We start from the raw sequence: 245,133 nt of genomic DNA on the forward strand, positions 1-245,133 counted from the left end.
TTTACGACTGGGGTCTGTGTGCTCTCACTAGATCAGGTCAGCTGTTTCTGTGTGTTTCTCCAGCACAGTCTTAATCCCTTTGTTCATCACTCTTCCTCTCTACAATTGGATTCCAGGAGTATGGCTCAGTGCTTAGCTGTGAGTCTCTGCTTCTTCTTCCATCAGCTACTGCATGAAGGCTCTATGATGGCATTTAAGGCAGTCATGAATCTCATTTAAGGGCATTTAAGGTAGCCTCTCCACTATTGCTTAATGTTTTCATTGTTGGCTGTACCTAGCATGGAGTCTGAGGACAAATCAGAAATGTATTTCAACAAGTTATGCAAGGTTTGTCACAGGGGATGAAATAATTGCTCTTTGTAGGTATTTGTGGCATCTGCCCTACGAACAAGTCCAAGGTATCAGGAAATGAAAGACAAGACTTGCAACTGTTTATGCTAAGAGAATGAGTCTGCTGCCTTTATTACCAGGAGAATGTGTGTGTGTGTGTGTGTGTGTGTGTGTACCACACCTGTGTGTCTTTATTGCAAGTGCTAAGAGGTCTCTATTGTAGAGAGGGAGCAGACTTATATACAGGCTTACAGCACAGTGTAAAAACCCCAGGTGGAAGAGATCGTGTTTTCCTTGTGCTAGATGTTGATGTCAGTGGGGCAATGTGGGGGCAGTAAGCTAGGACTAGAAAACAGGATGCACCTTTGACTATAAGCTGACAATACTCAAAGACCATGTGGGGACCGGGACCCAACTGGCATTTCCTATTTCATCCAACTATGTAAGGCCCTAGTGGCCCTAGTGACCAGGCCCCAACCTCAACTACTGAAGGGCCATAATGGCCTTTTCCAGTGTGCAGTCTAGCTCCACCCTATAGAGAAAAAAAATCCAAGGTCAGACCACCAAATCCTACCATATCTCTGAACTGGAAATCCCACTGATCCCTGAGCTTGCCCCAGTAGCAGGCCACAGAGTTCCACCAATCCCTAGGCATTCAACAAGAGCAGGCCCCCAAATCCCATCAATCCCAGGTCACCCTTGATAGCTCTGAACCCCCCCCCCCCAGGAACCTCATGTTAACCCTACTCAGTTCTTTGCTGCTTCTCTCCCAAGCAGAAGCAACCACTTCACTACTGTGCCTTTCCTGACAAACCATTTGTGTAAAGTCTGGTGTATGGTGTGACTTTGTGGTATTCCTTGGCTCCTGACTGCCAGGAAACCTTTCCCCTTGGAGCTGTAAAACTTATACCTATATCCTGACATATTGTTTTTCTTATATATTATCTCAGCTTCATCAGCCATTTTCTCTTCCCTCACCCCCTGTCAGAGTAGATCTTTGTCAAATCTTGTTCAGGTCACTCCCAAATGATTTTCCTGCCCACAGTTTTACTATTTTCAGCTTGCTACCTGAATAATTCCTGTTATTCCAATGCCAAAAGCATCATCTTCCAGTAGCACACAGAATATTCAAATGGCTATATAGATTACATGCTATGTTTCTTCCTTTTAACCTGTCTGCTTCCCTACTCCAGATCCTATCTGTGAGAAAACTATTAGATATAATTATTAATAAACTTAAATATTTTCATATCTCATTGTAACAAGATTTGGGTGTTGTGAAATGTGTAGATGTAGAAAAACAGATTGCACAGAGTGTGAAAGAGTCACAAAGAATCAGTGCTGCAGTGAACCTCACTCAAGTTTATGTTTCTGGCAAAAGAATTAAGGGCCATGAGAAAGGGCATTCTGGAGAATATTCTAACATCCAAGTATACCTTAGAAGTTCACTAAGGGCTAGAAACCACATAGGTATACACAGATGTTTCATGTGTTTAATAGTTCAAATGTATAAAAAAAATCTTACATTTCTTGAGAGAAACAGTATAAAGAGCTTCCAACCAGCCATTTGAGAGGCAATATATATTATATGAAGAAAAGTAAAATATTAAAAAGCCCAAGGCAAATGGTAGATAAAGATGAAACAGGTTAATTTAAAATAAAAGAACTAGCCAGAAAGGTGCCTAAGCTAGGTTGAAAATTCAAAATTAATAATTCTCCCTGTCATGATTTGGGAATTGATTGCTGGCCCAAGAGAAAAAAAAACTGCTAAAATCATAGGCACAGGGGAAAATCCATATCTCCTATCCTGGGAGTTAAGTACAAGTTAGAGTACTATTGTTAAATGGTTAGAAACAAACATTGCTATAGCAGCAGTATGCCGACAAGGATAACTCAATAGAGTAAGTTGAGAATGTAGTAACATTTGGTGGAAGAGTACAATTCGTATGAGCAAACATTTCCTGGAAATGAAGCCTGCTTGTCTCAGATCTTATCAGCACTGCTAAATAAAAGTCGAAGTTCAGTTGGAATGGCATATCTACAAGTCAATCAAAGGTTCACTGAGAACGGGATGAGAAGAATGCTAGAGAATGACAGCTGCCATGCTATTTATCTAGAGAATGACAGCTGCCATGCTATTTATCTAGAGAATGACAGCTGCCATGCTATTTATCTAGAGAATGACAGCTGCCATGCTATTTATCTAGAGAATGACAGCTGCCATGCTATTTATCCGGCACCTCCTAGGCGCCAGCCATTCACTCTGTTAAGCTCTCTGTATCCCATTTAAAGCTCATTTATACCCCATGGGGTCTACTCTGAAGTATGGTTAATAAACCTAGTGAGACTCCATTGGAGAAAACTAATTTTTCCTTTGCCTGTAGATTTTAATTACAGAAAGCTTCTTGGTTAGAGCTGGGAGTCCTTGTTCTCTCCCCACCCTCAGCATGTGTGGCTTTAGCATGTTGCTGGCCCTGTACATGCTTCCACATAGAGTCACATTAGCTCTATTTTTTTTTCTGGAAGACACTGTTTCCTTGGAATCATCCATCACCTCTGACTCAAATCTTTCTACTGAAGGGTTCAAACTTTCCTGCTTTTACAACTGAATTTAGGTTTCAGTTCTCTGAGAGGGACAAGCAGGTGTCTTTCCCAACCAAGGGCCATTTATCAACAAACACCTTTACACTTGGGAGTGAGGCAGAGAACACAAAGAAGTCCCGAGTCATCCCCACAGTGTCTCAAGGGCAGTTCCTGCAATCCCAATGAAACTTACCCAAGTGTGTCCACAGATAAAATCCCAGCCAATTAAAAGTACCCTAGTGTAATTACTGCTTGCTTAACCAATTGTGTTTGAGATGATCTAACTGTTCCTGAAATTTCCTTAGCTGTGCTTAAAAGGAGCATGTATGATCCTTTTATGGTTGTCACCATTTTGTACAGGCTCTCGACCCCTGCATACTGGTATAGTAATAAACGTTATTTGTTCTTACATAATTTGAGTCTGAGGTCTTCCTTCAGTGTTTCCAAAGACACTTGCTTATCTTCCATGTATATCCCTGGGCCCTGGGGTAGGGTTTAATGAAGACATCCCATCGGATTAAAGAATGAGTGTTCCAGTCTCTCAATCCCTGAACGTTGTCCAGTTATGGATCTCTGTGCTAGTTCTCATCTACTAGAAGAAAAAGCCTATCTGATGATGGCTGAGTGAGTCACTGATTTATGAATATAGAGGAATGTCACTAGAAATTGTTTTGTGGCCATATTCCCATAGCAGAGGAAAGGTATCTGTTTTTCCCCTAGGTCCATGGCCTATCCAGTCTCAGGCCACCATAGCAATGATTACATTTCATGGACTGGGTCTTGATTCCACTGGAGAGCAGTTGGCTACACCTACATTTGTGCCACTGTTGGACCAACACATCTCACAGGCAGCTCACACTTACAGGTTATAAAGTTTGTAGCTGAGTGCAGGGTACCTTCCTGTAGAATACTAGCAAGTAGGGATGAAGACTCTATGTAGACTCAGGCTTGACTTGTTTCTGTTCAGTTAGTTGTGTAGGTGTTGTCCTCAGCAATAGGGCCTTGCTGACACTTTGTGGGGAGCAATATCTTTGGCAATAGCTTGTGATATTTGGGAGTTTCTGTGAGACCCCTTTGGCCAATGACTCAACAAGAGCCATAACCTATTCCTGGAACTGGAGATTTCGCTTGGTAGCAGGTTGCCATGTGACTCCTCAAATGAGTTGTTATCTGTCTCTCCCTGTAGTCACTCCCTTATTCCTCTCTCCCATATCTCCCCTAATTTAGTTCTCCCACTTCAGTTTATCCCCATCTCTCTGTAAAAATATATTCTGTTTCCCCTTCCTTGAGAGCTTCTACTCTTCTCTCTAGTCTTTTTCTAGGTTACTAACCTCTGGTTACAGGGATTGTAGCAGACATATTAAAGGTTTAAAAGTTGACATCCACATATAATATAAAACAAATAATATTGGTCTTTTGGGGGTCTGGGTTATCCATTTACCTGTAAATTTCATTTTTCTTTGTATATTAATAATATTCCTTTGTGTAAATGTACCGTGTTTTCATTATTCATTCATCTGTTGATGGACATTTGGGCTGTTACTAATTTCTGGCTATATGAATAAAGTACCAGTGAATATGGTTGAGCAAGTGTCTCTGAGTAAGCTGTAAAGTCCTTTGGGAATAAGCTCAAGATTGGTATAACTGGATCTTGAGGAAGATCACAACACTATTGTAAAGTGGTTGTGCCTCTTTGGACTTCCATTATTGATCTTAACCATTCTGACTGAAGTAAGATAAAATCTCAAAGTAGTATTAATCTGAATTTCCATGATGCCTAAGAATGTTGAATATTTCTTTATTTCTTAACTGTTTGTGTTTCATCTTTTTAGACTTCTGTTTATTTTTATGATCCATTTTTAATTGTATGATATGTTGATTTGTTTTCCTGATATTCATGGGTTTTTTTACCTCTTTTTATATTTTGGATAGGACCTTCTATCAGATGTATAAATGGTAAAAGTCTTTTCTCATTCTGTAGACTGCAATTTTGTCTGAATGATGATGCTCTTTGCCATCCTGATGCTTTTTACTTTCAGGAGGTCCCATTGACTAACTGTGGATGTCAGTGTCTGTGCTGTTAGTGCCTTGGTCAGAAAACCCTTTCAAGATTATTCCCCAATTTCTCTCCTATCAGATTCAACCAATACCATGTTGTCTTCATTACTGTAGCTCTGTAGTACAATTAACATCTGTAGTTCTTCCATTTTGAGAGATTGTTTTTAGCTATTATAGGACTTTGTGCTCTCATATAAAGCTGAAAATTACTTTTTCAAGTTTTGTGAGAACTTGTGTTAGAATTTTAATAAGGATTACATTGAATCTGTAATCTGTAGATTGTTATTTGATAGGGTTGCTATTTTCACAATATTATTTCTACTAATTTGACAAAATATCAACAAAAGAATGACACATGGTAAACAATGCCTTTGGGAACTGTGAGAGAGGCTCAAAGAAAACAGCAAGGGTCTTTATCTTAAGTGCATTGTGCTCCCAGGTTTGTTCTTGGACATTATTCTCTGCCCCCTGTGTTAAGACATGTTTATTCTTATTGGAGCAGAAATGGGACATTGTTAAGTGTTTTTAGTGACTCTTTTTGCTGATTTCTGTGATGTATTTTCTAGAACATATGTTGCTTGATCTCCTGTAATCTTTCTTTGTGTAACTAGCTATAAATGAACTAGTTCTCTGAAATAAGCTTTGTCAGTAGTTTTGGCTCTATCCAACTCATTACATGTGGTCTTTGGTTCGTGTTCTCACAGGGAGATCCTCAAGGTTGATGAAGGTAGACACTAAGCCACAAGGGACATGCTGATTGTCTCTGTAACATTCTAGTTGCAGTGCACAAGCTCTTGAAGGTAGCACATACCAAGAGATTTTTTTTTGGTTTTATGAGACAGGGTTTCTCTGTTTTGGAGGCTGTCGATCCAGCCTGGCCTTGAACTCACAGAGATCCGCCTGCCTCTGCCTCCTGAGTGCTAGGATTAAAGGCGTGTGCCACCAATGCCCAGCTAAATGTGTAGCCCAGGCTGGCCTCGAACTCGTTATCCTCCTGCCTCTGCCTCCTTCAGCAAATCCTACCGGCGTGCGCCACCACAACCGGTGAGATTTTAACTTTAGGGAATGCTAGGTTATAGTTAAGTGGGGACTCAATTCTGAGAAATATAAAATCATCAACTTCCCTGTACCATTAAGATAAGGGTACTCTTTGTTTTTGTTCCATCTAATTAAGAATATTCTGGAAGTGTAGCTTAACTACTTTAGAAGATGGTCTAACTTCAATGCAACAGTGCCTCCTTATGAAGTCAGTGAGGTAGCTCATCTGGCTTTCCTGATTGGAACTTATGGTAGCCCCATCTTTGAGGGATTTTACTTGGATCCCCCCAATTTGTCCAGTTTGTACCTGGGGGCCAGGGTGGGGGTTGGTAGGTAAAGATACCAGAGAAAGGACAGAGAAACAGGATAGAATCAGGAAGGCAACCAGTGAATACTGGGTAACCACACCTCAGACCAAGTCTCCTGTTACTTAGATAATACATCCATGACCAAGACCAAACATCCTACAATAGCCACACCTTATAACTTTAGGTCTTATGACTTTAATCTTGGAGGAGTGAGGATAGTTATAAACTCTCTAACCTTAAGCCAAGATAAAGCAAAGCCATTTTTATGGGTCCCAACAGGAACTTAAGTTGTCTTCATGTTTGTTCCAAGATTAAGCTACCACATGTATGTAATTCTTTAAAGGAAATTATTGTTTAGGAAGTGCTATTTCTTTTATAAACTAGGAACTGTACCATTATGATAGATAAAATGCATGTCTAAATTCTCTCTTTGTAAAATCATTAGCTCCTACTGTTTTGTTATCTGTCACGTCTGCTGCGCGGCCTGTGTCCGAGAACGTGCGGAGGGTGTCGGGGATTGACAACACAGAGACTCGTTCAACGATATAAAGAAAACTTTAAACAGGCTCCAAAAAGGTTCAAGAAAACCTCCTAAGAAAAGCTCCCACCAGAGAAGCTTCTGCTCTCTCCTCTACCCTGGCTGGTTCTGCTCTGACACCAGAGGTGGATGTGTGTGGGTTTTTGAAGGTGCGGTTAGTCTTTGGACAAGGTCGAGGTCAGGGCGGTTTCCATGGGAAGGCCTTTTCCAGGAACTTATTGTATCATTTTTAGTAAACATGTTTTTACTAAACATTGTCTACATCTGCCTACTCCCAGGCAGAAGGGGAAGTGGGTCTCTGCTCAAGGTCTGGTGTTCCCACAGTTATCTGATAACTAGAACAGTCCAAGTATAATCTTCAAATGCTTGTTACCAAATGTAAGAAATGACAGATGGATGAGCAGAAAAATGATTTATAATCAGACATAGGAGAGAAATCAATTTATACTTTGAAGCATGAAATCTGATTGCCCTTTACTCCAGTGTAAAACACCATGTACTACAAGCTATTGACTATAAAATTATTCACCCTCTGTCACTGCACTGTGTTTTGTGATTTCTTTGTGAAATCTTCAAGAAAGGCTTGCTGTGAAGTTTAGTAACTGATTACTTCATGTATGGAAAACTGTAAGTACAGGTTCTTAGCAGTGAGGCAGCCATACTTTGACAGTGGAATTTCACAATTAGCTGTCATAATTGATTTTGAAAGACCCCAGGCGGGGGACTTTCACGGGAGGGAGACCCGAACCCAAGGAACAACGAAACCACGAGCTTGGATGCAACAGCAAGAGGCTTTATTTACATACGGGTACCCGGGCGTCTCAGTCTTGGGGGGGCTGAGCGCGCCGAGCTGGGGACTCAGGGGTTCTTTTATAGCAAAAAGCGCAGTACAGAAGCGAGAAGCCTAGTTACAGGTCCCTGATTGGGCAATTTAAATGAGGCTAGGGCTCAGAATCGAGGGCAATTGAGGATTTGCTTGGAACTCAAGTCTCGGCCTTGGCCCTATCTGAGGAACAATAGGTTTCTGTGTGGCTATGCAGACAGTAGACACCTGTGTCCCTGCCTGGACAGAGTTCCCTTCTGATAGTAGTGACTACTCAGCCATGAAGACCTTGAGCTGAGTTCCCTTCTGATAAAAAATGACTATTCAGCTGAGCTGTGGGGGAAACGGAATTTTCCATAAGCCTCAGCTGCCTCCATGTAGGCTGGGCCGGGGTCTTTCAATTTTATTAAAATACCTACAGAATCTTTAGGCTCCCAAAACTTTGTTGCTCTATGCATATTTTCCTTCTCTGGATATTATTGTTAAACAGTTTTTCATGTCCAGTTACTCAAATTTAGTACTGTATCTACCCTATCTTCCAAAGATAGTATATTTTTAAATAAAGTCAAATTCACTTTATGCTATTCAATTTATATCCAAAGGTCCAAACTGATGCTTATAAAGATGAATAGAATAAATTGTTAAATGTCTAGCCAATTTTTCAAAGACATTACAAAATTTTGGTTTTTCATAAATATATTTTATAAGCAATTTTAACAACTAAATTTCTATATTTGAATTTAAATCCAGACATATTTGATTTTCAATCTCATAAGCTGTTTATAATTTATTTCTTACAAAACTGACTTGTATAAAATGAAGTGTCTAAATTATTTATTTCAAAGTGTTTTGAATTGTGAGATGGCTAGAGCAAAAGTTTTAGATCTAATTTGAGGGGGAAAGGATATTTTGATATGTCCATAGAGTCTTGGAGAATATAATACACCAAAGTCTTGGAGAATATATAATTTGACCATGATGATGACTTTCTTTGAGCATGTTCAGTCTACCAAAAGTTTTCCTAAACAATCAGCTATCACCGTATCCCTGATTCCAAGGAAATCAAATTTAATAATTCTCTTAACTCCAGACAATGTTCGTTATAAGAACAACTGTTAATCATTACCATTTTAAAATAGAAATTTTGAGGGTTTTAACAATTAGCAGTTTGAAGTCCTGAACAAAGGCAGATTCAGTCAAAGCAAAGTGTTACCTTTACAACTAGTAAAATGACGCCACTCTTTATCGTTTCTGGTAATGAAATTTTTAAGACAGGAAATTTTCTGTGACTTAAGTCCACTTACAAGTTTTCCAGTGCACAAGCATATTCAGGTTGGAGAAGACTTGAGCTAGTTAACATTGACATGTTGGAGGGTTAAAAATTCTCTCTTAGAGTTCCTCAGTCTCTGAGCTAAGAAAAGCTGTCCTACTGCATATAGGCTGCACCTGCAAAAATTCTGACTTCTCAGAGCAGTTAGGTGGGGATTAACTCAACCAGGACCCCTAACCACACCCAGAAAAGTTCTCTGCATTTGTACCAGCCTTGTGCACTAACTACCATGACACACAGATACCATTGTCTATGTGTGCTTCATTATAACCTTCTAGAACAGCATTGTTCTTTCAAACTACATTTTGATGTGCAAGACTAGGGGAAAGGAAATGTAAGCTAAAAAAATCAAATCTCACGGGTAAAGATGAATTCAAATCAAGGATATCGGCATGAGATTTGACATTCACTTCAATTCTTAGAATCCTTCCAAAGTTAAGTGAGTAAAACTTACCCAACCACCAATTATATTGGAAGCATAGTTCCTGGCTGGCAAAATTCTTTTTTTTGAAATTTGTGATGTAAAATAGATGTTTTAATTTAAACCAATATTATTTTAATATTATTTCTGTATTACTGTTATAACTACAAAAGATAAATGATCATAGTAAAGAGATAAACTATCATAGTCAACCCCAGGCAGATTTTACTGTACAGTTAAATTGTTGGTAACCCAACAGAAAGATCATTTGAGGGACTGGAGAAGCAACTCAGCAGTTAAATGCACTTATTTCTCTCCAGAGAACTGGAGTCTGGTTCCTGGAAGCCACATCTCAGATGGATCACAAGCTCTGTAACACAACCTCCAGAGCAAACAGCCACCATGTATGTATGTATGTATATATGTATGTATGTATGTATGTGTAGTGTATATATGTTTGCATGTGTGTGTGCTAATGGATAAATATAAATGAAAAAATAATACATTTTAAAAGACCCACATTGAACATCTACTGTTATGAATAGTAAGGGATTTTTTCCCAATATGAGAAGATACTGTTTACAGTAACAGTATCAATATATGTCTCTTTATCAGCTAAAACAATGAGAAAAGACCCAAGAACCATTCGTTCATGGAGCTTGTATGTGTGAAGGGAATGAGATTATGTAGAAAAGAAAAATAACAAAGACAAGGAAGACACAGAGAAAAATGACAGAGAAAGAATAATGAAGGGGAGGATGGGCAGAGGAAAGGGAGAAGAGGGAAGGTCGGCAAGGAGATGCATGGAGTAGAGCAATTACAAAATAGAAAACTCCTCAAGTAATAAATGGGTAATTGGTAGCCAGTAGAAACAAAGGACAGTGGAGAAAAGCATCACAATTGGCGCTGTTTCCCCGAGTCAAACTCTGGGCCTAATATCTTGCAAACATCTGATGGGTACTTTAACATGTATTAAAACCATAAGAGAGATGCCAATGTTTTGATGTTATGTCTGGGACTAAAGTGGAGACGAATAAATACAGACCACATTAGGGAAAAGATAATGTCTTAGCTGTTTTTGTTGGAGTTTTCTTCAAAGTACTAAAGGAAATGGCTCATATGTCAATATAAAAAGAAAACTATAGGAGGTGGAGTGACAGTACAGCACTTGAGAGTATGAACTGCTTTTGCAGACTACCCAGACTGTATTTCCAGCACTCATGTGGGGAAAGTCACAACCACTTTTGCTTCTAGCCTCTGCAAGCATAGACACACACACACACACACACACACACACACAATAATAATAATAATAATAATAAAATAATAAATAATAAAGGAAGAGAACTGTATAGAACTTTTATGACCGTCTGGCATGTTGCTTTAGTTAAGCTTTCACCTAATAACTTTTTATTATTGCCTCTCGCAATCCACATCTTATTTCCTACAGCAGTGAGTTTATTTTCCTGTGGTTATCCTCTTCTAAACCCATCATCCACATCATTTTCAGAAGGATCCTTGGAGAACACAAATCCTTTTGTGTTGCTTTCCTTCTTAAATTTTTCCCATGACATGCCATAGCTTTCGAAAAAAAGCTTTAACTCCTCCACTTAGCATTCGTATTCCTTTATGATTTCCTGCTTCTCCTTTGCTGCTCAGTTCCATCTGCATTCAAGCACTATCAAGACATCCCTCAATTCCACAATGCCTTGAGGCTCCTCTGTGTCGTTTGTCACACTAGTAAATGCTCCTCTCCTTTAGCTTGACAAATTCTGAATCATTTTTGTATGTCTGCTTCTGTGTCTCCTTCTATAGAAATTCTCTCTTTTTATCCTTCTAATGAAGTTCTCCCATGGATACTATCCCTAAATTTCTCAGGGACCTTTGGGACCAACTTCCTAGGTGTGCAGCTTGTGAAGCCACACAAATTCTTACCTACCACGCATTAATGCTGTACTGTGATCACTGAAAAATTTTGTGTTTTGTAAGTGGAATCCCATTAAAACATGACATAAGTAGAGGATGTACATATAGTATTATGAAAAGTTCGTATGATGAAATCTAAACCGGGGTCTTTGGGAGGAAATTAGTTTATGAATAGTATTAGCATTTTATAAGACACAACAGCACTTACTTGCCTTCTTCTTGCCATGTGAGAAGATAGATGTCTTTTACCCAAAAGAAGTCTCTTATTAGGGTTTGATCCTCCATAACTATGACAGATTTCAATTGTTGCTAAACCACCTTGTTTGTGATACTTTATTACAGTGCCTTGAACTAAGAAAATACATGCAAGCTGATCCATTTTCAAAGAAAGAAAAACACATAATGACAAAGAGGACATATTTTTGTTGTTCCACAATATGGGGGGTGTCCAGCAAGACTCCAGGTGAATGTAAGTTATCTAGTATGAAGGAATCTGTGGTACTCACCACCTCAGGAGCCATGCCATACATACACAACTGAACTTCCTTTGAAAACGAAAAGAAGGCATTGGGATTGTAAGAAACTCCAATGAGCAGGGGACATTTTATTCTTTCCTGCTATGACCTCTTTTATATTGGCTATGGCTCATGCTGAAAGTAAAGTTTGAGAAGCATATTCTGGTGGTTTGAGTAGGAATGGCCTCCATAAGCTCTTATGTTTGAATGCTTGGTCCACAGTTGTGGAAGTGTTTGTGAAGAATTAGGAGATGTGGCATTGTTGGAGGAAAAGGGTCATTGAGAATATGCTTTGAGGTTTCAAAACCCCACAGTATTCAAACTGATCTGTACTGAGAAGGTTCTGGGAAAGGGTTGTTCTGTTAATATTTAGTATGTACTTAATCATGTTTGTTAAAATGTTTTTCTGATCATGTATTCCTGACTATGTGTTTCTGCACTCAAACAACCATCCTTGGATCATTGCTTTCTTTGTTTCATTCATGTATAAAAGTGCACTGAAATGGGAATAAGGTTGTCTATCAAGTTAGATTGTAGTCTGACCCATTCTTTCAGGTCCTCAGATCCCAGGTCCAACAGACACAAATCTTCATAAGTAGACAAAAGTAATAAAAAAAATGCCACTCCAAATTCAGGAGGCTTGAAGATGAAAGCAATGTGTTTCAAATTTTAGTTCTCCTAAGGACACTTTTCTCTATATATTTTTCCTTCTCAGTGCTGAAAATTAAAACTGAGACCCAGAACAGAGAGAGATAAGTGCCTGCCTCTGAGCTAAATTTCCAACACCCTTTGATGGTTCTTCCTGTTGTTGCTGGTGTAGATTATTTTGGTTTTCGTTTGTTTGTTTTTATAGCTGTATTTTCTTTGAAAATGTGATTTTTTTAGAGATTTTATTTTTCAGGTTGTAATATAATTATATAATTCCTTCTTTCCCTTTCCTCCATTCAAACCCTCCCATATACCCCTCCTAGACCTCTTTCTAATTCATGGCCTTCTGCTCATTAATAGTTGTTGTGTGTGTGTGTGTGTCTGTGTGTGTGTGTGTTTATGTATACATATTTGGTACCAATTGGTGTGTCCTTCCAGGGGAAGACTATTTATCCCTCCTGCTTTCACCACTTGCTAGTTGCATGAGTTCATTGTGTGTAGCTGAGACCCTCATGGGATTTACCCTGTCCACTTTAGCCTGTCTATTGTCCTTGTTCAGCTCCTTCGTATGCAGTCATGTTGGTGAGACTTCATGGATGTAGCTTCTGACATTACTTAGAGAAAGTTTCACAGGGAACTCTGTCATCCTCTGGCTCTCGAAATCATTCTGCCTTGTCTTCTGTAATGTTCCCTGATACGTAGGAGCTGGGGTGCTGTTTGTAAATGGATTCACTGAGTCTGAGCTCCACAACAATGACACGAAACCCAAGAGGGAAGTTTGGTATAGTGACTTAGACCTGTAATTTCAGCTTTGGGGAAGTTGAGACAGGAGGTAGCCTTAGAAGCACAGTGAGCCCCTCTAGGTTGGTCTGGACTGCAGAGTGAAACTCTCAAAGTCAAACTACAGAGTTGCTTAGAGAAGGTCAAGTACAATACGTGGGCTTTGGGAATTAAGAGTGTTGGGAAACAGCATCAGAACGCCAGGACTTAGGGAAGATCAACCTATTAGGAGGTCATGGCGTAAAGGAGTGGTCCCAGGTTAGACCCCAGAAATGTCCACAGCAAGTGGTGATCTACAATCAAGATCAAGAGAGAAACAGACAAGGGAGCAAGGACAGAAGAGGAGAGGGCCCACGACTAGAGAACAGAGGAAAACTCTGGCTTCTTCATTTCCCTCTTGTTCTGAAAGGCCTCGTAGGCCTACCAGAGTTCCTGCCTTTGTTTAAATTGGTGAATTAGGGGAAGATCCCACAAAGACTCTTAAGACCCCATATCCTAGAGGAGAGGCTTGGCTTCCTGCTCCAGAGGCCACTCAGAGTGCTGCAGAGTCTCTTTGTCTCTGTGCACACAGTAGTGTGTTTCTTCACTTTCATGAAAGCCTTCCTTCGCTGGCTGACTCTCTCTGCAGCATCTGAGGTTCTCCCTGCTGCTGCATGTTGTGCTGCGGATTTCCTTAGTCTTTTAATTCTTTAATTGCAGTGAAAATGAACCCTGTCACGATGCCTATCCGGTAACAGAGTAAAGGTACAGAAACCAAAAGGGGCAATAGGCGTGTCCCAGCTATGGGGAAAGGGATGGTTGCTGTGTTTTGTTATGTGTGTGGTGTTATATGTTCCTGTGGCTGTGTGCGGATACACACGGGTAGGGTGATGTCAGTTATCCTCTCCACCTTATTTCTGAGGCAAGATCTCTTACTGAGCATGCTAGACTGGCTGACCAGTGAAAGCCAGTAATTGGGCCATCTTCCCACCCCCACGCCCAGCTCTGAGGTTACAGATGCAGGCCACTTGCTCCTTGCTCTGAAACAGATGCTGAGTATCCACAGCCAGGGCCTCCTGACTGCACTGCAGGCAATTTGCCCACTGAACCGTCTCTCCTGACTAAAAGTCATGTTTTTCAATCGAGTTCAGTATTTCTGTCTCAAGGTAATTTTTCAAGGTCTGTGTTACAAAGAAAACATTATCTTACTGATTAAACACAAAATAGAATAGTATGACTGCAATTTTATGACTTGAAATGTTTAGAATAATACTCTGTAATATAACAAAAGGGACTATCACATCTTTCAATTAAACTCTTAATGTTTTATTCTTTGAAAAAAATTTTATTCAATTTATTACTATGGTCTCACTTTATTTTACTTTAAAATTTTAAGTTAGCACACAAGCTAGCAGGCTTCATTAGAACGTTTTCATAATATGTGACTGCATATTTTGTTTTTCTTTATGCTCTTTCCTCTACCTCCCCCTTTTCTTTTCCTTCTCCCCATCCCAAGTAGTTCCCCATTCTGATTTTTACCTTCCTTATGCTCTATTGTCCTCTTCCTCCTCCCTTAAGAGCTCTTCTTCCCCTCTGGGGATCACTTCCTAACCCCCAAACATGTAGGAAATGTAGTGTGTGTGATTTATTTCTGTTTTACATACTGCTTCCCAGTTCCATCAGTTTTCTTGAAGATGCCATAATTTCATTTTAATTCTTGGACAAAAATTCCATTGTTTACATGTACTCATATTCTTTATCCATTCATCTGCTGGTGAACATCATAGATATTTCTGTTTATTGTGAACAGCACAGCCGTGAATGTGATTATGCAGGCAACTCTCTGTTTCATAATGGTAGCCATTCTGACTGTTGAAAATGAATCTCAACGAAGCTGTATTTTGTATTTCTCTGATATCAAAGGACGTTAAAAATATTTGTTGGCCATTGTGTTTCTTATTTTGAGAACTAATTTATCTTGGTGTTTTGCAACTCATTTTGTAGCCTGTGGGTTCACACTGCCGCTTGTTTCCTTTGTTATCCAGAAGCTTCTTAATTTCATGTCAATTCCATGTTTTTCTGATGATATTACAGTTCTTTAAAAAGTCCTCAACAGTGTCTGTGCTGAAAAGGATTTTTACCTACTTTCCTCCAGCAGTTTTGAAGTCTCTGGACTTACATTAATGTTTTCAAATTTATTTTTGTGCAGGATAAGAGATAACTGATAGAATGCCATTCTCCTGCATGTGCACACAAGGTCCCAAATTGGTGGTGCTGTTTGAGAACAATATGGAACCTAGAGGAGGCAGATCTTTACTGGAGGAAGTGTGTCACTGGGTGTGGGCTTTGAAGGTTTATACTTTTGCCCTATTTCCTGTTCTGTCTTTCTGTTTCCTGTGTACATGGAGATGTGATAAACCAGTTTCCTCATCCTGCCACCATGTGTTCCCTAACTGAGCCATGCCTTCTTGCAGGACAGACTCTATCTCTCTGGAATTTATGTAAGCCAAAAAAAAAATCAACCATTTCTTCTCTAACTTACTTTTGTTCAGGATACTTTATCATCACAACAGAAAAATACAGTGAAAACAGTTTCCCTAGTACTACATGCTGAAAAAAGTTGTAATTTTTCCAAGTGTATGTCTTTGACACTTTTGTCAAATTTAATTAGCTATAGCATTGTGGGTTTATTACTAAGTCTTCTATGCTATTCTGTTAGCATGCCTGTTTGGATTTGTGCCAAGACCATACAGTTTCTGTTACTATGGCATTGTGGTATAATTTGAAATCAAGTACTGTGATGTATTCAGCACTGATTTTTCTACTTTGGATTTGTTTTCCCACTTGGGATCTTTTGTTGTGCAACCACATACATTTTAGGATTGCTTTCTAATGTTTTTTTTACTGCCTGGCAACTTTGTATATTATATAATAAATTTTGGTCATCTCACGCTACTCCTGCTCCATCTGAACCCTTCTCAACAAGTCCCTCCCATGTTATTGTCTAGTTTTGTGAACAATGTAATGGGACTTTTGAGAGGAGTTACAGTGAAAGTATATAATGCATTTGGTAATATGACCATTTTATTATTTAATTTTGCCAATACATGAACTTGGGAAGTCTTTGCATATGCTTTTTTCTATTTTAATATTCCAAAGTTTCCATTATAGGCATCTTTTAGCTTTTTGATTAGGTTTTTCATAAGTAATTTTAAATCTATTGTGAATTTTTTTCCTCGGTTTACTTCTCATCAAGTTTATATAAAAGCTGCAGATTTTTGTGTTGGTTTTATAACCTGATACTTTACAGAAAGTTTTTATTCTAAGAACTTTCTCATGAATTTTTAAAGAATCTTCTAAGTATAGGATCATACTATCTGTAAATAGTGATAATTTAGCTTCTACCTTTCTTATTTGTATCTCTTTTGTCTCATTTTCTTGTCTTATTGTTCTAGCTAAGATTTTGAGACCTATATGGAGCAAAAAAGAGAAAGTGGACACGTCTTTCTCACTTTGGGTTTTAGCAGAAATATTTTCAGTTTTCTTTATTTAGTCTAATATTGGCTCTAGGTGTTTTAAGATAAAGGGCTATTGAACTTTGTCACAGGCCTTTTCAGCATTTATTGAGATGATTGGGTGATTTCTCTGCTTATGAATTTATTCATTTTCATCTGTTAAATCAAATTTGCATCCCTGAAACGAAAGCAACTTGATTGTGGTGTGCGATCATTTTAGTGTGTCTCTACAGTTTCTGCAAGCATTCTGTTTACAACTTCTATGTCTGCGTTCATCAAGAAATCTAGAGTATAATTTTATTTCTATTATGTTAGGGTTCTATTTTAAATGTATGTAACATCTCCATTTGTTTTATTTCTCCTCAAATGACAATATTTCAGCAGTTTGGGTTATTTTGCTTAGGAAAATAAAAATCAGTTTGTGTTGCAGTCAGATCACACTAAAAATTAATCATTCACAGGTGATACATTACACTGGGATTAGTCTGTATTTTATGCATACTATAGGACAGGGTGGAGCAGCTCTTAAAACCCAGGAAAGATATCATGATTCACTTTCCAAGCAGCATCCATGCAGTCATGAGAACATGAGATTTCTTCTGGTGCCCATGTAGTAGGCTTTTTTTCATGGCTGAGAGGCAGACAGAAAAGTTTCTACATGATAACATCTGCCTTTAGTCTCCATGACCAGTGAGTGTAATTCTACTCTAACATGTGAGCAGTACCATGGGGGGCTGCTCCTGGACTCTTACCACTCTTGTCTACTAGCACAGTGAGAAATATGTGAAAGTTATTGCCTTGGATCTTATAGATAAGCTCATAAAAGAGCTTCAACTTCAGAGTTTCCTTGTTAGGGAGCAAGTAGATGAAAATGAAGGCATGGACCCTGAATAAGAGCAACTGCCAGTTATGTCTGTTGTCTGCAGGCATGTGCATGCCACAGTTTCTACTCAGCAAATGGCCAAAAAGGTATCTACAGTATGCAGGTACATCAGAGAAGGTGCTCTGTACCCATGTCTACACAGGTACACTTTCCCCCAATGCTAGTGAAGTAGTTACTACTCTTAACAGTCTTTGTTCTTCCTGAGATCATGAAGACATGAATGGTAAGCAGGGTTGCAGAGGTTGTTGTTGCTGCAACCATTACAATAGCTATGCCTTGAAGCCAAAGGAGAAGTTACCCATTTGTGGGATTCTGAAAGAGATGCAAGCATAACTTTTCTGACCTTGAGCCACAGGTAGGAAGACCTTTGCCTCCAAGCATGATAGAGGGAAAATTTGCTCCTCGCAGAGATAATGAAGCAACTTATTGATACCTAGAGGAGCAGCTAAAGAGAGCCAGGATCCATGGTAGCTCCAACAAAAATACTGGAACAATTGTTGGCTTCATGCTGTAGTACCAAAGGTCTTCCTCTTCTTATACAGACAGATGTAAGACTAGGACAATATCCTGAACACCACATTTAACCTTGATCATGTATTTAACATTATTGTGTCCAAATACAGTTATATGGTTATGGGTTTTACACGTAAATGTGAGGAGGGGACAGAATTGATTCACTGAGAAATAGTAACAGCATGGTACAGGTCTGGGCATTTAGGATTAATGACCTAATACCTATCATTGTTATAAAGACTATATCAAGAAGCATTTTGAAAAACACTCCCAGAACAATCTTTTTCCCTCAATATATGTTTTTATTTAAATTAGAAACGTGAATGTTTCATGTGTCAGCTCCAGCTCCCTCTCCCAACCCTCCTCCCCCCCTTGTCCCCCTACCAGCCTCCCAGCCCCCCCGCCCAATCCCCACATCATTCCCCAGAGAGGGTGAGACCCTCCTTGGGGGGGATCTCTAAAGTCTGTCATTTCATCCTGGACAGGACCTAGGCCCTTCCCCATGTGTCCAGGTTGAGAGAGCATCCCTCTATTTGGAATGGGCTCCCAAAGCTCATTCATAAACCATGGTGAACACTACCCAAAGCCCCAGTGATTTCTGTGGCCTCCTCGTTGGCACTACATTCATGGAATCTGGATCAGTTTCTTGTTGGCTTCTCAGCCATCAGTCTGGGATTCAAGAGCTCCCCCTTGTCCTGTCAGATGTCTTTGTGGGTTTCATCATTATGGTCTTGATCCCTTTGCTCATCACTCCTCCATCTCTGTCACTAGGTTCCAGGAGTTCAGTTCAGTTTTTAGCTGTGGGTATCTGTCTCTGCTTCCATCAGTCCCTGGATGAAGGTTCTAGGATGGCATATAGGGTAGTCATCAACCCTATCATCAAGGAGGGGCTATTAGCGTAGTCTCTCCACTATTGTTTTGTTTGCCAGCTGGTGTTATCCTTGTAGATCTCTGGAGATCTCACTAGAGTCAGCTCACTCCTCAAGCCTATAATGACTCGATCTATTATGGTATCTCTCATCCTGCTCTCCTCTATTCTTACCTCGACTCAACCTTCCTGCTCCCCCATGCCTTCTTCTCCCCTCCTCTTATCCCCCTCTGTCTTTTAACTTTCATGTGCTCTACAGATTTTATTTTTATTTTTATTTTTGTTTTCAAGACAGTGTTTCACTGTGTTGTGTAGCTCTGGCTATCCTGAATTTTATTCTGTAGACTAGGCTGGTCTTGAACTCACAGAGATCTGCCTGCCTCTGCCTCCCCAGTGTTGGGATTAAAGGTGTGAGCTACCAGCTTCCGCAGACTTTCTTATTGACACAGTCTGCCTAAGAACTTACCCATCTGTTTTAAGAAGGAGAAGAAGACTTGGTTGAATATTGTGGTTTTTCTTTTGCTTTCTTGTATGAAATACTAATTACAGAAACACAGAGGAAAATTTATTAAAGAAACAAACAAAAATGTAGCCAGGAGCCTGCTGACAGTAGCTACACAAACTGGAATTGGTCTCAGGCAGGATACAGATGCTACCATCCCAGCTATAGAAAGTGCCTTGGGAGCTTTCTAATTGCCACCTACTGGAGATTTCATCTTCTATTTCTCAAATAACGTCAGCAGAAGAAACATCCTGCACCTTCCAACATTATACTCCTTCATTAATTTGCTCTGACTCACTCTTTGCACATTCTACTCCCAGATAAACTTTCCACGGAGTGATTTATCTTTTCTTGTATCAAGTAGCACACAAGCCACTGCCTTCTTTCTTCCTTATTTCCTACCACATAATTGCTTAGTGTCTCAGTTGTGCACGAACATTCATATAGACTGCTTTAATCAGACTCCATCATGATCTAGCTCCATAGACACGCTTCCTCTAGACTGCCAAAGGGAGGAACCAAGTGGCCCCATGGCTCAGCGCCATTGTTGAGTCATTCCAGCAGGCATCCTTAGAGGGGCCAGGGAAACAGAGAGGAAAGAAAAGCAAGGGGTTTGGCCTGCAGGATGACCCTTTGGAGCTCCATTGTTAAAAGAATTTGCACAGCCTGTGTGAGAATTTATTGAATGTGCTGCTCAGACATAACAAAACTGCTGTGCTATTCTATAAATAGGCTCTAGCTCCTGTGCCTAATGAGATCTTACAGTCACCTAAAGGAAAATGTAATCTGTCTTTGTTGTCAATTTCCTGTTCTTCCCAAGAATAAGAAGAATCATCTCTATGTTTCCATTCAAGTTCTAACATGACCCTGATTCCTGTATTCACAGTCAAGTCAGAACCAGGAAGAGCACATCATTTACCACCCATTCAAGCACTAGGGGAGAAATACTCTTCTCCTGTTACATTGTCTTTGGGATGGACCTTTATCTCTTTGTGAAGACATGCAACAGCATATATCTATATTCTTTCTCCTCAGTGATCTCTAAATTGGGCCACATGGGATACATACTGGAAGAATAACCAGTGAACACTGTTCTTTTTGTTTGTGAGAAAAAGGGAAGATAATAGCTATGATAGACTATAAGGCTTAAGTGTTTCATGTCACTTCTGTTTTCAATGTATTGGAGGTTTGACTCAAGTTTTCTAAGTGCATATAAAGTAGTTTAATGAAGTTGTGTGGGTATTACTGAAGCTATGTGTCGAAGAAAAAAACATATAATGATGATTGATGGAAAAGGAGTAAAATACTAAGTGAATTTTCATGTTACTGCTTACTTTCCTAGATAACTAGCAAACACAGAGAAGGTTTATATAGTTGTTGTACCCAAGGTTTGTAAGTGTCTGGGAAGGCCTCCATCAATTAAGACATTCTATGTATGATGAGTTCTGAGACAGAGAAAACCAGTGTTAATGGGGGAAACAACACAAGCAGAGATCTCAAATGAAGGTTCAGGAACAGAAAAAACTAAAACGAATAAATAGCTTCTGTCAATCTGGTGACAAGACTCCTGAGGCCTACAACTGTGTTCTTGCTTAAGTGTGTCTCTCTTTTTTGTCTTGGCAAAGTGTGATTCCTGTTTTCCTTTCTTCTCTGCAATATGCTTTCTATGCCCCCTGTTCTCTGAGTAAACTTGAATCTGAAGGAGCCTTGTGCATAGTTATTTAAAGAAAAGCTCCAGGCATAAGAAGTAGTTATAGAGCAGCAAACAGCAATCCACTCATTAACTAACATCCAGGTAACTGGAGGAGATTTTCAGAGATAACCCAGTGAAGATAACTCAGCTAGACTGTCTCCTGCTTCCCAGCTATGGAGTTTGGATCTGCTTTTCTTCTATTCATACACCCATCTTTCATTTCTCCCCTACTTTTCATAAAGCACTTGCTTCTCTCTGCTAGTCCCTTGCAGTTTTCTCTCTAGTCCACCTCTCACGCAAACGCCCCTTCCCTTTCTGTATTCCATCTCCTCCCCTGGCCTTAGGTGCCTCTACTGCCATCTGTCTTCCGCTATTGTATTACTACTTTTCAAAGACTATAAAATAAAATACATTGTGCTTATCATGTTTTTGTGATCTCCTCCATTTAGCAGGTGATGAGCATTTTGTGCTTTTAATAGTTAAAAGGAAATGTCTAATCTATATACACTTTTCCTTGTATTCCTTAATTGATTGTTTTCTCAAGGATCTCAGAGAAAGGAAACGTTTCTACTCCCAAGACTACATAGGTTACTAAGGAAATAATATATTTTCTATCAGTTTATATTTAGAAGGTCTTTTTATCTCTCTAGTGTTTATTTAAGCAGAGAAGATAGAGAGGAAAGATGAAACTGCTCATTTATCAAATTAGATTATCAATCTAAAATTAAAAAACAGTTACTACACAGAAGGTCATGATTTCAGGTTCAATGGGTATCCATTCTCCCCTGCTCCTCTTCTCCCTCTCCCTCTCTCTCTGAAGACCTGAAGCTGAAAAATGAGTTTTTCTAGATTATATAGTAGCACATTTCTTTTCTGAATCTGAAAATAAAGTTTCAGAATATTTTTACTCTTCACAGACTGAAGCCAAAGCCCGTGTCATAATTCTGTCATCTTGTTGAATGATCCAAATGCATGTGTACTTACTGTCATCAGAGAAGTCACCCAGAATTTTGTAAGAACTGCAGTGATGATCATTCAAGAGAACAGCCAGCTGCCATCTAGTGTCTGAACAAAACACTACGTTTAGTAAGTCATACAGCCAGGGTCTTCAGGTTCTCCATGTTGAGGGCTGGACTCCAGTTGGTGTGGCTTCAGACTCTATGTGTGCTAGGGATCTGTCTTCAACTGGCTACTAGGTTTTTTTCATTCACTCTGAGCAGCAGAAGCTTGCTTGCCACAGTCAGGTAGTGTTCCTCTGACCAACACACGAGAGTGTTAAAAGAATCTCTCTGGTTCAAGAACACAGGGCTAGGGTCGGGGCCTCTGGAACAGTTGAAGCGTACTGACATAGGAGAACATGCATGTTTTATGCCACATGAATATCTCAACTCTCAGGACACCTGTATTGGCTTTTCCACTGCACACTTTGCAAATCAGTGTGTGTGTTATGACAGAAACCGTGATGAGTGGTGAATCCTACTGAGATTCATGCTCTAGAAAGTAAGGCAAATAAGAACAAAATAAATCCTTATTAAGATAAATATAACAAAGATAAACAGAGTCGTGAAATAAACTCACTGGAGAAGAGCACTTTGTTCGATGTACACAGGAAATGGCTTTTCTTAAAGGTGGAACTTCAGTGAGGCTCAGTGCCAAGGGTATATCAAATATACAACACCGGGAAAGTCACTCCAGATGGAGAGATCAGCAAGCAAACACCTTAGAACCCCTGTGGCCAAAAACCAGGAGAAGAAGGATATGTCCTTGAGGTGCTTTGAATAACAGTGGAGAAGTGTTTGTCCTTAAACAGTGCTGATTCAGGACTTAAATGGAAAAGATATTTGCCCTTGGGGATTTGAATTTTAAAAATCAGTGTGTTGTGCCCAAATTCTGAACCGCAAAATCACCAAGAGGCCCATTTCAATTCAAAAGTAAAGAGTCTTTTATTGTAGATGTTTAATGAGCTAACCCCATTAGCTCAGGCCCTTCACCCGGCCACCATGGCGAATGGCTGGAGAAAAGACCCCAAGCAACCTTGAGGCAGGGATCTTAAAGGGCAGCATAAGGAAAGTGTCTAGGGGTATGAAACAGTCTCAGGATTGGTGTGCTTCCAGGTTTGGGTGACCTGCCCTGTGTTGACTGGTCAACTGGTTGTTATGGCCCATAGGCCCTCCCAGGGCAGTTGCTATGTTCTGCACGTCACTGTTGTGCACTGTCCATAAAGCACACCCAGAGCCGTAAAGCACTGCCCTGCCAGCTAACTTCTGATTGGCTCCTTGCCACGAGGAGGGCATTTGACCTTAGTGACCAGGACAAGAGCGGCAAGGTCATGCAAGCACATGTTAGCATCTAATGGCTGCTAAAATTGGGGACTGGTCACTACAAGTGCATTGTATATCATATATTTATTGGAATTCCTATGGATACACAAGACAGAAATCCAGATTAGAACAAATTACCAGGAAACAAAATTGTGGGGAAGAGCACTTGCTGGATTATTTAACCAGAAAGGACTTTAATGTATGTGGAAACATCCCTAACTTCCTTCTGTGTTTCTTCTCTGGTGTTGGATTAAGTTTCTCTTAACACTTGACTGGAACCATGTCTGCTCACAGTTCTTAACTTATAGTGTTCCAACTAAGGAAGAAATGAGGCTTCTTTCTTCTACAATCAGTTGAAAAGCCTCCAAATTCATCCGCTGGACCCCTCAGACCAGCCACCGTGGCCTGGCCTAAGACGTGTGTGCATCTTGGCAGCCAGATTAGTTGATCCTTTAAGATGAAAGGAAGAAAATGTGTTTAATGACATTTCTACTATTCAAATAATGTGTCCTTTTCAAGTCGTCTTAAATATTAAAATACAGAAAGATGAAAGTCACCAAAATGAAGTCTTAATGATTCCTGTCTAACAGCTGCCTAGGGAAAAGGTGAATCACAGCTAAGACCCCTTTAGTAGCATATATAAGTCACTGCTTTCTCTGGACTTGCCTCTTCTGTTGTCCATCCATGTTATTCTGCATAATGAATATATTTCCCATACTTTTGACATGTTCTCATTGGAGATTTGCAAGACCTGTGCAGTGCAGGCATCACCATCACTCTTTTGTTTCCAAGTCTCACTCTGTTTCTGTCTCATATCAGCCTCATTAGGATTTGAACTTCTTAAATAGTTAGCAGTAAAATACAATTTTCTCCATCAATCATTGTGTTAGAAAACATTAAATTTGTTTTACTTATCAATCATGTTGCTAGGAAAACTTTATTGATTTCTAAAGACCCACAAAAGGACTTCTGCATGCTAGGTGCTAGTTACTAGAAAGTATTTTCTTCTATATTTTGTAGAAGCTCTAAGGCGTGTGTGTGTGTGTGTGTGTGTGTGTGTGTGTGTGTGTGTGTGTGTGTGTCCCGCTGGTTCTTAACTGCCTTGAAGAAAGTTTTATATTTGATTGTTTTTAACATAAAAAGTAATATTCAACCTTGCTGAAAATTGATTCATTATTGCATAAAAATATGAACAGTGATAATATTCAAATGCAAAATATTAGACACTGCTCTAGATTCCAAGGATTTCATTTTTAAACTTTCCTCCATTTATTCACTTACTGATTTGATTAATATGTACTTTACACTTGTGAAACGGTATGCATTGAGAAGAAGGTAGATAAAAGCTAAAGGCAAGGGTCACACTGTAATCCCTTTATTTCATTGTTTAAATTGAATTTTATCACATGTAGAATGAGACAATAAATAAGATGTGGGCTCTGTCTTTAAAACGTTAGAAACGAGCCAGGTGTTGGTAGCACACGCCTTTAATCCCAGCACTCGGGAGGCAGAGACAGGCGGATCACTGTGAGTTTGAGACCAGCCTGGTCTACCGAGTGAGTTCCAGGACAGCCTCCAAAACAATACAGAGAAACCCTGTCTCGAAAATCCAAAAAAAAAAAAAAAAAACATTAGAAATGGAGGACTGGAGCTGATAGAAATGTACACAGACATCCTTACTCAGAACCATGTGGCAGTTTTTAAACATTGTGATAGAGTGTAAAGAAGAACATACAAGAAGATATTGAGGATGCTGTGGGTCTGTCTTTTGTGGAGCATGAACAGGTGCTGAAGAGAAAAAATCAGTACAAGGAACATGAAAGGAGGCATTGTGAGGCTTCTTGTTGGGTATAAATAATTGTGTTGGGCAGAATAAGATATGTCTTTTGTGGGGTAGAACAGGAAGAGTGGGGTTGATTCATAAGTCTTAGAGGCTAGAATGCAGATTAGCTCCAAAATAAGATTTAAACTTTGCTCTGTAACTAGTAATCAATCAAATGGTGTGTAAGTTTAAAAATGCCTCAAAAAAAAAAAAGAAAAGAAAAGAAAACCTACCAGCACCTAAGGAGGCCTGAGGAACATTTTGGAAAAGGTGGCAGAAAGATTTTAAGAGCTGGAGGCTTAGGGAGTTTACTCTGACACTGTGTCTCTTACTAATGTCAGAAGCTACACCCTTAGAGTCTCACCACCAGCATGAATATATAAATATGAGCTGAACATGTACAGCAACAGTAGACGTGCCAAAATGGATAAGGGAAAGATCATGAGTCCTCAACCCTATACAAAGAACTCCAGGTAACTAAAGAATTCTTAGATAGGGAAAAATAAATTTCCCCAGAGAAGAGCACACCAACTGGTTATCTAATATCAAATTAGCCCTGAAAACATACAAGCAACATTATACAAACTGAGAAGATTATGTTTATGAATATATATGTGTATTAGCAGCAATAAATAAAAAAGAAGCCATGCATTTGTTTGTGTGTGTGTGTGTGTGTGTGTGTGTGTGTGTGTGTGTGTGAATGTTTCAGGTGACTAGGACATTAATGTTAAACGTACCCGTTAAAGGAGAAATCAACCAGGGTGTTGACACTCCAGTTAGTTTGGCAGGAATCCCCTTAGAGTAACCTCTCATTGGCTGTCTAAATTTTCTGTAAGTTCAACTATAATTGAGCTGCAGCATTCTCTGTGGTCCTCCATTGGCAAATCGAGCTTGGGCGTGCCTAGCATCAAGGAGCCTTAGTAAAATGAAGTATATGCTATCAAGTCCTATGGCTGCATTTGAAAGACAGCAATGAAAGGTATACAGGGGTGGTTGGAGAGAGGAAAGAGGGGAAATAATGTAACTACATTATAATCTCAAATATAAAAGTTAATAAAAATGTTGGAGCTGAACAATGCTGTGCTGATATATTTTTTAATACTTTATTAAAATCACTGGAGATCAAAATAGCAAAGCAGACATGAGAGTTAGCCATAAGATCTAGGCAGTGATGGCATGCACCTTTATAACAGGTCTCAGGAGAAAAAGGCAGATGGATCTCTCTGAGTTCTAGACCACCCAGGGCTACATGAGACTGAATCAGTCTAAAAGAGAAACAGAGCTCACACCTTTAACCCCAGTACTGGGGAGGTGGAGACAGGAGTGATGTGTCTGGGCAGAAAAAGGAATAAAAGGAGGAAGAGAATTCAGAGTTTTTGCCTCTCAGGATTCATGGAGACAGGGTTGCCTTTTGAGCTGGGTAGAGGTGAGATCTACTGGATAACTCACTCCATCTTGCTGAACCAACTCTTCCCAATTAGCCCCTCTCCACCTTACATGATTTGTTTGTTTTCTTTTTGCCCACAACTGAGTCTAACTGAAGCTGCTTAACTGAGCAGTCATGTGGGTCATTCCTCAAAGCACAGCAACTTGCTGGTGGCTCCAGCACCAAAGTTCAGACTTACTTGGTTTTATTATGGTCTTCCTTGAATTGAAGTCATGCGGTTTAGGTCTAGTGCTTTCTGTAAAATTCTTACAGTTTTGCTTTATATCTTCACATCCTTAATCATATTGAAAAATTGTGTATGATACAAAGAAATATATATACTGAAATATATTCATATGGGCTAACATATATCACACACATAATATATACTACATTACTATGTAATTTTTCACTGTGGGTAGCCAGTCATTGTAGAATCTTTTAACAACTATTTCATGCATTTTCTATGTATTTATGATGACTTCTCTATCATATATCAAGATCTCAAGGTATAGTTTGCACTCTATGCTCTTCGCTAGCCTGTTTATATCCCCGTCCACACTACCTTACATAATACAATTTATAGTTCATTTTGATCTCTGATGAGTGACCTCCACCCCCAACCTTTCCTTTCCTTTCATAATCGTGTAAGATATTCTCAGCCCTTCCCTTCATTCAAATGCTAAAATAAGCTTGTCAAGTAAAAAAAAAAACTCAGCTGAGGTTGAAATTTGAATTGTGTTAGAAGAAATTAATTTGAAGATGAATGACAGCTATACAATATTGAGTCTTATCTTTGAACATGATTTCATCCCCCCCCCAATTTGGGTGTTCTCAAGTGTCTTTCAATGGGATTTCATATTTTTTGTAATTGCATTTTTATAATGGCTTACTTACTGGCTGCCAGTTTCCTTATATTTTCATCACTATGGCTTATGCTGTCTATATTCTATGTTTAAATCCTCACAGTCTTATGAACAAGACATTGACTGCTATTGCATCCATACTGTAATTAAAGTAAGATTCAGAAGGATGGAGTAAGGTCTGAGGATACAGCTCAGTGTGGTAGAATGCTTGCTATCAGGTACCTGGCCCTAGTTTCAATCCCCAGAAGGGGTGGGGGGGGCAAGTTTGTGTAATTTGAGTTATTTTCCTTATGTCATGAGTAGCTCATGAAGGTTACATAACACAGAGTGAGTAAATTCCAAACTCAGTGCTCTTATCCTCCAATTTATACTCTGTCCCTTGATAGTTGTTTTTTGTTTTACAACATTTCTCAATGAAACAACTTAAGGTATAGACATACAGCAGTTCTTGTAATAACTCTTGTCAAAACACTAAGAACGATAACTTCCAAATTTTATGTCTCTATATAAACCAGGGAAAGCTGTTAAAATGTAAATCTTAATCCCATAGGTCTGCGGTAGTATCTGAAAGCATTTGGAGATTCTTTTTTTTTTTTTTTTTTTTTTTTTGGTTTTATGAGACAGGGTTTCTCTGTATCGTTTTGGAGGCTGTCTGTCCAGCCTGGCCTCGAACTCACAGAGATCCACCTGCCTCTGCCTACCAAGTGCTGGGATTAAAGGCGTGTGCCACCACCGCCCGGCGTTTGGAGATTTTTAAATATGTCTTCAGTAACATCAAAACTGTTTCATTATTTTTCTTCTTGTTAGATTTGATACTTGCCACTAAAAATTATCTAATGTTATGGTTTCTTACTTAGATGTCATATCTAAATAAAAACCCTATTGATTTCTCATTTAATAACTAACAAGACTAAGGTACAAAATGACTAATAACATTCTTTTGGGGAAGTGAAATTACACAGATGCTGTGGGTCCTACGAACTCACTTCAAGAACCATTTTAATGAACAGAAAAGCTAACCAAAAAGTCCCACCAAAATGGCTGCCTACACATGACCTAAACAATGATGAAAACAGAAACAGTCTCGATAATGTGTAAGGGTAACCCCCAGGTTTCCTCAACCCAAACAAAGAGCTATAGGCTATTGGGGAATGCTGAGAGTGGGAGAAACAAACTTGGCCAAAGATGAACATAACATAACAATTGGTTATCCAACAGCAACTGGTCAGCCCTGAAGATAAACACACAAGTAGCATTACATGGACTGAGACTGAGTAGGTTGTATTTTTGTATTTAGGGATACACACACACACACAGCAGCAGCAGCAGCAGCAGCAGCAGCAGCAACAATTAAAGAAAAGAGGCCATAAATTTCAAAGAGAACAAAAGGAATGCGGTGGAAAAAGAAAAGGAAATGATGTCATTGTCTTATAATCTCAAAAAAAACTAGGAATATGTGTGTGTGTGTGTGTGTGTGTGTGTGTGTGTGTGTGTGTGTGTGTGTGTGTGTGTGTGTGTGTAGGAGCTGGAGGATGAAGAGGACGAGGAAGGAGGAGCAGCAGAACGCTAACAATGACTGATGGGAAAGTTCCACCAGGTGGCAGCAGAAGGTCTTTATTTTTAACTCTAATGACTTCCTGTTGCTTTGCGGGTGAAAGGCAGGCTATCGGTAGACAGCTGACTGACTGCAATATGCCAGGGGCGTGACTCAGGGCCTCACATGCTTTCGTGCTGCCTCTGAGGGCATGCCCAAAAGAACACTTGTGTTTATAGTGCGTTTTCATTAGAAGCATCTCGCTGCCACAGATACAGTCATAGCTTTCCCCAGAAACCTTGAAAAGAGAAGGGAAATAGAGATTTCCCTGGGCTGCTTTTCATCATGGTGCTGGTGCCTCACCGAGAAGGGGAGGTACCTTTGAAACATTCTGGTGGAAATGAGGAGAGGAAAGGAGTCATTTACTGCGGGGTCGGGGTGATGCTCAAGCAAAGAAACCTGTAGTCCCGACCTAGATTCAGGAAACCAGTTCTGATGTAGAGGGCTGTCAGCTTCACTCCAGAGCCCATAGGGCTAGGGGCTAGTGTTCAAGATGAGCAAACTTGCTTCAAAGGGCTGTTAACTTCACCCCTGAGGACCTGCAGCCAATCCCAATGCAGGAAACCAGTTCTGATGCAGAGGATCACCAATGTCATTGCAGAGCCTGGGATGGGTGTTCCCAGAAACACAAAAATTGTCCTTTTCCAATTCTTCTCTTTAATAATAATAATAATAATATGTGGTTTTTTCCCTTTTTAAATTGTATTTAAATTAGAAACAAGTTTGCTTGACATGCTAATCTCAGCTCTCTCAACTTCCCCTCCTCTCCACCCCTCAAACCCCCCAACCCCCACCCCATTCCCACCTCCACTCCCCAGGAAGGGTGAGGCCCTCCATGGGGAATAACTCTGTCACATGATCCAGGGCAGGGCATAGGCCGTCACCCTGGTGTCCAGTCTGAGACAGCATCCTTCCATGTGGAATGGGCTCCCAAAGTCCATTTGTACACCAGGGCTGAATACTGGTCTACTACCCAAGGTCCCACAGATTGCCAAGGCCCCCTTGCTGACATCCACGTTCAGGGGGTCTGGGTCAATCCCATGCTGACCTCTCAGTCACCAGTCTGGGGTCCAAGGGCTCCTGCTTTTTCAGGTCAGCTGTCTCTGTGGGTTTCACTAGCCTGGTCTTGATCCCTTTGCTCATCACTCCTCCCTCTCTACAACTGGTTTCCAGGAGTTCAGTTCAGTGCTTAGCTGTGGGTGTCTGCCTCTGCTTCTAGCATCCACTGGATGAAGGCTCAAGGATGGCATATAAGGCAGTCATCAATCTCACTATCGGGAGAGGACATTTAGTGTAGTCTCTCCACTATTGCTTAGATTGCAAGTTGGTATCATCCTTGTAGATCTCTGAAAATCTCACTAGTGCCAGATCTCTTCTCAAACCTATAGTGGCTCCTTAACTCAACCTTCCTGCTCCCACATGTCCTCCTCTCCTCTCCTCCCCGTCTCTTTCTCCAAGCTTCCTTTCCCCTCCTCTCACCCCATGTTCCCAATCCCCTCAGGAGTTCCCATTCCATTCCCCTTCTCTGAGGAACCATGTGTATCTCTCTTATAGTCCTGCCTATTTCCCAGACTCTCTTGTGGAGGGGTTGTAGGCTGGCAATCCTCTGCTCCATGTCTAAAATCTATACATGAGTGAGTACATACCATGTTTGTCTTTTTGTGACTGGGTTACCTCACTCAGGATGGCTTTTTCTAGTGCCATACATTTGCCTGTGAATTTCAAGATCCCATTGTTTTTTTCTGCTGAGTGTAAATGTACCACATTTTCTCTATGCACTCTTTAGTTGAGGGGCATCTGGATTGCTTCCAGGTTCTGGCTATTATGAAATTATGAAAAGGAATCGAACACTTCTCAATCTTTCTCACTCTAAACTTAGTCAAGTGAAAACACTCCAGTACTTTGAACTGCTGGGACTAGTCTCCAGCATATACCTGTGTGTGAGGAGACTCCAGCACTGGCCTTTACTGTGCCTGGTGACATTCTGTAATCCTGGACAGGTCCCACCTTCTCTTCAGCCCTTATCCTTCAATAACCTCTCCTCCGCTGGTGTGTAAAACCCCAGGCTATCTCCCAAAGGGCACTAGCACAGTCTAGAGCAGTTCTTCCCAGTTCAGTGTGTGGGGACAGTGGGTCAGAAAACTGGAGCATGGGTCATGATTGCTAGGGCTGGGGGAGCGCTCACTGGTCCTTGGGGTTCAGGCAGGCAGGCTCCCAAGCATAAGAGTGGCCAGGCCTGAGGAAAGAACCATATAGCTTGAGGATCCTTGCTTTTTTTTTTGCATTTTGGGGGAAAGTAGGGGATGCACCACTGAAGTCCACTGCTCTTTACAGAGTAATTGTCAAGGGTCACTCCTCAGTCTTCAGACTTCAGGCTTGTCTTCTTCACTGGTACCTCCAGAAGGTTAGGTTAGAGTTAGTCCATAAGTGATCTTCCATTGAGTAGTGTCCTAAGAGACCTCCTCAATAGCCCTGACTCCATTACAAAGCCCTATGAAAGTGTCAGACAGAGCAAGTTTCCAAAGGTAAGACCTCTGGCCTCTTGTCACAGCCCCTCAAAACCAGAGACTCTGTTGGTGCTAAAGGAGCATGGACTCTGCTGGTGGTCAACTTTAGTATATCAGTATACTTTACTCTCACTGCTGTTCTGTGAGGTGCCCTCTATATAAGAGGGAACAGCAGCATAGGATGACCAAGTCACATCAACACCCTCTACCTAGAAAGCATACATGAACATGTGACTAATGTTCTGACCAAATTAAAATATATTATTCAGTAGGTGAATTTTATGAAGAAAGTTGCATTTTGGAAGACTACATGAGAAATAAGAATCCAACTATCCAAAGACAAGTTTCTGGCCCGAAAAAAGATACAGCCTTTGGCATTCTGCTGTAGACCACAAGGTTGTGTTCCCCGGGTCTGAAGGTTGCAGCTCTACACACCCCAGGGTGTGGTGCACTGCCAACTAGAACTATAGCTGTATTTCCTTAGTACTGTTTGACCACACCTCTGCTTATCACTCTGAACGGTTAACACTCTGAGGCAGGTTACCACTGTGAATCACTTGTAGAACAAAGATGCCTTTAAAGACATTTTTCCAACTTACTTCTATATTAATCTTTAGGCTACAGTCTTTCTGGGAATGTACTAAAAATTACCTATCCTCTACACGCATAGGCATGTGTGTGCGCACGCGCACACACACACACACCAAGAGAGAGAGAGAGAGAGAGAGAGAGAGAGAGAGAGAGAGCGCAGAACTTCAACTCTGAGAAAGTTTCTATATTCCTGGAAGCCTGTGGAGAAACTCCTGTAAGGGATTCTCTCAGTAGCTTTAACTGGGAAGTACCCACAAAATACCATTGCCAGCATTTCAAATGGCAAGCAACGATGGGAATGAATGGACTCAGCCATTATTCAAGTGTATATATACCTTTATATCTTTATGAGTACATATTGTAAAATAATTATACTACATTAAATAGTCCTGGCCAGTGCCTGAAGTGGAGAGGAAGATTTGGAGAGAATTTCAGTCAGACAGAATGGCATTTACGAAAGCAGACAAAGTCCAGCAATCTACTCCTTAGAGAATATAGTTCTACTGTCTAAATGGGACAAAGTTCTCTGAGGATATTGCCTAAGGGGAACAAGAGGAGAGTTCTTGGCTTGGAATCAGAAGACTACAGTCTTGAGTCCCATCAACATGGGCCTGCTCAGCTGATGCCAGGGCCTAGAGTAGTTCTCCAAACTGACCAGAACTAGCCGTGCAGAGCCCCTTACCCTCCTGGGAAGCCTGTCAGTGCGTCTTACACCCTGGATCTAGAGGTAATATATAGAGCTTTGTAGTCAGGCTGGGGTAACCATCATTCTGGCTTATTAGGCATTCTCCAAACTTTAGAGCTGAAAGTCTTACATCTCAGGAAACCCCTCAATCCTGGAAAAAACAGGAAAGAAGTTCACTCTGTTCAAATCCACATTCCTTATCATACTGTCTGCCTGATTTTAAGAGGGTGCATAATCTCATGCCCCTCAGTTTTTACTTTAAGTGAAGAAAATATCAACATAATTTAGAAGTTGTAAAGACTTAGTTAAAGGCAATACGTATTAGATTCAGAGGCCTAGGAGGTCAGCCATGGTGCCCTGGTGTCACTGCTGTCAAGGTGGGAAGGCAGGGCTCTCAACAATGGTTGCCTACACGCAAACAACTCCCTGCTCTCTTACTTTATTTGGCTTCAAGGCAGACAGTTACTAGGCCCTAAATCCCAGAGTTAGCCATCAGGAGTAAGAAGGACATCTTCAAGATCAAATGTCACAGATGCATTTAACTTGCCTTCTGTTGTTTTTAACTTTTGCCCTCCCTTCCAACTGTTTACACCTCGTACTTCCAACTTTCACCTGGAAGTGCTCTCAGAACAGGGTTATTAACTGTCACCAGAGAGTTCAATAAAAAAAAAACAACCAGACTGTTAGTGTTTGTATCCTAATTCTCTTGTCTTGCATAACTGAAGGCTGTACCTCCCATTAAATCCACACAGGAGAAACTCTGATCCTTTAACAACTGTATCTGTTCAGCTAAGCCCACATGCATACAATTGCAGACATTTCAGCAAGATGGGAGTTAACTTTTCAACAGGGTCAAGGGATGATGTAGTAGTTTCCTGACCATTGTGGATCATGTATCTTCTATCTTTGTCTCTGTCCCAGAACCATTTTCCTTTCCTACTGTCTCTTTGTGATCTCAGGAGTCTGTTGGAGCTCTAAATATGACAGTTATTTTTAGGTAAGGGAAATGGATGGAGGGAGTGCCTGGTGGTAGGGGGCCAGCTGTCTTTAAGCCGACCTTCCAGAAGTTCTATGCAATTCTTAGGTTTCTATCACAGTGGCAGAATCATCAAATTTCCGACATTAGTCACAAAAGGCATTTGGGCTGGACATTGGTGGAACATGCCTTTAATCCCAGCTCTCAGGAGGCAGAGGCAGGCTGTTCCTGTGAGTTGAGTCCAGCCTGATCTGCAGAGCGAGTTCCAGGGGACAGGGTTCAAAGCCACAGAGAAACCCTGTCTCAACACCCCCCAAAGGGGCATTTGGAAACCCTTTTCTTGGGCTTTGTTGTAGCCTTCATAAAAGTCAATGTGTGGATACTAGGGGAATAAAGGGAGAACACATCTAGGAAAAGCAGCGAATCCTAAATCCATGGTGTTATTCCTGTAGTGACCGATTGGTAAGTGCCCTATGGCCATGATCATAGTTCCTGAAGGTCTCTGTCTCTCAGTGACCACTCCTATAAGTCTGCTTCAGTAGCCAATAAAATAATGAATGAAATTGTGCTACTATTGGAGCTCAATTGTTAGGTCAATATGCAAACAAGATGCTTAAAAGATACTTTGTCTTAGGGTTATAAATTCCTACAGTACGGAAACTTTACACATCTGGGGTTTTAAAGGTTTATATTTTCTTGATATTTATAGAGTTATAGTTATTCTTTGATTGTGCTATGAATCAATTCTACAAGTAGCCAAGAACTCTTAAAAACAGAGACTGTTTCTTTTTTAATATATATTGATTAGAGTTCATCTATATACAGAATGATAAGTAGATATTCAGCCCATGGTTTAGAATTGGTAATGTAGTGGTGGCTGATTGCTGATGGAAACATAAATCTTATTGAACAATTTCTAACCAGGAGTGAGGCAGTCATTTGCTACATGCAAACAGGAGCTACAATTTCTCATTCATCATTACTTTAAATGGGTTGCATGCACACAGAACAGTATGGAGCCCGATGCCATCCTTCCCAACATTGAGTTTCAATCTCATTCATCTGGGCAGCAAACTGAAACATCCTTCAACAGAAGGTAGTAGTGAGAAATGTCAATGCTGGCTGCACACATACAACAGGTAAGCTCTGTGATGGAAGGATCCCAGACACCTAATTCTGATCGATCAGAAAAAGAATAAAAAAAAACCTGTTTGCCTAGCAGAGCATCTACTCACTTAGGAAAATGCTTCAGACAAAGAAAACCATGGCATCCATTTACTGTAAACGACAAAGCAAAAATAGGCAGGGCTTTTATTTAGGAGAAAAGAACAATTTTTTAAAACACAATACGTGGGTGGCTGTTTGTTGACTTATGCTTTGTGGAAACCTCTAAGAGATGATCCGGGGCAGCACCAATAGTAGGGGCTAAAGTACATTATCTTGGTTTAGATCATCTGTCTACTTTCTGGATTCAAAGCAGTCATAGCCAATGATTCCTTAGAGAGGAAGGTCTTGTTTGTGCTGCACAGTTTGATTGTGTCTTCAATCCCATAAATTACATTGTGTACAATATGCCTTTCTGTTTTGTATTTTGAGACAGAGACTCATTGTGTAATCAAATTTTCCAGTGTGATCTGGAACTTACTGTGTACCCCAAGCTGACTTCAAACTTACAATTGCCCTGTTTCTGCTTCCAGGGGCTAGTACCAGGAATGCACTAGCATGCCCAGTTTTTATAATTTTCTTTAAACTATCTCAGACTGATCTAGAACTCTGGACCCCAAGTGATCCTCCTTCACAGGCTGAGAACCTGAGGTGCACAGGTGCGCTACGCTTGCCTACCCAGGCAGGGTACCAATGCTTCTCTGTGTCTCTGTTGTGATTGCATCTTAGAGCTCACAGAATCCAAGTCACAGTACCATTTTCTTCCATCAGTTCAAAAACAACCTGTGAAGTGAAGATTAACATAGATACTGTTAAATGAATAGGAGGTGGTACTACATATGAGCATGGGGACTTTGGGTTGATGCTTACAAATGTCAATAACAACAGTAACAAATGCTACCAAATATGTTGTCTGCTTTGAGCCATATGCTTGGGGAATTGTTTTAGAGTTATATCCTCAGTTAATTTTTTCATTGATGCTTAAGAGGTACATTCACATTCTGGCCTTTCAGAAGACAAAAGAAAGTAAGGCTTGAGGTCTTACTGCATCAGAGCTCAGTGTCATTGTTTCAAACTAGGCCTGCCTGACACCAAAATCATGCTCTTTTCTCCTGTTTCTTTGTGAAGACTCAAATTCCTTTCTCCTGACATCTTTCACATACTGCCTTGAGATAAAAGGGGAGAAATGTAAAGGTTGGTTTTGTTGTTATTGCTTTGTGTTTAAATTAAGAAATTTCCTTAACTTTTCAATGTAATCTCATTCATGTTATCAGGGTCAAATTTAAATTGCAGCCACTATTTTCTGCCCATTTTCCTAGGTTATGATTAGTCTACCTTCTAGCCATATGTTTCATGAAGTTCTTTCCAAACACTTTCAGGTATAATGAAGAATTAATCAGACCTGGCTCAAGGGAATGGTGTCATGACTCACAATGTGCTGTGGTGTTCTGGTTATTGGCCAGGTATACCATTCTTTGGGAAAGTGGAAACTCTCCTTAGGCAATAGGATGTGTCAATTCACAGACTTAGAATAAGACACTGAACAAGATTAAAAGAGGCAGAAATCCCCAGGAGTTTAAGGCAGGCATAGGGAAAGGCTTTTTCTACCAGAGGGGAAACTTGCTTCTCAGAAAGATATTTCACACACTTTTAACAACTTCTCAGGCCTCCTTACAGGATGAGACTGTATGGTGGCTCACTGGTGGGCAGGACCTCACTTTGACTAGGACTGCTTAGATGTGCATATTCTTATCCCCCTATTTAAACTTTAATCTCACTCCAGGACTGCAAAGACAAACTCTGGGGAGTCTTGGGATCAATTTGTCTCTCTTCCCAGTCTGGTCATATTGAATAAACTTCCTTCTTTCCTTTTTTCCTAAAAGAAAAGGAAGGAAGGAAGGAAGAAAAAAGAAAGGAGGGAAGAAAGAAGGAAAGAATGAGATAAGAAAATAGAGTCTGAGGATGGAACACATCTAGTTTGTTTTATAATGTTTTTCTTGTGTAAATGATCTGGGAAAAATTCTGCATAATTGTAACAGCAATAACTGCTGAATTATGATTCCAAATGAATTTTCTTCTTTGTTCTTTCTAAATGCATCACTAATGTAAGAGCCCCAAAAGCAATATTTTAATGGATATTTTAAAGGACAGAAGTGTCCCCCAAACAAAAATGAGTGGCCATTGGCATGATCACATTTGAGCTCTTTTGTTCCATGATCTATTCTTGTATTGTAGTCACTAGTAATTATCCTGAATGTCCCGACCCGCAGGACATTTAACGTGGGTCTGGTGGATACCTAGGAGAAAGATGGAGGACAGGGGATACAGGAATGGACAGCAAGACAGGATTCTGATCAAGTCGACAACTTTATTTCATCACAAGGGGATTTATATAGGAGAACTGAGGAGGGAAAGGGGGAAGGTGTGCTTGCAGCTGCAGGGGCAAGAGGTCACTGGGAGAGGTGGTCTGCTGTGTTGCCTGGCTACCTAATCTACAGGGCAAGAGGTCAGGGGTAAGAATTCCTATGTTGCTTGCTAACCTGACAGCAGAATCCAATCCTATCTATTACAATTTACTACTTCTCAGGCCTATCTTCTGAGGACCTTGTAGTTTTTCCAATTAAGCTAATCTTTAACTGACTGGTAAACCCCAGGCTTGTTACTTGGAATTTGCTTTATGTCAGAAGGGGTGGCAGGGTGGTCTTAGTGTCACGTCTTCTCTATGAGTACCTGATACAGCCTAGCTGACTGATGGCTGGAGGTCCCTGACACCTTAATACCTCTGTGTCACTATTGCATTTGCTTGAAGGATAAACTAACCTCTGTGAAGTAATTAATCCAATCATTGTGAGCCAACACCTTTTAACAAACTCATTATCTTCATACAACTGTGTTTGCAGTTCCTTTGTGCAAGGATTATTTGTAGATATGAGAATCATGGCATAGTTTTGTGTATCGGTGGCAGCATATCGATTTGAGGAAGTGATGTTGATATCTGTCATTTTTGTTTTGTGCAGTTTTTACAGCATTGTCCTCTCAGATAGAAATGTTAATTTCCTACCAGATTGCTCTGTTTTGTGCAAATATGGGATGCATCAGTGAAAGGTTCAGGCATTACGCTGGCCTGCCCTGTTACCTGGCAGGATGCACCCAGGCAGTACTCTGGCCAGCCCAGAGTTCTGTGAGAACCACGCAGGTGCAAAGGACCCCTTTAAAGGACTGACCCCTGCTTGCTCACGCCCTCTTGCTCTCTTGGTCTCTTGCACTCTTACTCTCATCTCTCTCTCTCTCTCTCTCTCTCTCTCTCTCTCTCTTTCTCTCTCTCTCATATCTTATCTCTCTCTCTTCTCTGCATGTGTTGGTTACCTCTCACTCCCCCTTTCCCTCCCTGTCCACCAATAAACTCCACGTGGGATCGTTGAGTCACGGTTTGTGTCTCCTTACTGGATAAACCTAAACATTTTAACAACAATCAGAGACTTACAGTTTGGTCTCAATATTTACAATAGTACCCCTAATCCTTTAAGCAGTCATAAAGAGTTCCCTTCCTTCCTTCCTTCCTTTCTTCCTTCCTTCCTTCTTTCCTTTCCTTTTTCTTTCTTTCTCTTTTTACAGACAGGGGTTCTCTGTGTAGCTCCTGGCTGTCTGGGACTCACTCTGCAGATCAGGCTGGTCTCGAACTCACAGAGATTCACCTCCTCTGCCTCCAAAGTGCTGGGATTAAAGGTATGTGCCACCATGCCCAAGCAGGCTTCTTTTTCTGGCTTTCAGGAGCTTTATTTTCCTTTTACCTTTTATCCCTTTGCTCAGGGGCCTGCAGAAGAGGTCAGGACTACTCAGGGGTAGCTCCAACCCACTCAGTGGCCTGTGCTGTGGGAACTGCTGACTAGTCCCCTCTGTGCTGAGCAGCAGTGAGCTCAGGAGCTGGTGTGGTCCATTTGCCTTGAAATTATTCCTTGCTCACAGCCTTCTCAGAAGCAGCCTACTCCTCCTTCTCAGTCTCTTCTGGGTCTCTGTGGAAGTAAAGGTCAGGCAGAACCTCTTAAGGGTGCTCACGGGAGATAGTGCCACGCATGCAGAGTACTTCTCAGGCCAGCATCCACCACATCAGATACACTGAGTGAGTTCCCTTGTTGCATGGGATGGCTATGTACAGCACAGAGGACAGTCTGTGTTACAGAGAGAAATGATGGGCAGATTGACACAAGATGCTTCTGTGAGAGGCTGGTGGTCAGCTGTGGGATCAGTCATAACTAGATGTTGTGGCCTCCTGAAGGCTACTTGGATCTAGTTAGTGAAGGCCCTAGTCTTGAAGTGATCAGCAATTACAGTGCCTCCTATGGGGGTGGTGACAAACTTCAGCATGGCTTGCTACCGGTGTTCCTAGAGGGAACGATGCTGACATCAGCAGGGATCTCAATGGCAACAGCAGCCAGAGCTGGAAGCAACAGCTTCTCCTGCATCATGTTCAAAATTATGGTGTAGATATCATCACTTTCCCTTTTGTAGGTGCACTACTGCACTACTGTACAAGGCAAGGTTAGTGCCAAGTAAGTGGGTTCCTGTGGAAAGGAATGTGAAGAGATCCTCTGTCATCTGCAGGACATCAAGGGTTCTGGACATTGTATAATTGTCCCTTTAAGTTATGATAGGAAGCAAGAATAGCACTTAATGGACCTTTCCCTGGGCAATGTGGAAAGCCTTATTTTTGATTTTTATTCGTGCATATTGATTGTGTAAAATTATGTCTCATTCTGACATTTCATTCACTTGTATAATATTCCTTGCTGACAGTGATCCCTATTCTCAAATGGGGTCACAAAATAAAACCCCTTTTCAGTATAGATGCTATAGAGTGTGATGCCAATGGTGTTCTCTCTCTCTGTCTCTCTCTCTATCTGTCTGTCTGTCTCTGTCTCTGTCTCTCTCTCACACACACACATACACACACTAGAGGCTTTTCCTTTGTCTTTATTATATTGTAACAAAGCAAACCTTTGTTCTCAAATTATTTCTTGAAGTATTTTCCTGGCAAATAATTGAAACTAGAAAAACAGTATCTGGGAAGCTCAGTGACTGTGTCACCATGTTTCTGTCCTCTGCCTTCTTCCCATCTCCATGTGCTCCCAGTTTCTCACTAGTCAAACAATTTGCAATAACAAAGGGAAGACCAGCTTGAAGGCAGAATGAAAGTCTGTGGCAAAAGCTAGAAACGTTCTAGAAATAAAAATATAATCTAAGACAACATATTATTTTGTTTTGGTTTTAAGCACTACAAAATGCTAGACTGCATTCCCAATTGATACTATCTTCTACATTTTAAAGTTTGAGGTTAATTAAAAGAAGTTCCTCAGTGCCTCTGAAGGGATGAGGTAGATGGGCCAGAGAAAGATAAAGAACTTGACTTCTGAATAGTTCTGATAAGTATATGAAGGATAATTCTCCTGGTTTCTGGGGGTCGCAGCCTAGAACTAGGAGGAATGATGACTCAGAGTGGAGGAGGTGAGATCTGTGAGCCTCCTTGATAGTACAGATGAGCAATTATCCTCGTAGATGGTATATAATAAATACTCTTCAGCAGGCATAGTACAGTCTTGGTAATAGACCCATGACATCATTAAAAGTAAAAGGTATTTATGGCTCAGTGAGAATCTCTCAGGTATAGTTCGTTTTTTGAGGTCCTAGAAATCAATAGCTGTTTGTCAGGATGTATGGAGTGAAGTTGGAAGATTATCAGGAAGTTAACATAGTGCTGGAAAAGAAGGTCCTTCTAGGTTAGCTGATCAGATCTCAAGTTCTAATATATCTTCACCTGTCCTCCCATCCTCCAACATTCCACCCATAAGCCTTTCAATCAATCAAAATCCAAGCCTGTATTTACTTCCCATTTTTACAGTCCACTGTTATGCTGCCTTGGATACATGTTGTCTTTTGGCATTGCTCTATGCTCAGTCTTGACTTGAGTATCAGCACGTCTTGATTGATGATGTTGGCAGAAATGAATTTCATTTACTATAAGTGCTATGAATTTTGTGAATAAAATTTAATGCACAGCTAAGCCCTAGACAAACTATAACTGGGATGTTATGGACTGTGATGAGCAAGATTGTAGAGCAATTGAATTCCTGGATGTCTCTGGAACTTAACAAAGAAAGCTTGGTCTACATTCTCACAGCTTCCCACCTTGGCACTGGGGGTGAATCAATCACATTTCCTGTTTACTGTCAGAAAACACCACTTTGTAATGTATTCAGGGTTCATTTTGTTATTTATTTTGATGGCTAAATTTTACTGTGTAGATAAATTAAATTTTTTTTTTGGTATTTACGAGACAGGGTTTCTCTGTATTGCTTTGGAGGCTGTCGGTCCAGCCTGGCCTCGAACTCACAAAGATCCGCCTGCCTCTGCCTCCCGAGTGCTGGGATTAAAGGCGTGTGCCACCACCACCTGGCAATAAATTAATTTTTACCTGTTAATCCTTCAATAAAAGGAGCTTCTGCTTTCCAGAGCTTGTGAATAATACTATCATGAACATATGTGCACACTTTTTTTTTCAGTGACTCCTTATTTCTGTTTTCTCACATATGTATTTAGAAGAGAATGGCCCCATGATGTGAAAATGCTGAGTTTTACTGTTTTTATTTCACAAGCACCATTTCACTTCAGCCATTTTACTTTCCAACCAGCAATGTGTGTGTCTTCCAGCCTCTGCACCTCCTCAGCAGCAGCTGCCCCTGCGCTCTCCATCATTATCATCATTGGCACATGATGGCTGCGGACCAACCCCTCCCTTTCACCTCCTTATCCTGGCAAATAGTTTCATCATAAATACACTGCTTATTTCTCTTCTGACAATTGTTTTCTGTTTCTATCTGGTTTCCATGTTTGTTAGTACTCACTGTCTTGACAGAGAGTTTTAAATTGGAAGTAGAATGCTCCAACTTTTCTTTATCGGTGTTTACTATTTGGTACCCATTGTAGCTGAAAGTTCAATAGAACTTTCATTGAATATAAACCAAAATTTGGGTAGCATTATGGGATCAATAATATTAAGCCTTCCATTCCATGAATACACAATATCTTTAGATTTTGTTTAATTTCTTTCAATGATTTGTCTTTTAGTTTTCAATGTTAAAGCCTTACAATTATTTGTTTAAATTTTTTCTAAGGTTAATTTTTATTGGTACTAAAAAAATGTAATTGTTCTCTTAATTGAATTTTCAGATTAGAAAATTCTCTAGTGTAAAACTTATCTTGTACTTCACATCCTCCAAATGATAGTTGATAGATCCATATGATATCTTCAATATTATAGCCACATACTTGCATTATATGAACCTATACTGAGTGCACAGATATATCTAATTTCTACTCCCCTTCATGTGGACAAAGACAGTATTTTGTCTCCCCTTTCCCTGGGATGTAGGGTGATTGGGATTGGTAAAGACCAGCGTTGAACCTGATTTGAAAGAAAGATTGTGTTTGTCATACATGAGACAAGAAGGAGTTACATCCTTAGCAAGAGAGCTTAGAGAGGGAAACCATGGTATGACTGTCCTTCAGGGAGATCACACCTCAGATCTTCTGTTTCCTAAAATATGCTCCTTTTCTTTTCATCAGTGTGGATTCACTTGATAATTCCCCAACCAGTAACTCATCCAAAGCCCCAAAACAGTTTTGCCAAAGCTCAAAAAAGATTTATTTATTTATTTGTTTATTTAGCTATTATGTCTGAGTTCGATATGTCAAGCTGTATCAGTGCCTTGGGAAAATTAAGTTTTACATTGTGTGCTCTATGGCTGTGATGTCCAACTACATAATTATTCAGGATAAAAACAATTCTGTACATCCCATCTTGCTTTTGCCTGATTTAGGGGCTCATCAAAAGTAGAGAGTGTTCAAATATGTCTTGCTTTATTCATTATATACATTATCTAATCATTATCAAATCCCTGATCAAGGGTGTTATGATCACCATGTGAACACGATGCATTGATTTACACTTGTCAATTTTGCTTCTCTTTCTTCTTTTTCAATACACTTTCATCACTTGAACTTCAAATAAACTAAATCAAGGAGCATGCACTGTTGTCTTGGAAAAAGTGCTAGGCCTCATAGGATATAGGCAGTGCCATTTGCTGACTCTCCTCTCATGCACAAGTTTTAGGAAATGCCAAGACTGTCTCCACTCTAAGCCCACCAGCACAACATCTCATGTAGAGCACCCTCTGAGATGAGACATGTGTCACCCAAAACCAGTTAGTATTTAGAGCCACCTTTTAAAAATATGTTCTATGGAACTATAATTTTCTGTACTCTTTGAGTTTTTAAGAAGTTCCTGAAACCTCAAAACTGAAGTATGTTCACAAAGCTATCTGCAAATAAAATCAAATAAATATTTGCACTCTGCAAGTCACCCAGATGTTCTGAGGAATGAGAGGGAAAACATGGGACAAGGTTTCTCTCTTTTGGTTTTTACCAGACAGGGTTTCTCTGTATTGTTTTGGAGGCTGTCAGTCTAGCCCGGCCTCGAACTCACAGAGATCCCGCCTGCCTCTGCCTCCCGAGTGCTGGGATTAAAGGCGTGCGCCACCACTGCCCGGCGGTTTCTCTCTTTATAATGTTTCTCACCTTGTAGTGAGCATAATCAGGTCTGTCCCACAGGTCGTTAAGTTCTTCACACACAGCAGCACCTGATGAATGCACATGCTAAACCTCAACTGCTCTCATATATATCCTATAATAAAATAAAGGAAGCTAATTTTAGGATTAAAAAATCCATGTATACAGAGCTGTTGCCATCTCCAGCAAAATCTTTCTCTAATTCCTTAATGCATTTGGTAAATTAAAAAAAAACTGTTTAGAGTTGCTGATAGTTTAGTAGCAATGGTTGCCACTTTTATTTATTTACAGCCAGAGATGTGACTTGCTAGCATTCCAGAACTCCATTGAAAGTTGTTTGTATTGGTAAATGAAATAAGCTTCTTAGAATATATTTTGTAAACATTTTCCCCTGTGATCTATTGTAGGGACAGTAATGAAAAGTATTTTAGGTCTCTAAATTAACACGAAACAGATAAAGATAAACAGCTCAATTAACCTTTAGAAATTATAGTGCTGTTATATTTTTAACCTCTAAGAATTAGGATAAAGATATTCTGCTAGACTAACAATTTCATTAGCAAAACAATTGTTTTGGCATAAAAATAAATTTAACTGCATAAGTGAAATATGATAACATGAGAAATCTATATAAATCTGACCATTGAGTAAGTTCAAAGATTAGCCTAATATGTCGAGTTCATTGCTCTAGAAAAAGTATAAGTAGGATTTGGGGAGAGATGGCTGCATTCCTGAGTCATCATTACCTTTGAAAAGTCATTAAGATACTTTGCAGAGGTTGCTTCCTTGAGTGGACTGACTAGAAAAAGCTGTGCTCTCAGACTGAAAGGCCAAGCAGAGCAGATGGTTTGCTAGGCGGCTGGGTCCCTTGCTTGGGTGTTCATATGTACAATCCACAGCTGCAGGCAATCATTTAATAGGCTGTATACCACAGCGATTTCCCCCATCTTGGAAAAGCTTTTTATCCCATTTCTTTTTTAAATTAATTTTTATTTAAATTTTAAAAATGTTATTTTGTATACCAACCCCAGTTCCCTCTCCCTCTTATCCTCCCATGGCCCCCACCATTTCCCCATCCCACCCGCATCCACTCCTCAGGGAGGGTGAGGCCTCCCATGGGGGAATCATCAAAATCTGTCACAGCATTTGGGGCAGGACTTAAGTCCTCCCCCATGTATCTAGGCTGAGAGAGTATCCCTCCATATGGAATGGACTCCAAAAGCCCATTCATGCACTAGGGATAAATACTGTTTCACTTCCAGAGAACCCTCCTAATTTTCACCCACATTCAGGAGACCTGGTTCAGTCCTATGCTGGTTCCCCAGCTATGGGACTGGGGTTGATAAACTCCCACTTGCTCAGGTCAGCTGTTTCTGTGGGTTTTCCCGACATGATCTTGACCCCTTTGCTCATCATGCCTCCCTCTCTACAACTGGATTCCACAGTGCGTATCTGTGGGTCTTTGCTTCTGCTTCCATCAGCTACTGGATGAAGTCTCTATGATGGCATTTAAGGTTGTCATCAATCTCATTGTAGGGGAAGGGCATTTAAGTTAGCCCCTCTACTGTTGCTTAGATTCTTAGTTAGATATTAGACATAGAACAAAGGATAACCAGCCTACAATACACAACCCCAGAGAAACTTAATTCCATTTCTTTATCTTCTTTGTAAATGCCTTTGGGATGCATCAAAAGATTCCCAAATTCCTAGGATGTCTTGTGCCAGAGCCTGACAGGCAGCTGACATTTCTTCCTCTTATTTCTCATCATTTGGTCAAACGTAGCTCTGCTATGCTCAGTATACACACTGTAAGCTCTTCCAGCCTCTCACAGAAAACACATTGCAAATGGTGAGAGTAGACTGAAGAAATTTGCACTTCCCAGGGGCCTGTGCAATTCATAGGTCTTAGTATTTCCCTATCAGTTCCATCAAATTCCCAGAGTTCCTTTTCTAAATGAGCTGTACTTTTTTTCCCCTTAATGATTGCAACATTTCTCCACCTTTTTACTTTCATCTCTTTAATTCTATAGTAGCCTCTTGGGAGAATACTTCCAGAGAGATAACTTGACTCTAAGGATGTCATTCCTTTTCTGTGTATATGTATTCTTGAGGATGAGTTCCTTTGCTTGTGAACTTTTACATCTTTTGATAGCTCAGTCATGACTCTTGTCAATAGATCCGGTATGAGTGAGTCATATACCAAAGCTGTGTGACTCTCATCTTCTAGGTCTTTTTGTCTTGGGAAAGTGATGTTACCCTAATGTGAGAGGCTGTATGAGCTGAGGATTTGCCATCAACTTAGACCCTGGACCTGTGATCAAAGTATAAGCACTGAGCCCTTTCCCTGTACTTACCTAGGCACAGTATTCCATTCTGTCCTCTTTAGAGCAGAAACACAGTCTTAGTCAGATATAGCTGAATTTTTAAGAACATAGAAAACTACATTTAATGAAAACAGCTTTCATTAATTTGGAATGTCCTCTGTAGTTCCCATATTTAAGTTGACTGTTTTTTTCCCATGTAGACTGTTTTTTCCCAAGCATACTCAGTTGAGAGCCAGTATTCACACATATATACCCAGATCTGCTGAGACTGAAAGACCAAACATCAGGCTGGTGACATTTTCTATTAGCTGTTTTTTGAAGTATTATTTTCCCAACATGAAAGAAAATTAAAATTTTATGTGTATTCATAAGTAAGTAGAAAAATTTTATTTTTATTTCCATTTGAATAATTATATTTTGCATAAAGGCTTACAAATAAGGGCTTTGATTTTGATTTTTTCTTCAGTATAAAAACGTTGCCTTGTTGGCAAATTATAATGTAATCCTATTGTTTGTATGATAGTTTATTGTTAGTATTGAAACATAATGCCTAGCTTCCACCTTGTAGATGTGGCCAAATGTCACCAACCATGCGTTTCATATTTTGCTGCATTGTAAGCCAAGAACTCCAAAATGTAGTAGGTGTGTGTAATGCTTCTAAAATTCACAAACTACAAGTGATAAATTATTAATGTCATTTAGCACTTGTTATCTTTACTATATTCTTTTATTGGATACATGCAAGGAAGTCATAGGGGTTATAAACTGGATTTAAATAAAGTTTAAAACTATGTTTTGTAGTAAGGTACCTTAGACTCAAGATGGTCAAAGCATTGATATTATGTATTTGCTATAAAGAGAATTATAGGTTTTATTTTTCTGATATTAAAAGATACTTAGATGCTTGTTCACAATAACTAGAAAAATGTTATTTGCAGGATGCTAGTTAGAACCAGAGATCATCATACCAAGAGAAATAGACAATATTTATACAAACAGTGCATATTCTTCTCATATAAGGAATATGCATAGATGACATAAAAGCAAAATGGTGAGAAGGGAAAATGGGGTATAAAAGAGTGGGAAGGGAGCATTAGAAAAATCAGTGGGGAAAAAAAATATTTTCTCTTACATGTGTGTGACATGAAATCAGAAAGGGGGCTATTTTTACAGATGAGGAAGAACAGATAATGGTGTAGTGACTATGGTCACGGTAACAGATATATGTATGAATATTTCTTAATTAATTCCATTACTTTTCACAGTAACATGTACTAACAAAAATTGAAAGACCTGCAGTGGTCAATGCTGGAACAATCTGGGCAAGAAAACTTATGCTCATAAGTACTGTCCTTTTGGATTACATGTTTCTTTCACAGCTGTCTTACTCTGTGGCTGAGGCTGTCCCTGACTTTGTGAATCCTCTTCCTGTACCACCGAAGACCTGGGCTTACAGGCATGAACTATCACACCTTCATTTTTTTCCCTTTCTTGCTTTTACGAAACAAGGTTTCCCTATGTAGACTGGCCTGGAAGATCCTCTTGTCTCTGCTGTTAATGCCCCCCCAAGCTCTATACACTGAAATATAACCCACAAAGGAAAGGTATTAGGTGATGAGCTTTTGAGAGATAATGAGATCTTAAGAACAGAGCACTCCTGAAGGATATTAGTGCCTTTAAGAGTAAGACACTAGAGAAATCCTTCATACTTTCACTATCTGAGTTACAGTAAGAAGATGTAACTCTCACCACACACCAAATCTCTTGACACCAAAATCTTCTACCCACAGAAATGTAAGATAATAAAACACTGGGTTGATAGTATTTTGTAATAGCAGTTCAAAAGTCCCAATTCAGACTAAAATACAAAGCAAGAATCTGTATTCCATATTGATACACAAATTATCAAATAAAATAATAAATACAGAAGAGAAAATATCATTAACACAAGAATGACAGTTAGTTTAAAAGCTTCTGCTTCTTTAATTAGGTAATCTTGGCTTTCTAGTCAAGTGGTCTACACCCAAAGAATATGAGAAAAGCAAACTTACCGTGAGAAACTTGACAAAAACTACAGACAATAAGGGTAACTTTATACCTGATGGTTCACATTCTGTCCTTGACATGACACAGGACAAATGATTCTTCACTTCTGAGATAGTCCTCAAAACTCTGTGCCCAAAGACCAGAAAAAAAAAACACTAAACAAACTCAAAATAGAATGCCTGGCTTGCCTTTCTCAATTTGTTCAGGTTCATCTAGACCAAGGTAAGTCTGAGAAACGGTTCAACATAGTACCTTGTAAGTCATGAATAGTAAATGTAAAGTCTGCATTGGGATCTTGAAATGGGGAAAGGATATCAGGGAAAAGAGAAACCTAAATCTAGTTAGAATTTAGTTAATGTTAGAATGTCAGTGTTGGTTCAATAGTTTTGACAAATGTATTATAGCCTGAAATCTCAGCACTTAGAAGCCAAGTGCCAGAGGATCTGATATAAGGTCCGTCTGGGTACTATGATGAAACCCAAGTAAAATAAACTAAAAGAAAATTAAGTAGTGATAGAAGTCATAGGGCATTTAAAAACCTTCTGCATAAGTGTTATGCATTCAGTGTCTTGTGTATAGTTGAACAATACATCCTAGCTGCATTTATTAAATTGTGTGTGTTACTATTATATATTGAACTACTACAAACTGTAGTTGACCTTCTGAACAGGGTAAAGTATTTTTAACTATTCAGAAGCAACCTTCTGCTCAATGAATGGATGCTTGAGACCTGTTTCCATTCTCTAGATCAGAAGATGAGCCATATAGGTTGAACAATGGGAAAGCTCTGGCCTAGACCACACTCCTTATCAAGCTAGCAGCCAGAATTTAACTGAATATGCTCATCTCCAAGAATGGGGGGGCTTTTAATTTCCTAAGAAAATACAAATTCAATTCAGAAAAGGGTTTAGTTTTTACCAGTGCTGATAAAATGACTATTTGAAATAACTCTAGCATTTGTTATGGAACAAAGAAAATGAGTATGGGATGACGTATGCTTAGTAAGGATGGTATCCAACACACATCCCTGTCATCCTCCTATCTAGGCACTAGTTAGATGTCCATTGTGGTCCCTCACACCTGAAGGCAACACAGGAGTGATGGGGAAAGTCCTGTGTATATGTCAATAAAGCACTGTTGGCCAATAGGGAAGCAAGATAGGTGAGACTAGGAGTCGAAGAGGACTCTGGGTAGGAGAAACACAGAAAGTCAAGCTGTAGCTGTGATAGGGATAAGAAGCCAGAAACTTTGCTCCAGTAAGAGAAATACTTAGATTAACAATTATGGGATAAATACTTAAGTCAGAGCTAGCCAGTAAGAAACAAACAAGGCCAACAGTTTCATAATTAATAAGATGTCCTGTGTGTTTATTTGGGACTGATGCAGCTCTGGAACCAGGCTGGTGGGAAGGCTTCTCTTTATACAGGAGAGTGAATCATACTGTATGACCTTAACAATGGTGTAGGGTTATGGTCTTCAGCTATGGTCGCTGTCCTATGACTTCCATTATTTTCTCAATCTGTAAACAACCTTTATCTTGCTTAATTTCTTATACATAAATTTCAGTCTTGCCCATAGCAAACATCTATCTTCCAATACTTAAGAACTTGGATGGATTTCTTAATGTGTTGATTTTGTCTGGAGTTTCCTAGGAGAAAGTGATACACAGGAATCAGCTCATTACAGTTGGACTTTCTTGTTGGGCCACCAGCTCCCAAATAACAAAACAGAAACTCCTTATTCATTATGAAAGCTAGGTCTTTAGCTTAGGCTTGTTCCCATACAGCTCTAATAACTTAAATTAACCTACATCCTGCCATGTGGTTTTTTTACTTCTTCATCCCCATGTCTGGCTCACTCCCTGTCTCGCTGGTTTCTCTTATGTGCCTAGATTCATTCCCCTCCAAACTACTCTCTCTGCACAGAAGTCCCGCTTACTCTCTTCTGGTTAGTTATTGGACATTCAGCTCTTTATTAAATAAATCAGAAGGTGTCCTGCTGTAGGAGTGAACCCCACAAAGTTATCTGCCCATGAGGGTGGGGACAAATAAATTAGCACAGGTAGAGATAAAAGGAAGTAAAAGGAAAAAGGACCTCCTCTTTTGAAATCCAGCCACGCTTCTGACTCCCAGCTTGTGTGACTCTCTCTCTCTAGTAAATAAATATATTGTATTCCCTATTGCATTGACTATCATCCATATCTTGTGTCAGATGCTAGGCTACCAGGAAATGAAAGAAGCATAGCTATCAGATGCCCAAGAGACCTTCCTAAGGTGGCTTTTCCAGGAACTATGACAGAAAGGCCAGCATCGCAGAGGAACCAAACCGGTTCCACTACACATAAATGGGAACCTATTCCCATGACAGAATTAAAGGGAATAAAGCAAGCTATGGTGTCTTATGGGGTCCACAGCCCTTATGTTAAAGAGTTATTAAGCACATGGACAACAGCCAATAAAATTACTCCCTCAGATTGGAATAATTTAATATCAGCGGTGCTGGACCAGTCTTCCCAAATAAAGTGGAAAGCCTTGTGGAGACAGGAAGCCAAGCCTCGAACTTCAAGGTTTGAAGGATGGCTTTGAAGCTTCCCAAAGTAAGATTACTGGTGAGGGAGAATTTGCTGACCCACAGGTGCTAGCTGGCTATGATGAGCATACATTTCATTTATGCTGAACAGCCACGCTGAATGCTTTGAATAAGGTCCGTGAACCAGGAGAAAAAGTTGAATCATATTCAAAAGTGATAGAGGGTCTGAGAGAAAGATTCTCTGAATTCTTACAGAGATTATCCAGAGCAATAGACTTACAGATAGCTGATCCAAATATTAGGTGACTTCTTACAGATCTTTGGCTTATGAGAATGCAAACCCACAATACAAACAGATGCTGTGGCCATTAAAGATCAGATCAGCACCATTGGAGGAATGGGTCTTGTATACAGCTAATATTGAGTATAATAATCCAGAGACAGGAACCTGGGTAGGAGAGGCCATTTCTAAAGGATTAAAGAGGCATCAAGATGACAAATGGCCTAACCGTGAGGAGATACAGACTTGGGTTGGGGAAGCAATCTCTGGAAGTTTCAAAAGACATCAAAACCCTAGATGTTTTAACTGTGGTAGAATAGGACATTTCAGTAGGAACTGTAGACAAAGTATTCCTAGAAGTAATGCTTCTACCGGGAATGCTAAAAACAGAAGGCCTCAGCCTTCTGGTCTCTGCAAGAGGTGTGGCAAAAAAAGACTCTGAACTACAGAGAAAACTTCTGAGGTGAACCAACGGTTTATTTTAAGAGTTTTATGACCTCAGTCTAGAAACCAGGATATGTGTTACGCTGGGGAAAAGGTTTTGCTTTTGTTTCCACAGGAGAAGAATTCCATCAAAATTAATCAAGATTCGATCTGAACAGAAGAAACCTCAGAAGGAAGGAAGATGACAGCTCATCTACAAGGCCATATTCTACTATATGCTATTATGTGTAAGAAGACCTCATAAAAAGAAAGAGAAGTGTTTTGTTTTTGTCTTTACAGGAAAACTCAGCTCTAAACAGTGAAAAAATACTGGAGGTATGGATACCTGAAGAAGAAAGGGTAGTTACCCAGAGAACCATCAAACATACAATAATACAATGTGTGGTATCAATTTCTGAATCTCTCTATCTTGTTATTATTATTTCCATTTCTCTTTGCCTCTTAATATGCTTTAGTCCCTACTATTGATATTAGAGGATAGTTTACACCTGTTAGTGTTAGTTTTCAATTATTTTAGGGTTGGGATTGGAAGGAGGTGTTCAGACTTGGGCATCCCTGTCAGATAAGTTTAGAATTTCCGGTGGAATGGATATGTTTAGCTTAGGACATAAGTAGATTATAACTTATCACCCTCTATGTATATATTTGTATAGTTTTGAGTTTGTATCAAATTTAAATCTTCCATTTATTCTAAAAGGGGAATTGTAGGAGTGAATCCCACAAAGTTATCCACACATGAGGGTGGGGACAAGTAAATTAGCACAGGTAGAGATAAAAGGAAGTGAAAGGAAAAAGGACCTCCTCTTTTGAAATCCAGCCACGCTTCTGACTCCCAGCTTGTGTGGTTTTCTCTTTCTGGCAAATAAATCCATTGTATTCTCTATTGCAATGACTAATATCCATACCCTGCCAAAGACCCATCTTCATAGTGTGCAAAAGATTATCCCACAACAACTCGAAGAAATCATTTTGTGACAGAAATCAAATTAATACTGTCATCTCTTCTACTATCTATATCAAGCCCACCACCTCCTACTAAAGACAAAATTGTCATGTTGTGGCTGAGAGATGACTTATCAGATAACACACCCGCTAATTTTGCAGAGAACCTGTATTCAATTCTTAACACCCATCTGGTGGCTCACAACCATTCAAGGCTCCTCAGGTACCAGGTATGTGTTTGCTGCACAGAGGTAGATGCTGGTAAAACATGCATATACATAAAACAAACAATACGTCTACAATATTTATCTGAATTTTCTCTAAGCAATAGGCATATCCCTGACATAGCCCTCATTTCCTCTTTCAAGATTTCTTCCCCTCTTCTCCCTTCCTCTTCTTTTCCCTCCCCTCCCGACCTCCTCCCTTTCCCTTCATGTATCCCAGAATGGCCTGAAACACTCAATCCTACTCAGGCTCACAGGTGCTGGAACTGTAGACATGCACCAACAAAAGACTGCTTGTAGAAGCCAGAAGGCATTCAGAGTAGATGATGTACTGAACAAACCACATTCCTTCATTATAAAGAAAAAAAAAACCCTCCCACTATTGGTCATCAGTGTGACTCACTCCAGACTTCCACCACCACACCCAAACCACACAATGTTGCAGAAGTTCTAGTTAGCTACAATCCGGAAAATAAAATCATCACAGGAGAAATTGTGTTCAGCGTCTGCCAAATGGCACTTCTCTCTGTTGTTTATAGGAGTCTTGACTCCTCTTGCAAGTCACTTCACAATACACATACAGTTTTTAGTTTTATTTCATTTTAAAAGGTTTAAGGTTGTTTTTGCTTGTGGTACTGGGCTAGAAGCCACGTCCTTATACATGCTAGGGAAGTGTGCTATCGCTGACTGTCACCTCAGTCCTTGGGATTGCTTTTGTTTTCTTCTTGTCCTTTCTGGGTCAGTTTACCACATGAGGGCAGCATGCTGAAGAGACTTTTTCATGGCCTACATGTCCATTAAAAGAACCACACATAATTATTTTTATTGAGAAAATGTCTGTTTAGAGAAAGATAATCTTGATTTCTTTTTTTTTAGTTTAAATTTTTTTCATACACTATACTTTGATAATTTTTTTACATTTATGTCAACCTGTTTATATTTTTCCTTTTTTAAAATTTAAGTTAGAAACAAGCTTGTTTCACATGTCAATCCCAGCTCCCTCTCCCTCCCCTCTGCCCCCACCCTTCTCACCAGGCCCCCCAGTCCCCACCCAATCTCTACTCCCATCCCCAGAGAGGGTGAGGCCCTCCATGGTGGATCTCCTGTGACTGTCATTTTATCCAAGGCAGGGCCTAGGCCCTCCCCCAAGAGCCCCGCTGAGAGAACATCCTATATTGTGGCATGGGCACTCAAAGTCTATTTGTATGCCAGGGATAAATACTACCCAAAGCTCCATAGATTACCTAGGCCTTGTCACATTCAGGGAGTCTGGATCAGTCACATGCTTTCCACACAGCTATCAGTCTAGGGTCCAAGAGCTCCCCCCTTGTTCAAGTCAGCTGTTTCTGTGGATTAAACCAGCCCAGTCTTAACTCCTTTTCTTAACCTAATTTAATATTAATGGGAAATGCATTTTATAAATATAGACGTAAACAAATCCAAAACAATAGATCATATCCATTAATTTCTAGAGAGGGTTAGAGTGAGCCTGCACAGAGACCATTTGGAATTTCTGCTCTGCTGCCCTTAGATCCTCTTTGGAGTGGACAATCAGTGTTCCACCATCCTATTCTTTCCTGAGTGCACATTTGACCAGAGCAGACTTGCTTTGAACTCACCCAAACAGGCTTGCTTTCCCTAGTGGGAGGTGAAAACTAGAGTAAGAAAAATATCTTCAGGTGGCAGGAACTGGGGCAGGAAGTCAGACTTGGCCTGCATTCTGGGAACCAAGGACCAGAAACCCAGCCTCTGCAATAAGAATGATCGTCCCTTTGAGGAGAGGGAAGGGAGTGTGGAGACTTGCAGCACTGTCTCAGCCCTCAGCTTTTAATTGCTACTTTTGGGTGGGGAAAATGGCATTGTCATTTGGCTAATGGTCCCCTTTTCAAACCTGCTTCGACTTACTAGTCTTCAGGGATAGTAAAGAACAGGTTCTGTAAGGGTTCCCTTGGTCTGGGTCTCTCCTCACCTTGTCCACAGCCAGCCAGATCAGTTGTCCTGCCTGACCATAGGACTTTTACCAATGGACCACACATGGCCCGTGTTCCTTACCCATCCTCCTTTGCTGCGCTTGCTGGTGAGGGTCTTTCTCCATAATTCAAATTCTATGTATTCTACATGATCAAAACAGGCTTAGCCACCGTGAGACCTCAGCATCATTCTGACCCAAAGTTCTCTTTTTCTTTTCTGATCTCTTAAGGGCCTTTAAGCATTTCTATTTCTTACTCACTAACAGAGGAATGATCAAGAATCAATGCCAAAAAGTACTGCATGCATTACACAGCCACAAAAAAAAAAAAAGACATGTATTAGCATTTGGAGTAAACCATCTTGGTTTATTTTCTCAATCATCTCTACAGCAAACACAAAGTATAATAAAAGCAGTAAAAAAAAATCTAGATTTCTGGATGTTGCAAGCACTTCCAGAATTTAATACCATGTTTTATGCTCATTAATTGTTCTCTGTTAGTTAATTCATCCTAGCTTCTACTTGCAAGAAGTACTGCAATATTCTTAAAGTTCTTCACCCTGCTTTTATTTTTCTTACTACCTAGCTTTCTGTTCCCAGTTTTATTTTTCTAATTATTAGCCGATTAACTTATCCTTGACAACATCTGAGTACAGTCAAATGACAGCCTACACTATACTTGTCTACATGTTTATGAAATACTTAACTTTCCTCAAACAATTGAAAGTTCTGGATAACAGACAAAATACTGTTTCTCATATTAAAATGCAACTTTAAAAATACAAAGAAATTTTCTTTGTCATCTTTTAATTAATTTTAGTTTGAAGCCTATTTTGTTAGATATTAAGATAGATACATCAGCTTTATTTTTAGATCCAACCCTTTACTCTGAGGTAATGTCTATCTTTGTTGTTGATGTGTGTTTCTTGTATATAGCAGAAACAAGGATCATATTTTTGTATCCTTTCTGTTATCCTGTGTCTTTTTATTGAGGAATTAAGTCCATTGATGTTAAGAGATATTAATGGCCAATGACCGTTAATTCCTATTGTTTTGTTGTTGTTGTTGGTAGTGTGTGTGTGTGTGTGTGTGTGTGTGTGTGTGTGTGTGTGTGGTTGCTGACATGAGGTAATTATTGCCTGTGTTTTTTGTGGGTGTAATTAACCTTTTTGGGTTGGAATTAACATTCATTAAGGCTAAATTTGAGGACAGATGTTGCTTAAATTTGAGTTTTTCTTGGGATAGTTTGCTTTCTCCAGCTATAGTAATTGAAAGTTTTGTTGGATATATTAGTCTAAGTTGGCATCCACGGTCTCTTAGAGTCTGCAAGATATTTGTCCAGACCCTTCTGGCTTTTGAGTCTCCACTGAGAAGTCAGATAAAATAACCTAGATGACCACTGACTGAAGAATAGGTAAAGAAAATGTGGTACAGTTACATAATGGAGTATTACTCATTTGTTAAAAACAATGATATGAAATTTGCTGACAAATGCATGGAACTAGAAAATTCCATCCTGAGTGAGGTATCCCATATCCATAAAGACAAACATGATATGTATTCATGTGTGTGTGGTTATTCGCTGTAAAGGGTAAACATGCTACAATCCACAAATCCAAAGAAGTTAAGGCTCAGGCTAGGAGGTGGGGAATGACACATGAATCTCGTTGCAAAGGGGAAATAGACTAGACATCACAGGTTCACGAGGAGATAGAGGTCTGGATGTGGGGGTGTTGGGCATGGGAACAGGGGAGATCAGGTGAGGGGAGGATGGGGAAAAGAGTACTGGGAAACTGTAATCAAGGATATATCTGGAATGAGCTAGAAATCCAGTACAATGGAAACTCTCAGGAATCCATGAGAGTGACCCTAATTAAGACCCCTAGGAGTGGGAGGTAGATAAAGAGCCTGAACTGGCCCTCTTCTGTAACCAGGAAAGATTACCATTGGAAGGATTGGGACCCCAACACAGCTTTATAACCTCTGACCTACAATTCAGCCTGCTTATAAGATATACTGGGACAAAGGTGGTGCAGAAATTATGGGAGTGTCCAACCAATGGCTGGTTCAGCTTGAGACTCATACTGTGAGAAGGAACCCACTGTGACATTTCCTGGAGGGCCAGGACTCAGAAGCTAGGGATCTAGGATATACAAAACATGACACACAAAAAAGAAAAAAAAATCAATTAAATGATTCCTAATGATATTCTTCTATACTCATAGATCATTGACTAGCCAAATTGCCGTCAGAGAGGCTTCACCCTACAGCTTATGAAAAAAGATGCAGAGACCCATAGCCAAATATTAGATGAACCTTGGGAAATCCTGTGGAAGATGGGTAGGAAGGATTATGGGATCCAAAATGACAGGACACCATGGAAAAACACGCAGAGTCAAGTGGGCTCATAGGGATTCACAGAGACTGAACGGCCAACCAGAGAACTTGCATGGGACTGAAGATGTCTAGTCTTAGCAACTTAATATTCTATGTATGGCTGATATACATGGAAGTCCCGCACTTTCTGAAGGGAAGGGAGAGGTAGTGGATGGGGAGGATTTGGGGAGGGCATAGGAGGAGAGGGAAAAGGGATAAGAGACTTGATTGGGCTGGGAAAATTAATTAATTGATTAATTAATTAAAAGGCTAAAAAAAGAATGATTTGTTAGTGAAGCTGCTAATTTTGCAAGCACATGAATTCCTTTGCCTACATTACATTCTCTACAGTTCAGGTTCATAAAGGGAAATCATACTTAAAGGAAAATGTGGAAAGCAGAGAAAGTAAAGGGAAATTGTTTTTTAAAAAGTGAGAATCTCAACAGGAAAACAACAAAGAAACAGGGGAGACCTAAGGGAAAAGGAGAGGAAATGGATTATGAGAGGAAAGGAGTAAAAGGTGAGTCTGAGGCAGGAGTTTTAAAGGAAAATAAATATTAGACCAAAGCTGCCACTAGGGAACAGTTGAGATACCCATGCTTTTTTTTTTTTTTTTTTTGAGACATGGTTTCTCTGTATTGTTTTGGAGCCTGTTTGGATACCAGACTGGCTGCAAACTCACAGAGATCCTCCTGCCTCTGCCTACCAAGTGCTGGAATTAAAAGCTTGCACTACAAATGCCCGGCTGTGATACCCATGCTTCTGCCTCTTTGAATGTTTGAAGAAAACTCTTGTAGTGCCTGAAAATAAAATCTTCTTTGGTTTTCCAAATATGGGGTCAAAGCAAAACTAAAGATGAGAGGGGATATAGGGGAAAGAAAAAAATGTTTTTAAATTATTGGTGCTTGATCTACAGCTTCTATCATTTTGTGTGTTTTATGAATACTTGCAGCAATGTTTCAAGGTTTTCCTGGTATCCTCAGGTCACAGAGAAGAAGAGAAGTGGTCATCCCACAACTGCAGTTGTCAGGCCAAACTGCAAGATAAGCCACAAGTTCCTGACCTCCAAGTGCTGCCCTTTTTCTAAAAGCAGTACCTTCTTTGTTCCCTTTTAACTGCCTCTGTTCCCCTCCCCCCAGACACACTGAACTAAATGTCATTCAGGAGCCTGCTTTTCATTTACAAATCCATACCTATAGCCAGTGCTATAAAGAAGTAATTGGCTTTGGAGAAGAATGCCATGGTAATGAATACCTGTCTGCTTATCATCAACAACAGGTTTGGCCCTGGCGCTGCTGCAAGGCAGAGGATCTAGACTGGTTGGCCTAAAGTCTATCCATACTCCTAGGTCTGATCAAGCCTGGAGATACAAGATAAACTGAGATACAGAGTAGTATCTCCCTGGAGCCTGGGAGACTACAGCCCAGGCAGTAGCCCTTTGATCTGGAATAATGACTGACAGAAGGACAGTGTTGAGTATTCTGAGAGATGCTCCTCTGGAAATTGGCTGGATCAGCCAGCTCCTTATGTGGTCTTGGCTCTTGTCTAGTCATCTTTCCTAAACCTGTGTTACTACAGGGAAGGGTTCCATAGTGTGCTCCTTCACAAATGTACAATAGTCAGCTCTTGGAATCTTTGTGGCCATCATTTCAGTCGCCACCTTTTCTTGTTTTAGGATCCTCCTCTCCCTATGTCTTGTATTTTGCATTGCATCATTTTTAAAATCAATAAGATAACCACACATCCAAAGAGAGCATGCATGTCAAGGGGCAATCTTGAACAAAGGTGCCTGTCTCATTCCTTATGTGGGTTTGCCTGAAAGCTGGATATCAGGATTCTTCATGAACATTTAAGGAGGCTTCAAAGAGGAGTCATGTAAACATGGGGTTCCTTTATGTGGGTGTGCCTGATTGTATCAGTATCCAAATTTATAATTAGGTACTGTAGGTTACTCAGGTCTGTTTTATGTCTCTTGTCCAGGGTTTTAATTGTGCACTATTTCATGCTTAGGATAAAATTAAATTATATCAACTACCTTTACTTAAAGATAGCCTCTATGACCCATTCATTGTATAATCTCCCCTAAAGTTTGTTATTCTTATTCTAATTATAGACTACAGGTTACAAATCATTTGTAGTTATCAAATAAAAAAAAAGTCAAACACTGTACCCAGTGTTAGGAAAGACTTAGCATTGGTCAACCTTGCACGACCTGAATACTGTCTTTGTAAAACCTTAAGACAGTGGTTGCCTGCCCTCTGCTTTAGGTGGCCCTAGAAAATAGAATTCTACATTTAAAAAAAGAGATGTAGACTTTAGAGTCCCATAAAACTAGGTTTGAGTCATAGCTCTGGAATTCAGTTTCGAGGTACTAGGCTACTCAGTAGACCTCTGGAATAGTCAATTTATTTTTCTATAAATTGAGTCTGTTAATTAAAGTTGTTATTTTTAATCCATATCCCAGGGAAGTTCTAGTTTATTGGATAGATTGATCATGTCTTTCTATCCCTTTTCTCCCATGGGACACCAATAGACTTGGGGAAATGGGTTAGAATCAAAAAGGAAAGGTATAAATTGCATAGATAAAGGGACTAAGCCAGGGGGCAACTGCAGACACATCAATACATTCTTACAAATGGGAAGTACGAGAGGATAGTGGAAGCTGACGTGCTACAGAGCAGAGAAAGAGGTAACTTGAGAGCCTGAGGGTGGACTCTGACTGTGCAGAGCCCAATGCAATGCCAGTCTGAAGATTCTAGCTTTGTACCTAGGCTGACAAGAGATGTTGTGCAGCTCACAGTTGACATCCCAGGGCTTCATTTCACACAGAAAGTCAATATGCCATCTCAACATTTAAATGAAGGGTAAGAGGTTCACAACAAAGTAGAGAATGCAGGGAGCATAAAATATTAGAGAATACACTTGGAACATATAGTTTCTGCATACTAGGAATTCTAAAAAGAGACAGCAATACACACACACACACACACACACACACACACACACACACACACACCCCTGGGCACAACACTGCCATTTTGTCCCAAATAGAAACATTCTAGAGATACAAGGAAAACCCTCTTCAGTGCTGTGGAGAATTGTGAGCCCCACCTCACCACAAATCTCTGGCATCTTCCTCAGAAAACCCTGCATGCTGTTGAGTAATCCAGATCACAAAAGCTATTTGTTTAATTCAATTAAATGGCATGAGGAGAACTAAGTCCACAGTAGCTTCTCTCCAAAGTCATATTTATCTGATTTTTAATTTCTTCACCCACAAATTGTTTTCACTGTATTCTTAGTGATTATCTATACATATTGTCATTCATGTTCAATTTTGTGAGAAAAGAATACATCAAAATGTTAATCAATAAATACTAAAATTTCAAAATATGAAAATAAAATTTCAAATTTCAAGAAGAGCTCTAATTATCTGAGTTGCTCTATTCTCTTGAGAAAAAAACCTTTGCTTATTCTCTGTATATCTATCCTTAAAGTATAGTGTAAATTTGAAAGACAATAAATACTGTTTGGAATCATATCTTTCCTTTCTTTGCCTCCATCTATCTTCTACAACATGTATTCATGTACAGGTACATGTACACACACACACACACACACACACACACACATCACTATTTCCTTTTGATCATGAATAAGTGTTTAATAACACACACATGCGCAGGTTACATGTCATATATTGCACATTTTATATACATACTATATGTGTTTTATATATGCTTATAAATGACATATTTCTGCACATGTGAATATTTTAATTATGTATAAAGAATGTCATATTAATGTATATATGTATAAATTATACAATATATAGATATGTGCATAATATGCTTGTATACACACAAAAAGAGCAAATATCTTTCATGAAATTATGAAATATTTTAGACTAGATGTGTTTAAGATTCTGTAATATTTTCATACATATTACAACATTATGGAGATAGGATTCTAGTCAAAACATGAAATTCGTTTATTACTTGTAGGTAATTTTACAAATAATTTTACATGTCTGTGATTTAATAGTTCCCAATCAAATAGGGTAAGGTGAGTATTTTCTACTTGTAATATCATATTAGCACTTGAAACAAAATTTCATTTTTTGTTTTTTCAGATTATGAATGCTAAACCTGATATAAAAATGACTCCCAATTTTGTTCATACAGCAAAGGTATAAAGTAAACACTCTTTTAAATCATCCTTGTTTATTCCTACCTTCTGAAATAATCTTCTCATCAAGTTTTTATTATTTAAAGTCAGACACTAAACAGGGTGGCGGAAGTGAAAGGATCCTGGAAAGTTGGAGGCCAGCTTTGTCACTCAGTAAGTTCCAGGTCAGCCAGGCTGCTCAGTGATAGCCTATCCACAAACAAAACAAAATCTAATGATCCTGTACATATGAATGCATGTAAGTAAAAACAGAAGTTCAGATAGTGAAATCTAAACATGCAGAGATAGATCTGCATGGAGATAGCTGCAAACTGGATGCCTTGAAGCATTCATGGGTGGTTTGAAGTCACATTCTTTATGTTCCATCTCAAAGCCCAATGAGAATGTAGGCTCCAGACAAGTTCAGAAAGTGAGCTTTGAACAGAGGTGAGGCACAACGTTCAGAGAAAGAGGATGGAAGGCCTCTGAGCAGAAGAAACAGTTTGAAGAAGAGGGCTCTAAGTCTAGTAGCGCTGTCACCAAAGGGCCAGCTAGTCCACAGAGGTAAGTGACACGTGTAGCCTTTCTTAGAAGTATGAGGGGAAAAATCCTACTCTAAAAAGTTCATTTCTGTTTCTAAACTAAATGCCAAAATCAGAATTTAAATTCATAAAAGAGTTTTCCAAGTAAGGAAAAAACAAAACCAGGTGAAAGCTGAATGTACTTTGAACTGGAGTCTTTTATACTGTGCTGGCTGCCCAGTAGTTCCTAAGCTGAAGAAATAAAAAAAAAAAAAACCATAAAATTAAAACATAAGTGTGTTCTGTCACAGTCCTGGAGGCTTTCAACTAAACATCCAAGATTTAAAGGGTCACTGGAAAAGAATAACTGCTAATGTCTCTCCCAAATGCCTGGCTGTTGGTAAAGAGCTCAAGGCTGCAGGAAGCATTTGTCTGTGTGTCTGTGACCCAAGCTCTTGTGTTTTGTAAGACATCTGACATATTGGATCTGGATCCCCATTAGTTACCTCATCTTGTCCTGATTATCTCTGTCAAAAGTCCTTCAGTTTTTCAGGTTTGGCTCTCAGTTGTCTGGGTACTATGTTCAAAGTCCAACATACCTACTTTGGATACAGGTATAGATTTATACGTATAAACTTCAAAGGAAAAACTGATCTAAACTGAGTAACTGGTATTGGCTAGAACAGCAAGAAGAGACAGAACCCAAAGTTCACTTAAGTAAAAGATCCTGGTAAACCAAATAAATGTCTCTGCAATAATATGTTTCTTTTTATGGAACTCTGTCATGCCAGTTTCAATAAAAGATTACCTTTAGTGTGTGATCTTGCACGACAAATACCCTTAGAGTCTGTATTGGATCTAATGAACAAATGCAATGTACTTAACTCCGTAGAGTTTTGTTGACACCATGGATGCTTTGGCTTTCTTTAGAGGTAGAGGAACACAAAGCCACAATTAGGAGGGAACATCCCAAGGAGAACCTGGTTGCTTCCAGTACCAGGCAGCATTAGTTTTCCTAAGTCAGATCCTGCAATTCTTGGAGGTCCTAGTGAAGGTTCCCAACTTGTCTCTATTGGCACCTATGCCCAACAGACTACAGGCAGTGGGATGGGATGATTCACACAGGCCGAGACAGACGATGACTGGGTAAAGACTCTGGCTTTTAAGAGTGGGGTTCTTCCCACAGCTCCATACCTTGGGGGATGCAAAGTTGCAAGCCTCAGAAAACTTACCAAGGAAAACAAAACCCATTGACAGAAGGCTCATGTAGCTTCCCAGTAAGCAGAAAGCACCTTATTCCTCTACCTGCTACCAGATTTGTAACTTTGTTTTTTTGTTTTTATCACTGAACAAACCTAGAAGTAGAAGTTATATTTATTCTTTATGTACAACCAGTTTTAGTAATCTACAGTGGCAAAGTTGTTTCTATAACCCTAGTTGGTAATATTAACAGCATGGCTGTTCCACGAATCAAATCATTTTTCAGTGATCCTTCTTGAATACAAACATTGCAGAAAAGGGAGAAATGTAATTAACTGGGCAATATTTTTAGTCCCAATGTTTCATGATGGAACAGTCTGGCAACATGCTTCTGCAATGTGTAATCCCTCCTCGATTTTGCTTGCTAAGTTTTATGGTGTTGTGTAGCACTGAACAGTGTAATAGAAGTGGCACGCCATTCTGATATCCTCCAGCAGTATCAGAGGCCTTGCCCTAGCTTCCAGGAATGCTTCAAAGAGACAGACCGTATCTGCTAACCTTGTTTGAGAGCTGCTATCTCCTTGCCAATAATAATAGCTAGTAGCTGGTTGTTCCAGGTGTATTCAAGGGTCAATTTCTGTTCTCCAGACTTACTCAGACTTACTCCCAGACAACTGTAAATGGCCATCCCATGATAACATCCTGCAATGTTACCCGAAACACCTATTGAACCTGTCTCCCAGCTCAACCTCTCCCTTTGCCTCTCCATCAAGTGTCCCTTCTAAGAGCACACCTGAGAAGATTCATGCTGTCATTTTTTTGTCCACAGAAACAAGAAAAAGGGCCTAGGAAAGTTGTTTGTGGGCATTTTTGTTTTTCTTTTAATCTGGAGGAAAGCAGTGCAGAACTCATGAGTAACAAGCTCCTAGGGGCTCAGCTGTAGGTGTGGCATGACTCAAGCTCTTGCCTGGCAGCATTGTCAGCCAAAGCCTGCTGTTTGCTGCTATTCTTTCTTTCACCTTCCTTTGCTCCTCCACGTCAGTTCCTTTCCCTCCATTCATCTCAACTGCACCATGGGCACTTAAAAGTGGGTGACCAGAGTAGCACCCCAAAGCTCCCATGGTCACCCATAAATCTTCTAAGAAGGTACACTTCCCTCAGTGTGTGCATAGATTTTTTTAACCAATGAAACCATGCTTTGGGGAAAGTTAACAATCAGAAGCATGAAGCTCCTACCCAGACTCATGCATGCTACATGGGGTAGAGAAGGAGAAACTCAGAGATGTACCCATTTTGCTAATCAGTCTGCCTATTTTTCTTCTTCTTTCAGGAAACAATAACTGCAGAACAAAGAAACTTGGCTAAAAGGAAGTGGAAAAAATGGTCAGGGAAAATGGAGGACACTGCATGTCATCCAGAAGACCCAGGTTTTGTGGTGGTGTTTCTTTTCCAGGAATGGGAAATGGTGTAGAAATAGAAGCTACCTGAAGTGGAAAGGGACTTCCACTATGGGTACCTGGAAATTCTGTAGAACTCCTAATTTTACCTACTGTCTGAGATAACAATCATCTCAGATCCCATAGCATTGTTCCTTCCTCATATGATTCAACCTTAGCACTGGATATTTTATGTTTATGTAACCCATATTGTGGGGCAGCCTAATACTTGAGAATCCCCCTTGTCTTGGCCTCTGGAGTCTAGTGGTCAACCAGTTTCCTTCTGCCTCTGAAGTTCCCTCTCAGCTATCCATTTTTAAAATTTTCTCTTTTTCGGTATTTTCCCAGTGAAAAGTCTTTAAGTTCTGAACTACAGGAGAAGCAGAGGGGATGAAAAGGCTGTAAAACATAGAGACTACCTCTGCTCACTGGTATCAAGCATATGATAACAGGACTTTCTCCACGAGTGACCTCTTTCATTAAAGCACGAAGTCCCTTCTCAGGTCTCTACAGGAACCGCCCTCCCAGCCCCATCCAGCTACACACATCAGCCTGCCTTTGGCCTTGTCCTGTGAGCAGGAGAAAGTGACCATGTGCTTTCTTTTGTGTTTCTCTTATGGTATTATAAAAATCTCTGATATCTCCTTGTAGTAGAAAACTGATCCTGAATTGTAAAGGGAAGCCTTCCCGCCAGCCTGGTTCCAGAGCCGCTTCAGTCCCAAATAAACACACAGAAGGATATATTAATTATGAAGCTGTTGGCCTTACTTGTTTCTTACTGGCTAGCTCTGACTTAAGTATTTATCCCATAATTGCTAATCTAAGTATTTCTCTCACTGTAGAGGTTTCTGGGCTTCCTACCCCATGGCGTTACATCTTGACTCTCAGTGTTTCTCCTACCCAGAGTCCTCCTGGACTCCTAGTCCCACCTACCTTGCTTCCCTATTGGCCAACAGTGCTTTATTGACATATACACAGGACTTCCCCCATCATCTCCTCTTTTCTGTCTAAACAAAAAGAAAGGTCTTAACTTTAACATAGTCAAATTATATATAACAGAACAGTTATCAGGTAAGAACACAGTTACAATATTTTGTCTATTAACATTTAGTAAGATTTAAAGAAAATATCATCTATCCCATTCTTGTGAGTCCAAAGCTATATGTAGCTTATCTCTTATCATAACTAAGGAAAACTATAATTATCTGTCTTCAACTCCATCAAACACCACAGAAGGTTAATATCTAAACACTAGGATTGACAGAGACATCTTGCTACCTGGACAGTCACCCAAAGTTCCTCTGTAATGTTGGGGCATCCATCTTCAGCCCATAGGCCACAATGTGTCCAGAAGGTTTCTCAGCAAAGCAGGAAATTTAAAAACTGTCCATCTGCATTGGCAGCCTGTCAGTCATTTCTCTGTGTCCTGTAGAAAGTCTCGTAGACTCTTCCATGAAGCAGGAACCCTGTAAGACTAAGTTTAGCAGTCACTTTCCTGTGGGTCCTGCATGTCCAGATTATACAACAACAGTCAAGCAGTATAGGCAAGAGCAGTTTCTTGCCCAAATGGCTAATCTCGCCATGTTGAAAGCAAACTCCATAACAAGTTTCTTCGATGCCCATCTTCCTCTCAGACGTAATTGGTGATGCCAGGAGCAGACAATTTCTCATTGTCAAGAACAACCTAAAATATTTTAAATGCCATTTTCTGAAGGTCTTTGAAAGGTTTGAAGACTATCTATCTCAAATATATTTCTGTATATCTAGAAAACCTAACTTACCTAACTAATTCTGACTATTATAAGTAACTATCTATAGTCTGTATTCAATTATGTTTTAAAAGATCAGTATAAGCTCCATACTTAATCAAGAGGAGAAATACACACATCACAAAATTGACCTTGAATTTATCAATAAATGAAAAACCATACCAATACAAAGTACTCATTTCCATACCATAATCCCCTTTTTCCTTTAAAAAGAGATTGGTTGTGATCATTAACAAATTATAAGCAACTCCATGTAAATGAAAACAAAGATTTACAAACAAGATGGGAATTAGGACATCGCTCATTCCAAACTGCTTCGTGCTGGAAGGAGGCGGCACTGTTCATACCATGGGGATCATGACAAAACTCAGAAACCTGTACAAGTCCATGTTTTCGGGGTTTGTAAGACTGCATCAGCTTAGTTGTTTCAATTGTTGGAACACCTGGTCCACTGCCTCCGGGGGTCTTGGTTCATCAAACCACAGAAGCCTGGAAGGAATCCTCAGCTTTTCATTTTCTGTAGAAACATAAACAAAAACTCCTTTCCCAATTAATATAGCCTCCTGTGTGTTTATTTGCGACTGATGGGGCTCTGGAACCAGGCTGGCGGGAAGGCTTCTCTTTACACTGAATCTTTTTTTATTTTTAAGGATAAATAGTTACAATGTGCACAGACATTGTTGTAGGAAATTCCATTTCTGTCTTAACATAGGATCCTAAGATCTCCACATGCTGATACCTTCTTTTCATGGTCTCAGTAACTCTTAACTACATAGTGAAGTACTTCAACTTCTTTGAGATTGGTTTTTATTCATGGCCATAATGTGCTGGACAGCAAGGTTCCACTAGTGTGAATTCTGAGTCAAGCAAAGCCTGAGAAATAGCATTGTTGTTCTTAATGTATTCTGCCAAACTCCTTATAGCATGCCTTATCTGGCTTTTCTCTTTCCAACTGTGAAAACACAGCACTCCAGCGCATTGACTCAAGACCGGAAAGGAGGATGCTATTGCAGTGACACAGGCTTTTCTGTGGCAAGCTCCAGCCAACAGTGGCTGCATGCTGGGCTGGCAGATTCTTTGGATGAGCAGTCAAAGGGATTATTGAATTTCATGCCCAGCCCCAAACCAGGAAGTGCTGCCTAAAATGAGCTCAAGACAAAAGCAATCCAACGTCAAAAACAAAGCCCACAGTATCCAGAAAAGGATGCAAGAGTTTACAATCTGTGCTTATCTGCTGGTTTGGATCAGAGCAGGCAGGCTCCTGCATGTAAAACATTAGTAAACTTCCAGACTTCCAGAACTGAAAGGGAGAGAGAGAGCAGAGAGAGAGAGAGAGAGAGAGAGAGAGAGAGAGAGAGAGAGAGAGAGAGAGAGAGAGAGAGAGAGAGAGAATACATCCAAGTGCATGCTCACACTCAGAGACCAATTTGTTTTTATGATCCTTTTTCTTATCTACCGTTCAAATTTAGGCTAGATGTGAGTTAATGGAAGATTGAAGAAAGGGTGTCTAATTCTCCAAATTCTTAAGGAAGAGGGTCTAGACCACGCCCCAGTCCTGCTCTCCGGTTGCACAATCCCTAGATTGGCCTGGACAGTCGATCTGGGAACTGCAACCTCAGGCTCCCCCTGTTTGTGTTCCACCGAGAACCCTTCCGTTCTGGGGCCAGCCCAGGGAGAGTCTCTGCGTAAGAACCCGGAGTGGAGGGTGTACAGTTGTTGCTCTGGGCCACCGAAAAGTTCTGAGCTGTGGGCAGGCAGGAAGGGGAGGGCTCGGCGGGGAAGGGGGAGCGGGGCGCGGGCTCAGGGCTGGGTCGGAAAAGCCGCCTCACTGCGCCCTTCTGCCTCTCCCGTCCCGGGCTCTGACCGGGGCCTCCAGTCCAGCTTCTGCGCCTAACCGGAGGCTGAGCCCCTAGCGGCTTCGCCAAAATGTCCCAGCCCGGCCCGAAGTCCGCCGCCTCTCCCAGGCCCCGGCGTGTCGCCGCAGCCCGCCACACCCAGGAGGTGAGTAGCTCTCCTGTACGAGCCGCCGGGCAAGCGACAGGGGCCTGGCTCCAGAAGTAGCCAGCCGCAGTTCTGGGGCGTCGCCCAACCTGCCGGGGTTTGGCATCTTCCAGGGTCCGGAAAAGTGATCTGGAATCAGTGCTTACGGGAAATCAGGTGTCCCGGGGGCTCTCCAAACTGGGTGGTGACATTGGTGGGGTGGAGGGGATTGTGGAGCAAAGTGGGCGGTACCCATGGGCGTGGAGGGGGAGTAAAGTTCACTCGGCACCTCCAGAATGAGTGGGCTCGAGTCGCTGAACACAGGGGGCCTGTCCTCTGTGTGAAGTCGCCCCCAATCCTCTCGTAGGGAGTGGCAGCCTGAAGAACCAACACCTCTTTCCTATCTAGCTTCGGGCCAAATCCGATGGGGCGGGGCCGCACTAGCGGTGGGCGGGCCCAAAGGCCCCCCCACCCCTGTGTCCTCCCCATCTGGCAGCTGTGAGGGGCCCAGACCGGTGCCAGCCAGGTCCCAGCCAGGGAGAGTCAGCCTGGGGCCACCAGCACCTCACTCTGCGTCCTCCACGGATCCCCAGCCGCGCGACTCAGAGCAAGTCAGTGGGTTGTCGCCATGGCATTCGCAAGCTGGTGGTACAGGACGGTAAATAACAGCAACCTGGCCTGGGCAGGACTGGGAAAGGGGTATATTTACTTTGTCCCTTTGGGTAGTAGAGAAAATACTGTCAGAAGTTTGAAGGGGCAGGGGTGCGACCTCCTTGCAGACCTTCTGGTAGGCTGGGGCCAAAGGAGGAGGCTCGCCCTTCTGTGGTATGCGGATGCTCTCTGGGCTGTAGAGTCTCTGGGGCGAGGTGCACCAAGCTCACTCAGCTCGTGCAGGCTCCCAAGTTGAACGGAAAGTAATCCTTAATTCGGCCCTTTGGAACGCATACCTGGATACATAGACAAGAGTCACTGGAGCCCAAATGTAGTTTTTCAACTGCTAAGTAAAGTTAAAAACTTAAAAAGAAAAGAATGTTACACGTGAAGTCTCAAATTCGGAAGAGGAGGGAGGGGAATGGAAAAGAAGAAAACATCAGGGAGCCACTGTGATCAATAGATACTTTTGAAAGCGGTGAGGAGAGAGGTGAACAAGGGGCTGGGATGGGAGAGAGAGAATGAGTATATCTCACTACCCTATTTTACTTGACCAGAGGACAAACGTGTTCTATTTGGTTAGGGCACTGATCATCGGTCCTACCAATTAGGTGTGATACCCAATCAAGCTGGCTGGCACTTGTAATGTTTTGAACCAGGAAGTATAGGTTTAACATTACATTAAAAACAGACAAACAAGACTTCACAAACACTTTGTTTGAGAGTCATAGTTTAATTTATGGCAAGAATTTCAAAACCTTAGGTCCACCTTCCTTTTAGCACGTGGCATGGAAAAAATAAAGACATAGTAGCCAGACAATCTTTGCATCTAGAAACTTTGTGTTCAAATTAGAAACTGGTTACATATGCAGTGAGCATTCACTGGTCACCCAAGTGTGCTAGCTTTCAGTGCACTGTAGAGTCCTCTTCTTAACTCAAATGGCAATATTTTCAATAAGTAAGTCTGTTAAAATGTGCTGTTAAATCTGTAAATTAGCCAAGATAAGCATAAGGACTAGACTCACCACGCATGCCACATACGTGTCTTCGTGAGTGTTCATCATTGCACTTTTCTGTGCTATTTAAATGTGTAGTTTTGTTGATGTGACTAAGAGCAAAAGTTTGCTTTCAGTCATGACTGTCCCAGAATTCTTATCAAAATGTTCCCTTTAAATTATCTGCAAATATGGATGGCAGGTGTTCTACTAACATCAGACTTCTCCATCCAGGCTCAGCATTGTCTAAAGGAAATTGTGTCAGACTCCTTAGACAAAAATAGCCTAAATTTTTCCTTTTAATACCTAATGTACTATGCTAGACACTTCATGGAACTATTACTTAAATACTTCTGCTTGGTGGTAACTTTCTAGAATCTTCAGCATGCCTGTGATCAAGCTCTGACTTTACTCCAGGAGAAATGTACAGTGAGCCACAAGCAAGTCTTAAAAAATTTAACGGCCACATTAACAAAAATATTTTGAGGTGAAATTAATGTTAGTAACATTTTTGTTAGCTCAACCCCACCCTAGTTTACATTTTAGTGTGTAATCAGGTGCTAACAATTATGACAGTTCGCATCTTTTTGTGCCAATTATTCAACTTTGGATGTGATGCATATTTTATACCCACAGTACCTCCCAATTCACATTTCCCACACGATCATTCAGTTGTCACTTGGCTAGTGGTGTAGCGTCAGACAGAAAAGCTTTATGGGTGTCAGTTCCTGAACTTTAAAAAAAAGTCATTTATAAGTGATCACACATTGTTTTGAAAATTAAATGGAAGTCAGGTAGTACTTGCACTCAACAATGTACATATATAAAATGCAGCTTTAGGGCATGCAAACTCTGTCCATAAATCTATCTCCAGAGGTTCACTTAACCAATTTTTAATATACAGCTACATATACATGCACATGTTGTATATATTCTATGTATATAAAATATGTATACATGTTTTCATATGTGCAATAGATATATAGTTTGTTTGTTTATATGCCTATGAATAAAGATAAGCAGTCGGACCCTTTTATCCATGTATTCAGACAGTAATCAAAAGTAATTTTAAAAAATTGTCTTTACTGAATATGTACCAATATTTTGTCATTATTTCTCAAACAAAATAGTATACAACTGTTGAAATGCTTTAATACTCTGTACCATAAAACACATGGGAGACCATGCATAAGTTAGAGGTAAACATGATATTTTACTCAAGCCATTTGATTGTCTGCATGATTAGAAGTCAGTTTCCAAAAAGTACACGTCTGTACACATGTCCGTCTCAGAGTACCTCTGCTAAATCCTATAATTAGATACATTTAGTAGGTATCCTATAAATGCTAAAAACAATGTGAATCTAACTTTAGGCAGAATTTGTGTTCATTTAAGAAGATGCCTCCTGTAAAGTCAGCCCAGGAAGCAAATGTTGTCTATTTTCACACTGAGTCCCATCACTGTCTGAAGAATTTTCTGATGATAGTAAGAAAGTCACTTCATGATATATTAGAAAGCTACATTTAAAGACTATCTGATAAGCATCATAATTATCACACTTAAGAGTAACTTTGTGTTACATCAGTAATCAGAGTCCTGAGTCATAAGTTGATTCTATTATCCTGTGATAATTAAAGGTGCTTCTTGGTTTAATTGGATTCATAGCCACAGTGAGAGCATAATTAAGGAGCCCGGTCATTTGGAAGACTCCATCATTTCAGCCAGATTGGGCAAATTGTTGCAAACTTCACAGGCAAAACAGACAACTTCACTGCAATGAATTTTAGGGAAAAATTTTAATAAATTATAAGATCTGCACAAGGGAAGGTAGAAAGAATGAGGATGGTACATATCACTATTTTTTTGGCTGGCAGTCCCTAAATGGATCATTTTCCATTGCATACACTCTTTAGAACTGAGTCACATAGGATTACATTGTTATTTAGTCAGTTTTGGAACTTTTCAGAAAGTTAATTACATTATGCAAGTGCTTTTTAAAATGTGGTGTGGTTCTCTGGTGTGGGAACAGAAGGTGGCCATTTGCAACTCCAAGGTGGACAAGTGGGTAGTTAGTTCCAAGTAGGCTGTTTCCGGACCTTGCGGGGGTGTATCTGTCAGGCTTCATTTCCTCCACTTTGGGATATTCTTAATATAGAAATCTTATTATAAATCTTATTAGCATGACAGTGAAGTTCTGTTCCTCAAGTTGTTTCACTTTCTTTTTATGAAACTTTACTAAGAATGTTTTATAACTAAGGTAACTTTGAAAAATGTCTATTAGATTTTACCAGTTAAGAAAAATTTTAGGAACTGTTCCATCCGGTGAAGAAACTTGGTTGGATAAGTTACCACTTCAGATGGAGAGCCAGTTAATTCAGGACAGGAGTGTGTGTGTGTGTGTGTGTGTGTGTGTGTGTGTGTGTGTGTGTGTGTGAGTTGGGGGTGTCCATGAGCCATCATGTGCATGTAGAGCCAGATACATCCTACCTGCTGTGTGGCTTCTAGGAAGCAAACTCGTTTGCCATGTTTGGTGGCAAGTGCCTTTACCTACTGAGCCATCTCACTGGTCCATGTTATTTGATAATTTTTCCTTTGCTCCCACAACATTGGATTGTGATGGACACTCACTGTTTCTTTCTTTTTTTAACGGTTAATAAACTCTATCCCTCAGAGTCGTCTTTTCTGTGAGCTTTGACATTTTCAGCTTTAAAACTATAACAGCTAGGATTTTGCCATTGGGTGATTCTGTTGGGGGTGAGGGAGACACTCTTGAGATAAGAGTTAGCTGAAGTTTTCAAAATTGTTCTTAATAAAACCTTTACATATGATCATAATACAAGGGAGATGATGAACTGTCCCAAATCCACTGGCAACATGGTGTCAGTCTTGTTTTATGACCAGATCCTGCTCCCACACAATGTGTTTTAATGCATGTAAATTGCCACTTTAAGTGTTACATGGATAGCCAAGTTGTAGGACGTTGAAAAGAATGGAACTGTCATTCTGTATGCAGTCAGTTTTCGCTGGTGTGATCTGGGGTGAGACAATCTCATGCAGAGTGGTGTGCTAAAGCACCACACTAACATTACCATGGCAACTACCATGGCAACTAGGGCTCTTCATCCTTTAGGGAGAGTAAAACATTAAATTCTTCTTCCCTGGTGTTTCTTGACTTAGTTCTCATATTGGTTTTACCCAGCCAGACTAATGTCAAGAGGAAAAGAGCTACAGCATCTCTTTGTGTTTGTTAAGACCAGCTTTGTTTCTGAGGCCCTCTGTATTCCCTCTGCCAGTGCAGCAAGAAACATGGACTTAGACAATTCTAAAATCTCACTTTCTGCAGTAGCATCTTTTTAAATAACTCTTAATAAAAGCTATTATTAGCCAGTATTAAAAAAGAGCCAGACATTGGGCCAGGATCCACTTTAACAGTGAAAATATGCTGTGTATTGGGACAGGTACCATTCTCTATTAGATGAGGAGGAACCTAAGGGTTGAATTTTTACCCAGACCACATAGTCTTTAGGTTTCTATTGTATCGGTTTACCACATCGGCTAACAGAAGTGATTCTGAGCATCTAAGTCCCAGGGAATTTAAGACAGGCAGAGGCTTCTCAGGCAATAGGTACCATCAGAGAACAGTGAGGTAACCAGACTTGAGAAGTTAGAAGAAGCTACAATAACTGTAGGCAGGAGGGACTAAAGGAACTTCATGGTCACCTTGCAGAAGCCAAAATGACAATTCTTTAGGCCTGTAGCAGATGCTGTATCCTGAAGAGTCCCTGAAATCAGAGAAAAGTGGGGTGGGACAAAGTCACATCACTCTAGGTTAGTGACTCTCAACCTTCGTAATGCTGTGACCCTTTAATATATTCCTCATGTTGTGGTGACCCTCCAACTATAAAATTATTTTCATTACTACTTTATAACTGTGGTTTTACTACTGGGATGAGTCATCATGTAAGTACCTGGGTTTTTCAATGGTCTTAGGTGACCATTGTGAAAGGGTCGTTTGACTCCCAAAGGGGTCACAACTCACAAGCTGAGAAGAACTTGTTACCCAGACACTACTTATTTCTCACTGGCCAAACCATTTGAGAAGATCCATTCTGAGAAGTGGCCAGCCAAGATCTCCTGTGATGGCAGCAGAGGTGCTGGGAGGAACCCACCACAAGGTGCACAGCCAAGGACGACCCATGTTTTGAAGCCAAAGCAGCTTTCTGTCCCAGTCCTCCAGCTTGCTTGGTGAATAATCTCACTTTGACCAGCAGAGCACATACAAGCATAGACCTCTAAGCGTATGTTGTTATTTATTTTATTTTTCTTTTGGGAAACACCAACTTGTACAAGACCCTTTACATTTTTAACCTACTTCTCAGCCTTCCTTCTTTATCGAGTCTAGTGACCTAAAAAGATCTACCTTATTTCTAGAAGGATTTTCAGAGGTTGATGGAAATAAATGTATTTAAACAAGCATTGTTACTCGGGTTTCACCCATGGCCAGAAAAAGAGAGAATATCATTTCCATCTGGTTAGAAAAGCAATGTGTTTAGGAAGTCATCAGTGAGCAAGCGGCAATCACGTGGCAGTTTCTTTGCTTTACTGAGAGAGAGGCTGTTGTGAAGACAGGGAGGTATGGCCTTCCCTACAAAGGCTTGGAATTGGACCAGAAATGTCAGTGTGAAAATAGGACACTGGGCTCCATTGTTGAGTGATCAGTTTCTCCAGGCAATACCCATGGTGTCAGTTCAGTTGGTGTTCTGAAAAGTAGAGGTTTCTGTTATGGTGTCTACAAGAATCCCTTCAAAACCAACTGTTCCTGATCCCATATGCATAATAGAAGCAGCAGGGGGCCTTTAGAAGACTATATCCACTCCCTCACCTACACAGACACAATCTAATATCCTACACTCTGGCACAAGCTTAGAGCTTAGAGCTTGCACACTGTCCTGAGGCACTTCTTATACTACTGGGATTGCTGGTGCTCTGTCTTCCATTGTAGGCAGATGATTGTTTGATTCTCACTTTGTGTGGCACCGACTCTTGTCTGTGTGTGTACCTGTGTGTGTGTGTGTGTGTAGATAACACCAAGGAAGGTCCCCAGATGCCGCAAAGCTGAAGCCCAGCGGAAGTTCCTAGCTGGGTAAGAGCTACTGCTGCAACACTTATGACTCCTAACTTCCTCAGAGGTTTATGGCTTCGCTGTGGAAAACTATTTCAAGCATATATACATCTTAGAATGAGGACACAGGACAGTTGTCAGTGTCTGGGGTAGAAAGAATTTGGGGAATTATTCTTCCTTCATGTAAGACAGAAAAGCTCTTTATCTGCCATCCCTCTCAAACACACATCTGCCACTAAACTCCCATAGCATTGGCATTCTCTGTCTTTCAACCCTGTGTGGTTTCCTATCTAGCTCTTTACTGGCTTCGACTCTTCCTCTAACCCACATGTATTAGGTGTTGGTTAATTCTTTATAACAGATGGTTTTTGAATAGGAAGTTGTTTTTCTCTGCTGTTAGATTACCCTAAAGACTTGATACAAATCACAAAATCCTATCTAGGTTGCACCTGATTCTATATGGCCCAGTCTTTGACCAGATTGTAATCATTGTCTTGGTAAAGCAGAACATCAACTCTCTTTATCCATAGATGAGGAGAGTGTGTGATCCCTAGAATCATTATGGAGAGCAAAGGGGAATACTTAAGGAGTGCCTAGCATTGGCACTGGTTTCTTTTCCTTCATACAGGATCCACCAATAGTAGAATCCATTCGCTGTTACTCCTTCCATGCCCCATGCTTCTCTCCTCTGTGGGCATCCTACCAGCCACATTTGGTAGTGATAAACTAAGTTCTCTTTGTTACATTTTAGAAAGATTCACTACAGGTTCCTGAGCTGGATCAAATATGATGTGTATCAGCCCCACATATTTTATTCACCAACTTAATTGAGTGAATTGTGGTCAGTTATTCTCAGTGTTAGGTACTTGAATTTCAGTGAAAACACTTAACTGGTTTGATATTATTAACATGATTATATACAGGCTGAATATAGAATAAGCCCAAGAATCTGTGAGGGCAATGATTGTGAAGTTGCTGTTTACTAGAAATTTAGTATCATTAGGAAGTTCTTGTTAATATTCTTAGAATAATGGAATTGTATTCATACTGGAAACTGTGCTAAATTTAAGAAAATGCTTAGTGTTTGAAATGTTTAGTGTTAAATTTCAAGAATTTTGCAGTGCACAGGAATATATTATAATCCTGTGCACAGGTATGTGCAAACATAGCAACATACAATTTACTGGATGATTTTTGTGTCATCTGAGAGGAAGGAACTTCAATTTAAAAAATAACTACATAGAATGCGGCAAGTCTATTAGCCTGTAAGCGAGCAGCAAGCCTATAAGATATTCTCTTAGTTGGGAGTGGTGCCATCCCTGGGCTGATAGTCCTGGGTTCTATAAGAAAGCAGGGTAAGCAAGCCATGAGGAGCGAGCCATCCCATCATGGCCTCTGCATCAGCTCCTGCCTCCAGGTTGCTGCTCTGTTTGAGCTCCTGCCCTGACTTCTTTGATGATGAACAGTGATGTGGAAGTGTAAACTAAAAAACCCCTTTCCTCTCCAAGTTGCTTTTTTTTCCTGAGGTTTTATCACAGCAATAGTAATTCCAGTGAGGACATACAGTAACAACATTAATTAGCTTCTGAACCTAAGTGGTGGGGATACAGGAAATCAAGATATTATTCTTAAAACTTTTATGTATGTTTGAAAACTTCAATGGAATTCTAGATTAAAAAAACAACTGAAAGTAGTTGGGTGGTGGTGATGCATGTCTTTAATCCCAGCACCCAGAACTCCAAGTACAAAGCCAGGCAGGTCTACAGAGTGAGCTCAAGGACAGCCAGGACTACACAGAAGACCTGTCTGGAAACAAACAAACAAACAAACAACAAAAGAAATCCAGGGAAGTTCTACATGCAGGTCAGGTAAAAAGAACTTCAGAACTGGGCGTGGTAGTACATATCTAGGATCCCAGCACTCAGCTGAGGCTGGAACATCATGAATTCAGGGCATCCTGAGACATGGACTGAGGGAGAGCAAAAATATTTTACAGGAAGGAGTAGTCAGCTGTGATGGATGCTGTGGAAGGTTGGGTAAGAACAAGCATACTTGAGGGATTTGATAACCCAGAGGTTTCTGTGACTTTGTGTAAAATTGTCACTGGAGGGATGGAAATAGAAACCTTTGTACAGTGGACTTAGGAGGAAAATGAAACATGTATTTAACTTTTTTTCATTTTTCATAAAAAATGACATTTTGTTTGGAAGCCACTTCTCTCTTTTGATTCATCAGGGCTAGGGATTAAACCCAGAACTGTGCCTTGATCAGCAGGCATTCTATCTCTGAGCTAGATCTGCAGTCCCCATCCCCCCACCCAGCTTATACCTGTTTAGCATTTGCCTCAGCATCTGTGTGCTCTTGTGTGGAGACACCCATGTGTATGGGTGCACACGATTGGAGTTTGTGGGTGTTTAGGCCAGAAGTTGATGCTGGATGTCTTCCTCGTTCTCCACCCGACGTCCAGCATGAACTAACATTAACACTGGCTGATTATTCAGATCAGGAACTCACTCTGTAGACCAGGCTGGCATCAAATTTACAGAGATCTGCCTGCCCCTCTCTCAAATACCTGTGTCACTTTCCACTTTAATTTGAGGTAAGGTCTCTTGACCTTGGAGAGCCTGGAGTTTTCCTCCTGAGAGCTAGCACCTTCCCAGATTTTACCTCAGTGTTTGAGAAACAGGACTCTGCTCTCACACTTGCTTGGCAGCTGCTTTACCCACTGAGTCATCCCCTTAGTCAACACTGTCTTTCATGCTTTTGCTGTTTTGTTTTTAATTCTGTTAGAAGGTGGTTTGCAAGTGCAAGTTGACTTTAAACTGTCTATCTGAGTGACTCTGAAGCACTGATCCCCTGTCCTCCTGCCCCCATTTCCTGACTACCAGGGTTACAGGCCAGTGACACCAAGCCAGGCTTATTTTAAATAATTCTGGCTATGTACCCCAAAGTGACCAGAACTGGCGATCCTCCTGCCTTAGTCTCTTTAATGCGAGGGTTACAGTTATGTGACATCAGGCCTAGATTTTTTTTTTTTCTCCCTTTTGCGACAAGGTCTTATTCTCCAGTGCAGGTGGGCTCAGTTTGCTACAATCTTCTTGCCTCAACCCCTTTAGTGGGCTGGAATTGTCAGCATGAACAACCATGTCTGACAAAGTGTTTTGTTTTGTTTGTTTTTTTTAAACTTCTTGTCTGGCTGAAAAGGTGGCTCAGTGGTTAAGAGCACTGTCTGCTCTTAACCTGGAGGACCGGGGTTCAACTTCCAGCAGCTCATACCTGTCTGTAATTCCAGTTCCAGAGTTTCTGACACCCTTACACACACATACATGCAGACAAAACACCAATATACATAAATGTAAATAAACATCGTCATTGTTACTAAAAAATTAACTGAAAATTTTTATCTGGGAAGCTGTAAAAAATGTTGGGACTTTGTCATAAGTGATTTTTATTTGTGTCAAATATTATTATTAATGAAAACCTTTCTATTTGTTTAGAAATATAATTATTTTCATATTAAAAATTGTCAGTGTTTATAGTACATTTTAAAGTTGAAATTATAGCTCAGAACTTTAGAAAGCATTCATTACATGTATTGCTCTGGAAATATTGTTTGAAATCTATGAAACTTAAGGGGATTTTGTGTGTATCCTTAGAAAAAACTAAATGTCCAGGACTGTAGTAGAAACCTTTTGAAGTACCCCAAGGAAACAGTTTTTAAAATGTGTTTAAATCATAGGCATTGCTGTACTGCAGTGGGGAAATTGCTGTCAACAGACATGCTGGGGGGTATTGACTGTGGTTCACATTTGCCCCATGAGTAAGAAGCAGATGAAGGAGATAGGGAGTAAGAAACAGATAGGGATCAGCGAGACTTGGACTGGAAAGAGCAACTAAGGTTTTTCTACTTATAGAATGGAATGTCATACTTCCTGGAGAGAAAATGAACACTCAAAATTGTGAACAAGGAACCCCTGGGTCTTGTTACTTCACTGATACTGAGAAGAGTGTGTGGTTGCAGATAGCAAGTGAGCGTGTTGCCTGGTTCTGAAGTTACTGGATCTGCAAGGAAAGAGATTGGATAAATCTGTGTGTTGAAGATTTGACCTGATCAAACACTGTCTTCAAACTGAATGGCTCTTTTAGAGATGGGAAAAGAGTTCAGCCAAAATAAATTTAAGTGAGTTTTTCTGAGCCATGATATACTTCATAAATAGGACAGCCTGGAAATTGAGAGCACTGACTTTCAGCAGCAGGAGTGTGTGTGTGTGTGTGTGTGTGTGTGCGCGCGCGCGCGCACGCATCACATTCGGGTTTTGATCTGCTAAGAGGCCTCTAGTTTTGTAGCTAGTCATCTAGTTGACTGTCTGTAAGCATCAGAGGTGTCTGGTTTTATAAAGTCCATTACAAATACAGCATCCATCTTCTGTTTCTGGAGCGTATGCAAGAATGACCTATAGAGCTAATGGCTTCATGAGATGATGAAATTATTCTCTAGCCCTCAGTATTGTCTTTGTGTTCACTAACTATAGCTTGGTATATAGTTCTGGTGTGCATATGCCTTGTTGACCTGCTTATTATTTACTTATCTATCTGTTTGTTTATTGAGACCATGTTGCCTAGACTGTTTCAAGTTCCTGGCATCACGTGATCCTTCCACCTTAGGCTCCAGTAAGACATTGTCACACGTGGGTCCTACATAGGCCTTTAGGTTCCGTTTTTTGCTTTGTTTTGTTTTTGATTTTTTAAAAGATTCATCATTTACTCAATATTGATTGCTCTCACTTTTAGATAAACAAACCCTTTATTTGGACACATAGCAATATTAAGCCCTGCAGGGAATTCTTTTCATCAAACTGTCTCAATAGGACTTATTTCAGTATATTCAATTCTCTTATCCCTGCAAATACTTCTGCAGGGGATGAAGTTTGCATTCACTTCAAGTTATTCATACAAAATACAGTGGAGGAAGTATTTCTGTCACAAGTGAGTTTTTGTATCTTGGCCATTTTGTTTTTTGTTTTTAATATGTCTGTTGATTTGTCCTTATCACATACTATCTGCTTGTGCCCACACTGAACTGGAGCATAAGTATGGCTTCACACACAGCATGGTCCTCAAAAGGCCTCATCTCAGTGATGCCAAATGTCTCTCCCACTTGCAGTTTGTACTTTAGAAATCCATGAGGTACTCTATAGGGGATTAGATGCCAAAGTGGCCTTGCCATCAGCTTTGCACATGGTTAGTTATGGTCTGATTACCTGCCCCCTAAATGAATGTCTGTATGATTCTTCATTTTTGAGAGCCTCTGACTAATGGAGAATTCCCAATATTCCCCAGGGGAACATGAAGGAGGTGCTTGTTTTTTTTTTTTTTTTGCTTGTTTTGCTGTTGTGTATGTTAATTTTTCTGAATCAAAGGTGCAATTTCCTTATATCATTTTCCTCTATTCAACATTATATTTTTTCCCTTTTATATCTTTAGCATGTTAATGAAAAGAACACTGGATCATCTTTGAAATCACAAGAAAGGAAAGGGTCAGATGAGGTAATTTCTATAATCCTTATTATCATTTCTTTGTTATGGTTTTAAAGTTGTGAATTCTGTTATTGGACAGCTGACAAATGAGGTTTTGCTTTGTATTTGCACCGTGCCCATGCCTTTGCACTGATGTCTGTAAATGTGGACACTGCAGGCACACATATTCCCATGTGCATGGGTTTTCATGTCAGTGATTCGTTACCTTCAACTTTCAGGGTTTCTGTTATTTCTCTGCTGTATACAGAAGGTTAGTTGACCCAGTAGTTTCCAGGAATTCTGCCTGTTCCTCCCTGGAGGAGCCCTGGAATTACAGACATTCACGCTACGGAGCCAGCTTTTCATGAGGTCTGGGGATTTGAACTCAGGTCTTCACGCTCACACAGCAAGTGCGTTTGCCCACTGAACCACCTTCCCAGTCTTGAAAATTTTAGCTTGAACTAAGACATGATTCAAGAATATTAGTGGGAAATCTTGGAAAGAAAATCTCCATAGTGGTCCTCAGACAGGGACCTTTTTAGATAGTTTCAATTTAGAAACAGAGCTCAATTTTCAATGTCTTCCTACACAAATTGAGAGTTTTTGTTTTATTGGTGGTGAATACGGCAAATATAGAAAGAATCCAAAAGCAACGGCAGGAGGGATCGGATGTTTTCAAGAGAGTGCACGGTGAAAGGAGAGCAGTAGTAGCCTAGATTAACAGATCGTTCAGATTTGGAGACAAAAGGAAGAGAACTCTTTGTGTCTACATCAGTTCATTAGGGACATTGTAAGGACAGTTCTCCTTGCTTTGAGGTGTGTTTTCTTTGCTCTTCTGAATATATGCTTTGACTGGTGTCACATCATTGTGGGCCACCAGTGCTGACCTTCTTCACTGTGGAAGTGTCCTGAAATAGTTTTGTTCTCCAGAGGGTGCTGGGCTTGCCTGTCTTGTTACTGGATTTTAGAGGACTGTGTTTGCTAACCCACGAGAGCGATCTTTTGGGAAAGACTCTCACAGTCAGAGAACTGATTCACAGTCAGTTGTTCACACCAAGAGTGGGAAGAGCTGCACCATGTCTTTTACCCTCCTAGCAGATATTCCCATGGACCTCATCACCTTCCCTCAGAAGACATTGTCTTGCTTTCCATGGCTAGTGGCTATATAGCTCTGAAATGACGGATATACAAAAAGTGTGAAGTGATGGTCTTTGTTCTTTTTTCTCAATATTGAGCAGGGATTTTTTTGTTTGCTTGTTTTTGTTTAGTTTTGTTTGTAAATTGAGGCTCTCTTTCTGCTCATTTTCCAGAGTTCTGGAATATTTAGTATATAAAGAGATGTTTAGAGCTAGGACTTGCCATGTACTGTTTTCTTGTCAGCCTTCTATGAGTATCCATGAAAGTGTACTTCAGAGTATTTCTTTTTATTACATTTTAGCCGTGTGTGTGTGTGTGTGTGTGTGTGTGTGTGTGTGTGTGTGTGTGTGTGTGTGTAGGCCATGGATCTCATTATGGAGGTCAAAGGAAAATTCTTTCTGGAGTCAGCTCCACCCTGTGGGTCCCAGAGGTCAAGCTCAGGTCACTCTGCATTGCAGCAAGAACCTTGACCCAGTGAACCACTCACCTTAAATTTACAATGTTTCTTACTGTACACATTTGTGTTGAAAATAATTGTTTCTATGAAATGCAAATTTTCTAACATAAAAAGTAAATGTAAGTCTTCATTCCGTTTCCTTTAAAAATTATTAAATAATGAAGTTCCATATGAAAACTCACATTTTTCCATTTTTTATATCATGAAAGTATTGGCCATCATTTAGTCATTTTATCAACACTACCCTTTAAATGTATTCCCAGATTAGTTATCTATCAAATTAATTTTACTTAGGCAAATTGCAAGAACTTTCTGTTTGAAATTATAGTGTCTTTTATTCTTCAAAGGAAGATATACATTCTTGAATATTAGTCTCAGTTGATATAGAGATTAAACTATATGCACAAAAGGGAAATATTTTCTGGTACAGCAAAATGAATGATAAAGCAGTTTCCATACTGTCTTTATGGCCAATTGCATTATAATTTGGAAGCTTTAAAATCATGTCTTGAATGGACAGACATTGTTGGTAGCACAATGGCTACCACAGTATGTGATATATGGTAGAAATCCTGGCCTACTTGTTAAAGGGTTGGGAAGACTATTCAGAAGCCTGTGGGGGATGCTGGTAGGAAGAACTCCAAGGTTTGGTTCTGCCAAGGCATACTTCACTTTGAATTTAAACTGTAAAGTAATTGTATAGATCAAAAGGGAGAAAAACTGTTCTGTCTGTTAGCAATGGAAACAGTTCTGACTTATTCTATACCATTGCCAGGGTATTAATTCTCACAACTTCTGCCCCTGGAGTAGAGGCTGTTTTGCTGTGTTCCATCCAGAATACATGAAGTATTTCGCCTCCTCCATAAATTAAATTATTACTTTGGACAAAACAAATTCAGTGGAGTTTAAATATGCAAAGGATAATCCATGAATCAAGAACACCTTCCAATGGGAAGAATTCTATGAGCTCTGGGCTCTCACCAAATTCTGACTACTTGTCTTTGCCAGAGAAGACAAGCATGGAAACTGATACTTAATAATTAAGATGTTTACAAAATGCTATCTCTCAAAGTCTCTAATAGTTTATTTATAAATAACAAATGTGAGATATTGTGACACAGGAGATAGTTCAAGAAGCAGTCTTATGTTTGGCACTACATCAGCTTTTGTATTCATGGTTTTCTGGCTAATGCTTTTGTAACTACCATCCATGGTCAGTGAATGTATCTTTTCTTTCCAAAACTGCTGGAGAAGAACCTCTTGAAACTGACTCTCTTTTCCAAATATATATAATTTCTTTTCTTTACCCCTCTTCTGCAAGAATGGGGTAGGATTAAGAATGTTTGAGTTAGCCTTCTGTCACAAGGATTGTCATTGTTACTTGGAAGGCTGAGGAGAGGGGGCCTAAGTTCAAAGTCAATCTGACTAACAAAGCTAGGCCCTATTTCAAAGCAAGGGTACTCATGAGAAACAGTAGCCAAACAGTTTTGGGTCTTGGCATTCCATTTCAAACCAGGACACCCCACTATATTATCCCCAGGAACATGAAATCAGGAGAAAATCAGTGGGAAACCACTCTTCCACGTGTAGTGGTAGGTCTTGGTGACTCTTTCTTCCCTTTCTATTTCCTCCATTTTCTTTAGGGGCATGAGACAAAGGCCCAAAGGAGGGCCTTGTGGGTGGTGGTAATAGTATACGAACAGATGATGTTTAATAATAAGTGACAACTATGATATATTGTGTTTCAATACTTTCTCCTTAAGTATTGTCAGTAGTCATTACTATTTTGGAATGCATTTTCTGTGCTGCCACTAGGTGGTCTGCAGATGCCTACAACAGTTCTAATAGTATAAAACATGTAAAGCATGATTTATCATGTTCTATTTCAAATGCAAAGCTTGAAGATGGAACTGAGTAAGAAAATTTGGGTACATCATTTGTTATGAATTCATCAAAATTTTCTTACAAAAATTCTAAAATCAAAAGTGCATAGGCTGAAATAGAACTAGAGTCCAGGAAAAAAAGAAAAACAAAAGCATTTAACACAAGGACCTAAGTCTCCCAAGACTTGGAATCAAATCTATTTAAAGTGTTTGAGTGACCCATTTGGCCACAGTGGGGGAGTAGGAGCCTTTTGGAAACTTACTTTCGTGGGGTCCTGGAAAATAAAATTTAAAGAAATTTTTATTGTCTTTCAGAGACAAGTTTAAAATCTTCAGATTTAGTGATGGATGTGTTTTGTAACTAAAGAAAGAGCTCTGTAAGTTATACTGAAGGGGAACGGCAGTTTTTATGTTTATCTTGCCTGAATAGCCAGCCTAGCCTTGTCTTCCTCATTTCTTACTTTTTCTTCTAACACATGTAAATTGACTATGGAATGATTCAAGCTTCTGATACTTTCCTATTAGTAAAGTCAGTTTTTTTTTCAGATAATCAATGTATACTTTGAAAAAATAATGTCATCCACAGTCTCAATACTCACTGATAATTTTGTGTGTGTTTTTAAGTTAATGTGATAATGTTATATATTCATAGTTGTTAAATACATAAAGTTTTAGATACTCTTATTTAAAAGTCATGCATCTAAAATGTAATCATTGGAAAAACCATTTGAAGAAAACAATACCATCTCTGGAATCTAAAACCCAGAAAGGTGACCACCTTTTACATCTTGGTGCATTTACCTGTGTCTTTCTGTATTACTGCCATTTCTTTGTTTTCATGGAGGATTTATTCTAATGCCAACTACAGATAATGAACTCCATGGATGCTTACATCCTTATATAATGTGATATAGGATGTCCTCTTAATCTAAGTCTTTCCATATTCTGTATCACCTTTAGAATACTAAGAATGCCTAATACAAAGTAAATGTCATTGAAAAAATCATTGTATTATATTATTTATGGGAAAATAACATGGGGAAGTCATACATGTGTTCTATATGTCTATAATTTCTTTCAAATATGCTTGATCTATGGTTGGTTGAATCTGTAGATAAGGAAGAATGTGTGCTTAGTGCAATACTATTTTCAAAGTGAAGACAAGAAAGGAGCATGATTAATAGGATGGAGGCTAGAAATGAGTGATAATTTGAGGCAGATAGATGTTTTAGAATTGTAACAAAAGGGTGTCCAAAGCACGTTTCTGTGATCTTAGCACTGGGACAGACTAGGTAGGAGGATTGACATAGATTTATATAGCACGGTTCCACTACATGGGAAGAGCCTGTCTCAAACAGTTTGTACAATATTTCCCTTTGTAACTAACTTAGCTATCATTATGATAAAGTCCTAGAGCAGACTCCTAAATATTGTTTTATGATTATAAGCCATTGTAAGAGTCCATGCTGAGTGTAGATCATTCATTATGGCTTGCAAGCTCATGTCTCTGTGCCAAACAGGAAATAAAGTGATAGAGACAAGCCAAAGTCAGTCTTATTTGCTTTTCTGGACAACAGTGCCCAATATCAAATCCACCTAAACTCAGGATCCAAAATTCTTTGCATTTAGAACCCCAATTTTAGTTAATTTTTGGGTGTGTGTATATATGTGTGCACATGCATGTTCCTGTACATACGTATACAGGTGCAGCTGTGCTACGAAGGCCAGAAGTCAGCCTTTGGTGTCCTCCCTCAGGCGCTGTCCAGGTGCACCATCATTGATCATGCTTTCCAAGAAAGTGTTTTACTGAGCTATATCCCTAGCACCCACACTCTCATATTTAGTCCTAGAGTTTTATGTGAGAGTGTTTTTAAGATGCTTTTTTCTGGGAGGAAGCAGAGTTTTATGAATGTAGTTATCATTTCCCATTAGCTTCCCCCAACAAATTCAAAGAACAGAAAAGTATTATGAACATTATTTTCCCTCAAACTTTTCTATCTCTTGCTGTATAGGCCTTTTGTTCTACAGAGAAGATGATGGATGTAGCTCAATTCTGATATATTAGGCAGTTGTCTTAGTCCTTGTACAGCAATGTCTTAATTTTGTCTTCAGTTTAAAAAATTCCCAAATGTACCCATTTTGTGTTTTTTAAATGAATATTTTTCCTGGGATGCGTGTGACTCCAGTATCTCTTTATTGTTCCTGTCTTAGCACCAACCCTCAATGATACTAGGGTCTGAACCCAGGATATCTGAAGCTTAGGCAAGTACGCTACTACTAAACTGCATATCCAGACCTCTTTTTACTTGCTTATATTTGAGGCAAGCTGCCTCAGACTGGTTGTAAACTCGCTGTAGTGGGCCAGAGGGTGAACATCCTGCTTCTGCCTCCAGTCCTGTAATACTGAGTTTTGGTGTGTTAATCACTAACCTCCTTTCTTTTTGGGCCATCAGCTCACAAAAAAAATGGCAAGGAGACTTATGAAAGCTCTGCCTTAGCTTCGGCTTGTTTCTAACTAGCTCTTCTAACTTAGGTTAACCCATATTTTAAAGTTTTCATCCTTCTTTGTGCTCCTTACCTCATTTCCATTATGTCCATTCTGGTTATTCCGAATCTGGCTGGTGATTCTTCTCCTAGCTCTCTCTGTCCAGAAGTTATGCCTATACCTCCTGCCTAGCTATTGGCCATTTAGCTTTTTATTAAACCAATCTTCACACACCATAAAGGAATGAACAGTCTGCTACAGCCTTCAGTTAATGCTCTTTCCCAATTAACTATTATGTCTCATTAGCGCTTCTGAAACTTGTCCCTAGAGTTCTGTTTGTAAATCATGCTCTTTGAGACTTAAAATACAAGTTTAGATGTTTTGTGTTGCTTCTTTATGACTCTCTTACCTCTCACCTTCAGTCTCTCTGTTATCTTCTTTAGTCTGCTTATAGTGGCAATTCCATAATGTTTAACAGGAGGCATGTTGATTTTCCACATTTTTTTTTCTTGTGCTGTTATGTTATGAGACACTCAGTACTTTGGTCTTCGGGATAAAAATGCCTGATTTCTTTTTTCTTTGATATTTTTAAAGTTCCTTCTTTGTCTTTACTCAAATTTAAGTAAACCATTGTCTACACTTGGAGATTGACCATATCTATGAGTATAATGTCTTTAATGCTGTTCCCTGTGTGTGTTCTTAATTTGAATCTTCTCAGATGTAAGTCTTTTGGCAGGGAGCATTCAGGTCCTGCTAAAATTCCATTTTCTGATGGGATTTTATTCTATGCACATCATATATAAAATGAAATGTAGGGAGGAACTCAATCCCTATTATATAAATCCATAGCTGGTCAAAATGTAGAGCAACCAATTGTAGGGTGTCCAACCACAACTGACACATCTACAGCACAACCTTTACTCCAAGGCTCAGGGAATATCACTGAAGAGGGGCTAAAAAGATGGTGAGAGCCAGAAGACGAGGATGGGGTGTCTGCTTCAAGACATTGTATTCTGTGTATGGGAAGACTGCACCCATGAAATCTCAAAACTGTGGTCTTCCAAGACTTACACAATGACAGCGCCAGTTGTTATTCTGTCCTGGTTAGTTTTATGTCAACTTGACAGAACCTGTAATCATTTGGGAAGTGAGACTCTCCATGATAAAGTTTCTTTGTAAGATTGGCTTAGAGGCAATCTGTTTGACTTTTTTATTAATGATTGATGTGAGAGGACCCACTCCACCATGAATGGGGCCAAGCCTACACAGGTGGTCCTTCATTGTGTAAGAAAGCAGGCTGCACATGCCATGAGGAGCAAGCTAGTATGCAGCATTCTTCCATGGACTCTTTTTCAGTTCCTGTCTCAGGATTCCTACCTTGAGTCCCTGCCCTGACTTTCCTCTGTAATGCAATAGGATAAACCCACTCCTTCCCAAGTTGCTTTTGGTTATGGTGTTTTATCACAGCAATGGAAAGCCTAACTAAGACATATACTGATGTATATAGGGGAAACTTTACAAGGTACCACCCCAAATGATGAACTGTGAACATTTAATACCTACTGAAAGATAGAGACTCCTTATTCTCCAGGGATAAGCTGTTTGAAGGATTATCTAGTCCTAAGTGGTTAGTACTAAACAGGTAAAAAGCCACACTAAATGGACTCGGCAGGTTATATATTTATATGTATGCATCTATATATGTAACTATATATGTTTATATGTAAGTATGTGTACATGTACATGTATGGATGTATGTGTATTAATCAGGGTTCTCTATCATAAAGGAATTTATAGAATGAATCTATATATACATATATATGTACATGCTTGTGTATTTATATATATTCGCTATTGCTTCAGTATTATCTAGGGTTATCCTTGTCTATTCCTGGGAGTTACCCTAATGCCAGGTTTCTCCCTAATCATATAATAACTCACTCTCTCAAGATATTTCCTTCCTTGCTCTCCCTCTCTGACCTTGCCCCAACTTGCCCATCCCATTCCCTCATGTTCTCCTCCCTCCCCTTCCTCCTTCTCTTTCCTCTTCCAGCTCCCCCTCTTTTCCTTGATTTCAGTTTGCTCAAAGCTTTTGTCTATTTCTCCTTCCTTGGGTGATCCATGTGTGTCTCTCTAGGCTCCTCTTTGTTACCTTGCTTTTCTGGGTTATGGATTTTAGGTTGTTTATCATTTGCTTTTTATGTCTAATAACCACTTATGAGTGAGGATATACCATGTTTGTCTTTCTGAGTCTGGGCTACCTCAATCAGGATTTTTTTCTAGTTCCATCTATTTGTCTGCAGATTTCAAGATGCCATTTTTTTTACCACTGAGCAATATTCCACTGTGTAAATGTACCACATTTTCTTTATTCATTTTTTGGTTGAGAAGCATCTAGGTTGCCCCAGGTTCTGGCTGTTATGAATAATGCTGCTACAAATATAGTTGAGCAAATGTCCTTGTGGTATGAATGTTCATCCTTTGGGTACATTCTCAAAAGTGGTATTGCTGGTTCTAAAGGTAGACTGATTCTCAATTTTCTGAGAAACTACCGTACTGATTTCCAAAATGACTGTACAATTATGCACTCCCATCAGCAATGCAGGAATGTTCCCTTTACTCCACATCCACTCCAGTATAAGCTATCATCAGTGTTTTTGGTCTTAGTCATTCTGATAAGTGTAAGATGGTATCTCAGAATTTTTTTTGATTTTCATTTCCCTGATGGCTAATAATGTTGAGCAATTCCTTAAATGTCTTTCAGCCATTTGAGAGTCTTCTGTTGAGAATTTTCTTTTTGATCAGTGCCCCATTATCTAACTGGAATATTTGGTATTTGGGTGTTTATTATTATTATTTTTTAGTTTTTGTATATTTTGGAGATTATCCCTCTGTCAGATGTGGGATTGGTGAAGATCTTTCCCCATTTTGTGGGCTAACATTTTGTCTTGTTGACTGTGTCCTTTGCCTTACAGAAGCTTCTCAGTTTCAGGAGGTCCCATTTATTAATTGTCAATTTCAGTGTCTGTGCTACTGGTATTATATTTAGTCTCCTGTGCCAATGCTTTCAAGGCCACTTTCTTTTCTATGAGGTTCAGTGTGGTTGGATTTAAGTTGAGGTGTTTCATCCATTTGTACTTGAGTTTTATACATGATGATGAATATGGATCTATTTTCATGTTTATACATGTTGACATCCAGTTGTGTCAGCACAATTTGTTGAAACTGTTGTCTTTTTTTACAATGTGTAATTTTAGCTTCTTTGTCAAAAATCAGATGTTCATAGGTGTGTAGATTAATATCAATGTCTTCAATCCAATTCCATTGGTCTACCTGTCTGTTTTTATGCCAATACTAAGCTGTTTTAATTGCTGTAGGTCTATAATAGAGCTTGAAATCAGGGATGGTGATGCATCCAGAAGTACCTTTATTGTACAGGATTTTTTGGCTATCCTGGGTTTTTTGTTTTTTTTTTATGAAGCTGAGTGTTCTTTTGAGGTTTTGAAGAATTGTAGTGGGATTTTGATGGGGATTTCTTTGGATCTGTAGATTGCTTTTGGTAAGACTGCTATTTTTACTATGTTGATCCTACCTATACAAGACATAGGAGATCTTTCTTTCCATTTTCTAATATCCTCTTTAACTTTGTTCTTCAGCAACTTAAATTTCTTGTCATACAGGTCTTTTACTTGTTTGATTAGAGTTACCACAAGATATTTTTTATGTTTTGTGCGTATTGTGAAGGGTGTTGTTTCCTGTGACTTCTTTCTCATCTTGTTTATTGTCTGTATATATGAGGGCTACTGACTCTTTTTAGTTGATCTCGTATTGTGCCACACTACTGGAGGTGTTTATCAGCTGTAGGAGTTACCTGGTAGAATTATTGGGGTCACTTATGTATACTATCACATCATTAACAAATAGCAAAAGTTTGGCCTCTCCCTTTCCAATTTATATCCTCTTGATCTCTTTTTGCTTTCTTATTTCTATAGCTAGAACTTCTATTACTATATTGAATCAATATGGAAGGAGCGGGCAACCTTGTCATGTTCCTGATTTTAGTGGAATCACTTTCAACTTCTCTCCACTTAGTTTCATGTTGGCTGTCAGCTTGCTGTACATTGCCTTTATTATGTTTAAGTATGATCCCTGTATCCCTGATCTTTCCAAGACCTATATCATGAAGGGGTGTTGGATTTTGTTGAAGGCTTTTCAGCATCTAATGAGATGATCATGTGGTTTTCTTCTTTCAGTTTGCTTATATGGTGGATTACATTGATGGATTTTGTATGTTGAACCATCCCTGCATCCCCGGGATGAAGCCTACTTGATCATGGTGAATGACTTTTTTTATGTGTTCTTGGAATCTGTCAGTATTTTGTTGTTTTTGTATCAATGTTCATGAGAGAGATTGGTGTGCAATTCTCTTTCTTAGTCGTGTCTTTGTGGTTTGGGTATCAGGGTAACTTGGAGTAGGAAAAATAAAAGACCCAGAGACAGATATTGGGATTCAAGCTTCAAGTTGAAGATCAGAGAAGCAAAGTAGCCAAACCAGTAGATCTTGCCTTTACCCGGCTGAAATGAGGCTGAAATGACAATGCTGTCTCCATGAATCTTCAGAGACAAAAGCTCTCAGCTCCTCTCTCCTCCTGCCTTTTATTCCCCTCTCTACCTGTGTAGTGCTGGGATTAAAGGCCTGTGATCCCAGGTTCTGAGATCACCTTTGTGTGAGTTGTTCCTTTTAGGACTGTTTCAATTTTGTGTAGTCATTGTGGTCTTGAACTAACAGAGATCTGTCTACCTCTTAATCTTGAGTTCTGAGATTAAAGGTGTGTGCCACCAGTGCCTGGCGAGCTGGTATGGCTGCTGGGATTAAAGGTGTGTCTCACCAATGCCTGACCTCTATAGCTTTTGGCTGGTTTTGCCTACTGAATCCTCAGGGAAGCTTTAATAAATCATGAGTAATATATCACCATAGTAACTATAGGCTAGAGAAGTAGTTTGACAATGTTCCTTCTGTTTCTATTGTGTGGAACAATTTGAGAAATATTGGCATTAGCTCTTCTTTAAATTCTGGTAGAATTCTGTGCTGAAATCATCTGATCCTGGATCCTGGATCCTGGGCTTTTTTTTTTTTGGTTGGGAGATGTTTGACGACAGTTTCTATTTCCTTATGTTTTATAGGTCTATGTAATTTGTTTATCTGGTCTTGATTTAATTTTGGTATGTGGCACTTATGGAGAAAATTGTTCATTTCCTTTAAATTTTCCAATTTTGTAGAGTACAGGTTTTTGAAGTATGACCTGATGATTCTCTGGATTTCTCAGTGTCTGTTGTTTGGTCCCCCTTTTCATTTCTGATTTTGGTAATTTGGATATTTTCCTCTGTGTTTTGGTTAGTTTGGATAAAGGTTTATCCATCTTCTTGACTTTCTTGAAGAACCAACTTTTTGTCTCACTGATTCTTTGTGTTGTTTTCTTTCTTTCTTTCTTCTTTATTGATTTCAGCTCTTAATTTGATTACATACAGCCCTCTACTCCTCTTGGGTGAGTTTGCTTCTTTTTGTTCTAGAGTTTTCAGTGGTTCTTTTAATTACCTAGTCTGTTAATTACCTAGTGTGAGATTTCTTCAATTTCTTCATGTGGGCACTTAGTCCTATGACCTTTCCTCTTAGTACTGCTTTCATTGTGTCCCATAAGTTGGGTATGTTGTGCAGTTATTTTCATTGAATTTTAGGAAATCTTTAATTTCTTTATTTGTTTCTTTCTTGAACAATGGTGATTCAATTGAGCATTATTCACTTTCCATAAGTTTGTGGGCTTTCTGCCATTAGTATTGCTGTTGAATTCTAACTTTAAGTCATGGTATTCTGATAAGATACAGGGAGGTTATTTGAATATTTTTATGTATCTGTTGGGGTTTTCTTTGTTACTGAGTATGCCGTTAATTTTAGAGATGATTCCATGAGGTGCTGAGAAGTAGGTATATTCTTTTGTATTTGGGTGAAATATTATATAGATGTCTGTTAATCTCATTTGAGTCATAATATCTGTTAGTTCCTTTATTTCTCTATTAATTTGCTGTCTGGCAAATCTGTCCAGTGGTGAAAATGGGGTGTTGGAATCTCCCACTATTAGAGTGTGGGGTTTGATGAGTGATTATGCTTTAGTAATGTTTCTTTTACAAATGTGGGTGCCCTTATATTTGGGGCATAGATATTGACCGTTTAATAGAAAGGTTCTTGCTTATATTTTTCTATTTCTAAATCACCCCCTATTATTTGTGCTCTTTGATCCATAAATAAGAAAGTAGCCACCACACAGGGAGTGAAATGTTTGGAGGGACTTCAATTCATAAGACAACTGCTCAGTTGAAGACTTTAGTGGAATTTGCTTGCCTTTGCATTAGTTATAAACTCTTCAGGCAACATTATGAAAATTACAAATGGTCCTTTACTTTGTGTGTGTGTGTGTGTGTGTGTGTGTCTGTGTGTGTGTATTTGTGTACTAATAGTGTACTAATATAACTATTGTTTACTGAAGTGTTTGTAGTCGTATAAATAATTTACACACTCTTAAGGTGTTCTCTCATATTGAAAGTCATATTTTCTGTTTCCAAGAAAAAAACAGCAAGTTTGGGGAGCAGTCAGCCTTCCAGAGCCCACGCTGGTGGAGCTGCCACAGCCATCAAGGTAGGTCCTTTCTGAGTCCAAGAAAGCATTGATCCTCTCTGCTCTACAAGGAAGGCATCAGTCAGTGGGGCACAGATGGACAGCAATCAGCACACATACATCCCAGGACCCGTGAGCCCTCAGTGCCTTCCTTTTTCTAGCTAGGCTGCATCTCCTAAAACTCCCTAAACATCACCACCAATTGGAGAGCTAGTGTTCAAGTACTGGAGACCACAGGAGGCATTTGTCATTCAAAGGTCACATAAGTACTTGCTTATTTGTTTAACATCTGATTGAAAAGGCATAACACATGAAAACTTATTGGCTATCATATTATTTCTGTGAGAGGGAGGATGTAGCTTCTTTCAAATATTTTATTTATGTGTATGTTAGTTCCTGTGCGAGCTTTTGTGCACCACCCAGGTGCAGGTGCTCTCTAAGGCAAGAGGTGTTAGAACCCCTGGAACTGATGTTACAAGCAGTTCTGAGCTGACCTAAGTGGAAAATGAACCCAGGTCCTTTTCAAAAACAATAAGTGCTCTTATCCACTGAGCCATGCCATCTTTTCAGTCCTGGATTTAGCTACTTTCAATGGTTTGAATGATTTAAAACTTACTAAAGCCATTTATGTTATAGTTACCGATGTCATATAATGTGTTCAATAGGTATTATGATAATAAATAACTGTAGATAGTCTTAGGCTTTTGCATATACTATGAGTGAAATCTTTCTGTTCTCCTGATTCTTCAGAAATGATTCAAATATCTCTCATAATGTGTCATCACACCAGGTTCTCTGCTAAGTGTTGTGTGTAATTACGTTATAAAACCATCTAAGAGCCTTATATTATTTATTCCTCTATTCCTTAGGAAACAGTAGCTCAGAGAGTTTAGGTAACCTTAATGTATTCTCCTAACAAATAAGATGGAGGTAGGATTGGCCGAGGTTTCCCAAATGGTCCTTGACAATGATAGATTCCATAAACTCTGAGCATTTTTTTGTAGTATTAACACCTCTGAGCTTTGCAATGTATAAAAGAATCAGTGAAACATCACCTTTAAAATCCAAAAATAAGAGAAAATTTTCTGTTGATCCTGTTGCAACTCTGTGCTGTGGTCAGTTATGTACAAGGTTATCTGAAACCTTATGCTATTTCAGAATTCTCTACAAGGTATTTTATTCAAACACCTTTTCTCTGAAATTGATGTTTGCCCCCATGAAGTCTGTTGATCTTTAAATTTATGCCATTTGTTTGATGAATGGTTGATATTATAATGTGTCCAGAGTCCTCAAGGTACTCAACCCAAGACTCAGTAAAAAGATAATGAACCTGTAACATTAGGCTGGGGCCACCACACCCCAAATTTAAGATGTGAAGTGTGTCTATAGACCTTTTCAAATCGCAATTCTACCAGCCAGTAAAAGTGGCAAAGAACACTGGGAGACAGACCGCTAGTACAGAGGTGCTTTGCTGCTTCAGACGGCCCTGCTTTAGATGGCGCTTTAGACAGGCTTCAGATGACGGCGCTTTAGATGGTGCTGCTTTAGCCTTTGTGGCTGATGCTGGGTGCCCAAAACACTGGTGCTCACTCAAGAGGTCCTTCTTCCACAGTCTGACAGTCCCAAGTCTGGGTTTCCTCCTTGCCATGTCTTTCATTAGTATAACTGAGCTCATCAGAAGGTGACTACGATTTCTTGTAATGACTGCTGCAAAATTGAAAATGAAATAAAATGTGTGAAGCACTGTGCCCTGGACTGGACAGCCGACAGCTCCTAGGAAACATGCTTACTGTGGTTCCTCTGGTCAGTCCCCATTATTTGTTGTTAAGGTACTGGAAAGATTTTCCAAGTCTTAACTATTATGTACTTTGGGGCTATATTTAACTTAAATATAAATTATGCCTTTCAATTATGATCTGATTCATTAGCAAACCCATGTACACAGTGAAATTTAGTGGAGTCATTTGTAGACTCCAGAATTACTATTAACTGAAACTGTTGGATGTTCAGTTTCTGCCTACTCCAAAACAATTCTGTGTTAATAAAGTGAGTGATTATCTCCATAAGCAATATCCTACCTGCTATATAATTATAGGCTTAAAAGATCCAAACCTCATGTAATTTGAATATATCTAACTCAAAGTAGTTACTATGAAATGTTAGCACCTAAAATTTAGTTGTTAATAAATTAATAATGAACAATGATGAAATTTCAGGCATTATACAGACTCTGATTAGAATCAATATAATAAAATTGTGATGCATAATTTGTCATTCAGTTTTATTGCTGGAATAGTTCTGACAACTATTTTGATCATCAAAATAGCTTGTATGGAATGTCTCAGTAGAACAATAGGCTATTAGGATATAGTAGTGAAAGTTATTTCTGATTAGGATCCACCCTGGTTAGTTTAGAATAGAAAGGAATTTCTCCAGGGACAGCTCACAGGCAACTCACAAGAATCCAGCAGAAGGAGGCTCAAGTTTTGCTGCCTGGAATATTGTACAACAGCACATGGAGCTTCTCTGGCTAAATTATGCTACAACCACAGCTCAGTATTTAGCTCCATTAGGACCAACACCAGAAGCCTTTGCTGTCAAACCCTTTCTGTAGAATCGCTGTCCGTATAATTATAAGCCTCCTCATGTTGCTCATCTCCAAGCTCATCTTATCAACAAAGGAGTTTATTTTTATTTATGTGAATGTGTATGTCTATGTGTGGGTATATGCCACGTGAATAGGTGCCCTCAGAGGTCAGAAGAAGGTGTTAGATTCCCTGGGCCTGGTGTTTTAAGCAATGGTAAGTTTCCTGGGGAGGGTACTAGCAGCTGAACCCAGGTGTCCTGGTAGAGCAGCAAGCACTCTTAACCTTAGCCTTCTCTCTGAATTCTCCAAGCATAGCACATTTGATTGGCTAATGTAACTTACATGTCCAATCTTTCTACAAGAGACTATGTACGTATAATTTTCTATGTTCTAGTTTGGTGAGATACACTGCTGAAATGGAAAATTGGAAATATGCTAAAGATTTTTACTTGTGTCAACAGCTGTCAAGTGGCAAGGACCCACTAAAGACTGAGAGACAGAACTCTCTAACTTAACAGTGAGGCTATTGACAACTTATTCTTCAGCAGCAACCTGCTTATAAACAGAAGAAGCTGCAAGCACATTTTTCCTGATCTGAAAGGGAGGAGATCGATAAGAAAAGCAAGCAGCCATCGGGAAATGCTCTGTGCACGTTCTCTTAACTTGGGTATCACAGATAGCTAAAGTTCTTGCTTTTCTTCTCCATAATCTGTGCCAAGAGCTAGATTAATTCTGACATTCAAAATTATAATCCTCCAGATACCTTGAATCATGTGGTTTGTGAGACAACTCTGGTAGATAGGAAACATTTTATTTTAATAATCATACATATACTTTGATGTACTACAAAGTTACACATTAAGCTCATAATCATATTAATACTTTTGCTTAAGACAAGATTTAATTCTGAGTTAAAAGGGAAACCTATTTTAAAATTTTGTAATCATAATATAATTGCAGCAAATTTTGAAATATTATGTAAGTAATGTGCGAGTAACCAACATTTGGCAATGTGTGTCTGTTGGTAACCCTCGTGTTATTTTCATGCGTTTGGATCATTGGCAGTTATTAAACCAGATCTCTGGTTAAGGAAGTCTGGGGTGAGGCTCATTTCTGCTTTTCTAACAAACTACCAGGTCTTTAACTACCGTGTGTCATATTACTTTTGTATCAGTGGAGAATTTGGCCAAAATGAAGATGCTCAGCTTTGGAATCAAAGAATTGATTCCCAGGCTGGAGCAAGTCCTAGCATTTGTGTATTGAATAGGCATCACCAGCTAATGAAAAAACCATATGATTTGAAAACCACACTCAGAAAGAGGACAACCCTCAAAGAGCGTGACAGGCACAGCAGTCATGTTGTGGCCTCAGCTGGCAAGGGATGCCATGAGGAACATCTTGCTCACTTCTGACTGGGAGCCCCTTTCTCCCTGGGTAAGACTAGCCAAAGTTTACTCCCTATCCCTGTGGTTACTCTTCTGAGGCCTCTGGAGCACAGAGCCCCTCCGTTTCCCCCACCTTTCATTGAAGAAGCCACAGCTGCCTAATGCTGGGAGCTAGGAGCCAGGGCTCATGACTACTGGAGCATGTCCCAACCAAGTCTGTGCTATTTTTGTCAGGAGGAAAATAATTCAGTGAAGGCTAGGAGAGCTGAAGTACCTAATTTCTCCCAAAGAAAGGAGAATTCTAGCAATCAACAAGACATGAAATCTAATGTGTATTTTCATTAAGAAGATTTCCAACAAGGTATTTTGGGAGATTATAAAATGTCAGAGATGGGCATTGCCTTACTTCATAGGCTCTATTTGATAGAAGTACAAGGAAAATGGGAACAGGTCCATTGTGCAGAACACCGTGCATGGGAAGGCAGAGGGTGGCACCCACCCTGACTGACCTTGGGATGTGGAGAAGACAGCATTTGAAGGGAGAGCTCTCCTCTTTCAGTGACTCCCAATTATCACCTCTGTGTTGGTTGAATACAGCACTGAGTCTTTGCTCAGCTGTCTGGTGTCAGCTGGGTCTGAGGCCTCTATTCCTCTAACACCAGTCACCATCACTTCCCCCATTCCAGTCAAGGACCAGGGTTGCTATCCGTGTTGGTTTGTGGCTTTAGGAAAGCTTGGATTTCCATGTCGTTTAAAATATGGTAACTAACTTTATAACTTGGCTTTCTTCTCAAAGAGTGTTGCCTTTATTTATCAATGTAGAATAGCAGTATCGAGTTCTGAATTTACATATTTTATTCGATGGTTTCAAATCTATTCTTTGAAGTTTCCAATCACGAAATAGTATAATGTTCAACGATTTAGTACATTTTGTATTCTGTTAGACTGTTCTTAAAAAAAAAAAATCCAGTATGCAGTTTTAGGGGTGTTTGGAACCCGGGATTAACTTCATGGCTTCAAAGGACTATTTAGGGACTGTACTGGTGGAGTTCGCCAACCTTTGCTGCTTATTTTGTTAGTCAAAAAGTGGCACCCCGGAACATGAGACCTGCCATGCCCTGCGGCGCACAATATGTAGGGAACACAGGGCGCATGGCTGGCCTCACAGGCCATGGGCTCAGTTAGCCCTCCTGGAGATGCCAGGAACGCTGGGAAGCACCGGGAAGCACAGCCCAGGCTGGGCAGGTTCAGGGCCGGCTTGCTGCTGAGGTGGGCGGGAGCACCGGCAGGCCCCGCCCCGGCCCGCGCGTCACTCGGGAGGGATCAGTTTGAGCTGGGAACTGAAAGGCAGAGGTTGAGTTTCTACCGGAATGCAATCATCCTCCAGCCCAAGCTGAGGTCTCCTGCCCCTGCGTCAGGCTCAGAGTGAGTACTGATTTGGGTCGCTTTGCTCCAAAGCCTTGTCTGCCTTTCGCGGGCCCTCAGCGTGCCTGGGCCGGGACCCTGCAGCCGACTCCGGCCAGGGACTCGTTCTTTTGCTGTTGTCATGAGCGAAGCTAGCATTTCTCTCCTGATGGGCTCTAACTTTGAAGGAGTTTGTCCCCCACCTTTACTCTCTGGAGCAGTCTTACTGGCCTTAGAGCTGCCAGTTTATCTGCTGACAGGACATGAAGGATTACAAAACAGGGGTTTTGTCCCCTGTTCCTCGTGTTGAAAAGAACAGCAGCAGCTATCTAATGATTTGGCTCGGCCCTTTCTGGTCTTTAGCACGCCCCCCACCTCACCCCGGAGGCCCGTGCCCACCCTGCCTCCCCCAGGGCTGCCAGTCTATGGCCTGTTTCAGAGAATGAGCTCACTGCGTGTGACCTTTCTGCGTACCTGACACACACTGGGTGTGGTGGGGCAAGTGTTGTAACAGGGTTTAGCTCTGTTTCCCCGAACGCAACTCAAGACTGTGGAAGGATACCATCACAGATAGAAACTTCACTCTTTCAAGAACACGGTGTCTTCCTCGGAGATTTCAGGGTGCCTTCCGAAGTGTTAGGGCCCCACGTTCTCCACTTGTTTACTCCCTGAGAAGCAAGTTCATTATTCCTATTGTGCATGTACCCCGAGAAAACGAGGCAGAGAGTTTGTGCAGCTTCCCGCATTCGGTGGGATGTGGGAGCCTGGAGTCTTCATGAATCCACCACGTGCACACCAGTGGGACAGAAGTGTTTATTCAGAAGCTCTCAAAGGTTCTTGCCTGCCAAAATGGTTTCTAGGGGGAAATCTCTGCATTGCAGAGCAGCTCTATTAGGAGCGCATGTACTGCTCAAAGGCAAAAAGTGTGTTCCCTGACCAAGAGCTGATCATTTGATTGTGGGAATGAATCTGATTTTTCAGTCTCTGAAAGGCTAGAAGGAAAGCATGTCAGCTACCCAATGATTTTTAACAGACATTTTTTGGCACTTTGTGTAACAGTGCCGAGTTATTTCTGTTACTTGAAAGATAATTTACAACATCTAGAACTTGAGGCTTCTGAGTAAGTCTGTTTGAACCTTAACTATTTAGCTGACAACTGTACTCATGCTAAGCAAAGAGGCAGTGCTTAGTTCATGCACAGTAGTGTTCTATTGTCTGCACTAAACAGTAATACGTTATTTCAAAGTGACTGCAATAGGCCTTATTTGGGGAGAGATGTTTATGTTATGAAGGATTCATATCTTCTTTTATGAGTTCACTGAGTTAACTTCATACAATTTGCCTCATTCTGTAGGCTCCATGGTCAATGCAAATTGTGAGATGAATGGTGAAGGGAACATTGATAAGAGACTTTCAGATGGATATCAACATAGTGACAAATGTAGCTATGTCTAACCAAGATCTCCTTAGACACAGTGATCTGTGCTTTAGCAGTTAGAATCTCCTCAGAAAGGAGGAGGACTTCAGACAGAGAATGTGGGCCTAAGAGAGACTCTAGGTTAGCCATGGTCCTGTGCTCTCCTGGTTCTGTGCTGGGGATGCCATGCAGCTTCTTGGAATGGACTCAGGCAATGCTTCATCAAGCGTGGACTGGGATGCATCTGCATTAAAGTCCCGTGGGGTAAAGTTTGTTAAAATATCCCTTGAGAAACTTCTCAAGCCCTGTCTCTAGCCACCCAGCCAGGTTCACTGAATGATCTAAATCTCGAGACGAGTTCTTAACATTTATCAAAAGTTTGATGACCACTGCTCTGAGTAGTGAACGAGACTTTAAAGATCCCACCTGGAAGCAGCCTTCTGGCCTTCCTTGCTCAGCAAAACATTATAGTCAGAATTAGAGTTCTGGATCACATAGAAGACAGCCTGTGGACTCAACTAACTCCTCTGAGTATGCCGTCACACCGTCTGAACACTTAATAGAGTGATGTTCCTCATACATGGAATTCACTTAACCAGACCTGGTGATGTCTCCGAGTACACCCTGAGCAGTTGCTGTGCAAAGCGCATGAAAGCTGTGGAAAGCACTCGAGAACACTGTTCCTCCCAGAGATCGGAGTCCAGCTTCCCGCGTAGTCTGCCTTGTTGTCAGCTCTGTTAGGAGTGGAGCCAGAGAAAGTTGCAGAAAATAAAATTATTAGTCCATTTGCCAGTTATATGTGCCTTTTCTGTGCTGCACATATGAGCAGGGAAAATACAATCTTTTTAAATAACTCAGTTTCAAAGACTAGCAATCATTAGTCACATACTATAATCTTTTAGAGGTGTACTTTTTTTATGAGACACAATTTTAAAGATGTATTCATCTAGAGGGCTAGGCCTTCAACAAGGAACTGAAACTCATGACCACAACTTATACTGTTCACAACTGTGACTTCTCTTTCATATTCTTCATCTCTTTTTCTCTGCTGTAGTTAGATTAATATCTGCAGCTGTCTCATCGACTCACTTACATCCCTGTCCAGGTATGCATAATTCATACTGTTGTCTATGAATTATGTGACATTTTCATTCCTTTGTCTCTGAACATTAAAACATTTAAAGTATGCTTCAGATGACTTTGTGTTTGCAGCCATTGACTTTCACTAATAGTGTAGTCTTTTCTCATGGCATTTGAAGCATATGACTTGAAACTCTTATTCAGGGAAAATTGCTTTCCAGGAGTCCGTTTCCTTTTGTTGTGGACCCCTTTCATAAAACGTCCTGCCTGTGATCATTCAGGGTTACGTGTGTGGATGCCTGTGCTCAGAACCCCTGTGCCACATGGAGAGAATGATTCGATTTCTGAATGTTCAATGCCATAGGTGTGACATTCCTCTTTGTCATAGTGTATTTTTAAATTCATGGTTGCGTCCAGAGAAAAGTCCATTGCTGTTGCCCAGGGCTGAGGATGTTGGGGTGGTGTTGCTTAACATGTGCTTTGTGGATAATCTGTTCTTTGTATTTCCCAGCTTTATGTCAATAACTCTGCACAAGGCCTGCAGCCAGGATTGCTTTCGTCTTGAGATACTGGATTCTGAGTTCCAACTATTGGGTCTGTTTCTGACATCACTGTGAGCCAATCATCTTCCATTGTGCTCAGGGGAGGTCTCCAACAATTACTAGTCTAACTGATTCACATAGCATTTCATTTATTCTTCTCAGCATTTGTATATTCATGAGGCACATTTAGACATTTTAATTTATCTTATAATAATAATACTAATATATAAAGACATACTTATAAAAGATTAACCATAGTCCCAGAGAGTTTAACATGTGTCACACAGAAATCAAGATTTGATTTGATTCTGGTTATTGTTATTTACTGATCTTACAAAGTCCTATACTTAGTTCACTAATGTTATATGCATAATTCAGCAGAATTTTTATCTGAATTCAAGTAAGTACTGGAAGTCAATCTTATACTTTTATTGTTGTGCCCATTATATTAAGATATTGTTTGATTTTTATATAAATATTTGTGCCTACTGATGGAATTAGAAGACGTTCTGGTTAGTCTCATGTCAACTTGATGCAAGCTAAAGTCATTTGAAGGGCGTGAGCCTCAGTTGAGAAAATGCCCCCATAAGATCAGCAAACCTATGGGACATTTTTTAAATTAGTTATTGATGGGAGAGGGCCCCAGCTCATTGTGGGTAGTACCATCCCTGGGCTGGTGGTCCTCGGGAGCTCTGGAAGGAAGCAGAATGAGCAAGCCATGAGGAGCAAGCCAGCAGGGCAACTCCATGGACTCTGACTCAGTTCCTGTTTCCAGGATCCTTTTTGGCCTCCCTCAATAGACTGTGACTTGGGATTTGTAAGATAAATAAACCCATTCCTCCCTAAGTTAGTTTTGATCATGGTGTTTCATCACAGCAACACTAACCCTAAGACAGAAGACACTAGCTTAGTTGTGCTTATTTAGATCCTTTACATAGGCAGCATGAAATAAGTGTTAGCCATCTTTGAATATAGAAAAACATTATTAGTTAATAGCAATATATATTAATAGTATTGATAACACTGTTATATAGTAGAACTAATAGTAGTCTATAACAAAAAATTCTCTTACTATGTAGGAAATTATAGAACATTTGCTCAAATTGAAAGATCAGCATCATTGCCCAAGTTGCTTAATTCTATTTCAAATCAATTATGCCTTAAAATATGCCCTATACCACCGCATTGCAGGCAGACTTGAAGTAAGGGTGGGATAAATTAATAATAAACTAGAAGGAACTGTTAAATGAAATAGGCACAGAGCAGTTCAGGACTTTGCTGAATATCACACAGCATTTCATGCATCAGGACTCAGAATCAGAACCCACAGATACTCTTCTCTCTACTGTCACGATGACTCTTCACTGTTTGTGAATATTTAACTTGCTATCAGTGTATATTGTAAATTTCCAGGTACCATTTTACTTCATTCCCCATTTTAATTTTGTCTTCTGAAAGTCAACTTGGATAAGAGAACCTTGCTATAATTTATGCCATTTTACCATTCTTACTAAGAACTTAGTTCAGACCCAGACTTTGTGATGCATGACTATAATCCTGGCATTGCAAGAGCAGAGACAGTTTCTTTGAGAAAGGTAAACAAGATTAGTGTGTAACTTGTTAAAGCAATGGTAACTATGGGACTGCCTGCCATCCTGCAACAACTTTATTCACCAGCTAAAGTATGTTTCTATGGGAAAGCTTGACTTCATGACTTCTGTGGACTTATAGAATGCCTGGTGATAGGACTTATTATCAGACACATGTAATTATAGTAATCTGCTCTCTGATCTTCCTAGCTTGTGTTGAGATCCTACATCTGCTGTGACTATTGTCCTAGTTGCTAGGCAACATGTGCATGTTTATTTTGATTACACCAGAGGCCAAAGTTTCATGTATACTTCACTGCCTAGAGAAATTTGAGTTTTGATACTCTATTTTTATCTTAAATATGGTCATCTCTTAAATATACCTCATAATGTATGACATTTTCAGCTGAACTTTCATTGTCCACCCCTCCCCCATGTGATATTCAGATTGGCTCATTCTCTACTACACCCTGATCTGAGGATTGGTAGAATTTCCCCATATCCAAGTTTCACCTAAGCTGTATTACTTATCTGGGATGCTTACCCCATTCAAGCGTTTATCTGCAGTTTTTGTAACCTCCAGCTACTTTTAGTTTTTTTAAGTGAAGGAATGGAATTTGTCATAGCAAAATATTCATGAACCTTGTGTTCAAACAAAGGCTCCATCACTTGCAAGCCTCACTTTGCTCATTTATTAAATACTGATAATGACATTTAGTTCCTCAGTGTTGGTAGAGGTACCCTAAAATCAGGTATGTGAAACATATAAACTGAGTCAAAACAAGGGGAAGATTCTGTAGCTCCTCACCTCCCAGTTGTTGCACTGCACTAAAAACGCAAGGAATAGAATCTCCTTCCACCATGAAGCCGGTCCTAATCATCTTTGGAACCATCCTTGAGAGATTCAGCCTGACCTTCTGATCACCTGTGATGTCTAATTCCACACTAGGAGTTTTCATAATCAGCCTTGCTATATACTATGTTCTGATGCATAAATGACCTGCTAGCACACTATTGTGTTCCCCTGAGACAGCTCAATGTCATTTATAGGTGGCCGTTTGCTTACATATCGTCAGGTTCCCATTTTATAATATTAAACAATACATGTTGTGAAGCAGAGCTCCATAAACCTTTTCCACCCAAAACTCCTTTTAGCACAAGAAATTTTATACAACCATATATAGTAGGTGCATAAAATAGGTATACAGCTTGAACGTTTACTGACCATAAGGAAATTTTATTTTTAAACATTTATTTGCTATATATAATTCATATAATACATATTATATAATTTGCTACATATAATATATATATATTATGTGTATATAATTTCACCATTACAGATAAAAGTCAAAATGCAGACTGATGAAATGGATATACTTATTTTTTTTTATACTAAGAATTCAGTCCTGATTGAACACTTGATACTGAAAGTCATACAGCATTTTCAGTGTAGTCTGGATTTGGTCAATATTTTGATTTTATAATTTTCAGAGTAGAAAATGCTATTTCAGGTAAATACATAGTACAAAATGAACGGAGGATGTGTAGGAACATTTAAAAAATTATTGAAAATTCTGTCCTAATCGCAAACCAAAATTCGATTAACTGTCTTTTTATGACACTCAGGTCAAGCAATTCAAAGAAAAGTTTTAAAAAAGCAATCATATTACCACAATGCAATTTAAGCTAATTCCATACTTACATGTTAAAGAATGATGAGAAGGAAATGTTAAAAGCCTTTGTTTTCTTATGTATCTTTAAGATCAGGAAATGTGCCGGGCGATCGTGGTGCATGTCTTTAATCCCAGCACTGAGGAGGCAGAGTTGGACAGATCTCTATGAGTCTGAGGTCAACCTGGTCTATAGAGTGAGTTCCAGGACAGCCAGAGCTACATAGAGAAACCCTATCTTGAAAAAACAAACAAAAAATAGACAGACAGACAGACAGAAGATCAGGAAAGGTATGTACAGTAAAATCTCTGTAATTCATAATATAATGGTAGCCTACAATCTCAGCTGAGATTGTTCTGGAATCATTTTTTGTCACTAAATGATGTGATCTTATATACAGTGTAGAATCAAGGCCACAGTAAAGTCCCATCGTGTGGCATGGATAGGTTATTTTTCTTCTTTGTAATGGAAGAAAGTCTGTGATGCTTACAGTTCCAGTGTAATATGAGTTCATTATGGCTTGGAGGCATGGCAGCAAGTGACAGGCATGGTAGCAGGGACAAGAAGCTGAGAGATCACAGCTTCAGCCCCAAGAAGGCCAGAACACCAACCTCCGCTTGGGAGGATCCTGTCAACGATTCTCAGTGGGTCTTCCTGGAACCATTCAGGCTACATAGCTTGCAGAATGTCATCCCCAAAACTCCATCTTAATATTCTGGAGCCCACAATTATTCTTATGTGTTTGCATTTGAATTAATCTTTGATAATTTCTTGTTTAGAAATCTCTCACTGTTGGCATTTTTTGTAACCTCTGTGTTCATTTAGATGACCCCACAAGAAACTGCAGTTCTTACTAAAAGCACAGTTTACTAGTTAAAGGTACACAGATGTGTGCTAAGATAGGACAGCATGACATGCAGCAAGCAAGTCTGAATGTCTGTGTGTTCATCCTCTGAAGTAAATAGCCCATTATTAAGAAGGAAACGTGTAAACTTGTATTTAGTGGGCGCAGTGTTGCTGTTTGAGACTGTAGCTTTCCCTAGGAAGGTGCTTGCTAGGGAATGAGGCATTTACTTATTGTTTCTGACAAAGAGGCTCAGGGGCTTGTCTGTCTACATCTCCTTTTTCCAAGATGTTCAACAACTAATAAGATGAAATGATGGAATGTTCAGAATGTGTTATTTTTACCATTTTTCTCTTCTGTTCTGTAGGTGAATTTTCTTGTGATTAAACAGTAAAGTTCACACAGTGCTACATTTGGACTATATACTAATAATTTATGTTTATTGATGTGCAACATTCATACAAATGCACATTGAGCAACTTCTGCATAACTACCTTTGGGAACTGGAGGGTACACAGCACCTGGGATGGGTCTGGCCGCTGCCTTGTGGAGTACACATTCTTCTTTATTTCAGAGATCTTGTGGTTACATTCATGATTTCTTTTTTGTTATTTGAAATATGTTATTAAGCAAGAATCTAGTTTGTGAATCAGAAATGAATGACTTGCTTTACTCTTGTACATGTACTAGTGCAAATTTTAGAAGTTAAGAATAAGTGTTGATTTGTCAGTATTTTTATTAAATTTAGACAATGTTTACTATTAATTTTGTATTTTGTCCAAATGCCCTTTTCCTTGGGGTATATAAATGGATCTTATAACAGCAAGGAGCGACTGGCCTGCCCTTCAGTCAGGAGATGATTATGTCTAGATGACATCCTGCACGGAGCACAAAGAAGCCACCAAGACTGAGACTTACATCTTCTGTCACATTATATAATTGGTTCTAAGCGAAAGTTTTAAAAATAAGGTAATAAAACTATAGTTTATTATTTGACAGTTAAAAAATGGAAATAAGATTTGAATCAACCAATGAGTTTTGAGCTCCTTTTTGCTAACATATACTCAGCACCATAATAGGCACTGGAGAGAATTGTTTCTTGACAGGCCTAGAGCTTCACTGATAAATCATGAGCCATGTTCACCCCAAGATCTGGGTAAGCCTCCATGCAGAATGTATGATTACACCTTCTTGAGAAGTATAGAATTTATGGACTATATGTTGAACCATTGTGAAAGGTTTCCTAGGCATTGGGGATGGCATGGTGACGAGCTCAGAGGTGGGAGGTTGGACTAGCATCATGCCGAAATCTTGATAATAAGTAGTGATTTTAAAGCAGTTGCTGTTCAGTAGTCATCGTTTGTTCATGTACATTAGCTTACCCTTCAAACATTTTTTAAAATGCTTTAGCTAAGAATGCTTTAGCTAAGTAAAAATGATAAGTATTCTCATTTTGCCTCTGAGGAAACCGAGGCACAGTGTGGCTAAATAACTCACCTGAGTTTGTGCATGCATTGAATGTCATCTGTATCCCACCAAGTAGTCTTGAGGCTGGATTCCCCTGTCCCTTGCACTATGAATTAGAGCATAGGGCTACCTGCTATAGTTCTGATGCAATGATAGGGACACCATCCTGGCAAAAGGGAACATAGGGTAGGGAGCCATAGGAGGAAAATGAATGAGCTGACTAAACATCAAATAATGAAGAATTTTTTAAAAGGCAAAAGGCACTGAACTATATCCAACATATAGTAGACATTATCAGTGTGGAAATAGGATGGCTTAGTTATTTTCGAAGCATTTGTTAGGCAGCTATAGAACAAAAGGTATTGGAAGATAAATTGGAATAGAGATGCAGATAGGAGAGAATAAAGCTCAGAAACTGTTAGGAGAACCTTGGAATTACTTAAGTGCTGGTGTTGGTGACTAGGCCAGCAGTGTGTTCAGAATGAAACGAAACAAAAAAAAAAAAAAAAAGAAATGATGGGAGGTTGACAGCCAGCACTACTTCTGAATACAGGTGATTCTGAGTGGAATAAATTCCTTACAAGTCCAAAGCCAACAGGTGCTATACCTATTTTATAGACGTTGAAATTGAGGCACAAAATAATGAATAAGTGACAAAGCAGGGAGTTGATAAGATAAAGTGAATAGCTCAAACAATAGAAGATACTTAAAATTATAGAGAATTCAGTGTTCTCAGAAAGCAGCATTTTAAAGTCACAGTGAATGATAGGATGCTGAGTGAGTAGTAAGGAACATGGAGTAGGCAAAAGAAGCTCCCAGAGGGAAGCAAATTAGAAGACTATGGAAGGAACCCAAAACTCCCAGTGTGACAGCAGCCAATACATGAAGCAGGGTCAGTGTTTCACAACAAAGCTGTTGTTGCATTATCAAGTGGAAAAGAAGAGCATAGGCATGGGCCTGATGTTCTAGGTAGCCTTCAACAAAAGCAGGCCCACCAATAGGAAGGACCATCAGTGCTACAGGGGAGGGAAATGTTAAGCTTGGGATTACTACTTGGGAAAGGAAGCAAGGTCTAACTTAGCAGAAGAATATCTAGTACTTCTGATGCCCCACTCTGTCTTGTCTCAACTGAAGCAGCAGGTAGAGGTGAGGAGACATTGAAGTGAGGTTGTCTGACTCCAGCGGAGGCAATGAGGGTCACAGAGGACGTGAGCATCCTTGAAAAGAAACCAGATGACTCTGTCAGACAAACATTAAGTTAGAGTCTCTGTGCGGTAGCCAGAGATGTAAGGAACTGAGGGGAAATTTTTCTTTTAACTGGAATTAATGTCAGCAGAATGGATAAAAGATCATTACAGCAGTCCATCTCTTCGTCAGGAGCCCCACCTTTTCCCATTGATCTGAAACTTCGGGGGCTCTAGGAACCAAAATCTACTCCGTATCTTCTCTTCTCTTGCAGCCTCATAACAAGCTTGAGTTGGACCTGAGCTTTATTTAGAGTTCAAACATTTCTTTTATCCCATAAGAAATTGCTTATCACTTTTGCTAGAACACCTAAGTTATGTGACAAGCCTGGTTGGTGATCTTTTTACATCTCTGGACTCAACTTCCTGAGGTTGTGTTTAGTTGTGTATCCTCAACTCCTGGAGCGGTGCTTTTTAGATAATGGCTCTTGAATGGGAGGATGGTGAATTATTTTTATCAGGGCATTTCTCTGGTGTCTCAGCTCACATTATAAAGAATCAGTACTACTCTGGGTACTTAGAGATTCCCTTGGATATTTGGAAGGCAAAGTATTGTTTCAGCTGCACTCTGGTCTGACTTTCTAGGGTGTGGGAATACTTGAAAACTGACAGCCCATTGACATTCCCAGGACCAATGCTTGCTAGGTATTGCAGTCCATGGACACAGATGGACCTGGCATTGGTGCTGGCATACACAGCTATGCACGTCTCATGTATGGAGGCATTTCCCTGGATGTCTTAGTTTTAGTTTCTTTTGCTGTGAAGAGACACTATGACCACAGCAACTCTTATAAAAGAAAACATTTAATGTACTGGCTGGCAGCTTAGAGGTTTAGTCAGTTATTATTACAGTGGTGTGCAGGCAGACATAGTGCTGGAGAAGAACATGAGAGCTCTTCAACTTGATCTACAGGCAGCAGAAATGACTGTGTACTGGGAGTAGCTTGAACATATATGAGACCTCAAAGCCTGCCCTCACAGTGACACAGTTCCTCCAGCAAGACCACACCTACTCCAACAGGGACACATCTCCTAATAGTGCCACTCCCTGTGGGCCAAGCCAAACATGTGAGTCTATGGGAACAATATGTGTCCACACCCATCACACTGGCTGTTTGTCTTTGTGTTTCCCCTTTGTCCTATGTCACCAGATTATCTGTCATACCTTCAGAATCATCTGTCTCAGAGTCCTCTGCTCTAGTTCCATAGTCTGAGTTTTCATGAGATTGACTTGCTAGAGTGATTAACTCTTTTCAACCCTGGCTAGGCTCTACCTTTCACAAAAGCCGAGGTGTATCTATTGATCTTACCACAGTATCCCCAGAATTTAACAGGGGTATGCACTGTGTTCCACATTAACCAAAGGAACCAGTAAACTGTGAGATTCCCTTTTCTTATTTGTTTAAAGTCTATATGTAGTCTTTGACAAGGTCATTGGCAAAGTTCATACCCTTTAAAGTTCTAGGAGTTAACTTTTCATGACTATTTATAATAATTATTTACGTATATTCTTGGCAATTCAAATGATACAAAATGAAGGCACATTCAGTCCTTTATATGCAATCAGAAACATTAAAAATTTTTTACTTTCACTTCTAGAATAAGAGCTGAACAAGATGCAATAACCCAGAGTTGAGAGGGTTAATGACGTGGTAATGTCATTTTCCTTGCCCATAGTCCCCATGAATCAGCATTCATATTTCAGTTTTGGAAAACTTGACATGTCTTAATGTGGAATTTGTTGAACCAATGTCTTAGGCTAAAATCCCATTATGATCATGCTAATTTACAGCTTTATATGGGGAGATTTTGTTATTCTTGGTGGGCCTTTGGATGTCTCCATTATTGGACATAAGCTCACTTTCAGGGATTATTTAATAGAATAGTAGTTGGGTAGGAATAGTCTGAAGATATATGATCTTATACACATTTAAAAATTTAGATTTTAACAATTAATATTTGATGGCCTAGAGAGAGATTTCTATGGATAAGAGTACTTGGTAACTCTTGCATAGTATCCTGGCTCAATTCTAAGCACACCAGTGGTGCTTTGCAACCATCTAAAATTCCATTTTCCAGGGAACATGATTTTCTCTTTTGACTTCTTCTGAACTACAGGCATGCACATAGTACATATACTTACATGCAGGAGAATATTCATACAAATAAATAATGAAAATATTTTAAAATTTAATTTTTGCCTAAAGACTTTCATCATAGAAAGCACTTCCATGTACAGAATTTGTTTCTGCTACTGGTTTGACATGGATGAAGAAAATGACTAAAGGAATGGGAAATTACAGAATTTGATTAGAAATTTGTACATTTCTACCTTCACCTTGTGGAGGTAGAATTATCTGTGTACGAGTACCTCAATTCCCAACAAATTTTACTCTCAACAAAAATATAAATACTCATATATTTCTCCACTAATTTAACTGTAAAGAAAATCTACCTTTGCATATGTTCTAATTTTTTATCTCAAAAAATTGTGAAAGAGGTTACCACAGTGCTTGTAGTGTGTGTGTGTGTGTGTGTGTGTGTGTGTACACGCGCACTCGTGTGTGCATGAATGTTGCTGATTGTTGCCTAAGAGTGCTTAGAAATAAGTTCATATTTTTTTTTGACAAGTCAGTGTGCTAAAACTGTGGTCTTTTATTCCGTAAGTTACCATAGTTTAACTGCAGTGTTAGTTGAGGTCTGTGGTGAGTGACTTTGGTCATGGGCAACAGGTAGTAGCAGAGTCCTACTACCACCCCTTGAATGGAATCTGGTGAGAGAAGAGCAGTGGCAGGCCGGTGCTGCCCTTGACATAGCTTGTGAAGTGGCTCAGGGCTAGACTTGGAGACAGAATTATCGACTCTTCCCATTCTTCCTGACAATCACAATTGTTTATTGACAGTGGATTGCATAAGTAGGCAACTTGTTCCAGAAGGAATCCCTGAGCTATACATTCTAATGAATTCAGCCGGGCGGTGGTGGTGCATGCCTTTAATCCCAGCACTCGGGAGGCAGAGGCAGGCAGATCTCTGTGAGTTCAAGGCCAGGCTGGACTGACAGCCTCCAAAAACAATACAGAGAAACCCTGTCCCGTAAATACCAAAAAAAAAAAAATCTAATGAATTCAAATGTGAAGAGGCTTACATGAACCTGAACTGGTATTTGCCTAAATGATAAATGCCTATTTTAATATTATCATGATAATACAGGTTAAGTATGGAACAGTACTCAATGCTATGCATGCATTCAAACCCACTGTTTAGATGATTCACTTGCAGGACTACACCTCCCCTATGCATTCCAAAGCAGGGCCATTTATTAAGTCTTGTGCTCCAAGGAGGAGGCAATATGAGGCAGGGAATACAACAACATTCTCTTCAAATTCCTGTCTTCCTATGTCTTTTTCTTATATAGCATTAAAAGGACAATTGCAGTCATGTTATGTACTTATTTCTATTTTTAAATATACAGATAGATGGTAGATGGATAGATGAAAGATATACAGTTATATGGTAGATAGATTGATAGACAGACAGATAAATCACTGGTGACTGTGATAAAATATCATAAAGAAAGCAGGGTTTATTTTAGCTAATGGTTTTGGGGATATAGCCGTCCCCCAACCATGCCATCCTAATGACCCACTTTCTCCAGCTAGGCTCCATTTCCAAAGGTTCCATATCTTTCAAAACAAGCTGTAGCTGGGGAACCAAGTATTCAAATACAGTGTGACTTCCTTAACACTCAAACTGTGTCCTATTAGTAACAATGTGCTAGTAATTATGTTAACATTTATAATGTGGCAGACATTTTACATAATTATATCAAATACTTAAAAACCTGCAAAATAGACACTATATCCCATTTTACATATCTGAAAAACTGTGGCTTAAAGTCACAGACTAGTAAGTAACAGAGGTGGCTAGGACTTAAACAAAGTTTAAAAATGGTTCTAACAAGTGTTGAAGTGCACATTCCTTTAAAGATAATATTAATTGTTACAACAAAGTGTACCAAATAGCTATGTATATAAACTTGCAAGGTATTGTTATCTACTGAAGAAAAGTTGTGTGAGGCTCTAAGTAACTGGCTCATATTATGTGACACACAAGAGCTTCTACATCTGAGCCAGTTTGATCTGGCCACAGACTTTTATTCCTATCGGGAATTATGAACACAGTACTACAAACTAGGCGAAACCAAGGTGGAAAGTTAGAGGAAGTGTGGAGAAGAAAAGCTGAGGATAATTTTAAGTGGGTGTCTTAGGGTTTCTAAAGTTGTGACTAAACACCGTGACCAAAGGCAAGTTGGGAAGGAAATGCTCTATTAGGCTTACACTTCAGAATTGCTGTTCATCACTGATGGAAGTCAGGACAGGAACTCAGACAGGGCAAGATCCCGGAGGCAGGAGCTGATGCAGAGGCCATGGAGGGGAGCTGCTTATTGGCTTGCTCCTCATGGCTTGTTCAACCAACTTTCTTAAAGAATTCAGGACCAGCAGCGCAGGGATAGCACCTCCCACCATGAGCTGGGCCTTCCCCATTGATCACTAAGGAGAAAAATGTCATACAGCTGGATCTCATGGAGGCATTTCCTCAGCTGAGGCTCCTTCCTCTGATGACTCTACATTATGTGCCAAGTTGACATAAAACCACCCAGTACAGTGGAAGTCATGGCAACTCTGATGTTTTGTTTCTTTTCTAGGTGCCAGCTTCCTCTGCTGCAACCAGCAAGTTTCCCAGCATGAGTACCACAGAAGCTAAGGTAAAGAACCTAAGAGGGGCAACCTAAGGAATGAGACTTTAAGTTCACTGTGAGCAGTGTGCTTGTTGACAGATGGCTTCCTTAACTTAGAGAGCTCACATTCTGGAAGTCAACATCTTCCTGAGTTGAAAGTTTGTGCAAGTCCTCCTCTAACAGGTTTCTGTTGTTTCAGAGTCTTTCAAATGTGTCATTGCTGGAAATTTCCCCCTTGATGACATTTTTGAAAAGAAGAGCGACAATCTCTCTGAGTACATTCCTCTGGAACCGAGTGAATAGGGATTGTAGCTTCTAGTTAGCAGTTGTAATATATTGGTAGACATTAAGAATTAAAAAAGCTTATACTAAGTGACCTAAGTGACAACAGAAGCAAAGGAAACGGATACTGGTTGTTTAGATGCTTTCTGATATGTGGGTCATGGAGGAGAGTATTGCCTCTATGACAAGCTCCTTAGAGCTCTGTTGGGTGTTTGTTTTTACATTTATCCTTCAGAATTTCAGAATAAAAGAAGTGTAGTTGACACATAGGGTGAGGCCAGTTCTGACAGACAACTGAAGTTGCCTTAGCATCTATCTCTACCATAGTTACTGTGGGTCAAACTGTTTCTCAGAACTATTTCAGGGTAGACATTAAAGAGGAGGCATTTGCAAAATGTTCTCAACTTCTCTGTGTGTTCCAATATTCGATTGCTTTGAGGACCCCCAGCTCCTTATTATCAAATTGCTCTATCTACAGTTCCCAGCTTACGTTTGCTGTGTTCCCTGTCACTGTGCCATCGCAGCAGTTTCCTGTTCCAGGAGATGTGGCAGCATAAGTTACTACCAGGGATCCTCTTGCCTTATCTTGAATTAGAAGAGTGAAAATATCAGGAAGTGGTTATTTACCTAAGTTTTATAAAGCTTACCTTTAAATTTTATTATATTTCTGACAGCTTTATGTAATATTTTTACATTCATATTAATTTCTGGGGGTTTCTCCAGCAAGGTCTTGATTCCTTTGCTCCACCCTCCTCCCTCCTACAACTGGATTCCAGGAGTATTACTCAGTGCTTAGCTGTGGGTGCCTGCTTCTGTTTCTATCAGCTACTGGATGAAGGCTCTAGGATGGCAATTAAGGTAGTCCTTAATCTCATTATAGGGGAAGGGCATCAAAGGCAACGTCTCCACTACTGCCTAGATTCTTAGTTGGGGACATCTTTGTGGATCTCCAAACATTTCCCTAATGCCAGATTACTCTTTAAAATTTCATTGGCTCCCTCTATTAAGGTATCTCTTTTCTTGCTCTCCTCTATTCCTCCTCTGTCTCAGTCTTTCTGATCCCTGCTCTTCTCCTCGCTGCTCCTTTTCTCCTCTTCTTTTTTTCCTACCTCCCTCCCCTCTCATGCCATGTATTTTTCTCTTAGGGTCCTCCTTGTTTCCTAGTTTCTCTGGCAGTGTGGATTGTAGGTTGGTAATCCTTTGCTCTATGTCTAATATATGAGTGAGTACATCCCATGCTTGTCTTTCTGTGACTGGGTTACCTCACTCTTGATGGTTTCTTCCAGTTCCATCCATTTGCCTGAGAATTTCAAAATTTCATTGTTTTTTGCTCACTGAGTAATACTCCATTGTGTAAATGTACAACATTTTCTCCATCCATTCTTTAGTTGAGAGGCACCTAGGTTGCTTCCAGGTTCTGACTATTCAAAAAAAAACCTGCTATGAACATAGTTGAGCATATGTCCTTGTTGTATGAATGTGCATCCTTTGGGTATATGCCAAAGAATGGAATTGCTGAATCATGAGTTAGACTGATTCCCATTTTCCTGAGAAACCACCATACTCATTTCCAAAGTGGCCACACAAGTTTGCACTCTCCAGTATAAACTGTGATTGGTGTTTTTGATTTTAGCCATTCTGATAGATGAAAGATGGTATCTCAGAGTTGTTTTGATTTGTATTTCCCTGATGGCTAAGGATGTTGAACACTTTCTTAAGTGTCTTTCAGCCATTTTAGATTCCTCTATTGAGAATTCTCTATTTAGTTCTGAACCCCAATTTTTAATTGAATTGTTTGGTGTTTTGATGACTAGCTTCTTGAGTTCTTTGTATATTTTGGAAATCAGCTCTCTATCAGATGTGGGAGTGGTGAAGATCTTTTCCCATTCTGTGTACTGCCATTTTGCCTTGTTGACTATGTCCTTTGCCTTACAGAACCTTCTCAGTTTCAGGAGGCCCCATTTATTAATTGTTGATCTCAGTGTGTTTGCTAGTCTACCTCTCTGTTTTTGTGCCAATACCAAGCTGTTTTCATTAATATAGCTCTATAGTAGAGCTTGAAGTAAGGGATGGTGATGCTACTGGAAGTTCCTTTATTGTTCTGGGTTATTTTAGCTACATTGGGTTTTTTTGTTTTTCCATATAAAGGTGAGTATTGCTCTTTCAAAGTCTGCAAAGATTTGTGCTGGTATTTTGATGGGGATTGATTGAATCTGTAGATTGCTTTTGGCAAGATTGCCATTTTTACTATATTGATCCTTCCTATCTAAGAGCATGGGAGATCTTTCCGTTTTTTTGGTATGTTCTTTAATTTCTTTTTTTATAGACTCAAAGTTCCTGTCATACAGGTCTTTCATTTGTTTGGTTAGTGTTGCCCTAAGATATTTTATGTTGTTTGTGGCTATTGTAAAGGGTAATGTTTCTATGATTTCTTTTTCAGCCCATTTATCTTCTGTATACAGTAGGACTACTGATTTTTTTTAGTTATCTTTAAAAAAAATACATCTTGCCACTTTGCTGAATGTTTTCAACAGCTGTAGGAGTTCTCTGGTAGAAGTTTTTGGGTCACTTATGTAAACTGTCATGCCATCTGCAAATAGTGAAAATTTGACTTCCTCCTTTCCAATTTGTATCCCCTTGGTCTCCTTTTGTTGTCTTATTGCTCTAACTAGAACTTCAAATACAATATTGAAGAGATATGGAGCCTTGTCTTGTTCCTGATTTTAGAGGAATCACATTGTGTTTCTTGCCATTTAGTTTGATGTTGGCTGTTGGTTTGCTGTATATAGCTTTTATTATGTTTAAGGATGTTCCTGTTAACCCTGATCTCTGCAAGGCCTTTATCATGAAGGGGTGTTGGATTTTGTCAAAGACTTTTTCAGGATCAAGTAAGATGACCATGTGGTTTTTCTTTCTCAACTTGTTTATATGATGGATTTTCTTATGTTGCACCATTCATGCATACCTGGGATGAAGCCTACTTGATCATGGTGGATGATTTTTCTGATGTGTACTTGGATTGGATTTGCCAGTATTTTATGGAGCATTTTTTGCGTCAATGTTCATTAGGGATATTGTTCTGTAGTTCTTTTTCTTAGTTGTGTCTTTCTGTGGCTTATGTATCAAGGTAATTGTAGCCTCTGAAAAAGAATTTGCAATGATCCCTCTGCTTCTATTGTGTGGAACACTTTGAGGATTATTGGTATTAGTGGTTCTTTGAATTTCTGGTAGAATTCTGCACTGAAACCATCTGTCCTGGGCTTTTTAGGTTGGGAGATTTTTGATGACTGCTTCTATTTCATTAGGGGATGTATTTAAATTGCTTATCTGTTCTTGATTTAATTTTGGTTAGTGATATCTATCCAGAAGATTGTCCATTTCTTTTAAATTTTCCAATTTTGTGGAGTACTGGTTTTCAACGTATGACCTGAAGATTCTCTCATTTTCCTCAGTGTCCATTGCTATGTTCCCCCTTTCATTTCTGATTTTGTTAACTTGCATGTTCTCTCTCTGACTTTTAGTTTGGATAAAGGTTTGTCTATTTTGTTGATTTTCTCAAAGAACCAACTGTTCGTTAACATTGATTCTTTGTTTCTACTTTATTGATTTCATCCCTCAATTTGACTATTTCCTGGTGCCTACTCCTGTGGGGTGAGTTTTCTTCTTTTTGTTCTAGAACTTTCAGATGTACTGTTAATTTTCTAGTGTGACTATTCTACAGTTTCTTCATGTGGGCACTTAGTCCTATGAACTTTCTTGTTAGCACTGCTTTCACAGTGTTCCATAAGTCTTCATTCTAACTGAATTTTTCTTTATTTCTTCCCTCACCCAGGAATGGAGCAATTGAGCCTTGTTCAATTTCCATGATTTTGCAGGTTTCTGCAATTTGTGTTGTTGTTGAATTCTAACTTTAAACCATGGTGATCCAATAAGATATAGGGGCTATTCCAAAATTTTTTTATATATCTTGAGGTTTGCTATGTTGCTGAGTATGTCTTCGATTCCAGAGATGGTTCCATGTGGCACTGAGAAGAAGGTATATTTTTTGTGTTTGGATGGAATGTTCTATAGATGTCTGTTAAACCTAATTGGGTCATAACTTCTGTTAGTTCTTTTGTAACTTTATTAAGTTTCTGTCTGGTGGTCCTGTCTTGTTGTGGGGTTCCTGCCCAGGTCCCTTTGCCACTTTAACCCCCAAATAACACTTAATTATTAACCCATAATTGCTAGTATATATTTTTATAAGGACTTATCTTTCTGAGGATGTCCTCCTGACATGTCCTCTCCTCCTGGGAGATCTAGACTACATTTCCCAGAATCCTCCTCGACTCCTAGTCCCACCAATCTTGCTTCCCTATTGGCCAACAGTACTTTATTTATCAACATATTCACAGAAGGACTTCCCCCATCACTGTCTAGAGAGTGGGGTGTTGATTTCTCTCACTATAAGTGTCTGGAGTTGAATGTGTGATTTAAGTTTTAGTAATTTTTTTTTTTTTTTTTACAAATGTGGGTGCCTTTGTATTTAGGGTATAGATGTTCAGAATTGAGATTTCATCTTGATGAATTTTTCCTGTGATGAATATGAAGTGACTTTCATCTCTTTTGGTTGATTTTAGTTTGAAGTCTTATTTGTTAGGTATTAGGATTGCTACACCAGCTTGTTTCTCGGGTTCATTTGATTAGAAAATCTTTTCCTAACCTTGTACTCTGAGGTAACATCTGCCTTTGAAGTTGAGGTGTGTTTCTTGTATGCAGCAGAAGGATGGATTCTGTCTTCATATCAATTCTGTTAGCCTGTTTCTTTTTGTAGGCAAGTTAAGACCATTGATATTGAGGGTTATTAATGACCATTGATTGTTAATTTTTGTTTGCTTTGGATTTGTTGTTGTTGTTGGTTTTGTGTGTAGATTCTTGCCCCCCCCCCCTTTTTTTTCTTTTGGTGTTTGGTAAAGTGGAATTATCTGTTCCCTATATTTTGTGTTGGAGATTTCCTTCCAGTAATTTTTGTAAGGCTGGATTAGAGGATATGTATTTTTAAAATCTGGTTTTGTCACGGAATATCTTGTATTCTCCATCTATAGTGATTGAAAGCTTTACTGGGTATAGTAGTCTGGACTGGCATCCGGTCTCTTACTGTTGATAGAATATCTATCCAGGACTTTCTGGCTTTCAGGGTTTCCAGGGAGAAGTCAGGTGTAATTCTGATATGTCTGCCTCATATGTTACTTGGCCTTTTTCCTTTGCTGCTCTTAATATTTTTTCTTTATACTGTAAGCTTAGTATTTTGATTATTATGTGGCAAGGGGACTGTTTTTGTGGTTCAGTCTATTTGGTGTTCTGTAAGCTTCTTGTACTTTCATAGACATGTCCTTCTGTAGGTTGGGAAAGTTTTCTTCTATGATTTAGTTGAATACGTTTTCTGTATCCTTGAGCTGGATTTCTTTGCCTTCCTCTATACCTATTATTCTTAGGTTTGATATTTTCACAGTGTCCCATATTTTCTGGATAATTTGTGTGATGGATTTGTTGGACTTAAGATTTTCTTTGGTAGGTGACTCTGTTTCTTCTAGTGAGTCTTCAACACCTGAGATTCTCTCTTTAATCTCTTGTATTCTATTGGTACATCTGTAGTTCCTGATTGTTTACTCCGCTTTTCTGTTTCCAGCATTCCCTCATTCTGCGTTTTCTTTGTCTCTTTTTCAGCTTTCAAGCCTTGAACTGTTTAAATTGTATCCTTCACTTCTTTGGTTGTTTTTTCTTGGCTATCCTTGCTTTCTTCAAGAGATTGTTTAGTTCTTGTTTTTTTTTTTTTGTCTTTTCCTCCATTTCCTGTATTTTTTCTTCCATTTCTTTAAGGGTTTTTCTCATTTCCTCTTTAAGGGTCTCTAAATCTTCATAGAGTTGTCTTTAAAGTCCTTCCCTTCTGCTTGATCTGCGTTGGCATATTCAGTTCTTGCTGGTGTAGAGTCCCTACTGGAGGAAGGAATGGGAAGATGACAATATAAGAACATATTCAACAACAGAAAAACCAATATGACACCATCAGAATCTAGGCATCTCTCCCTCTCCTCTTGTATCCCAGTGATTGTAGGTGGTCCAAGACTTCAATATTGGCAACTCTCGATGGTGTAGCCTTTCCTTGTGTTCTTTTCACACAGAGGGCTTGTGTAAGGGGGGCAAGACTCAAGCTCAAGCTCAAGGTGAGGGTGAAGGGGGCCCAAGACTGCAATGCCAGCAGACTCTGGATAATCTGGGCTGCCAGAGCAGGTTCACTACATGCTGAGCAGACCCAGGAAGTTCCAGCAAGGGCTTGAGGGGAGTTGAACCTGTGTGGAACCCAGACTTACCTCAAGCAGAGGGCATAGCAGGGCCAAGAATGTGATGCAGGCAGACACCAGAACGTCCAAGCTGCTGAGGCAGGTTTCCTACACACTGAGCATACCCAGCCATATTAATTTCTTAATCATATTTTAATATTGACTATACTATCTATTAGTAACCAATTAGTTGTCATTTGTTCAATTATTTTTAAAAATACAAATATACAAACATGTGTTTAGTGCTGGGAATTGAACCTAAGACATTGAGACTTCATGTGTACAAGCAACCTTTGAGGGATGTTCCTAGCTGCCTTAATCTATGTTAATCCTGAAAGACTAAAGAAGGAATATGTACAAACAAAATGCAAAATAAAATCCCATTGGATTTGACATGAATGCTGGGAAAGACAGATATATGGGCTGTTTTTATTGTTTATGGTAGCTTGTAGCTGTAGGTATGATCCTGTGATTTACCTGAGGGCCAGTGCTTATTTCCAAGTGTCATGGTTTCCAGAGCAAGTATCAGCAATCCTCGGGTATCACAAATCATTGAAATCAGAATTTCTGGAGGTCAAAACAAACAAACAAAATTTTGGAAGAAGGAAGGAACATGAGGGGTAGAAGAGAGGGCTGGGGACAAAGAATGAGACACATGTGATACAGCATTGCCATTGACAGGGTTAGGCCACTTTTGGCCTCTATTGTCTTTCCTTGGTATGTCTCAATCATCATATCTTCGTTCTCTGCTGTTCTCGTGATTACATAGTAATGAATGTAGTAGCCTCCTCTTGGAGGTGTTAAGATGTTGAGCTTCATAGGTTCATGTCTGCAAATACTTTGAGCTTTTAGTGAAAAGATGCTAATTCAGGGAAATAGCAATGACAGATCATTGTCTTGTTTGCATTTTTCAAGTAGGCCAGACTATGTATGAAGGGTATTGAATGTCTAGACTTGTGTCCTGAATTCCTTGCCCATGGAATGTTAGATTGGTTTTCATACCATTGACTGTAGGATAGAAGGTCAGATAAATTGTAGTGGTGATGTAGTTCCTGGGAGTGTCCACGGACACTGGAGCCAGACAGCATAGCCGAGAATGCTGTTTCTTTACCAGCCATGGCACTTGGCAGCTCCTCTTTGCTTCAGTTTCCTTATCTGTGCAATGCGAAGGAACATGATAATAGCACCCATTTCAGACAACTGAAAGGAAACAAATGGTGAACAGTGCCTGTCCCAAAGCCAGTGCCCACTGTGGATGACCTTATGACCAGTATAGGGACCATGAAGCTCTGTAACTGACTACACAGCTCCAGCTCCATCACACACTCTTCTTGGGACCTTATTTGACATTTTAGATCTTGAATTATTTACCGAAAAGAGGTACAATAATAATACTGTCTCTGAGAGTCATGGAACATAACAATAGAGCTGATAATTGAACTTAGGAAAAGGTCCTGGTGCCACTGAGCTTATAGATAGGCCCAAATGCCTTACTTTTTCCACTAGGATTAAGTTTGGTGCCATCACTTCCAACATAATTTTTGTGAATATAGATTTAAATGTGCATTATATCAAAAGCTTCCTAGGTCTGAGTACACAGTATTAATTGTAGTTTAAAGTTTTCCCAAGCAATATCTTGATCACCAAATTGTGAATTCCAAGCTATTGATTAATTCAATTTATGATACTGCTAGCTGGCTTATTTCCTTTGTAAATTATTTAATAAACTGCATTTGTGTAAACTAAAAGGAGAGCCAAACTGAGGTGGCACACACCTTTAATCCCAGCACTCAGGAAGTAGAGGCAGGTAGATATCTGTGAGTTCAAGGTCAGCCTGATCTACAGAGCAAGTGCCAGGACAGGCTCCAAAGCTACACAGAGAAAAGCTGTCTTGAAACAAAAACAACAACAACAACAACAAAAAGGAAATTCACAGAGGAGCACAAACAAAAATTCATTAGCAAAGACAAGTGTGAAAGGACCCCAAATTTCTTTAGAAACATTTAATAATAAACTTAGATTTTTACCTCAAACAATAATAATACTTCTGTAACCAGGAGGCATTTCATGAAGATGACTGTACCTTTTACTGAGAAAGCACCAGATATGATAGATTAAGAGAATATTTAACTTAGGTTCTTCAAATAATAATAATTTAAGTTGAAATTTTTGGACATCTTCAAATATCAAAGAGGGAAAATGTTAACAGGGGGCTTTAGGACTGATTTGTGGTCACCACCTTGGAACATTTATAAAAATAAATCAAGTTCAGTGCTGATTTCTGCCTTGCCTCCTGTGGATGGAAGTTTCTGTCCCAACCACATGAACCTCCATCAATGTTGATTTTTGTTTATTTGGACAGGTCACCTTTATCTGGTTAAAAGTCTGTAAAAACATTGTAGTAGAAAGTCTTTTATAAGCATGCTTAGAACTTTACAGTATAATTCTACATTCAGGAATATAACACATAATTTACAAAGCTGTTTTTAAAACTATGGATGGATAATGACACTTGGGACTTTTTTGTCATAGTCAAACATGGGAAACACAGATAGAAAAAATGATCATAGTAGCTTTTACACAAAAATGTAACCTTAAAATTAAACTTTTAAATGAAAATCCTCATGAAAAAATATATATATATACAAGCCAAAATACTTGCTTGGTACCTTGGTTTTTTTATGTGCCTAAATCCCCATAGAGTTAGATACATATTCACAGTGGAGATGTGTTAGGCTAGAAGAATGAATCTTGAAATGAACATTTGGGCTCTTTATGTAGATTGTTAGGCCATTCCAGTCTGCAAACAGATGGAAGGACCACATCCAGCTGACAAGAAAAGGCATAGAAGACAGGTCAGATGTGGTTCACTGTGCCTGGAAGTTCTGTTTACTAGTACCTTCAGCCTCTCAGTCCCCAGTCCTCTGTGACAGCATGACTCCATCACAGGCTTCCTCTAGGCTTAACCATCAAGCACATGCTGGCACTAATAATAACTGCTGTGCTCTCTGTGCCTCAGGCCTGCCTCCATCTACCTACTCTGAACCCAATCCATAGCAAGTATTTCAGAGATAAAAAATTTATGTCAGTAGCTTGGATGGACAGAGTCTTTGGATTTGAGGGAGGAAGAATTACATTTTCTGTGGCTTCTGATTTTACTACAAGGATGTTAGTAAAACTCTCTATGTATCATTGATACATACAACAAGAAATAAAGTGTTAGCTGCCATATGACTAGTAAAGCTGAACTGTGAGAGCAACTTAAATCATACATTTTATATTGATAATAACACCAAAATCACTTGGTTGAAGAAATTCTATCACAATCTTGCTATACTGTCTCCATTGTTATTTTTTTATTTTTGGTTTTTCAAGACAGGGTTTCTCTGTATTGTTTTGGAGGCTCTGTAGACCAGGCTGGCCTCGAACTCACACAGATCCGCCTGCCTCTGCCTCCTGAGTGCTGGGATTAAAGGCATGGGCCACCAACACCCGGCTCCATTGTTATTTTTTAACTTCTCTTTCCCTTTTTAAAATTATTTTTCTCTAAATTTAGGCTATGAAAACAGAGTCCGAGAAGTCACAATCAAGTAAGGTAAATAATTTAAATAATAATGAATGAGTTTCCTATATGAATAAAGAGATTTGTCAGCTATTTTAATAACTTTGACTATTCTGTTGAATGTAAATTCATAGAATACATATAATATATATAACATTAAGTTCACGCATTGTTAAAAGGATATACAATATTTCATAAACAAAAGTATCTCACAAGTTATTCAAATCTAGATTTTAAAGAAACAACAAAGGAGGAAATGTCAAGCAGAGGAGATGGCCTGGGAAATAAAGGTGTTTGCTGTGAAAGTCTGAGGGCCTGAGTTTAACTCCCAGAACCCTCAGCAGAAGGAGAAAATCATGGTGCAATTGTCACTCTACCATGACACATACATGTACAAGCACACATGTGCAGACACAAAAAATAAACGTGCACTCACAAATACACATATACTCATATGCACAAATACACAAATACACATATGCACATGCATACACCTACATACATACACACATGCTCACACAGATGCATTTACTCATGCATGTATATACATAGAATATACTCACAGACACATATGCATGCACACGCAACACTAATAACTTTAAAAGGACAGTTATAGGTACCTTGCAACACTAGGAGCAGTGTGCTGAACCTGCTGTTAGACCTTTGGATGACAGTGGGCAAGTTAATCTTGACAGTCTTTGCTGGGCTGGTGGAGATGTCGTGAGTCACTCAGGCCTTTTCCTCTGGGAACTCTTGCTTCCCTGGCCCATGGCTGTCCAGTCTGAAAGTCATTCTGCCCCCACAGAAAAGTGGATTCTAGAGTGTACTTCATTCTTTCAACTGTTTAAGCATATGATTAGATAAGACCACAAGGCTTTCTGTAGGGCAGAGAATGGAGGAGTGAAACTTTGGAAGCACAGATACAGATCAGGCCATAGGGTGATTCTGTAACAGACCTGTCAGTGGGACCTGCCTTCAGTCTTTGCATGGGGGATTCTAGAGGGATGAATTTATCAGGTAGTTGAAAATTATCTTCTGTTCCATATTTTAATGCTTGTATTTTTTTCTGCCAAATGTTAAGAGAATTGAACCTTTGGGGATGTGATTATATTTCATCTCCTATGTACAGAGACTTTTCATAATGAATTCTATGGGTGGCAGAGAGCACAAAAAAACTTAGTTCAGCAAATGTAGTACTCACATTAGTCTTTTGATGCCTCTGTAGATAGTCTCATCACTGCTGATCAATTTTAGGGAATGTCCAAAGCAGCCCAGTGTTTAGAGAAAAGTGTGTCTTTGGGGATGTCTTTCTAGAGGAAAGACTCTAGAATTGCCACCAATGGATGCTGTTGGCAGGTCACTTTAACTACAGTATATGCCTGGAGTTTCTCCTGAGGACAGAGTGAGTGCTTTAGTCAGATTGAATTCATGGACCAATTGGTAATTATAAAAATAGCAGATTCCAATACATTAATTCAGCTTTTACTTCTTTGAAATTAACAGCCATCCGTGGCTCGTGAGAAAAAGTCTCAAGAAAGAAAGCCAAAGGAAAGCTCAGAGGTAAGCACTTTTTGCTAGGACTTAACCCTGTGTATCATTTTCTGTTGTGAGACAGACCTGTTTCCTCAGCTGACACAGCGCCATCGTGTGGCAATAGCCGTGTTCAGTTACCTTTTTTTTTCCCTTGTCAGAGTTATGGTTTCTCTTTGTAGCCTTGACAATCCTGGAACTCGCTCGGTAGACCAGTCTGGCCTCGAACTCACAGAAATCCTCCTGTCTCTACATCCCAAGTGCTGGGATTAAAGGCATGCGCCACCATCACCTGTCGTGTTCAGTAATTCTTAATGGTTTTGGGAGGATTTGTAGTCTTTCAGATTTTGTACCTAAAGTACCATGGGGTTTGCCTCACACTGGTTGATATTTGTGTAATTAAAAACTTCAAAAAATAGACTGCTATAAATACAGCCCTTATTCTGTAAGAAAAATATCTGACTGTTTTAAACCACCATCATGTTAATAATGTATGTGTATGCTTTCAGCCCCCAAACCTTCCCAGTCATGCTTCAGGGGCAGGAAGTCAGCATGCTCGTAAAGAAAAAGCAGTTTCCAGATCAAATGAGAAGATAGTGTCAGAGAAATCAGCAGAACCAAAGGTGAGCTTGATGAACATGAAGCCACTAAAAGCAACTTACTATTAGAATATGACCCCTATTGGCCCAAGGTTGAATCTGTTGGGTTGCACTGGTGCATTTGGTATGATTTAGTACTGTAGTTGCCCTGGTTTTGTAAGTCACATAGTCGGAATGTGGAATTGTGGAAGGCCTGAGAGAAACCATCAGATAGATGTAGGGAAATGTATTGTCCAACCTTCTCATGCTGCTCATAGTGACCAGTCATGACAAGGTAGCAGAGTCTTGTGTCTCCCAAGCAGAAAGCTTTGAAAAGAGGCTCCTCTTAGTTCTTTCAAAACTTGAGCCAGGGAACTCCTGCAGGTGCCCTGCACTCTCGTTCATATTTGCTCTGTCTCTCTTTTCTGCATGTCTCTGTGTCTGTGTGTCTGTCTGTGTGTACCTCTCTGTCTGTCTCTCACACCCTTTCCCCTACATCACTCGTGTGTGTGTGTGTGTGTGTGTGTGTGTGTGATCCCATCTATTCTTGAATCCATGGGCTCAAATAATTCTCTTGCCTCAGTCTTCAAAGCATCTGGGACTGCAGCATGACTGTTTCCCTCTGTTTCTTTACACAGAAGTTCTGATACAGTTTTAGAATTTTGTGGAATTTATGAACTAATGAAACCTAAACTCAGAAATTGATTCTATAATTACACAGTTGGAGCCCCTTTGCTCTTAGAAGAAGAAATATCTATGTGACATTTTTCATTGTTAGAATTTGGAAGATTAAAAAGTAGGCCCACTTTACAATGCATTTTCTATTAGAGTTCATAAATATGTGATTCAGGAATAAAATACAACCACATGGTTTGTTTGCTTGTTTCAAAAATGTTGTTGAAAATTATTTTTAACTCTCAAAACTATTTTTAATTGGGTGCTGCTATAAGATGTCAGGACATTTCACATAAAATCCAAATTTATAACTTCTCTCAAAAGTCAAAGTATCTGGAGAACTGGGTTCAGATGAGAGCAGCTGACAGGAGAAACCACAACTCCTTTGTGGGTTCCAGTTTACCACAGCACACCGAGCTCCTCAGCCAGATTCAATGGTGTTTTCACATCTGTGTAACCTGAATGGACTCTGCGGCTCAGGCCCAGCTCTATGTTGTACCCAGCATTTTACCCCATGCAGAAAGAAGCTAGCAAACTCTCAATGGTGATTCCATGACAGCAAGCTGTCAGGTGTTGGTGACATCTGAGAGTCATGATCATGGTCATAGTTAAAGGTACTTACTGAATCCTGTCACTCTTCTGTCTTTGCTCTCAGACAAAATCACAAGATGCTCCTTCTGCTGCTGGAGCAGGTGTGGTTTCTGGTGTGACTGTGGCTGTGACATCAGACAGGGCGGATGGCAAGGTGAGCACACATACAGGTGTAACGTGGTCTTCTTTGCTTGTCAGGCTTCTGTTCTGAGAAGCCTACAACAGACAGCCTGGCATTCAGAGATCATGGGCACTGTCTATGGATTTTTGTGAGGAAGAACATCTGTTTGGGGAGTTTAAAGAGAGAAAAACACTAAAATAATTTTGAAATGTGTGTATCCATTAAATACCTATTGGGCACCTGGCATATAAAGCCTAGTATCAATGCCGAAGAAATTACAATCCAAGTTGGTACAGGCCCTGCCTTCTACACTCACAGGTATGAAATGAAAGACATAAAACATTCCCAGGTGCCTAAGTAGGCATTACACTTAGCTTTGAATGTTTGCATCAGTAGCAGCCTTAACACTAAATCACAGTCAACGGCAAGGGCGTGAGTTGATAGCATGACCATTGTAGATGTTGATAGCACCATTGTAGATGTACTGGCCCATCCAGGAAGTCTGCCTTGTAGCCTTGGAGGAGCTTTAGATGCCAGTTTGAAAGTCTCAGACAAAGCTAAAAAGTGTGATGCATGCCCTGAAACATCTTGTTGTTTTTGGGTCTTTGCAATAAATTACCTGTATGTTTACTCAGGACCTCCCCCACCATCCGTCTTGTTGGACTTAAATGAACTAATTTGAAAATGAGTAGATTTAAGGTCAAGGACTAGATATGTTACAACAAATTCTTTTAAATGTATTCGAAATTTGACATTTGATTCTAGGTATAAACTAGCCCAAGTTATGAGTAAAAGCTACAAGATCTGACTAAGAAACGTTCACATGGAATTCAGTTATTCATTGACTTGATTATGGAACTTTCTATAAGTTACCTTATTTGACTTTACTCCTGATTCTTCCCCAACTCAGTAGGAGTAATCAGATCTGTCTTATTTTAGTATGTGGCATATAACTGATTGTAGAAGGTGCTAGCTGCCCGCTAGCCCATCTAGTGTTGAAGAAGTTGAAACTTTAACTCAGGGCAGAATAAGGGAGACTCCTATAGAGAGACATCCTGTGAGGAAAGGATGAATTTCATCTGACTTGGGGAATCCACAGGACTTTAAGAAAATAGAGACCTTTGAGGTAAGTATGGAAGGACAGCCAGGATTCCATCCTTGCAACCACTTCAAGGTATTGAAATGATCAAATGCATTCTGGGCACAAGCACTTTCCAGTGTCAGACAGCACAGAGAATCCAGAGGTGCCAGTAAGACCAGAAAGACAGGTTAAGGCTGCTGGAGAGGATGCTGTGGGTAGTGACAAGGAGGTGAGGGTTGCTTGGGGGCTGTTTTAGCTGGTGAGTCATTGTGTAGTGTGACTTAGAGCTAGGATACAAGAAGGGGGCCTATCCTGTTATTGCAGCTGTGAAGCCTTCGGGTTTAGAATGGAGTTGGCCCAAGGCTGCAGAGGTAAAGTAAAATGTACAGTGTTATGGGGTTTCAGAATCTGACCTGAGTAGGCTGATAACACTGAAGTAAGACACAACAGATGCCACAGCACAAAGCTTTTGGACACCCTCACTATGTGATCCAAACACGGGGTCAATATGGAGAGCAAATGCCTCCTTGTGAGTGGAATGAGGGCCATGCAGTGCCCAGAGCCTCTGGTTGCCTTTCAAGGTCGACAAGCTTGTTGAATTCATGTGGACAAAAGGGTGCCTACTTTGGGCTAGACTAAATTGAAATATGCAACAGGCCTGAGGAAAGATAAGTAACAAAATAATTAAAGTAATGTTTGGTGCCCAGAAGAAGGGGGGAAAGGAGAAGAGAAGAGGGAGGGAGAAGAAGGAAGGGAGATAGTGGAGGTAGAGAGAAAGGAAAATATTGAGACAGGAGGAGGGAAGAGGAAGGTGTGTGAGTATGTATCTGCACAAGGTGGTAGCTGACTCCCAGAAGGGGGTTCAGATGCCCAGGTTCTGGCTGGCTTGCACCAGACAGTGTTTTCAGCTCCAAAATAAATAGCAGTTGATTATGTAATATTTAATTGTATAGCAAGTACTTACATCATACTTTCCAAATATCAAACACTGGTTCACTAACATAATACTCAAACCCCTAGTTAGGTAACCTCACATTACTGTGAAACTGAGGGACCGGAGAAGTGACTGGGAAGTCTCAAGCAGCCATGCATGCCACTGCTAATACAAATCCAGGCAGCCTAGTATCTGCTTCCCAAATTTGATGCTTTCAAATGATACCCAGCCCTGGATGGTCCCAAATCAATGAAATAGCCTCACCAATTTAATTCTTGCCAAGAGTTTAGTCCCTGGTCCTAGAAGACTTGGGATAGACTACCATCACAAATCATGGACATACAGCATATGTGCTATTGGAAAGAGAGAAGAGATGCCCTAGGTGACAAGACAAGGGCACAAATACAACAGCTGAATCAGAGTGTTGCTTTGCTGTGGCAGATGTGAGAACTGAGAGAGCTGACACAGTGATGCTCCTCAGGGTCATCTTCAGAGATTATGTCCCAACAGAGGCAGGAAGGTTGCAGGTTGGAAAGCTGTCTTTGAAAGGAACTGCAATAATTAATGGTGAGAGAGGAGACTCAAGGAAAGAACAATGATATACCAAGGCAAGACACACATTGGTCTTGAGAGTAAGAACAAAGACCTTCAGAAAGACCTTGTAGGGTGCAAGGCCCAGGACAAATACGGTGAGCAAAGGACCAGGCAGTCCTGGTACAGATCAGGCTTTTGTTTCTTGCTCTGCACCCAGGGAAAGTGGCCTCATCTCCTCCACCTTCCTTCTTCTTCCCCTCTCTTAATCTTTCCCTTCCCTGTCCTCACTTGCCTCCCTTCTCTCCCCTTCTTCTCCCTTCTCTCCCACCTCCATTTCTTTCACAAAGCAAACAATACTTTAATTGCCTTGTTCTGTCTTTCCTCAGACCAGTGAAGTACTTGAATCAGTTGATCACAAATCAGATGCTCCTATTCTCCTGATCACTCCAAGCCTCTCTTTCCCATCACTAAACAGGGTTAATGTGTGTGTAGTAGTTCTGAAACATGTAACATTACTATCCAGAGCACCTCAGGGGACTAGTACCTGGCCTAGGCTATTATATTTGAATAATTCATCTTAAATGTGTCATAATGTTGCTTCATAAACATATATGAAAGTTTTTAATGTCCTTTAAATTTCCACTAGAAAAAAGAAAAGAAATCATCAACTCCAGCTTCACGAGTGGAGTCCAAACTAAACGAGCCATCTGGCAAGGTATGGGGATCACAAGTCAGTTCATCATCAGACATTTGTCCTCTGCTGCTTGTCGAAGCCTGATTTCTTGTGGTTTTAAAGGAAAAATTTAATGACTCAGAGTTTAAAGAAATTATGACTGAACTGAAATTGAGTCCTTCATACTGTTTGTACCATTTCCTGGTATAAGCTTCTGTTTTGAATCTATGTCCAGTACACTGAGCTTATTAACAGTTTCATATTCCAGAAATATGCGTTCTTTAGCAACATGCATAGCTGATTAAGACTTGGCAAGTGACTTTTCCTACACCTTGGTTTTAGACTGGGGACACCTTGGGAGTTTTCTCTGTATTCTGTATTACCTTTCTATTGGTAAAGAATATAAGGTACTCCTTTGAGATATATTGTGTCTCTCCTAAGAAACCACAACAATAATTTAAAAAGGAAAAAATAGTCTAAAGCTAATGGGCAGGCCCTAGTTTCTCTTCAATATGTTAATAATGAGGAGTGTGGAAACCATTGTGGGAATGTGGTCATCTTCAGTGACACTTTTAGATTTGATGTGTGTATGAGGGTCTTTACATTTCAAGTGCATGTTCACACTGAGTCATCCATAACTACAAAGCTGGCAGAAACCTCTCATTAATATGCTGAGTTCATGCTGGCAGACTGAACTGTCTATTCATATATCTTTACCATTGATCTCACATGATTTCTCCTCAGAGCTACCTTTGGACAAGCAAGTAAGCAACAATACTTATAAAGAAATGGACAAACACTGGAAAATTCATTTTTAAAAATAGCTTCTATTTGGAAGAGGTGTTGTCTACAGATTTTGTAGTATGAAACCTTGGAGTGGCAGACTGAAAAGCACCAAGTACCACACGGCTAACCCTTGAATTTCTTTTTCTTTTTCTGTTTTAATTGTCAGTCCCTTGACTTGGAAGCCTTCATGAACTAATATATTTGTTAGTTAATAGCTTGGTACTTTTTAAAATGGTTATGCTTACCTGAGTGTGACTTTTTATCATTCCAATTCAGAATCTGAACTCTGAATCTCATAATAAAAATGGACTGAATTTTAACTATATTTGAACTGGGAAAAGTTACAGTATTTGGTACATTCTTGTAGTTAAAAATACAAGGGCAATGTATCTACCAAATAACATTGACATACCTTTTTCTTTCATTTCCAGTCAGGCATGGATGCTGCCTTAGACGACTTGATAGACTCTTTAGGGGAACCTGAAGAAACTAACAAAGATGATTCACAATACACTGGTCCAATAGTTTTGGTATGTAATTGAAAGTCAGTAAGAATTCATCCTCAATGGGTAGGAAAGCAAGTAAACAGGAGGACATCTCATGTTCTGTTGATTATGTAGAGGCAGGATGGTATCAGTATTGCTAATTGAAATCAAAACTTAGTGGTGAGGGTGGAAACAGTCTGCCTTGTGATGGCTACACAGCTGCATTCATTCAGGAAATATCTGATGGTGCTAAAACTCTCACTGAAACAACGGACTACATCAGGAAGTCTTGTTGTCTGTCATTTACATTTCGTGCATTGAACTTGAATTTATTTTGAGTTTTATGTCTTTATAGTTACTCTATTCTTAATTTCCAAAATGTAATGTAATTTTGTTTCCTTATATTAAAAATGTTACAGATTAGATGAAAATATTTTCAATACATACCATTAAATATTTGTTTCTGCAGTTTACAGTAAATAGAAAACAGAAAAAGACAGCTCATTAAGCATTAGAGCATTAAGAGGAAGTTGTTTGGACAACGAATAAATAGCATGAAGGTCTACTAGTGAATTAGGAAGATGACATAGAATGAGGGGATTCCCTTTTCGTGACCAGATGGCCAAAGGTTTCAGAGTCTGGCAATTCAACTAAGGCACTAGTTTGTAAAGATGTGTCCCTTCCAGTCACAGACCCCTCCAGAGAGAGCCTAGGAATCTTGTCCTTGTGTACAGAGAAGGGCAACTGGCAGAACATTTGGAAATGATGCGGTTAATAGAATATCATAAGCTGCTCAGTGCTTCCTAGAAGGAAAATGGCTTCCTCATGCATCACCATGGATACAATACAAAGTCACAATTTAAAATAAAATAAGCCAGAGCACAAGATGATGCTATATATATAGCATTTGAAAACATGCAAAGTTATGATGTATAATGTTTATGAATTCCTACATGTGGAATGTTATTTTTAAAATATGCTCTACTTTATAGTTTCTAAGAATGAAAAATTACATGTATTATGGTATTAGAAATAAACCATAGGTGAGATGAAGATATTTTTAAAAGTAACAAAGTATTTACTTCTATTATTTATAAAGGATTTAAAAATGCAGAGAAAAAGACAATTCAATAGAAAATGATAGACTTATCATTGTACAGGATGCAATTTATAAAACTAATTAAATGATCATTAATGTACCATTAGAACTGGAATAGTACTTTGGTTTCACATGTCAGTCTCAGCATATTAATTGCATAATGTCTTTATGTGTGATTTAATTCTAGGACCCAATGGATTCTACCTACATTGAGGCACTGGGTATAAAAGAAGGGACTATTCCTCCAGAGTACAGGAAACTTCTGGCTGTAAGTTATTTTACACTTTTTCTCACCATTTCTTTCTTGGAAGATAATTTCATATCTATATCAACATTTAGAAAATTGAATGGGACATATACAGTTGTGCTTATTTAAAAAGTACCCCCTGTGGATTAACTTTTTGAAATGTCCCTGACAATGTACCAGAGACTAGATAGCTCAACCAAGAGTAATGTCTGTTGTTTCTAGAGGCTCTAAGTGACAGTAAGGGTCTGGAAACAGCTGGCTGATTCTGAGGACTTTGAAGGGAGCTCTCTTCTAGGCCTCTTTGCTGGGCTTGTAGATGACCATCTTCTCCACGAGTCATTTCAAATTACCTTCCCTCTGTGTTTCTCTGGGTCCCAGTTTTCTCATTTCATAAGAGCATTGGTATCACTTGATAATGGTCCCCACTAATGACCTAGCTTCACTGGATTCCTTATATAGAGATCCTATATCCACATAATGTACCATTCTGAGGTGCTTTGGAACTTCAGTATATCAGTGGGAGAGCACACATCATAGACTGAGAACACATTTTTATCAATCAGTAGAATTAATTTTGACTACTCAACTTCTTTCATTTTTGTTTCAGAATAAGGAAGGGATCACAGGACCTCCTTCTGACTCTGCTGTGAGTTTGTTTGCATGTCTTCTAAGATCCATATCAACGTAGTGTATCTTTCTTTGGGGCCATAGAACTACCAGTACCAACTGGGCTCCGTGTTGCCATACTATAATTGCAGTTACTCAAGAGACTGAGTTCATGGCCAGCCTGGGTAAATTATACCCTGTCTCAAAATCAAAAGTAAAATGATATCTGGGGATCTAGCTCAGTGGCAGAGTACTTGCCTCGTGTGTAAGAGGTTTTGGGTTCAATCTCCAGGACCAGAAAAGTCAAATGAGAAAGATCTACTAATTCTGTATCTGAAGGTGATGACCACATTAGTCTCTCAGTCAGAAAATGTTTCTTCCTGTTACTAGAAAGAAGGTGGGCGCTGTTTCACTGTTTCTTGGCCACATATATGTATGGAGGTGGAGATGACGGGGTCAAGAAGACATAGGACATAGTAAATGCCAATAATTATTTGTTATTATAAGTACGTGTAACCACATGTAAGCCTGTCAGAAGGAGGGAAAAGGAGGAAGCATACCCATCCCCTCCAAATGTGGCTACCTTCTGAGTTATTGATTAATATCTCTCATTTTGTATCTAAGGAATGCAAAGACTGCTTCTTTGCTGGACTCCTAATCTCTAGTTTGGCTCTTAGGAGTTAACCCTGCTCTTTTCTCTAGAAACGCATGGGACCTGATGATGCTATAGATGCCTTGTCATCTGACTTCACCTGTAGTTCCCCGACTGGAAAGCAAACTGAGAAAGAGGTATTGTTTTTAGTCATATTAAGGAGGACTTTGCTAGAAAATAATCTTGGATGTAAAAACAACATTTTAGTTCTGTTTATCACAATTGAACTTCTATCACCTGTAAGCATCTTTTGTATTTTCTTTTTCAGACATTTACAGGAGATGCTTTCAAAGCTCAGTCTGCTGGAGTGTGCAGAAGTTCTGTTCCTCCCCAGGAGAAGAAGAGGAAGATGGAGGAGGTGCGCAGTTCCTTAAATAGCTAAGGCCACGTGGCAACAGTTCCTTACCTGATTTTGCTTATTTATGAATAATTTTACCATAACCATACAAGACCATCTCATGTTATAACGTACATACTGCTCTTGAAACATGAAATCTTAGACTTGAATTCTTGAAGGGAGCTTTGTGGGTCATTCTAGGGCTGTCAGCACAGCTGTTTCTGCTGCCTCAGTACCATGCTGTAATGTAATTGTCTTCGCAGTCCATCATGCAGCTCCAGGCTGGATGTTCACATGACCCGTGTGAACAGTGCTGATAATGCTAAGGACCATTTCTATCAGGGCTGCATCTGACTCTGCCCTGCTGGAGCCAGCAGTTTATGTTTATCTCCTTGTGAGAGCATTGTGGGGAGTGCCACACCCTGACAGTGGAGCTCTGTCCTCAGAGGCCACCTCAGCTTCCTCTCATATGTGAGCTAAGCTGTTGTGCTGAAGATCCAGGCTTTCAGAAGACATTTTACAAACACAGCTTTAGAAAAAGAAAAATAGGGTCTTACAAGTTTACTTGCTTGCAGTTTTTGTTTTGAGAAGGGTCTTTTGTAATATAATTTTTATTATAATCATATGTCTTACTTGCAAAGTAAGTCTTGAAGTGTGCCCTATAGCTGTTGCTATAGGAACAGGTCTGGTGTCTTACACCAAGTTTTCATTCATCGGTAAGTCTTTTTTTCTTCCTCTTTTAATTTTCAAATTGTAATTTCCCAATCACTTTCTGTATTTAAAATGTATATTTCACAAATAAGCAAATACTCTGAAGAGTTTTGTTTTGATTTGTTTTTATGCACAGACCCTTTCTCTTTTCACAGGGTGTCATGAGTGACCAAGCCCTGCAGGCTCTGTCAGATTCACTGGGCACCAGGCAGCCAGACCCTGAGATCCACCTTAGCCAAGCTGAACAAGTCAAAGAGGTGATGACCTATAATTCACATGTGAAGCAAACACTGGAACATGACTAGATTGTTTTATATTTCTGGTAAATGTAGGTATTTATTGCTGAGGAGTGAGCAACCAAGGTAGATGTTTAAGTGTTCATGTAAAACATGTACTGTATTAATACTTGAAAAGCGAGGGTGTGGCTTACTGGTCAGGTACTGGCTTGGCCTGTGCAAGGGATATGGGCTGGAATTCAGCACTTCAGGAATGCAAAATCTTTTGGTCCAGTATATTGGCATACATCTGAGATGCTGGAACTAAGGAGGCTGAGGCAGGAGGATTGTGAACATGTTTTACAACAACCTATGCTACATGGCGAGACCCTGACAAGAATAAAAGAGAAGTGGGGGGGGGCAGGGAGCAAAAGAGAGAAACACTAATCTGCTTTGCCAAAGCTCGAGGTCCCTAACTAAGCAAGATAACAGTAGAAGTGTGGTGAGAACCTGTGAAGTTTGCTCTTACTGGGTGTTTGAATTTGTATTCTCACAAGAGTGCTCATGGAGGGAGATGATGGGAGAGTGCCATGAACCTTGTTTTGTATAGGTGTGGGGGAGAAGGTTGACAAAATTGCCTCAGATTGAAACAAATTGAGCAGTAGTCACTCAACTACTTGTTTATATTGGAGCTCACACGCACTTACAGCATGTTTGTCTCATAGACTTTATGCCTTAGTGAGTCCATCCAAGCTTGTAGCTGGTATAGAAGTGTGATATTAAGTTATAATTTTTATATACTTTTTCAAATCAGTTCTCTGGGGGCAAGGAAAAGGACAGAAGTAAGCTACCAGTATCTGACAAGGCAAGAATCTTGGTGGGAGACAACCAAAAGCTTTAGGGAAACTACCCTATCAGATCAGGGAAAAGAAGTTGGCAAGCAGCATTGTCACAATGCCCCTGACTCTGCTGTCACTTCCTGTTCTGAGTTGTCAAGGAAGGCAGTCTTCCTGCCTCCCAGGAACTCTGCCTGTGTCTGAATTGGCCCAGGTCTACTATGGGCCAGTTTCTGTCTTCTACTTTCTGGGAGGGCTCACCTGCTGCAGTGTGGCATGAGAGGCTTCGTGATGCTGAACGCAAGGGAGCTGGAGAAACAATCACTGTCCTTCAGGACCATGTGATGTGCTCAGAAGATAAGGAACATGGGTCCAAACACACTGAGGTGCACGTTGCTCAGAGCCATGCTGTCTCTAAGGAGGGTGGTCTTGGCGGAGCTCTGGGTGGAGCCAGGAGGTCCTATACTGTGGTTCTATCACCTGGGGATTTCACTATTGCCTCAGGCTTTTTATAAATAATTAGAGTAATTTAATAAGACAACATACATGGGAAGAGAATGTATAAACCTGATAGAAGTCTCAGGACAGTCTTACTAACCCAGTCACTAACCCAGATGAATAGGTGGGAAAAAGTGACATGAAAATAACTTCTACAGCATCATGGGTAATGTCTCTGGAGTGTGTATAGGAGTGAGTATCAGTAAGCTAATAAAATAACCTTCCACTTATGTCATGCTATTTTTCCCTAGTCCTAAACTGAAACTGTCTACTATTGTGTTTTAGCAGTCTATGGCCATCCCAGCACCTCCTGCATTAGGCAGCACCTATACAAACTATGGAAGTCTCCAGACAACAAACCCAATCCTACTTCAAGTCTTATAACCCACCATACCATAAAATAAATACTTATTTCGTCTATAATGATGCCTTTTAAGCCATCCCCATTTTTAAGTATGTGTACCTGGTCTAGCATGTTTGCAATATGGTAGACTTCCTCTTGGTCTTTTTGGTGTCTTGTATAGTGTGGCCATTTTAAAAATATAAAGATTAAAGAGGTGAAAACAGGCTCTAGCTGTGTGTGTGTATCTGCCCATAGCCTGGAGGTGTGAAGACAGTCATCTTTTAGAGATGGCCCTTATATTTACAGTCTCATCCTGTAGAGATGGCCCTTATATTTACAGGGTCTCATCCTGTAGAGACGGCCCTTATATTTACAGAGTCTCCTTTGTGACTAGACATGGCACAGCTCCCTCAGTTGGGCAGTATTGCTCCATATCAGAACCCCAGAGACAGCAATAGCGTAAAACCTAAAATTCAAAAAGAAACAAAGACCTTTGCATCCTAAATTACATACAACTCTAGTCCAAGAACAAAGAACAGTGCCTGGCTCGCTAAAATTGCTTGATACTTTTTAAAGAATTAATAAAAAAAAAAGTAGCCAATCCAGTGTGAGGTTGAGGTGGAGACGAACGCAGTGGGCTGACTCAGAATTTGCTTGCATGAACTGTGCTGCCTACCTTAGGTTCTGAATTCTAAACCCTGGCCCTGAGGTAGATACAAATCCTTACACATGGGACTTTCCGGGTGCTATAGAGGAGAATTAGTAGTCTACTACACAGCTAGTCATGTCTAATGGATTTATTTGCTCCTTGATCGGTGGTCTTGTGATGTAAGTCCTGCTGCTATTAAAGAAATCCTTTGTAAATCGGTAAAGTCAGTTCTCCCTGAAGAAGCTGCATCTGTGACTGTCTGCATCTTCCATTGCTGAACTGGATGAAAGAGTTGGATATATACTTTTTTCTATCCTGCGATAACTGTCCTGTCGGCAAGATATAGGGGAGCTATTAAAATAATTGCAGCCAACTTCTGTGCTCTGCTTACTGTCCTCCAAGAAGCCTTTATTTACTTTAGTGAACATTTAAAGTCAATGAGTTAAGGAAGGATTATTAGCCAGAGAGGCAACACTCCCAAGGGTGCCATGACTTCCTAAATCTTGGACCAATCAGGGTGTCTGTCCCAGTGCTTACTCACAACTGCTTTCCACAGACTTACACTTTGTGGTTTACAGAGCAATCCGGACACTTTAACCCAATTTGGGCTATTCTGTAGTATATGAAATGTAGGTGACGTCGGCTTATATTGCATTGTCTAACTGCTGCTGTTTTGCCCTCTCCATTTTCATCAGGCAAAATCAAAAGAGGAAAGGCAGGAGAAGTGTGGTGAAGATGAAGACACAGTTCCCTCTGAGTACAGGTTAAAGCCAGCTGTGGTAAGCTCACTGCATATCAGCAGCTTATCACTGTCATGCTTGTGACAGATCTCTCCTTGACACTAGGAACACAGCTGTCCCACTTCAGATATTAACTCTGATCATGCTGGACTCACTTCTCTAGCCTCTCTGCAGCCACAGGACCAAACCCCTCAGGGTTGATTTGTCCTTCCATGGCTTCTAAAGTAGTCATTAAAACTCTAACCTATTTGACTATTTGAGAAAACATTTCCTAAATTGTGAAGTCGTGTGTTCAAAAACTAAGCAGTATTTAAAATACAAAAATGATATTTATTTCATCCTAAATTGAAGGATTGAAGTTTTTTATGTTTTAGGACAGGCTCTCAGGGTAGACTTGACTAGCTTCAAGCTCACCCTGTATTGGTGACTGTCCTTGAACTCCTGATTCCCTCTTACTCCCAACTGCATGGGGGGTCTCAAGCATGTACCTACATACCCATCTCCATAGAATTAAATGTTTTCTCTTAATCTTCTGTCAGATTTCTCAGTGGGTAGAGATGCTTGTCACCAAGACTGACTACCCATGCACACAATAAATACTCAAAAAAAATCCATTAACACAGTTGTACTACTATTCTTGTAAAAATCTTTTTGTTTTTGTTCTTTTTTTTATCTTACCAAACATTCTTTTAGTGACTTGTAATGAAAAACAAATAACAGCATCCTTAGAAATGTGTGATCTTTTAATCAGATTCCGGCATTGATACTTATAGAAATTAAATCTAAGGTTAATTCACTCAAGAAGAAGAAAAAATAAGCTCACCTCTCACATCTTGGATTTGGCTAAAATAAACATAATAGGACATGAAAGCAAATTTTTCTGTTTATCTCCAATAAATTTCTAATTTTATTTTCAGGACAAAGATGGAAAACCACTAATGCTAGAGCCTGAAGAAAAGTCTAAGGTTGGAAAATAAGATTTTCCTAGCATTTAAAAGCAGCAGAAATATAAAGTGTAAATTAGGATCATTGTAAAAAGACCACATTTTACATGCAACCTAGTACTGAGGCTAATTCTGATAACTCAAGCAAGACACACTTTTGCATATATTTTAATGATGATTTCTTTCATGAATTATTAGCAGACTATTAGTTTCTAAGCAGCATTTGCAAGTCATTAGGCATTAATTCCAAAAAGAGCTTTTACATTATATTATCTTAGCATTTAATTTAGAATTTGATGTAGTAACTACATGAAATACTCTAACAGGTTTACATTGCCTTAAATATATACTAGTCAGCATTTTAATCACCTACTGTGTGCTTAACATTTCTCCAAGTGCTTTTTCCATCTTTTCTTTTCTATTTCATTTTTAATGAGTTGTTGAGTAGAGTTAGTGTTGCTTGCAGGGGCCCAGGTATGGGGTTATTTAGTAGAGCATGCGTAATTTCTCAGTAGATATACCTCTGATGAATAACAGCTCTTATTCAATGCTCAAGTTCAGCTCAAGTTCAAATGCAGGGAAGAACAGGCATTAAGTGTCCCTGGCTCCTCAAAGCATTGGGTGGCTTCCTGATCCCCTCCTGCATCCATGATGGGGTACTGATGAGCTCAATCTCGTGTGTCAACTGTGCTCAGCTTGAGTCCTGAGAGTTCCTGAGTGCAGCAGCCATATCCTTTCTAGGAAACAGCACTCACCCCACTTCCTCTTTCTCCTCCTTTTCCGTTTTCACCATAGGATATTCTTATAGTGTCCCCATCGGCTAACTCTGTTGGAAGAAATGGGGCTATCAGACTTTCCTGCCAGAAACCACTTTTGATCCTCTCATACTTTCCCTCCCTTCCTTTTCCTTGGTTACAGGAAATGAGTATATAAATTGTGCTTTCTTTATTCTGAAGGAAACCATTAAGGTCTAGGAAATGAATAGTCACTTTTAAAGCTGCAGTTCTTCACTGCAGAAAATAAGAAATAGTATTTGAATAAAGCTCTACAGCAAATCCTTTTGTTACTTTGAAACGTGATTTACTCTATTTTTTAATAATTTAAAACCTTATTGAAATGTACTTGTAAATTAAATAATTACAAAGTGAGATTAGCCAGACTGAAGTCTGCACCTCTCCATGGACTTCTGTGTAGTTTCTACAGTGGGCCTATCAGGTTAGTAAATAACTCTGTAGCACATACCTTCACAGTGCTAAGGTGCTAAGTAGTCTACACTCATTCCATTTTCTTCTCACATCCACAATGAAGAGAATGCCTTATCAAGCCCACTTTCATTTTACATAATGCAATGTAGCTAAACCATATTAGCCAAGAAAAGACATGCTGTCCTGTGCTTCCGCAGAGCAGAGCATCTTCACGGCTCAGCATTTCTTGTTACAGTGCCTGAGTGAAGCAGAGCTGGTTGGACAACTCTCAGAAGATTTCAGCCGATCTGCATATCAAGACAAACCATCTGTACCCACTGAGAAAATAGAAGTATGTTCTGATAATGTCTTAAAGGGATTAAATATTCACTTTTAATCTGAAAAGGCATGAAGCCCAAATTACTATTACATAGAGGAACTGACTTTAAGAGGCCCTGAAAGCCCACCTGCCACCTTTTGTACACGGTGTTTTCATCTTGCCTTTTTCTACATGTTTTCTGTTGCCAGCCCAACCCTAATATTTTTGTAGTTTAAACCATGCATTCATTCCTTCAGGGAAGTGCTTACATCCATCCTTTTCTTTTGATGGCTGTTGCTGAGCTGGTTAAATACAATTGTCACACCTCTCAGCCCTTCCCACCTTTATGTCCACCAGAGTCGCCCTTTCTGAATTATGTTTCTAGTCCCAGCATTCCCCTGTTCCATCCCTGGTTGCCCACTCCCTATGAATAGATTATGTACATGACACTAGTATACGCTAGCCATGGCTTCTGTGCCACCAGGATTATTACTGCACTACTCAATGAGAAGGTTCTGCCAAAGTGACCTTTTTTATTGGGGCTTTCCCTCCCTTGTTCACCAAGCTCTTTACTAAAAAGAATTCTCATGACAGGGGTTCTTAGTTGATTTTTGTTTGTTTGTTTGTGGGCTTTTTTTATGTGCATGTCCCTGTTAAAGCAATTGTTTGAAAATTGAGAAACCTTAACATCCATCAGTGTAAACTGTACAGTTTCTAATGAGAGCATATTTTGGTACTGCTCTTTCTCCAAGGTGCTTTGCTAAAGTGTACCGATTAAAAGCATTTGAAAATTACTGGGATCCTGCTCCTAGAATTCCTCACTGCACTGTGGTGAAAGCCAGGGACGACTCTGAGACTCCTATTTAGCATCATGCCTTACATTCATGCACAGATTTATAACTTGGAATATGTTCTTAGATCAGTCCTTGAGATGTTGTGTGTATTATCAATGTTCTCCTTTCATGCACGTGAAACTGAGTCAGCAAGTTGCATTACAGTAATTGAAATGTTTTTAACATGCCTTGGTATGCATGTCCCTCAATAAGCATTTGAAAGAATCATGCTCACACCTTACATCTTGTAGTATCTAATTGAACCACTATTGTTCGATTTTATTAGTCAGGTAGCTCTAACGTTATTCAGAGTACTTGCTTCTTTTCTCAGAAACCTAAGGAGACATCCCCAGCTCCCGTGGCTGAGGTTGTGCCTCAGGTCTCCATGTGCAGTATACAGTCAGCACCACCCAAACCAGCATCATTGGTAAGTGATGTTCTTAGCATTTAAAGGGTCTTGAGCAAGCTCTGTTCTCCACCCCGCCCCTTTCTACTGTGTGCTGTCATGATATCATGCCAAGAAAAAGAAGCAGGAGCTAATGCATATTTGCTGATCATTGCTCCTCAGACTTCAGGGCTGTGCAGGAAATCTCATCTCATTTCACTTTTAACTCAGGTGCTGCCTGCTGCTTCGCATGTATCCTCTGAGATTCCTTGTAGTTTCACAGCTCTCTCCAATAATCCCGTGTCCTGAAGTTTGACAGGAAGCCCTGGTTTTGCACCCAAATCTCGACCATGTTCCTCTCTCTTCCCTGTTGGAGGAAAGATTGAAGCATCCCTCTGCCCTCATTGTTTCTTTTGCTTTTCTTCTAATTTTTGAATGAAGTGTGAGATTTAAGTAAGTCCTTATATCATTTTGATTTCTGTGGGTTTTGTTTCTATTCTCTGATGACTCACAGACTTCACACTTAACAAAATCTGAATTCTGTATGACTTTTCTCTTCTAGGACATGTGTGTTCCAGATCTTTTGTAGTATCTTCTTGTTATTGTTTATGGCATCAAGGATGGTGCTGGGGCTTGATTCATGCTTCTCACACATTTCTTAACTGACCTACATCTCCTGCTAATCTCCTCATTCTATGTTTATAAGGACACTGTAAAGTCTTTTCTGATCACCCTCCTTGTAAATGAGGAAGGCCAGGCTTTATGTTGCCCTTGAGTGGTGGACCTGTTATCTAGGTCCTTAACTGCGAGGAGAATGAGAAATATGGTTCAGCTTTTGTATACCTTTCGGTCTTCTACCAGATGTGATCCAGACCTGAACTTTCCCATGTGGAAGACAGGCAGATATAACTTGGATGATGGAATCTTGTCTTGTAGGAATTTGCAAAAGCTTCCATGTAGAGGGCAGGGTCATGCTGAGAAGTGACAATAACATTTCCCAGGGAAAACAGTGAGTCAGAAATGCTTTAAAGCACTGGTATACTTGGGATATGTTCATTTAGATCCTTGAGAGAACCAGCACCAATATAATAAAAAAAAGGCACCTTAATGAATGGTACTTGTTCAGGTTAAGTGTGATGTGTTATTCTATCTATGAAAAGTGTTCTGGCCAGGAAACATTCAACTAATTTTTTAAAACTACTAAGGGACATTTATGACTCATCGTTTGGAAAACCAGAAGCTGTCCTGTCTTTTGGTCCATACATGGTTTCTTCATCTCCCCTGCATGCATCATTTGTGCTTCTCGTTCATTTGCTTGAATGTTGGCGTAGCCAAGTCTGGCTTGTAAAATCATGAGTGAGCACATTTCGTTCTGAATAGCAAGAGTCAGGTGGGTTGTTCTCATTTTCCACTGAGGACGGTTAGTCACAGACAGGAGGATACTGGGCCGGCAGATAGCCCTGTGACTAATAAGAACAAACTTATGCCCTGCCCTGGCTTGGCCAAGTTTGGTGGCAGAAATCCTGCCTTATTCCCCCTTCTGTCAGCTTCTGTTATCTTCATCTTTTTTTCATGGACCAAAATTCCAGCTGGATCTTGTAAGGTTTTCAGTGTCAATATAAAAATTGCATACATACTTCTTAATATAAGAAACTTGCTTTAATTTTTAACATCTTAACATTTCAAAACGTCCATGCTAATCAAATTGATGGTTCAAGTTATTAAAGATAACATAGACCTGAAATAAGCATGTGCCTTTCTGAGTTGGTAAGGGTGAGTAGCATCTCAGGTTTAACTTTCTGTGTCCTCCCAAAAGGGCTCGGTGCCAGATGATGCTGTAGAAACCTTGGCTGGAAGTCTGGGGGAAAGGGAAGCAAATCTAGAAGATGAAAAACCTGTGATGGATAAAGTTAAGGTAATGACAGCTTAGATGCTTCTGCAAATGACTTATTCACCATCCACCTATTCCCTCCAATAAGTTGACACTTAGCTTTAAAAAATATGTCTACAAAGCATGAGCAATCTTTCTTTGACACTGAATATATCCTGTTTAATAAGCTAAACCTTAGGAAGAGCTAGTGTCAACCCACTATCGTAGATAGGTAGCATGCCTGTATCTATGTTCTATGAATCCCATTTTTGTCTACTTGGATTCATCCTTTGCTAAGGCTCATAAGAAAAGTAGCATGTGCCTCATACTCCTCCCAGTCTGTTCTTAGCCCAGCACGCTGAGAGGTGGGACCTGAGCCGGCTAAACTGCAAATAGTGTTAAAGTTTAAGGATATGTTATCAATGGCCATATACATGTTTGAAGCTGACAATAGATTACTTCAAATTTAATCTCTGAAGAATGCATTGTATAGAAGGAGACACTGACTCTAAACATTTTATTTAGGAGAAATCTAAAGAAGAAGACCGCGAAAAACTTGGTGAAAAAGAAGAAACAATTCCTCCTGATTATAGACTAGAAGAGATCAAGGTAATCAGGCTGAGTATTTTCTCATTTTGTTTCCTAACTGAATTCTATATACACAAAGGGACTGAGAACATATCTGGAATAAAAAGATGCCATTTCTTTATGTTCTTATCCTAAACTGTATAAGGAGCTAAAACATATTCTTTTAAAATTTCATATGTGTTTGTACTGAATTTATATCATTTCCCCTCCTTCTGCCTCCAACCCCTCTCATGTCTCTATACTTCCCCTTATCCTTCAACTTCATAGCCACTTTTTCTTTATTATTGTCACATACACACACTTACATACACATACATGTATACACATGAATTAATATATAAATACAAGCTAATGAGTCCATTTAGTGTTGCTTATCTGTATGTTTGTTTTTAGGACTTAGCGAAGTTGGTTTGGATGAGCAGTTATGGAGCTCATCCCTGGGGAATATTGTTTCTCCCTCTCTCAGCTCTTCATCTAGAGGTGGGATCTTCTACGTTGTCAAGTCAACTGATATTGTCAGTATTTGAGTCTTGTTTAGGCAACCATTTGTTGAGGTTTCATGAATGCAGCTTCCCTGTCATATACAGAAGATGGAACTCTACAGCAGACATCCTGGCCTTCTGGCTCTCACACTGTTTCTGCCGGTTTGTCTACGGTGTTTCCTAAACCTTAGTTGTGGGGTCATTTTGTAGTTATATCCATTGGAGCTGGAGACCTCATGGTCAGTTGTTCTCTGCATTCTGGTCAGTTCTAGCTTTCTGTAATAGTCTTCATCTGCTGCAACAAGAAGCTTCTCTGAGGGATGAGAGCTTCACTTATTTGTGAATATGAGTATTGATATTAAGAACACAGTGAAGATACATGCAAGTAACATTATATGGACTCAACAGCTTACATTTGGGAATATATATGAATATACAAATACATATATGCACACAATAATTGATGAAAAAAGAGACCACAAATTGGAAGGAGTGTGAGGAGTGGTATATGGGGCAGTTTGGAGGGAGGAAGGGGAAGGGAGAGATGTTGTAATTAATATAAAGTATCAGGAACAACCAGAGCATGCAGTTAAAGATAATACTGGTTTGGGAAGGTGCAGTAGTACATTCTCCTCAAAGTTTCATGGCCTCATCAGCCATGGATACTTGGCTATGTTCACAATACCAGACACAAATTCTTTTCTATTGAGCAGGACTTAAGTCCAACTAGAGAGCTGATGGGTAGCACTGAGGTATGTATCAGTACTGTACCTTTAGAGATATCTTGTCACTAGTTATCGTGGCTCATACACATTACTGGTGGGTAGGACTGCTGACCGCTTTTCTCTCTTGGCAGCTTGCATAGCACCTTCTAATACAGGGAGGGCTATTCCTCAGAGAGGGGGCTTCCGGGTCAATTCCTCCATGTCCTGTGTCCAAAGTTGTAGTGGTATCAGCAATAGGTACTTATCTTCAAATTCTGTAAGGCAACCAAGGGTGACAGCAACAGAGACTAAAATATACATTTTAATCTTTAGTCATGTTTTCTTCCATTAATATGAAAAACAATAAGCATTTAGGCTACCAAATATTTTTCCCTTCAGACATGGGGTTTGTTATAATACCACAAATATAGGAAAACCTTTTGCAGGTTAAACAAATAACAAATGAAAATCAACATGTACAATTACTTCTATGCAGAAAACTTTTCAGTTCTTAAATAGAAGCTGAAAACATGAGAACTTGTTAAACATTGAAGAAAGTGATGTTGACCTGTCCTCTTCATAGCGAAAGGACAGGATGTGTGGCCAGTGGGAAATTCCACTGTGATCAGTTTCAGTGCGCATTTTAAACAGAGCAGCACATAGGCAGTTGAATAAATAGTCGTTTTCATAGTGTGCCTCTGACAGGAAAGCGAAAATGTACTTCAGTCACAGTTATGAGAAGCCGAGTTCAGAGTCCTCACCCATCCACATTCACCAGTTTATTTTGCAACTCAAGATCTTACACTGAATTCTCCTTAAAGTTATTATCCTGGTCACTTCCGAATTTCATACTACAACAAAAACTGATGGCATTCCTTTTATTTGCAGCTTGAATGTACATTGTTTTAAAAATTCTTCAGGACATTTTCAAGGCCACAAATCTATCTGTCTCTGATCCTAGCTCCATAGAAGCAGGCCACATGCAGTTAAGTCAGTAGGAAGCTAGCTGTTTTCTCCCTGGCCTCACTGAATCTTTTCTGTGCAACTTCAGGGATTGGCTGTGCTGGCCCTTTATTTAGTATTAGTTTTGTCCTTTGAACTCATCTAACACATTGTAAGTTGCCCATGCTTTGTCACATTTCCAGGATGCTAACTTGACCTCTTGTTAAATTAGGTAACTATAGCAAGGGTCTGCTCTGTGTAGTCAGACCTCAAATTTCCCCTTCCTGCCACTGGTTGATGAGGTAGTAGAGTAAAGGTGCCCTCGGGGTCCCATGCTTCACTTGGGATGTTTCATCTAAGACATGGTCTAGAAGTAGTAGATTCCTCCTTTAAAAAAGGGGCCACAGTGAACTCAGAGGACAAGAGGGTTGTGTTAGTTATAAGAAGGCAGCAGATAGCTGTAAACAATTGCAATATCAAAAACAAAGCAAAACGTTTTAACCACTTTCCTAGGAGAAATCTTTGTATGTATTCTTGTTCACATTTATTTTTATACATATGAATAAACTGAATTTATCATTAATCTATAGATATTATATTACATATTATTTTTATTATCTGTTATCGTTATTGGTTTTGTTCTGTTACTCAAAAGTACCACTTGAAGCCACATTTGAAGTTTAACATAATCCAAGCCCTAAATTTGAGAGTGCTTCACCCAGAAAACAAGCTCCCTGAGAGTTGGGCTGCAGCTGATTTTTATTATGTTCCCAGTGTTCCATTATGAGAGGTTTGCTGACACACCCCTGAAACATACTGCTTTAATAGTTCATATATTTTTCTTTTGTGTTTATTTCTGTTTTCCTCTGGGTCACAAGTCACACTGAATGTGTTATTAGACTCCTTGACTAAGGAAGGTGTGATACATATGTTGACTGTAAATCTGGAGATAGTCTCTGCTATGATGATGTTTCTAAAGTGAATAATCTGTGTTAAAATGTACAGTAGGTTTAGCCTCTTAATTCCTTGTATAGTGTGTAGGTTCTGTACTTAGGATAATATGTAAAATAATTAATGTAATATTTTCACTCCGAATAGGATAAGGATGGAAAACCACTCCTGCCAAAAGAACTCAAGGAACAACTTCCTGTAAGCAATATGCTTTCTCTAAGTCTGTCTTCTGTGGCCTCTGATTGGTAATCTGGGAAGGGTATAGCTTTCCCTTTTAGTGAGCTGGTGGATAGTGAAAAGGAGGTATGCCGGCATTATTTTTGTTGATATGTTTTCTGCTTCTTGCAGCCATTGAGTGATGACTTCCTTCTTGATGCATTGTCTCAGGACTTTTCCAGTCCTGCAAACATAACCTCTCTAGTAAGTATGAAGCACCTCGTTAACTATTTTTCTCCTCTTTTCTTGTCCTTCCTTCTGTTATTCCTATCTTCCTTTCTTTCTAGTTTTTTGAGGCAGGGTCTTTTTGGAACTGTAATACTGAGCTCTGTCACCCCCTCTCTGAGACATTTCTAATCAGATTTGAGATAAAGCGATTTACTTTTTAAAATGTTCTTTTAGAAAATTAACAAAGGAAAAATTGTCAGTATGAAAAATATAGTTAATGAAATAGAAATAACAGAGTAAAAATCATGTGGACACTCTTACAAGCTCTATTGGCAAAGAAAGTCTCATATATTGGCTCATAAAATTCAAAAAGAAAGGAATAAGTATAAACTGAGGTTTTTCTCTTCTACCGGGTCCCACAGCCACTGCTAAATAATCACTCAGAGGCTTAGTAGTAATTACAAGCTACTTGGCCTAAAAGTGCAGGCTTATTCCTAACTAGATCTTACGTTTAAATTAACCCATTTCTATTAATCTATGCATTGCTGAGTGAACGTGGCATTACTGGTGTGCTGGCATCTTGCTTCTTGAGCAGCTGGCTGGTGTCTCCCCCTGATTCTGCCTTTCTTCTCCCTGTATTTCAGCGTGGATTTCCCGCCTGCCAAGTCAGCTTCTTTATTAACCAATGGTAATAAAGCATATTCATAGCACACAGAGGGGCGTCCCAAAGCAAGTAACTATTTCATATACCATCTTTGGTGGTCATAGTAAAAGATAACAGAAATTATGGTGAAAGGACAATTTTAAAAATGGTCTCCAAATAATACTAAAATCAAGAAGTAAATTCAGAATATACTATTGAAAATAAAACAACATAACATTAAATTTAAAAGTAGCCAAAGCAGTATTCATGTACTTCCTGCCGTTTATCTTTAAAAAATAAAACAAGGTAAATTTGATGAATTTCGTATCTGTTAAATATTAATTTTCTAACATCCATAGTATGGAGTGTAGGAAGTTTGAGTCTGTGTGCAACTTAGCACCAAACATGCTGGGAGACACACAATCTTGTGGCTAACTGACTGGAAGCGGTTCTTTTTGAAAACACAAGTGTTTTGTAAAATACTGGCAAGTGTACATGTATATCAGAGATCAATTCTGTGTTTATATTTCAAAGCCAATCATTACTTGGTTCTTAAAAGTGTCAAATCTTAAAAAAGTACCAGTGGATATAATAGAGGAAAAAGAGAACACAGTAAATTCAAATTTAATGTAAAAATGAGAAAGATGTAACAGTCAGTACAAGAGTTAAAGTGATTTATGGAGAAATTTTAATGAAATTCTAGACAAAACTACAGTCAGTATGATTCATTAAGCCTAAAGAAGACATGAGAACTGCTCACAAACTCCTTCCATTAAGGTGTTAAGGGCTTACCCTTCTAAATTTCAGTGTCTGGGTAGTCCCTCCATGACACAAGTATGTCTTCAAAATGAGGGTGTTCTGTAAATTTTTTTCCTACAAATACCCACTCTCACTTTAAAAATCTCATCAAGTAACCAGGTGGTGGTAGCATCTTCCATTAATCCCAGTACTCAGGAGATAGAGACAGAAGGATCTCTGTAAGTTCGAGGTCAACCTGGTCTACAGAGCAAGTGCCAGGACAGCCTCCAAAGCTACACAAAGTAACTGTTTCTTGGAAAACCAAAACCAAAACCAAAACCAAAACAAACAACAAACAAAAACCCCCAAAACTCATCAAGTATGAGAGTGTCAGTAAAGGTCACTTTAGTTGACAAGAATAAAAGTATTGACATGCACTATAACAAGTACTGAAGTACTGAAGTCATTATTTACCAGAATCATAAATGTTCATTGACAAGGAAATTGTCAATATAGCATAGTACTATGGCCACTAGAAATAATTAAATAATTATGTCCATATAAAAGATGTATTTAATGGCAGGTGTGATGGTGCATGCCTCTAATCCCAGCAAAAAGCAGGTGGGTCTCTGTGAGTTCCTAGTTAGCCTTGTCTGCATAGTAAGATCCTGTATCAAAAACGGAAACAGGGCTGGAAAGTTTTCTTAGTGGTTATGGTCTCGTAATTACTTGCTCTTACAGAAGTCCCGGGTCTGATTCTCAGCACCTAATTGGATGCTTACAACTGCCTGTAACTATAGGCCCAAGGGATATGATGCCTACTTCTTACCTTCACAGACACCAGGGATAGATATACATGATATATATGTATGCATGAATGTATTTATATACAAAATATTCAATATAAAATGAGAGACTTTTTCTAAAATTATAAAATTTTGATTTCTGTTATATGTTATGTCATTAGTGACAAATAAAAAGTAATTGACAAACATTCAAAAGGAATGCCTGCATACATTTGTGGGTATGGCTGTTTTCAGATAAGACATATCAATGATATCACGTGTGCTAGTGTCTTGTTAAAAACAAATCAGTATTATTAATAGGAGATTCTAAATTTACATAGAAACACAAAATAAAAATTGAATAGAAAATAAAGGCACTAATAGTAATGCAGCTAAGTTGGGCTCATTATTCTAAGAGAACAGTGGCTAATCCCTTGTATAGTTAATAAGTTATTTTGTTATTAAAAGATCCCTGAGGTACCTTCTGCAACTAAATAAAACCATTCTAGAATGTATTTGAGAAGTAAATCTGTAAAAACATGAAAGCGTAAGTATTTTTAAACGTTTTAGGTATTATTAACCCATTAAACATTTTGATCCAGTGATAATTACTATAAACAGCAGCACTGCTTCCAACAAGCATGAAGAAAGATGAGGAATGTAGCATGTTAAAGGGAAACAGAATAAATTTGATTTCAAACACTTTCAAAAATAATTTGTTGTGCATCATTCAGAATTAACCACTACTGATGGCTTAAGACATGTAGCACAGTATGACAGTGGCAGTGCTATGCCACTGTGCAGTTATCAGAAGTGAACATAATGATATAAAAGTTTAATTATGGCAATAGCAAACAGGTCCACTGTCCATTGTTTTCAGCAGCTTGTTTTCTTATTAGACAGCGCCAATTCTGTGGATTTTTAAAGTCCCATTTTTTTAATGAAGTAAATGTTTCTAAATATTAGAAGGAAAGTATTTTGAATTTTTATCATAATAAGTATTTGCAGAGATAGATTTAGCCTCATTTAAACATTACAAAGTATATAAATGTATTTTAACATTGTCCTTCACTTCATTAACATGTACAGATTTTCTACTATTTTGTGTCAGTTAAAAATAAAGAAGCTTAAAATTTTCTCTTCCACAGAATTCCTATCTCTCATCAAGACTGTAGCACTGAATATCACAATTTTTAAAGATCTAACCTTATGTAACTGGAGCATCAGATATGAGGCTATACTCCTTCTGCATTCCAAAGCCCTCCTCAACTTGGCACCCACACACTTCCGCCCATCTAAGGGGAATGGTCCACATTCGAATATACTGCCTCCAGGCTGCTCAGGATACTAGCTTCATAACTTCCATAGGCCTTATCCCATTGGCACTTCCCATTGCATCTTGCCTCTGACCTTGAAATCATTTGAATAGAAACTAAGCTGCAAAGATTTTAAGCCCCTGCTTTTGGGCAGATCGGAAGGGACAGCTATTCTGGCACTCTAAAGTCACAGAAAACTGAGGGTTACAGCTCCAAAGGAAAGGTATCCTGGAGCTTGGGAGCCCTGTTTCAGGGAAGGCTTCCCCAGTGCATCAGCTCTGCTCCAGCAGGACAGGGCTTCCCCAGAGAAATTGTTATGGTTCAACTCTGCTCCCCTGGAGAGTAGAGAGCTGAGTATAACAACTCTGTTCTGCCAGGGGAAGGTTTCCCCAGCCAAAGTGTTACAGCCATGCTCTGCTCCCCTCTGCAGAGGGTCATCTCTGCTCCACCCCAAAAGAAGGTCTCACCAACTTCATTCAAGAGATTTATTGGGAGGGAAGAATCCAGGAGAGTGACTGCCTCTGCTGGGGTGGAAGGAGGCAGCAGGACAGCTGCAAGCAGAACAGATGCAGGGTTTACATAGGGATTCTTAGGGGCGGAGTTTTTCCAGGGTGGGGATTGGTCAGACTTCAATTCCTGAGTTTAGGATGGCTAGATCTGCTCAGGGATTGGTTAGTTTTCTGCACAGGGTTAGGGTCAGATTTGGCTCTGGTTTTAGGACTAAAGTGTGTTTCTTTGGTTCTGCTCAGGGTGTGTTTCTTTGGCTGACTCTTTTTCCCTACACCTGTCCCCCAAAAAACCTGTCTATACTTTATAGAGAGCATAATTGCAAAATACTTTTTAAAAATTTCTAATTACCCCATGTCTAACAAGAAGCATATAAATAAGCCACCGAACTCTGAGTAGATTGTTGGGTGACATTTACAATAACGAATATGAAATAGAAACCGGAAGTCACAAGCTGAACAGATGTCTCAGTGGTTAAGAGCATATATTGTTCTTCCAGAGGGCCCAAATTCAGTTGCCAGAACCCACAAAAGGTAGCTCACAGTTTTCTGTAACTACAGCTTCAGCGGATCCAATGCCCTCTTGTTACCTTAGTGGGCAACCATACTCACATACACATACACCTTCATAGGCAAACATACATACACATAATTTACAACAAAAATAGGTCTAAGAAAACAGAAATGAGAAATTGTAAAAATACTGTAGAGATGGAAAGAGAAAAACAGTCCATCAAAGATTTCTGTGAGGCATGTATTTGAATAAAGGTAAACGCAGCGTGAAGTGGTTATAAGAGTTGTATTTTAAACAATGCTATGGTAGTCATAACCTTATATACAACATGTTTATAGTAATTTTTTAATAAAAGGAATTTGAAGATGCCAAACTTTCTGCTGCCATCTCTGAAGTAGTTTCCCAGACACCTGCTCCTAATCCCAGTGCAGCAGCTCCACCACCTGATGCTGAGGTAAGCAACATACCTGCCTTGGGAAACATTCTTTTTTTTTTCAAAATAATTCCTCCTTTTATATTATACCTGGTATCTTGATCCCACCCTCCCTTCTCTCCTCCCACACCCTTCCCCCAGCCCCCCCAATAACTCCTCCTTTCCCTAGGGAAGGTGAGGCCCTCCATAGGGGTGTCCATAGTCTGTCATTTCATCCAGGGCAGGGCCTAGACCCTCTCCCAAGAGTCCAGGGTGAGAGTGCATCTCTCATTGTGGGATGGGAGTCCAAAGTCCACTTGTATGCCAGGGATAAATACTAATCTGCTACTCAAGGCCCCATAGATAAAATGGCAACATGAAAGAAAATAAGGCACCTGTCTAGCACAAATGGAAGCAGGAAAAATTATTAGGAAGATTGGCACAGTCACCTTATATTACAGAAAGCCTTAAGTTGGTGATTCTGGGAGACAAGTCCTATCTTTAAGGTGACTAAAAGAAACAACATGAAAATATTTCACTTCCAACCTAGCAAGTTAACATTGCTGTTACTCTATCAGAATTGTGAGCACAGTGATTGTATAATCTCTCTCTTTCTCTCTCTCTCTCTGCATACATGTATATATCATAATTGCTAGATTTAAAAAAATGCCCCTACTTTTTCTCAAAACTGATTCCCTTTGTCTTCCATGACCCATTCTGTAATTTACTACCCATAATTTAATCCCATCTATTGTATGAAATTGCTGCGCATTTCAGCTATTCCATAAGTGTCATGGAATTGCATTGTTTTTCCACCATTTCTTTTTTTTTCCAGTTTAAATTTAGATAAGAAACAAGGTTGCTTCACAAGTCAGTTCCAGGTCCCTCTCCCATTCCCTCCCCTCCCCCCAGCCCCCCCCCGTTATCCCCTCATTCCCCCAGGGAGGGTGAGGCCCTCCATGGGGGTGTCCATAGTCTGTCATTTCATATAGGGCAGGGCCTAGACCCTTCCCCAAGAGTTCAGGGTGAGAGTGCACCTCACATTGTTCTATGGGAGTCCAAAGTCCGTGTGTATACTTGGGATGGGTACTGATCTGCTGCCCAAGGCTCAATAGATTCCCTAGGCCTCCTCACTGACACCCAGATTCAGGGGGTCTTGATCAGTCCCATACTGGATTCCCAGGCTGATGCCTGGGATTCAAGAGTTAACCTTTGTCTGGTCAGCTGTTTCTGGGGTTTAAACCAGCCCAGTCTTAATCCCTTTGATCATCAGTCCTCCCTCTCTGTTACTGGCTTTCTTGAGTTCAGCTCAGTACTTAACCAAGGGAGTCTGCCTCTTCTTCGATCAGCCACTAAATGAAGTTTCTGTTTCCCAGACTCTCTGGCCATAGGATTGTACGCTGGCACTCCCCAGATCTATGTCTAAAGTCCATATATGAGAGAGTACATGCCATGTTTCTCTTTTTGTGACTGGGTTACCTCACTCAGGATGGTTTCTTCTAGTGTCATCCATTTGCCTGCGAATCTCATGATTCCATTATTTTTTTCTGCTGAATAGTACTCCATTGTGTAGATGTACCACATTTTCTCTATCCACTCTTCAGGTGAGGGACATCTAGGTTGCTTCCGAGTTCTGGCTATTACAAATAAAGCTGCTATGAACATAGTGAAGCAGACATCTTTGTTGTATGAATGGGCATCTTTTGGATATATGCCTAAGAGTGGAGTTGCTGGGTCTTGTGGTAGGTTTATTCCCATTTTTCTGAGGAATCTCCATACTGATTTCCAAAGTGGCTGAACCAGTTGGCACTCCCACCAGCAATGGAGGAGTGCCCCCCTTTCACCACATCCTCTCCAGCATAAATTGTCATTGCTGTTTTTGATTTTAGCCATTCTGACAGGAGTGAGATGGTATCTCAGAGTTGTTTTGATTTGCATTTCCCGGATGGCTAAGGATGTTGAGCACTTTCTCAAGTGCCTCTCAGCCATTTTGGACTCCTCTATTGAAAACTCTCTATTTAGTTCTGCAGCCCACTTTTTAATAGGGTCCTTTGGTGTTTTGGAGACTTGCTTCTTGAGTTCTTTGTAAATTTTGGAGATCAACCCTCTGTCAGATGTGGGATTAGTGAATATTTTTTCCATTCTGTGGGCTGCCTTTTTGTCTTGCTGACTGTGTCCTTTGCCTTACAGAAGCTTCTCAGTTTCAGTAGGTCCCATTTATTAATTGTTGATCTCACTGTCTGTGCTACTGGTGTTATGTTCAGGAAGCTGTCTCCTGTACCAATTCGTTCAAGGGTACCACCCACTTTCTCTTCTAAGAGGTTCAGTGTGGCTGGATTTATGTTGAGGTCTTTGATCCATTTGGACTTAAGTTTTGTGCATGGCGATAAACATGGATCAATCCGCATTCTTCTACATGCCAGTCTCCAATTATGCCAGCACCATTTGTTGAAGATGCGTTCTTTATTCCATTGTATATTTTTAGCTTCTTTGTCAAAGATCAGATGTTCGTACGTGTGTGGGTTAATACCCGGGTTTTCAATTCGATTCCATTGGTCTACCTGTCTATTTTTGTGCCAATACCAAGCTGTTTTCAGGACTAAAGCTCTGTAATAGAGCTTGAGGTCAGGGATGGTGATGCCTCCCAGAACGTTGCCTTGTTGAACAGGGTTGTTTTAGCTATCCTGGGTCTTTTGTTTTTCCATACAAAATTGATTATTGTTCTTTCAAGGTCTGTGAAGAATTGTGCTGGGATTTTAATGGGGATTGCATTGAATCTGTAGATTGCTTTTGGCAGGATTGCCATTTTTACTACATTGATCCTACCTATCCAAGAGCATGGGAGATCTTTCCCTTTTCTGAGGGCTTCTTTAATTTCTTTCTTTAAAGATTCAAAGTTCTTACGATACAGGTCTTTCACTTGTTTGGTTAGCGTTACCCCAAGGTATTTTATGTTGTTTGTGGCAATTGTAAAGTGTGATGTTTCTCTGATTTCTCTTTCAGCCCTTTTATCATCTGTATATAGTAGGGCTACTGATTTTCTTGAGTTGATCTTGTAGCCTGCCACTTTGCTGAAGGTGTTAATCAGCTGTAAGAGTTCCCTGGTAGAGTTCTTTGGGTCATTGATGTAAACTATCATATCATCTGCAAACAGTGAATTTTGACCTCTTCCTTCCCAATTTGTATCCCCTTGATCCCCCTTTGTTGTCGTATGGCAATAGCTAGAACTTCAAGTACCATGTTGAAAAGGTATGGAGAGAGTGGACAGCCTTGTTTTGTTCCTGATTTTAGAGGAATTGCGTTGAGTTTCTGTCCATTTAGTTTGATGTTGGCTGTTGATTTACTGTATATAGCTTTTATTCTGCTTAAGTATGTCCCTGTTATCCCAGCTCTCTCCAAGACCTTTATCATGAAGGGGTGTTGGATTTTGTCAAAGGCTTTTTCAGCATCTAATGAGATGATCATGTGATTTTCGTTTTTCAGCTTGCTTATATGGTGGATTACGTTGATGGATTTTCGTATGTTGAACCATCCCTGCATCCTTGGGATGAAACCTACTTGATCGTGGTGAATGATTGTTTTGATGTGTTCTTGGATCCGATTTGCCAGTATTTTATTGAGTATTTTTGCATCAATGTTCATGAGGGATATTGGTCTGAAGTTCTCTTTCTTAGTTGTATCTTTGTGTGGCTTGGGAATCAAGGTTATTGAAGCCTCATAGAAAGAGTTTGGCAAAGACCCTTCTGCTTCTATTGTGTGGAACACTTTGAGAAGAATTGGTATAAGCTGTTCTTTGAATTTCTGGTAGAATTCTGCACTGAGGCCATCTGGACCTGGACTTTTTTTGGTTGGGAGACTATTGATGACAGCTTCTATTTCCATAGGGGTTATAGGTCTATTTAAATTGCTTATCTGTTCTTGATTTAGTTTTGGCAAGTGATAGCTGTCCAGGAAGTCATCCATTTTCTTTAAAATTTCGAATTTTGTGGAGTACAGGTTTTCAAAGTATGACCTAATGATTCTCTGGATTTCCTCAGAGTCTGTTGTTATGTCCCCCTTTTCATTTCTGATTTTGTTAATTTGCGTGTTCACTCTCTGCTGTTTGGTAAGTTTGGACAAAGGTTTGTCTATCTTGTTGATTTTCTCAAAGAACCAACTCTTCGTTGCATTGATTCTTTGTATTGTTTTCCTGGTTTCTACTTTATTGATTTCAGCCCTCAATTTGATTATTTCCTGGCGTCTGCTCCTCCTGGGGGAGTTTGCTTCTTTGTGTTCTAGAGGTTTCAGCTGTGGTGTTAATTCTCTGGTATAACTGTTCTCTTGTTTCTTCATGTGAGCACTTAGTGCTATGAACTTCCCCTGTAGCACTGCTTTCAAAGTGTCCCATAGGTTTGGGTATGTTGTGTCTTCATTCTCATTGAATTCGAGGAAGTCTTTAATTTCTTTTTTTATTTCCTCTTTGACCCAGGGATGGTGCAGTTGAGCATTATTCAATTTCGATGAGTTTGTAGGTTTTCTGCAATTTGTGGTGTTGTTGAATTCTAATTTTAAAGCATGGTGGTCTGATAAGATGCATGGAGTTATTCCAATTTTTTTGTAGCTGCTGAGGTTTGATATGTTGCCAAGTATGTGGTCGATTTTTGAGAAGGTTCCATGTGGTGGTGAGAAGAAGGTATATTCTTTTTTATGTGGATGAAATGTTCTATAGATATCTGTTAATCCCAGTTGGGTCATTACTTCTATTAGCCCTTTTGCTTCTTTGTTGAGTTTCTGTCTGGTATTCCTATCTAGTGGTGAGAGTGGTGTGTTGAAATCTCCCACTATAACTGTGTAGGGCTTTAGATGAGATTTAAGTTCTGATAATGTTTCTTTAACGAATGTGGATGCCTTTGTATTTGGGGCATAGATGTTCAGGATAGACACTTCATCTTGGTGGGTTTCACCTGTGATGAGTATGTAATGACCTCCTTCATCTCTTTTGATTGATCTCATTTTAAAGTCTAGTTTGTTAGATATTAGGATTGCTACCCCTGCTTGTTTCTTGGGTCCATTTGATTGAAAAATGTTTTCCCATCCTTTAACTCTCAGGTAATGTCTGTCTTTGAGGGTGAGGTGTGTTTCTTGTATGCAGCAGAAAGAAGGGTTCTGTCTTCGAATCCATTCTGCTAGTCTGTGTCTTTTTATGGGTGAGTTAAGGCCATTAATATTGAGGGATATTAATGACCATTGATTGCTCATCCTTCTTCGATTTGTGATGGTTGTTGGTGGTGGAATTATGTGTGGAATTTCACCCCTTTGTTCTTTTGGCTGTTGGTAGAGAGGGATTCTCTAATGCTTATGTTTTTCTGGTTGTAGTTAGCTTCCTTGGGTTGGAGTTTTCCTTCCAAAATTTTCTGTAGGGCTGGGTTAGTGGACACATATTGCTTGAATCTAGTTTTGTCATGGAATATCTTGTTTTCTCCGTCTATAGTGATTGAGAGCTTTGCTGGGTATAGTAGTCTGGGCTGGCATCCATGGTCTCTTAGTGTAGGTAGAATATCTATCCAGGACCTTCTGGCTTTCAGAGTTTCCATGGAGAAATCAGGTGTAATTCTGATAGGTCTGCCTTTATATGTTACTTGACCTTTTTCCTTAGCTGCTCTTAATATTCTTTCTTTATTCTGTATGTTTGGGGTCTTGATTATTGTGTGGCGAGGGGATTTTTTTTTTGTGGTCCACTCTATTTGGTGTTCTGTAGGCTTCTTGTACCTTCATTGGCATATCTTTCTTAATGTTGGGAAAGTTTTCTTCTATGATTTTGTTGAATATGCCTTCTGCCCCTTTGAAGTGGATTTCTTCTCCTTCTATACCTATTATTCTTAGGTTTGGTCTTTTCATGGTGTCCCATATTTCCTGGATGTTTTGTGTTAAGGATTTGTTGGATTTAAGGTTTTCTTTGGTTGATAAATCCATTTCTCCTAGTGTATCTTCAACACTTCAGATTCTCTCTTCCATCTCTTCTATTCTGTTGGTAATACTTATATTGGTAGTGCCTGACTGTTTGTCCAGCTTTTCTATTTTCTGCCTTTCTTCAGATTGTGTTTTTGTTAATGTCTCTATTTCAGTTTTCAACCCTTGCAGTGTTTGCATTGCTTCTTGCAATTTTCTGTTTATCTTTTCGTCCGTTTGTTGCCTTTTATGAATTTTTTGGTTTGTTCTTTCTTCCATTTCTTGCATTTTTTGGTTTGCTTTTTGTTCCATTTCTCGCATTTTGTGCTTTGTTTCTTCTTCCATTTCCTGCCTTTTTTGGTTTGTTTCTTCTTCCATTTTTTTCATATTTTGCTTTTTTTTTCTACCATTTCTTGCATTTTTTGCTTTGTTTCTTCTTCCATTTCCTGCCTTTTTTGGTATGTTTCTTCTTCCAATTCTTGCATTTTTTGCTTTGTTTTTTCTTCCATTTCTTGCATTTTTTGCTTCATTTCTACTTCCATTTCCTGCTTTTTTGTTTGTTTTTCTTCCAATTCTTGCATTTTTTGGTTTGTTTTTTCTTCCATTTCTTGCATTTTTTGGTTTGTTTTTTCTTCCATTTCTTTGAGGGATTTTCCTATATCCTCTTTTAGGGCCTCTATCATTTTCATGAAAGTGCTTTTAAGGTCGTTCTCTTCTGCTTCATTCGCATTGGAATGTTGGGGTCTTGCTCGTGTGGAGTCTCTAGAATCTGGCGGTGTCATATTTGTTTTTCTGTTGCTGACACTGTTTTTGTATTGTCTCTTTCCCATCTCTTCTTCTAGTGGGTGCAGAGAGAGCCCCTTACTGGTCTGGGGACCAGAGTTCCCTTTTGGTGGGTGATAGCAAGTCCAATAATCTGGTGGTTCTTCTATTCCTTGTCCAAATGCTGGTCCCATGGGTGGAGAAGAAGAACAGGAATCTGGGGCGCTTAGCCTCCTACCTGGTCCCCTGGACCCTATGCTGGGTCCTGTTGTACCTGATCCAGAACAGCTACTCCCCTGGTCTCCCTGCCTCCTCTGGTTTCCTGGTCTCGTTGGTGGGAGAGAAGATCTGGAGTCTGGGGTGCTTGGCTCCCACCGGGATTGGGAGCTCTGTGCAGTTCCCAGGCGATCTGCAGGCACTGGAACACAGGCCAGGAAGCCGGCCTGTTTACCTGATGCTGCCAGAGGAAAGGCTGCTTCCCTGGACTCCCAGCCTCCTCTTGTTTCCTGGTCTCGTTGGTGGGAGAGAAGATCTGGAGTCTGGGGTGCTTAGCTCCCGCTGGGATTGGGAGCTCTGTGCAGTTCCGAGGCGATCTGCAGGCACTGGAACACAGGCCAGGAAGCCGGCCTGTTTACCTGATGCTGCTGGAGGAACCTATTCTACCATTTCTTAAAGCACAAAACCCCACACAAGTACAGTTGGTGTCAATGAGTGAAGATGGTGTCTCTGACACATTATGTGGGTTCCTAAAAGACTTCAGAGAACTTTGGAAGTAATGGTTAATCTCTTTCATTACCTCCAGGAAGCCCATGAAAGCTAATCTGAAGTAATTAGTGGAAGGTATTCTAGAGGGAAAAAAACCCAGCAGATAACTATAGTTCAAGCTAACCAGAACAACACTGTATTTTACATTTATTTACTGTACAATTTAGGTAGGTAATGTACCTCCAAAGCCTGAGTTTTCTCAGCTGGGGAACATGAGTGATAACTGCTAAGAAGAATGTGCTCTGACACTTGTTAATTGTAAGTAAATAATGCAGGAGTATTGATCTGGTTATTGTAGTGAAGTTCTACGAAACTTTTTCAAACTACTCTTAACATAATAGGTTCAAAATGTTGACTATATCTATATGATTCAATTAAAATGTCTATATTGTGAAGACACTTTGCTGATTTGTGTCTTGCACTGTTCAGTGAATATTCTGATAATGTGCTATCACACCTTATCCAGTCTTATTTGCTGTTCGTGGGCATGCTCTGGGTAACACTACAGAATATTTCAGAATAAGCAAGCACAGGGAAGCTAAACTAGCTCCTTAAAACACATTGCCAAAGAATGAATGGCAGTGAGGTAATAGGACTGAAAGCCAATTTGAAAAGAGGAAGGAAGGATTGTACAAACAAGGTGGGTCAAGATCATGACCAGGAAACACAGAGACAGCTGACCTGAGCAAGTCAGAGCTCATGGACTCTGGACTGAAAGCTGGGAGCCTTCATGGAATTGACCTAGGCCCTCCCTCTACATGTGTAGCTTCGTCTGCTTTGGGGTCCCCAGCAGGGAGATTAGGACCCATCCCTGGAATATGAGTTGGTTTTTTTAACTTATTCCCCATGCTGGTATACCTTGCTCAGCCTTGATGCAGGGGGAGGAGCTTGATTCTGCCTCAGCTTGATATGCCATTATTGACTCTGGGAGGCCTGCCCCTTTCTGAACTGACGAGGAGTGTTGTGGGGGGTAAACAGGCAGTGGGGGGAAAGGACGGGAGGAGAGGAGGGAGGCGAAATTGTAGCCAGTATGTAAAATAAATGAAAAAAATTAATAATAATAAAAAAGCATGGCAAACCTTTCCCTGCCATTCTCAGTCATATTTATGATTTTTTAGGTCCTTCTCAAGAAAGCATTCCTGGAAGGGTAGTTTAATAATATAGCTTTTTGAAACTATTTCTCAGAATGATCTGCACATATGCAATTTTTCTGACAGGGTGTTAGACACAGCAAAGAAAGTTTGCATGAATTGTGATAGTTTAGTTAGCTCTGATGCTCACATATGATCCATTAAAACTTTTTTCACTTAGTTTTATTGACATTCTAAACACATACACACACACACACACACACACACACACACGCACAATCGCTAATGGGAAAAGCAAAGGGAAAAAAAACAGTGAAAATGTATTCTGAAAGGCAGAGACTTGGGGCTCATGCTTAAGACAAGCCTCAGGGAACCTCTGTATTGAGACAAGGACTGAAGTGATGACAATGGTCTCAGTTACTGCAGAATTGCTGATTCTTTCTGCTGTGCCTTTTAGTCACTTAGATAAATTCATACATATACACAGAGATGGAGAGAAGAGGAAGGAAAGGAGCGAGGGAGGGAGGGAAAGCATTTTGCTTGTTTTCAAGCAATTTTCATTAGAGCCCTGGAACACAGATGTAAGTGGTAGAGCTACCTACAGCCACTCTGGGCTTCATCATCTCTATCTCTGGATATTTTCAGATGGCTCAACCAGATAAAAATTCATCAGAATCCAAAACCACTGTGTCAAGGAAGCTTTGATGTCATATCAAAAGAAAGGAAAGCAAAGCTGACTTCATATAGCACATCTCTCAACAGACAGGATGAGGCTGGCTTAAGGGTAGCCCCTTTGTCTTTTGATGTTCAATGGATAATGTGTACTTTGACACTATATAAAATGAAGTCAGGAAAAGCTTTGTTATCACATCCTTATCTAACAACACACAATTAAAACAATATTAATGATAAGGATTTTCTATTGCTGATACAAAAATGACAAATTTTCACTGTTGAAATGGTGGAAAAACATCAAAAGCACCAATAACAATTTATGCTGGAGAGGATGTGGTGAAAGGGGGCACTCCTCCATTGCTGGTGGGAGTGCCAACTGGTTCAGCCACTTTGGAAATCAGTATGGAGATTCCTCAGAAAAATGGGAATAAACCTACCACAAGACCCAGCAACTCCACTCTTAGGCATATATCCAAAAGATACCCATTCATACAACAAAGATGTCTGCTTCACTATGTTCATAGCAGCTTTATTTGTAATAGCCAGAACTCGGAAGCAACCTAGATGTCCCTCACCTGAAGAGTGGATAGAGAAAATGTGGTACATCTACACAATGGAGTACTATTCAGCAGAAAAAAATAATGGAATCATGAGATTCGCAGGCAAATGGATGACACTAGAAGAAACCATCCTGAGTGAGGTAACCCAGTCACAAAAAGAGAAACATGGCATGTACTCTCTCATATATGGACTTTAGACATAGATCTGGGGAGTGCCAGCGTACAATCCTATGGCCAGAGAGTCTGGGAAACAGAAACTTCATTTAGTGGCTGATCGAAGAAGAGGCAGACTCCCTTGGTTAAGTACTGAGCTGAACTCAAGAAAGCCAGTAACAGAGAGGGAGGACTGATGATCAAAGGGATTAAGACTGGGCTGGTTTAAACCCCAGAAACAGCTGACCAGACAAAGGTTAACTCTTGAATCCCAGGCATCAGCCTGGGAATCCAGTATGGGACTGATCAAGACCCCCCTGAATCTGGGTGTCAGTGAGGAGGCCTAGGGAATCTATTGAGCCTTGGGCAGCAGATCAGTACCCATCCCAAGTATACACACGGACTTTGGACTCCCATAGAACAATGTGAGGTGCACTCTCACCCTGAACTCTTGGGGAAGGGTCTAGGCCCTGCCCTATATGAAATGACAGACTATGGACACCCCCATGGAGGGTCTCACCCTCCCTGGGGGAATGAGGGGATAACAGGGGGGGGGGGTTGGGGGTAGGGCACGGGAGGATGGGAGGGAAAGGTAGAGGGACCTGGAACTGACTTGTGAAGCAACCTTGTTTCTTGTCTAAATTTAAACTGGAAAATAAAATAAAAAAAATTCAGTGTACACAACACAACTCAAAGTAATATGTATGCATATTTTGAGTAAACATAGTTGAAGCAAGTACTTTTTCTAAAAGAAATCAAACGGATTCCTTCTTGTTGAGTCGTTCATTTTACTACTAGGCATTCTTGTCCTTTTAGGGGTTTTTACACACTTACTGAATGTTAGTTTAAGGGTGAAAACATACTTGAGTGTAGACATAAAAACTTTAAGTTAAAAAAAAAAGAAATGGTAGGATAAGGACTCTGAGTTTTATGTTTGTACTTTGTCATGTGCTCCCCCATCTGATATCACTTAGCTTAGCCACAAAACCAAAGGCATACACATGCTCTACTGAAAACTCTGCTTGCTAGCCAGCTGACTATATTAGTGGATTAAAAGGAAATCAATCTGTTTGTGGAGCCTCTAGGTACTATTTAGGTCACTTGTTTGGGTGAAGCCCCTGATATTTCCAACAGAAGACTTCCTTAGCCTGGTGGCATTTTCATGAGGAAGCTGGCTAGTGGAGGCAGATGCTTGCACTGCTCTGTGTCTCATTTGCTGTCAACATATCAGTTCCCTGACACTGTCTATTCCTGTGACGTACTCCTAGATATTCATACTGAAATAATGGGGTTCCTGGGTGATTTTCCTGAAAAGTTAGGCCAACTTTTAACTAATTTAGAATTATTTACCTTTTAGCACAGAGACAAAGACCTCAATGATGCCTTGGATGAACTCTCTGATAGTCTTGGGCAAAGACAGCCTGACCCAGATGAGAACAAACCAGTAGATGATAAAGTGAAGGTAAAAGATAGTCCCCTCCCCTCCACAAAGGAGAAAAACAGCCTGGCATTGTCTAGAGGTGGTAAGGATCTGGGCCACTCCATCTAGTTGTCCTGTTTTATGGTGTAGCTTGCATTTCTTTTTTTCCTCACTGAAGATTGTTTTTGTTGCAGATTGCATTACAGGAAATATTCCTTTTTCCAGACTTAATTATAAAATGAAAGCACAGCTATGTCTTAAGTTTTGTTTTCTCTTCTAACATTTTTTTCCTGGTCTTATTTGGGTATAAGGGCCTCTACCCAAAGGCATATCCTTGAGTGGCTACACTTTGTATTCATAGTAGCAGAGATCACACATGTGGCACAGATTTCCCCTGTACTTCTTTTGTAAGCATAAGTGAATCTGAATTCAAACTGTATGTGAAAACCTTTACTCAGTAGAGGTGTACCTAGGACATAATGAACTAACTGTACTATAGCCACTGTGTATAAACATTTATATTTACACCACAATATTTAACAAGCCATCTCAACTGACTTGATCATATTTTAGAATCAAGAAATAACGAGTTGGAGAGATGGATCAATGAATAAATTGCTTGACACACAAGTTCAAATCCTTGGTCATGTAGTGTGAATGTCTACAATTCCAGTTCACAACAGAGGTCAGAGGCATGGACAAGAGAGCGGTTGGATGCTGTGGACCAGCTAGTCTGGCATGTGCATTGGCAAAGCAACAGACCCTGTATGAAACAAAGTGAAAATTGAGAAACGACATTCAAGGTTGTTCTGCAGCCTCTACATGCATGCTGTGGCATCCACATGTGCACACACACACACACACACAAACACACACAAATCATGCACACTAAAATAATGAAAATTATAATAAGAGAAGTAACTTTCTGAGCATCTGAAACAATGTCCTGAAGACATGACATTGTCATTGTCATTCTATCATCATTTTATGACTGTTGAGATGAACTTAACCTACATTTTAAAAACTAAATTGTAATACTGACAGAGATTAGTCTGTACTCCACAGCATCTTTGATGGAGGCCAGGGAACCCCACAGGGAGGGTGCCAGGATGGCCATGGCTTGTTCAGCAGCAGGTATGCTCAGGTGTCAGTCTCTGCTCTCTAATTCCTTTACAGGGTTTTAAAATGGAGTTGTAAACATTATCTCGATGTGTGCCAAGGTATGGGGACCAGGCTTTTAAATGAAAAGCAAAATTCAGTCAGAACAAAACCATTTCATTCCATTGGGCTTCTAGTTACCAATAAGGTTTTTGAGGGTAACTGTTTGATCCTTTCATTTGAAAATTCAAATATGGAATGACACATAGAAAATAGTTATTCACATTTTTGGCAGCTCTCTGCTTACCATCCATTTTGTTGCTGTGTTTCTTATGTTTTGTTTCAGGAAAATACAGTAATTGTAGTGTCTGCATTTTGAAATGTGTTTTGTAAGTGAAGAAGGGTATCAACATCCTTTTATTTCTTCAATGTTTATAGGAAAAAGTTAAAGCTGAACATAGCGAAAAACTGGGAGAAAGAGATGACACCATCCCACCTGACTATAGGCATCTTCTGGATGATGATGGGCAGGTAAACTATGACACACAGTCTAGATTAGGCCACTGCTCTAACTTGTCTGGAAGTGAATGGAAACTTCACTCTTACAGTGCATAAAAATGCATTGTGACAGTGCTTTTAATGTTACTCCAGAGGTGACAAGCAGGGTTGCTACCCTTCTTCTTGAGATAGTCTTATTGCTTGTGTTCTGATCCCTGCTGTAAAAACACTGTTGAGGAATGCTTACTGATTCTTTATAATTGTTCCAAGAAATAGTCAACTTAATTTTTCAAGAAGTCTATAAAAGATGACTGAAATAATGAGATGTCACAGGAAGCAGTCTGTGTGTAAAGAGAGGAGGAAGAACCGAGAGGGCAAATAAACGAGACTGCCCACCTCCCTTCTCCCACAGTGCTGCAGAGCCTGAGGACAGAGAAAACCTCTCTGTAGTCACCCATGTGTTTCCCCATTACAGAGTCCCTAAACTTATGTTTCCTTGAGCCACTCTGACTGCCTCCTTCTTTCTGTTTGGGGATGGATGAGTCATATTTCCCAACCCTGCTCATCAAATAGAGCAAGAGAGTCCAAGTTCCATCTGTATGCTCTGAAGCCTTCAGTGGGGAAGCTCCTCCCTGACCAAAGTCTCAGTGCCTGCTGGAATAGGAGCCATTCATTTTACTTATATTAATTATTCCTGGTAATGCCGCATCCTGCTTTCATTCACCATTCCCCATGTTGATATCACCACATCATCTTGCTTGCCATCATTGGAGGTGTTTCAGGTAGCCCTTGCCTTAAGATGGGTAAAAGCCCTATTACTTAGTGGTATTTTTAATTCCTATCTGAAAACAATCTTCAAATCCTTAGAAAATACAGTGAGCATCAGGCTTGGTCAGGCCTACAGAAGGTTAAGGAAGAAGCATTGGAATTTCAAGGCAAGCCTGGAATACAAAACAATAACAATGAACACTAACAAAAACAAATAAAAAAGAAAAAGAAAAAAGAGAACTAGGCATATAGCTCACCTAACTTAAGTGGACATAAATTTTTGTTTGTTTGTTTGTTTGGCTTTTGAGACAGGGTTTCTCCATATTGCACTGACACTGTAGACCAGGTTGGCCTTAACTTACAGAGATCCACCTGCTTCTGCCTTCCAAGTGCTGGGATTAAAGGTGTGTGCTACCAACACATAGCAGGTGGACATAAATTTTAATATCTGATGGCAGACAATTCCTACATAGTGCCTGTGTCACTTCCAGACTCGAATCCTTGTATCCCTTGGGTACTGAAATGGCTGGGAAGGTGAGGATCTGGTAGAGATCTGGGTTAGATGCCAAATGTATCGATTCTATAAAGTCCTTGAATAATGGATTCTAAAAATAGTGTCAGTGGAGGGCCTCACCCTCCCTCTGGAAATGAGGGGATATTGGGGGAGGTTGCGGGGAGGGCACGGGAGGAGGGGAGGGAAACAGAGGGACCTGGAACTGACTTGTGAAGCAACCTTGTTTCTAATCTAAATTTAAACTTAAAAATAAATAATAAAAAATAAAAAAGGTACTAAAAATAAAAAAATAGTGTCAGTGACGGAGTGAGCCTATATAGATATGTGGTTAAACAAACATTTACCTTGTTTTTAAGGGCAAACCAGAGAAGCCACCTACAAAGAAATCAAAGGTAAATGCCATAATGTATACTTCCATTGTTCTTAGTATAGATGTAGACTTCTTTTAAACTTTAAAGAAACTAAAATTTGTCAAATATTTTTGTCCTGTACCAATGTATGCAGATATGCATATATTACTAACTCTAATTTATCTCACAAGAGCCTTTTAAAAATAAATCGTACCAGATTTCTGAGTGAGAAAACTTGTAGTAGAGTGTAAGATGAACCAAGCATGGTGGTGCATGTCCATAACCCCAACTCTTTTAAGGGAAACAGAAAAATAAGAAGTTCACAGTTACATAGTGAGTTTGAGGTTTAGGCTACATGAGACTGGCCCCTTAACCCCCAAAATAAAAGAATGTAAAAAAAATTAAAGTGCTCAGGTTTTTGTGTTTTATGTATTCTTTACATAGTATAGTCTTTTTAGGAAAACAAATGCCAGTGAGCTTTTCTTGTTAAATGTATCCTACTGTTAATTATGTGAGATGGCCTTCTCCATGTGTTTCTACTAACATCATAGAAGCCTGATCATGACCAGGACCCCATTGATGCCCTCTCAAAAGATTTGGACAGCTGCCCCTCAACTACAGAGAACTCACAGAATACAGGAAAGGTACTATGCTTTTTCATACTGATTTGTTTGAACTACACATTAGCATGTGTATACACATCTATGCAATTTTCACAGTGTAGAATGAATAGGATAATGTTATAGAGAAGTTATAATTCTACTGCCTACAACACTATTATTTGATATATTTCCTTGCCTTTGTCAATAAACATTTCTACAAAATTGTTCACATAGTTTATTTTACATAGTTTGATAGCATTTCATCAAGGTTCTACATGTAACCTGTAACCTCCAAAGCCAACATTTTTGTTTGCCACATGGTTTTGTGAGTGACAGTAAGTCTGAGCTCATTTCTCATAACAGTCTTTGACTGCCTAGCCTCTCTTCTGCTCATTTGCTCTCTGGAGTTTCCTGCTGTCCCCTCCTGGTGCAGCTGGCTGACTCAGGCTCTGCAGTGCTACTTGTGGTCTTTGTCCCCTCTCAGGCTATCCCAGTAGCCTTTGCACACTCTCTCCTTGCATGTGGTCACTTGGTACCAGCTACCTATTTCTCCTTGTGCTGGGCACTGCATACAGTAGTTGGATATTTGATTTCTGTGCCCAGATTATCAGGGAGCTTATATTTAGTAAGTGCTCAAAACATGTCATTTGAACTGAATAAAAAGTAAACCCTTTGTTTTGTTCCATGAATATATGTTAGTAAATGAATGAAAACAACTGTAATTCAGCAGTTGAGGTGCACTTAATCTATAGAACACACCTCGTAAGTCACACAAAAGGAAGAGTGGGTGTTGCAGTCTGTTTGCTCTTGTGTTGACTGCTTTTAAACACAGCTTGTGATCATGCCCTCCACACCAAGTGATTTAATTTGAAGACTCCCTCAGGCTCCTGCCTCTCTTTTGGAAATGCCTAATTGATGTTTCTGTCTTCTTTCCTTTGCATTCCTCTTTTTTCCCTTGTCCCCGTTTATTTTACCATCCCTTTCCCCTCCTCCCCTCTTTTCTCTACACTCCATTTGAGTGTATTCTTTCTTTTGCTTCCTTTTTTCTTTGGTAAATGTACTGTGCTTTTGCATGCAGGCAATACAGCTTTCTGTAACAGTTTCAATTGTTAGATTCATTTCTCTGCAACACTGAAAAAAGGAGTTTGTTTTGTTTTTTTGCTTTCCTTAATGGCACATAAAAGTCAACCTAAGTAGAGAAAAGTTCTGATTTTTTATAGCCTCTGTTTTCTAAAATAAAATTGTAGGTAATATTTGGGGTTCACATGAAATCATGGGATATATTAAACATCAGTGTCACCCACAGTTCTCTCTTATTAGCCTTTTTATGTACTAAAATATGGTTATATTCACTGTGATTTCAAAGATTAGTACCAAACTACACATTTTTATTCAGTTAAGTTGGGGGTGTGCCTGTTTTAGCAAGAGTAGTCTGGATTTATCTAGTAACCAGGGTCTCCATAGACTGACAATGGCAGTAGCCTCATTATATTTCCATTGCTGTAGGAGAAGAGCAAGAAGGTGGGTTCAAGTTCGAAAGCACCCAAGAATGGAGTGAAAACAAAGGATTCCTCCAAGGTAAACATGGCCATAAACATACCATTATTAGTTTAGCAATTGTAAGGAAGTAAGATTTATCTGTTGGTGATTTAGCTTGTTATTGTAAGATATTTAGAGCAAAAGACTTTTAAGTCATAACTATCCCTTAGCATGCCTTACTAAAATAAATAGATAGCCAGACAGATGGATAGAGAAATAAATGAGTGAATAAATAAAAATGCCTTTCTCGGGGGCTGAAGCAGTGGCTGAGCTGTGAAAAGCACTGCTGCTCTTTGGATCTGTATTTGGTTACCAACACTCACATGTGGCACACAACTATCTGTAGCTGGGCATATGTAGCACAATATTTGGACACTTCTGTCACTAAAATTCCTCAAGCGGTAGTCAGGATGGATATTGGATAAGACAACTCTTAAGTTCCTTCCAATTCTATGTGTATCTTAAATAACTACAGTCTTCAGACCATAATAAGAAATTAAAGACCCTAATAGTCTCGTTGCATCAGCAGTATTTTTTCCTTTTGTTTTTGAGATTGTAATGCAATTAATTCCTCCTTCCCTTTCCTTCCCCCAAACTCTCGATATATCCCTCCTTGCTCTCTTTCAAATTCATGGCCTTTTTTTTTCACTGATTGCATCAGCATTTCTTAAGAACAAGCTAATGAAATCTTCGTGTAATTGATTTCATCACAGGTTGCATTATGTCTCAAATAGGTTAAATTATTAATACCTTATCATGTAATTATAATTATAAAAGTGCTCAATCAATCCACTTACAGAAAGTAGAAAATGTAATGCCTTACACAGTGGAGATGAGTCAGCCAGTCTCTTCCCAGTGCAGAAAAGGATGGGGTCTTTTGGGGAGGGTGAAACACTGTCCAATTCCAGAAACACTTATGCATTTGAAGGTTTCTCTTAGGAGCCAATAAAGAAAATAAGTTTAGAGTAGAATATTTAGGATGAATTATGCCTATTTATAGTTTATAACTTAAAAACAGAGTGGAAAGTGTAGAGTATGTTTGTGTCAAATGAAGAAGAGCATAGACTAGGTTATTATATTTCCCTACCTCTGACCCCACCCCCTTTATCTTCTGTCTGTTTAATTCCTAGGAGCCAGTTTTCTCATTAAACTCTCCTGGTGAATCAGGGAGAGCTCTAAACTAATTTATAAATGAAAGCACTGACTCTAGTTTTGATTCCCCCTTAGAAGTCAGAGGAAGTGTCCAATCCAAAGGATGACAAAAATGAAAGCTAAGTTACACATTTGGTAAGTTGAGTTTTCACTGTAAATAGCAATAACTGTCCCTTCTAGCAGTCTGCATTATGGGGAGAGATGTTAAGTTTATCCCTTGAATATTTCATGCTTGTTATGGACTACTCTAAGAAACCACAAGTTGCAAGGTTCACAGCATTCCCTTCTCTAAAAAGAACAAAAGGGATTATTTTGCTATCTGAATATATATGACTAAGAACTCTTTAAGGAGCAGGGAGGCAGTGGTGCACTCCGCCAGCACTCAGGAGGCAGAGGCAGGTGGATTTTTGTAAATACTAGGCCAGCCTGGTCTACAGCGTGAGTTCCAAGATAGCCAGGGTTACACAGAGAAACCCTGTCTTGGAAGACAAAAAACAAACAAACAAACAAACAAAACTTTAAAGTATTCAGATTTTTAAAGAAAACCATATACCAGAATCTAATGAAATCTTTGAAATACAGATTATAGTACAGGTTTTTGTTGGAAAACAAATTAACATATTTTATCTGAAATACTAATCATGCTGAGTGGTGGAAATCATAGTTTGGAAACAAAGGCACTTTAACTTTTAATCTTGTTTATTTGTCTCAGTTTTGGAAAGGACAGTGGTTGAATCTGACCTATCACTCAGTAGATGGGTTCTGGCCTTCCTACAAGTCATACAATGCAACTGCACACTCAGCAGGCCTGAGTATTGGAATGGGGCTGGCCTGGTGACTCAACAGGTGAAGATGCTCGACACCGAGCCTGACCACCCAAGTCCCATCCTTGGGATCCATGTAGTAGGTCCACAAAAGTTGCCCTCTGACTCCCACATGCACACTGTGGTATACACACCCTACATGAAAACTGAAGAAAACTGTGAGGTAAATAAGCCCGAGCTCTTTCATTGTGATCTACTTCATTTCCTGTAGTGAAATCAGCTAGAACTACTCCAGATTTTCTCAGAGTTAAATGATCATGTTATATTAATAACACATTCATATTTCCTTGTATTTTCAGGGTATCTGAATAGAAATTCTTCAGCTGGTGGGTGGTGACTTTTGAAGAACAACGGCTTTGGTGACAATTTTTCTGGGTGGTTTCTAGACAGTGCTATTTGTTATTTCTTTTGACATCTTAAACATTGGTTTGTTGTTCTTTTCCAAAAAGAAAATGAATTTGTCTGGTTCACTCGTGTTACTGTATTGAGTATGGATAAAGTTCAAAGATTTTTAATTGCTTTTAGGTAGGTGGGAGAAGAAAGCTTTATATTTGTAAGAAATATATTTGATAGTTCCTTAAAACACACACACACACACACACACACACACACCTAGAAAACATTTGCAAACTTTTGCACATTATACATAGTGCCTGTAAATCCCCTTAGTATTTTTGGTTTGCACTTAATTTTTTTAGCATTTGAAAAATAGTGTGCTCATCTTTTGTCAGTATTCTGATTTCTTATTACCTCTTTTCCTCTTGGGCTTTTGAATTGTATTTGTTGTATCTTCGGGTTAATGTTGTTAAGTCAAATATAAAATATTGTACATTGGGCATATAACTCCTCTGGGACTGTTAGTAATAAATTAACGATAAATAACCTGGGCAAACCAGGGAGCACCAGTCTCCTTTCATACTTGATCTCTTCTTTACTAAAAGCAAGGACTTCTACTTCTGGTCAGAGATGACACACTGAGACGTGATTTAAGTCAGCAGAAGAGCAAAGCACAGGATAGAGACATCACTGCACAGCAAGTTTCAACAATAAAATTGGAATTCTTAAAATACTTATATGGCTTGAACTATACTAGTTTATTATGGCATTAAACTATGGTTTCCACTCTCTGCAACCTTAGATTGCAATTATTTGCTTAGAGCCATTTACCAAATTGTCTTTATGTGGTTTTATGGGAGTCAAATTTACCAAACACAAAAAATAATTTTTAAAAAAATAATGTACACACACACACACACACACATAACATAAATACTGAAATTTAAAGTCTGCTTCTATACAAAGCAGGTTAAGATTCCCTAACATCTTTGAATGTTATCTCTGATTTTTCTGAGCACTGCACTGGTATCATTGATGGAATTTTGATAAAAAGTTTCATCTAAAATTCCTAGCACTGAATGCTGGAAAAGATTTCAGGTATATATAAACCAGACTTCAGCTTTCTTGTTTACACAGATCACAGCCTTCTTTACCATCAATGCAAAGATTTTCTAAGGACTGAATTAACTTTACTAACATCACCTAGGGGGCAGGCAAGACCAACCAAAAGTAATAGCCTGGATAATGAACATCATCTCCAAAAGTTCTCTCTAAAAACCATGAATCTTTTAAATGTCAAATTCTACTCATGAAAGTGTTGAATTCCCAGTCCCATGAAAAGGTTGGTCACTATTCTATTTTCAAGGCACCAACAACAATATATTCCAAGAGATTTGAACCCATTGGTGTCTAATACTGGTATCTAATACAATATAGGTGTTAGTTCTTTTTCTTTTTAAAAAACATGCTGAAACCTTTGACTTTGACAAATATACCTCCAAGGCTATGGCTGTAGTATACAAACATCCATGCACATATAAGAATATTTTTAAATGATGTAACAAAATACATACATTTAAAAGTGCCTATAAAATCACACATAAAGTTGAGGTACCTAAAATATTTTTCTAATTGGGAATATCCTAAAGACTTGAGTGTTTGCTGGTAACTCACAGAGGCTTGCATAAATCATGGGATCTAAAGGAGTCCTTTTTATTATTCTTTTTTTACCTTTTGCTTTTTTAAATCCATCTAGTGGAGACAAAATAATTGGAGTTATCTCCTTAGAAGTAAGGAATAGGTGGATTTTATTACCAATAAGTTGCTTTTAGAAAATGGGATTTTCCAAAAGTGAAAGTGATCAAAGCAAAAAATCAGTTTTTGTGTATCATTAATCAAGATATGAAATGCAATTAAAGGAAAACATTTTACATGAAAATATTGGCTGTGTGTTCTTTTGCAGATATAGTTTATGGAAAAATTACCAGCGAATTATTTTTATTTAATTTTCAAACCATCATCATGCAGTCAATATAAAAAACAGAATTGTAAACATAATTGCTGTGGTTTGGATATGAAGCATCCCTCGAGCAGGCTCACACCTTGGGCTCCCAGTTGTTGGCAATAGTAAGAGAGGGGCCTGGATCATGAGCTCTTTAGCTTTAGTGCAGTAATCCACTTGCAGTCATCAATTTATTTATTAGGAGGTTAGTTGGGGCAAGTTGGTCCAGTCTGTGGAAATATGGCTTCGACAGTATGCTGAGACACAATACACTGCATCCCTAGATTCCTCTCTGGCCCTTCTAGTTTTTGGCCACTACTGGATAAGCATTCTTCCCTGATAACTGTTATGGTCATGATAATGTTTCACCATAGGCTTGAGACAACAGAGCCGTCAAAAGCACTGAACCAAAATCTTTCCTTGTTTAAGCCGACTACCTCAGGTATTTTGATAGAGCAATGAATATATGATACTTGAGCCGCCACCACCACAGTCCCTCTATACCACAGTATCTTATAGCACTGTATTTTGACATTGTTCCTATCAGTCATATTCATTTATCCTGAAATTTATGCCATCTAAAAATGTATGTAAGACTTGAAGAATTCTTCCCTTATACTAATATAAGTGCATTATTCATATTATCCTTTACTGGTGAGTCCTCAGTGATATATTTGCAGTAAGTGCCAATAGCAGTTATTCAGAAATTTAAAACACCACTCCCTACTGAAGGGTCAGTGGCTCTCCAGTATATCTTAAAATGGAGGGTTTTTCTTATACAGACTGGATGCACCAGTACTACTCTGACTGGTATCATCAGGTTCCCACTGTCTTCCCTTACCCCAGATAGATGAGGAGGAAGCAGTTACTAGAGACGATAAGTAGAAAAGGACTGTGAAAAAGGATACATCTCAAGAGTAAGACTTGTGGTGAAAACCTGCCAGAGGTAAACACAGGGAAATAAATGCTTCTGCCCACTCCCTGCTGGAGCCCAACTCTAAACGCCTAGAGTTGTCTATCAATAAAAACCCAGGGGACAAAGATGTCCAGTTAACTGAACATTGAAAGTCAGCACCATACATGAAGCTAGGAGGACAGGATGGACAGGAGACTTAGAGGGGCAATAGGAGTGCTGTCCCACGGCCATTTTCCAGTGTGGCTAATGATCCAAGCATTCTCTACACATGTGCCTTGCTCACCAGTCTTGCAGAGACACTGATGAATGACTAACACAGGAGGCACAGGGGTTTGTGAGCTGCAGGGCTGAAGCATGGACGTATGAAATGAAAAGTAGCCCCTCAACTTTTTTCTGGCAAGGAGCTGGGAACTTGGCTTTACACTGCAGAGCTACACCTGTAAGCCAGACTCATGACAGCAAAAGATACTGAAGACAGTCTTTTCTCAGACATGATCAAGAGCAATGAAATAAGGAAATATCTTTAGTGGGAGCCAAAACAACGATCTTTAGTTTGAAAATATTCAAATTGAACAAAATTTTGCTGACTATAAATCACAAGAACTTGGCAAGAAACAAATTGTCACATTTCCAGCTTTTCTTCCTGCAGCCATAATCGGATTTTTTCAAAATTCCTCTCCATCCATTGTATGTTTTCCTCAATGGCCTCGATGGTTTGTTGAACACAACGAAGCTGAGAGCCATTTTCTTTCAAGGAGCTGAAGAACCCTTTGACCTTGGGAGGAAAAGGTGAATTTTCAAAGGATTAGTTTTGTTGCATTTAAGCAAATGGTTATTTAAGGCTAATTAAAAGTCAAGCCAGAAGTCCAGCATTTGCTAACATTCTGTACAGAAAGGTGTCTGAGGGATCTGGATATGATTATGTATAACTAAAGTTTGAGTTACACAAAATGAGCTCATGACACATGGTATTAGGTTCTTTTGGATTTTCCTATAGCTCTTTTATTTATTCACAGTTTCCAGACTTTAAAAAGCTTTGAGATGTACCATTTCATAATTAAAGCTTAATTGATTGTGTCTATTTAATATGGATTCTATTATATATACAAACATGCAGACTTAAGTTTTTAAATATGATATCTGAAAAGAATTGCAGAGAGTATCTTCTTAGCCACGGAAAACTTCAGTGACATAAATGCAGTCTTTCTCTGGGGCCAATCCCAAACGTTGGCAATATTTTTATCAGAATTCATAATTCCTACTTTATTCCTTCCAGATACAATCTACATAGAGTTTCCCACAGCTCTGGAGAGATAAGAGACTGCATCACTCTCCTCAAAATGTATCTTCATTCTTGTTGCTTCCCTGGGTCTCTGAACCCTTAAGCTCAAATGATGCACAGTCTGCCTTTGCCAAAGCACTGACAATTGTAGTATATCCTTTCACCTTCAAGAGTTTGTAACAATAACCCACAAATTTTCACAGCATTAATCCATTTTTTGTAGTCAGGAAGCAAATATAGGCCAAGATGTACTATTTATTTAGCATGAATTCCAGACAGCTAATTACTCAAATTCATATTATAATGCCATTTATGAGTTTGCCAGTAGTAGGTGGAAGAGTGACTTTTAGAAAGATAGAGTTCTAGTGAAAAATGATGCAGTTGTCCTAAAACTACTTGCGAGTCCAATTGCTGAGGGAGAGAGGAGACATTCCCTCTCCCTGCCCAACCCTGTGCTTTAGCTCAGTCTACTGACTGATTCCTCATCATTTTGGGCACTCATTAACAAGACACCAATAATTTCGCTTCACTTATCATCTAAAATATTTCATTTATCCTTAAGGAACCCATTGTGATTTCATGGCTGAAATGTGAACTTCTACACAAGCTCTAGCAAAGCCAGCTCTTAACACTTCTCCTGGTCCTGGTCTTTTGACCCAGTACCCAACTCAGATGTGCCTCTCTGCTTAGAAGGGTGGAAGAAAGTCTCCTTTTGTAGAATTTATGTATGTTTCTCTTAGTCCCTCTTACCACACAGTTTCATAGCAATTTCTTATTTTTGCCTGACCACTAGGAAGCTCTGGGATAACCGTTAAACGTCATTGCAATAAGTACCTTGTGGTAATGTAAGTCCCTCACATAGTTATCTCCTATGCATATCTTCTGTGCAACTTTTCATTATTTAACATTTATTTTACAAATGGATCTTATAGATGCACAAATTCCTTTTGGGAAGTATATGATATTCTAAATGAGTAGAGCAACATGACTTTGAATCCTCTCTGCCTCTTTTATAATAGCTTGTCACCACACCAGCCATCTGCACCTCTAGGATTCACTTGTAACTTCTTTAAATGAGACCAATTGTGTTGAGTGTCTTTTTTTTAAGCTGAAGATTTTTGTTGTTTTTTTTTATTTTGTTTTGAGACAAGGTATCACTATGTAATCCTGACTAGCCTGGAATTTGCTGTGTAGAGCAGGCTCCCTTCTAACTCACAGTTATATACCTGCTGCTGCCTCTAGATTGCTTGGATAAAAAGCATATGCCATTCCACCTGGCAAAGTCCATGTTCTTAATTGAAGAGCAAAGCTTGTCTTATGAGAGACATATTCACTGGAACTCAACCATTTCATCAAATGACAAGACTCATTCTCAAAATACCACAACTTTTGTTCCTGCTCTTTTATAATGGCTGATTGACACACATATGTCCCTTTACCTCTTCAAGACGCGCTCTGGAGGAAAACTGGTCTGTTGTTCCCATTACCATATAAGCTATGGTTGGTGAGCCAAGATCAAACCTAGAAAATTACAGAAGGTGTCCATTCAACTTACACTTTAAGTGTCTTATATGTATCCTATACCACTAAAACAATCCATTTGTAAAGTGTAATCAATGCCAAGAGCTAATTAAAAGATTAGAACCTAAAAGAAATGACAGTTCTAGGTAGTGCTGTAAGATTTAGGGTAAAGCTACACTGACCTTGGAGGAGGGAAGCTTCAGGCAAGCCATGGAGTATAAGAAAAAGGAGATAGTGTGGAAAGTACTACTATTTAGATGTTTGGGTTTTCCATCACATAAGGATATTTTAATTTAAAAAGTTATCTTCAACCAAAGATAATCCTTCACATAAATAGCAAACATTAAACACTCATGGGGAGGTGGATGGGTGAAAGAATGCAACAAATCCCAGCACAATTTTTTACACTACTTACTTTTGTACAAGTTTATTCCAATTTTCCCTCAGAAACTTCCAGGCCAATGGATAGCCCACTGGATTTCTGCCAATTAGTATGAGAATATGTGGAAATTCCTGAGTTTTTATTGTATCTCCCTTAAAACTTTGGTCTAGAAGCCTGAAATGATTAAAAGAAAAAAATGTTAGTAATGAATTATATGTGATTAAAGAGTTACAAAAATGTTCAATAAAATAACACAAAAAAATCTTTCATGAATAAAGTCCCAAAAGGTAAAGTGGTAGAATTTTGGTAAACCCACTATAGCAACATGATTAAAAGCTAACATTTACATTGTGTTTAAAAATCCTATACCATATAGTATCTCATTTCCTGAAAACAATTTCTAGAAGTATTCCTAAATATTTCAAGTATGTTACTGCTGTAAAGACACACAATATATACTCCTTAAATATTTTTCCAATACTTGGTTCTAATTACTTGGCATCCTCAGTAAGTGTTTACCCACTTGAACAATTTCCAACAATAAATAACTCTGGGATAACAGAACAAAAGCATGTGATTTCTATCATTCAGTTTCCAGTGGCCATGTGGACATCAATGCACGACTCACCACTGAAGCTTTTCTGGGTCTTGGCTTGTGCAGAGGGCAAATTCAATTTGGCTTTTTTCAGTACCAGACAAAGATGACTGATATTTACTATAAAGAAAATCCCAGCCTTCTGTGTTCTGGGCACCCACAGCAAACACTGCCATGGTCACATCGACAGGGAGTCTGTGGGAAAGAATAAACCTATAAAATCCTGAGACTGGGGAACAATAATGAACTAGTTTCACACTCACAGGTTCATTCTTGAAAACACAAATTACTGTTTCCTTCTGTTACACTTTATGAAAAGAGGCAAGAGAAAATGTCTAAAATAAGACTTGAGCAGCCTCAGAAATACAATAATAAATGTCATTCATAAATGCCTACATATCTAATATATCTTTTAAATAATGAGAAAGAAATTCAATTGACACTCAAACTTTATTCCATGAAGAAAAGTCAGGAATCTCCATAGCATTATGGTTAGTAAACATGTCCTTTAAAGGCAAATATCCAGATGGTTGCCATAAATGATGCCTAGATGCCATTAATGTCCAAATACAAAAGGACTACCAGGTGTGCAGCCTGCAGACACTGCTAGGCTATCTTTCCAGTGTGAACAATTACTGGATACTCTGGAGAGGGTTTTTGAAGTCATAAACTTCTGTAAAATACATCCTCTGTTTCGGCCTGCCATGGCCATATCAGTTCAGCATTTTATACACACTGCACAAAGTAGGAATTACTGTAATCGTGTTCTAACTCCATCCCTAGACATTGATTTTTAGGCACAAAACTTCCTTGTTTCATTTCTGAAAATAGAAAGTTGAAAAATGTCTACATTTAATTTTTTTTCAAATTTGTTTTTCCAAACTGTGAAGTAGGGAAGACATGTCTATCCTGCTTCTCTCCCATGATCAGTGCCAACTATGGAAACAGCAAGGATACCGTTTGTGTCAACACCCTGCATGTTTAGTGTAGACTGACCTCATGGTTCCATTGGATGCCTTCCACTCTCTGAAATAGCCCTCTGCCCTCTGCACACAGGGCTGATACTTGCGCACACATGCGAAGAGGAGGAGCTGGCTTCTGAGCATCCTCTGTGAGACAGAGCCCTCATCTGCCCATGTCTGCTTATCAATAAGGTCCTTCAGCAGCCTGAGGAGGAAGGCCTGGGACAGGACAGGAAGAATGACAAGTAATCTGAGTACCGTCCCAGTGTTGCATATCCACACAGTCTAGTTATCCTGGTGATAAGAAAAAACATCACATAAATGCATATTGAATGTATTTTAATAATGTTGAGTGAATGGTCCTTTTGAAGAAAAAAATTCAAATGGAACTAATCCTTAAGGCTCAACCCCATTCCTTTAAAAGTTTGGGACTCTAATTTAGTTATAAAAAGAACAAAAAGCAAAACAAAAATTTTTTAGTATTATCTTATGGGGGAATGTCCTTCTGTATGCTGTGACTATGTGTTTCTCTTATTGACTGATGAATAAATGCTGATTGGCCAGTAGCCAGGCAGGAAGTACAGGTGAGGCTTCCAGACTAGTAGAATGCTGGGAAGAAGACAGCAGAGAGGAGCCTCAAGGGATGCCACGTAGCTGCTGAGAAAGCAAGAGGTCCAGGCATCACCAGTAAGCCAAAAATATGTGGAAATACACAGACTAATAGAAATGGACTGATAATTAAGAGAGAGATAGCCAATAAGACTGAGTCATGGGACAAATAATTTATAATTAATATGAGTTTCTGTGTGTAATTATTTGAGATTATATGGCTGCAGGATCAGACGGGACAGAAACTCTGTTTTCAATTATCACAGTAATTTTTTTTTCTAAAGGTATCCCATCTACTTAAATCAGGATGAGCAGACTAAATTTTATGATCAAAGTGTATAAGTCCTCACAGTATTTGATCAAAAATAGCAATTTTGGGTCTCTTCTTCAAGTGCCACTTAGAACTCTGAAAAAAATATCAGGATTAGTAATTATTAACAGATAAGTCAAGGGAAATAAAATACTTGTGAGAAAAAATGCAAATTATGTATAGAATCTAACACCACTATTCCTATTACTACTCAAAGTCTGACTTTTGTTAGTCAACACAAACTGAACTTGTATTTGCTTTTCCCTACTGTATAAGAGGACATATATGAGTATTTGTATGAATATATACATTCAAATACATAGAATAATAAACACATTTTCATCCATAAGAAAAAATACAATTATACTATAGCTATTTGATTCATCTCAGGCTTTACCTTAAATTGAGTTTCCACCTCATTCATATCTCTTTTCTCCATTAACTTGTATATTGGTATCAGTTCATTCAAACCTTGGGATACAGGCATAATTTCTGTTTCATTTTTCAAGTATAGGGTTAAATCCAGGGCTTTTTCAATTGATAACTTTCCAATCCTAAGCAAGAGACAACATTGTTACAAGTTTATAGGTAATCATCTTTTTGCTTCAATATATATTGCAATAGTTTGAGAAAAGCAGCAACCACTGGCAAATAATGACTTTTTGCATTGGAATGATTTCTGTTGTAGATAAGATGACACTAGGGAAGATTTATAATTATAAAGTCCAGCTTGTAGCTAAGACAAATTTGTGCATGTTAGTGTCTGTCACATAGAATACACCAAACTATGTGTTGAACTTTCAGACTAAACTAAGAACTTCAATCCAAAATGCTTTAGGAAGCCAGGCCAATGAGACTGCTGCCTAGAAAAAATAAGAATTCCTGTCATAAATGCATCTTCTGTGCTCAAAAATACAGTGGATGACAGACCCTTCAAGAAGTTCAGTAGGCCATGCAGATGAACATGGGTGCAGGAAGAAGCAACTGGTTAAACAACTTTTACTTTCTCCCTTTTTCCACCTTGGGAGACCAATTGTAATAAGAGAACCAGAAGGAAAGACTATACATAGGGTAGACGGATACTGGATCTGAGAATAACAGAGCTGTCTCAGTCCATGCAGAACTTCATCACTACCTAGAAAATGAAGGTATTCATGTTTTCAGCTCGGAGCATATTTCCTTCCCCCTTTTTAAAACAGGGAAGAATGAATAATGTTCACTCTAGCCTCAGTTAGTCAAAGATAATTTGATAGGGCAAAATTATATAAATTATATTCCATAAAGATGCTGTGGAATTTACTATCTTTAGAGGAAAAATCTCTCTTTTGGTATAATAGATGCAATGTGAACAATTGGACTGGCATTAATTAGTCTCACAAAATGGCTTCAAGAGGTTTAAGAACCCAGCATGGGGAAAACCCCATCCCTATAGAACAACCAGAAAAGCTGCAGGATGAAGCTACAGAAATAGGTGAGGGGACCAGTAGAATACTGTCTCAAGATTTCCTGCACACTTGCCTCAGCCTGGTTTAATTTATTAATGAGGAAGATTAAGATATAGATTCTGTATTTTAAATCAGCTAGCAGCTCAAGACAGAAGGTTACGCTCCAGCTAAAGATTATGTTGCACTGTTGGAAGAACTTGGGAGGGGATGTCATCCAAAGTTTTAATCAATCAATCAATCAATCATCAATCAATCAATCACTGTTATCTCTAGAAACCAAGTAAACAGTACCATCTGCTTTCAGAAATAAACTACAACTTGATGCAGCCTGCATTACCTGACAAGTTGAAATGCGTTGTTGATGAGACTTGCCCGGTCATTACTGCTGATAGTTGTGTGTGCACCTTTTAAAAGGCCACTCAGAGAGTCCCATCCATCACCCTCATAGTGCACAATGTAATAGCCATTCATCCCCACATTGAATTTGATCCATTCCACTGCTTCTTGGAGGATGAGCACATCTAAAGCAAACCGGAGAAATCTCAGAACTATTTCCAATTTGGAGGGATAGAAGTTTTTTGATCTGAGGTTATACAAGGACTTTGGAGAAAACTCCAATATGAAACAAACAGAGCTTGTTTATTTCTTGTAGAAACCAGAACACAGTCACCCAGTAGATAAATGTCTATGGTAGTATTAGACACGGATTCTGTGAGATATATAGAAATGAATCAACCACATCTCTGACCAACATACATTTCCCAGTATTGTTAACAAAGTAATGAGAATTTTTTTTGCTCATCTATTCTTTTTGTGTTATAGCACTCGGATGTTTGAATTTATGTCATTAATTTCCTTTTTAAAAATCCAATCTCTGTGAGTATTGAATTTTTTATGTGAGGGCATATATGTATACATACATGTGGGGGTCAGAGGATAACACTGGCTGTTCCTCAGATTCTGTACATTTTTGTCGGGAAAGGAGGTACAACAGGCACACTGGGATCTATCTGCCTGCACCTGGCCAGCACTGGGGGTGAGAGCATGCACCACAACACTCACCTTCTTTTGTAGAGTAACTGCTCACTTTATTAGTAAGTACTCTACCAGTGGAGCCATCTTCCGATACAACAAGAATTCTCAGCCTATTCCCTTTTCTTTTAACCAAAATCAATACCCAAAGAAGCTAGACAGCTAATTCCTATCCACTACTGTACTTTTTACTTGAATTAAACTAATTATTTCCATGATAAATTACCTGTCTTTGTCTTCAGCAAGAACCTCTGGACTGAATTTGACCTGCTGGTAATGAATGTCAGGGGAACATGCCACAGGTACCTAAAAGGAAGCAAGTATGCATTGCTCATTGTTTTTATTCACTCAATAATCAGCTTCTGAGGCATGTACCCATCATGTGCCAGGGTAGTTTAAAGCAGAGTGGTATTGAGAATGTTACGCCAAGACATGATATCATGCTGAGATTGCCTGCCTACTTCTCAGACTCTACTGTACAAAGAGGAAGGCAGACTCAAGTAAGTAATGACTAGTGGCCTGAAGCCTAACTTCAAGCAATTATCACTAGCAACAGCACAAAGTGACATAATGTCCCTCCTTAATCATGTACCCAAATGACATGTGTCACTTCTCTTCTGTGGAGTTTCTCCAAACAATCTGAATCTGATCAAGAGGAAACAGAATAAAATGTAAATTTAAGAAAATTATAGTGAAGTAACTGACCTGAACTAAAAAAAAAAATCAAAAAATGTCAAGGGACACAAGAACAGGAGAATTGCTACAAAAAATGAAATCAAAATTATGTGGTAACAAAATATAAAATGTACTAAATTTTGGAATAAAATTTTTCTATTTTGATATGAAGACATTTTAAGACAACTTGAAAAATGGGTAGGCTTTATAAATTAATTATGGTATTTTATCAAGTTTATTTCCTAATTTTGAAAATTGTGCTATGATTACATAAGTGAATGTTTTTATTTTCTTGAAAATACAAGTCTGTATATCTTAGTATATATAATATATAATATATATATAATATATAATAATATATATAACATATCATATTGCATTCATTTTGCCTACACATGTAATTTATACTACAAAATGCTTTTTATATGTACATAGGGAATCATAAATCAAGTGATAGAATTAATACATATCTGTGCACAGCATATGTAGAAATTCTTTTTACTACTTTTGTAATGTTCTGATTGAGATTAGTTCAAGATACAGCAAACACTACAAGTAACAACATGTTATTTCTAATAATACTCTTCTGGGGCACAAGCCAAGGCCTTCCAGGATATTATTCAGGCTGCTAAAGAAGAGAACTGTCTCTTAATTCCCAGAAATGACATAAATTCTTCTGTTAACTTCAACCAATGCCAGACACTACTGTGACTTAGCAGCAGCTGCTTACTTAGATCAGAGATGACTTCAAAGCAACAACTAGAAATGACATCCTATTAAACTGCGAAACAGGACAAGTGAAAATGATGACAGTGGGCCAGCTTTATAGAGATTCAAAGCCCCTTAATCCTTTGGGAAAAGCAGGGGTATAAGTCAGCTGAGTGAGACACAGATTCAAGTGAAACATTCTAAGGGCAGGAGTGGGGTCAGGACTTCAGAAGGAATATTCTATCCCACCAAGAAGGAGATATCCACTGTGAACATTACCCAGTTTCTGGGAGGCTTCCAGAAGCCTTCATGTAGTGTTCTTGCTTCATGTGCACATTTCTCCCTCTCACGGTGATGGTTATCAGGGGAAAGCCCTTCTGCAGTGTCCATGTGTTCATCATGGTTTTCACATCTGTGCCTTCCTGATGCCAGTGCTGTTTATAGACAAAGTCAGGGAGCCTCATCTGAGATCTGTCTCTGAGGAGAGGAGGCAGGCTTGTGCTCAGAGACCCACCTGCCACTTCCAGTTCCATCTGGTCTTCAGCCTCCTGTCCCCACCATTGAGTCTTGACTATCTTTCCATCATCTCCTGTTAGGGAGGTTCTTTGACCTATCAGGAGTCCTGGCATCTTGAGCCCCAAATAGGCACAAGGAGACATTTAATTATGAAACTACTGGCCATTGGCTAGGGCTTCTTATTGGCTAGCTCTGTCTTAATTATTAACCCATTTCTACTATTCCATGTATTTCCACTTGGTCTTGGCTTACCGGGGAATGCTGGCTTTGCCTGCTACATGATGACTGCTCAGCATCCCCACAGAGAAGACAGCGATTTTCTGTTTGTCCCTGCTTATATCCTGATTCTGCCCAGCTACATCACTTCCTGTCTGGCCAATCACCCAATCAGTGTTTTATTTATTAACCAACAAGAGAAACATATAAACAGAAGAAAGTTCGCCATCATGCTCCTCTAAACCTAGGCACCTTGACAGGTAGTACAGTCAGCCCTGTTTGGCATACCTAATGGCCAGGCATATCCAATGGCACCAAGCTGGCGTGTGAGCAACAGAATGAGAGAAAGACAAAGGCAGATGGAAAAGCAAGGTTTTCAACACCAGCAAAACTTTGCTGGCTCCCGGACAAGCAATGCGGAACTCTTCAGAGAATGGGTTGTGCTTCTAACGTGATTATCTCTGAGACAGCTTGTACTTGACCAGCAGTTGGAAATAAAAAAGATGTGTTCCTTGGTACTAAAAAAGCTTTTAAGAAAAAACAAAGGATAAAATATTCTACTGTATAACTAGAAGCAAAAAAGCCAAGGAAATAAAAATATGGTAAATAAAAATTTTGTTGAATTTCTAGTTATCCATAGCTGTCTATGAAAATATCCCACAAATCCTCATTAAATAGAGACAGTTCTTTTTGTGGCTCAGCTGGTATGAATCCTTGATAGCCAAACAGTTGAAAATAGGAGTCAAAATGAAATTCAAATCCCTCCTCTGCAAGATCTCACATTCCCAGTACCACATTTAAAGACCTGCAGAGTCATAGCACTTGGCTCTGTTGAGCACTCAGCTATGTTAAGCACATGGCTCTGTTGAGAGGGGCAATGATTACACACCTGATTGTTCAGCAAAAGCGTGGTGTGCAGTGAGTGTCCAAGAGTCTTCTCTGCCATTCTGTGATTTTTTTTCAAATGCAATGCTCTGTATACGACTGACACCATCTTTACTGACAGAATTTAGTCCTAGCCTACCAGTGACACTTGTACTAACTGCACTGTTTTAGGGAGAGTGGACAGAAAGGAATGAGTATCCATGAGGAGTTCTGTCACCAAGGTTGTGACACCCTCTTACATAGCCAATTCCTAGGAAAATCTGTAAAAAATCTATTAGCCTGATTTAGTTTGAGTGCCTTAATTTGAATGGGATGTGAGTTATTTAACTGAGGATCTCAAACCATTTGGGACAGAGATACCGCTCAAAGAATATGCAGAAGAACGTGCATGGATGGACGAGTGCAGATGGAGAGACTTACTGATGTTGGTGCTGAATGCTGGCTTCTAGAGCAAAAGCCATCCATTGTTTGCGTGCCATCTGTGGGGCAAATCTAAAACCAAAAATAAACATCACCCTCATTTCTGGAGAAAGCACTTGATTCTTTGTGAAGGGAAAAGGCAAAACAAGGCAGCTGCCCAGCGCGACTCACACTCGCCATGCTGTTCCAGAGGTCCTCGTTTTTCGTGTTTTTATAACTATACTTCAGAAGATACTGCACAATTCCTCTTTTAAATGTGTCTGCACTCAGATAATCTCTTAGCATATTCAGAATACAAGCACCCTGAAAATATAAGAAAAATAATCGTTATCTATAGTTTGTACATCTCAATGCAGCTGTATTTAGTTTTTCAAAATTTTCAACCATAGAAAGAGTCAAGAATTGACCAGAATCTAACCTTTAGCATTATGGGCCAAACAGCAAGTTCAACCTGGAACAATTCAAGTCAACTAGCATAGTCAGGGCCAAAATCATGAAATCTGTGTGACCGTGATGGAGAGAAAGCAATCCCATACCTGAGCTATAACTCTTTATCCAACCGCTAATGAGCTTAGTGTCCAAACTGAACCTCTGCAATCTGCTTTTACCTTTTCATAAGAAACACTATCAAACATCTCCCGAATCTGTGCAGGATTCTCTACAGGTGCGGATACAGGGTGTGAGGAGTTGAATGCATCGACTTCCATTGCATTAAAACACTTTCCAAAGAAATGCTCTTCCTACCGACATAGAGAAAAGAGAGACAGTATCATCTCTAAGCTACTTTAGATAAAAAGAATGAAAGAAAGAAGGCTTGATTTCTGGTAACAGGACTAGAATTGTAATTTCTTGGGTGCTTTTTAAAGAGCACCCAAGTACCTAAGAAACAGCGGTTGTAAGTAAGCAATTTATTTTTCATAGTTACCACTTTAGAATAAAATTAATCTCATATTAATCTAAAAACAAGAACATTTCACTTATAGCCAAAAAGACAAAAAACAGAAGCAAAATGTATAGTGATCTCATCAAAGCATATATATTTAATTTTAGAACCATGTAGTGAAAGACAATAAATTAACAACAAATTCCAACCTCAGTTTTCTTTTCTTTTTTGTTTGTTTGTTTTTGGTTTTCATTTTTCAAGACAGGGTTTCTCTGTAGCTTTGGAGGTTGTCTTGGAACTCACCCAATGGGCCAGGCTGTGCTCAAACTCACTGAGATCCTCCTGTCTCCGCCTATGAGTGCTAGGATTAAAAGCATGTGCAACTGCTGCCCAGCACTGCCACCACCACCTGGCCAATATCAACTTTCCTTACTTGGCATGTTCAGCCAACTGTGTATCATAATCTTTTTTATTATTAAAGATTATGTATAAATGAGACATGTTTATGATACATGACACAATAATATAATATATACCTATAATTATAATTAGTTATAAGTAGATTATGGGTCAGATATGTGAAAGGGGGAAGAAACTACCCATAAATGAAAATTATACTAAAAATTAGTTTTTACAGAAAGTTTATTTATTTTTGTTTGCTATTTATGATTTTCTAATAGTTAACACATGATATTTAAATACACAAATGAGTTCTAGAACATTAAATATGTGATCTAGAAGTCTAAGTTAATAATATAAAATGGAGTTACTTCAGCTATAATTCATGCAATTTGTAGAATAAAACTAATCTGTACCTAATAAGTTGGGAAATGGCACAGAACACTCAGCCTATCACTAGCTCTATTTCTTTAATGTTAAGGGAAAATAGAATTTAATACTCATTTATATTGAAAGTCCATTTAGCATTTTCAAATGCGGTTCATTTCTAAGCCTCCAATGAAGTTATTATTTCCATAAGTTACATAATCAAAGAATACTAAATATGTTGCAGAAACATTGGAAAAACAACAGATTAACCTAAGCTACAAACACATAAATAATAACCACGTACAACTTTCAGTTCAGGATGGGTCACACTGACAGACACAAACTCCATAAACTTGGCAAATCCTTCATTGAGCCAAAGGTCATTCCACCATTCCATGGTAACCAGATTCCCAAACCACTGAAAGGAAAACATGACTGCTTATTCACAAATTTACAGAGAAATTGTATTGTCTGACATGTACTATGGCAGAAATCAATCAGCTTATAAATGCAAACCTATTTCTTGAATATTTTATCAGAGTAAAAATGAGAACTTTTCAAGATTCATTAAAAATCATAAAACTGAATGCTTTAAAGAAATAACTCTTTTATGAAATGACAAAGTAAATACAGTAACTATATTTGTAGCTTCATTTGTCCCAAAAGAGACATGAATATTAACTAATACTAAGACTAATTTTTCTCTGAGGGTTTGGCTGGTAGATTGCCTATTCTTGAGTGAAGGATCCCACCCATGTACCTAAATACAGCATTAATTGTATTTAGTGGGTTATCAAAAAAAAAAAAGAAAAAAAAAGGAAGAAGACATGAAGTTGAGACATGGATGTTTTGTTAGGAGGACCCAGAATGAGTGGGGGCACAAATAAGGACTGATTATGATCCTATGTTATTGCATACACCTATGAAATTCCCAAAGGGAACAAAAATGATGTGTGGCTAAATGTTCGTACCTGGTGAGCAAGTTCATGGGACACAGTCATTGTGATGCCAAGCTTACTGGATGCAGAAGACTTTTCTTTATCATATAACAGAGAGGATTCTCTGTATGTGGTCAGGCCCCAATTCTCCATAGCACCAGACTGAAAGTCAGGAATTGCAGCAAGATCTTGGGCAGGCAGAAATATAGCTCATTATCAATCTCACACCTACATACTCCTCAAAACATATGAAATAAACCTAAGAATGGATGGGTGTTTGGATAAAATGAAAAGATAAACCATGCATCCAGAATTAGGGAATTCCAGAGGAAAAGAAGCTATCCTTGTGGAGAAAGAGAGGCTCCATGACAATCATGTTGCTACCAAAAGGACTCAGACTTGGGCTACAACCTCTCAGGACATCCCTTCTGATCAGCCTCCTGAGTACCTGAGAATATGAGCCCGAGGAATCAGGCTTGGCTCTATCTCTAATATTTACACCATGAATTTGGAAGCCAAACAATGAAAAAGAATTACCTCAGCAATCTACTGTTTTTTGGATGCCTACAGCAACATATATCTAAAAACTCAATACCTAATAGCTTCCAGGGTCCATAGAAAATCTGAATTTTCTTATTCTTATGATAGGCAAATGTACTCATTCAGAAACGTTTATTGAGTTACTTTCTATTCTGCAAAGTATATGTACTGATAATGGCAAAACAAAAGAAAACAAAACAACAACAACCAAAAAACAAAGCAAAAACAGCCTCTATGTCATACTAAAAACACATGAATGCAAAACTATCCACAGGTCACACTGTCAGGAACTGTATCATGATTATCATTAGTAGTTGATCACATAAATCAGAGGTGAGGAGATGCTCAGGGGATCAAGCTGTTGTCAGAACTTTGCCGGGAACTTCCTCCGGGGAAGAGCAATGTGGAGAACAATATTATCCATGTGGGGGCCATCAGTGTCACCTGGAAATGTTTGTAATACTCTACCTTGCTTGGGTAAAGGATATGGAATACTGAAATAATCCTCATAGAATTCTAGAAGAGTGACTGCAGCATCCAGAGCATAATCTGCTTGATTTATCTTGTCTGGCACGGCATACACAGAGACCTTAAGAGGAAGGCACAGGAGGATATTGAAATAACATAGTGGCTCCCCTCACCAACTGGAGAGTAGAATGGCTTTAAAGGCTCTTACTATGGGATATGAATGTCAATTTTACAAAAGACATTTAGGAATTCCATCATTATAATTCTGTCTGCTCCTAATCAGCTTCATTTCTGTAAACAATACAAAGTTACAAATACAGGCTCAAAGCAGTTTTCTCAAATGTTTTCATAAGACTGCAATAAATATGACTTAGAAAACAAAAGCAAGATGTTAGCTGGACCCTAGAAAGTCAGCAGGCCGCCACAGCCAGTCTTTCCCCTGTGGATTCTACTCCAACCCAGATGGGCTGAATCTCTGATTCTCATGGAATTGACAGACTCTAGGGCCAAAGGGTGGAAATACAGTTCCTGGCCAAGGCTAGGCATATAGTAGGAGACACCAACCCTCTACAAAAGCACACCCCAAAGGCTATCTCCTTGGTATACGGATAAACTAAAAATAAGTTGCAATTCTGTTAAAGAAACTGCAAGTGAAATTTTAAAAAGACAGGAAGGAAGGAAGAAGGAAGGAAGGAAGGAGAAAATAAGGCTTTCCATACATTGGTATATACAAAGGAGAATGGGAAAGTCTTAAACTGTAGTTTAAAATTAATTCTTATAATACTTATAAGCTGAAACTGCAGTAACTAGATAACCTAAAATCTTGAAGCTAATACCTTCATTTAAAGTAATCTTTAGATTGGAAGACCTCTGTCAACTGGCAGGAGAAAAGACACGTTTTCTAGAAGAGTCCACTTTTGACTGAGGAATAACCCATAATAAGTGCAAAGAATGAAGACACCATGAACAAGAGTGCAGAAGCAAGATGTACAAAAACATTAGATATGGCAATGACCATGCCCAAGATGTAAAATATGTACGCTTAATGAGTTCCAAGGAAGAGAAGGAAGATGGAAAATATAAGCATTACTTAGACAGTATAAAAATATCATGCACAATAGAATCAGGAAAATGTGCAAAGCAATGGGCAGGTTAGAGTATTCTCTTTATCTAAATCACTAACCCTGCTTTTAAAATATCCACAGCACTAATGAAGGAATGATAACTCAGAGTCATCCAGCTCTCAGGTCCTAGAAACAGCATCACAAACACATAAAGTAACTTCAGTTCCCCTCTGAAACTGTTTCCTTTCTGGGCCATGCAATAGCATTGGGAAGGCAGAAGTGCTGAGCCCAGGCACAAATGATACTTGAAGCAAGGAACTTATTCCAGCATTCTAATATTCTCTGACATTAAAGTGGTCTTCCCAAAGACTCCTGCTACTCCAAGTCAGCAAGCAGCTTTATCATCTTTCCTCCACACAACCAGTAACATTGCCTTCAATGCTGTAGACAGTTATAATCAGATGCAAGCTTAGAAATCACTACTAGATGTAGTCTAACCCACTTATTCTTCTCTTGTTTGCTTGTATTTTGAGATAGGATCTCACTCTGTAGTCCTAGCTGGCCCAAAACTCACTATGTAGACCAGGCTGGCCTTGAATTCACAAGAGATCTGCCCAACTCTGTCATGATACCTGGCCAACATACATTTAGAAGAAGAATAATCTATATTCCACAAGGAAAATGGCCAAGGTCAGAAAGCCAATTCACAATGGAGCCAGGTAACTTGTGACTTATGCATGGCCTGGCCAGGGGCTCTCTCTCTCATTATCAGGACAGTACTATTAGGTAAGCATTTGTGACAACAGAATCATACCTATCCTACAGTTGAGGGAGTCCCTGGCATCAGGAGCACCAGTCCAGGTCGATCTGCTTGTTAGGCAGTCACATGCTCACCTTGACTCCACTTTTAGTCATCTTGCTCACAGACTTAAAATCACAAACAATGAAGGCCACCAAGTAGGTGCTCATCTTCACAGTGACGTCAAAATGGTCTTCTACGAGTCCTTCGGCAACATTCACAGATCTCACCTATTATCAGGGTAAATTATCAAGTGATCCAATCATTAAATACACTGGTACACATTACAGAGAAATCTTCCAAAGTAACAGACATATTGAAGGAACCTGCATATTTCTTTAATTACTTTTAAAAGTCTCTATTAGAAAATTGACTATAATTTAGAAGTCAAAGCCAGACCATTTGATTCAATTTCTTTTTTATTGGGATATGAGTGCACTCTACACTGGGCAATTACACACATATCTATTTACTATATAAAAAGAACTTTTGATTTTTCTGTTACATTGAAAATGTCCTATGACTTTGCCTAATAAGCAAACTCTCTTCCAATCTCAGCCTTATTTTATTGGAATGTGTTGTAAGTCCAACCAGGGAGTAAGAAGCCTTGACAAAAGGGCTGCATGTATGTGGATACAGTCTAAGATGCATGCTCTCAGACATACAACCTGGTACTTTAGTGTAATAAGTACTGAGGTGACAAGTTACAGAAATAATTAGCCTAGGGAAAAGCATGTGGCCAGACATTCTCCTGTGATGGACCCCACGCCTGCCCATTTTTGTGCCTTCATCATTTCTAGCACCCACCAGTCACCAAGTATGGTACTTGCCAGTGACTTCCTGGACATTTCAACCAATCCTGCTAAACAACATAGCTTTGCTCCTCAAGAATCTCAAGTTACCCTTCCTGCTTAAATGGCTTCTACATATGCTCAGCCACAATTTCCATTTTTGATGTATTGACTGATAGGAAAGCAGCCTAACTGCACCAATCTAGATTAGATATGATTAAATCCCTGCCAACTGCCTAAACTTTCAATGCTTGAATGGTATAAAGAATTTAACTTTCTAGTTCCTCAAAATACTCATATTGGATTCTGTCAGTGGGATACTTTCATGCCTGAGGAACAAGATGGCACCAAAGGCTTTCCTGTGCTCACAGGGAAACCCTGGTACCCAGTGGATTATGATGACATTATCTTTGTGGTATTATTAAAGGCCCCTACCTTACATCTGCAAGCCTATGAATTTTTCCACAAATCCCTTGGTGTTCTTTTATTTTCCTAGAGCTGTGGCACTGTCATTAGAGAATACACTGCTGTGTCACAGAACAACTTCATAACATTGCTTGGGGTAGGAAAGTGTAACATGAAAAAGTATATTTTCAATCTCAAATGTATTCCAAGAAGGTAGCCTAATTATATGTTTATTAGCATGCAAAAGTGGGAACACGGACACAGCTAGATAATAAGAGTTTACAAAGGACACACCACTGTAGGTGGGCAGAATTTTGCTTGATAATGGGATCTTTCAAGTGTTTAAAAGGAGACACAGAGTTGGAATGCTGACAAGTTGATTTGGTGTTCTGTCTTCTTGTCATGGTCACCATAATGAAACTGGACACCCTTTAGAATCCTAGACATATATTCTACCCTATGTCTCACCTAATGTCAGTGAGTTAAGAACCACAACAAAGTCCTGTATTTCCTGATGCTCACCAGCTCTACCACAGGATCAGTCATGCTTGACTGAGAAGCCATGATCATGAGACAAGGAAAGCAGATGAGTGCTTTTATTCCTTTGGCATAGACATCTTCCTGCCACTCTAGAAAATCTAAGTGAGTGCTACCCACATCTACCTTGAAACTGGAGAAATGACTTTGGAGTTAACACATCTATTACTATTCAGCTCAGACATTACAGACTCTGAAAAGACTACTGTTCTTTTGGATGCCTGTCCAATGTCACACATGCAAGTATCTGTTGTATAGTTAATGATAGCAGAGAGAGAGTAAATGTAAATTAGTACTACTTCATTTTATTTTTGAGATTGTACTGTAATCACATCATTTCCCCCTTCCCTTACCTTCCTTCAAACTGTCTCATATACTCACCATTCTCTTTCAAATGCATGGCTACTTTTTTCACTCTTTGTTACATGAATACATGTGCATATTCTTAAATATAACCGGATCCATTTGTAATGGTCCTTGTATGTATGCTTTCAGCTTCTTTATTTACTGTCATGTATTTAGGGTTGGATAACCAATTGGTGAGCTCTTCTCTTGGGAAGGCTGTCTCCCACTCTCAGCACTCCTTAGCTGCCTGTCATTCTTTGTGTGTGGTTGTCCAGCTCATGTTTAGGTAGTCATGTTAGTAAAAATTTATGAGTGTAGCTTCTGACATTCCTAGGAGATGCTATAAGACTTTATGAGAAAAAGCTTTCTATTGAACATCATCATAAAATATCACAGGAACTAATGGGGCTGAAAGCCCTTTGTGAAGGGAAGGAACGATCTGTTGAACCTTGTGTGAATTCCTGACAATTCCCTCCCTTATAGGTCATTTATACTGAAAACACGAATTTTTAAGGGACATTATTTTCTTTGGTTACCTGATGGGGGAAGTCCTGTGCATTTGTCAGTAAAGTACTGTTGAGCCAATAGGAAACCTAGATAGGAGGGACTAGGAGTCCAGGAGGACTCTGGGAAGGAGAAACACAGGAGTTCGAGATGTAACACCATGGGGTAGGAGCCCAGAACTATTCTCCGGTAAGAGACATACATAGATTAACAATTATGGGGTAATTACTTAAAGCAGAGCTAGCCAGTAAGAGACAAGCAAGGCCAACAGCTTCATAATTAATACAGCATCTTGTGTGTTATTTGGGGACCACAATGTGGCAGAGCCCAGGCGACTGGCGGGTGATATACCAAAGCGGCTAGCAAAGAAAAAGCTTCTCTTTACAGAATGGTTGTCAGGAGCGGGATTGAATTTCCACGCAAAACAACAAAAGCTTTAAAGGAATTTTAGAAACAGAAGAACAGAGAGAAGCACAAATTTTGGTAGCAGCATTTTTCTCAGGTGTGCTCTGTTTTGCTATCGACAAGCCGAGATTTATGTGGCTGGCTTACCAGAGTCTTCCTGACTCGGCATAAAAAGAAAAAAAAAACCAGCAAGGTTGTTTTAAGAGACTCTGCTAATGATTAAAAGGTGTGTATGTACAGCTGGAAGTGGCAGCTTTTGCTGGATGTCAGCATGGACTGAGGCGGTTAGCTGGAGTCACGCTTACGCCCGCCATCTTGAAAACGTCAGTTTAAAACAGCCGCGGTTTTACAGATAAGACATGTGGCCAGAAAAACATAAAGATTTACTGTAAAGTCAGACTTGGATAAAGGAAAGCCTCTAAAGGTTTACAGTCTGTTTAAAAATATACGTGAGATTGAGAGAGAAAATGAAACAGCAAAGTGGTATATAAGTACAAAAGCCGACATTGTGGTGGCAGACACCGGTAAGATTTACTCCAGAGGCAGAGGCAGGCGGATTTCCAAAGAGAAACCCTGTCTCAGAGAAAAATAAATAAAAGTAAAATAAATAAAGTAATAATACATACATAAACAAGCCACGTAAAGATGGAAAATACACAGAGAGTCTGGATACTGTATGCTATTGTGTTTTTCAGTTTTTTGCTTGCTCAGGAAGGAACTGCTACTAAAGTACACTTGATTATAAATGCTGCTAAATTAATCCAACTTCTATCTTTTGAAAATGCCTTGACTTCAAAATTTAAGTATAAGGATATGTTACTTGGAAAAGGAGATTTTGCTTATGTTTCTACAGAAAATGAAAAGCTGAGGATTCCTTCCAGGCTTCTGTGGTTTGACGAACCAAGATCCCCGGAAGCAGTGGACCAGGTGTTCCAACTATTGAGACAGCTAAGATGATGCAGCTTTACAGACCCCGAAAATACGGACTTATACAGGTTTCTGAGTTTTGTCATGATCCCCATGGTATGAACAGCGCCCCCTTCCAGCAGGAAGCAGTTTGGAATGAGCGACGTCCTAATTCCCATCTTGTTTATAAATCTTTGTTTTCATTTAAATGGGGTTGTTTATAATTTGCTAATGATCACAGCCAATCTTTTTTAATGGTAAAAAGGGGAATTATGGTATGGATATTGTTTTTCATTTATTGATACAAATTCAAGGTCAATTTTGTTATATGTATATTTCTCCTCTTGATTAAGTATTGTGCTTATACTGATCTTTTAAAATGTAATGCATAATTAAATACAGATTATAGATAGTTACTTATAATAGTCAGAATTTATAGTTAGGTAAGTTAGGTTTTCTAGATATACAGAAATATATTTGACATAGACAGTCTTCAAACCTCTCAAAGACCTTCAGAAAATGGCATTTAAAATGGTTTAGGGTTTTTCTTGACAATGAGAAATGTCTGCTCCTGGCAGCACCAATTATGTCTATGAGGAAGATGGGCATCGAAGAAACTTGTTATGGAGTTTGCTTTCAACATGGCAAGATTAGCCATTAAGGCAAGAAACTGCTCTTGTCTGTACTGCTTGACTGTTGCTGTATAAACTGGACATGCAGGACCCACAGAAAAGTGACTGCTAAACTCAGTCTTACAGGGTTCCTGCTTCATGGAAGTGTCTACCAGACTTTCTACAGGACAGAGAAATGACTGACAGACTGCCAATGCAGATGGACAGTTTGAAATTTCCTGCTTTGCTGAGAAATCTTCTGGACACATTGTGGCCTATGGGCTGAAGATGGATGCCCCAACGTTACAGAGGAACTTCGGGTGACTGTCCAGGCAGTAAGATGTCTCTGTCAATCCTAGTGTTTATATATTATCCTTCTGTGGTCTTTGATGGAGTTGAAGATAGATAGTTATAATTATAGTTTTCCTTAGTTATGATAAAAGATGAGCTAAATATAGAACTTTGGACTCATAAGGATGGGATGGATGATATTTTCTTTAAATCTTGCTAAAATATTGTAACTATGTTCTTACTTGATAACTGTTCTGTTATATATAATTTGACTATGTTAAAGTTAAGACCTTTCTTTTTGTTTAAACAGAAAAGAGGAGATGATGGGGGAAGTCCTGTGCATTTGTCAATAAAGTACTGTTGAGCCAATAGGAAGGGACTAGGAGTCCAGGAGGACTCTGGGAAGGAGAAACACAGGAGTTCGAGATGTAACACCATGGGGTAGGAGCCCAGAACTATTCTCCAGTAAGAGACATACATAGATTAACAATTATGGGGTAATTACTTAAAGCAGAGCTAGCCAGTAAGAGACAAGCAAGGCCAACAGCTTCATAATTAATACAGCGTCTTGTGTGTTATTTGGGGACCACAATGTGGCAGAGCCCAGTCGACTGGCGGGTGATATACCAAAGCGGCTAGCAAAGAAAAAGCTTCTCTTTACAGTTACCAATCAATTGTGGCTTGAAACAAAAGCACTGGTTGGAAGTGAAAGTTACTAAATATAAGTGTCAGAAAATAAAAACAAATGTAAATGAAATGTTGTTTGAGCATTGAACATCACAGAGAAGGGCAGTTTCCCCAGGAGCACGTGTCACTCACACTCACCAAGGGCATGTTGGAGATGGACAAGTGCCTTGGATCTCTCCTTATCTTGATGGAAAAACTCGCCTTGAGTGCAGGCTCATCAAAGCAGGGAAAGGCCATTCGAGCAGCTGTAGGTTCAAACTGTGTTGATGCAAGTATTCTACAAGCACAGGAAGTGAAAGGAAATTAAGGACTATGCATCAGAGACTCAAAAGTAGGCAGCTGTATCTTCCTTCGTGGAGTTACTTTAAGACCTTTGGATTTGACAACTAAAATTTTAAGACAGGGCCTCTAAGTGTAGCCTTGCCTAGCCTGGAATTTGCTATGGGGATCAGGCTGGCCTCAAATTCAGAGATCTGCCTGTCTTTGCTTTCCAAGTTCTGGAGTAAAAGGATATTTTTTTAAAGGAAAGAGGGAGCTATGGGAATGGCTCAACTGGTAAAGAGCCTCTCCTACAAGCATGAGGATCTGAGTTCAGATGTCCAAAATGGCGTGCGCATGAAGAACTGGATATGAAGACGTGCAGCTGTAACCCTAACACCTGGAAGACAGAGGCAGGAGGCATCCCAGAGCTCACTGGCCAACCAGTCTCTCCAATCAATGAACATTAGCCAGGCTCAGTGGCTTCATAAATAAATAAATAGATAGATAAATAAATAAATGAATGAGTGAATAAAATAAATAAATAGGTATGGAGAAAGGGAGAGAGGGAGGGAGAGGAAAGGAGGGAAGAAGAAAAGAGATATAAGGAAGGGAGGAAGGAAAGAAGGAAAAATGAAAGGAGGGAGGGAGAAAGAAGGAAGTAGAGAAGGAGGAAGAGGGGAGGGAGGAAGGAAAGAGTGCACACCAGGAAGATATCTGACTCCATGTGCTCACCTGTATGCACACAAGTGTAAACACACATGCGTAAAAATGCAACAAAAAGAAAAGGGAAAAGAAAAAATCCTATAACAAAATCTCTTATGAAAAAACTGAAAAAATACATAGAAAAATCTGAAAGAATAGTCTCAGATAATAAATTTAAAAATTGATTAGAAAGTGCTCCATGACCAAATTGAGTCTCATGCATAAGCAATTCAGAAAGGAAACTTATATATCATTAATAAACATTGTAATGAACATTCTTCCCTCCAGCCTGGTCCCAGAGCCAGATCAACCCCAAATAACACACAGAGACTCTATTAGCTACAATGCTGTCAGCCAATGTCCAGGGATTCTCATTAACTAGTTCTGTCTTAAGTATTAACCCATAACTACTAATATGTATAGTATAATATGTATACTATAAGGTCTTGTCTTGACGAGGATGCCAGCCTCATGCGTCCTCTCTTCCTGGTATCACATGGTGACTCTCTACTCTTGACTACATTTCCCAGAATCCTCCTCGACTCCTAGTCCCACCTATCTTGTCTCCCTATTGGCCAACAGTGCTTTATTTATAAACCAAGAAGAGACACATACACACAGAAGGACTTCCCCCATCAAAACATGCCTAAAACTGCTCTACTTTCTTAGTGGGTAAACTAGTAAGAGTTAAGGGAGACATCATTTTTTAACATTTTGCTCTTATATGCTGACCTTAGTCAGAAGAAAGAAAATAGGATTTTCAGAATGTTGTAAACTCTGACTTATTGATTTTATTCTACTGAATATTTATTTACACTATTGTAAGGGCATTCTTTAAAGTGTTGTTGATATTATAAAGTTGAAATAACTTAATTTCTATACAATAGATATTAAATAAATACATTTCAATAAAATCACTGACATGGCATACAATGATAAAAATATTTTTAAACCTTACTTCTAAAGTTCATTTACATGTAATAACATACATGCATACCCAGGAATAAGTACAAAAGGATATAACCAGGGGGCTATAAATTCTTCTTGGAAAATTCTGACTTTGACTTTTTATCTTATCGAAAGAATACAGAATCAACATAATCTACAAAGAAAATCTGATGTTAAAGTTTAGTATAAGACCTCCTCACACAGGCCAGGTGTGGTAGTGCACATTAATCCCAGCATTTTCTAAGCAGAGGCTGGTGGATTTCTGTGAGTTCAAGGACAGACTGGACTATAAAGTGAGAACCTACCTACAAACAAGCAAAAACAATGAAAGACAGAATTTCCTAATTTAACATCTGTGGCAATGGGTGGCTCAATAGTTAAGGGCATTGGTTGCTCTTCCAGGGGACTTGGGTTTGAATCCTAGCATGCACATGACAGCTCATAACCATCAATAACCCCAGTCCCAAGGGACCCAACGCTATCTTGTGGCCTCCTCAGGCACAAAGCACATTAGTGGTGCACAAGCACACATGAAGGCAAAAACACTTATAATCATAAACAACAGCAACAAAAGAGAAGGGCCCCCTACAGAGAATCATTGAGTTGGCCTGGTCTAGCTGACTTGGGAGGTATGCACTGTTGGGTTTTCAGGTTAGACTCCATGGTGTGTGTGCCTTTCAATTCCTGAGAGATAGAGGCAATCCCTCATGGCATCCAGGCCAATTTGTGTTTTTCTGTATGTTCCCTTAGAAATCAACAAAGCATAGGAGCTTCACAGGACAATTGGTCTTAGACATTAATCTTGTCACCCTGCAAAGCTTGCAAAGTGGGGGGTGTCTCTGGAGGTATCCAGGCAGGGAAACAAACCCCGAATGAAAACCCTGTCAGATTGACTTCATCAACCGAGACCAGACTTTGGGGAGTCTAACAGGTGTGAATTCCCAATGTATAATTTGGAAAAAAGTTTCCTGATGTAATACAATTCCATTGCATAAGGAAGCATAAGTACACTGAAAATCAACTCAGGGTACATGCCATTTCTAGGTGGGTCCTAGAAACACAGTACTTTGTACTAGCTTAAGGACCTAAGGATCTAGCCTGGTCTTGTCATACAGATAGTGTAGAGGTCATTTGGACTATTAGCCACCTCTGGTCCTATTTGTGGGAATGTGATATGGCCTGACCCAACAGACAACACAGATCACCACTTCCAAGTCTCAGCTTTCTGGATGGAAGAACAGTTTTTACATCTTTCCCATTGGAAAGACAATCCTGTATGCCTAACATCCTTGGTTTCTCTGGAGATCTATAGACACAAGGTCCTTCCTGTTTTGCTCTCAACAGCAAACATCATTGTATCCTGGTACCTAAAGCTGCATTAATCCTGGCAATCCCTCCTATATTCTGTTTCTGATAAGGATATAAAATGTCTGATTGCTCTCAATAAATTTGTCACAGCTTCTGTCTTGCTGTGGTTCCTCCAACTGATTAAATCCTTGGCTGGTCATATTAGGTAACCTTGGTCCAGACTCATGGGTGCTTACATTCCCAAAATACATATTTTCCTTAAAAGCAGAACTAAAGCAAGACACTGGAGTTATCTAAAAAATTTAAATGAGAGAAAAAGATTACCTGTGATTGCCTACAAAAACATGTTAAGGTCCTAACGCCCAGTAAGTCTGAGTGTGGCCATATTTGGAAATGGGATCCTTGCAAATGAAATAAAGCTAAGATGAGGCTATTGAACTGGGACTCAAGCAATAGGACAGGTATTCTGATTTGGAAATTTGGATTCTTAGACACACACAGTGCAGGGAATATTAAAGCAAGGAGAACCAGGAGACAACAGAGCAAGGAGGGATCTCACTCAGAGTCAGAGGAAACACAGGCCTTCATGTCAATGTTCCAACCTTCAAAACTAGGAGAAAATCAAGACTTTTCTAAGGTACCTAGTTGGTGGTACCTGTTAGAACAGCCCTAGGAAACTAATGCAAAGAAATGTAATTATATAAGCAAATAGATATTTACTCTGCTAGAGCTGGAAGAATGAAAATTGAATGGAAAAAAATGAGATGAAAAAGCAAGGGAGGAGATTTAGTCATCTTTAACAGGATAAAGATGAAAATATGACTGAACTGAATTCAATTTAAGAGAAACACACATCTAAACAATATATTTGGTGTAGACACACTTGAAGCTGAAAATACTTCCCATTACCTCAATTCTCCTTCCTGGGTTCTGTATGTGCTTTTATAAAATCCATGGAAGCTCTCAGACAGGTTGGCAGCATAGGTGATGATAACTGTGTACTGGAGTCCAGCAAGGAGTGGCTGGGGAGCCAGTAGTGCAACTTGCTCATGAGCAGGGTACTCCAGGATGCTCAGTGGTTCTTCAGACAGCTTGTCTTCAGCTCCTCTCCTGAGGATGGCCTTAGATATTTGTAGCTGGTGACTATGCATGATAATGGTGCTGGTGGGCTGACTGACTGTGATTTCTACTTCTGTTGTTCCCCAGAAAGTCAGAGTGCTGAGGTTTGCATGGATCAGGAGATCATAATGAATTGGAATGATATGCTCAGGAAGTCGCATGTTACTCCAAGGGAATGAGGCCCCATTACTTGCTTTTGGAAATGCTTTATCACTGCTCTGACACCAAGAAGGAGATGACACAGCTAAAATAATCAATAGTAAGGAAAGTAGAGAAGGCATGCTTTCAAGTGGCCATTTGAGAGGCAGAGACACCATCTCCTTGCTCAAATTACCTAAAGACACAAAAAAAGAAAAATATGGAAAAGCAAATTTAAAACGTTAATATGACAACATGTCAAAATGCATCACCCTAGAATTAACAGACATAGATGAATCTTCCAAAAGTTTGATACATTTAAAATTGCCTTTCTTATGCAACTGGGAGCACTCTTCATTCTTGTTTTTCCTGAAATAGCCTCACTCTGTATCTCTAGGTAGCCTGAAACTTGTTATATAAGCTAGACTATCCTTCAGTGTGTAGAGATACTCCAGCTTCTGTCTCTGAGTCCTGGAGCTGCAAGCACAACTGCCTGGTAGCATTCTTCAGACCCACAAGAAAGCATCACTTGACTTTCAACTTTTAACTCTATTTGAGTTCAGCTAAAATCAGAGTGAAAAAACAAAGCAAGAGCACAAGCTCTAACAAAAGACAGGAAATATTAGAGTTTTATAGCATTAAAAAGGACTAAATCTTTTCTTTTGCTTGTTTCAATCTCGTTTTTTTTTGTTTTGTTTTGTTTGTTTAGCTTTCCTCCAGTTCTCGCAGAATTATTATCATTTGCTTACATAATCAGATGTCTGAGCTATAATAAGTATTTTACTTATTTGGGCTTCAAATTTACATCACCTACGTCTATTGTTTTCAACTAAGAAAAGAGTTAAAAGCTGAAAGTAAAGTTATGCTTTCTCTTGGGTCTGAAGAGTGCTACTAGGCAGGTATTTTGCAGCTCCAGTACTCAGAGGCAGAAGCAGAAGGATCACTGCAAGTTGAAGGGTCGCCTAATTTATGTAGCAAGTTTTAGGCTACCCAGGGCTATATAGCAAGAATGTCTCAGGGAAAAGTAAAAGAATGAAGAGTGCTCCCAGTAGCACAAGGGAGGCAGTTTTCAAAGTGCTGTACATTTGGAAGATTCTGTCTGTATTAACACTGTATTAACTAATGTATGTATTACCTGGATCCCTATTGACAATAATTACACTGGAATCTATAGTGATATGGTCTAATAATCAACTTCCTAGGGATTTTATTGGCAAGTTGGGGTTGAAGGCTTCCATCATAATCCCTTCCAAACTCAGGCCCTGCCCTTTAATAGCTGTGTTGCAGGACATTACCACAGGGCAATAGCTGATGCTTACTCTTCCACCACTCATTATCCATCCTATATTTTCTCACTAAGTCAGAGTTAAAACTACAACCATCTCATTGTTGGTAGTGTTTCTAGTTGCTGAACAGAAAGGTTTCCCATACTATCAATTTAGAGACTACAATCCAAATTCCAAAGGCAAAACCCAAATGAAAAGGGCAGACGTATGAAGAGAGAAAATTGATTTGGGGCTTACCTTTATTTTTTCTTAATCTAAAACCAATTGAATATACTATTGAAGGAATGGCACAATTTAAAGTAAAGTAAACCTTACACACTAATATAGTATAGAACCCCTGGCCTATCTTTTCAGGCTCGATGCCAAAGCAGGAACAAAATTATGGATTTCTTGGAAGGTGGATAGACAGAGAGTAAAGAAAAGTAATATTTTGCTTCCATCTGGAATTCCAAATAGTAGCAGTTTCATAGGTGTGGTCCTTGAGCCAAGACAGAAGAAAGTTGGATGACTGCTTTTCCAGAGGACCTGGGTTCAAGTCTCAGCACCCACATGGTAGCTAACAATTATATGTAACTCTAAGATCTGACACCCTCACACAGACAATCATGCAGGAAAAATACTAATGCACATTAAATAAAAATAAGTAAATTATTAAAAGAAAGAAAGGAATAAAGGAAGACAGGAAGCAAAAAAGAGGTTTGGAGAGATACCTGGAGGCAGACCAAAGCAATCAGCATCTGCCGCCATTCCAGTCTTGGAGCCCCCCCCACTGGAAGAGCTGAGTGCTAATTCTGCTCCTGCCAAACTTTCCCTCTTGGAGTCCCCTGACTCACAGACCCCAGATCCTTCCTGCCACTGAACCCCCCAGAGAGACCTAGAGGCCAACCAAACTACCCAGCATCTGCTGCCACTGGAGTCTTGAACTCACCTGCACCCACTGGGAGCCTTAGACCCATACCCACAAGGAGAGGGAGAGGTCTCACCGGTACCCACTGGAAGAAGGGATGGGAAGACGACAGTATAAGAACACATTTAACAACAGGAAGACTAACATGACACCACCAGAGTCTAAGGATTCTACAGCAACAAGACCTGAACAACCCAACAGAGATGAAGCAGAAGAGACTGACCTTAAAAAGAATGTCATGAAAATGATAGAGGCCCTCAAAGAGGAAATGAGAAATCTGTTGAAGAAATGGAAGAAAAAACAAAAAATTGGAAAAAATGGAGGAAAAGACAAACCAAAAACTGCAAGAAATCAATAAATCTCTTAAAGAAAGCAAGGAAAGCCAAGAAAAAAAATAAACAGATGACAGAAACAATTGAAACAGTTCAAGACCTGAACACTGAAATATTGACTAATAGAGAAAACACAAACTGAGGGAATGCTGGGAATAGAAAATCAGGGTAAATGATCAGGAATTACAGATGCAAGCATAACCAACAAAATATAATAGATGGAAGAGAAAATCTTAGGTGTTGAAGATAAACTAGAGGAAATAGATTCATTGACCAAAGAAAATCTTAAGTCCAACAAATCCTTAACACAAAACATCCAGGAAATGTGGGACACTGTGAAAAGACCAAAGTATAAGAATAATAGGTATAGAAGAAGGCCTATCTCAAAGGTGCAGAAAACATACTTAACAAAATCGTAAAAGAAAACTTTCCCAACCTAAAGAAGGACATGCCAATGAAAGTACATGAAGTTAGAAAAGACCAAATAAACTGGGTCACAAAAAAAAGTTGCCTCGCCACACAATAATCAAAATACCATACATACAGAGTAACGAAAGAATATTAAGAGCAGTACAGAAAAAATCAAGTAAGATGGCAGACCTATTAGAATTACACCTGACTTTTCCCTGGAAACTCTGACAGTCATGGATAGATATTTTTCAAACACTAAGAGACCATGGATGTCAGCCCAGACTACTATACCCAGCAAAGCTTTCAATCACTTTAGATGGAGAAAACAAGATATTCCCTGACAAAACAAGATTTAAACAATACATATCCACCAATTCAGCCCTATAGAAAGTACTGGAAGGAAAATCCCAACCCAAGGAAGTTAACTATACTCATAAAAACATAAGCAATAAATAGTCCCACTTTCCCAAAAGCCAAAACGGCGGAGGGGGACCCACACACAATACCACCAACAGCGACAAATCCAAAACAAACAAGAATTAACAATCAATGGTCATTTATATCTCTCAATATTAAAGTCTTAACTCATCTAAAAAAAAGCACAGTCTAACAGAATGGATTTGAAGATAGAATCCATCCTTCTGCAGCATACAAGAAACATATTTCAACTTCAAAGATAGAGGTTATCTCAGAGTAGATAGTTGGGAAAAGATTTTCCAATCAAATGGACCACGGAAACAAGCTGGTTGCAGCTATCATAATATCTAACAAATTAGACTTCAAACTAAAATTAATCAAAAGAGATGAAGAAGGTCATTTCATATTCATCAGAGGAAAAATTCATCAAGATAAAGTCTCAATTCTGAACCCAAATACAAAGGTGCCCACATTCATAAAAGAAACATTACTAAAACTCTACTCAGACATAAAACCCTACTCTCACCCTGGACAGGACTACCAGACAGAAACTTACCAAAGAAATAAAGGAACTAACAGAGTTTTGACCCAGTTGGGTTTAACAGACATCTATAAAACATTCCATCCAAGCACAAAAGAATATACCACATGGATCCTTCTCTAAAATCAACAGCATACTTGGCAACAAAGCAAAAAAAAAATGGAATAACCCCTGTATCTTATCAGATCACCATGCTTTAAAGTTAGAATTCAACATCACCAATTGCAGAAACCCTACAAACTCATGTGTAGGGAGAGATCTTAGTTACCTGTGTTGCTGACCATGCTCACTTTGGACGTAACTACAGGTGTATATGGATGTGGGAAATAAAGGGCTGTGCAGGGGAGACACTCACTCTCTTGGGGTTCCGGTTGGATCTCAGAGGGCAGTGAGCAGACCTTTGGTTCTCAACTTCTCCCTAAATAAATACTCCCTGATACTCATGAGAACTGAGAAATGCTCAAATGCATCACTCCTGGGACAAGAAATAAAGAAATTAAAGACTTCCTAGAATTCAGTGAAAAATGAAGGCTCAACATACCCAAACATATAGGACACTAAGTGCCCACACAAAGAAACTGGAGAATAGTCACACTAGAGAATTAACAGGACACCTGATAGCTCTAGAACAAAAAGAGGCAAACTCAACCGGGAGGAGTAGAAGCCAGGAAATAATCAAATTGAGGACTGAAATCAATAAAGTAGAAACTAGGAAAACAATACAAAGAATCAATGTAATGAAGAGTTGGTTCTTCAAGAAAATCTACAAGATAGACAAATCATTATCGAAACTAACCAAAAGGCAAAGAACATGGAAATTAACAATAACAAAAACTAAAAGGGGGACGTAACAACAAACACTGAGGAAATCCAGAGAAACATCAGGTCATACTTTGAAAACATGTAGTCTACAAAATTGGAAAATTTAAAGGAAATGAACAATTTTCTGGATAGATATCACTTACCAAAATTAAATCAAGAACAGATAAGCAATTTAACTAGACCTATAACCCTAAAGAAATAGAAGCAGTCATCAAAATTCTCCCAACCAAAAAAAGTCCAGGGCTAGATGGCTTCAGTGCAGAATTCTACTAGAAATTTAAAGAACAGCTAATACCCATATTCCTCAAAGTGTTCCATACAATAGAAGCAGAAGGGTCATTGCCAAACTCTTTTTATGAGGCTATAATTACCTTGGTACCCAAACCACACAATGGCAAAACTAAGAATGGGAACTACAGACAAATATCCCTCATGAACTTTGATGCAAAAATACTCAACAAAATACTGGTAAATTGAATCCAAGAAAAATCATCCAACATGATCAAGTAGGTTTCATCCCAGGGATGCAGGGATGGTTCAAAATACGAAAATCCATCAATGTAATCTACCCTACACACAAACTGAAAAAGAAAAATCACATGATCATCTCACTAGATGCTGAAAAGTCTTCAGTAAAAGCTAACACACCTTCATAATAAAGGTCTTGGAGAGATCAGGGATACAAGAAGCATACCTAAATATGATAAAAGCAATATACAGTAAACCAACAGTCAACATCAAACTAAATGGAGAGAAACTCAATACAATTCCTCTAAAATTAGTAACAAGACATGGTTGTCCACTCTCTTCATATGTCTTTAATAATGTACTTGAAGTTCTAGCATGATAAGGAACTATAAGTATACACTTGATAAGGGTATTAGTGACTATTGTGAGACAGTACTTACAAGAGAAACTGGCAAACCAGGCTAGTCTCAACAGCTGTCTGAGACCCGACCAGAACCCCGAAGAAAGAGGGCTAGTGCCTCTCTCCTCAGACCTTTATTCCGCATGACCATACACATCTGTAGTCACACCCAAAATGGGCATGATCAGAGACACGGGTGCGTAGGTCTCTCCCTACACTAGTTATAGCAATAAGACAACAAAAAGAGATCAAGAAGATATAAATTGGAAAGGAATAAGTCAAACTTTCACTATTTTCAGATGATATGGTAGTTTACATTAGTGATCCAAAAAATTGGACCAGGGAACTCCTACAGCTGATAAACACCTTCAATAAAGTGGCAAGATACAAGGTTGACTCGAAAAAAAAAACAGTAGCCTTCCTATATATAGATGGTAAATGGGCTGAGAAAGAAATGAGAGAAACATCTCCCTTTACAATAGCCTCTAATAACATGAAATATCTTGGGATAACTCGAACCAAACAAATGAAAGACCTGTATGACAAGAACTTTAAGTCTTTAAAGAAAGAGATTAAAGAAGATAAAAGAAAATGGAGGAAAGATCTCCCATGATCTTGGATAGGTAGGATCAACATAGTAAAAATGACAATCTTACCAAAAGCAGTCTACAGATTGAATGAAATCCCCATCACAATTCTTTACAGACCTTGGAAGAACAATACTCAGCTTTATATGGAAAAACAAAAGATCCAGGATAGCCAAAACAACCCTGTACAATAAAGTAACTTTGGAGGCATCACCAATTCCTGGACTTCAACCTCCACTATAAAAGCTATAGTAATGAAACAGTTTGGTATTGACACAAACATAGACAGGTAGACCAACGGAATCAAATTGAAAACCCTAATACTAACTCACATACCCACAAACACCTGTTGTTTTGACAAAGTAGCAAAAAATTATACAATGGGAAAAAAAGCATCTTCAACAAATGGTGCTGGCATAACTAGATGCTGACATGTAGAAGATTGAAGATAGATCTATATCTATCACCATGCACAAAACTTAAGTCCAAATGAATCAAAGACCTCAACATAAATCCAGCCACACTAAACCTCTTAGAAGAGACAGTGGGAGATACTCTTGAGCAAATTGGTACAAGAGAATGCTTCCTGAACATAACACCAGTAGCACAGACACTGAGACTGACAATAAATGAGACCTTCTGAAACTGAGAAGCTTCTGGAAGGCAAAGGACACAGGCAACAAGACAAAACAGCAGCCCACAGAATGGGAAAAGATATTCACCAACCCCACATCTGACAGAGGGCTGATTTCCAAAATATACAAAGAACTCAAGAAGTTAGTCATCAAAACACCAAATAATTCAATTAAAAAGTAGGGTACAGAACTAAATACAGAATTCTCAATAGAGAATCTAAAACAACTGAAATACTCATTGCTCAATATCCTTATCTATTATAGAAATGCAAATCACTCTGAGCTACCATATTACTCCTGTCAGAATGGTTAAAATCAAAAACACCAATGACAGTTTATGTTGGAGAATATGTGGAGAAAGGGGAACACTCCTTCATTGCTGGTGGGAGTGCAAATTCATACAGCCACTTTGGAAATCAGCTTGGCAGTTTCTGAAAATGGGAATCAGTATACCACAAGATCCAGAAATTCCACTCTTACGCATATACCCAAAAGATGCCCATTCATACAACAAGAACATCTGTTCCACTATGTTAACAGCAGCCTTATTTGTAATAGCCAGAACCTGGAAGCAACCTATATGCCCCTCAACTGAAGAGTAGATAAAGAAAATGTGGTACATTTACAGAATGGAGTACTACTCAGAGGAAAAAAAAATGAAATCTTGAAATTTGCAGGCAAATGGATAGAACTAGAAGAAACCATCTGGAGTGAGGTAACCCAGTCACAAAAAGAGAAACATGGTATGTACTCTCTCATATATGAATATCAGACATAGAGCAAAGGATTACCAGCTTACAATCCACACCCCCAGAGAAGCTAGGAAAGAAGGAGGACCCTAAGAGAGACATACACGGTCCCTCCTAACCAAACTGGGAGCATGGGGTGAGGGGGATGGGGGGAAGTTAGGAGAAAGAGAAGCGGAGAAGAGGAGGAGGAAAACATGAGAGATCAGGAAGACTGAGTTGGGGAACATACAGGAGAGCAAGCAATGAGATACCTTGATAGAGGGAGCCTAGGTTTAAAAAAAATCTGGCACTCGGGAAATGTCCAGAGATCCACAAGATGAACCCAAAGAGTCTATGCAATAGAGGAGAGGCTACCTTAAATGCCCTTCCCCAATAATGAGATTGATGCCATCCTAGAGTCTTTTCCAGTAGTTGATGGAAGCAGAAGCAAAGACCCATAGCTAAGCACTGAGCCGAACTCCTGGAATCCAGTTGTAGGTTAGGAGGACTGATGAGCAAATGGGTCAAGACCATGCTGGGGAAACCCACAGAAACAGCTGACCTGAGCAAGTGGGAGCTCATTGACCCCAGTCTACAGTTGGGGAACTAGCATGGTACAGAACCAGGACTCCTCCTCAATGTGGGTGTCAGTTAGGAGGCCTGGGCAGTCTATGTGGCCTCTGACAGTGGAACAGTATTTATCCCTAGCGCACAAATAGACTTTGGGGCCCATTCCCCAGGAGGGATACTCTCTCAGCTTAGATACACAGGGAAAGGCCTAGGTCCAGCCCCAAATGATGTGACAGACTTTGATTATCCCCCATGAAAGGCTTCACCCTCCCTGATGAGTGGATGGGGTGGTCTGTGGGGGACATGGGAGGACAGAAGAGAGAGGGAACTGGAATTGATTTGTAAAATAAGATTGTTTCTAATTTAAATAAAATTATATATATATATGTAATAAAGAATGCGGTATGAATGCTGTAGGTTTAAACAGGCAAGCACAGGAAAAGTCCCCAACATTCTTGGACAGTCCAGGAGGAGATGCAAAAACTGCAAGTCACTTTGAGTTGACAAAAAGGTGTGGTGAGGCCTCAGATGGGCTCATAATAGGGCGAGAGAGAATACTGCTGTGTCTCAAGGCTTCAGTGCCAGGAAACCAAAATGGGGTGTAATAGGGACAGCACAAATGACAATGCTTATCCATGCAAGGTCAGGGGACAAATGAGGCAAACTCCCATAAGTTCTTGGTCTTTCCTAAAAAGAAAATTATCTATCCTATATTTTGACCTAATCTAAGGGAAGAAGTTTATAATTATCAATAACCATTAAAAGTCACTGAATTTTGTGTTCTGTTGAACCCTATGAAGACTTCTGTCTCGGAACCTGTAACATTTTGGTGGACTCGATTATTTTTCAGGTCTTTCTTTTCTAAAACAGCTTTCCAGAGGACTCCTTCCTTTGTATGCCACAAATGCTCACTGGATGTAGGAACTCATTCACTGAAATGCAGACTCTCCTGCATGAGCAGACTGAAAAACATCTCTAAAGCAGTCTTCAAAGGCTTCCCTCCCTCTAGACTGTTAGTCAGGCAATGAGGCTATCTCCAGTCTGAGAATCAAGGCCCCACCCAGGCACCCCATCCCACCACAATCCTATTAGACATTTGGGTTTTTTTTCTGTTCTGACAATGTACCAGGAATTTTTTTTCTTTCTGCACCTCTTCCTGGGATTCCATCCCTCTCAACACCTTTCTCCTGTCTTTTAAGGTTCAGTTCAAATAGACATCCCTGAGAAACCTTCCTGGAATATTCCAGGCACACATAGCTACTTCTTTGCCCTGCCCCCACCCTGTGCTTTCTGAGTTCCTCTCATAGCATTTCCCTAGTCCTGCCTCTTAAGGCTGTCATTGATGCACTTGTGATAAATGCCTTCAGCACTGGGAGCTGAGGGAGGTCGATAATCATCTATCTTCACATTTCCCACAGCACCTAAAAGTACATCTCGCACATGAGAGAGGCTTGATACAATTTAGCGTAGTGAGAGTATTTCACTGTTAAAATTATTTGGATAATCTCAACCAGTCTGAGGTCATGTTCCAGTATGTTTAGCTCTTTCCTTTAAAAAGTAGTTGTTCTCATCTTGTCTAAGTGTTCCATTTAACACAGTATTTCACAGCTCCGAATGATCTTCTAAGACATGGCTTTATTCAGCATGCTCTAAGAGTGACTTATGGTCAGAAATCTTCCTAAAACAATAATTTATTCAATATATGCAACTGCTTCACTAACATTTAAATAAACAGGAGAAAAATACTAACCTGTGATAAAACATCAGCAGTACTGGACATTTGTCATCTTGATCTAGTAGTTTATAATTCAAACACACACACACACACACTATATATATATATATATATATATATATATACACACATATAGGCAAAAAATACAATCTGTCTTTTAGTCTTTGCTTCAACACTGACTATATGACCTTGGTCAGGTTACTTTAGTTTTGGTTTCATTTTCTTTATGTGTAAAATGAGCAATAATACCTCCCTCGAAGGTTGCTGTAAAGATCAAGTAAGTTTAAATTTTTTCAGTAATGAATTACACAAATATTTCCTAAGAGCCTATTTATGGCCTTTGTAGTTTTCAGAACCCTGCAAAATACTTTCCTTTTCCATATGATGAAACTAAAGAATTGTCCATTGTTAATGTGCAGCAGGCTCTATCACCTAACTTTAACTCGAGCCAGAAGAGTCTGCCATTTTAGAAATCTTGTTTCAGGTGTCTGTCCTGACTTGACTTGTCAAGCTCCTCAAGGCAGTAAAGGCAACTGTTTGGATGATTTCCCATTTGTATTAGGACAATCAATACAAAACAAACTAACAGTTAGGAAACATGCACTTGCTAACTTCCCCCAGTATAATCCAAACTTTCCTAAACAGTAGAGTTAACAAGAACTAAAAATGATCCATCACTTCTGGCAAATTATCTCAATATGGACTTAAATATGTGTAAATATACTAGGATTTTTGTATTAGTTCCACCTCAAAAAACTGCCACTTCAAGGTACATTTCCAAATCTGGGCAGGAAAGGGCTGGAGGTAGGAGCTGTGACAACTGTGGCCAATTTAAAAAGTGTTTTAATTCTTGACCATATGGAGCTGACAGTAATTCTGGCATTCAAAAGAGAAGCAGTTTTCTTTCCAAACCCGAGTTACTCAAAGAACCACCATCAAGAGCTTCAGAAAGTGTGTGTTCCCTTGCCCCTTTCCTTTCTCTTATGAAATTAACCACTCTGGCAGCTTACCTTGTGAGTGAAGCGCCCAGAAAAGGCACTCACTCGCTTTGCTTTACTTCTGTAAAGGTCACATTGCTGGTGGGGATTAGGCAGAGCCGGTTGCAGCGGGGAAAGGAGCCTGAGAGAGAGAGCTGGCCTTCCTGACACCACCCGCTCTCCTCAGTGGCCCCTCGCTAGGGGCATCGTCAAGGCGCCCCGCTTGGCCGGTTCCCAAGGCTCAGGGTCCTCCCTGGTCGCCGCTCTGCCTAGGGGGAAGCAGCGGCTGGCCAGCCTCCAGCTGCGAGGCGGAGCGTGGTCAGAGGCCGGCCGGCCAGCCTGCGGCACCCGAGCCGGGGTACGCGGGCCTCACGGCCTTCGCCTTCCGGGCCGCCTGCCGGGTCCCCAGCACGCTGTGGACTCCCCACCCGACCCACCGCGCGGGTCTTGCGGGCTGGAGCCTGGGTCCCAGCCCGGTAGAGCCCTTCCTCCGCGGCCCCCCACCCCGTGTGCCGCCGGCCAGCCCGGCCGAGTCGCCTGCCTCACCTTAACACCGCCGCGCCGAGCGAAAGTGAAAGCGGAGCGGGACGGCGGCGGGCGGCGAGGGCGCCTGGGGCCGAGGGCGGCTGCAGGGCCGGGTTAGCCCCAACCCGGGCGCCAAAGGAGCCGATCCCGGTACGGCCTAGCCAGGGCTGCTGCGGCCCTGGGCCCACATTGAGGGACCCGGACTGGGAAAGAACGCTGCGGGGCTGGTGGGCATCACCCAGCAGGGAGGCGCACCGCAGTGTGGTTTTCTTCGTGTGTCTTACGGGGTGTTTGCGAACTTCACTGACAGAGGAAACGCTGGAACGTGCAAAGTTGGTGCTCAGTTGGGACATTCAAACCGGCTTTGCCCGCCTTCTCCATTGGGTGGAGAAGATGTTCACCACTTCCTCTCTGCTAGAGACTGAAGCTTTGCCCCAGCCCCCGCCCTCCCCAAAGAAAAAAACCCTCACAGCCTAGAAGTCCCCTGTTGTAAAATTCTGAGGGCCCTGGGGTTTTCTAGGCAGTGTGGGTACTTTAGGTGCGGTTTTGGGGTGTTTGTGTTTGTGTGCCTGTGTGTGGGGTGGGGTGGGGTGGGTGGCTGTTGATTAGAGATGGCCTCCAAAATCCCTAAGAAAGAAACTGCATTACACGTTGTCTGCTTCCCCTCATTTTAACACCACCTAGGGGTTTGTCGTTACTGTTTGTTTGTTTTTCCTGAAGTACCATAAAAGCACAGTTTTAATAGGAGGCAATAAAACAAATCTATTCAAATTGACCAAAGGCCTGTTGCCCATTAAAAACTTGACACCCAAAGTCTCTGACCAGAACTTTCAATGCATTTTTTTCAAATTTGTGGCTCTCTTTTGCAAAAAGAAAAAAAAAGTGTACCACCTGGAATATTTTGTATTATAAAATTTAATGGCCAGGAGTCGGTGGTGTACACCTTTAATCCCAGTACTCAGGAGGCAGAGGCAGGAGGATCTCTGTGAGTTCGAGGCCAGCCTGATCTACAAAGAGAGTTCTAGGACAGTCTCCAAAACAAGACAGAGAAACCCTGTCTCAAAAAACAACAACAACAAAAATTAATACTCTATTCCAGATTCAAATAGAGAGGGAATATGTTTTTTATTAAAATTAAGCAGGGTTATGTGTGTAAGCATTTGGGGCAGATGGGATGGGACAGCTATTCTGGCACTACAACGTCACAGAATGCTGAGTGTTACAACTCCAAAGGAAAGGTATCCTGGAGCTTGGGAGCCAAGAAATACCACAGTAAGCAGCTTACAGCCCTGTTTCAGGGAAGGTTTCCCCAGTGTATCAGCTCTGCTCCAGCAGGACAGGGCTTCCCCAGAGAAATTGTTATGGTTCAGCTCTGCTCCCCTGGAGAGTGGAGAGCTGAGTTTAACAACCCTGCTCTGCCAGGGGAAGGTTTCCCCAGCCAAAGTGTTACAGCCTTGCTCTGCTCCCCTCTGCCCAGGGTCATCTCTGCTCCACCCCAAAAGAAGGTCTCACCAACCTCATTCAAGAGATTTATGGAGGGGAAGAATCCAGGAGAGTGACTGCCTCTGCTGGGGTGGAAGGAGGCAGCAGGACAGCTGCAAGCAGAACAGATGCAGGGTTTACATAGGGATTCTTAGGGGCAGAGTTTGTCTAGGAAGATTTCCAGGGTAAGAATTGGTTAGATTTCAATCCCTGAACTTAGGATGACTAGATCACCTGTTCAGAGATTGGTTAGTTTTCTCCACAGGTTTAGGGTCAGATTTGGCTCTGGTTTCAGGACCAAAGTGTGTTACTTTCATTGATCCTCTTTAGCTTTTTGGCTCTAGTTTCAGAGCCAGGGTGTATTTCTTTGGTTCCAGGGCCAAAGTGTGTTTCCTTGGCACTAGTTTCAGGGTCAGGGTGCATTTCTTTGATTCTGGATGCAGGGTCAAAGTGTATTTCTTTGGCTCAGCTCAGGATGTGTTTCTTTGGCTGGGCCTTTTTCCCTACAATGTGGGCTTCTGAAACTGGTAATTTCTATGATCACATGATGATTTGCATCACTGAGTAGCTCTATCTTTAAAGTCACCAGGCATCTTAAAGAATTCAAAGATACCTTAGCTTGTTTTGTCTTTTATTTGTTTTTATTTTACTGTTTTATGTGATGGTTTCCCTTTTGTTACTAGTAAATTTCCTTTTTACATCAATCTATTCGTACAATCTTTCCTCCCTCCCTGCTGCCCCTTCCTCCCTTCCCCCTCCTCCCTTCATTCTCAATAAGGCTTGTGGATGCTAGACAGGTCCTCAACCACTCAACTATACCCATAGACATAAAGACATTTCTTGAAGATCAGGTTAATAGAAGAAAATGGGCCAACAGTCACTTCAAAATGCAGGAGGAAGCAGCTGCCTCTGTGTGAACTGAAAGAGCTGGCCAATGATCAAGGAAAAGGTAACAGCACTGGAAAAAACTCCGGCAAGCGCAGCTTCAGGTGAGCTTGGGTCTCCTTGGGGACACTCACCATCCTCTGCCCAACACCCATCTCCTCCATCTTCCGGCCCGCTCCTGGCATCCAGAAGACCCACCCACACAGGAAAGACAGCCTTTCCAGGCCCCAAACTCCAGCGATCCCAGCTTCAGGCCTCAACCTCCAGCGACCCCAGCTTCAGCTTCAGGAAGGAAGGAGACCAGTGGAGATGGAAAGACCCCACCAGCACCCACTGGAAGAAGAGATGGGAAGAAGACAGAATAAGAGCTCACTCAGCAATAGAAAGACCAACATGACTCCACCAGAATCTAGGGAACTAACACCAGCAAGACCTGAAAAGCACTACATAGACAAAGCAGAGGAGACAGACCTTAAAAATTATTTTATGAAGATGATAGAGACCCTCAAAGAAGAAACGAGGAAATCCCTTAAAGAAATAGAAGAAAAAACTAACAAAAAATCCATGAAATGGGGGAAAATTTCCAGAAATAAACAAATCTCTCAAAGAATCTAAAGAGCACTGAGAAAAAACAAACAAAAAAATGAAGGAAACAACTCAAACAGTTGAAGGATTGAAAGCTGAAATAATAAAGAAAGTACAGAACAAGGGGATGCTGGAAATAGAAAAGCTGGGTAAACGATCAGGAACTACAGATGCAAGTATCACCAATAGAATACAAGAGATAGAAGAGAGAATCTCAGGTGTTGAAGACTCATTAGAGGACACAGAGTCCTCAACCAAAGAAAATCTCAAAACCAACAAATCCCTAACACAAAATATCCAGGAAATATGGGACACCGTGAAGAAGCCAAACCTGAGAATAATAGGTATAGAAGAAGGCAAAGAAATACAGCTCAAAGGCACAGAAAACATATTCAACAAAATCATAGAAGAAAACTTCCCTAACCTAAAGAAGGATATGCCTATGAAAATACAAGAATCTTACAGAACACCAAATAGGCTGGACCAGAAAAAGAAGTTATCTCACCATATAATAATCAAAACATCAAACCTACAGAATAAAGAGAAAATATTAAGAGCAGCTGAAGAAAAAACCAAGTAACATATAAAGGCAGACCTATCTGAATTACACCTGACTTCTCAATGGAAAGGATGAAAGCCAGAAGATCCTGGACAGATGTCCTACAAACGCTAAGGGAACAAGGATGCCAGCCCAGACTACTATATCCAGCAAAGCTTTCAATTACCATAGATGGAGAAAACAAAATATTCCATGACAAAGCCAGATTTAAACAATACGTATCCATGAATCCAGCTCTACAGAAAGTGCTAGAAAGAAAACCTAGAGCCAAGGAAGATAACTATACTCACAAAGACACAGGCAATATATAATCACACTTTACAAAACACCAAAAGAAAAAGGGAGGAGAAACTACACAAAATAACTTCACTACCAATAAATCAAGCACAAACAAGAATCATCAATCAATGATCATTGATATCCCTCAATGTCAACAGCCTCAACTTGCCTATAAAAAGACACAGACTAGCAGAATGGATATGAAGACAGAACCCATCCTTCTGCTGCATACAAGAAACACATCTCAACATCAAAGACAGACGGTATCTCAGAGTAAAGGGTTGGGAAAAGATTTTCCAATCAAACTGACCCAAGAAACAAGTGGGTGTAGCAATCCTAATATCTAACAAACTAGACTTCAAATTAAAATCAATCAAAAGAGATGAAGAAGGACACTACATATTCATCAAAGGAAAGTCCATCAAGATGAAGTCTCAATTTTAAACATCTACACCCCAAATACAAAGGCACCTACATTTGTGAAAGAAACATTATTAAAGCTCAAATTGCGCATAAAATCTCACACACTAATAGTAGGAGACTTCAACACTCTGCCCTCACCGCTAGACAGGACCTCCAGACAGAAACTTAACAAAGAAACAAAAGAACTTATAGAAGTTATGACCCAACTGCGTTTAACAGACATCTATAGAACATTCCACCCAAACACAAAAGGATATACCTTCTTTTCAGCGCCACATGGAACCTTCTCTAAAATTGACCACATAATAGGAAACATAGCAAATCTCCACAGATACAAAAAAATTGGAATAACCCCCTGTATCTTATCAGACTACCATGCATTAAAATTAGAATTCAACAATAACACAAATTGCAAGGTAACAGCACTGTCCGCTAACTCTGGTTCAGAATTATTTATACTCAGTTACACTGACTGGTTTAGACTTTAGAATCAAAGAGCAGTACAATGTAGAGTGTAAGAGTAGATTTAGCAGCATTGACTTCTAGTTCCAAATACTACTTGAGATTTTTGAAAACACTCACCTTAGAACTCAGATTTTAAATTTTAAGTTCAGATATAGACTTGTTGTGCCCAAATTCTGAACCCCAAAATCGCCAAGAGGCCTATTTCCATGCAAAAGCAAAGAGTCTTTTATTGTAGACATTTAATGAGCTAACCCCATTAGCTCGGGCCCTTCACCCTGCCACCATGGCGAATGGCTGGAGAAAGACCCCCAAGCAACCTTGGGGCAGGGATTTTTTTTTTTTTTTTGGTTTTACGAGACAGTGTTTCTCTGTGTTTTTTTGGAGGCTATCAGTCCAGCCTGTCCTCGAACTCACAGAGATCCACCTGCCTCTGCCTCCCGAGTGCTGGGATTAAAGATGTGTGCCACCACAGCCCAGCTGGGGCATGGATCTTAAAGGGCAGCATAAGGGGAGTGTCTAGGGTTATGAAACAGTCTCAGGATTGGTGTGCTTCCAGGTTTGGGTGACCTGCCCTGTGTTGATTGGTCAACTGGTTGTTATGGCCCATAGGCCCTCCCAGGACGGTTGCTATGCTCTGCAGGTCACTGTTGTGCACTGTCCATAAAGCACACCCAGAGCCGTAAAGCACAGCCCTGCCAGCTAACTTTGAATTGGCTCCTTGCCATGAGGAGGGCATTTGACCTTAGTGACCAGGACAGGAGCAGCAAGGTCATGCAAGCACATGTTAGCCTGTAATGACTGCTAAAATGGAGGACTGGCCACTACAGACTCTGTGAAAAGAAAACTACCAAAGTTAGTAATAGTCAGAGAGAAAAATAAAGAACACCTAAGTTTGTGACTTATGTTAATGCCACCAATCAAGAATAAGACCACTACTACAGTTTAAAGCCAAGTTTGAAGCAAACTCTAACTAAATATTGGCTAGGTGATGGGCTCTAACTTGGTCCATACCTATGCTCCTGGGAAATAAACCAGAATCAACTATGGCAAGGGCTTGAGAAGGAAAACCCGTAATAAATTGCATTTCTCATCAGGTCCAATCAAGGGCAAGCATACATCCTCATGTATTTCCTGCCTATGTACCTCTTGCCTACATGTGATCAAGGACATCCAGTGCAGACGGGTCAAACAAACTTGCTTAAGGGAGTGACAGCATGTGGCTTGTTATCTCCCATAAACAATAGCCTCCAGTATTTCAGGAGCTATCTATCTTTGGTCAAGGGCTTGCAGATCAGAGGCATTTTTGTTTCCTGGACCTCAGAGGCATAGCAATTAAAACTTAATATGTAGCTTTTTCTCTCACATTTACCTACCATTAATTACTGTTTGAATGCAAATTGCAGCTCACTTGCTCACTTGTTCTCTCTGTCTCTGCCTTTCTGTCTGTATCTCTGTCTGCCTGTCTCTCTCCCAACCCCAGTATCTTTCTAGCAACCTTATAATGTAGTTACCAAATTTTGTAGTTGAGAAGACAGAGACTGGCAGTTTGCTCAGTCAAAGAGAAACTACTGAAACCCATTTTGATTACATATAGTTCTATTCACTCTGAGTCACTTTTTCCCCCATCAAATCTGTTTCCTTGGCTAGTTCTTATTCACTCCTTCTTCTTACTCGCCTCACCTCTATGCCATCCAGCACTTCTAACTTTTCTTCTACGGCCGGCTCCTATGAATGAACCTTCCTGAAAAACCTTTTTTAAATGACCAGATTTTTTTCCTGAGTGAGTACTGTGTTAAAATTTGATGTTGTGAAAAAAAAATACAGTCTTTAAGCACCCAGAGCTGTTTTTCACATACCCTAAATAGTCACTGTTGTTAGGCACAGTAGCATACTCTGAACAGCTGCCATGGACTTGGCAAGGCTCCTCATCCTGTGAGTACACAGCTTTGACCTCCTGAATCCTCACAGCAGAAAAGAGGAAGTCCAAAGAATGATAATCTTTTCTTTTTAAAACCACTTCAATACTGAAAATATACAAAACTTCCCCTGGCATTTTATTGGCCAGAGCAAGGAGTACTTTTAAAAGGAATCATTCTGTTTAGCATAAAGTGTAGTAAGACCAGTTGAGCGCATCCATTTCTGGGGGCTTTTCACTGTCCTTAGTCCACAGTGAGCTGGCAAAGGGGGCGGCACAGCCCCTTAAGCTTGAGCTGTTGAAACAGGTGCAGATTGGGAGCATTACAGTGATCAACTGTTGTTGTTGCCTTACCCAATACGAACAAGTGTCATTCAGTTTTTCTCTAATTGAGTCTCTTCTGCCTTAAGTTTTTTGTCAGTTGATGCCAAAATTTGACTTCTTTTAATTGATTACCAACATTGTTGCCATTTTACCAATATTTCTACTATCCTTTTGGATGCAAAGCCCTACTCGGAAGCATGAATCAGAGAAGAGGCAAAATAAGTAAGACTGCCCTGATAACAGGGATAACTTCACCATCCATTCATTCCTTGCCTCCTGCTTCTGATGACCCCTGCTGGATATGTGTGTAATTTTCTACAATGAACAAACTGAGGGATTGAAATGGTAGGTGACCTGCTAGGAGCAGCCACATATCAGAGCTGGACTTAAAGTAGAGCCGGGTCAAAGGGAGCAGAAAGAGCAAACAAAATTCTGAAGGCCTCTGTGACAGTTCACCCTGTCAGTTTGGCTGGTGTGCTTGTTTGAATGAAAATGGTCCCCATAGGCTCATATATCTGAGAGCTTGGTCCCCAGTTGATGCAACTATTTGGGAAGGATAAAGTTTTACTGGAGTAATTGTGTAACTGGGGGTGGGTTTTGAGGTTTCAAAAGCCTGCACAATCCCTAGTTAGCTCTTTCTGCCTCATTATCTCAAGATGCTCGAACGCCATCCCTGCTGCCTGATGGCCATGCATGACCTCATCCTCTGAAACTATGAGACACCTTTCCTTGGCCATGGTGTCTTCACAGCAATGGAAAATTAACTAAGACATCTGGATTGAGAATTGCCTAAGACACGAGCAAAGCCCATTTCTAAGTATCTCTTTAAGGAAGAATTTACTAAAGTGGAAAATGTCACTCAGTACAGGTGGTGCTCAATTCTATCAACTAAGAGGCAGGGTGGGATAAAAAGGAGAAAGCGAGAGCATCCAGAAGCAAGACATTCGATTTCCTGACTCTATGCACTGCTTCATTCTTCCATGTCCTCCTTGCCATAACGAACTGAAGCATTAAAAGCTGAATACAATAAAATTTCCAAGTTGCTTTCCCAGGTCTTAGTAATACACCCTATCTTATTCACTCATGGTAAGTAGGCTGTACTCTTAGACTTTGCAATGAAGACAAATAATATATTCTTTTCTAATTCACCCAACTCAGGCCAGGCATTAAGAAGAGCACCATAAAAGGTAGCAGTAGATACTAGCCTTCTTAGGAATCACATGTTGAGGCACCAAGGCTATTCTAGAATTTCCAGAACCAATGGGTCCTGAAACACAGTGTAGGTGCTGTTGTTACAGGGAAATCAGTGTTCCTTTCTTAGTCTTATTAATCGAAGATTTTTTTTGGTTTTTCGAGACAGGGTTTCTCTGTATTGTTTTGGAGGCTATCGGTCCAGCCCAGCCTTGAACTCACAGAGATCCACCTGCCTCTGCCTCCCGAGTGCTGGGATTAAAGGCGTGCGCCACCACTGCCTGGCAATAGAAGATTTTTTAAATGGACTCAGCTAGAAGCTCAAGGACCATTTTATTAGTCTGAAAGAAAAACAACAGGCTGGAGAGATTGCTCAGAGTTTAACAGCGCTCTGTTCTTTCAGAGGTACTGAGTTCAATCCCGAGAAACCACAACCATGTAAGCCACAAGCCTCACAACCATCTATAATGAAATCTAGTACCCTCTTCTGGTGTGTAGGCATACATCCAGACAGAACACTGTAGACATGATAAATAAATACAATCTTAAAAAAGAAAGAAAGAAAAATAGAAAAAGAAATACAACAGGAAGGCAAGCTGAAAATCTTGGCAGCTACCAGAAGGAAGAAGATGAAGGAGACAAGGCCATTCCTTTTAAATTAGCTGTGGAGGTCCAAAGCAGCTATAGAAAGCAGCTGTATGGCTTACTCAAAGAAGGCATGAGAAATCAAGAGTATCAGAGAAAGCATGCCTAATATTTACCTCTGGTTATGCTGGAGAGATGGCTCTGTGGTTAAGAGTACTGCCTGCTCTTCCAGAGGACCTAGGTTGAATTTCCAAAACTACATGGCAGCTCACAACTGTCTGTAACTCCAAATCCAGGGGATCTGAAATACTCATGTAGGCAAAACATCAATGCACATAAAATTTAATGTATTAAAGAAAGATTTTTCTCTGATATCTGAACAAGAGATAAAAAGGGGAAAAAGGACAAGTGAGAACTCAGGAAAGCAAGTAGGCTCAGTGGTGGTAAAGTTCTGAGAACAACCACACTGGGGAAGGAGCTCTGGGAAGTACAGGTACATTCTCTCATTAAGGGGATAACTACTCTTCTCAAACCCTCAGCACATCTTTAGGTGAATCCACCTTCCTTTAGAAACTAGTCTCCTGACTGGGTGATTGACCGGCTCCAGATAGAATAGCTCTTAAGAGAGGTGGTAATAATATGTAATGTTCTAATCATTAGGGCATATCAGGAGGCCATGTTTCTACTGGGGTTAGACGTAGAACTCAGATTCCATTCTTCTGACCAGTAGGAAGTAATTTTCCCCTAATTGACCTCCACAAAGCCCAGAAAGTTATACCTTTTTATGTGAAAATCCTAAGGAGGGAAAAGCTGTTGCTTTCCTTCCTAGTGTGGTGAGGTGGGGTCCAAAGCTATGAGAGAGATTTTCATTCTCCATGGCCTCTAGGCCAGCTAATGACTGTCTATCTACCTAAGACTCTAAGCACTGATTATGTGTTTCATATTTCCTTCCCATTCTCAATCATTCATTCCATTATACTTGCCATGAGGGAAGTCATATCTCTATTTCTAGTAGCCTGTAAGAACAGAGGAATCTCCTATGTATCTTTTCCCAGTCATTCTGTATTCTTGTTGGTTTTTTTTGTTTTTGTTTTCACTCCTTTCAACAAGAAAATAAATCATAATTATAATTTTTAATTTAAATTTCTTTCATTGTCAATGAGACTGAACACACTATACACCAAACATATGTTTATCGAAGATGCTTTTGCTTTTATTTTTTCTTTTCATGATTGCATATTTGTGTTTGTTGCCCACATATCTACTGGGAAATTGATATTTGGTTATATAAATATTATCTCTCACTCACCAGAAAAGACAATCTCGTTAAAATGCAAAATATGACTGTTGGTAGGCTTTTCTGTTGCAAGTATGTCTGGATGAATCATATGAAGCTCATAATATGTAGAATTGTGCCTGCTCTGTTGCAACATTTGACATTTCCCATCAACTCAAAAATTTAGTTCATTGTATATATTGCCAATCTGAACACATTAAAGATTATATCCAAGCTTTTTTGCTTCATAAACTTACCTCACATACAGTAGTTGTTCAAAAACACTGTGTTCTCTCTCTGGGAGTAAGCATTCATTTGCAAATTGCATAGTTGTCTATATTTTAAGGGAGGATCCTTATTTTATTTGCAATGTGTCTGACAGGTGAATAAGCCAGAAATCAACAGGCCCTTGGAAAGAAGTACTAACTATAACCCAACAGAAAAGGAAAATTGTTTGGAAATGAATATTTAAAAGATAGGATATATACATGTATGTTATAATTGTGTAGCTTGGTCTTCTTGTGGGACTCCTAACCATAGAAATAGTGGCTGTCTCTGACACTTTGTCAGCTTTTGGAACTCTATTTCTCATACTGGGTTGCCTTTTTTCAGCCTTAATACAAAGGGTGGGGGTGCTTAGTCTTACTTCAACTTAATATGCCATGTGTTGTTGATATCTATAGAAGTCCTGCTCTTTTTTGAATAGAAACCAGGAAGGAATGGATGTGGTGGACTGGGGAGGCAGAGAGAAGTGAGGGGAGGGGCTGGCAGAAGAGGATGGAGGGAAACTTTGGTCAGGATATAAAAATAAAGAGAGAGCAAAAGGAGGTAGGGCAGAGGGGAGTGAAGAAGAAAAGAAAGAAACAAGGTAGTATAAACTTTTAAAAATAATCCAAGAGAGTAAGGAAAATTAGCCTTTAAGCTAACCTTATCATGACTACCAGGGAAACCAGGATCCAGTCACTAGAATTAAACATTTGGTAAGGAAAGTGCCTAAATCCTTTATAAAACAGATGACAATATGAAACCAAGAGAACTCTGAAGTCAAAGAGAATTGCATCAGAGAGGCAAAGGAAGAGACGCCATAGAACTGGACCTCAGAGCAGGTCTGAGCAGGTCTGGGAAGCTGCAGACAAGCTTGGCAAGGTCACAGACACACAAAGCAGAGTCTCAAGAAACAGAGAGTACTAGCCAACTCTTTGAGGAGAATGGACCCAGCCTAAATGGCTGAAAGATGGTAATCTTTAGTTTATGCTGCTGGCCCAACTTTTAACCTAATAGATGTAAGAGGGAAAGAGAGCAAGACAGAATCAAAGATGATAAACTTAACTGAGTTAAATTAATGTGAATTTGAAGTGTATGTTAGTGCTGTGTTAGATTTGCTTTTCTCCTTGCTAAATCTCTTAGAATCTGAATGAGTTCAGTAACCTACAAAAAAACCCAAAAACAAAAACAAAACAAAACAAAACAAAAAACCTGATCATCAAGAAAGAAAATATCAAGATTATAGTAAAGTAAAAATTTACATTAGGTACTTAATCTGTTAAATGCACTGCCCAATAAAATACCCAAATTGCCAAGGTATTTCACTCCTTTTTAAATTTTTTGTAATTAGTAGCTTGGTCATACAGTAAAAAGTTTAGTATGCAAATTGGAGCAAAAGAATACTTAAGAAAAATCAGGGTAACTGAGGGAAACATGTTTTGTTTTGTTTTAAAGACGTGTGAGTCCCACTCTGAGAAATCCTGATGCTATAGATATTCAGATGTAGATTGATTCAGAGAGAGATAAGTAGATAGACAGGTAGGTAATCAGAAAGATAGATGACAGATAGATGATAGATAGAGCTATAGATAGATAGATAGGTAAGTAGATAGATAGATGCAAGAATTAGTAAAGTCACTACATTTGGGGTAGACATTATAACGGTTTTCACTGATTCTAACTAGTCACATTAGAATTATTTTCTAGAAGTATGTTGACCTTGAAGAATCATTGTGGAAAACAGTGATTGTTTTCTGTAACTTATAGAATTGTTTTTCTGAAGGGGCATTACACCCATTGTATGACTTTGGTCACAAGACAACTCTGACATATCTGATGCTCTTATATTATTGTGGACTGTAAATGGTACACAATAAAGGGTAAAGTCATGTGGGCATGTGATGCTTTCCTACATAGACATAGACTAGATAGAACCTTGGTGTGAGGAAATACTTACTCCCCCCCAAAAAACCTTCATGTAACAATTAACAAATATAACTTCATACAGCTGTTCAAATTTCAGCTCATCAGAGGCTGGGCCTTTTTGACACCACACAGATCTTAAAATTTCATCTTGGAGAAACCTTTTTCTTCTACTGATCCCACAATAGATAATAAACTTCAGGAAGAATATAAGCTTTATTTGAAATAAATAACTTTATTACTGCTGACCTACAGACATAGGAATTTCACATAATTTATGCAGAAAACATAAGAGACTTACAGAACTGAGCACCAGCGTTCTAAACTAGTCAGCATCAGCCATCTTCTGGACCCTAGAATGACTGTAGATGATGAAAAAGGTGAGAAAAAGAAAGCAGACTCCGAGTCAGTGTGGTTGTGGCAACTGTTGGGATCTTTGCTTTTCCTTTCTCTTTCTAATTGAAATCAGAGATGCACAATTGCTATCCTGGAGAGTAAAGCAATTTGCATAGTGCAGAGAAAGAATCAGAAGGGGGGCATATTGCAGCATTTGCTTCATAGACTCTCAGGTGACAAAAACGGTAGAGCGTGCTATAAAAAATTAAGAACATTTTCTAGAAGTAGAAAGTCTATAGTGAAAGATCATCTAAAGGCAGGAAGAATACCTCAACAATAGCACATTGGAAAGGGAAAGGCAATGTCAACTGAACACAGGAGTAAAGGTAGGCAACATGTCTGGGTCAAATCTCCCTACTATAAAGTATATGAGTGATGTTGTCCCTTTGCAAGACACTTTGATATACTGAGCATTTAACAAACTTTGAAGTTTATGTAATATCCTCATTGACAGACCCAAATAACTTTACTAATAGAACACATTCCCTAAGAGTAAGTCAGGCCACAAGTGCTGTCCAGTCTCAGGCACAAACCAGAAAACCAGAGGTGAGAAGGTTACAGAGCGACAAGGAAAGGAGAAATGAGTGACAGTCCAGGTGTGTAGAACAGCAGGCATTTCCTATACAATGGAATGACTACATATAACTTGGGATCTGTATAACCTCATAATCTACCACCTCGTTGACTCTAACATTTCTAACTTTGCTGCATGTTTTGTCTTCATGAAGTTTAAAAGGAAGTAAGAAAGCCAATGATATTTTAAAAATTATGGGACAGTGCAGGCAGACTGATCCCTCAGGATATTTTTTCTGGACTCTCATTCATGCTTGCCTTCCCCTTGATAGGGTAAGGAGAGGTCTGAATGCTACATCAGATCCACAAGGTCTGACTCACAGAAGGGGGCCTGGAGATCCAGAAAGTCTGCGGGTAGTAATTGTGATGACAAAGTTTTCAAGATGCTTAGGCCTGTCCCTTTCTGCAGGCTACATGACCTGTTGGTAGGGGCACCCATGGTCATTAGCAGATAGCTGATGGGAGACCTCAGGAGGCAGGCAGCACTTGGCTGGCATAGACTCAAAACCCACCATCACCCTCACTGACCAAGATGAGTTTAGCTGATTTGGCAACTCCTTGGCATCCCTGGGGAACCTGGATCAAGTTGGCTACAATGGTAAGTGTCATAAGACCAGGAGGCTGAGGCTGAGTGTGAGGGGGAGGTGTTTGGTCAGGATCTTAGCAATAGGGTTTCTGTAAGCACCTAGGCCCCTCTTGACTTTTCAAAGGTATTGGGGTTTAAAGAGATTAGAATGAGAAGTGACAGGGAGATGGGTTAAAAAGGGAGATTTAGACCCCAGAACCGTTAATCTGATGACTAATGCATCTTATGCCCTGCAGATGTCACCTTTGGGGCTCCCTTTGATAGAGAGACCCATCATATTTATATTTCCCTGAGTCCCAGAAGTACTGCTCACTAATCCTTCCCAGGTTTTCCAGCCCCTGTGGGTTTTGGCCTTACCCCAGACTTCTTTGGCTCTGCACTTTGAAAAGGCCTAGGTCTAGCTGGATACTCTGCTAAACTGTGTCCCTTGCCCCCTTTATCTTAGAATTTAAGCTCCAGGGTGCAATTCTATGTAGGTACCAGCAGATGGTACAGTCCCCTGGCTCTGGCCTCCTAAGATCTATGAAACTAGGAAATTGGGATTCTGATTGGGGCCTTGACTTTTTGCAGATCTAATCTTTGGGTCCTTTGGTATAGACAGGACAGGACTGTGAGGTACAGGTATGAACTCAGGGAGAAGGAATTTAGTCCTCTTAGAACTAAGACTGGGAAGGTCAGTGTCCAGGGAACTGGAGTCCTGGGGTATAGTGAGAGATCTTACTAGGTACCTGTGGCGCTGGCTCCCTGGCGTGGTCAGCATGCTCCTGGGATCCCTGAGGTCCTGCGGTCTCCCCTATCTGGCTGCAGCGCCTCCGCCCGAGATTTCTTGCCCAGTCATGTTGCGCTGCCTGCCATTTCAGTCAATGCGCCCTCCCAAGTTTCAATGTGGGTCCCTTCCCTCCCCGCAGGTTCCTGCAATTTGCAAGGGGCTGTTTTCCTATTTCTTTTAACAAAATCCTGCTCATTCTAAACTTGTGTGAAAGCCACTTAGAATTCACAGAATCAATTTGGGACTGAGGAACCATCCTGCAACTGAGCAAGAAACCCCGGGTGGGGCTGGGAGCCAGTTGGGCCGTAGCCGGAAGCCCGGGGTTTGGCCTGCAGCTGAGACACTCGAAAGTGCCACTGGCTGGGTGAAACTTACTTTCCCAAATCCTGTTTCTGACACCAGATTGTGGCTGAACAATTACAATACACAGGCTGCATGATACATGGGATAGGGATGAGGTAGGTTACTTTTATTGAGGAGAAATCATTTACATGAGAAACAGATAACCCAGCGTCACCACTCTGAGCATCCAATCTCAGCTACCCTTTGAGACCCGACTGGAACCCGGAGAGAGTGAGCCTGTACTCCCCTAAGGCCTAAATCCCACATGCCGAGTATGCATCTATAGCCATGCCCAAATGGGCATGGTCAGCACTACAGGTACCTAGTAAGATCTCTCACTACACTGGGGAGGGTGCTGAGCTGTCAGGTGAGCCTGAATTCTATGTACCCCACAGTCACTCTCAGCAGGATCACCCATCACATCTGCCAGCCATTTCTCATCACCTTGTCCCCCATGTCCAACCAAGAGGAGCACAGCTGAAGTCTGGAAGGAAATCCTGTATCCTGGTGAGCTTACCTGGGAGCCTGCAGAGATCTGTACTTGCCAGTAGTTGATTGGGGGGGGGTGTCTGCCTCAGGACACCTGGTAGTGCCCTGGTCTGGGTCTTTCTGAGGCAGGTAGGAGGCACTTTCTTCTTGATCTTTCTCTGGGGTCAACATCAGTTTCTGCTTCAATGCCTCTGGAAATCACATTCCTAACTCTACAGGTGAAGGAGACTGCTTGAGTATGACTGTGGGGTAGGATGGAAGGACTGAGACCATGAGGGAGGAAAGGCAGATTCATACCATGCTTTCTGACTCCAACTGGACTGGCAGAAGCAAAAGTAGGGAGGATCTGGTAAGTGCTGTTCCTGGCCTCCAAGCAGATCACCCTTACCTTGACCCTATTCATCCAGAACAAGGATCAGTATGACTGCAGCGAGAGGAAGGTCTACCTCTGGATATAGCCTGAGGGTGGGGGTGCCTTGCCTGGAGGGATGGTCTCATAGAACAAAAGACTTATGTAGTTTGTGTGTGTGTGTGTGTGTGTGTGTGTGTGTGTGTGTGTGTGTGTGTATGTGTTTATATGTATGAGGTTCCTCATGAAGGGCCTGGGATTCTTGGGAGGCTAAAGAAGAAGCCCTATGTTTAGAAGAGCCAGACACCAAGTGCCTAGGCCTGAGGATTGTCATATTTGAACATTGAGCAGATAGCAGAAAGGACACATAAAAGGAAGGTCACTGAGACCCAGAGTCCCTGATTCTGTGCACCCCACTTCCCCCCTCTCTCCTGGCCCTACTCTAATAGGTTCACATTTCTCTCAACTTTTCTTTGCACCCCAAAGTGCCCATGACAGCTGTGACCTTTGGCCAGTCCTGAACTACCAGAGCAAGAGCTGGATATAGGTCGAGAAAAGGAAAGATCTTGGGAGGACAGGCCCCTGAGACAGAGACCTGGGAAAGGAATGGCAGGATCCCTCTCAGGGCCATTTTGCTCCTCAGATTGAAATCTCACTGGATGCAGTGGGACAGTGTCTGTGTACCTGACCTACTGATGGATGTGTATGGCTGAATGAGATTGTCATGTGAAGAAGAGTCAGGGACACCCCAGGTGAGTGACCTTGTGAAGTCTGTGGACATCTCTGGGTTTCATCTTTTTCTATAAGGAGCACTTGTTTCTCTGACTCTAGGCAGATTAAATGCATTACTTCAACCATACCTCATGGTCCCACTGTGTTAGTACCAGACCCCATTTTCCTGGTTTGTGAATTCATTCTCCAGGGAGAGGAAACATGAATACCTGGGTGATAAGAACTCACTGATGTTGTGGGAGGTTTCTTTGTCCTGCCAGGTCCCATCACCCTTCGGCCCCAAATAAACACATGGAGATGCTATCTTAATTATTAAACTATTGGCTGATGACTAGGGCTTCTTATTGGCTATCTCTGTATTAATTATTAACCCATTTCTACTAATCTAAGTATTTCCACAAGGCTGTGGCTTACCCAGTAATGCCCGGCATGTTGTTATTCCTTCAGCAGCATGGTGACTCTGTGTTGGGGTCGCTCTGCCTACCTTTCCCAGAATTTTCCTCATCTCTTAGTCCCACCTATCTTCCTGTCTCATTGTCCAAACAGTGTTTTCTTCATCAACCAATAAGACAAACATATATACAGAAGGACATCCCCCATCATCTCATCTTTTCTGTCTAAATAAAAAGAAAGGTTTTAAGTTTAACATAGTAAAATTATATATAAAAAACAACTATCAAGTAAGAACTATAATTAACAATATTTAGTCCATTAACATTTGGTAAAATTTAAAGAAAATATTCTGTCATCTATCCTATCTTTGTGGGTCTAAAGTCTTATATGTAGCTTATCTTTTATCATAACAAAGGGAAACCATAACCATAACTATTTGTCTTCAACTCCATCAAAGACCTCAGAGGAATAATATATAAATTCTAGAAGTGACAGAGACATCTGTCTGCCTGGACAGTTACCTGAAGTTTCTCTGTAATGTTGGAGCATCCATCTACAGCCCATAGGCCACAGTGTGTCTGGCAGATTTCTTAGTGAAGCAAGAAATTTTAAGCTGTCTGCCTGTATTGGCAGTTCATTAGTAATTTTTCTTTGTGTTCTGCAGAATGTCTGGCAGACTCTTCCATGAAGCAGGGACCCTTCAGGACTGTCCCATTTGTCTTTGCAAGTTCAGCGGTCACTTTCCTATGGAACCTGCATGTACACTTTATACAACATACAGCCAAACAGTTCAGGCAAGAGCTGTTTCTTCCTGAATGACTAGTCTCATCATATTGAAAGTAACACCGTATCAAGTTTGTTGGATGCCCATCCTCCTTTCTGACATAGTTGGTGTTGCCAGGAGCAGTTGTGTCTGTTTGCCATGAAAAACTCTAAATCATTTTAAATGCCATATTTTGAAGGTCTTTGAAAGGTTTGAAAACTATCTATCCATCTCAAATATATCTCTGTGTATCTAGAAAACCTAATAACCTAACTATAAATTTTGACCATTATAGGTGACTAACTATAATCTGTATTTAATTATGTATTGATTGTTGATTCTTGTTTGTTTTGGATTCGTTTTTGGTAATGGTATTGTGTGTGAGTTTTCCCCTATTTCTGGCTTTTGGTAAAGTGACATTATCTATTACTTATGCTATTGCGAGTGTAGTTAACTTCCTTGGGTTGGAGTTTTCCTTCCAGAACATTATATAGGGTTGGATTTGTGGTTATGTATTGTGTAAGTCTGGTTTTGTCATGGAATATCTTGATTTCTCCATCTATAGTGATTGAGAGTTTTTCTGGGTATAGTAGTCTGGGCTGGAATCTGTGGTCTATTAGTGTTTGTAGTACATCTATCCAGGACCTTCTGGGTTTTAGAGATTCCATGAAGAAGTCACATGTAATTCTTATGGTTCTGCCATTATATGTTACTTAGCCTTTTTCCTTCACTGCTCTTAGTATTTTTATTTATTCTGTATGTTTGATGTTTTGATTATTATGTGGCGAGGGAACTTTTTTTTTTGGTTCAGTCTATTTGGTATTCGATAATCTTGTTTTTTAAATTTTTTTAAAATTTAAGTCTGAAACAAGCTTGCTTCACATGTCAATCCTAGCTCCCTCTCCCTCCCCTCCTCCCCTCCCCCCCTCCACCAGGCCCTCCATCCTCCCTTCTAATCTCCACTCCAATCCCCAGGGAAGCTGATTCCCTCCATGGGGGATCTCCAGAGATTGTCATTTCATCCAGGGCAGGGCCTAGGCCCTCCCTCAAGTGTCCAGACTCAGAGAGCATTCCTCATTGGGCACCCAAAGTCCATTTGTATGCCAGGGACAAATACTGATCTGCTACCCAAGGACCCATAGATTACCTAGGCCTCCTCACTGACACCCACACTCAGAGGGTCTGGATCATTCCCATGCTGTCCTCCCAGCCATCAGGCTGCAGTCCAACAGCTCCTTCTTATTCAGATCAGCTGTTTCTGTGTGTTAAACCAGCCCAGTCTTGACTCCTTTGCTCACTAGTCCTCCCTGTCTGTCACTGGATTCCAGGAGTTCAGCTCAGTGTTTATCTATGGGTATCTTCCACCAGTCACTGGATGAAGGTTCTTTTTCCCAGACTCTCTGGCAGTGGGATTGTATGCTGGCACTCCCCTGATCCATGTCTAAAATCCATATATGAGTGAGTACATGCCAGATTTCTCTTTTTGTGGCTGGGTTACCTCACTCAGGATGGTTTCCTTTAGTGCCATCCATTTGCCTGCAAATTTCAATATTCCATTGTTTTTTTTCTTCTGAATAGTACTCCATTGTGTAAATGTACTACATTTTCTCTATCCACTCTTCAGTTGAGGTTGTTTTTAGGTTCTGGGTATTACAAATAATGCTGCCAAGGATATAGTGGAACAGACGTCCTTGTATGAATGTGCATCTTTTGGGTATATGCCTTAGAGTGGAATTGCTGGGTCTTGTGGTAAATTGAGTCCCATTTTCATGAGGAATCTCCACATTGATTTCCTAAGTGACTGTTCGAGACTGCACTCCCACCAGTAGTGGAGGATTATTCCCCTTTCTCCACATCCAATCCTTTCCAGCATTTTTGATTTTAGCCATTCTGACAGGAGTAAGATGGTATCTCAGAGTTGTTTAAATTTGCATTTCCCAGATGGCTAGGGATGCTGAGCACTTTCTCAAGTGTCTCAGCCATTTTAGTCTCCTCTATTGAGAATTCTCTGTTTAGTTCTGTACCCCACTTTTTAATTGGATCTTTTGGTGTTTTAGAGGCTTGCTTCTTGAATTCTTTGTAAATTTTGGAGATCAGCCACCTATCACATTTGGAGTTAGTGAATATCTTTTCTCTATATGTGGGTTGCCTTTTTGTCTTGCTGACTGTGTCCTTTGCCTTACAGAAGCTTCTCAGTTCAGGAGGTCCCATTTATTTATTGTCGATTTAGTGTCTGTCCTACTGCTGTTACATGCAGGAAGCAGTCTCTTATATCAATTCATTCAAGGGTACCTCCCATTTTCTCTTCTAAGGGGTTCAGTATGACTGGGTTTATGTTGAGGTCTCTGATCCATTTGGACTTAAATTTTGTGCATGGCAATAGACATGGGTCTATCTGCAGTCTTCTATATGTCAACCCCCAGTTATGTCAGCACCATTTGTTGAAGATGCTTTCTTTGTTCCATTGTATAATTTTAGTTTCTTTGTCAAAGATCAGGTGTTCATACTTGTATGGTTTAATATTGGGGTGTTCAATTCTATTCCATTGGTCTACCTGTCTATTTCTGTGCCAATACAAAGCTGTTTTCAGGACTATAGCTCTATAATAGAGCTTGAAGTCAGGTATAGTGATGCCTCCAGACATTGCCTAGTTGAACAGGGTTGTTTTGGCTATCCTGGGTCTTTTGTTTTTCCATATAAAGTTGAAAATTGTTCTTTCTAGGTCTGTGAAGAATTGTGCTGGGATTTTAATGGGGATTTCATTAAAAAGGTATATTGCTTTTGGCAGGATTGCCATTTTTACTATGTTGATCCTACCTATCCAAGAGCATGGGAGATCTTTCCATTTTCTGGTGTCTTCCTTAATTTCTTTCTTTAAAGACTCAAAGTTCTCATGATACAGGTCTTTCACATGTTTGGTTAGTGTTATTTTATGTTGTTTGTGGCTATTCTAAATGGTAATGTTTCTCTGATTTCTTTCTCAGCCATTTCATCCTCTGTATGTAGTAGGACTACTGATTTTCTTGAGTTGATCTTGTATCCTGCCACTTTGCTGAAGGTGTTAATAAGCGATTTGTCTGTAAGAGAGGCAGTGCCTAACAGGATACTTGTGTGTGTGTGTGTGTGTGTGTGTGTGTGTGTGTGTGTGTGTGTGTTTATGGGTACTTTAGTTGTTAGGTAGGGATAACCTCACATTACCCATCACACTCCAGACTGTAATGTACCATTCTGGCTTAGGAATGGGGTCAATGTCCAACATGGCCCAATAACTAGCAGTACAACCTGAGACCCAGCACATTGTGAGTCATAGGAAGGGGTGGGGTCTGTCGAATGTGTTTGATGACTAACACTGACTGTCAGAGGGGAGCAGTGGAAGAAGGGGATGTCCAGTTGGGCCCCAGTGTTGGCTTATGGGTGAACTGGTGTCCATCAAGGTCTGATAAGCCATATTGTAGCAGGTTGGCCATGTGGAATGTGATGTCTGGGAGTGTTAGACACTTCTGAGTGTGGGTGAGGCAGTTAGGGTGTCAGCAGAGCCTGAGATCTAACAGTACATGTTGGTAGCTACAGTTGATGTGTGCTTTTCAGAGCCTTCAGCTATCTTTGTCGGAGTTGTCATGGAGTGTAGGAACACCTAGGAGGTCTGATATCCAACAGATGTATTTATGTAGATTTGTGGTATCCACTGTGTCATGATATTAATATTGTGGTTTGTGGTGGTAGGGTGTGATATTCAAAAGAGCCTGAAATCTAGCAGTTTATCTGGAGATTCAGTGATGTCAGGGTGTCTTGTGGGGCCCATAACTGGCAGTGTATTTGGGTACAGTGGCAACATAGTATCCTGTATGAACAAATAAGTGTTAGTTAATGTGAGTGACATTAGGAATCCAAACCAAAGAACACATATGGGGTGTGTGTGAAGGTTTGGTTAGCATAGTCTGTTATCTTGCACTAAGTGTGTTGTTTTGTGGGCAGACAAGCGTGACCCAATAATTGTAAGTATGTTGGAGTCTCTGTGTGTGTGACTTAGAAGTGTGTTGGAGTGTTGGATTTTTGTCAAAGATTTTTCAGCATCTAGTGAGATGATCAATGTGATTTTTGTTTCTCAAATTGTTTATATAATGGATTACATTGATGGATTTGCATATGTTGAACCATTCCTGCATTCCTGGGATGAAACCTACTTGATAATGGTGGATGATTTTTCTGATGTGTTCTTGGATCTGATTTTCCAGGATTTTATTGAGTATATTTTCACTAGATGCTTAAAAGCCTTTCAAAAACACAACACCACTTCATGATAAAGGTCTTGGAGAGATTCGTGATAACAGGAACATACCTAAACATAATAAAAGCTACATACAGCAAACCAACAGCCAACATCAAACTAAATGGAGAGAAACTCAAAGCTATTCCTCTAAAATTAGAAACAAGACAAGGCTTTGCACTTTCTCCATATCTCTTCAATATTGTACTTGAAATTCTAGATAGAGTAATAAGATGAAAAAAGGAAATGAAAGGGATACAAATTGGAAAGGAAGAGGTCAAAGTTTCACTATTTTCAGATGATATGATAGTTTACCTAAGTGACCCAAAAAACTCTACCAGGCAACGCCTACAGGTGATAATTATCTTCAGCAAAGTGACTGGATACAAGGTCAACTCAAGAAAATTAGTAGCCCTACTATATACAGCTCATAAAAGGGCTGAGAAAGAAATCAGAGAAACATCGCCCTTTACAATTGCCACAAACAACATAAAATATCTGGGGGTATGTCTAACTAAACATGTGAAAGACCTATATTGCAATAATTTTGAGTCTTTAAAGAAAGAAATTAAAGAAGACACCAGAAAATGGAAAGATCTCCCTTGCTCTTGGATAACTAGGATGAACACAGTAAAAATATCAGTCTTTCCAAAAACAATCTACAGATTCAATGCAATCCCCATTAAAATTCTAGCACAATTCTTCATAGATCTTGAAAGAACAGTTCTCAACTTTATGTAGAAAAACAAAAGACCCAGTATAGTCAAAACAACCCTGTTCAATTAGGCAATGTGTGCAGGCATCACCATCCCCGACTTGAAGCTCTATTATAGAGCTATAGTCCTGAAAATAGCTTGGTATTGGCACAAAAATAGACAGATCAATGGAATCGAATTAAAAACACTGATATTAACCCACACATGTATGAACATTTGGTTTTTGACAAAGAAACTAAAATTATATGATGGAAGAAAGAAGGCATCTTCAACAAATGGTGCAGGCATAACAGGATGCTGACATGTAAGAGACTGCAGATAGATCCATGCTTATCTCCAAGCACAAAACTTAAGTCCAAATGGACTAAAGGCATCAACATAAAAATCAGTCACACTGAAACTCTTAGAAGAGAAGATGGGGGGCACCCTTGAACGAATCCGTACAGGAGACAGCTTCCTGAATGTAACAGCAATGGCACAGACACTGAGATTGACAGTTAATAAATGTAACCTCCTGAAACTTAGAAGCTTCTGCAAGGCAAAGGACACAGTCAACAAGACAAAAAGGCAGCCCACAGAATGGGAAATATATACATTAACCCCACATCTGACAGAGGGCTGATCTCCAAAATCTACCAAGAACGCAAGAAGCAAGTCTCCAAAACACCAAAGGATCCAATTAAAAAGTGAGATACAGAACTAAATAGAGAATTCTCAATAGAGGAGTACAAAATGGCCGAGAAACACTTATGAAAGGGCTCAATATCCCTAGCAATCAGGGAAATACAAATCAAAACAACACTGAGATACCATCTTAGTCCTGTCAGAATGGCTAAAATAAAAAACATCAATGACAGTTTATGCTGAACTTCGAGACCTATGAAACATCAGTGGGCACTGAGCATCAATGAGGTGCAGTTTGTGTCCAGTGGGGCATAAGAAGTGTTTCTGCAGGTGTTATGGTTGAGGGTGTTCTAATAGGATTTGATACAGATTCTATGATATTATGGAACTAGAAGTGCAGACAGTGCCATCTCTTCTAGGATTAGACCCAGTTGGTTGTTGCATTTGTTGTTTGGGCATCAGATGGGCATTTTTCTGAGCCTATCTGAAGAAAGATCTGTCACATTAACAACAGTGACTGCTGCTGAGGAACAGGGGACTGAGAGATTATATTCCTTTGGATTCCTCAGAAATCATAAGTGTCTTGAATGCCAAATTGTATAAATTCTGTTAGAGTTCTCCTTCAATACTTCAGTAATTGCTTCACTGCACACATTCTCTATTCAACACTAGTGAGAAACAGCACAAGTAGATGACCTCAAGTGAGCCATTTCCATGTTATTGGTGGCCTGGCCAACAGGGTCAATGGACACTGTGCTTTTCATGCATTCCAGTCTAGTTGTCATGTAGAAATGCACACTGGTTTCACAATTCACTGCTGAGGCTTGTTTTTATCTGTTCAGGCAGGTTTCCTGGGTCATCTGTGAGGAAAAAAAGGCATAAGTATCCTTTTTGCAATGTCAAAATAGAGACAGCTCTACAGTATGGAGGAGATTCCACACTAAAAACATCCAATGGGAAACTTTAATCAAAGGGGATCCATCCGTCGTCCGCACATCTTGACAAAAATTGGGCAGGGGCGTTCTGCGGTTGCAAGCAGAAACTGAAGCCATTTCATTGTTCTCCACAGTATGCCCTATGTGTGGCACCTCTGGGATCCTCAGGATCTCAGGAAATTACCTGCTGGATTTTTATCACCATCATCCGCACTGAGTGTTCAGATCCTCTGGTCAGGAATCCCCTGGAGATGTGGTTCAGGATGTGGCCTAGCACCTACAAGAGAAGGAATATTATAGAGCAATGTAAAGGCTGACTGATACTTCCACTTTCCCCAAACAGAAGACCTGTGTTCTTGGTGGGTTTACTTTTAGTGCAATTCAGGCCCTAAAAAGGCAGGTATAATGCCCATTGTCTTCCAATGTGACCTTCCCTAGGCCAACATCATTAGGGTCTCCTCAGAGATGTCTGATTTCATGGAATAATTTCTCATGACTGCCCTGGTACTTTGCAGGAATCAGGCTCTAGGAGCAGAGGAGGAAAAGTGTTTTCCCAGAAACATATCTAAGCATAGGCACTCTGCTTCTTGCACCACATCTCACGTCCTCTATCTACATTATACAGGATACATACTTGGTGAAAATGAGCCTCCACAAAAGATCCTGTCCAAAAGACCCTGCAAATATCAGGAGAGAAAAGATGGCTAGTAAGAGAACTGGGCTGAACTCTGAGACTCCGTGTGACCCACCCATACCAAACTGGCCATCATGATAATGTCCATAGGCCAATGGGTGTAATTTAAGTAGTGTCCCAACCAAACATATTATGTCCAAAATAGCATCTCAAAGACTCATCTCTGTGAGGAGAATACCCATGGACCACCTTGAGCTGGCGTTTATGAGGGTCTTGCTCTAACTAGCTGGGACGGATTGCACTTGCTCCTGCTCTGTCCATCAGACATACAGTTAAAGAGGGAGGTGCTGGCAGTGGGGGGCCTCAGCTGTCTTCTGTTCTCTCAGAAGAAAAGGCTAAAGGCAGGATCATGCCTTTCATTGCAGGGACACACAAAGTTCCCATCAGGCTCCAGGGAAATGTTAGTAAACAGAAATAAACATCACATCTGTTCATAGTGAGATTTAACTTCTTAGTCCCCATCTTATGAAGCCAGTGATTTTCTTAGGTTGTCTGTTCTGGGTTAGACTGACCAGACCACAGCACCCAGGTTTCCCTTTCCCCAGTGCTGACTTCAGGAAAGCACATCAGGACAGAAACTAGCCTTAGTCATCACCAGGGATGTAGAGCAGCATCACCCACAGGAGCAAAAAGCTCTGTAGCTCTGTGCTCAATTTCCTTGTAAGGCCATGTCCACCCACATGTTTGTGGTTCCTCAGGCCAGTACAGAGTCAGGAACTGCTCAGTTTCAGAGTGACTGCCCTACCATACAGGGGTAAGGAGATGTTCACCCTTTCTACAAAAACTGTTCCTTTATAAAGGTTAGGGGATAGTGGGTCAGAGGGGAAAGAAGCTCTACTAGCCACAAGCTATGCCAAGATACCTCTCAATGTATGGCTGTGTTGTCTCTCATGATTTTGCATCATGAGCTCAATGACCATTTTCCTTGGAATTGAAAATGTCTGGCTTTGGCAGCCTCATGCTTATTTGTGTATAGACCAGTGTCAAGGATAGAAGAGATCATAGAAACATCTCTCATACAACAGGACTAGATAGGTAGTTTCAATATTGTCTTTAGCCACATGAGGCCTACAGATGAGCCCTGGCATTCAGTCCCTTCTGAGTGGCCACTTTTCATTGCAGACAGCAGTGATCTGTCTCAAGTGTGTCTATGACATTAGCAAAGACAATTTTCACAGGAGGACACCCAAACAGACAGCCCAGCAGAATGCCTCAACTCTATGGTCACTATAGTTACAAGGTTCTGTCTATGTCTAACCTGTGATGTGGAATATAAGTAAAAAGGAGTCCCAAGACTGTGGACTAAGTCATGAGTCTAATGTGCTCCAAGACAGGCAAGCAATACCCACCATCCAAAATGGAGCAATATCCCAGCTTTCCATCCACAGTGGAATCATTTACTTCCAGCTTGCTGTCACCTTCCTGTTAGGAGACAAATGTGCTTCTGAGAAAAGCACCACAGCAAGGGCCCCTTCACCAACAGCTAGACTGGTCCAGCATCAAGAAATGGGATTGTGACTCCTGTGATAAGAGGGACAATGGGATGTAGGAAAGCAGGAAGAGGGAAGAGAAGGGTCACCTCTCCCTCAGTGTGACAAACATCTCCCTTCGACTTTCTCTTTGTATAGAAAGACAAAAGAGTATTGCTGTGGTATATCCATGAAGACTGTCCCTTTGGGACTTTAATCCATGGGCAGTTTGGAGGTGAATTTTGGCACAAGGCTTCACTCTGAGAAGAATGCTATGGAAAGCCATCCTTAGGACTTGGCCTTGTTACCCATAGTTTTCTATGGAGAATCCTGTGGTAGATGATGGCTTACTTCCTCCTGTGCTGGACTTTTCTCCTGGGTTAGTGGACACACTGCCATCCCACTTCTGCTCTCTCTATCACACCAAAATTCCTACCCCATGTCTCAACCTTCATAGATACTTATCACTTCAGAAGATAATGACATAAGAACTTTGAAATATATAGTTCAGGTTCTTGACTCTTATTTCATTCTGGGCCATCTTTTTTCAAGTGGTTTCTCCCCTCACATTCTTCCCTAGCCTTTGGAGTTTTATTACCCCAAGCTTTTGATCCCCTCATATCCTTTCCTATTTTAACTAATTTTTGCTGCCTCTACAACCACTGATTCTCATCCTCTGTTGTTTACCTTCAGCTGAACCATTTCATGCTAATGGTTATGGGGGTGCTATAGGACTGTTCCTTTAGAAAAAAGATTTGCTAAGTTTCATATTCGTGATTATCATGTGATGGTTGCAGAGGACATCAGAAAATATATAGATTAAGAAACACAGAAGTGCAACTTGGGTACCCCATGCAGTTGCGTGTGTGCAACCTCACCACTCTCTTCTTCCACTCATTCTGCTTCCTTCTGAGAGACATGGCTTCTCTTGCAGACTGGCACACAGCAGCATAGTCATCTCATACAATTTCCAATTCTCTTCTCAATTATCTTCTATACCCGGGATAGATGTCTGGCAGAGGCTGCAGTTACACCTTCAGGATGGACATCTTCAAAGCTGTTCTTAGATGTTGCTAGATGGGAAGATCTCTGGATTTCAGTCATGTCTTCAGGAGTGACATCTTCAAAGATGTTCTTGGATGTTGCCTGAAGGGATTATTTCTGGATTTCAGTTATGTCTTCAGGAGTGACATCATCAAACCTGTTTGTGGATGTTTCCTGAAGGGAAAATCTATGTATTTCAGGTATGTCTTCCTTAGGGACATCATCAAACATCTTGTTAGATAATGCCTGAAGGGAAGATCTCTGGATTTCAGGTATGCCTTCAATAGGGACCTCATTAAAGGTGTTGTTACATGAAGCCTGAAGGAAAGATCTCTGGATTTTAGGTATGCCTTCTGGAGGGACACCATCAAAGCTGTTCTTTGGGATGTTGCCCAAAGAGAATATCTCTGGATGTCATATGTGGCAGTGGTATTCACAATGTGAGGTACCTCTCTGTAACTCCCTGAACTCTGAGTGCATTAGCTATTGTTGGGGGTGTTCACTTCCTGGGGTGTATTGCAGGACAAATATTTTGAAGAAGAAATGCTCTCAGAGGACAGGGATCTTGAGGATGGCCAATTGCAAATCATGCTATCCCCTGACAAACATCTACTCTTGACATAAGTAATCTTATGGTAAGCCAATTTGGGGGGCTGGGTGTGGACATTTGTTTTTCTTCTGCTGGCAGCACAAGGTGGCAGGCATGCTCAGGCTTCTCATCATCTTTTTCCTTGATCCCTTCTCATCATGCACCTGGTGTTCCTCCAGCAAGGTGGGAAGAGAAAACTCACTCAGCCCCCTCTGCGAAGGAACACTAGTGAGAGCATCTGCTGGGGACATAGTAACATAGTCCCACAAAAACTTCTCAGCATATTTAGAGTGGTCACAGTGTGACTTTTGGTTTAAAATTAGGTATGTGGCCATGACGTTATAAATTTTTTTCTCACGTAGACAAGCACTAATGTCCTTGGGGTCATAGTTCATCCTCCACATAGCCACCAAAACACTAGGATTTCTGTTGTTACAAAGTGCCTCTAAGGATGGTGTGATTTTTCATATTTCTTCCTTTTCCTTGACCCACTGGTGCTGCCTAATGTCATATATCTTGGGCCTCTGCTCAGGTTTCACAGTGAGCAACTGCTCAATGATGTCTACTATGTTTTCTGAAAGTCTGTAAGGGAGGTGGTACTTGGGATCCTGCATCTCCTCCTCCATGTCTGAGTAGGTACTGCCTTTGAATGGAAAGTCTGCTGTTACCATTGCATATAAAACCACTCCCATGCTCCAGATGTCCGCTGCCTTTGCGTCATATTCTTTGTCAGAGAACATCTCTGGAGCACAATATCCAGTGGTTCCACAGAACCCCTTGGTACATTGGCCAGGGGTGACACAGTTGGCCAGGTCAAAGTCGCACAGCTTGATGTTGCCTTTGTTATCAAGCAGCATATCCAGATTTATGTCTCTGTGTGAAATGTCATTCTTATGGCAGTAGTGAACTGCCCACACTAGCTGTGCAAAAATGTGCTGGCCTGCTCCTCCTGCAGAGAGCCCACCCTCTCAATGTGGCTCACCAGATCTCCACCAGCAGTATGTTCCAACACCATATAGGTGTAATCTTTGGTGTTGATTATATGGAACCGCTTGATAATATGTGGATGGTCCAACATTTTCAAGATGTCAAGTTCGGTTTGAATGCTGAAGTCATTCCTTGTTCCATTTTGCAGGACCTTGATGGCAACTTGCTCCTCTGTTTGAAGGTGGTAGGCAAGCTTCACCTCAGCAAAGTTTCCTTTGTCAAGGGTCCTGAGGATGACATAGTGATCAGATAGTGTTTCCTTTTCAGAGGTGCTGGCCTTCAGATCCAGCTGCATTGCCACCTTCTCACTGGTCTTGTTATTGAGGTTCTTGGTATTATCCATGACAACACCAACTGAGAAAACCAGATTAAAAACAAAGAGAAGTAGGTCTTAGGGAAAGCCTATAGCTTTCAGTTTCTACTTGAAGAAGTGTGACAAATGTGAGGCAAACTTATAATGAACCCCTGTGTCACACATAGAAAAATGAGAATAAACTTAACTCCAAAGAAATCTGGAAAATATACTGAAGATGAGAACTGAATCTAAGAAAACACAATAATGAACATTGAAAAGGCATAAAAGTTGATTATTAAAAAGGGCAAACAAAACAGACACAACCTTAACAAAAGTGATTACGTGGGAGAAAACACAGTTTAAATCTTTAACTTTGGTGCTGTTACAGCCAAAGTGGTTGGAATGTAAAGAATCATTTGGAAGTATTTATTTTGGCATTCTTGGGAATAAATTTTTCTTCACTACAAAGTTCTCAATAACCTAAACAATGGAAATCATATAGTCATAAACACTTGAATACTTTCTTAATGAAAGTATAGAGCAAATACAAATAGTAACAGAGAATCAACATTCCTGAAGAAATAACTAAAGCAGAGGGAATAGAAATAATCATGGTACACAGTTCAACATATCCTCTCCTAATGCTGAGAGAGCAATATGCAGTTTTTTAAGAAAAAGATTTCCATTACAAAATCCTAAGGTAATCCGTTAACAGCCATCAAGTTTACCTGTTTCTTGTTCCCAAATAGTGTATTTTACTCTGACATAATTTGTGAATATGATGATATCATATTTGTCTTTAAGTAATGTAGAAAATCATCCTACATTAATTAATAGTCATTTGCTTTCATGAAAACTCAATTCATGAAACATTTCTCAGAAATTCATGATATCTATAATATATTTTAAGCCATATGTACATTTACAACTTATTTTGAATTTTTAATTTTTAAATGGTTTTGATAAATTTGCACATAATTATTCAATTCACATTTTAATTCTACTTCTTTGTTTTAAGATCTGATAAATGTTTCTTTGAGGGAAGATATTACAGGTATGATATTTCCTGACTGCATTATAAGTATGAATAATGATAATATTCCAATATTTCTCTGTTCTCTATATAATGATAAAATGAAAAGGCTTTCTAGGAGTCAATAATGCCAACCCATTTCTCATTCAGATTTCTCAAGTTTCCTAGTATTTTTTGTCCTATTCTCATATATTATACTCTGGACATACTCTTCCCTCTTTGCCCTCCCCCACACTCTCCCCCTCTCTTCCCCAGATTTACCCTCTCTACATATCCCCTTAGAAAAGGTCAGGCTTCTCAGGAACATCAACCAAACATGGCATAATATTTTACTATAAGAGTGGGAAATACAGCATCAGGAGGAAAAGGGAAGCATAAGTAGGCCAAAGAATAAGTGACCATCCACCTCCCATTGTTAGGAATCCCACAATACCATAGGCTACTTAGCAATATCATATATGCATAGGAACTGGGTAAGATCCCCTACAGGCTCCCTGATCTCTGTGAGCCCCTATGAGAACCAGACAATTTCTTTGTGGGCAATGTTCATGTGCTGTCCCTGACCCCTCTGGTTCCTATGATTCTTCTTTTGGAAGTATTTTAAAAATGTATATTGGCATAAAATGAAACTTATGCGACCTACCAAAGCTGAAAAGATAGCATATAAAAACCAAAGCAGATCAATAAAGAGAAACATAGTTCAATATTTATTGAAGAAAAAATCTGTATAAAAATGTTGGTTCACTGATATGATCAGGTTCTATCTTATTGAATAGCTGAAGATGGGACCCAGGAAAACTCACATAGACTGCTAAGACTGTTGCTTATCCACAACCTTATTGTTATGCCTTATTGCTGAAGACAACACAAGTGTGTGTTAGTCAACATGGAGAAGTTGAGTGGGTGAATACCTAGAAGCTTCACCACTACTGACTGACAATCATGACACAGGAATATACTCTGCAGTGCCGTGAAGGAGAAAGACAATCGTCAATATCACCCAGCTACAAACCCTAGAACAACAATGACCCATATGCAAAATAGACTGAAACAATAATGGTATACGCACTCTGTCAATAATCAGCCACTTTTTTATTGGTTTTAAGGCCCACTTCAGGAGATGGAAACTGCTAATGTGGCCAAGAATCTGAGTAGATTGGTCATGGGCCTATGGGAAAATCTGATGCTATTATCCTGTCAAAGGAACATAGTGATAAAATAATTCTTGATGACGTTAGTGCTATACTGAGAGATTAGTGTTTCAAACAGCCCACACCAGTGAAACTCTCTTGCAGGAGATGGAACTAACATAGAGACTCATATCAATGTTTAGAGAGTGTGGGACTTTGTAATACTTAGTTCTAAATGGGATGACTTCATGAAAATCAACCCTCAAGGTTCAGGGAGCAATTGAGAAGAGGAGACAGAAAGACATTTGGAGCCAGAGGTAATAGAAGTTTCCAAGAAGGAAGATAACCACAGAGACAGATGAACACATGAACTTACATAAACTGTAGCAACACGCAAGCATAAAAAGGTTCAAGCCAGATGGGGTTCCAGCAATGAAAAGTGGAAGGGGAAACAAGTTTCCATGTCTAACCAAGGACACTTTTACAATTGTTTCCTGCTGGCAAAGGAAGAATCAGTTTCCTTCAATGAATTCTTACTGGGTATCCTAACCACTCCTCTTGATAGAACTCATGTGGACACATAAATCAGCCCAATAGAAATATGGTAGACATTTTGGCTCATTTTCTTTTTGGGGAACATTTTATAGGTATTGATTGCTTGTGTTGATTTTCTTTTGGTTTGTGTTTTATTTTTTAATAGAAAGAGAGGAAGGCAATAACACTAGACAGGTAGGGAGGGAGGAGGGTATGGAAGTAATTGGGAAGGGCAGAAAATGATAGAAATAATTGTAGAAAAGAGTATCCCTCCATAGCTAATGGGCTCCCAAAGCCATTCATGCACTATGGATAGATACTGGTTCAACTGCCAGCGGAACCATAGAATGCCCAGGCCTCCATGTTCAGGGGTCCTACTTCAGTCTTATTTAGACACCTATGCTTTTATTGGAAGCTTTTACTGTAGGGAAGAGGATACCAAGAAGGATTAGTACATGGCTTGTGTTCATATTGGGACTTTTGCCTCTAGAATT

General features: G+C 39.8%; 2 protein-coding genes and 1 pseudogene across 18 annotated transcripts; 1 reads left to right on the top strand and 2 right to left on the bottom strand.

Moving 5' to 3' along the window:
• Positions 1-39,089: 39,089 nt before the first annotated feature.
• Positions 39,090-39,826, bottom strand: LOC121133094 (annotated as a pseudogene).
• A 27,767-nt stretch (positions 39,827-67,593) lies between these two features.
• Positions 67,594-172,108, top strand: Cast (calpastatin). Of its 14 annotated transcripts, XM_040728931.1 has the most exons (32): positions 67,601-67,737; positions 67,929-68,053; positions 80,285-80,347; positions 92,899-92,970; positions 112,887-112,946; positions 123,078-123,116; positions 124,587-124,643; positions 125,123-125,236; positions 126,522-126,611; positions 129,774-129,842; positions 131,018-131,116; positions 132,358-132,438; positions 133,025-133,063; positions 133,726-133,812; positions 133,944-134,033; positions 134,879-134,980; positions 137,960-138,043; positions 138,922-138,969; positions 140,389-140,484; positions 141,616-141,711; positions 143,486-143,584; positions 144,065-144,148; positions 147,354-147,404; positions 147,555-147,626; positions 152,448-152,546; positions 163,796-163,900; positions 165,395-165,487; positions 167,093-167,128; positions 167,638-167,730; positions 169,195-169,266; positions 170,455-170,514; positions 171,503-172,108. In XM_040728931.1, exons 2-31 carry the CDS (start codon positions 67,979-67,981, stop codon positions 170,500-170,502), a joined length of 2,313 nt encoding a protein of 770 aa, XP_040584865.1. In that variant the 5' UTR covers positions 67,601-67,737; positions 67,929-67,978; the 3' UTR covers positions 170,503-170,514; positions 171,503-172,108. The 14 variants fall into 14 exon arrangements, with proteins under 14 accessions (XP_040584876.1, XP_040584865.1, XP_040584869.1 ...); XM_040728942.1 differs by lacking the exon at positions 67,929-68,053 and having other exon boundaries at positions 67,594-67,737; XM_040728943.1 differs by lacking the exons at positions 67,601-67,737; positions 67,929-68,053 and adding an exon at positions 68,143-68,209.
• A 2,876-nt stretch (positions 172,109-174,984) lies between these two features.
• Positions 174,985-212,931, bottom strand: Erap1 (endoplasmic reticulum aminopeptidase 1). Of its 4 annotated transcripts, none has more exons than XM_040728928.1 (19): positions 212,796-212,931; positions 201,086-201,629; positions 197,096-197,234; positions 191,571-191,705; positions 189,613-189,733; positions 188,638-188,792; positions 187,971-188,084; positions 186,624-186,755; positions 186,187-186,318; positions 186,016-186,087; positions 184,258-184,412; positions 182,822-182,901; positions 181,901-182,084; positions 180,516-180,672; positions 179,234-179,418; positions 178,271-178,432; positions 177,676-177,816; positions 177,179-177,260; positions 174,985-175,232 (listed from the first exon to the last, which is right to left on the bottom strand). In XM_040728928.1, the coding sequence occupies exons 2-19, from the start codon at positions 201,610-201,612 to the stop codon at positions 175,080-175,082; spliced, it is 2,826 nt and encodes a 941-aa protein (XP_040584862.1). In that variant the 5' UTR covers positions 201,613-201,629; positions 212,796-212,931; the 3' UTR covers positions 174,985-175,079. The 4 variants fall into 4 exon arrangements, with proteins under 4 accessions (XP_040584862.1, XP_040584861.1, XP_040584863.1 ...); XM_040728927.1 differs by lacking the exon at positions 212,796-212,931 and adding an exon at positions 212,283-212,635; XM_040728929.1 differs by lacking the exons at positions 186,016-186,087; positions 212,796-212,931 and adding an exon at positions 212,283-212,636.
• Positions 212,932-245,133: the final 32,202 nt, after the last annotated feature.

The sequence above is a fragment of the Mesocricetus auratus genome, unplaced genomic scaffold, assembly GCF_017639785.1.
Source record: "Mesocricetus auratus isolate SY011 unplaced genomic scaffold, BCM_Maur_2.0 Super-Scaffold_100020, whole genome shotgun sequence".
NCBI classification, from domain to species: domain Eukaryota; kingdom Metazoa; phylum Chordata; class Mammalia; order Rodentia; family Cricetidae; genus Mesocricetus; species Mesocricetus auratus.

Excerpts from the sequence above, each read along its gene's own strand:
- Cast (XM_040728931.1), top strand. The coding sequence starts at position 67,979 with ATGTCCCAGCCCGGCCCGAAGTCCGCCGCCTCTCCCAGGCCCCGGCGT. Across the intron at positions 133,064-133,725 it reads GACCTCCTTCTGACTCTGCT|AAACGCATGGGACCTGATGA; the intron begins GTGAGTTTGTTT and ends TCTTTTCTCTAG. Across the intron at positions 144,149-147,353 it reads ATAGACTAGAAGAGATCAAG|GATAAGGATGGAAAACCACT; the intron begins GTAATCAGGCTG and ends CACTCCGAATAG.
- Erap1 (XM_040728928.1), bottom strand. The coding sequence starts at position 201,612 with ATGGTGTCTCTGCCTCTCAAATGGCCACTTGAAAGCATGCCTTCTCTA. Across the intron at positions 191,706-197,095 it reads CCATCTCCAACATGCCCTTG|GTGAGATCTGTGAATGTTGC; the intron begins GTGAGTGTGAGT and ends CCCTGATAATAG. Across the intron at positions 186,756-187,970 it reads CCCATCCTGAACTGAAAGTT|GAAGAGCATTTCTTTGGAAA; the intron begins GTACGTGGTTAT and ends CTATGTCGGTAG.